The following is a 288,358-nucleotide window of genomic DNA, read 5'->3' on the forward strand; positions in this document are numbered from 1 at the left end:
CTTTTACTAAGGTGTGCTAACCGATGTAGCGCACACTAAACGCTAATGCATGCATGTTAGTCTACAGATGCATTAGCGTTTAGCGCGTGCTAATTCAATTAGCGGGCGATAATCAGTTAGTGCATCTTAGTAAAAGATGCACAAACTGCTAAAAAGTTCATAAAGTATGGTGCAGTGGTTAAAGCTACAGCCTCAGCACCCTGAAGTTGTGGGTCCAAACCCATGCTTCTCCTTGTGACCCTGGGCATGCCACTTAACACCCCTATTGCCCCAGATTGATTGTGAGCCAGGGAAAAATGCGTGAGTACCTGAATTTAAACTTGAACCGTTCTGAGCTCCCTAGAGAGAACGGTATAGAAAACTGAATAAATAAATAGTGTGAAAAGTTTCAACCTCTGATAACCAGAGCTGATATTGTGACATCATAATGCCTCATTCCACCAATGCCTAAGAGCCAACCTCATCAGTGATGTCACAATGGCTTGATTGTCCTATACTTGGCTCACTTTTACTATATTATTATTTCTAGAGTGGTGCAGTGGTTAAAGCTACAGCCTCACACCCTGAAGTTGTGGGTCCAAACCCATGCTTCTCCTTGTGGCCCTGGGCATGTCACTTAATACCCCTATTGCCCCAGGTACAGTAGATCGATTGTGAGCCAGGGAAAAATGTGTGAGTACCTGAATGTAAACTTGAACCGTTCTGATTGCCCTGGGGAGAATGGTATAGAAACTGAATAAATAAAATGGGCTTCGTGGCATTTAACATTTTAAGCTTTAATAAAATGGCTCCTATATTTATACCTGAGGCAATGGGGGATTAAGTAACTTGCCCTGGATTATAGGAGCAGTAGTGGGATTGAGGCCAGCAGCGTGCCTGATTTTAAGGCCAAATGGGACAGACACGTGGGATCTATCACAGAGAAAGGTAGGGGAGGGTCTTTGGGGTGGGCAGACTAGATGGGCCGTGGCCCTTATCTGCCGTCTATTTCTATTTTCTATGTTTCTATGAACCAGTCTCCCCCTAATTCTTAGCCTGGTCCTCTAATCATTAGGCTACGTCCAAAATTGTCAATATTTCGTTGAGACCCACCTAGCATTTTATTTGATAGGTATGCTAAACATACATCTCTCTTTGACACAAATGAATGCTCCCAGATGAATTAACATGAAATTGTTAATTGTTTATTGAGTTCTTGCTATATTGTCTTAATGAGAAACTTACAAGGTAATAAGGTTTCTTAGTCCCACCGTTTCTCCCAGTGTATTCCACTCACACTCATACAATGTACTCAAAATCTTTCTAATCGTATTCTTGAGAACCGTTTTTGAAGATACTACACAATATGTCTCGTTGGATTCTTATTTGTCTCTAATTGAATAATCATTTTTGAGTGTTTTGTTTTTCTTTGCTTCATGGCCAAGTCCTCTGCCACTGACCTAAAATTAATTATTTTTCATTTACTAAACATTTTGTTTAATGAAATATACATTTTCATACATCTAGACTATCTAAATAAGTGGTAGTTAGCTTACATGGTGTTTATCCATTCAGCCTACATCTGGTTTTAATTTGTCTAGTGTACAGTTTCATTTTCTTTAATTGCACGGTTATAAGTTACTTGACCCAAATAAAAAGACATTCCTCGTATACACATCAGCTGGAGAGTTTATGAATTCAGACATATTTAACATTTTCAATATCTTTTGTTCCCCAAACCCCAATCATCTTATTTCACTGAGTACCAAAATCATTTTGTTATACTGTGTTAGAACTGTATAAACTTTATATATCAGAGAGCAGACCAGAGGTAATAACTTTAGAACCTGGCATTCTCTCATATAACTAAGTATGAAAGATGCAAATATCACTGTACTGAAGGTAATTCTGTCCTTTAGGACTGCACTTTTTTTATATGTTGGTGGCATAAATCATGTTAGATTTGAATAGATCCTGTAATTTATTTCTCAACAGTACATTGTAGATGAGATGATGCTGGTCACTTTCCTCTATAAATTGAATGGAAATTCATCTTTCCCCAAAATGAAATGGATTATGAGAACATCTGAACTGAAAATTACCTCATCACATATTTTGCATGACACTCGTAATAATTGTCCTCATACAAAACGCGCATTACATAACAATATTGATTAAACTGCGTGATTAGTATCATTTAAACTGAAAATAATTATTTTCCCTCCTCCTTTACAAAACTGCGCTAGCGTTTTTAGCACCGGCTGCCGTGGTAACAGCTCTGACGCTCATAGAATTCCTATGAGCGTCCGAGCTGTTACTGCCACGGCTGGCGTAAAAAAAGACTAGCACGGCTTTCTAAAGGAGGGGGTTTATTAGCTGGTATTCAAAGAAAATTAAGGTCCCCTTTTATCAAGACGGGTTAGGGTTGTTGTTTTGGTTTTTTGTTTGTTTTTTTTAAATCATCGGCCACTGCGGTAAAAGCTCTGATGCTCATAAAAATCCCTAATGCGGCTTGATAATAAGGGGCCTAAATGAGTTCAGTCAAATGTTAGAAATGGCATGAGAAAACAGAATATTTACGATCAGTCTAGCCTAGAAATTCTTTAACCTGATATTTAAATAAAGCTACTAAAATTTAGGTCACATGAAATTGGTAGCTCATTGTTGAGTTGTTATAAGATTAGTATCTGAAATATTGGTGCTGAATTCAAGTGGGTATTTCTGCACTAATGGCTTAGTGCAGCTACATCACCACTCACTCAGGGGCTCATAAATTGAAACATTTTGGACATATCCAGGGACGTTTTAGACAGCCATTTTGATGACGGCTCTGCACGGGGCAGGAGCATAGGAAGATCGCTCCTGCCCCGCGTCACCGCTAGGCCCCCGGGTAAGGTTCGGGGACGCAGGAGGGAGGTGGGGGTGGGTCAGAGCCGGCCCAAAAACTTATTTGCAGTTTTTCCCTATTCGCGGGCTAGCTCTGAACTAGAGAGTTGTGCGGGGACAGAAATCCCACCCATGCCCGCCCGTCCACACCAGGATCCTCTCCATCCCCACCCGTCCCCGTCAGGACCCTCTCCGTCCCCACCCATCCCCGCAAGGAATTACCTCCATCTCCGCCAATCCCCATAAAAAGCAGCAATTACTTCTGACAGGATCATCAATTCCACAGTTTCTTTTGCTGTTTTCCTTGTGGAATCTCTTTGGTGGAACCCTTTTTTTGTTTTCTGTTCAGGTAATTAACTTATAAACCCCCTCTTTTACTAAGGCTGACATGTCCAAAGCCTTCCATCCCCTGGGAATCCCGTTGGCTAGAGGGGGGTCCCCGTGGGAATCCCGTGGGCCAGAGGGGGGTCCCCGTGGGAGTCCCGTGGGTTAGGGGGGATTCCCGCGGGAACCCCGCGATCCCCATTCCCATGCAGACCTCTACTCTGAACCTAACCTCCGTGAATATGGAGGGAGAGCTGTTCATCTATTCATTACTTTTTATGCTTTTTGTTGCATATGTTTTACCTCCCTCCACCTTTTACAAAGCCACGCTAGCAGCTGCTGCTGCGATAACTGCCCCGAAGCGCATAGGAATTTAAAGGGCTGTAGGGCTTTTCCTGCATGTCAGCTGCTAGCGTGGCATTGTTAAAAAAAAAAAAAAAAAAAAAAGGGAGGGGGGATTAGATTTTAATCACCCCCACCAGGTTTCCATAAAGTATCTTTGTTGTCCCCGGTAACTCTATCATTTTATCTTTATTTAAACATTTTATACTTACAATGCTTGAGTACCTGACTAAATTAACGTGAACCGTTCTGAGCTCCCTGGGAGAACAGTATAGAAAACGGAATAAATAAAATGGGCTTCTTGGCATTTAAAATTTTAAGCTTTAATAAAATGGCTTCTATATTTATACCTGAGGCAATGGAGGATTGAAGGGCAAATTCTATAAGAAGCACCCAAAAATTAGGTGCCTAATTAGGCACTGTTCAGCGCAATTCAAGTAAAATTGGGTGCTGTTTAATGAATCACGCTGAGCAGAACCTATTTTGGCGGCGCCCAAGAAATGGGCCAGCTCTAGGCACAACTAAAAGTTAGGCGCCTAGCTGAGCGCTTAAGCACGCTTAAGAGCAGTGCCTAACATGTAGCCACGCCCATGCCCGACATGCATAGCGCCTATTTTATTCAAGGCCACCTAAATTTTTAGAGGCGCCTTGTTACAGAATCGCGCTTTCTTGATGGGCGCCTAGGTTTCAATCAGTGCTGATTAAAAAGCTTAATTGAGCTTGTTATTCAATTTAGATAGGCGCCTATCTAGTTGGGCGCCTCCGAAATAGGTGCTTAACTTTAGCCGCTGGTTACAGAATTTGGGCCTAAGTAACTATGTTTTTTATGTCATTTTGACTCACATACAATGATTTATTACTGTCACATATGTCTTTAATTTGAAATCTTGCCATTAAAATACTAATTATATTACATATATATTTTAACATACAGTCTAAGAGTATGATTTGTTAAATTTTACTTTGTTATCATATGTTGCTTAATTGTTCACGTTTTTAACGGGGTCTTTTACTAAGGCGCACTAGCCGATTTAGCACACGCTAAATGCTAATGCGTCCATTATATTCAATGGATGCATTATATTATATTATATTATATTCAATGGACGCATTTGCATTTAGCGTGCGCTAATATTTAGCATGCATTAAATCGACTAGCGCGCCTTATAAAAGACCCCCCATTGTTTAGACACCTGTTGCAGGCCTAGCTGCCAAAACACATCATGTATTGAGTCTACTTGTGTAATAAATCCATCTGATTGAATGCCATTGACTAGTGTTGGCCTTTTGTCTCCCACGCTGTGTTGCTGCTTGTCAGCTATTAGGGGAACATTAGGTAAATGGAAAGAAAATCATTAATTATCTGAGATCTAAATGTTGCATAAACCCACAAAATCAAGACCTTTGCCTTAAGCAAGCTTCGAGTTTTTGAATGGATAATATAAAGCAATACCTAAGGGAATAATTTCCATTTTATGCGATACATTCTCAGACCAAGAGAAAGATAAAAATATATTTATGACTCAGTGGGAAAATAATTTGGGGTTGAGTCATGCAGAAGAGCAGAAATGGAATTTCTGCATGAGGGCAATCATATCATTGAATTACACTAAGGTAGTAATGATATATAATAAAATTAATATTACTCACTAAAATCCTCAAGACTCATATACTGTATAGGTGAAAGAATATTTGGGGCTCCTTTTATCAAGCCGCACTAGTGGTTTAATGCACGTAATAATGCGTGATAGTTTTTAGGCTGGCGCGGGGAAAAAGCGTGATGAAAAGTCGCGTGCGTTAACCCCGCTAGCGTGGCTTGATCAAAGGAGCCCTTTATGAATGGATTGGGGCTTTTAAAAATCTATATGTATAGCTCTATCTATATTTAATGTTTTAAGGGCTCATTTTATTAAGCTGCTTGCTTACCGTGCTGAGGCATCCAGCCCAATGTGCGCGCGTAAACATGCTAAAAAAATGATTTCTTTGTTTTCCTACAGGGGTCATGTCTGGGGGCAGATAGTGAGCGTGACAGCACGAATCAGTTAGCACCACTGCATCATCATGCACTAACTCCCAAATTCAGCACAGCCAATTGGAGTGTGTGGCGCAGTGGTTGAAGCTACAGTCTCAGCACCCTGGGGTTGTGGGTTCAAACCCCGTGCTGCTCCTTGTGATCCTGGGCAAGTCACTTAATCCTCCATACGTTAGATAGATTGTGAGCCCACTGGGACAGAGAGGGAAAATGCTTGAGTACCTGATTGTAAAACCGCTTAGATAACCTTGATAGGCGGTATATAAAATCCTAATAAAACTTGATTCTAATAATAAACTTGAGTGCACAGCTTAATTGTTTAACAAACCTTATAATTGGCAATCAGCAATCATTATTGATGCTAGTTGTCGTTCAATAGAAGTTACACGCACAACTTGGTAGGCGCACTGTATAAAGTTCTGTGTGGCAGTTCTAGTATACAAATCTGAAAAGGGAGGCATGGCCTGGGAAGGATCATTGGTAGATCTTGGGCACAGAATATGCCTGATATATGCACAAGTTAAATGCAGGTATTTAGGCCTGGTTTTTCCTTGGCCTAGATGGGTGACCCTAAAACTTATGACATGGTACGTCATTGTTTATTGTGAGCTTCTATTCCATTACTAATGACTGGGGAATCAATTCAGAGCGGGTTATGGTGGTTTCATTTATTCAGGCCGCACTGATTTTTTGGGCACCAAATACAGAATACAATTCTCCGTCCGTATTCACTGATATAGGGGATTAACAGACCCGCAAATACAGAAAAACCGTAAATTTTATAAACCGCCTTTTTCTATTACAAACCATCGTGAATGTGGCGAAACCGCAAATAACATGGTGGGAGACCTGGCCTGTTCCTGAAGGAGAGGCAAAGCACAGTGAAGAAAGTGCCGGGAATCAGCGATTTTCTCTGTAAACGCTTGGAATTAGCGATTTCTCTATGCAAGCTGATGTAATTGTGGGGGGGGAGGAATTTTGTTTCTCCACCGGTTAGAGGATGTGAATTTAAAAGACACCATCAACATCTTTTCTCATATCAGGCAGCATTATGGGGTAAAGATCTGAAACAATTACTCATGCTTGCTAATACTTATGGGGAATTTAGGAAACACCTAAAACATATCTGTTCCTGAAGTACTTAGGTAGCTGATTTGCACAACCTTTCCCACAATAACTGATCTTTAGAGCTGTTAGACACCAGTTTTTGTTTATAGAATTTACACATTTATTATCAAGCATATCATCTTGTACAGAAAGTGAGATCAAAGAAAACATAATAATATTATTATTTACTCTCAAACCTGAAAATAAATCAAAATATTAGAAGAAAATAAACATCATAACTTAATCACACACTAGTCCTCAAATTAGGATCCAGGATTAACGATAAGAGTGGAAATTAAATTAAAGAATATTTTAACAAGGAAAATCGCTTAAGCTGCTACTGAAAAGTAAGCTAATTATTATTGCAAGGGTACAGATGGTTCTACAGACTCAAGACGTTTCGAAGAAAGGAAAGCAGTCAGGTGGGCTGGTTCTACAAATACATATTTCAAGGAACGGTATCTGATGACACATTTACAAGGGTACCTAAGAAAGAAAAGACCCCCCTATCTGAGTCACTCCTGGTTTTTAACATTAAAAATTCCGTTTTAATCACTGTAAACCGCATAGAACTTCACGGTCCTGCGGTATATAAACTGTTATTATGATTATTATTATTACCTGCCAGGAACACCCTTACTAGATTCTGAGGGGTGGGGATTACTTAAGAAGGTAGTTTTGGGAGGGGTAGGGATTATTTAAGAAAGGAGTTTTGGGGAGAGGGTGTATCTTGACACCGTACCCTTATAAAGTTGTAAAAGAAAAGTGGAACGGAGTTATCTTGTATTAAAAGACAGTATTCAATACAGGTATTGTTATTCTTTTCTGTCAGTGTAAAAAAAAAAAGTTTGAAAAGTGGAAAATTGTTCCCACAGGAAGAAATGTTAACTGCACTACAGTGCCAATGCTCCAGCCTAGACTTGCGCCAGCCTCAAGCAAGAATAAATATGTTTGATCTGAGAGTTGCCAGAGATCAATAAAAGATACATCGATGTAAAACCCTCTGTGCTTCCACATAAGAGAGACAAATTCAAACAAAGGAAGGTTCCATGGGTATAGAAATGGTATGAGTGAAGTTTAGAACCCATTAGGAGCATACTGTAGAAGGCAAAAAAAAAAAAGTTTCAAGTTTAAGTTTATTAAAATTTTGATATACCACCTTATCATTTATTTCAAGGTGGTTATACATTTTAAAATAGGGTAGAAGCATATGATATAAATTTAACATAACTTTAACAAAATAAACATACATGATTAGATACAAACAATGACATACATGACTGGACAAATGGGTACGAGCGGAAAAGAAGGGGAGAATTTCAAAGCTGAAAGAAAAGTAAGATATAAAGGTATAAACAAAAGGGTGGGGTTAAAAACAAGTATTAAGTCCAATACAAGTGGACTTGTAGAAGATAAAATTTTCATATATTTTTTTTAATAAATATCCTTAAAAGGACATTTACACTTGAAAGACATCTTTAAAAAGGAATGTCTTAAGGAAAGATTTAAATTTCTCAAGATTAGTTATCTCTCTAAGAGCATTTGGTGCTGAGTTCCAGAGGGTTGGGGCAACTACTGAAAAAAATAGTGTTTCTTCTAGTATTAATATGGTTCAAGGCTGGGATTACTAATAAATTTTGCTCCGAGGAACGAAGAAATTGCGATGTGGCGTATGGTATCAAAAATTTATTAATGAATTCTGGCTGTCCAGTGTTTCTTGTTTTAAAAATCAATAATAGAGTTTTATAAATGACACAGTGATGGATGGGAAGCCAATGTGCTTTTGTTTAGTTTCCCATGTCATTTTTAGGACTTTTTGTTTTGTGTTCATTTTCATTTCAGGGTTAATGTCATTAGTATTATGCACTCCGCAAAAAATGCAAACTATTAATGGTACAAGTAAAAAAAAAAAAAAGGTACCCTTTATCAACCCGTGTTAGAGGTTTTTATTGCCGGCCGCAGTGGTAGAAGCTCCGATGCGCATAGAAATTCCATAAGCGTCGGAGCTTTTATCACTGCTGCCGATGAAAAAAATCCCTAATACAGCTTAATAAAAGGGGGCTTAAATGTGGAGATTTTCCAGTTGTTTTTTTTTGTTGTTGTTGTTTGTTGTTGTTTTTGTGCTATATTTGACATGAAAACCACACAGAAAATGCCTTTGTAAATGAAGGCGCATCTCAAGTGCTCATCCTCACAGGGTGAGCCTTCCAATCCAAATTAAAATGGTTACTTCCGTGAGTAACACGGAGAGTCTATGTTAGCCACCAGGGAGAGAAGGAGTGGCAAGCAGGGTGATGCAGGTTTCCACTTCCTAGGAAGTGAGAAGACCAACTGCAGCTCCTTTCTCTGGCTAGAGTGGTGTAATCTCACCACAGATGGAAGGAGTTTGGGGATGGATTTGAGTAGTCAAGAGGGATCAGAAAGATATTTTTCCCTAATTAGAGAGAACGTTGTTTGCCATGTATTTCTACCTTTATATTTCAACTGTGTGGGGTTTTTTTTTTATTTTAATTATGGTAATTTATGTTTTTTTGTGTTTTTTTTTAAGTTTGATGATTATAAACAGCATCAAAAGATCACCCAACAATTCCACGAGCAAAAGGGGAAAAAACAAAACAAAATGAAAAACAAAAATTGTGGAGTTGATGTTCTTGATAAAAAGTTTATTAATACATATGATAAAGTTCCAACAAAGGGACTAAACTCCAATATTTGTACAAATGATGCAAGTGATGAGGAGACAGCAGTCAAAGCCAATGTAGGGTGTAGACCCATATAGGGTGGACCCGACACAGTCCGTGTTTCGGCTGAAAAGCCTTCTATGGGAGTCCAACTTGAGCCAACAACAGTACGAATGAAAGGCATAAACTGAAAAACCGGATAAGTAACTTTAAAAGTCAATACACTCGAACCAAGAATGCCAATCTTGCACAGTCCCATGAAAGTGATTATAAACTTCTATGGATTACTTGTTGGGGCCAGAAATATAGTTTCTAAAATAAATATTGATAAATAATTACAGAGATGCAAAATTATCTCTAGCATCGTAAAACACCGTCTAAGTACTTGAACAATTTGTCTACGAAGGAAGAGGGTTTCAAAACTTCCAGCCAAGGGTCTTATTGAAGAAAAAGACCTTGGGAGAAGGGGTTCTTAAAAATATATTTGGGTGATGGGCATCTATTGAAATATTGTGGAAGCAGTAAACAGTAATGATGAAGCTTTTATGGTGATGCCTCTTCCTCTTCCTACTGTGAGCTCTGAATATCTTTTCACTGAAAGTATCAAATGTTTTCAAGTATTTATCATGTGTGATAACTATCCTTAAAACATATTTATGGAAGCTACTATTCATTTGATCATCTTTTACTAAGCCATGACAGATTTTACACGGCCCGGAGCTCTAAATGCTCCAATGCTGCTCCAACACTAATAGGAATTCTATGAGTGTCAGAGCAGCATCGGAGTATTTAGTGCTCTGGGTTGTGGTAGAAACCTCTACCATGGCTTAGTAAAGGAGGGCCTTTGTTAATACTCCAGTGGGGTAAAAAAGTAAAAGAGAGAGCAATAATGAAAGACCTTTTTGTGGATTAACTAGCATTTTATCTTGAGACAGACATTATTACTGCTATTAATTATTACTATAGCATTACCAGACATATGAAGCACTGACAGTCACAAAGAAGACAGTCCCTGCTCGAAAGAGCTTACAATCTACACAGCCAAGACAGACAAACAGGATGTCATGGATATAGTTAAGGTGAACAGTTAATCTGCTGGCTGGGTTGGAGGGCAGAGGGGAGTACAGGGCAATCAAGCCATTGTGACATCACTGATGAGGTTGGCTCTTATTGGTGGAATGAGGTTTTATAATAATAATAATAATAATAACAGCTTATATACCGCAATACCGTTAAGTTCTATGCAGTTTACAATAGATTAGGCGAGGTACAAATTGATTGAATTTAAGAGGGGAGAAGAGGAGAGTTAATAGGACCGGAAATGCGTTGTTGAGGAGAAAGAGATTAATAGGACAGAGGAATCCTTATGGAGGAGAAAGAAGATGAGTGGGTCAGTTGTCTTATGACAGCACAATCTTAGCTCTGCTTCCCAAAGACTGAAACTCGTCACACTACTACTACTATGAATTATTTCTATAGCACTACCAGACGCACACAGCGCTTTACAGAGTCACAAAGAAGACAGTCCCTGCTCGAAAGAGCTTGCAATCTAAACAGACAAGCCAGACAAACAGGATGCCAGGGATACAGTTAATGGAAACGGTTAATCTACTGGCTGGGTTGGTGGGCATTGGGGAGTAGGGTTATGGATTGAAGGCTATGTCAAAAAGGTGGGTTTTCATTCTGCTTTTAAATAAGGGAAGGGGAAGCCACTGTTTGCCCTGGATTAGTGGTATCGAATATTGCTACTATTTATTTTTTTAATCCTAGATATTAGAACAGGGTATCAATGTCACTCTTGCCCACACTCAATGATAACTCAGTATTTTACTAAGGGCAAAATGTACCATATTCATAATTTACTTAACTTGTCTTTATTACCAACTACAATGAGAATCAACTGAACAAACTCAAAAACTTTCCAAAAAATTTTTGATTAATAAATTAGACTAACAGGGTGGGTATATCATAGTGTATCTGTTGCTCAGATCATGGGATCTCTTATAACATACCCCCTTTTACTAAGGCGCGCTAACCGATTAGCGTGCGCTAATTGAATTAGCGAATGCTAATGCGTCCATAGTCTAACATGCACGTGTTAGCGTATAGCACACACTAATCAGTTAGTGCACCTTAGTAAAAGAGGGCCATAATGTTATTCCAGATCTCCATCCTGGGATCACAGCTCTAATCATGTATACACCACCCTCACAGGTACTGGTGACCTCAATTACCACTGTGAAGACGGGATACTGGACTAGATGGACCACTGGTCTGACCCAGTAAGGCTATTCTTATGTTCTTACAAATCCGGATCTAGTATACATATGTAGTAGTACACAGGGCAGGATTAACCAATAGGCCAAGTAGGCATGTGCCTAGGGCCCGAAATGGTCAGGGGGGCCCGATGAAGGAGGGCATCAACATTATTTTTTCCAAACGGCGATGGGCTCCTCCAGCATCGATCGGCAACGCGGGCCCCACCCCAATCGGCAACGCGGCCCCCTCCATCGACGGAAAGTAAGACAAGAAAGCAACGTGGGTAAGAAAGGCAACGGGAACTGTAATTGTGCAAGCGGTGCTGCTTGCCCAAAGCTTCCCTCTGACGCAGCTTCCTGTTTCCGTCTGGGCGCATGGTGGGGTGGGGCAGGGCAGGAGGGCCCAGTGTACTTGTGTGCCTAGGGGCCCTCGACAAATTAATCCTGCCCTGGTAGCACATCATACCTTATGATAAGAGTTTATCTTTTTGGGAAGACTGGTCTCTATCTGCTATCATCTACTATGCATGTAAAGTTGACCCAAAAGAGTTAAATAAATTGTATACCAATTTAGCATTCAATGTGGGTTCTAATACAGATGTGCCTTATAGCTTTTCTGATTTTTAAATAAAATATTAGAATTAATAGGAATTTCCTTTGAAATCCCAGTGCAGTAAGGCCCAAACGTAGTCCCCATCTGGATTCAGTTTTTCTCTTCTGAACCCTGTCCCTCCACAGCGCAGTTCATAGGCGTCCCCAGCAATGATTCAGTTCTGCTGCCTGCGCCGGCTTTCCAAGTTTCAAGTTTATTTAAAATTTGTTTAATCGCCCTATCATATATTCAGGGCGATGTAGAGTTCTAAAAATAATTTATAACAATACACAGGGGAACAAAGAGTTCTTATAGCAAATACATAACTTTCAAAACAGATGGGACTATTGGGTAAATAGGATAGATATACATAACACCGCAAGTTCAAATCCCGCCTCTCACTAAAGCCCCTAACCCAAAACAACTAGCCATTCTCCTTTCTTACTTTCCTTGAAAATGACCAGATATCTTTTTGTAATATCTTTTTTGTAACACATCTTCGCTAATTCTTTTGTAATCCGCCTTGAACCGCAAGGTAACGGCATAATAGAAATCCCTAATGTAGTGTAATGTAATAATTGGAGGCAGATGCAACAATCAAGGAAAATTACAAGAGGAGGTATTTTTGTTTTATTTTTTTTATTTGTTTTTAATAATGGATTTTACTTTAATTTTGTGTTTTTACGATGTCTAGCAATCCACCCTCACAGACATCACTTTCTAGGAAAGCTAAGAAAGGAAGGTCCTTTTCTTGGAACAGTTCCAAAAGGGGAGGAAGGACTTTAAAGAATTACTCACACTAACCCCTCCCCCCCTTTTACAAAGTCGCATTAGGCTTTTATATCGTCAGCTGTGGCAGTATTAGCTCTGACACTCTTCTTAGGGCCTCTTCTACATTACCATCAGACCTATAAGACTGGAAAGGGGAGTTCTTGGCAAAAGGGACTCCTGAGAGTGACCCTTGGGGGTGGCCAGAAAGTCTAGCAGGACCAATGTACCACAGCAAAGCATGGTGACCAGAAAGTCCAGCAGGACCAGTGTACCACAGTGACCCATGGTGACCGGAGAGCCCAACATCAGCTCCAGTGTACTGCATTGACCCATAGTGACTGGAGAGTCCAGTAGGATCAAGGGGCCAAAGAGACCAGAAATAACCAGAAGTAACCAGAGAGGCTGGAAGTGACTGGAGAGAACCAGAAATGACTGGAAGTGACCGGAAGTGACCCAAGAGGCCAGAAGTGATCAAAAGTGTCCGGAGTGACTAGAAGAGACAAGAGCGACCACACCACACATATATATTTTTAGCGTGCACAGAATTTTAGTGTGCGCTAATCCCACGCTACGCAGCCAGAACTAATGCCAGCTCAATGCTGGCGTTAGCATCTAGTGCGCGCTAAGCGCATGCTAAAACCGCTATCGGAGATTAGTAAAAGGAGCCCCTTAGGTGCAGTTAATGTATGACAGGGTTTTAAAGGCCTACTTACTGGCATCTAGGTTTGACTGGGGATTATGCCTAACAGCGCCTAAGGTCATTTCCGGCCATAACCATGCTTACTTTGACCTTTGGTACCACTAGGCATCATGACGTAGCCACAATTCAGACCGTTATCAGGGTAGGCATTTGCTGGTGCATACTTTTTTTAATGAATATTTAATTGTGGTTTTTTTTTTAAAAAACCGTGCAGTATATTGATGCACTAATTAAACCAATTAAAGCAATTAGATGGCAGTAGGGTGCCTACCGCTGCCTAATTTATGGCACTGTTTGTAAGATGTGGACCTTAGTGCTCACACCCCAGCTCTAAGGCTGGCTCGAGGGCACATGCAAAATGCTAGACATGTTAATATCTGTTGACACTCGCATTCTATGAAAGAGAATAGGAACCCACATTCTTTTGTTTAGTTACACTTTGGATGAGGGGACACACATTAGAATGAATACTGTTACATTCATTGATTTGAAACTTAGAGATATTGATTACTTCATCCTTCATCTGAGCCAGAGATGAATCAGATATGAAATTTTGTGTTTCTAAATTGAAATGTTTATGGCAAACTCATCGATGATTTACAATTGATAGTTCAACCTTTGATCACTTCTCGATTTAACTATTATAATTATCTAGATTTTGGTTTTGCCATAAATTATTTTGGAAAGAACACAGCTGGTTCAGTGTGCAGCCCTGTGCACTCGTATACCCACTTTCTACCCCCAAACATGCCCTCTTCAAAAATACCTCTTAGAATCAAGCCACCTGAATGCTAACTTTGATCCTCAGATGCACCACTCTACGTCCAAACCATTTCATCACGCTAAGCTTGATGTGCAAAATCTTCCCCGGATCAATTTCATTTTATAATGTTTTAATTTTAAATACACTATTAACTTAATAAATAGTTCTTTTTAAATTTATTCTTAATTATAAATACTAAGCTGTAGTTTTGTGGTCACTGTTAAGGACTGCTTTTGCCAAAATGTTTCGCGACAAACGCTTTTTCAAGACTGGGTCCCTAGTAGTGAAACGCCATCAGTCTTGACCACAATTTTATGCAAGTCCCGAACACACCTTCCTCAGGGGTCCAATTGATATAAGATACACAAAAAATATATATAAAAAATAGACAATGTGCTTCTCTTTGAGCAGATAGCCGGGAATGGCTGAAGACTAGCAGAGTGGTGCGACCATAGAGTGGTGCATCTGAGGATCAAAGTTAGCATTCAGGTGGCTTGATTCTATGAAGTATCGAGTCTGTCCGAGGCTTTCAATGAATGAATGCTTATGAAGTAAAAATACTTTTGAATAGTGCAATATTATTGATTGGATCTCTTCATACTGCATTGATTATGCCACTGAGTCAGCTACTGACCCCTGGCAACACACAGTGAAGAATCCACCCTGTGATGTTTCATGGCAAAGGGCAGGAGTGGTTTGCCATTGCCTTTTCCCGCACAGTGTGGCTCCGCTATAGGCTCCTTTTACTAAGCTGCGTTAGGGCATTAATGCGCAGAATAGCACGCACTGAATTGCTGCACACGCTATACCTTAATGCCAGCATTGATCTGGCATTAGTTCTAGCCGCATAGTACGCGGTAACATCCTGCATGCGCTAAAAACACTAGCGCGCCTTAGTAAAAGGAGCTCTATGTTGCTGCTGCCCAACATAGGGCCTCTCGGCACCTGATATTCCCAGGTGGTCTTCCATCCAGGTACTAGCCAGGCCTGCTCCTGCTTAGCTTCCAAGAGTAAGAGCAGGCCTACTCCAGGCAGCCAGGCTGTAGGCATATAGTGTATTACACAAGAATAAATATGACTGAATACCTCTACTTATAACCCTACATAGGTAGCCAATCGAAGCAGGCATTCAATTTAAGGTTCTGTACATGGCTTTGAAGATTATTTATGCTTTTTCTCCCTTCTACTTATCTTGATATTTACCACTTCAGTCTCAATCTTGTTCTTCTCATCTGATTTATACATAGGAATTTCAACACCCTCCTGTTTCCATGATGAGAACATGCAGCTCATCAAAGTTGTTGTTAATGGAGGCTGTGCCTGGAATGTGGAATTTTCTCTGGGTGGCGATCCATACAGAAACATGTTGCAGAATTGCACTTCTCCACCCCCACACCCCCTTAATATAGAAAATCATTTTCTTTTTTTGTTGTAAATATCAAAAACATTGGATTTTGTACGGTTTTGTACGTTTGTTTGAAATTTGTCCATGTATATTATTGTTCCCCCCCCCCCCCATTTTAGAACTGTAATTGCTGCCGGAAGATGTGATTAACAGGAGCACGCTACAGGGCTTCAAAGAAGGTTGACAAAGGGATTGAGGACCTGGAGGACAAAGGGATTGAGGGGTATAGATAGGAGTAGAGGTAGGTTATAGGGATAGGATTAGAGGATTAGTGGCAGTTACAAAGTTAGTCAGGGGCACTTTTCAGGCAATTAGGCCTGAAAAGCGGTCCGCGGGCGCGGACCGCTGGGCAAGATGGACCTCTGGTCTGCCCCAGCGGAGGCAACTTCTTATGTTCTTATGTTCTTATATTCTTATGTGTATCAAGTTTTAAATAAAACTTAAAACTTTAAAACTTGAGATTGTTAAACCAAACAGTTTCCCCCGCCCCCTCCTTCTACTAAGCCACGGTAGAAGTTTCTATCATAGCCCGGAGAGCTAAATGCTACTATGCTGCTACGACACTCAAAGGCCCTCTTTTACCAAGGTACGCTAACCGATTAGCGCATACTAATTGAATTAGCGCACGCTAAATGCTAACACGTGTATGTTAGTCTATGGACGCGTTAGCGTTTAGCGCGTGCTAATTCGATTAGTATGCGCTAATCGGTTAGCGCACCTTAGTAAAAGAGGGAGATAGAATTCCTATGAGTGTCGGAGCAGCGTCAAAGCATTTAGCACTTCGGGCTGCAGTAAAAACCTTTACTGCTGCTTAGTAAAAGAGGGCCTTAGTGTAGCAATGAAGTTTTAATTAATACTGTATCTAAATTGCATTCCGGTAAGTATTGATTGATTGTGACTATGAAAAACAAGGTCTCAAGCAGTAAAAAAAGGAAAAGCTTCATGAAAGGCACTCATTATTTATTTATTTAACAATTTATATGCCGCAGATAACTATGCGGTTAACACATTACTTACATACATATTATCCTGCTCACCCTTTAGTCGCACACATGTGGGACTTAAAAGAACTTGGGCTTCCTTCAGTACCATTTGACTACAGCACTTTACATTCAGCTAAGTACCTGGAGGGACAAGTGATTAAGAGTTACATTGTTTGTCTATGGGTCAGTGGGCTCAGGTACTCGGGGCATTACAGGACAGGTGATTCCCTGCCTTTTCACTGATATTTATTCATTTATTGCCCACTGTTTGCACTGAATTAGCACTTATTAAAGCACCCAGGAGCACCCAGTTAATGGTGTGTGGCTGGCGGGAGTGGTATTTTCTGCTCCACTGAGATGCTCTTAAGAGCTTTCAAACCCACGCTGAGGGTGCTCATCATCTTAAAAATGTAACTTAAGGTTGTATTGTGTGGAGGTCAGGGAACCGCATTTCCCATAGCCACTATAAGAGTGTGTGTGTATATTAAGGCACAACGCTATTTGATATAACTATTGAAGACTCTGAAGAATCCTGAGGCAGCCCTGTTTGGCCGAAACATGTACATGTCGAGTCATTGAGTCGTTGAGTTATTGGATGAATAAAGACGTCTGAACCACCAGATGAGCTGAAGGACACTTTCTTTGCGCACATCATTCTTTTTTTAAAAAAATAATCTTTATTCATTTTAAAATAATTTCAATAAATGAAGAACAATAAACTAAACTAAACCTTAGGTTTGTATACCGCATCATCTCCACAATCATAGAGCTCGGCACGGTTTACAGGAGCAGGGATAGAAAAGGAACTCCAATGAAGGGTTATAGGCCTTAGTATAAAGAATGTTCAGAGGGGCTTAGTATACCAGAGAGGGAGGAAGTATTACATTTTTGAGAATAGCCAAGTTTTCAGATGTTTACGGAAAAGTTGGAGGGAACTCAGATTCCTAAGTGGGGAGGTAAGGTTGTTCCAGAGCTCAGTGATTCTGAAGGGGAGGGAGGTCCCTAGTTTTCCAGCATGGGAAATGCATTTTTAATGAGGGGAAGGATAGTTTTAATTTTTGGGTGGATCTGGTGGTGTTAGGATTTGAGGAATTCCAAGAAAGTGGAATAAAGGGAGGAAGGATGCCATGTAGAATCTTGAAAGTTAGGCAGGCACATTTAAAGTGAACCCTGGAGATTACTGGAAGCCAGTGAAGCTTGGACACGAGTGGTGAGACATGGTCAAATTTACTTTTTGCATAGATAAGCTTAGCCGTGGCATTCTGAATCCGCTGAAGTCTTTGAAGGCTTTTCTTTGTTAGGCTTAAGTGGATAGAGTTGCAATAGTCCAGTCTGGAAAGGATGATGGATTGAACAAGGACAGCAAAGTGTTTTTGATGGAAGCAGGATCTCACTTTCCTCAGCATGTGAAGGTTGAAAAAGCAATTTTTTACCAAGGAATTGAGGTGGTCGTTGAAGGACAGTATAGAATCAATGATGATGCCCAGAACTTTGCTGGAGAACTCGAGCTGCAGTGTGGAGCCGGAGGCCAGTGGGATGACATCACTTAAAATATTACAAGATTCTTACAGATCAATAACCCCCCCACCCAAACTATTCTTATCATTCAGGTATCTATAAATTTATCATAATTCCGTAATTCACTACATATTTAAACATAAAAATACACATTTAATCTTAGAGATATTTTAAACTTATAAACCATCCTGCCCCCATCCATAATAATAGTTGATTATAACCCTTATATTCCTCCCACCCTCCCCCCTCCCTCCCTATCAAAGTCTAATAGATGTCATCTTGACATAGGAACATTGGATCATTTACTGTTTTATTGCCCTAAGATACTGTTTTTTTTGGAAATCGATTTGGGGACATATTACTAATATTTTTGAATCTGAGATTCCTTTAACTTATGAAGTAGTAATCTGTGATACCATTTTGTATATCAAAGATCCCCTAGATAAATATAAAAGAAGTCTCTTTTTAATTATGACTAGTACAGCTATACAATTGATTACACGTAACTGGAAAAACTGGGATCGTCTCAATTTTGCATTCTGGTGGGAAAGTTTATGTCAAATATATAAATATGAAAAAATGAGAGCTGATCAGTTAGGGAATTTAAAAACTTTAATCTAATATGGGATCCATTGATGTCTTTTGTAGATTTAATATGATTATACATTTTTGTTAGAATTGCGCACATCATTCTGATTAGGACAATTCCACTTTGTTTTTGCATATTTGAATTTGTGGTTTTGTTTCCCCTATTTTATTCCTAGGGCATACCCAGTCCACAGTCTTTCAAGTATTCATTTTTTCTCTTTTGGGGCATTTTTGTACAAACAATAGACAGACACAAATTCCCCCCCCCCCATGGTAGATGACACAATACCAATACAGACATTATCAAATCAGGATTTCAACAATAAAACTGCAGTAGGACATTGAATATTAAGTTCAAAACAAAATATTCTTTAACGCTGTATCATAAAGCTGAAGCAACTGCAGAAATATTAGCACAGGAAAGCATTAACAAAAAAGCTGCATTTTTCAACATTTTCTTGAAGATAACCTTCCCAACACAAAATCGCAGAATACCAGGCAGGGCATTCCAGAGTTTAGCACCAGCCACCAGTCTCTATTGCTACACTTTTACAAGGCAGCGGTAGAGGCTTCTACTGTGGCCCAGGGCACTATATGGTTTGACGCTGCTCCAATACTCATAGGAATTCTATGAGTGTTGGAACAGCAGCGCTCTGGGCCATGGCAGAAACCCCTTCCGTGGCTTAGTAAAAGGAGGAGGGAAACAGTTTGGTTTAACAATCTGATGTATTGATGTTTTGTGCATAGTATGACAGGACTGAATTTAGGCAAGGTATGTCAAATATAATCTTCCTCTCTTGAATTTATTGCTAGTGTACTTTTTTTAATAGTACCATGGTGCCAAATAAAGCTTTCTTCTGGAGCTAGTAAAGTGTAATATACACAGGGAAAATATCAAAGTATGTGCTTGAAACTTTTTTTTGCTGTCTTGCCTGTGACAACCGATACAATTGAGACTGCTTCAATATCTTTTTTTTGCTATATTTTCTTGGTCTCTGATTTCACCTATTAGTATATCTCATCTTCTCGCTTGTCATATCCAGAATGAAACAGGCGTATCTTTTGTAGCTTATAATAGTAATGCTGTTCTTTTTTCTTCCTCTTTATCACCATATGCAGCTTTCTGACATCAAACTTCATTATCATTTGGAATGGAAAGTTGCTTCTTAATTATCTCTACTTCTGTCATGCTTGCAATTACAGCGGGTTCTTTTTGGCACCACAATGCTAGAGTGGTTCCAGAATTTCTAGCTAATGAGCTGTAATATTGTATTGTGCTTTGCTGCGTACAGGTCATCTGACATTAAACGTCATAGCTCAATAAAAGCTGTGAATGTAGGAGTAGCCTAGTGCAGGGGAAGGCAATTCAGGTCCTCAATTGCCGGAGCCAGGTCAGGTTTTCAGGATAGCCACAATAAATATGCATGAGATAGATTTGCATCTCAAGGAGGGCAGTGCATTCAAATCCATCTCGTACATATTCATTGTTGATATCCTGAAAACCTGACCTGGCTCCGGCTCTCAAGGACCGGAATTGCCTACCCCTGGCCTAGTGGATTGTGCAGTAGCCTGAGAGCCAGGGGACCTGGGATCAATTCCCACTGTACCTCTTCTTGATTGTGGGCAAGTACCTAACCCTCTATTGCCCCAGGTACAAAATGTGTTTTATTAAAACTTGTTATACCACTTTAGCATATTACAGACCTAAGCGGTTTAAAATACAAATAATTTATGAAAGGAACTCCATTAATAATAGGAAAGCTAGAGATAGGATACATATATCATCATAAGTGTCTAGAAGAAAAAAAAATTATATATATATATATATATCATTATACCAGTGTATCTCAAATTGTGTGCCAAGGCATACTAGTGTGCCTCCTGAGATTTCAGGTGTGCCACAGTAAACTGGGGAGGAGAAGTGCCTGCACCAGCTGACTGCCTACAGGACATGCCTCTCGTGGGGAGTCATTGGTCACCAGCACCTATCCTTCTCTCTGGCCCTCTTCCCGTCTGGCACCCCCCACTGACATCTCAGGGCATGCCTGGAGGGCCTTCGCACATACGCGGACATCGCCATGATGATGTCACGCATGTGCGTGATGTCATCACGGCAATATCTGTACACTTCTAGGTGCCTCGAGCCAGGGCCACTACCTTTAGTGTGCCGTGGGTAGAGAAAGTTTATGGGATAATGCATTAGACAATTCTGTGCAGGCAGGCAAAGCACAACAGCAACCTCTGGATTCCCAATCACTGAGCTCGACGGCATGAAACGGATTCACGCCAAAATTGCTGCCGCAGATATAACAACATCCGCAGGGCTCCACAGTCAGCCGCACTCAACAGTGCCGATCCCCCCTCAACGGTGCCGATCCCCTGGAGAGCACAGGAGCCGCTCCAAAGCAAGGGAAGAGTCGAGGGGGTCCAGACCAAACTTGCCAGCCAGATCCAGCATCCCCCAATCTCCACACCAAAGATCAACGGCAACAGCAGGGTGAAGGGCTGCCTCCACACTGGTCAAGAGTCAAAGGTCAAAACACCTCCAGACCAGACAAAATTAAGGGCTCCAGAATTGAGGAATGTAAGCTGCTTTGATTGTAACCAAAGAAAGTACCATATTTCCCCCTATATTGTCCGCCTCTTTGTATAGGCTGCAGGAAATGCTGATGTAGGTTTTAAAACTATCAGATAAGCCACCCCATGTTACTAGCCGTGGCTTATCTAAGAGTTTTAAAACCTACATCGGCGGCCTATACATAACGTGACCATTAATTTTTTTCAACAAAACGGGACATCTATTAATTGTCAGTCCCACCCCCAATCCCGCTATAGCCCCACCCCCAATTTCTTCCATTCATTTTTTCATGTACACATAATATCTTATTCATTCATAATGGTAACCATAAAATTTAAAAAACCTACAAAGCACACTATAAGCAGAGAAAATGTTAATTATCATTTATATTTGGGGGTTTTTCAAAGATGTCAAGGCAGATAACTTTAAAATATGCAATGTCATAAGGAATATAAGAATTGCCGCTGTTGGGTCAGACCAGTGGTCCATCCTGCCCAGCAGTCCACTCACGCGGTGGTCCCTAGGTCAAGACCAAATGAGTCCAGTCTCATCAGTTTAGCATGAACTTGCCTAACTTTGTCTTGAAACCCTGGAGGGTGTTTTCCCCTATAACAGACTCCGGAAGAGCGTTCCACTCTCTGGGTGAAGAAGAATTTCCTTACGTTAAGAACATAAGAAGTGCCTCTGCTGGGTCAGACCAGAGGTCCATCGTGCCCAGCAGTCCGTTTGTATGGAATCTATCCCCTTTCAACTTTAGAGAGTGTCCTCTCGTTCTCCCTACCTTGGAGAGGGTGAACAATCTGTCTTTCTCTACTAAGTCTATTCCCTTCAGTATTTTGAATGTTTTGATCATGTCCCCTCACAATCTTCTCTTTTCAAGGGAGAAGAAGCCCAGCTTCTCCAATCTCTTACTGTATGGCAACTCCTCCATCCCCTTAACCATTTTAGTTGCTCTTCTCTGGACCCTTTCGAGTAGTCCACAAATTTAATCACCTCACTCATCGTACCAATGTCCAGATCATGGTGTCGCTTTTCCAGTCTAAGAATTGTCCATTTACCCCCACTCTCTGTTTCCTATGCTCCAGCCAGTTTTTAATCCACGTGAGTATTTCACCCTCGATTCCATGGTATGCAATTTTCCGAAGTAGTCGTTCATGTGGAACTTTGTCGATCGTCTTCTGAAAATCCAGATATACAATGTTGACCGGGTCGCCCTTGTCTATCCGCCTGTTTATTCCCTCGAAGAAGTGCAGCAAATTTGTCATGCAAGATCTGCCTTTACTGAAATCGTGCTGGCTGGTCCTCATCAGATCATGTCCGTCAAGGTGATTAATGATGTCATCTCAGTAACTATAGTAAAATAGACAAATATAGTGTCAAGCAGGAAGAAGTGGGTATCCCTCCTGCCACGCAAATGTGGGTGTCAAGGGTCCTCTGCCACTGCCACCTAAGCTGAGCACAGCAGAGGTATTTTCCCCCCGATCAGCTGAGCCGGAAGACTCCCCAAAGCCACAGCTTTAGGGAGTCCTGCCAGCTCAGCTAATCGGGGATTCCCATGCTGTGATGAGCTGATGGCAAGGGATCCCTCTGCAATCAGGCAGGCACAATTCTGTAACCAGCGCCAGTGACATGGGCACCGGTTAAAGAATCATGAGGAAGTTGGGGGTGGGTGGGGGAGAAGGAATCTGTTCTTAAAGACAGACGCAGCTCTGTATGTAATTCTCATCCACTTCTTTGGTGACTACCGAGACCGGCATCTATACAGAATCAGCCCCATAATGCAGAGTTTTAAGCACAAATGATACTTGATTTAAATAACTATCCATCCCTAGTGCAAATGGCTATGCACTAGTGGGATACCAATGGGGAAGGGAGGTTAAACAGTGAGAGCCATAGTTCCTGGTGCCTTCATGAGTAAGTACACTGAAAGAGGAACTAGAAGTCTGAAATAAAAAAAGAAAAACCACTGTGATGTGATATATTTGGGAGGGGAAGTACAAATGTAAACATTAGCCCTTGGGCACTGGAGTCTCATGATATGCCACTGCTATGGGGAAGGTTTTCAAGGTACACACATTATGGGGTTATTTTAGAAGCACTATTCTTGCTTTACTAAACTAAACTAAACCTTGGGTTTATATACCGCACCATCTCCACGAATGCGGAGCTCGGCACGGTTTACAGGAAGAAGGATGAGAGAGGAACTACAGTGGAGAGATTAAAGAGTTAGGTGTAAAGGGGAAGGTGAGAGGCCTAAGAGGGGGGAAGTGTTACAGTTTTGTGAATAGCCAGGTTTTTAGGTGTTTGCGGAAGAGTTGGAGGGAGCTTGAGGTTCGGAGTGGGGAGGTGAGGTTATTCCAGATCTCAGTGATTCTAAAGGGGAGGGATGACCCAAGTTTGCCTGCATGGGAAATACCTTTTAGAATAGCTTTAGAAGTCTGGAAGCTGGCATCTAGACATCTTTATTGTGTGGACATGCAAATCGGAATTATATAAAGCCAGGATATGGATATTGTGACAGGAATCTGGCTAGCACTACTAGAAACAGGGAGAAAGTCCCTGTAAGCCCGATTAAAAATCCTGTTACCAGGTATAGGAAACATCCTGAACAGTGTAGAAATCCTGTGCACAACTTTAGAAAGGAGCCTGTCCCTTTAAGAGTGTCCAGAGCTCAGACTGATATTGAGAATGCAGGGCCCTTTAAGAGTTTGTCTATCCCTGTTAGGAGGGAGCATGGCTGTTTGCCAAGGCTCCCATTTACCGAGCTTTCCTCGTCAGAGAGAGGGGAGAACAGCTGGAACAAACAGTTGAACGTAAGCTGGGAAGGACCCCAGTCCTTCCAGCTGATCCAGGGCCAGCACAAGGCAGTTTCTCTGAGGACTGGGAGATAGAGGAACTGGAAGCCAGCCATATCAAACCAGTCTCAGAAGCCCAGCCTGAGGACTATGATATGCAGTGCCAAGAGGACTATGTTTTGCCTGACTGGGAAGAACAGCTAATGGACTGTGAGTAGGCTGTTAAGCCAAGCAGTTTTTTTCCTCACTGGAGTTTTGCATTTTGGCCTTTTGTTTTAAAGCCTGCCAGAGGATTATGCTGGGGACATTGCGGGGTTCCAGTCACCCCAAGAACTATAAAAACCAGTAGCTGAAAGTTTTGAGTTTTTGTGTTTTATTTTTGGAACAGCTTGTGCACTGCTCTGAGGTGTACTTGGGGGTGAAGAAGTAAAACCTGAGCTTGTCTTTTGGGAGGGCGGCAACATCTATGGTGTACAGGCCTATCTCCTCCCAGCCTGTTGGGGATTCGGCTCTACCCAAAAGGGCCACAGCCAGAGCCAGTGAGAGTGTTTTTTTCAAAGGAGAAGTGTTTGGCTAATGCACTGTTTTGATGGGCCCAAAAGTGAGGCCAGAAGGGAAAGTTTTGGACTTTTGTTTGTGGACTGGACTGAGTCTAAAGCACGGCTTGTGCTAAGGTGGAACTTGTTTGTTTCCTGTTAAGAATGAACTGAATTCATAGAAGCCTTTTCTTTTGCTCGTGCCATTTCTGCAATTGTGTTTGAAGTTTGTTTACCATTCAAGTGTTTTGCCTTATTCAACCAGGGAAATCTCAGTGTGCAATTCTTGGGAGGCACTGAATGCTGTGTTCCACCACCTTTATTCAAACTCTGGGACTGGGATTCAGAGGGACAACTAGGCCTAGCCAGGATCCTGTCCCACAATATCTAAAACTGCAGTAGGTCCATATGGCAAGGGATTATGGTCTGGATGAGTTTTCAGTAAAACTACGGAAGGATGTCCAACTCTGATCAAAGAATGGGAAGAGATGTCCATGTCTAAAAAGACGGAGGTTACAGAAAGGTTCTCTGATTGAGCAGCTGTCCACTGGAACGATTAAAGCACGACACTTCCTTACTCTCTCATTGGTTGCTGCCCCGCCTCCTCTCCCTCAAATGTGAAACCGGCAAGGGATCAGGAAGCCAGGATCTATGACAGATTCAGGTAATATGGATATTCTTTTTTTTAAAAAAAAAAACAAAGAAACAGCATGCATATTTGGCATAATGGATAATGCAGTAGACTGAGAATTAAGGGATCAAGGTTCACATCCCATTTCAACCCTTTATTTTCTTTTGTTATATTTTTTAAATTGTGATCTCTCCAGAGACATTAAAATAACTAGCTCAGTACGGGTTACAGGTTAACATACATAATATACAGTCAAATGGTTTACTATTTGTCGTGGTTAAAATACAACATACAGTCAGCGAGTTACGATTTGTCAAGCTTACATTACAAAGTTTGTCCTAGCAGGCAAGTGATTAAGTGAGAGGTATTGCTTTTCTAAAGTTCAGGAGCCCTTCAATAGATTTTATCTGGGGGGGGGGAGGTATTTGGTTCCAGTAGTTTGGTAAGAAATGTGAGTGGGATTGACTTCTTGTAGTCTGCAATTGGAGGGCACAACCGGGGGTGTTTGGAGGCATGTTTCTTCTTGGGAGCGGGGAAGTTTGGTTGCCATGTCGGCTGGTGCCATGTTGTGCAGGGATTTGTACGCTAGCATCAAGCCCTCAAAGATGCAGTGTTTGGCTATGGGTAGCCAGTGGGCTGATGACAGAGCCCGGGAGACCAGGTCATGGGCGTAAAGGTTCTTTAGAAGCCTGATTGCTGTGTTTTATCCTGTTCTAAAATACATGTAAGACGGATGTTTATTTGTGACATGCTTGGACCTGCATATTCTGAGTTGGAAGTCCTTTCTAAAATGCTGCTCTGCACTTTCAAGGCTAAAAACAGAAAGACTCGAATTATATGCAGGTACTTTCTCTGTATATGTAAGCTACTTTAATTGTACCCAGAGAAAGGCAGTATAGCAAATGATGACCCTTTTTTTACATGTAAAACCCTATATATGATGATGATTTATACATGGAAACAGTTCCTGAGGAGTGGTGTAGCAAGGGGGGGTGAGGTACTGTGGTTGGTGGGGGGGGGGGAGGGAGTAAGTGAAGATGCACACCTTGCAGGAGAGGAGTGGGAAGGAGTGGAGGGCAGAGAAGAGCAGAGGTGCCGGTTCCCCCACCAAGAGGGCGTTCAGGGAGGTTTGCCTCTGGCCCCTGCCCCTTACAACGCCACTGTTTGCATGCTTAGCTATGGTCACACTATACAGAATCTATCCCTAAATGCTAAGAAGCCCATTTATGCCTATGGACTTCTAAGTGAGTGCTAATTCCATTGGCATGCACTAAGCTAAAAGTCTAAACAGCACTAAGAATTCATGCAATATATATTTTTTTAATGATGATACTTCAACATTTTACAACAAAATATATAATTATGTGTTTGCCTCTATTCTAAAGGCAAATTGTTCCATTCCCTAGCTGTTTGGAATGAAAAGTTAATGAAAAGACTCTTTATATTTTAGTCTCTTAGCAGTGGGAAAATGCAGTAATAATTGATCTTTTGAAAAACTGTTTTACCAAAGTGAAGAAGATTCACAGTTTATCTGATGAAACTAAATCAATACCTTTCATATAACAAAGATCATTCCAACTCAAATGAATAAATACATAAGTTGCGAGGGCAAGGAGCTCTGGGTTTGGAAGAGGCAACCGCTAATGCCACTGCATTCTCCCGATTCCAGGCTACTGCAGTTGAACTCCAGGTGCTGCCAAGCCCAAATGCATTGCCTGGATTCGGCTGCTCCCTTCTGAGCAGTGACAGTGGCATAGTAAGGAGGGGGGGATCTGCCCCAGGTGCCATGTTGATGGGGGTGCAGGAAATAACATTAAAGTCCCAGCCTCAGATGAACCCTGACCTAACTGATCACCTATGAATGAAACATAAGCCAGAAAGCACCAATCCTCACCGAAGCCATCTCAGCCAACCAAATGTCTGTATCACAGGAACTCCATTATCCACTTTATCCTTAGCCAAAGGCAGTTACTTTTTGCTATAGAATCCTAGTGCCAAGTGGTGCAATAATTACTGGTGTAGTGTCCATGTCTAGAGGTTAAGCAGAACATGCATAATTTATATAGTACTTATATATATGCCACTTATGCATGTAAATTATTTCTTACATTTCAACTCACTGCAAAGTGCTCACCATGTTTTGATGGTACATACTTAACTGTCAGTGGGTATACGCTTGAGGGCAATTTGCTAATACATATCTAAATTACTTTGCAGCGAGTTGAAATGTAAGAAATTATTTCCATGCATAAGTGGCCATTTACCTACATATATAGGCGTTAGAATGGGGGATGCCAAGGGGCCACGGCCCCCCCAAAAAAATTGGCGGTCAGGGTCTGTTATTGTTATACTCCCCCACCCACCTCCTCCCGGCTACTGTCATTTTAAATCTTCCGACAGCCACAGCGCAGTGTCACTGCAGAGTGAAGACTTATGGGGCAGACCTTCTCATTGACGCTGCATGGCGGCTGCCGGAAGATTTAAAATTGCAGTGACCAGGGAAGGTAGGTGGGGAAGTTGACAGCTGCATAGAGAGGTTGTGCCACTGGATCCTGCTTTGGACCCTCCCCTAAACGTAAAAGTGTTCCGCTGCCTATGCTTATATAAACGGCTAAAATACCATAATTTATATATGTTCCTGACACCTAAAACTAGGCCCAATATAAACAACTGGGTAAATTCAAAAAGCAAAAGAGTTCCTAAATGAACCGTATCAACAAGCAAACTAGTAAAGGAACCCACTAGCTACTTCAAAAATCTTTTAACATTAGGTGGTGCTCAGATTCCAAGATGGAAATAAAGAGTTCAATATGGGGACCAAACCCCTGTGAAAACTCTTAAGGTATCTATCATTGCACCGTATGGAAAAGATGTTTTAAAGTGCTCACAGTGTGAACTCATAATATGCTCAAAGTCTTTAGAAATACTGAATGAATGTCCAATCTTTGTATAAACTTCAATATGTATCAGCTTCAAAGTATGCAAGTATTCAAAAAAAGGACTTAGCTGAAGAATACTGAAAGCGTAGGTGATTGCTGGGTCCTGACGCGTTTCGCCGCCCTGGCTTCCTCAGAGAACCCGCAGCTTTCAGGTTTGTATTCAAAAACTTGTCCTAAAAGCACAATGCAGATAAATGTGTCAAAATATTTAATGCAGAATCGTTATTCACTGTTAAGAACCGTTTACTAAGCTCTCAACGCTAGCAGCTGGGTACCTGTTGTAAATCAATGAATTCTCCGTTTCCTGTGACGTAAGCGCTCAGCTGAGCGCCCGATATTTATACAGGAAGAAATGTCAATCACCTAGTGGAGGAACGCCCACCACTCCACTTCCTTGTTCAAACCCAGGGGAGTCACTGTTTGCCAATGATAAATCCATCGTTGTTCATGCTTCCAAAGCCAAGCCTGATGGTTTCCCCCTCTATTACAATGGGCCACCTCAAGTACTGTAAACTGTAAATCCTGTAGTTGATGTGAGGAAGCTAACCAGTGTTGTACTAGGGGGGCATTAACATCCCCCCTTCTAATTTTGCTCAGATGTTCAGTGATGCGTATCTTGATGCTTCTAGTGGTGTGACCAATGTACAACAGTTTTCACGGGCATGAAATAAGATAAACAACTCCCTGCGTGTCACAATCTGAATACTGCTGCAAAACTTCTTTAGGAGTTTTCCTTTAGAAACTGTCTTGTTTATCCACAGATACCTGAGAACTAGTCACAGGTTGGTTTTTTTTTCCAAATTGCCACTCATGTGAGATTGAAACAATATCACTATATTCTGTACCTTCATGAAATTAACTTTCCTTTAAAAGGCATGACTAAAAGCACATTTTCATACTAGAATACCAAAGCTTTTTCTTTACATACTTATTTAATTGCATCTCTATAAATAATGTGATCAGAAAAACTCAGTTACCGTTCATCTCGTGTGTATCAGATTGAAAACCCAACATTAAAATCAAGTTTACCAGGCTATTTGTAAGTAGATCCACTGCAAATGAAGAATCCTTCATGCATTTTGCCAGCTGATAAATAGAATTAACTGTAGCAGAAACGCATTAAAATGGAACGTGAGAATCATGTTAGGAAAAAAAAAAAAGATGCAGATGCACAAACTGTAACAGACGTGAACCTCGCTGTTAGTTTTTCATGCAATTCCATAGCAGAAAGGAAATTCATTAGAGAAAATGCACAAGGTTATTTTTTAAATTTATTTTCCTAATATTGTTGAACTAGTTTGGAATATGAACACACCACATCTACATGGAATTTGTGCATTATATAGTTCATCAGGTTTTACAATCAGATAATAATGTCTTTTATGTTGACAATTAAGGGACCAATCGAACAGACAAAATATTTTGTATACTAGTCTTATAGCCCGTTACATTAACGGGTGCTAGAATATGTGTGTGTGTCTGTGTTTATTTCTTTATCTCCTTAGCCGCTTTCTGTATTTGTGTCTTTCTTTTTCCTCAGCTGTCCACCCATACTCCCTTCCTTTTACCTTCCCTGTGTCCACCAACACCCCCTCACTGCTCCCCTTATCCAGCAGCAGCCCTTCTCCCTTTTTCTTATCTCCCCCTGTCCAGCAGCACCTCTTTCCTGCCCCCCTGTCCAGCAGTAAGCCTCCCTTCCATTTTCTTCCCCCTAATCTCTTCCCCTGTCCAGCACCCTCCCCATCCCCTCTCTGAGATACAGTAACTAATGTAATCCAACCAGCATTTCCCACTGCTATCTCCACTTTTTCCTCTTCGGGTTCTTGGCCTGCAAGGTCCTGGAGCACTACTGCCAGGTTGTGCCTGGCTGTTTCTATGGGAGAAGCCTGGGTTGTAAGATCTTTCCTCCACCTCCTGCGTTTCTTTTGCCAGCCCCCTAAAGAGTCACCTGATGCTAGGCAGTTACTCTTCAACCGTTTCCTCCGCTTACTGCCTGACACATCTTCCTCTTCCAACTTCTCCCCTAAGTGTGCAGAATGAATTGATCGGAAGGCCTCTCTCCTCCCTGCAGTATTATGAGGAGTGGTGGAGGGTTTATCTTGCAGCTTCCGTGGCCGACAGCCGCCGCGGCCTGCAGCCTCATGGGAGGAATGCTGCCGCAGCCTCGCGCGACTGGTCAGGTGGGAGTTTGGTCGGTTTCACACACAGCGCTGTGCTTGGAGCGTCTTTGGCAGAGAGGGTAGAGGCCTGTGCGGGAGGAGAAGCCCCGGAGCCGCCGCCATTCAGCGCCTGTACACCGCGCTCCTCAGCATGAGCAGCAGCAGCCAGCAGAAGACCAGCTCGTTCGGCAAGTCAGGCTCGGAGCCTTCTGCTGTTGGAGGAGCGGAGCGGGCTTCTGGAGGCGATCAGCTGGCTGCGGTCCCGGCTTGTGGAGTCGATCCTGGTGACGTATTAAGCGCGCATGCGCACTCTCGTTGGCACATCCCGACAGAAAAGGGATCAGGGAACACGCGACGCGAGTGCGCATGCGCGGCTAGCATTTTATTATTTAAGATGCTGCTGAACATTTTTAGTGGGCACACTAAAGCAGGATTTTACAAAGCCGCGGTAGAGGTTTCTACTGTGGGCTGGCGACCGTAAATGCTCCAACACTCAGAGAATCCTCTACCGCGGTTTTGTAAAAGGAGCCCTAAAATAAGTCTTAATAGCCTATGCACAACCCAGCCAATATTCAGCTCATGGCAGTCAGCATTTTCAACAGCACTGACCACTGTGGGTAGCATTAGGCTTGGATATTCAGTGCCGGTACCTATCCAAGAAGTGACATTAAGGTGAAAGTTCACCAAGCAGCATGATTTAACAAATCTTAACGTGCGTTAAGGAAATTAGCACACGTTAAGTGCTACAAGTCCATGGGCCCAATTTTATAAATGGTGCCTAACTCCTTGGCTTCAGTCGGCACAGTTGTCAATCAACCGTGAGGCATCGTTTATAGAATTGTGCCTAGCGGTGCCTAACTCATCTTAGGCATTGCTAGGCCTCCTAATTCCTAGGCATTAGTATATTAGGCCACGGTTTTCCTGGCCTAGTTTACCGATGCCTAATACAGGCACCTAGCAATGCCTAAGTTATACCACACCTATTCTCCACCCCTAACCATGCACATTTTTCAGGTAGGTGTCATTAGGCGCCACTAAGAACTCCTTTTACAAAGGCGCGTTAAGGCTTTAATGCGCAGAATAGCTTGCGCTGAATTGCCGTACGTGCTAGACCTTAATGCCAGCTTTGAGCTGGCATTAGTTCTAGAAGCATAGTGCGGGTTTAGCGCGCACTAAAATTCTACATGCGCTAAAAACGCTAGCGCACCTTAGTAAAAGGAGCCCTAAGTGCTGCTTCGATTTTAGCATGGAACTCATCATTAATTATTTTTTTTATTTTTTTTAAATGAGCTTTTAATGGTGTGGTCAATTACCAAGCCAATTAATCAAGTTTGAGTTCTACACAGAACTCGGTTAGACATCCCCAATCTAGGCATCACTTATAGAATCAGGCCTCATAGGTATAAAATGTGCTTTAGAATTCATACACGCTAATTTTCTAAACGTGTATTAAAGGTATGGTAAGCCCTAGCACTGCTTGATGAATTCCCCCTAAATATCCTGGTGTTCAGAAGAACCCAGATTTTATCTGGATATAATCAATATTGAGAGCTATATCCAGCTAGGTAATTGACCATAGTTAGAACTGCATTATACTGTATGTGGTCTTTAAAATGCCCAAGTAGCTGTTTGGGTACCGACACTGAGCATCTGCGGTGCTCATCCACTCCGGCAGTAAGCAGATTTTGCTGTATTAGTCATTGCTAATATCCAACAGCGCTATCACTTAATTGCCACTAAACATTAGTGTTTTCACTGGCCAGTGCAATTTAACTGACAGGAGATATCATTGAAAATGATACATATCAAGGTCTTCACCATATAATTATTTAAACTTCTACCAACAAAATTTTCAAATACAAAAGTCTTCAATGATAATGTGCCAAGGATTAAATCTGACATAGCACTATGCTTTCCTTGTTCACATCTGCATCGGTCAAAACATTTTATTGACTTATCTCTAGGAAGCCCTAACTTCCCCGCTCATTCAAAGATACCTGTTATATGCATGGTTCCTAAAATTCACAAAAGCGTGAAGGAGCATCCTGGCAGCTGCACTGTATTGTCCAGGGGGTTTATGTTTTGACTTATCAAAATTCAATGACATTTTCTCTAAGCCTTTGGTGGCAGAGGTTCATTCTTATTGTATATTCAATACACCACTTATACATTAAGAATTTTGTCAGAATGCAATGATATTCTATATTCAGCATGACTGGTCACATTTGATATAGTTTCTTCCACACAAACATATCTCAAGAAGGTGCAATTGTATTATTAAACAGATTATTACCAGCATGTCCCATTCCATCTAGGATTTCTATGAAGTATTGAAAAATATGTATTTTTTGGGTGTGATGGCCGCATCAGTTACTACCTTTTAGGTAGCAGCATTTGAAAAAGGCCATATTTATTTCTCCCCCTTTTACAAAGGTGCGCTATATATTATCACGCGCTAAACACTAGCGTGTGCATGTTATCCTATGGACGTGTTAGCAGTTAGTGCATGCATTGATTCAATGCATGCTAAATTTGCACGAAAACGCTTAGCGCGCCTTTGTAAAAGAGGCCCTAACATTAGTAGTATCAATTTCCGGATGGCATCGTGTCTCTGAGGAAGGCAGCACAGTTCTCATAATCTTTGCACTTTAAATATGTGTGGACTTAGTGAGAAAGCAACAGTTGGGGGTGTTTAGGAAGGCTGGCCGGCCTTATTAGATCTTCAGTGGTGGAATCTTTTGGAATATCCCTCTCAGGCCCAGGGTACACCCTAAATAGCACTGTTAGTGATGGCTGCTTAGAAAAGCATATTCTATAAGATATTTGATTATATGGTAGGAAAGGGTGGGAAGGGGGGTGATAAGAGTTTATGTTTTGTACCAATGATGATTATTAAGTGATGTATTTATTGTTAATTTGTTTGAACATATGTCACACTTATTGTAAGTTTGAAAATGAATAAAGAATTAAAAAAAAAAAAAAAGCACACAAAACTTGGGCACTCAAAAATATGAAGAAATCTTTCAAAATAGATCTTATTTATCTATATCATGCCACTTTTAGTTGAAAATTTATTTAAACTACACGTGGGGAGTCTCAGATTACCACCAGCTTGATGCAGTGCCAGGTGGGATCACTCTTCGCCGGCTCACCCAAAAGTGTTCTTATTAAATTTATTAATTTATTTTTTAATCTTTTATATCTCCTTTGTTCTTATATTTCTCACTGGTAGTCTAATCTTCAATCAATAATTTAATTAAATAGAGGAAAATATCTTCCTGAACATTATTTCATTTCCATTCATTCATTTTTTTCATATTATTCATTATTTGTCATTGTTATTCTCTACTTCATTAACAGTCCATAACCATATCCAGATTAAGCAATTTAGCTTAGCTTAGTTCATGTCGTTGTTACACTGCACCCCACCAACGCGTTTCGGATCCTCTTCAGGACAGGGAAAGTGCCAGTGCTACAAATTAAGAGAACAATACATATAATTAACTCAGAAAAAACTCACCACTACATCTAACACAATCACATCCAAACCTTACCAGCTACATTACAAAGGAGATATAAAAGATAATTTTTTTTTTTTTTTTTAAAATAAGAACACGTTTGAGTGAGCCAATGAAGAGTGATCCCACCTGGCACTGCATCAGGCTGGTGGTAATCTGAGACTCCCCATGTGTAGTTTAAATAAATTTTCAACTAAAAGTGGCATGATATAGATAAATAAGATATACAGTGGTGCCTCGCATAACGGCCGCCTCGCACAGCGGACGCTGCGCACAACGAACTTTATGTCGTGATCCGTATAAGTACTTCGTTTCACACAACGAAGTCGCCCGAGCTGCATCCTTCCGGGGTTCCTGCGGGGTTGGATCGCAGCGGGGTTGGTCGACGGTAGTCTCCTTCTCCTTACCTGCCCTGTCGCAGCACACAGCCGAACGGAAATCTTCCCGATGTCAGCGCTGACATCGGAGGGAGGGCTTAAGCAAAGCCCTCCCTTCCTCCGACGTCAGCGCTGACATCAGGAAGACTTCCGGTCGGCTGTGTGCGGCTGCGGCAGGGCAGGTAGGAAGAAGGCAATGGCGAACGAAAGAGGGGGGAGGGGGCGGTCCGCCCCGAAGAATGTGCACAGCTGGTCAGGTCCCCCGATCGACCGACAACAGGCCCGGCCGACAAACCTCCCTGCCCTGTAGCTGCGAATCTAAATTACCTCTTACAGCAGCTTCAATAATCCAGCTGCTGTAAGAAGGTAATTTAGATTCGCGGCTACAGGACAGGGAGATTTGTCCGACCGGGCCTGTTCTGTTGTCGGTCGGGTGCAAAAGCGCCACAAAGGTGGAGGCAGGGAGGGAGGAAAGGTGGAGTGGAGAAGAAAAGACGCTTAAGGGGGGAGAAGGCCGCTGAAAGCACATGTTGGAGCAGGGGATGAGAGGGAGGGAGAGAAGGGGAAATATTGGACAAGGGCAGAAGGGATGCTAAATCATAGGGTGACAGGCAGAGAGAACAACAGGAAAAAGAGTGGAAGCAATCTTGAACCCTGAGGGTGAGGGCAGAGAGAGGTGGTGAGATGATTGATCATGGGGAGAGGGACAAAAGGGAATAGAGATGGGATAGGAAGATAGTGGAAGTAAAAGGACAGGGAGATGTATGTTTTTAGATGTATCTAAATAAAAATAATAACAAAAAATTTATCTTTTTTATGTCATCTTAGCATATTTTATGCTGCAGAACGAATTATTTTTTTTTACATGTATTCCTATGGGAAAACGCGTTTCACATAACGAACGTTTCACATAACAAACTTGCTCCTGGAACCAATTAAGTTCGTTGTGTGAGGCACCACTGTATTTTGAAAGATCGCTTAGAAAAGCGGCACTCATCGTGTGTCAATCTTGCGATGGTGCTGTTTAGAGAATCAAGGGCACATCAAACGTTGGCACTGGAAATGTAGGTCATGGTTTTACAGGCCTACATTTCCAGTGCCTACTTTTGACAAGAATTGCGTCCTACTTTTGGAGTACACCATGCCTACTTTAAATGTAGGCGCTTCTATGGACAGGAGTTGGACACCGTCATTCGTAGGCACTAGCAAGCACCTACATTTTCTTTAAATTATATTTAAATTGGTTTTAAATGATGCAGTTAATTACCACACCTTTTTTTTTATCACTAATTAAAACAAGTTAGAGTAGGGTGCCTATTGTCGTCTAACTTATGGTACATAAGAATAGCCTTACTGGGTCAGACCAATGGTCCATCAAGCCCAGTAGAATTTGGGCTTCTGTGTCATGTTGCTATGATGTAGCATGCAGAATGCATTGAATATCTGACATACTTTCTCAGGATTATATAGTAATAGCCCTCCAATTTTTATCCAGTCATTTGAAGCATGTCTTTTAAACTCCAAATGTGGGAAGGATCCAAGATGGCGTCTGGCTGGACGCGCTGAGACGCCGCTCTGAAGATTTTTCTTAAACAATTTTCAATTATCAGCAAGTGGCTCTTTTACTCACCCGATGCCTAAACGGAGGGGCCGTAGCACCGCTGGTGCCTCGCGGCCCACGGCCACCCCCGCGGCTGGAGACATCGGGGAACTCATCAGGCGGATGCAGGGTATTTTTTCGGCGTCGGAGGGAGGCCCGCAGAGGAGTAGCGGCGTCAGTGAGGCCGTGGAGATTCCTCCGGGATTGGAGACATCGTTGAGCCCCGACGTTAGGGCGCCGCCCCCGCAACCTCAGCTAAGCAGCTCTCCAAGGGGTAAGGAAACCCCGGAGGTCGGGGTCTTGTCTTCCCCTGAGCCAAGTAGTCCATCACAGAGCCTGCTGACAGGAGCTCCTATGGATATGAGCTCCTTTGAAGAAGCTGAGGGGGAATCATCTGAGAGGCGAGTTAACCTTCAGGGACAGCGTAAACTTATTCAACTGGACGGTGAGCACTATGACATTTCTTTACCTGTATTTTCTTTGGAAAAACCCTCAGAAGTAACTCTGGACTCACTATGGGATCTTATGGCCGGACTAGTGAAGACCATAAGTCCCAAACTTCAGTTAATTGAGGGGAAATTATCTCAACATTCTACTGAACTTAAAGATTTGAAAAAGGATATGACTGCCTCTAATTTCTCGGTTCAAAAGCTTGAACAGGACATTAAATCATCCAAACAATTACAGGAAGCTTTAATGAAAGACAATATCAATCTTAGAAGAAAAATGGAGAACTTAGAAAATAACTCTAGATACAATAACTTAAGAATCATTAATTTTCCTAAGTTTCCACTGACATCTCCTAGAGAAATGTTTAAAAGATATTTTCTTGAAGTTTTGGGGGCCTCAGAAGATTCATTACCTCCTTTATCACGAGTCTATTATCTACCTAATAAGACTAAATTACCAAAAAAGCCGTCGGATCAAGGACTATTGGATGTATCAGAGTTATTGGAAAAATCAGATAAAGAGGTTGTAGAACCGAGTACTTTGATTATAACAGTAGCTCTCTCTATTGATAAAGCATGGTTGTTAAAACTGTTCTTTAAAAATAGACAGAAAGAATTTATGGGTTGTAAAGTCCAGGTATTTCCTGATTTATCACGAGAGACGCAAAGGCGTCGTCGTGAATTTCTTTTGTTGAAGCCAGGTGTTATATCTTTGGGTGCTACTTTTTATTTGCGACACCCTTGTAAATGTATAGTCCATCACCGATCAGTTAAATATGTTTTCTTTGAGCCTAATCAGTTGACTTCTTTTTTAGCGCTCTCCCGATTGGAGGTAGAAAAATCATAAGCCCTATGACTATAGGTTAATCCCAGCAATCAGCCTTCCAGCTAACTTTATGAAAGAGTGTACATTAAGTTCAATTCTTTAATTTTGGCTTTATTTTATAAGAAATCTTGGATCCAATTTAGAGGACTTGAGCATTTTAGTTAATATATGATTTAATGTTATTGGAATGTTTCTTGCTTTATTTAGAATTGCTAATTTGCTTTCTGTACAAGGTATTCTTGATTATATGATTTGAAAATCAATAAATATATTTAAACATAAACTCCAAATGTGGAGTACATTCTGACAACTTGGCTCTTTAGTGAGCATGATTGTATTTCCTTCTGTATGAGGAACATATCCATGGTCACCTATAGAGAAGAATATCTCATTATAGAATTCTTACTCTGCAGATAACATCATAAAAGGAAAGGTTCTTATTTCACAGAACATTGTGGGGAAGTCCTTGTTGACCCAAGAGAATGGAATAATGAAACAAAGTTGATTGAGGGAGGTAGCACACGTGTGACCTGATCAAGACATACACCTTGCCGAAACAGTGGATACTGTATTTCAATAACAGGCTGATTCTGTATAGAACGCCTGTCTTAGCAGCCGCCTAAGAAGCAGCAGAGAATCACACACCGGCATCCTACAGTATACAGAATCGTGTCTGTCTTTAAAAACAGATGTCTTACCCCCGATTCTGTAAACAGCGTTCATGTCATCGATGCTGGTTAGAGAATCGTGCTTGCCCGATCGAAGGATCTCTTGCCATTAGCTGATCTTGGCAAGGGAATCCCCGATCAGCTGTGACTTCAGGGAGACCTGCTGGCTTTGTTGATCAGAGGGAAAATACCCCTGCCACAATCAGCGGATGTTTCAGCCATCATGCTGTGACTTTCTTTGAGGTATGCTGTGAGATCAACAGTTTGTCTTTATATAGTAGGTCCTCAAATCTGATTGGTTGGGGCTTGAGTTGCATGAGGTAGGAAAGTCCATTGGTCACCAATTAACTAAACGTTTAATTAAACAGGTCTCAGTTAAACATAAAAATCTATCTTGTATTGAGAAACGCTATCACTAAGTACACATTTTTAAAGAATTAATGGATCCTTTTATTAAGGTGCGCTAGGGCTTTAACGCGCAGAATAGCGTGTGCTACATTGCCGCATTGAGCTGGCGTTAGTTCTAGAAGCGTAGCGTGCGGTAATTTCCTGCGTGCGCTCAAAACGCTAGCGCACCTTAGTAAAAGGAGCCCTTAGCGTGCTCTAAATGCTAAGGCATGCATTATATTCTATGGGCGCCCTATGATTTAGCAAGCATTAATCCTTTAGCGTGTGCTAAAAGGGCCCCTAACTGCTTAAACATTTACAAGGCCTCCCACTAAACTTCTATAATCATTAACAAAGCAAATTTTAACTTCTTGTCTTATGTATGTATTAATGATTTGTACCCTGTTTAGAACTGTGGGCTAATGTAGGCTATAAATAGTTTAAATAAATAAATATCAATGATTCATGCCTTAAAGTTCACTGGGAAGGAGCAAGTCCTGTGGAACATCAGAAACCGACTAAAGGTGTAAGCTAGTTTTTAACTTAATGCGGTGGTGACTATAAAAACACAATAATTTTATTTCATTCTGTGGGTTCCCCTCCCCCTCAATCAGCGCTATGTTTATTAACACAAATCAAATAAAGTAAAAAGAAAACAAGAAAAAATTGCAAAAGGTTTTAAAAATGTCCCTTGTTCATATGGCATATCTAGAATTTAATATGAACTGGAGAACAAATTCATATCAAGTTTGTATTTGATTACCAGACCTCAAATTACCCAGGGCATTACTTAGATGACTTTTCATGCCCTTACTGAGGTGGTAAATTCATCATTGGTCTAGGTAAAGTGACCTGTGCTGTGGATATTTTTTAAATATTTTTATAATGTTAATTTAAATAAATATAAAGTGCAATAAGGTGCTAAAAGAAGGAAAACACTTATCTTTTGTGTTTAAATTTTGTTCAAATCAAAAAAAAAAGTTTCAGGTTATCAGATTTATTTTGATTTTGCCACAAAACCAAATTTACACCACATTTTTATCACCAAAATATTCCACTGTACTCCAACAGGCAAAATATAGGTACCAAACGAGAGCAATGCTGGCACTGCATCAAACATTTTGCAAGTATAAATCCTTCCTATAGAGGGGTATTGCTTGATGGCTACTTACGAGTATATATGTTCTTTGATTTGTTTTAGCACAAAAACTCGGATATGGTGAATATCACAATGAATACAGAAAACACTTTCACCAAAAGGAAAAAATTGAAGGTATATAATAAACAGAAACACAAGCAGAGACCAGTTTATACGGAGGAAAAAGCCTCAGACAGGGGCCCACCCACCTCCACAATGGTGGAATAACGGTGTTCAGGCGATCACTTCACTGGCATAAAACCTCCTTCTATAGTGGTCATAGCAATGTGTTTAAAAATTATTATTTTCACTTATACTTTTGCTTTCAGATTTGAATGGTAAGAGAAGATAATGACTTAACTTTCTCCTTAGGGATCGGGACACCAACGGTGGCCAGCGTTTCACTGTCAAGCTGCCTCAGGGTGTAAACAAGTCCGATCTAACTTTGAAAAAGCCGGTCTATGTTGTAACTACATTTGTTATACTGAAACCGGCTACATACCTTTCATGTGGACGCTCGCTTACGTCTCAAATGATCCTAAGATGGCGGCACGATTGGCAAGTCAGATTAAATCATGTCGGTGTGATGACGTGTGCCTACGTCAACACCGGAAATGACAAGCCGGCATTATCCAGCTGGTAGATAATTACAAAAGAATGACACAACGTAGTTATGTTCATTCTAAGGAAAAATGATATAAGGAATTCAGAAGAATACTATATTGGTTCTTTCTTATCATCAACTATATTTTTCTATCTATTATTATTCTTTATTTCTCTATTTTTCTCTTATCTTAATTTTATGATCTTTTTTGTGTTTCTTTATTTTGAAGATTTTTCTTTTTCTTTTTCTTTTTAATTTTTAATTTATATCTTTGTTTTCATTTCTTATTTTACTACTTCTATATGTGGACAGCTGATAGAGAGTCATTAATAATCAAAAATTCTTATAGAGCAATATTCCAGTCTGATCTGATGTTAAGTCCAACAGGTTCCTCACTGTCCAAAATTGTCCAAAATTGCTCAGCTCGTAACAGACGTTGAAGTCTGGAAGTTGAATTGTCCACGATGTGATCAATCACGCAACAGCGCAGTTCAAAAAATGTATGATTATATTCTAGACAATGTGTCACCATAGGAGCTTGTACCCTATTGTTGCGAAGACAACTCTTGTGTTCAATGACACGGGTTTTGAATGAACGTGTGGTTTGTCCTACGTACAATTTGGGACATGGACATATGAACACATACACAACATAAGAAGAAGTGCAGGTAGTAAGATGTTTTAACTTGAAAATTTGTCCTGTGCAAGGATGTGTAAAATTGTCATTAAGTTCCAAAGTAATTGGACAAATGGAACATTTATCGCATTTACGGTGACCTGTTGGAGTATCTTGAGGACTGATGCTTCTCATTAAGTCTGACGGGCTTAAAAGTTCTTTCAAGTTTTTTTGCCTAGTAAAAGCTATCCGGAAATGAGTGTCAGTAAAGGTAGATTGTAGTGACATGATTTCCCAGTGTCGCCTAAGTATTTTGGTGACTTTATTTATGCCTGGAGAGTATTGTAAAATACATGTCACTAGATTGTCTTCATTGTCCTTATTTCTGGGAACAAACAATAAGTCCCTATTCATGAATTTAGCTCTTTTGTATGCTTTTCTCAATGTTTGTGTGGGATACCCCCTATTCTTCAATCTCCCATACAGTTGTTTACTTTTTGATTTGTAGTCATACATATTAGAGCACAAGCGGCGATAACGGAAGAATTGAGAAGTGGGCAAACTCCTTTTTAAAGGACCAGGATGATTGCTGGAAAAATCCAAAAATGTATTTCTATCCGTGGCCTTTCTAAATACTGTTGTGCTGATAGTGTTGTCTTCCCTGGTGACCAAAACATCCAGAAAGGAAATTTGATGTGGATGATATGTCAGACTAAATTCAACCGTGGGATGTCTTGAGTTTAACCATGAATGAAAACCTTCTAATTCCTCCTTTGTGCCCTTCCAAATGACAAAAATGTCATCAATAAATCGTAGCCACAAAAAAATAAAGGTGGAATATGGATTGTTTTGAATCCATAAATCTTCAAATTTTTGCATGAACAGATTAGCCACTGAAGGGGCCATGGTGGCCCCCATGGCTACTCCTGAGACCTGCTGAAAAAATCTGTTCAAAAAACGAAAGTAATTTCTGCGCATGGCAAGAGATAACAGGGCTATCACCAAATCAATAGGAATCCTATTGTGTCGCATGTTTTCTTGAAGAAACTCCTTAATGATGTCAATGACTTCATCCTGAGGGATGATTGTGTATAGTGATTTAACGTCAAAAGTAACAAAAAAAGAAATGCTGGAAACTTCAGTGATCTCGGATAGTTTAGATAAAAAATGTGAAGAGTCCCTTAAATAGGAAAAACCTTTTGTAACAATGGGGCGTAGAAATGTATCCACAAAAGAAGACAATGGCTCTAAAAGAGAGCCTCTACTGGAGACAATCGGGCGTCCAGGAGGGTTATGTAAATCTTTATGGATCTTAGGAAGAATATAAAATGTTGGAGTTCTTGGATCTAGGTTGTTCAGGTATTCAAATTCTTTTTTAGTTAATTGACCCGATTCCAAAGCTGAAGAAGTTAAATCGTGAATCTCCTGAGCTAGTTGAAAAGTAGGATCTGACTCGAGTTCACAATAATCCGTGGTAACATGTAATAACCGGAACACCTCTGTTTTATATTTTTCCATATCAAGAACTACCACTCCTCCACCTTTATCTGCCCTGCAGATGCGTATTTGATGGTTGTTTCTTAGCTTAGATAAAGCAAAAAATTCTTCTCTTGAAAGATTGTATGGTTGAAATACCATTTTCTTTTTGTGGATAAATTTTCTGACATCTCTAGTTACCAATTCCTTATATAATGTCAAATGGGGACTAGGTGATGTAGGGGGAGACCAAGTAGATGGCTTCCGAATGACAGAATCATCAGTGTAATCAAAAGAATGCTCAGCAAAATATTCTTTCAAATGAAGCTTTCTGAAGAATTTTTCAATATCAGATCTGAGTTTAAATGTCTGCAACGATTGAACAGGTACAAAAGTAAGTCCACGGGACAAAATGGAAATTTCAGTTGAACTTAGTTCATACGAAGACAAGTTGAAAACTACTTGTTCCTGGTCTTGCTGGACGTGTTCTTTGATTTGTTGCGTTGCGCGCGAGTTACCGGGCGCGTAGTGGTGCGCCCTCTCTGCTTGCCTTGATTTTTGTTCCGTCCTGAGTTCGCAGAATTGTCTCGATCTAAAAAATCCTCTTCTGAATTAGATGCTGAGCCTCCTTCTGAGGGATCTGAAGAGTCAAAATCTCTGCGTTTTGATTTTGAAGGATTGGTTAACCATGGGTAAACCATCTTTTTGCTGTAATCATCTTCGTCTCTCCTGAATTTCTTGATCTTATTTTTTTGTAAATTTGATTTAAAAGAATCAATTTTCTTCTGTATATCCGCCAATTCTTTGTCAAATATGTCAGTATCTAAACTGCTCTTGAGTTCCCCTAACTTGGTGTCCAAGTCAAATTGTAAAGTTTCAGTTGTAACTCTTGTTTTCTCAATAATGAGTACCATTAAATCAAGTGAACACTTGTTTAATATACCAGCCCACTGAGCTAAAAAAGTAGGATCTTCTGTAAATAAAGTGTCATCACACCGACATGATTTAATCTGACTTGCCAATCGTGCCGCCATCTTAGGATCATTTGAGACGTAAGCGAGCGTCCACATGAAAGGTATGTAGCCGGTTTCAGTATAACAAATGTAGTTACAACATAGACCGGCTTTTTCAAAGTTAGATCGGACTTGTTTACATCCTGAGGCAGCTTGACAGTGAAACGCTGGCCACCGTTGGTGTCCCGATCCCTAAGGAGAAAGTTAAGTCATTATCTTCTCTTACCATTCAAATCTGAAAGCAAAAGTATAAGTGAAAATAATAATTTTTAAACACATTGCTATGACCACTATAGAAGGAGGTTTTATGCCAGTGAAGTGATCGCCTGAACACCGTTATTCCACCATTGTGGAGGTGGGTGGGCCCCTGTCTGAGGCTTTTTCCTCCGTATAAACTGGTCTCTGCTTGTGTTTCTGTTTATTATATACCTTCAATTTTTTCCTTTTGGTGAAAGTGCTTTGATTTGTTTTAGACATTTTCCACTTAATAACAAAGACTAGAGAAAAAGAAAACATGCATTCCCTTGCATCTCTTCTTTGATATACATTTTAATACTGTATTCATTGATTACTGTATTTTCTTGCATATAACGCGCGCGTTATACGTGGTTTTTACAAACCGTGCATACCCTTGCGCATTATACGCGTGAGTGCGTTGTACAAAATTTTTTTAAATAGTTTTCCTCCCCCGACGCCCGATTCATCACCCGGAAAGAGCGCTCGCACTCCCACCCCGAAGGACCGCTCGCACCCCCACAGCCTCCCCCCCTCCCCCATGGAGAAGCTGTCTACCTTGTTTCCGGATGCCAGCCCAGCTGCTTCCTCTGCCGGCGGTCCTGCCCCTTCTCAGAGCCCTGTGCTGCGCTGCTTCCTCTTCAGGCGGTCCCGCCCTTTCTCTGATGTCAGAGAAAGGGCGGGACCGCCGGAAGAAAAAGCAGCGCAGCAGGGCTCAGAGAAGGGGCGGGACCGCCGGCAGAGGAAACAGCTGGGCTCGCTGGCATCCGGAAACAAGGTAGACAGCTTCTCCATGGGGGAGGGGGGAGGCTGTGGGGGTGCGAGCGGTCCTTCGGGGTGGGAGTGCGAGCGGTCCTTCGGGGTGGGAGTGCGAGCGGTCCTTCGGGGTGGGGGTGCGAGCGGTCCTGCGGGGGGGTGAATCGGATGTCGGGGGGGGGCATCAGGCTTTCAGGGTAGGGACAGGACTTCAAGGGGGAAAGGAGAGTCGGGGCGGGCGAAAAGAGAGTCGGGCAGCATGCGCGGTATACGGGTGTGCGCGGTATATAAAAATTTCTGTACATAAATTTGTGTTTTTCGCGCGCTATACCCGTGTGCGCGTTTTACACGGGTGCGCGTTATCTATGTGAAAATACGGTAGTCACAAATTCCTGTTAGAAGATAATGACTTTGTTGCCATTCTGTAGTTTTCTCTATGAAAAAAAAATGCAGTATTTACATTATTTCTGTGGGCTTGCCACATGACACTTAAAAGCTAAGCACGGTTTAAAAAAAAAAGGATGAAAACATACACGCATAGAAATATCTTGAGAAACATTGTTCTAATGTTAAAACTAATGGTCCAGAAAATAAGAAGGATATCACGTACGTATGCAGAAGATATGGCTTGTGTTTGCTATTTGTATCACATACTGTAAAGAATGCCCCTGCTGCTGCTTCGCCGTCACCGTTCTAGCGTTGGTCTGCATAATTGGTATAAGATGCACATAAAGAAATGCCTTTGTAAGGAGCATGAAGGTCAGTTCTCTTCTTGCCTGACTCGCTCTGCTTCCTTACACAAAATTTGACTAACACAGCTGCTGAGCTCTGCTGAAATAAAGAAAAGAAAATCCTCATATTAAGATGCAGCTTTCGTCTTTCTATTTTGCATAATTGCATACTGCTGTTTCTAAAACCCTCGTGGTGGCAGAAGCCTCTCTCTATTATTAGGAATAGTTTATTTATTTATCTACTTGATCTGTATTTGTTTCGCCCCTATCCTATTAACTCTGGTAAACGAATAACAAGCGTCTTTTGAAATAATGCCCTTGGATGCTGGTGCTTTTTCAATCCCAACTGTTCTGTCCATGGCTGCCAGTGGGCACCACGAGCCATCAAGTTCTCTTTTAAATCTGTGTGGCATTAAAAAAAAGCAAAAAAAAAAAAAAAAAGCACATAATCGTTTTCTCAGGGGGAGGTGGCAGGATGACCACGCAGCAGTATGGGGCACACGCAGAGTGAAAATGTATAGGCAGAAGGGGAGAATTGAAAATACTGCTGGGAGTGACATAAGGGGGTTGCGCAACTGTGCTGGGGTTGGACTGAGGGCCAAATATCCTCCTGTAAGTTTCTACCTGTAAGTTTTTTAATAATAAGCCTGATACCCCATTTCAGAGGAATGCTCTTATTCTATAAATGGAACTAAAAACTGCATGTACCCAACTTCCATACACAATTTAATTGAATAAACAAGCCAATTAGTATCAATAATTGGGTGGTAATATTCATTTATTGGTTCTAATTGGCTGTAATAAAAATGTATGTACGTATTTTTAGGTGCCAAGATTGGCTTGTAAATTTTGTGCACAGTTCCAAAAAGGGGGAGTGGCCATGGGTGGGTCGAGTGCATTTCTGTAATTTATGCATGCAGTTATAGAATAAGCAGATCTGTGTCTTTTTGCCCCCCACTTTTACTAAGCTGCGGTAGAGGTTTCTACCAAGGCCCAGGGTGCTGAATACTCCAATGCTCATAGAAATCCTGAGGGGAGATACGATTAAAGTTTACAAAATCCTAAGTGGAATAGAACGGGTAGGAGTGGATCAATTTTTCACTCTGTCGAAAATTACAAAGACTAGGGGACACGCGATGAAGTTACAGGGAAATACTTTTAAAACCAAACGGAGGAATTATTTTTCCACTCAGAGAATAGTTAAGCTCTGGAACGCATTGCCAGAGGTTGTGCTGAGAGCGGATAGTGTATCTGGTTTTAAGAAAGGTTTGGACAAGTTCCTGGAGGAAAAGTCCTTAGTTTGTTATTAAGAAAAACATGGGGGAAGGCACCGCTTGCCCTGGATCGGTAATATGGAATGTTGCTACTCCTTGGCCAGGTAATAGGGACCTGGATTAGCCACTGTGATAACGGGCTACTGGGCTTGACGGATCATTGGTCTGACCCAGTAAGGCTATTCTTATGTTCTTATGTCGTACCCTGAACCATGGTAGAAACTTCTACTGTGGCTTAGTAAAAGAGGACGTTAGGCATGAGGATTTACACCAGGGTTTAGTTGCTATAAATCCTCATACCTAAACTTAGGCATGGATTCCAACTTTAATCTATAAATGGTGCCTATCTTTGAGCGCCTTTTATAGAATAGCACTTAACATTTTTTTTTTTTTTTTAAATAACTACCAATGTTTCACTGTCGTATATAGAATTGGGTCCAAAATATAGACATAGACCTGGAGACAACAGGTTGGGACCTGTAGCATTTTAGAAATGGATCTGCTGCCTGGCTACCTCCCGTGGGCCGCCGCAATCCCAGATCGTCAATTTGGCAGTTAGGTTGATGTTTAAATTGTCAAAATATGAACAAATGCCACCTCCTTCACAAAGCTGCACAAGAATTTATAGCGCCGGCCACGGCGGTAACAGCTCTGACACTTATAGGAATTCTATGAGTGTAAGAGCTGTTAACCGCCGCGGTCAGTGCTAAAAACGCTAGCGCAGCTTTGTAAAGGTGGGGGATAATGCCTCAAATCGTGCACTCAGCACTTGTTGCTCTACCCCAAGGTCTGACGCTATACAAAGACGACACTCAGGCATTTATCAACTCAGTGTGGAATTTATTAGGCCGCAGCCATAACAGCAAGATTACATTAACTTATCAGCAACTGAACAGAATAACAATTATGCATGTTGATGAACTGTACACTGCACTGAACATGTGAACATAACATAACAACAGCCGCACAGCATATGCCTCTCTCTCCCCGCACAATGTAGGGGGCCGTACAAGCTTCCCCGGCTCGCTGGACCCGTCCCGTTCAAGGAGGTGTCCTCTCATCAGCGGTACGTTGCAGTGAAGCTCATGGCCTGGCCTCCCTGCCGTCCAAGCAAGGTGACATGCCCCATTTCTTAACACTGCCCAGATGTATGCCTTTTAGACATATGCTGTGCTTACCTTCCGGCGAATGGCTGCGACAATAGTCGAGGGTGGGCGGGAGGGATGCTGCTTCCTTCTCCAGCTCTTGCCTTGCCGAAAAAGGCGACCTCCCTCCCACTCCTCGCTTATCTACCCCCTCCCCCCCATCTTATAAGGCAACGGCTTTCGGCCGATTTGCCTTCGCTCCTCCCTATGGGATCGGAGCTGATTCTTATTATCGAAAACTGCACTGGCTTCCAATAGAGGGATGAGTACTTTTTTTTTTTTAATATGGCTGTATTTTTATTTTTTTATAAAGCTTTAAATGGCTTAATGCCAAAAAAATGTAGTTGATACATTTTTTTGTTTGCATCTTTAGAACATGTATCACAAAGTCCTTTCTGCTTTTCCTTCGGTGAAAGGCTGCTCATATAAAATATGTTAGCAAGCAACTTGCTTACCAAGCAGCTCTTTTGGGACTCTGAATTTCACCCCCCTGCTCGTTAATTTTACTTCTTATATGCACTTTAGAAGGTTATTAAAAACTGAATTGTTTGTTAAATATGTTAATGAATGTTTTTTATAATTTGAATTTTATGTCATTTCGCTGATAAGTCAGTTGTTTTTTTGTACATCGGTTTGAACTGAAAGGTATTGCAATTCATAAATACATTTTTATGTTATGTTACATCTGGGACAATCGCACTTAGTGCTCCTTTTACTAAGGTGCACAAGCGTTTTTAGCGCACGCACATGATTAGCGCACGCGCTAGCTGAAAAATTACCGCCTGCTTAAAAGGAGGCGGTAGCATTTAGCGCGCGTGGCATTTTAGCACGCCTTTGTAAAAGGAGCCCTTAGCTGGCGAAGACGATGTTCATCAGCTAGCTAGCTAAGGCAAAACAGCCAAAGATATACCTGCCTTTCAGGTGGGTTTATTTAGCCGTGTGCCTTAGCAGTCCAGCCAATGAAAATCAATGTGTCCGACTATGTCGTGCAACACTGTTGGTCACTGGACTAGCTAGAGTCCAATATTCAGCGGAAGATCGTCAGCTAAACAGGACTTAGCTGGTCTATGAAATAATTCATTGTTAAACATAGTCAATCTCAAATCTGTGCTGGGTATATTATTATGAAATGGGAATGCAGAACAAAGGAATATATATGATCTCTAATATTTATCGTTATTTTTTTAATATACATGCAGAGTCATAAAAGCTTTGGAGCTATAATATTGTTTTGTGTACATTAAAACAAGTGAATGGTAAGCTTAAAACATGCGAACATTTTAGGAGCAAGAACCAAGGACATCGTGGACAAAATTGAAATGATCCTGGAAGGGGCGGAGACAGAAGAGACCGCTGTGGTGATCCACATCGGGACGAACGATGTCAGCAGGAGAGACTACAAAAGAAGCACGCTGTTAGAACAATTCAAGATTCTGGGAAGGAAGCTGAAGATGAGGGCCCAGAAGATAGTGTTCTCAGAGATCCTACCAGTACCGAGGGCAGATGTGAAAAGGCAGGAGGAACTACAATCAATAAATACGTGGATGAGGAGATGGTGTGAGGAAGAAGGATTCCACTTCGTGAGGAACTGGACGGCGTTCTGGGGCAAGAGCAAGCTATACAGGAAAGATGGACTGCACCTGAGCGCAGTAGGAACTAGACTCCTAGCAAACAACGTCAAGAGAGGAATAGAACAGGCTTTAAACTAAGAAGAAGGGGAAAGCCGACAGTTGACAAAGGGTCGACGATTCGGAAGACGGTATCCTGTGAAGATACCGAGGGGAAAAATGGCTGGGAAGGAACAAGGGACAAACTGCAGGAGTCGACTAACCCAGAAGAAGTGGTTACAGTGTCTGCAGCAAAAGAGAAGAAATTATGGACCGAAGCACAGGGAAAAGAAAGGAGGACAGCAAAATACCAGGATCTAAAATGCATATATGCTAATGCAAGGAGCCTAAGAAACAAAATGGGGGAACTAGAAGCCTTGGCCAACGCAGAAGACATCGACATTATTGGAATCTCTGAAACATGGTGGAATGAGGAAAGCAAATGGGATACAGCACTACCGGGATACAAGCTCTATCGCCAGGACAGAACAGGACAAAAAGGAGGTGGAATAGCCCTATACATAAAAGAAGGCATACAATCCACACAAATGGACACAGCAGAGACGGCCAGCAAGCCGGAATCTCTATGGGTTAAAATACCGGGAAGGAAAGGGCCTGAAATAAAGATGGGCCTATTTTATCGCCCACCGGGGCAAACCAGAGATATCGATGAGGAAATGGAAGCCGAGATGAAGCGTGAATGCAAAAGCGGCAACACGGTTATTATGGGAGACTTCAACTACGCTGGGATAGACTGGAGGCTTGGAAGCTCGAAATGCGCTAGGGAGACAAAATTCCTGGAAGCTACACAGGATTGTTTCATGGAACAGCTTGTTAGAGAACCGACGAGAGGAAATGCCACTCTGGATCTAATCCTAAATGGGTTAAGGGGACCTGCAAAGGAAGTAGAAGTAGTGGGACCGTTGGGAAACAGCGATCATAATATGATCAAGTTCAAGGTTGAGGTAGGAGTGTCAAAAGGCAAGAGATCCATTGCGACAACTTTTAACTTCAGGAAAGGAAACTACGAAGCAATGAGGGAATTGGTAAGGAAGAAACTTAGGAACACTTCCAAAACATGGCTAACGGTAAATCATGCCTGGTCCTTCTTCAGGGACATGGTGAGCGAGGCGCAAAATCTGTATATCCCCAGATTCAGGAAGGGGTGTAAAAAGAATCGAACAAAAGACCCGGCGTGGATAACCAAAACAGTGAAGGAAGCGATAGGCAATAAGAAAAAATCATTCAAGAAATGGAAAAAGGACAAAACTGAGGGGAACTGGAAAGAGCACAAGAAGCATCAAAAAGAATGTCACCGTGAGGTTCGGAAAGCCAAAAGAGAGTATGAAGAGAGGCTAGCCAGGGGAGCAAGAAATTTCAAACCATTCTTCAGATATGTTAAAGGGAAGCAGCCGGCTAGAGAGGAAGTGGGACCGCTGGACGACGGAGACAGGAAGGGAGTGGTGAAGGAGGAGAAGGTAGTGGCAGAAAGGCTTAACATGTTCTTCTCGTCTGTATTTACAAACGAAAACACGTCCAACATACCGGAACCTGAGCAATTCTTCAACGGAAGTCAGGCAGAAAAATTAACATCCATAGAAGTGAGCCTTGAGGACGTTCGTAGGCAGATAGAAAAACTAAAAACTGACAAATCCCCGGGTCCGGATGGCATACATCCAAGGGTTCTGAAGGAATTAAAGGAGGAGATAGCGGAACTACTGCAGCAAATTTGCAACTTATCCCTGAAAACAGGCGAGATCCCGGAAGATTGGAAGATAGCCAACGTTACGCCCATCTTTAAAAAGGGATCAAGAGGTGACCCGGGAAACTACAGGCCGGTGAGCCTGACTTCGGTTCCGGGGAAAATGGCAGAAGCACTGATAAAAGAAAACATCAATCAACATTTTGAAAAAAATGAACTTCTGATAACCAGCCAGCATGGTTTCTGCAAGGGAAGATCGTGCCTAACGAACTTATTGCACTTCTTCGAAGGGATCAACAAACGGATGGACAAAGGAGACCCCATAGACATCATATATCTAGATTTCCAAAAAGCCTTTGACAAGGTGCCCCATGAACGTCTACTCCGGAAACTGAAGAACCATGGGGTGGAAGGAGACGTACATAGATGGATCAGAAACTGGTTGGAGGGTAGAAAACAAAGGGTAGGAGTGAAGGGTCACTACTCCGACTGGAGGAGGGTCACGAGTGGTGTCCCGCAGGGCTCGGTGCTCGGGCCGCTGTTATTTAATATCTTCATAAATGATCTAGAAACAGGAACGAAGTGCGAGATAATAAAATTTGCGGACGACACCAAACTATTTAATGGAGCTCGGACTACAGAGGACTGCGAAAAGTTGCAAAGGGACTTGAACAAATTAGAAGAATGGGCGGCGAAATGGCAGATGAAGTTCAACATTGAAAAATGTAAAGTATTACATGTGGGGAGCAGAAACTCGAGGTACAACTATACAATGGGAGGGATGTTATTGAATAAGAGTACCCAGGAAAGGGACTTGGGGGTAATGGTGGACATGACAATGAAGCCGTCGGCACAGTGTGCAGCGGCCGCTAAGAGAGCGAATAGAATGCTTGGTATAATCAAAAAGGGTATTACAGCCAGAACGAAAGAAGTTATCCTGCCGTTGTATCGGGCGATGGTGCGCCCGCATTTGGAGTACTGCGTCCAATATTGGTCGCCGTATCTTAAGAAGGATATGGCGTTAGTCGAGAGGGTTCAAAGGAGAGCAACACGTCTGATAATAGGTATGGAAAACCTGTCATATTCTGAGAGATTGGAGAAGCTGGGTCTCTTTTCCCTGGAGAAGAGGAGACTTAGAGGGGATATGATAGAGACTTACAAGATCATGAAGGGCATAGAGAGAGTAGAGAGGGACAGATTCTTCGAACTTTCGAAAAATAAGAGAACAAGAGGGCATTCGGAAAAGTTGAAAGGGGACAGATTCAAAACAAATGCTAGGAAGTTCTTCTTTACCCAACGTGTGGTGGACACCTGGAATGCGCTTCCAGAGGACGTTATAAGGCAGAGTACGGTACTGGGGTTCAAGAAAGGATTGGACAAATTCCTACTGGAAATGGGGATAGAGGGGTATAGATAGAAGATTACTGCATAGGTCCTGGACCTGTTGGGCCGCCGCGTGAGCGGACTGCTGGGCACGATGGACCTCGGGTCTGACCCAGCAGAGGCATTTCTTATGTTCTTATGTTCTTATGTTACAAAATGACTTCCAGTTCTTGCCATTTTCATTGACTAGTTGACTAAAAGAGCTGTTGCAAAGCGAAGTCTTAGTACCAGATTCCTTTAGTCTTTTCTCCAAATGTTGCACCGAATGAACAAAAGCTTACCCCCCTCTTTTACTAAGGCGCGCAAGCCGACTGATGAGCGCTAACGGATGAGCACGCGCTAAATGCTAATGCGTCCATAGAATATAATGGGTGCATTAGCATGTAGCGCACACTAAATCGGTTAGTGCGACTTAGTAAAAGGACCCCTTAGTGAATTACAGTGGCACAGTATAAGTAAGCGGCACCTGGGATGGTGGTGCCCCTCCCCCGCCCTCTTCCCCCATACTTTAAAAAAAAACAACTTCTCCAGCAAGAGCAGCATGCCCACGTTGGCATCAACTCACCCTTTGACTTCGCTTCCTAGGCATGGGTCCCAGAAATGACATCAGAGAGAGCGCCAATGCCAATGTGGGCAGCAACTTCACGCTGGGGAAATAAAAACGTGGACGGGGGAAAACAAGGGGCATGCGTGTACTACATAGAGAGGAGCGAGGGGGATGGAGAGGAGGAGAGGTGCCATGCACTTAGGAAGACTGCGCCCCAGGTGGACCGCCCCCTCACACCCCCCCTTACTACGCCACTGGTGAATTAGAACCTTTAGAGATTTACGTACTGATGGGCGTCGGTGATAAAATATTCATTAATTCCCCAGATTATATATGAGGGTTCTTCAAAAAGTTTCTGCACTTTCATATTTTCACGGGAAATGGTTTGGCCTGGAGAAGCGGTAAGAGGGCGTGTCATAGAATGTCATGTGACTAATCAGTCAGGCAAGCCAGCTCACCTTGCAGGCAGTGATTGTAATTTGCTTTTGAGATATTTAATAAATAGTGTATAAAAAAACAAAAGTGTGGAAATGTTTTGAAGATCCCCCATAGAAGTTGTCCAAAGTTGGGCGCTCCAATTTAGGCATAAATTCCAGATGCACCTGCAAACTAATTAGTCAATTAAGTGCTAACAATCATATTGGACTTAATTGGAACTGACACTTCATTTTCACCAAGTTGGATTTGCATGTGCATCTGCCCTAGTTTCTTCTTGTTTCCAGTTTTATTTGTTTGTTATTGTTGGTTGGTTGGTTTTAATGTCCCTTCTCTTTTTTTTCCTCTTTTTATTGTAAACCGCTTAGATTTTAATGTTGGCTTTTTATTGGTGGTATATCAAATAAATTGAACTTTAACTTTCTATTTAACATCCATGCCTTAGTTTCATAGCGTGTAACTCAAATGGGGCGTGGCCAGGGGAGGGGCATGGGCAGGTTAGAGTCATTAATACATATACTCTCAGGAAAAGTGTCAGTTAAACTCCAATAATATTACCTCTAAATCAGAACCCCATATGGACAACAAATCTCCCCTCTGCAACACTAACAGGCTTTAATTTCATACACACACACAAGCCAATCACACAACAGGAAGTAACAGGGAAAAAGCCTCAGTTCAGCTTCATCTGGCAAAAAACTCCACCTTTCAAGGCTAACCCTGTACTCCAAAATATAGAACCAGTAGAAAAAGCTCTATGGTAGCCTGCAGGGAGATGTTACAAAACACACCGGGACACACAGCCCTCAGTTGTGAAAAAATGGGTAAATCAGCACTGTAGCAAAGTAGTCCAGTATTCAGCATGGAACACAGCAAAAAAAGAGAACAACTTAGCTGCTTCGGCATCCAGGATCTCTCAGTCCTTCACCTCCTGGGCCCTGCAGCCACTGACACGCAGCTCCTGATTGGTGAGGCCCGACTTTAGTGCAGGAAGAAGCGGTCGGAGCATACCGGGAGTGATTTCCTTCACTCGCCGGCGATCCGGCTGCCCGGTAATTTGCGGTCAGAAAATACCATGAATGACCGGGACCGCAAATCGCCGACCGCAAATTTGCGAGGGAGCACTGTATTACAGATACAAGGATTAAATGAAAAGCGAGGCCTCCACCTCCAAAACGTTTGTTAAAATAAGATAATAAAATGAATAGAAAATGAAAATTATGTTTGAAACGTGTTCTTTTATTACTTGTGTGTGCTTTTCTACATAGTTGTCACCATTCATCATGCATTTAGGCTAACGATGGATATATTTTTGAAAGCCACCACCCAAAAATACCTACATTTCTTGTTTCTTCAACCAGTTACTCAGTCCTTTCCTCATCTTCATTCAAGTTGAACAGATGCCTCTGACGCAGTGATGTAAAGGGGTGGACTACCTTGAGTACCGTCTTGATGGGGACACTGGCACCTCTCCTCCTCTTCGTCCCCCGTACCGCCTTGGTTTTTCACCAGCACGAGCATCACCTCCAACCTGCTGCTCGCACTGGCCTCAGCTCTCCCTCTGAAATCACTTCCTGGTCACAGGACTGATATTCAGCTAGCATGATGACTGTAATAAGCTAAACACTGTCTACAGCAGGGGTGTCAAACTCAGGCCTATGAGTGTACACTTCCCCCTCCGTATTCACAGTTTCTGTATCTACGGAGTCACTTATTCATGATTTTAAACCTAAAATTCCTTTTTCTTTTTTTGGGCTATTTTAAGCCCTGCAAGCCCCCCCTTAAGCCTTACCTGGTGGTCTAGCGGGTTTTCGGGGCAGGAGCGATCTTCCCACGCTCCTGCCCTGTGTAGATCGCTCACAGGAAATGGCTCGAGAGACTAAGAGAGCTCAAGGCAGCCATTTCCTGTGAGCGCGTGGGAAGATTGCTCCTGCCTGAAAACCCGCTAGACTACCAGGTAAGGCTTAAGGGGGGGGGGGGGGGTTTCAGGGCTTAAAATAGCCGGGGGAAGTGGGGGATAGGGGCAGAACCAGCCCAAATATTATTTGGGTTTTTTAATATTCACGGGCCGGCTCTGCCCCTAACCACCGCGAATACAGAGGGTGACGTGTAATTATATATGGCCCGCGAGAAAATATCAAATGTCTACTAGAGCTGATCTGCCGGGTATGTTAATTGGGTTTAAATTCATCATGTGACCATAGATTTCTTTAGCGTCTAACCTTTTTATTCAGATCTTTGGGCGTTTTTTTCCTTGCCACTTTTTCCTTATGATTATGATTGTGACTATGGCACTTGTCATGTGACCCCTCTGTTAAAATTACTGGCGTTTCTTGAGCCGGTTTTACTTTCGGTTTCCTCAGCTCAGAGTGCTACAGATTGTCTCTACTAGGTAAGAGCCTCCATGGCTGTATTTCATTCTTCCTTTTTATTTTTAATCTGCGCTTACCCCCTCTTTTACTAAGGTACGCTAGCTGATTTAGTACACGCTAAACGCTAGCACGTTCATAGAATATACTGGACATGTTAGCGTCTAACACACGCTAAATTGTCTAGCTCACCGTAGTTAAAGGACCCCATAGTTATTTTAAGTTATCTTAAGTTCCCATAAAATATTAGCTGATGGTTTTTATGTTTTCCATAGTCTATTATAATTCACAGATATCACAGCTCTTGTTAAGGATTCAATGTAAATTATGAGTGTTCAGACCCTTCAACCTCGTACGAAGAGAGACTAAACAAATTACAGCTCTACACTCTAGAGGAACGTAGGGAGAGGGGAGACATGATTGAGACACTTTAAATACATCACAGGACGTATCGAGGTGGAAGATGATATCTTCTTTCTCAAAGGACCCTCGGCCACAAGAGGGCATCCGCTCAAACTCAGGGGCGGGAAATTTCATGGCGACATCAGGAAGTATTTCTTCACAGAAAGAGTGGTTGACCGTTGGAATAAGCTTCCGGTGCAGGTGATCGAGGCCAGCAGCGTGTTGGACTTTAAGAATAAATGGGATGCCTATGTGGGATCCCTACGAGGGTCGATCTGAAGAATTGGTCACTAGGTATAGACTTAAGAGGATGGGTCAGTAGAGTGGGCAGACTTGACGGGCTATAGCCCTTTTCTGCCGTCATCTTTCTATGTTTCTATGTTTAGTGATTTCACCAAATTATGGCTGCCACTGGAACCATCATCGCCTTTACTGTCCCGGCCTTCCTGATAATAACCGTCTGGTATCTATATATATGTTGGAATTCTTAAACATCTATATAACTAGGAAAACAAAACCAGACTTATCTTGAATTGTAGCTGGGAAGGCTGAATGGAATGTCATTAGGCGGCCATAGACTGATCTTTGTGCTGATACTGGTGCTAGTGCTCAAATAGAATGCAGCAAATTTTCAATTGAATGAAAGCCCCCCCTCCCCCTCCCCCCGACTCGAGTTTCGTACTCTTTCTCAGGAGGGGTCACTATCAAATGAATACAAACATATATAAAATTATAATATCTTCTCAGATTATTATCGCTTAACACTGCCTCAGCTATGACTACTACCACCTTAAATTAACAGCAACCATTTCATAAACTAATAACTCCTACATACCTCTTCGTGGCTACTTCATTCTCGGAGAACAAGAAAAGCTGAGCTGCAAAAAAATGCTCATACTACTCTACCCTCATAAGTACCCTCCGCCGGCCGTACCGGAAGTGAATCACGGATCCCAGAACAGGAAGTATCCAAACTAACTGTTTTACTAACCAAACAAGGAAAAATAAACAAAATAAAACATATATCTACATAATTAATTAAATAAATATACGTAGAGTGGCGTACCAAGGGGGTGGGGTGGGGGGGGGGGACGGTCCGCCCGGGGTGCACAGCCAGCTAGGTCTGGGTCATCCTGCCCTACTGTGCAACAGGACCTGCATCTCTGCGCGGCTCCTAGTAGACCCCCTCTGACGTACTTGCTCTGGAGCAGAGTCAGCAGCTGTACTGAGGTGCATGAAGGTCCCCCAATGACTCGTCTGCTGGCTTTGCTCCGGAAGAAGTAAGTTACGTCGGAGGGGGTGGACCCGGCAGACGCAGTCATCATGGGACCTTGCTGCAACCCCCTGTGTCTGCTGGGTCCACCCCCTCTGACATAACTTACTTCTTCCGGAGCAAAGCCTGCAGATGAGTCATCGTGGGACCTTCCAGCATGCGGCTGCCAACTCTTCTCCAGAGCAAATACGTCGGAGTGGGGTGAACTGGCAGCCGGCAGCTACAGTCATCACGGGAAAGGAACAGGACTGCTGGAATGGAAGAGTGGTGGAGGGAGAGAAAGGGGGCAGGGTGGTATGGAAGGGTGGTGCTGATGGAATCGATGTACAGGGAAAGGGGAGAGAGACATAAGGGGGAAGGATACTGGATGGAATTAGATTGGAGGGAAAGAAAGGGGGCAGATGCTGATTGAAGAGGGGTGGATGGAGAGAGGAAGGTCAGACATTGGATGGTAATAAGGAGGGTAGAGGGGAGCTTATGCTGGATGGAAGTGCGGATGGGAGAGATAAGGGAGCAAATGCAGGAAGGAAATGGGAGGAGAGAAAGAGGGGAGCAGACGATAGAAGTGGACAGAGAGAGGAGAAGGTACTAGATGGAAGGGGTGGAGAAAGAGGGCACATGATGGAAGGAGGGGATAAATAAAAGGAGGGCACATGATGGGGGAAAAAGGACTGAGTTAGGGAAATACTGGAGGGGGTGAGGGAAAGAGGTGCTGAGCTGTAGGTAGACAGTAAAAAAGGAAATTGATGAGACGGTAGTAAGAACGTAATCTAGATGGATGCAGAAAATAAACTGAAAAGGAAAATGAGGGAAAAAAGGGAAAGTGATTGCAGAGGAGAGGTGTGGGAGAGGGAAGGAGAGGAGAGAGATGCCAGACCAATGGGGGTGAAAGGAGAGATGGAAGGGGGAGGCATACAGTTTCTGGAAGGGACATAGAAGGAGAGAAGATGCCATATAGGGGCAGAGAAACTAATAAACTTGAAACTATATTCATTTCCACTATTCATAGCAGTTATCTGAAAATTGTCACTCTCCAAAATTTGGGGGTTGACTCTGTTCCTCCGTAAGGGGTCCTTTTATTAAACTGCGGTAGGGGTTTAACACGGGGAATACCGTGTGTTAAACTGCCTGCTGCGCTAGCCGCTAACGCCTGCATTGAGCAGGCGTTAGTTTTTTAGCCAGCCGTGGGGGGTTAGCGCATGATGAAATGTCCGACGTGCTAATCCCACTAGCGTGGCTTGATAAAAGGAGCCCTAAGCGTGTCCTCTTCTTATATGGATAGCATTGCTCTGTTCAGTCAGATAATCAACCCAATACTATTCATATACAATTTTATGGGCTCCTTTTACAAAGCCACACTAGTGATTCCAGCTAGAGAATGACACGGGGATAAATTTTTCCCTGTCCCCACGGGAACTCATTTTCCCATCCCATCCCCGTGAGTTCTTTTCCTGCCCCTGCACCATTCCTGCAAGCTCCGTCCTCATCTGCACAAGTCTCAAATGCTTTAAAATCATGTGTTTGAGGCTTGTGCAGTTAAGGCAGAGCTTACAGGAATAGGACAAAGACAGGGACAGTGATAAAACTCGTGGGGATGGGATGGAGAAATTGAGTTCCTGTGGAGACGGGGAAAAATGTGTCCTGGTGTCATTCTCTAATTCCAGCACAGCAACTACAATGAACTCATAGGAATTGAATGGACTTCAGCGCATATGCTATGAGAAAATTGCTGTCTCAAATGTCCAAATCCTGAATAAAGAACAATATAATGGATGCTTTAAATTTTCCAGAAAGCCTCAGTCCCACCACTACATCGCTCAATACGTCTTGGTAGCGGGAACATAAGAACATAAGCAGTGCCTCTGCTGGGTCAGACCAGAGGTCCATCGTGCCCAGCAGTCCGCTCACGTGGCGGCCCATCAGGTCCAGGACCTATATAGTGATCCTCTATCTATCCCCTTCTATCCCCTTTTCCTTCAGGAAATTATCTAATCCTTTCTTGAACCCCAAAACTGTACTCTGTCCTATCACACCCTCTGGAAGCCCATTCCAGGTGTCCACCACCCTTTGGGTGAAGAAGAACTTCCTAGCATTGCTTCTGAATCTGTCCCCTCTTAATTTTCCGAATGCCATCTCGTTCTTGTATATATCTACATAATTAATTAAATAAATATACGTAGAGTAGCGTACCAAGGGGGTGGGGCGGGGGGGACGGTCCGCGCGGGGTGCACAGCCAGCTAGGTCTGGGTCATCCTGCCCTACTGTGCAACAGGACCTGCATCTCTGCGCGGCTCCTAGTAGACCCCCCTCTGACGTACTTGCTCTGGAGCAGAGTCAGCAGCTGTACTGAGGTGCAGGAAGGTCCCCCAATGACTCGTCTACCGGCTTTGCTCCGGAAGAAGTAAGTTACGTCGGAGGGGGTGGACCCGGCAGACGCAGTCATCATGGGACCTTGCTGCAACCCCCTGTGTCTGCTGGGGTTTGAAGAATCTGTCTCTCTCCACTTTCTCTATGCCCTTCATGTTCTTGTAAGTCTCTATCATGTCCCCTCTAAGTCTCCGCTTTTCCAGGGAAAAGAGCCCCAGTTTCTTCAATCTTTCAGCGTATGAAAGGTTTTCCATACCTTTTATCAAACGTGTCGCTCTCTTCTGAACCTTCTCGAGTATCGCCATATCCTTCTTAAGGTACGGTGACCAATATTGGATGCAGTATTCCAGATGTGGGCACACCATCGCCCGATACAACAGGAAGAAGTATGTGGTTCTCTCATCACCGGCTTTCAATTAATATGTTTTTTGCTTGTATTTTAATTCTTTTTGTTTTGCTTTTTTATAAACTCCGTTAAAACTATAATTTAGCCATTTAATATTTAAGCCACTTATCTTTAAGCTGACATGACTCGGGAGAGACGACCCGACATGTTTCGTACTCCCGTGCTTTATCAAGGGTCTCCCATAGCCGTCCCTGTCATCTGACTCAGTATGGGCTTAAAGAGTAAAGAGTAAAGAAACCACGGGTATATCAGGCTCTAAACAAAAGTATTCATTTCAGTGCTTAATTTGAGGGCACACGTACTTGCTGCACATAATCCTATCCACAATATAAGCAGTCTAAAAGATAAATGCTAGAGTCTTAGGAGAATGGCACACCATTATCAAAGCTTTGTGACTTTTCATCATTTTCATCTATAGTTTATTTTGTTTTAATATCCCCTGTGAAGAGAAGCCCTTCCTTTTCAGAGGGATGCTGAATTGAAATGAAGTCTACAAACCACTATGGTACAATGCTTATCGCAATTCAGCCATACAGGGATTAAATAAAGGTTTGATGACAAAGGTTGCCTCATTTTCAAGGTCTTTTCTTAGAGAACATGTAAGCAAACAGTAGCACATTCCTTTGGATAAGGCTGTTACATTAACAGATATTTTATAGGTATTTTTGTTTGTGTTATAGTATGTGGCCCTTTAACTAAGCTGTAGAAAGCACCAATGCATGCTTACCACAGGTTAAAATCCACAGAGTAAAACAGATTGTTGAACTATAGAGGGGGAACTGGAGAGACATGGAGATATGTTGGACCTGCTGGGTAGGGGAACACAAGAAGGGAGAAAGAGAGAGCATGATCAGATCATGGAAGGGAAGCGATAGACTTGATCAGAGTTTGGAACAGAGGAGGAGAGATGCTGGATCCATAGACAGAGAGAGGGAGTTATGCCAGACCATGAGGGTGGTCAGGAGAGAGAAGAAGGATGCTGGACCTGGAGTGTGGAAGGAGCAGAAAAGAGGAGAGGGGCAGGGTACAGACAAGAGATGCTGGGCATACAGAGGATAATGCTGAATATAAGGGGAGGCTAGAGACAGGAATAGAGCAGATGCTGAATGTGGGGGAGGGGTGGAAGTAGGAATAGGGACAATGAGGGGAGATTCTGGAAAGGACAGACAGGAACATGGAGATAAGATGGATGACAGACATGGAGAGATGAAATGTCAAATAGAAAGGAGATCCTGGAAAGACAGGAAAAATAGAACCCCCCCCCCCCATAAACAGAAGAGAGAGTTTCAAGTTTTATTGGAGCTTGAAACTATCACTTCTGTTTGTTTTTGATATACCGTTTAACATTCCTAAGTGGTTTACATAATACAATTCTACAAAAGTTAAAAACAGGGAAGTTTTGACATATACAATTAAAATATAAAACAGAACATATGATATAACTTCACAGGATACAAAAGGGAGATGGATATGATTACCTTGCTGCAAATAAAAAAGAAAAATGGGGGAGGAAAAAAAAACCAAATGAAAAAATAAAATGCTCAGGCTACAAAGGTAGAAAAAAATATTTTATTTATCAAGTGGACCAAGTCAGCTTTTAGAAATGTCTCTGATTGTATTGCATTTATGTTTCTCTAGTATTGCTAGGGGTGGGGTAGAGGTGGGGGGAGAGAACATACTGGGTGTCTCAGCTATTGGAGAGACGGGGAGAGTAGGAAACTTAGGTGTCAGTGTGCTGGGGGTGGGGAAGCTGGGAATATATGTGCAGGTGGAGAAGATATAAAGCTGGAGAGCAGTATTTAGAATTTACCCCCTCTTTTACAAAGGTGCGCTAACCGATTAGCGTGCTAATTGAATTATTGCACGCTAAATGCTAATTTGTCCATAGACTAACATGCATGCGTTAGCATTTAGTAACATAGTAGATGATGGCAGATAAAGACCCGAATGGTCCATCCAGTCTGCCCTTCCTGATTCAATTTAAAGTTTTTACTTCTTAATTATTAATGGCCAAGAATCCAATGTTCTACCCGATACTGTGCTTGGGTTCCAACTGCCGAAATCTCCGTCAAAACTCACTCCAGCCCATCTGCCCTCAAATGGCCATATACAGACACAGACCGTGCAAGTCTGCCTTAGTTCAATATTTACTATTATTTTCTGATTCTAGATCCTCTGTGTTCATCCCATGCCTCTTTGAACTCAGTCACTGCTTTCCTCTCCACCACCTCTCTCGGGAGCGCATTCTAGGCATCCACCACCCTTTCCGTAAAGTAAAATTTCCTAACATTGCTCTTGAATCTACCACCCCTCAACCTCAAATTATGTCCTCTGGTTTTACCATTTTCCTTTCTCTGGAAAATATTTTGTTCTACGTTAATACCCTTCAAGTATTTGAACGTCTGAATCATATCTCCCCTGTCTCTCCTTTCCTCTAGGGTATACATATTCAGGGCTTCCAGTCTCTCCTTATACGTCTTCTGGTGCAAGCCTCCTATCATTTTTGTTATCCTCCTCTGGACTGCTTCAAATCTTCTTACGTCCTTCGCCAGATACTTCTCCAAAACTGAACACAATACTTCAAGTGGACCTCACCATGACCTGTACAGGGACATCAACACCTTCTACTAGCTAAGCCTCTCTTTATACAGCCCAGCATCCTTCCAGCAGCAGCCACCACCTTGTCACACTGTTTTTTCACCTTTAGATTTTCAGAGACTATCACCCCAAGGTCCCTCTCCCCGTCCATGCATATCAGCTTCTCACCTCATAGCATAGCATATAGTTCCTTCTGACTGTTAATCCCCAAATGCATTACTCTGCATTTCTTTGCATTGAATTTTAGTTGCCAGGCATTAAAACATTCCTTTTGCAGATCCTTTTTCATATTTTCCACTCCCTCTTTGGTGTCTACTCTGTTACAAATCTTGGTATCATCCACAAAAAGGCTAACTTTTCCTTCTAACCCTTCAGCAATGTCACTCACAAACATATTAAACAGGATCAGCCCCAGCACCGAACCCTGAGGGATTCACCTTCCACTATTCACCTTTCCTTGTAATCGGTTAAGATCATAAGAAGTTGCCTCCGCTGAGTCAGACCAGAGGTCCATCCTGCCCAGCGGTCTGCTTAGTTTGAAGTAGTCCTCATTTGGAAACAGCTACTGGGATGGGGGACATATATGCTATAGGAGGGATATATGGGGTAGCAATTAACAAATCTATATTGGTGTGTGCCTGCTGGAAGAAGTAGGTGAGTGGATGTGCATGTGCTACAAAGTCTGGCTCCTAGAACCTAAGAAATTTTTTTGAGCCATGCATTAAATCACCAATAAACATAAATATAAATATTGTAGGCAGAGGCCATAGAGGAAACAGGGTTACTGGCATATTGAGGACAGAATCTGCAGGAGACCTAATAGGGAGGGGCCAAGGGAACCTGCTGAATCCACACATATGGCCAAGGATGGGCCCGTGAGAATAAGAATAAATCAAAGAGTCTCCGTTCAGGTAGCATTAACCTTTTAGCCCAGTGTCTCTCAAACTGTGTGGCCCAGCACAGTGGTGTGCCTCAAAGAGATTCTGGGTGTGCCACACGAGATTCCAGAATTGTACTTTATTTTTTAAAATTCCCTTCATAAGCATACACTAGAATAGATGATATGTACGTCATGTACACAAAAGTCTGTCAATATTATGAGCGGCTGTGTGCATAAGGATACAACCGCCCAGACAAGCATCATTCTTTGACATGACTGGTCTTTGAAAACGGGAAGGGGTAAAACATGGAACTCACGGACCTGACGGACCTCATGGATCTAAACCCGAACGGCCTTAAAAATTTGAAGTCCGTGTCGGTCCGTGTCCCTGCCGCTTGTAGTTTCTGTCACTGACAGACCTTGATTGAGATTTGAGCGCTAACGGATCCGTCTCAGCATAGGGAGGGAAAAGTGTTAGAAGTGTTAGGATCCGTCAGCGCTAAAAATCTCTTCGAGGTCTGTCAGAGCCAGGAACTAGTGCTGGAGCGGCAGAGGAGAAGCCAAGAGAGCGGGGACATAGGTTTTGGACGTGCGTTATGGAAAAGAAGTCTCCAAACTCCAGCACTAATCTCTGGCTCTGACTGACCTCGAAGAGATTTTTAGCGCTGACGGATCCTAACACTTTTCCCCCTCCCTATGCTGAGACGGATCCGTCGGCGCTCAAATCTCATCAAGGTCTGTCAGCGACAAAAACTACAAGCGGCAGGGACACGGACCGACACGGCCCTCAGATTTTTAAGGCCGTACGGGTTTAGATCCGCGAGATCCGTGAGGTCCGCGTTTTACCCCTTCCCTTTGAAAACTAACGGCAAGTAATTTTTAGCTTTATTTTTATTGCAGTAGTTATCCTAACTTGAGCAACAAAGTAATCAAGGCTTTCTTACAGTTTGGATCTTATCTTTGCAAACTTGGATTTTCAGCTTTGACAAAAATTTTTTAAAAAAGAAAGACTGCAGATGGTGGATGATGAAATTATATTTGCTTGACTATAGAGCTGCATTTTGAGTTAATTTGAACTCAAAATCAATCACATCCATCGGCAATTCTATTTACTTAGGCCCTCTTTTACTAAGGTGCGCTAAGCGTTTTAGTGCACATTTAGCGTGCACTAAATCAATGCGTGCGCTAACTGCTAATGCGTCCATAGGATAACATGCACATGTTAGCGTTTAGCATGTTTAGCACGTGCTAATATCGCGCGCTAAAAAGCATAGCGCACCTTAGTAAAAGAGGGGGCTAGTTTCACTGTTGTTAGAATTACCCATACATAGCTTAAAGAACTTTAAATTAATAACTCTCAAATTTTAATTTTTTTGTTGGTTTTGCAATTTTATAATTTCAATTTATAATGTGCCGCGAAAAACATTTGCTCCATTTAGTGGGCCAGAGCTAAAGAAGTTTGAGAGACACTGCTTTAGCCTGAAGAGTCACGGCTCATCAGAGAAGCGCAGTGGTAAAGCCAGGTGCTCTGTGAAGAGGCATGATTTTCTTCCCAACTGGGTGGTTTGTATCACACCTCTATATGAAGCTCTTTGACATGCATTACACACCATATACCGGTAAGCATTCCATTAAGAAAGCACACAAATTAAAGTCTGATTCTATAATCAGAGGAACCTAGAAAATGAGTGACTAGTGGCTAATTTGCATACATTATTACAAAATAGGTATTTAAGCGCATAGGTTGTTATCTGTCCCTGCAAGATGTCACTGTTTTAAGAAAATTCAGTTACAGTCAGGCTGAAATGAGACTCTCGTCATGTGGGAGGTGAAGAGGTACTATGGCATGCTGTGTGGGACTACTAGAACCAGGTTCAGTGCAAACCACAAAATATCCATCTGGAGAGGCAGATATAACACCTCAGTGCTGTTTAACCACCAAAACGTCAGTGCTGAGGACCTGAAGAAAAAATGGAAAGACCTGGGTGGTCATGCCTGCAACCACTGTGGGAACTTGTGTCAGCCATTTTGAGTTGTGAGACCGCATGGGGCAGGAGCACAGGGGGATGGTTCTCACCTTGGCTCACCTTGAGTTGTGAGACCGTATGGGGCAGGAGCACAGGGGTTTGTTCTCACCTTGAGTTGTGAGACTGCATGGGGCAGGAGCACAGGGAGATTGTTCTCACCTTGGCTCACCTTATGTTGTGAGACCGCATGGGGCAGGAGCACAGGCGATTGTTCTCACCTTGGCTCACCTTGAGTTGTGAGACTGCATGGGGCAGGAGCACAGGGGGATTGTTCTCACCTTGGCTCACCTTGAGTTGTGAGACCGCATGGGGCAGGATCACAGGGGGATTGTTCTCACCTTGGCTCACAGGGTTCAAGGGAGGCCTGGCGACAGGCCTGCAATGAGTCTGAGAGGAGGAAGACTCAAATATAAACCTATACCCCCATTTTTGGGCCATTGTTTTGGCCCAAAAATCTAAGTTTATATTCAAGTATATATAGTACCTTTTGAAGAATAAAACAGCAAGGCTATTTATAAAGCATCAATAATTCCTTATTTACCTGTCCATCCACCTTCTAATTGTTATAATCCCTATCATTCTTTTATAAGGTTTCAATTCTCCAAGCTGAAAAGTCTTTCTTCGTAAGAAGGCCATTTCATGCATCTCCTCATTTTTATTGCTCTTGTTTTTATATCTTTTCTTGCTCCGCTGTGTCTTTTTTTTTTGAGATGGGAATACCAGCACACCACTCGGTACTTGTCATATCATGGATTGATGCAGTAGAATTATGTTCTCTGTTTTATTTTCCATTCCTTTCTGAATAATAGAGACCTGGTAGTTTGGTAGGAGAATGTTAACAGACTGCAACCAGTGGTGTTTCCTGTTAATATAGAGAGGGAATAATTGAACAAATCTGACAGCAGCAACAGATAAGCTATCCAAATACAATGTACGCCCAGGGCATTCTGTTTATTCATGATTGCACTATTGTATAGACAGATGGAACCATTGCTTCTTTCATTCACTTGTTAACAGTGTACAATATATCCTTCTAGGTAAACAGTATAAATTATTCTATAAGAAAGTCTGGTTGTATTTATGTATTTTGTATATCTATGTTTATATTTCTTTTCTCTTTTTTTTTATACACTATGCTTGGTGACTGTAAATATCAGCAAAATAAGAGGATGGAATGGTGGAAGTGGCACATAGAAAATATTACTTTGAAAACAAAACAAAAAAATTACAGGCAGCAGAGTATGCTGTGGTTAGCATTTACAGGTATGCCAGTTCACACATTCTAAGCCTCCCCCCCTAAAAAAAGAAGACAAGAGAGACAATATACTGTCCTACCTAAACCACACTCCCTTCCCTAAGAAGAAAACCTGCATGGGGGGTGGGGGGATGGATACACCAGTATATAAGCTAAGGCCTGTTCTTCTAGGCCCCGTGCATGTGCTTAATCCACTTTGCTCCTTGCCTGAGGAAGGTTGAAGGTGGTGGTGGTGGTGGCAGCACAACTGGTAGGATAAAGGGAAAGAGATAGATGCTGGATGCAGAGAGTGAGATGGAGCGAAAGGGGGAGGGGAGATGCTGGACTCTTAGGGGAGAAGGTAAGCAGGAAAAGAGAAATGCTAGACTATTCAGTGAGGGAGGAGGGAGGGAAACATGAGAAGCTAAACTTTGGAGGGTGGTAGGGAAGGAAGAAGAAATGTTATATTACTGGGGAGAAGAGGGAGGGAAAAGGTTTTGATCCCAGTATGAAGAAAACTACAACAGTACAATGAGTGGTAAGAGCAAGAGGAAGAATTTGGAGTAGGCCTTGGGATGCAACTAGGGCAGTGTGTCTCAAACTGTGCCACAGCACAGTGGGTGTGCCCCAATGAGATTCCAGGTGTGCCACAAGAGATTCAAGAATTTTACTTTATTTTTAAGAATTCCCTTCATAAGTATATACTAGAATACATGACAAGTATGTCGCACACGCAAGTCTGTCAATGTTATGAGCGTCTGCGTGTTGTAAGGATACAACCGCCCAGACAAGCATCACTCTTTGCGATTGGTCCTTGAAAACTAATGGCAAGGAATTTTAGGTTTAATTTTAGGCAGTAGTCATCCTAACTTGAACAAAAAAAGCAATCAAGGATTTGTTACTATTTGGATCTTCTTATCTTTGGGAACTTGGATTTTCAGCTCTGACAGAAATTAAATGAAAGAAAGGAGAAAGACAGCAGACGACAGATGATAAAATGTGTGTTTGTCAGCTATCGAGCAATTCTATTCTATCTACTTTAGGGCTCCTTTTACGAAGGTGTGCTAGTGTTTTTAGCGCACGCACTGGATTAGTGCGCGCTAGCTGAAAAACTGCCACCTGCTCAAGAGGAGGCGGTGGCGGCTAGCATATGTGGCATTTTAGCGCACGCTATTCCATGCGTTAAGGCCCTAACGCGCCTTCGTAAAAGGAGCCCTTAGTTTCACCATTGTTACAATAACCCATACATGACCTGGAAGAAGAAACGACCAGTGTTATCAAATGATTCTTCACAATTGGAAGTCAGCCGACTTGCTTAATGTTGTTTTCTGGTGGAACACTGTTCTTATGATTCATTTGTATGAGATGAAAGCTGCAGAATTTTCGAATAGAAATCGGATTGTTTCCAGCATATGGGAACCCATTCAACATTTATCTCCTTAACCGTTGTCTTTCTCTTAGATTTTGTCGATCCCGCTTTTATCCTCTTTCTTTCTTTGCTCTCCCTCATGGGAGTGGGATGTCCGTCCCATACCCTTTGTATACTTGCTTTTCTCTTTCAACTTCTTTCTGATTAGGTTCTTCTTCGTCCTTTCTTCCTTTTCTCTCCTTTCTATGTCTCCTCTTCAGGTTTATTTCTGGTTCTCCCGAACCCCCTGGTTCTCCTCCACGGCCCTCTTTGAGATATTTTGTATGTTATCCTTCTGGGTTTCTGGATGGTTCTGTTGAACCTCTCTGTTCACTTGTTCATTGCTGTTTTTGTTTCTTACTTATTTCTACTTTTGTTATTGAAAACTCAATAAAAATATTTGGAATCAGTGTTATCATCAAGTTTGCAGATGACACAAAGCTATGCCGGGCAATCAGGTCACAAAAAGACAGCGAGGAACTCCAGAGAGATTTGAAGCAACTTGAGAGATGGGCAGAAAATTGGCAGATGAGTTTTAATGTAGAAAAATGCAAAGTGATGAACCTGGGCAGCAAAAACAAGGAACATGAGTATAAACTGTTAGGTATAACATTGGGGAAGAGCGAACAAGAAAAAGACCTGGGGGTACTGATAGATAGGACCCTGAAGCCGTCGGCTTAATGCGCAGTGGCGGAAAAGAAAGCAAACAGGATGTTAGGCATGATAAAGAAGGGAATCACGAGTAGATCAATGGAGGTCATAATGCCGCTTTATAGAGCAATGGTCAGACCACACTTGGAGCACTGTGTCCAATACTGGTCTCCATACCTGAAGAGGGATATGACACTGCTGGAGAGGGTGCAGAGGCGAGCGACGAAGCTGGTAAAAGATATGGAGAATTTGAGCTACAAAGATCGCCTCAGAAAACTGGGATTATTCACCCTTGAAAAGAGAAGACTGAGAGGGGATCAGATAGAGACTTTTAAATTGCTAAAAGGAATCGACAAAATGGAGCAAGCTCACTCACCAGCAGGGGGAAAGGATGGTGAGCAAGTATCAGCGTTATTCACATTGGCAAAAGCGACCCAGACTTGGACCAGAGGTCATGGCCTGAAGCTGAGAGGGGACACGGCCAGGACAAATGTCAGAAAGTTCTGCTTCACACAGCGAGAGGTGAATGCCTGGAACTCTCTCCCGAAAGAGATGGTGGAGGAAACCACCATTCGGAAGAACACCAGATTCATCTGGTGTGATATAACATTAGCTGAGCTGATGTCACCGGCTGGTAATATTTATTGAATGATGGTGTGGGTAAAATGGGAGGGGGGACAGATAGTGAGGGGAATATATGAGGTGTTATCAAGGGTCTGTAGAATAAGGATTGACAATTTTATAAGAGGAGGTAAGAAAGGGTTAATAGATAGAGCTTGTAAGAAAGAAAAATGATTAGGGAGGTTGCTAAGGTGATGGGGTGGAGCAGTCACGTGATTGGTTGGATGTTGTGGCACTCTGGAGTGAATTCTGTGAGGAAAGGGGAACAGTAGAGTAGTCTCTTCAGGAAAAGATTATCCCTCCCTCCCTCCCATTTGTGCTGATGTTAAGTTTTGTGTCAGTGTTGTGGGGTGGGGTGGGGGGTTTACATGTTATATGTCGACTTGAGTGGGTTTGGTGGAGCTTATGGGGTTGGGGGGGAGGTGGTCGCAGCTTTGGGTGGGGCGGAAAATGGGGTTTGGCCCAGTTGGATCTGGGAGATGAGCAGTTAATAAATAAATAAATGTGACACTCGTATGCGATACCGCTGCGAGGGGAAGCATGACCTTGTGTCACCGTGGATCATGTTTGGGGGGAGGGGAAGCATGACCTTGCGTCACCGTGGGTCATGTTTGGGGGGAGGGGAGGGGAAGCATGGCCTTGCGTCACCGTGGGCCGTTTGGGGGAATGTTATAAATTTAAAGACTTAACTGGAGCTAGTTTCGACACCGAATAGCTCCCTTGGGGTGTGTGAAATATGCATTGGGGGTTTGTTGGTTTTTGGACACAGATTGCATTGTAAGTGAAGATAATATTCAGATAGATAATAAAGCTGCGGCCAAAATATTTATTCCAATAAAACTGAGTTGTGTGATTATTGATTGATGGTGATTAGCTTTCAATTGCAGGTGACGGGAATGCGAATGCTAATGTTATAGGATTTAAGGGAAAATTGGACGCACATCTTCTTGCAGGACACATTGAGGGATACGAGTGACTAATGTATTCGCCAGGGTACGCCTGGCTGAACCGCCGCGTGTGCGGATCACTGGACTGGATGGACCCCAGGTCTGATCCGGTGTAGGCATTTCTTATGTTCTTATGTTCTTATAGCTTTAAAGAACTTTAAATAAATAACTCTCAAATTTAATTTTTGATTGGTTTTGCAATTTTATAATTTCAAATACAATGTGCCACGAAAACCATTTGCTCCATTTAGTGTGCTGGAGCTAAAAAAGTTTGAGAGACACTGAACTAAGGAATGGATCTGGCCTTACTTTGAAATCTCTATCCTATTTATGATAAAACTGCTATTTTTGCACAGAATTGCCATTTCGTACAGAACTTTGTATATGACCTTATACAACTTTATTATTAACTTTGATAATCACAATAACTTTATTTATACAAAATTACAAAATCTATTGAAAATCTATTGAAATTTTTTTAAGACATTAATTATAGCATTTAATGAATTATTATTATTATTTTTAATTCTTTATTCATTTTCAAAAATTACATTAAGTGTTAAATATTTTCATTCACAGTAACAATAAATACATCACTTATAAACAATAATTGGTACATTACATAAATTTTTATCCCTACCCCTCTCCCATCCCTCCCAACCATATACTTCATTATTGTATTATTGTATTTTTGAATTCACATGAAAAGGATGGAGGCAGACCAGTGATTGAAACCATAATCTTACCAACCCAAAATACATTTCACTTCTTTGACAACCATACCATTGCTCCTGACATCCTTTTCAATGTATTTTTCAGAGCACATCCACATCTTTGAGGGTGGCTAAGAGATGCACTTGGGAAATAGCTGTTCACTAAAGATGTCCAAATTCTCTCTTCTGGTCTGGTCACTCCAGAGCACAGAGAAATATTGAAACACTACAGATCAGTTCCAGGCCATCCAAAGCTCACAGCTGGACTTGCAGCTGCTGGATGCCACTGGATTTGCCATACCATGGGGTATGTAGTAGGTATAGCTGTATCATTATAACCAAGTGACTCACTTAAATTACACAGAAACCTCTACGCTAAGGGATAGCCTCTGCTTGAACAGCGTGCACAAATCTTACTTGCATATTATACATTGGTATGTATGTGGACATAGCTCAATGATGCAGTTAATCTGTAAGGTGATACCTGCTACTACCAATGAAGTGACAAGAGTCTGGTGCATTATTGTCAGTGTTATACCATTTCAAACCTTGTATAGGAATGACACATAAAATGCACGGACACAACCAATTTCACAAAAGCTGTGGAAAGGGAGTGATCAATCTTGAAGCGCAAATAGCAACCTGAATGATGACAAAGATGCACCTACTTATTTTTTTTTTTTTTTTATAAATCTTTATTAATTTTCAAAACTAATACAAAGTGCCATAAATTATACATACATTTATTACAAAATAAGCACTTAAATTCCATCAATAACAAAGAAGATAATAAATATCCCTCCCCTCCCATCCAACAATTTGATCAAGAAATGAACCAAAAAATATATCCCCCCCACCCACCCACCCCGTCCTGGACATGTATAAAAATAAAGAAAAGATTTGAAAACCAAGAAACTATGTTGAATTAACAAATGATGTCGACGAGCTCCAAATCAAATTAAATACTATGCTATGCCCCAACATATCTGCATTCATCTTTTCATATTTATACCCTAAACATAAACCGGCCCACCAAAACGGAAAGTTGAGTCAATCACAATTCTTCCAATTGCGGGTTATCAACTGCATACCTATCCCAGTCATAATCAAGAAGAGCCTGCCTTTATAGCGATCCATAGGAGGCTTGACGTGCAGCAAAGTTCCATATATAACTGCTTCATACGTCAAAGGGATTGCTGATTCCAGTATAGGTTAATCTACCCCCATATTGACCTCCAAAAACTGAGTATCAAAGGACAATAGAAAAAACAGATGATTCAATGTCCCTATGTCTACTTATGTCTATTCACCTACTTATTGAAAGCATAGAGGTTAAAACAGAACCAACAGGCCAATGCCTCATTGTAGCCACATTTCTGCCCCTTCACACACATGTGTCCATAGATGTTACACTGATATGGATGTGTTGCCAATACCTGAAAATGCTAACCGTGGCCTCAAATCTATAGCTACCAAATATCCACTGGTCCCCTTGCGAGTGCAATAAGGGAGCCATTCAAAGTCCCCCTCACCATAGCCATAAGTGTTGCAGAGAGATGTACACTCGACAGCAGAGTCAAAGTTGTGCCCATTGCCACGCCAACATAGGAAAAAGAGCAACAGAACCTGTACATTGACTCCAAATTTTCACTGTATAGGCCTTGCAAGCACAAAGAAGCTGTTTTAGCACAGTGACACTATAGGCATCCCCCTTCTCCCATCCAATTGTAGAATACAGGTCTCCATGTCCAACTAGCGCAAATTCATGTCCAACTAGATCATATTCATATCCAAACTATTGCATTCATACCTAGAGTACTCCTCTAAGTAACCATGGGTGGCTGTTGGCATAATATAAAAGCTTAGCATGACAGCATCCAGTGGTACAGCCATTTGATATCCCTCTGTGTATTCCAGACTGCTGCTGATCCATAAGATCCCTAAGAGACATAGAAACATGATGGAAGATAAAGGCCAATTCTTGCCGGTACAAGACAAAACTTGATTATAGTTTGGGTTGTTTTGTAGTTTTATTTGGTTTTAAGAAATAATAATTTGGCCTCATTGTTAAGACGTGGAGGGGCATAATCATAATAATAAAAAAATGTCTAAGTCCACTTTTGGTCTAAGTCAGAAGACACTGAAGTTGGCAGCAGGGAAAGGTCCATTCTAAAAAAAAAAAAAAAAAATCCAAATTGAGGGGTTTTTGGGGGGTTTGTTTTTTTTTTTTTTTTAGAATGACTTACCTGCACGTTCAGCAATCTGCTGGCCCAGACTGCCACTACATCTATCCCTACACCACATTCCTGACGAAAAAATCACCCAAATCCCAAACGCCCCAAACCCAGACCTTTTAGGCAAAGGAAGGGCCAGTCCTTCGCCTAAAAGTTGAATTCTGTAACCGGCGTCTGTCAAAAACAACACTGTTTGCAGAATCCCTCCCCATCCCCGCAACGATCGCAATAGGAAAGATGCCTAATTTCTCCTGCTGCAATCGTGATCCCCCCAAACTGCCGTGAATCGCGGCAGGAGAATTGCCCAATCTCTTCTGCCGGCATCCCCCCAACAAACCCAATACTGACAGGAGAGATGCCCAAGCTCTCCTTCTGAAGGCATAGCGCACCTCCCCCCCCCAAGTGACTATCGGCAAGAGAAATCCCAAGCCCTCCTGCCAGCATCCCAACCACCTTCTTAATACTGGCAGGAGGAAGCCCAAACCCTTCTGCCAGAAGGCAAACCTTCCCAAACCCCCCCCCATGAACCAGCAGGAGGGAGCCCAAGCCATCCTACCGGAAGGTGAACCCCCCGCGAGCCCCCGATACCCTGGAACAACTGCCCCTCCACCCTGTACCCCCCACACATTAATCTTAAGGTTGGCTAGACAGACGGGTCCCTGGTCTGGCCAGCCAGCAGGCCCACCCTCCTCAGAATGGCGGGACTGCCCCTTCCCAGTTCACTGTGGGATGCATCGGGGAGGGGCATAGGGCCTAATTGGCCCAGTTGCCTTAGGTCCCTTCTATGGGTGGGGCCTCATGCACATGGGATGAGTTGGCCCATGTACCTAAGGCTCCACCCATTGGAGGGTCCTAAGGCAACTGAGCCAATTCCGGTTGGCCCAGTGGCCTAAGGCCCAGCCTATGGGCAGGTTTTAGGCACCTGGGTCAATCAGGCCCTAGGCCCTTCCCCGGTGCATCCCACAATGCACCGGGAAGGGGCAGGCCCGCCATTTTGAGGATGGCGGGCTGTCGGCCAGCCTTAAGGTTAGTGTGGGGGGGATCCGGAGTACTGGGGAGAGGGTCGGGGTGGAGGGGGGATTGTTCAAGGTTGGGACTCATGGGGGGTTTACCTTTCAGCTCCCTCCTGCCGGTATTTGAGGGTGGTTGGGGTGCCGGCTGGAGGGCTTGGGATTCCTCCTGCCGGTAGTCGTGGGGGGGGGGACATTTCTCCTCCTGGTTTTGGGTTTGTTGGAGGGGATGATAGCAGGAGAGATTGAGCATCTCTCCTGCCGTGGTTCACGACAGTTCAGGGGGGAATCACGATCACAGCAGGAGAGATTAGGTATCTCTCCTGCCACTATCGTTGCGGTGAGCAGGTTGCTGGGGCTGCTCAGCTGATCGCGGCAACCACAATCAGCTCAGTGGCCCCTGTTCGGAACTTATACCTGTTTTGACTTGGTCTAAGTCAAAACATATAAGTTCCGACTGGGCCATCTCCCTAGAATTTTGGTTATACTTATAGTACGACTAAGTCTAGGTTGGCCCACCTCCCGCCCTTTCCCCTCCTCTTTTCACTCTAGGCTTCAGAGGCAAAGGCCTAAGCTAGTTTTAGATACATCTAAAGCCAGCTTTGATTATTGGTGCTCGGGTACTTGGACGATCTGTCTCTTTGATTGTTCAAGCACCAATTTACGCCACTTTTTGAACATTTTTTTAAAAAATTATTATTATGAGCCCCTTAGTCTTATATTTCTTTATTTACTTTCTTTCGATTGTAGTGAAACGTCTCCCATAATGAGAACTGTCATTTGATTAGATTTTGTATTATTGGTATTTTTTCTTATCTCTCTTTCTGTAAGAAAGATTTATGTATTTCTTTTTCTTGAGTTACCTTATCTAATGGGTGAAATAATGTAGCTGTTTGAAAATGTCAATTAAGACCCAAGAAGGATTCTTATGGAATCTAGGAGCCCAGTAAAGATCTGGAGGAAGCCCAAAGTTTAAAGGAAGGGAAGGAGGATGTCCACAAGTACATAGTAGAAAGGATCAAAATCCCATTTGCATTTATTTATTCGATTTTATACCACCTGGGTAGAAAGTATCAGACAGTGCAAAACATTCAGTACACTCATGCTGTGAAACTGCTACTTACATTGATATTATTGAGCTGTTTGCTTTGAAAAGAAAAAAAAAAACCCATTTAACAGTAACCACTTAACTGAAACACCGTTATCTGACGTGTCTTTTTGAATTTTGATACCATTAATGAACAACCAATGAAAATGACAATTGGTATGGGAGCTGTAACTGCCTCCTACATTATTCAGTTATCGCACATTGTCAGTGTGCTAACTGAATGGCACTTCAACGCACATTCTCCACCCCCAAAATGCCCCTTCCCCAAAAATTGGAAAAATAAATGCCACATGGTTAACACCAAATGGCAACAAAAAAGAAATCCAACCAAATCTGCAGGAAAACCACCGGAACAGGAAAACCAAACAAAAACTGCAGACAATGTACACGATGAAGGCAAGGATTTATTGTACCAAAGTTAAAATGCAGTAAGATAAAAACCTTTTTATCAACCAAGGGACCCGACACGGTCCGTGTTTCGGACAACACGCCTTCGTCGGGGGTCCATGGTACATAAGGTATAAAATGTACTGCATGAAATGAAGATAACAACGAAAGCCTGACTATTGAATACGCCAAAAATGCTTGTGAGTGGCTCTATTTTTGGCGTATTCAACAGTCAGGCTTTCGTTGTTATCTTCATTTCATGCGGTACATTTTATACCTTATTTACCATGGACCCCCGACGAAGGCGTATTGTCCGAAACATGGACCGTGTCGGGTCCCTTGGATGGTAAAAAGGTTTTTATCTTAACACCAAATGGCAATATTAACGCAAACTAGAGAGTTCTATAAACAGTGCCCTATTTAGATGCAACTAGGCGCCATATTCATGGCTGCCTAGTGAACCCTAAGCTCAGGATCAGAGACGACCTTCAATTTTTAATTGTCTTAATCGTTGTGGCAATTACCATACCAGTTTTTGGTCAATAAAAAATAAAATTTAAAAGTTTGGCGCTGAACTCTTAGGATACTAACCCCCTTTTCTACAAAACTGCGCTAGCAGTTTCTAGCGCAGAGAGCCGCACTGAATGGCCTGTGTGCTCCCGACGCTCATAGAGTTCATATGAGCATCGGGAGCAGCGCAGGTCATTCAGTGCGGCTCTCTGCGCTAGAAATTGCTAGCGCAGTTTCATAGAAAAGGGGGGTAAGTGACGCCTAAGGGGAGCTAGCTTGTGCTCAGTTTAACAATTGTTTATTTATTTTTAATTCTTTATTTATTAATTTTATAATTTTTGACATTCTCGTCAGTCAAAAAACAGGAAAAAATACAATGTAAAGAAAAATAAATCAATAAAGAATAAATCACGGTTCCAAATTTTACAGATAGATAAATATAATAAAAAACTCTAATTGTGCATGCACACTTAGGGTTTTGTGTTCCCTGCCACTGTGGTGTGTGATCCGTGTTCCATTTTATAACCCGGCGGCAAGGAACATTGTGGCTACTCCCCTCCTCCCGCCCTCATTCACCATTTGGAAGCGCAGGCAAGCTCTGTCCCTGCCCGCGTCCTCGGCAGGGAACACACCTCCCGCCCTCACTCGCCGCTGCTGCTGATCCTCCTCTTCAGAGCAGCCTACAATCGTGGCCGGCTTTAAAGAACCTCGCAGGCCGCTCTCCAACCTCAGTAGCACGTTCCCTCTGATGCACGGGATCAAATCAGAGGGAACGTGCTACCGAGTTGGAGAGCGGCCTGCAAGGTTCGCTAAAACTAGCCACCACAATCGCAGGCTGCTTTAAAGAGGAGCAGACAAAAAGATATAGGCTGGTGTGTCAAATGTTTATACCCTTGGAGCTCTCAGAAACCTACACCGTCAAATCATAAACGATTATTCAAACGGCTCATGTAGGTATAAGTATCAATCATTGAGCTCCACTTGTTTTTCTTTTATAGAGTGCAAGAATAATAAACAATTTCAATAAAGCACTTATCTTTTTAGTAGTTTTTTTAGTAGTGGCTTTTGTTTATTCACTCTGTGCCATTCACTCTGTGCCGTGCCAACGGGACCCGTTTCGCCCAAATAATGGCTTCTTCAGGGGTCTGAGGCTTCTATAATCACAGAGAATAATAATTACTTCTACTTAACTCTATAAACATTTATCTCACATTTGCTAACGCCATTTTGTAAAAGACGCTGCACGAATAGCACAGTGAGTAAACCCATTTTCAAAAATGTTTTGATAAATGTTTATAGAGTTAAGTAGAAGTAATTATTATTCTCTGTGATTATAGAAGCCTCAGACCCCTGAAGAAGCCATTATTTGGGCGAAACGGGTCCCGTTGGCACGGCACAGAGTGAATGGCACAGAGTGAATAAACAAAAGCCACTACTAAAAAAACTACTAAAAAGATAAGTGCTTTATTGAAATTTTTTATTATTCTTGCACTCTATAAAAGAAAAACAAGTGGAGCTCAATGATTGATACTTATACCTACATGAGCCATTTGAATAATCGTTTATGATTTGACGGTGTAGGTTTCTGAGAGCTCCACGGGTATAAACATTTGACACACCAGCCTATATCTTTTTGTCTGCATCCAGATTTGTGTAACTGGGAGCCATTATATTTTGATTAAAGAGGAGCAGGCCAGAAGACGCCGGGATGGAGGGAGGGGATGAAGGGGATCAATACCGGGAGCCAGGGGTAGAGGGAAAGGGGGCTGGTTTGGGGGGAGGGGTATGCTGGGGGGAGACAGAAGGGGCCATGGAGAGATAGGGAGAGGGAAAGGGGGCTGCTTTGAGGGGTAGGTGTGCTGGGGACAGACAGTTTTGCTCTGGGGGGAAGACAGAAGGGGCTATGGAGAGACAGGGAGAGGGAAAGGGGGCTGCTTTGCGGGGGAGGTGTGTGCTGGGGGCAGACAGCTTTGCTGGGGGGGGGGGAGAGACAGAAGGACACAGACAGCGGCCAAGGAGAGAGAGATAAAGAAACACAGACAGGCACATCTATTCTAGCACCCGTTAATGTAACGGGCTTAAAGACTAGTGTATGTATGTGTTGTGACATTTCCGCTCCCCGAGACGATCATGTCAGAGTGAAACCCCATAGTAAATCCTTTGACCGAGACCAAAGACTGACCGAGAATGATCAGGCAGGAGATCCTGAAAGCAGAGCTGCCTATCCTGAGCCATCTGAACCTGAGCAGGAGCCAGAATACAGGTTAGCTCCACGTCCCAGTAAAAACCCCAGCTCCCTTAAGAGGTTTAATCAGGCTCCCAGTTGTATTCTGCCCAGCACCCTGGGGGGGGAGCCAAAGAGTACGAAAGCTAGGAACACAGACACCTAGAACAGGGAGTGGCACAAACACTCTTAAACAGTTCTCCAAGGCAGTAAGGCAGGCTGCACATGAAGACCTGGCAGAGAAGGTTCTCCGGGCCAGGTAAAGGCCAGACCTCGCACAGGAGCCTATGGTATGGGAGGATTCCATTGACCAAGAGTCAGCAGAGCAGTTGGGTGTTCCAGAAAACATGGACACAGCTGAATGGGTGCTGCCTGGAGCTGAGAACGTGGAAGCCATGGATGTCAGCTTGGCAGTCTCTCACTAAGGACTGGAGGTACTGGTTTCCATAAGGAGATAGTTATTGGGACTGTTTGTTTTGGTATAAAAGTTTTGGTTCTACTGAAAAACCAAGCTGAGAGCAGTGCTGCAGCAGCATTCAACATTAATTACATTGCTGCACTCCAGGTGTGCAAAAGCCAGGGGAAACTGAAATGAGTTTTCTTTTGGCTTTTGGAGCAGTTTCCATGTTTCCTGTTATACTCCAAGGGACTTTCAGAATTGGGGTAGGATCCCCGAAGATCTAAGGGTTGGGATTCTGCGAGAGCTTGTTAAAGCTATTGAATAAAGGGGAACCAGCAATTCTGTGGCCCAACAGTGAGAAGGATTGGAGAGTAGCTATTGCTGGAATGATAAGAGCCTGGTGAAGAAACAGGAGTATATGCTGAAAAGTCCAGGACTCAAGAATATTCTTGAGGACTTTTCCTTTTTGGGACTAGTTTTGTTTTTTCTTGCTGAGAGTGTGGTTCAGTGCTGGGTGAAGCCGCTAGAACCTTTATTGTGGACTTCTATGAACTTACCTAATATAAGAACTGCTATTCTTCCATTGATCTGTATTGGGAGCATAGAAACCTTTTTTTTTCTTTGGAGCAAAAGGAAGATAGTGCGCTAGTGCTTCCTTGTATGATTTTTGGTTTTCTATTTTTTTGTTTTGTTTTTGATGACAAATTAAACTTCGGACATTTTTGATTTGACTTGGCTCTCGCTGTGATTTATTGTAGTGAAGCCCAGAGTATTGGGACACCAGTGAGGTCTTCCACTTTGGGGGCCACGCCAGGGTCGTGCTGCCGCCTGTCGGTGGTCCTCCACAAGCTTCCAGAGACCCCGGCAGGTAAGTATTATATTACAAAGTATATAGTTAGTCCACAATTGATATGGAGACAGAGCTGAAAATTAGCTGAGATTTTACCATCAAAGAAATAACAGGAAAACTTATAGATGATGCTTGAATACCCTCAAACTATTCCTCTCTGAGCGGATTAAGAGAGACTAAGATAAAAAGTTAGTTACTTGTCGTCCTTAGATGAAATAAATTTAGATAACTGCTGCGGCTCATAGAAAACATACCTGTTCTCTTTATACACCAAAATACACTTACAGGGGTATCTCAGGACAAAGGTCGCCCCTAACTTCACAGCCTGGGGTCTCAATATAAGAAACTGTTGCCTTCTCTTCTGGATAGGGCGAGATACGTCTGGATACATTCTTATTTTATTTGATAAAAAGGGAGCATCTTTATATTTAAAAAAACAACTTAAGCATCCATTCCCTATCTGAATCGATAGCAAATTGTACCAAAAGAGCAGCAGGAATTTGAGTCTCAGTATCCGACCCCTCCAGGAAATTGGATAAATCCAAACTATCAGCAGATATATTCTGCTGATTGGGATTTTGAGACCTAACTCTCTTGGGTAGGTTATATATTTTAGAGAGAGGTGGGTAGGAAGACTCAGGTTCTTTCAAAACTTCATTTAAATAGCGTTTGGACATAACTATTGCAGGTATAGAAAACACTTTTGGAAAGTTAATAATCTGTAAATTACATCTCCTTATTGAATTTTCCACCATTTCTTGCTGGAAATGAAGGCTTGCACTATCCTTAACCCAAGTTAGTGCTTGTATTTCCAGAGTTTTTATTCTGGTGTCAAAATACTCTGATTTATTTTCCAAACTTGAAACTTTATTTTTTTTATTCCAAACTTTCTGAAAGTACAATAGTACAACACTGAAAAATCTGACATCCCAATTTGTCTCTATATTGTAGACTTCCGGCTTCTGTAGGGGCAGAAACCCAGTGCTGAGACCCTCCGCAGAGACAACAATATCTGTATTTGCAGTAGAAATCTTTGAAACAATTTGTACTCGTTCCATTCTCCCCTTCGGCTGCACTGCTGGCAAAAGACTCTCCTCCTGCTTCCTCACAGGGCTAGATCCCCTGCCCTACTGGGTCAGCATGAGAGCATCCCGATTCAGGCCTTGCGTTGGCAGTTCCTCTACCACTCCAGCTGCTCCCGCCGCCGCGGGATGAGCCAGAGAACTCCACTCCTCCGGGGATATGCTCACACCCTCGAGGGAGGGCTTCTGTGTCTCAGCTAGCATGTTCCTTCCTGCCGAGGCTTACTCCGGCTGCTGCGTTCAAGGGGCATGCTGTACAAAAGAGTCTATCAGCCCGGTCTGAGGTACAGATTCTTCCGGGAAGACCCGGGCTTTGGATTTCCTTTTCACCATAAGCTAGGTGAATTGTTTGATATAGAATACATCGGCGTTTCCCTGTAGTCATCAAGCCACCATCTTGGTTAAGCTCTGCCAACAATTGTTTATTAATATATCGATATATGAGAACACATAAGTCTTAAAGGCAGACATAAGCCCACCCCTTATATAGTGAATTTGGCATCTTAAACACAAAGGGATCACATGAATACATAAAAATAGATTCATTATTGCAGGTACATAGGTTAGTTTACTTGAAACTCTCCTTCACCCCTTTGACCACCTGGAGGCCTAGTGTTTGTTAGGGTTATAAATTGGTCACTACCTAAGATGCAAGTGATTATGTTTTCCCTTCCAGAAAGGCAGTGAAATGCAGATTAAGAAATAGGTCATACATAGTACATGTAGTTAACGATATTAATCCTAGCTTAATACTGATCTTAATCCTAGCTTAATACTAGAGATACATTAATAAGTATATTTCTAAGGTGTAAATTTTCCAGTTCCACAGAGGTGCTGGCCAATGCCTAGGAATTCCTAACAACACTTATGTTAAATGTAGGTGTGGTTATGGGCAGAGAGTAGGCATAGTTGAGTTAGGCGCCTTTAAGCATCCAACATAGGTGCTGCCAAATTAGACAAGTGAAAAACTGGGATAATGGAGTGGCGCCCATGTCTAGTACACCTAGCAATGCCTAAGTCCGCTTAAACGTCACTAAACCTGATACTTTTTTTTTTTTTTTTGCTTGACAACTGCGCCAAACGGCACCTACAATGTTCAGCACCGTTTACAAAATCTGACCCAAATGTTTTAACACGTCTCACTTTAGCCATTTTCCCCATGTTAAACCTCGGATTCTATATATGGTGCATGTATATATGGTCACTTACCCAATTTGAGCACCCAGTTTAATTAATAAACCAATTAGCATCAATAATTAGATGCTAGCTTTCAATTATTGGTGCTAATTAGCAACGGTTTGAATTTATGTACCTATCTTACTAGGTACTATTCTATAAAAAAGCACACTTAAAATCTTTTAGCTCACAAATGATGAGGGGGTATGGCTACTGGATGTACATGGGCAGGTCAGGAACATTCACTAAAGATGCACACAGTACGAGGGGCCGCTGAAAAGTTCTCAGCCCAACCAAGACGAGAATGATTTTTTTTTTTTTTTTTTTAACTCAGAGTGGAAGGGAAGGCGCGACGCTCCCAGGCAGGCGGACCAGCGTGAATGCGCGGGGCGGCCCGCCCCCCCTCAGCGTGAATGCGCGGGGCGGCCTGCCCCACCTCACCAGGGCAGCGGCCCGCAATCCGCGCGCGAGGGAGGGGACGAAAAGAGAACATCGGACAACCGCAAGGGCGACAGACCCCAGCCGGGCGACGCGCCCCCCTCTCCCCTCCCGCAGCGGCAGTCGGACTGACCGCGAACGGAAGGGCAGGCCATAGCACGGCGCGGCGGCTCGCAGGGTCGCAGACCAACATCGGGCCTGCATCGGCACCCATGGGCCTGAAGCCGCGAGGCCCGGGAGGCAGAACGAGGGCCGCCGCCGCGTGGACGCCGCAGGCAGAAGCCTCCCACCCGCCGACCTGGACGGCTCGTTCCACTGCAATATCTCTTTATATATACTTTCCTTTCTTTCCTGCATGAGGATCGCAAACGAAGCAGGAGGGCGGCGGTGGAGCTCCACGGAGATGTCCTCTCTCATCGGCAGAGGGCCGCCGCCGGCAAACTGAAGGGCTCCGGGCCCTGTGTTCCGGGTTAAATGGAATTTTTTTTTTTTTTTTTAATTAAAGCACGAGCGGCTGCCCAGTGCTCCTGAGGAAACGGCAGGCGGGCAGGCCGCTGATTACAGCGGGGGGGGGGGGGGTGGGGGGTGGCGGTGGTGGGGCGGTCCGCCCCATCGAATCAGCATGCGGCCGGGCAGCCGACGAAACGGAGGCGATTTTCGGAGGTGGAAGACAGCGGACGAGTCGGCGCACGTGGCCGGCCGCCGCATGAAGGCGGATGAAGGCACTAGCGGCGGACCACGGCGACGAGGTTGAAAGCGCCAATCGGGGGGGGGGGGGCACCGCGCGGCCGGCATTTTTGTGGTTACACATTCAAATGGTTTACATACAGGTGCTTATTTTGTGCCAGGGGAGCATTAAGTGATTGCCCAGGGTCACAAGGAGCTGCACTGGGATTCAATCCCATAACCTCTGGGTGCAGAGGCAACAGCTCTATCGCTAGGCCACTCCTCATCTGATTGCTATGAATTAGAAGCAGCGTGTACAACTTGCAAAGCATGATTCTATAAAAAGTATGTGCCAATTCTAGTGCACAGATTTGAAAAAGGGCAAGGTCGAGGATCATGGATGTTCCTAAAGGTTATGCACATTGTTACCTGTGCATAACTTAGGCACAGACATTTAAGCCTGGTTTTAGCTGACCTAAATGGGTGGGCCTAAAAGTCATGCAATATACTGGTGCTTAGCACAGTTCTATAACAGGTACACACACCTTGTAGACTTGTACTAAGCACTGTTTTAATCAGCACTGATTTTTTGGGGGGTATTATATATAGAATTTGGGGGGTTTATTCTATAAATACGTGTACGTGATTTGGTGCCTAACCTTAAACTCAACTTGTAGAATTGCCCTTCACTTCTTAAACCTAAGTATGAGATATTATTTGGAAGGAAGACCAGTGCCGTTGTGGTCTATATACTATCTAGGAACCAATGCAGAGGTTTTTGTGTTTGAGTATACTGAAACCATCTGCTCCTCATCCATACCGGGTTTCTGAATCCACAATTTTGGCATTGTGACACTTTGTTTTCATGTCACAGAACTTATAATATGGGTGGCTGGTAGGGTATAGTTTATATACTTACAAAAATTAATTTTCAAAAAGAACTGTTCTATACCAAGGGTAAAGCATTATCATTCAAAACTTTTTCATTTGATCAAGCTATCCAAATCCTCAGTCAAGGCTGACAGCCTAATATTCCTTCCAAAATATGGTGTATATGCACCTTGGCTGTTGCTAGTAAGCGTCGTTCTTGAATGATGGTTAGAAGTGCTTCCTCCTCCACTCCACCAAACCAGAGCAAATTCCCGGCCCCAGCTGCATGTGGAATAGATACTGGGTTCCAGAATTTAAAGCCGGATCTCCTACATGGCAGCAGTCAGTACTGCCAAATGAGACACTGGTCAGCTCCATCTATCATTTCAATAAGCGTGGGCATGACTTGCATTAGACTTGCTAATACATTCATAAATCCATCTTTAAAATGTCATACGTTATTTGCCTTAGTTTTCTGTATGGTTTAGAATGTGTGCCAAGAACACCATCTTTCCAAGGGCATTTTTGACAATATAATTATTTATACATGAATGTGTGGTCATTTTTTTTTTTCCTAGTAGAAAAGACAATGAGTGAATTTAAATATCTGCCAAATATTTATGTTTTAGGAATTTTTAGCTTATGTTTTATAGTTCAGGTTCAAACAATCACATTTATAATATTGACTGACATTGATCTGTTTTGAAAAAAAATATAGCATGCAAAGTTCTTGGCATTTTGAAAATACAATATTTCCTCTGACATTTTCTTCTGTACTTGTCAGCTCGTGTTAAAAGTACATGATTGCAACTATGGCTAGTGCCCCCTGTACCTATTCAAATTACAGACTAATTATCTCTGTTTCCATTGCTACCTTATACTCCCATTTCTTTTTTGTAATAATAATAATAATAACTTTATTCTTATATACCGCCAACAATCTTGCGACTTCTAGGCGGTTTACAATGAAGAGAAACTGTACAGACAGCGAATTAAAGAGTATAGCATTGAACATCTAGTGATAGTAACAGGAGAGTTACAGGGTCTGTGTATTACACGGTTTCACAATGAGTAGCATTATACAGTCGACGATATTCAGAGCATAAGTAGGAGAAGAGAAAGGAGATTGCGCTTTGAGTTACAAAGGTGCAAGACTGCGAAGGTGAAAAAGATAACATAAGATGTTGATGAGAAGTAAGTTGTTAACTTGGTACATTTGAACGAAGGACGGGCACCAGTGGGAAAAACTGGTAACAATTAAAGATAGAAATTTTGACAGAAGAGGGTAGACGGACTCCTTGGGATGGGAGGAGGCTCCGATTTTAGGGGAGAAGTCTGGTTAGGTTATAAATTTCTTAAACAAGGTGGTTTTTAGTTCTTTCCTAAAGATACTATATGATTCTCTGGCGGCATCAGTGTAAGAAATGTTTTAAGCCTCCCTTTTACAAAACCATAGCATGATTTTTAGTGCCGGCCGTGGCAGTAACAGCTCCGAAGCGCATAGAATTCCTATGAGCGTTTCAGCTGTGACTGCCATGGCCAACGCTAAAAACCGCTCTACAGTTTTGTAAAAAGGGTGGTAAATGTTTTACATTATGGGAAAAGATAAGAATAATTCTGGGTTATCAGAATCCTGTAAAAATAGAAATTATCACACAGTCAGATTTTAGAAACAACAGTTAGGCCCCCTTTTATCAAGCTGCATTATGGGGTTTATTTATCGCCGGCCACTGTGGTAAAAGCTCCAACGCTCATAGGAATTCTTTGAGCGTTGGAGCTTTTACTGCAGTGGCCAGCAATAAAAAAACCCTAACACTTCTTGAGAAAAAGGGAGCCTTAATTTGCTAAAGTGTATTTAAAAGTTAATGTTCAGTTTTAAAATTGAAAATAATATACTTATCTAATGAAGAAGGGAATAATTTGTTTAGCTGGGTTTACTGGAAGTCATTTCTTTTGGTCATTTGACTGGGAAAAAATTCATGTGTAATAATTCATCTAAGTTTACTTTTTAAGTGGTTTTTAAACTTTTTAAAAGACTATTTTTTAAAAAAAATTACAGTATACTATTTAGGCCCTCCTTTTAACAAGCCGCGACTGAGCGTTTTAGTGCTGGCTGGTGAGGTAAATGCTCTGATGCTCTCAGCTAGCGTGTGAGGCATTACCGCATGCTAATTAATTAGCGTGAGGTAGTTTGGGGGTTCTTACTGCCTATAAAATAGATGGTAGGGGCTCACATGGTAAGTTTATTTTTAATGACTGTATGCTAATGAAAAAATCAGTATATAGCCATTAATTCAGAAAATGTGCCATTTTCCACCTACACATAATACAAGGGCTGGTCACTGCTAAGACCCCCTGGCAATTTTCCCAGCATAGTATTGAATGCAATTGACCCTCAGAAATGCCACCAGCCACTCAAATATGTTTCATAGTGGTTGGATTTATACATTATATCCTCACCGGGCCATTTTTGTTTTGTTTTTAAATTTGTGAATATCTTAGTTTTTCATAAAGTGCAACAGTGCCAAAGTAAAACTTATTGTAGATAAGAGCTAATACTTAACTTAGCTATACTGGTCCATTCTAAGGGATACGATCACCAACATGTTTCACCCAACACGGGTTTCATCAGGGCTGTGATCCCTCGATTAGAATGTGTTTCCCACGACGCGACCACTCTATAGGTTTTTCCACCTACAGCATAAGTGGCTTTAGCACACTGGAAAGACCAGTGTAAGGAGCATGCTAAGGCCACTTTTGCAATGGCTGTAGTAAAAGGGCCCCAAGTATTTTAGGAGCCTTTTTTCTAAACTGCAGGAAGCTCTAACACATGCACTCAGCTGTAGTCACTGTGGGGTTCTTTTACTAAGGCGAACTAACCGATTTAGCGCATGCTAATTGATTTAGCGATTAGCATGTGCCAAATAAGTTAGCACGTGCTAAATTGGTTAGCGCGCCTTAGTAAAAGGACCCCTGTATCTAAAAAAAAAAAAGTTATAGTGCAATTAGAGAAGGTTCAAGAAAGAGCAACCAAGATGATAAAAGGGGTGGAGCTCTTCTCATATGACAAAATCCTAAATACTCTATTACAAAAATTCCCAGTATCTTTACTTAGAGTATAGCAAAAGGAACAAAGTATATAGCAAATACTCTAAGTATACAGAACTCTTTCAATAGTCCAGAGAACCCGGTGCTAAATCATTCGTAGACAACCTGGTTCTGGGTCAGGGTTTCATATGTAGCAGAGCAGCTACCTCGCTGCGATCTATTGAAAGTCACCCCTTAAAGGGTCCAATCCTCCCAAGCTGAGTTATTTCGATAATGAGTGAAGATTGATTAATGAATTAATTCTGAAAACAGCTGTGAAGCTAAGTTCTTAAATATTAAATATTTTATATATTTATATTCTATGAAATCTTTATTAATTGATACTAATCGATATGAAGTAATGATAAAGCACTTGCACTTTTGAGATATAGGACGATTTTAGCACAAAGCACGGTGCACTTTAAACTTTTCTGAAAGAATTAGAAAAAAGTTTAAACAGATGAGCCGATGAGGAGTTTACCACATAAAGCTTGCCGCTATGAAAGATATTTGAGGCGGTGGAGTGGTGGGACTGAGGCTCTAAAAAGCTACATTAAAAAATATTTTCTCTGGACTATTGAAAGAGTTCTGTATACTTAGAGTATTTTCTATATACTAAAATTCTAAATACAGCACGGAAAAGGCATGACTGAAGGGGGATTCGATTGAGATCTACAAAATCCTAAGTCATGTGGAACAGGTGAAAGTGAATTGATTTTTTACTCTTTCAAAAAGTACTAAGACCAAGGCCTCCTTTTATTAAGCTGCGATAGCGCGCGTTAAACCTGTGCTATGCGGCTAGAACTAATGCCAGCTCAATGCTGGCGTAGCGTCTAGCGCGCACGCTAAAGCCGCTAGCGCAGCTTAGTAAAAGGAGCCCCAAGAGACACTCGATGAAGTTGCAAGGAAATCATTTTTAAAAACAAATTGGAGGAAATATTTTTTTTTTTCACTCAAAGAATAGTTAAGCTCTGAAACTCATTGGCAGAGGTTGTGATAACAGTGATTAGCTTAGCTGGGTTTAAAAAATGTTTGGACAAGTACCCGCAGGAAAATTTCATAGTCTGCTATTGAGAATAAATATAGATGAAGCCACTGCTTGCCCCTTGATCGATAGCATGGAAAGTTGTTGTTATCTGGGTTTCTGCCAGGTACTTGTCACCTGGATTGGCCACTGTTGGAAACAGGATACTGAGCAAGACCATTGGTCTGATCCAGTATGGCTATTGTTATGTTCTTATCCTCATATGCTTACTGCATGTTAAAATACACTGCTGCTAGGTGCACTGAGGCACCCTGAGGTAGTTTGTGCATGTTTTGTGCTAACCACATGCTAAAAAATAAAATCTATTGAGGTCTGGGGCAAAGAGTTGGCAAAGCAATGCTAATCAGTTAGTGTGTGGGCATTTCTATGTGCTAACTGATTAGAATATGATTAGCATGGGAGCCCTTCACACCAATAGATATAGTTAAGGGCTCTTATGTTAATGGCCGTGCACTAATGTGAAAATTAGTGCATGGTTATTATTGCAAAAATGGAAAAATTTGGTCATTTTACAGTCATACCAAAAGTGGCCTCAGTGCGCTGGAAAACTATGCACTAGTCATAGCACAGAACACTTTTTAGCGCACTTTAATAAAAGGACCCCTTAATGTTTAAAGATATCTTACATCTGAGCTTTCATCTTTAAAACCACTTTCTAAATCTCAAGTAAAGCAATTTTGTTAATATCACTCTGATTTAACTTGGTTTAAATTTTCTTTAACTTATCCCAACTCAGTCTGATGGTTCCAGGGTTACTCGGGTTAGTCATGACCCGAGTAACCTTGGAACCATCAGACTGAGTTGGGATAAGTTAAAGAAAATTTAAACTAAGTTGGTAGAACTACCATTGGTCTCGGGAAAAGGGCTGAGTGACAGCAAAATGGAGTAGAAATGAGCTTTTTAGAATTCTAAGATAATTGTGCTTGAGGTCTTATTTCCTTTACTAGTGTTTAAGCCCATTACATTAACGGTGCTAGTAAAGCCTCCTTTCCTCACATGTCCCTTATTTTCAGCCCCAGCTGCAAACCTATTTCCCCCTTTTCTTACCAGCAGCATTTCCCAACCCCCTCCCCCCACACTTCCCTTTGCAGCAGCAGCATTCCCTCCCCCTCCACTTCCCTGTGCAGCAGCATTTCTGTTTGTTTGTGGCCGGCTCCTTTACAGTCCCTTGCCGAAGTTATTTTTGAGTTTAAAGCTGCCGCCGCGGCTCCTCTCACGATCCACGCCTGCAAAGCACTCGCATACTCAGGTTTGACTGTGATGCCTGATAAAGACATGTGTGAGTGAATGAAGAAGCCCCATTGGTTCACAGAACATTTAAGGCAGTGGGCCTTAACTCTGTCCTGGAGGACTACCAGGCCAATCGAATTTTCAGGATAGCCCTAATGAATATGCATGGAGCGGATTTGCATGCCTGTCACTTCCATTATATGCAAATTTCTCTCGTGCATATTCATTAGGGCTAGCCTGAAAACCCGATTGGCCTGGTGGTCCTCCAGGACAGGGTTGGGGACCACTGATTTAAGGGACAGGAAAATTACTGTGCAAAAACTGGAATGCCATTGGAGTAAACACCTCTTTAGGTTTAAAAAGGGGAAGTTTGGAAGACGATGAATGAGTTACCTGGGTAGTAGAGCTAAGAACTGAATTATTGGGCATTCTGCAGGAAATTAATGATCTATCTACTTCCAAAACTGAGAGGAGATGATTAGATGGTGAGTAGGAATTAGTCTTTGCTGCAGTAGAGGGTTATTTATTGAGTGAGTGAGGGTATTGGATATTTATGTGTTTAACTGCTTTGATTGTACCTTATGGGTATACAAGGGGATATTGAAAAGCTTAGCCCAACCAAGAAGAGAATAATGAAGAGCCATGAAACATACAAGTTATTACATTACATTACATTAGGGACTTCTATTCCGCCTATACCTTGCAGTTCAAGGCGGATTACAAAAGAGCTAACTGGACATTTCCAGTGAAGTTACAACAGTTTTGGGTTTGTTGTTTTTTTTTTGTTTTTTTTTTTGTTACAAGGGAGGAGAGGTACCTGGATTAATTCCGGAAGAACTTGCAAATTGGATATTAAATTGACTGTACGTTTCTTGAGACTTTTCAATTCAATGAGGCAAATGCATCTAGTGAATGGGCACAAGTTTAGGGAAACCATGCCATTGTGACATCACCAACGAGGTTGGCTTTTAGGCATTGGTAGAATGAGGCATTATGACATCACAATATGAGAGGCCGCTGGAAAATTCTCAGCCCAACCAAGAAGAGAATGTTGTGGAGTCATGAAACACAAGTCATTCCATACTTTCCTTGATACTTTTTGTTTCAATGATATGGAATGTGGAATAACTTGTAAGTTTCATGACTCCACATCATTGTCTTCTTGGTTGAGCTGAAAACCTTTCAGCAGCCCCTCATATGTAGGCAGTAGATAAGAATTTTTAATGAAAAGTAAACATCAGAAGATATTTTATATATTGATATACAGTATAGAATTTATATAAGATGATGCAATTTTCATGAAATATCATTTTCAATGTGATTCCTTACCTCCATTTTTATTGCTTTTATGAAATTAAAAACATACGTATATTCAAATGTTCTTTCTACTTCTACTTACTCTTTATAGATTTTCTTTTCCACTTCAGGAACATACCTCCCTTCCAGTCTTAAACTGCACACAATAACCACCTTTCATTATTCATTCTAAGATGATTGAAAAAATTTTAATATTTGAATTAGTTGTCAAATCATGACAGAAAAATGCTGTCAACCATATGCGTTAATTTTTATTAATATAGGGAAACTGCTGTTGCAAATTACAGAACCAGAACTGCTGATGAATTTATATGTCAACTCTACTGATGATGATCTCTCTGTAGGCAGAAAATGTCCAACTCAGCAACATTTAAATAATCATGTTCTATTTTGATCAGCCAAGTAAATACAATAATAAGTAATTCCAAAGAAAAAAAATCAGTTTTATATGCTGAAATTAAGTCATCTGAACTAAAAAGTGAAGAAAATGTTCACTCGGTAGGATTCTTTCTGAATCTTGTTTGATAAAGTGTAAAATTCTACTAGTCATATTAATGTTGGATAAAACTGAATTCTTTAGGTTTTATTGGACCTTTAGAAAAATAAAACACAGTTCCTTATCTGTAACAGATGTTATCCAAGGACAGCAGGCAGATATTCTCACCTGTGGGATCTCCCCAGCTAATAAATAGGGTTGGAGGGAAATTGGCTTCTAATTAGAGATTAAACTTTGGAGAACTTTGTGGCTGAACTGACTATCTTATCTGGTAAGATTTTCTAAACAGTAATGGGTTGTGAATGTGTGAACCAAGGACCAGGTGGATGCATTACAGATGTCCTCAATAGGAGTGTGAGGAGTGTGTGGCGCAGTGGTTGGATCTACAGCCTCAGCACCCTGGGGTTGTGGGTTCAAACCCCGCGCTGCTCCTTGTGACCCTGGGCAAGTCACTTAATCCTCCATAGCCCCAGGTACGTTAGATAGATTGTGAGCCCACCGGGACAGATAGGGAAAATGCTTGAGTACCTGATTGTAAAAACCGCTTAGATAACCTTGATAGGCGGTATATAAAATCCTAATAAACTTGAAACTTGAGTGCTTGTTCAAAGGAGATCACTAGATCGGGATGGTGCAGAACAAAACACAAGGGGACTCTTGAAACAGCCTTTCGGTGAACCATGTCGAATTGGCAGGTCCCTTCCCGATATGAGCAAGTTGAAAAGATAAGTGCAGATTATAAAAAGACAAATTTTACTATATAAGTTATATTGTTGAATAATTTGAATGAGCACGGAGCACTTTAAATAAAATTTTCACAATATAAAATTTATAATAAGTGGGTCTTATGACAAGGCCAGTGCCGAAAAAGTACTCTAGGCATGGAAAACACTTGACTATTACTTGCACTTCTGAAGACCCCAAGCAAAAAAGTGAAATCTGATAAAAGTGATATAAATTTAGAAGATGCTGTTTTGGTGGAGCTATTACTCAATAGGAGTGGAGCATAGATGGGATACTGAAGTTGCCATGGCTGACACCTTATGTGCAGTAACATGACCCCCCAGCTTCAGAAAAAAAACGAGCATAGCAGAATGAGATACAGTCCACAATCCACGTGGAGATGGTTACAAGAATTTCCCAACTTGTTTGGGACAAATGACAGGAACAGCTGAGTAGAAGCGCTATGAAGTTTGGTTCCATCCAAGTAGCAAGAGAGCACGTTTGCAGTCCAACGTGTGAAACGCTGCCTCATCAGGATGATAATATGGCTCTGGACAAAATTCCAGAAGGTTCATAGACTGGTTGAGATGAAGCGAATTTTGGGAGGAATTCTGGATGAGCTTGAAGAGCCACCTTGTCAGGATAAAATATAGTATACGGCGGATCTGCTACCAATGCCTGGAGTTCACTGACTCAATGGGCTGATGTGAGAGCAATATCTCCCAACAGCTATTTCACATCAGCCTGCTAAGAAACACATTAGCACATTTAAAGTTATTTAAATTTAGATTCCAATTTATTGACCACTATACCTAAAACACAGGATCTAGAAGGTTTATAGAAGAAAGTACGTCGCAGAAAGTGGGTAACAATGGACATAAAATCATGATCCGACACACATTTTACCTACTTCCTCTACACCAGGCCCCAACATTTTGAAAAGTTTAGAGTCTATCACACAATTTCTTAGATCTATACATAAAACAATTGAAACTTTCTTTCTTATTGATGGAGAGTAGGGTTGGGGAGGGTTAAATAATGAATGTCTTGCTTTAGATCTTCAGAAAGTGTTCCAAAACTCAGGAGCACTTTTCCTGTTGCCAATAATTTCACATCTTTTTAGAAGGGATATAATACAATATGATACAGTTCAATTGAGAGACCTAAGCACCCTGGAGAGAACACACATAGCATACCGCAAACAGTTGAATGGTTGGAAGTAGCTTGGACAAGTTTCATATAGAACTTTAAATTTTTTAATCAACTGCCAGTTAACAGAGCTTAATAAAAAATGGTATAGCTTTCTCACACATTTATTTTACTCTCAACACATCCTATGTTACAGTGTTTTGCAGCAGCTGAAAATAATTTCTTAAGAATATGCAAATAAAAAAGATTGCAAGTGTGAGACAGACATAGCATAAACCACTTGATTTAGATCACTCACTAAAAAGATTATGTATCTGCTTCACTATTTTCAGTGCGTCAAAGCTTCTTTGAAAACAAAAAGAATTGTGATCTTCCAATTAAAACACTGAATCTAACAAAACACCCAAATTCGATTGTATTTATATATATATATTCATTTTTATTTATTTATTAGAATATATATCACTTAAAAATAAAAAAAACCTTCACCCAAGGAGGTGTGCAGCAAGAATAAATTGAACATTTCAGACTGAACACAAAGACTAATCTCCCTAAGTACAAAAGTTCAGATGGAATTAAATGAGAATTCTTTCTGAATACATAAAATATTTTGGGGTTTTTTTTCATATTGAGTTTTAACAGATTCAAACATCTATATTTTAATGTACCAAATACAAACTGGATTGATGCTTGGTCCATTGTCCACAATAAGCTGGAAGTTATCCAAATAGAAGTAATTAACACTCGTCTGTAGAATCAAGAGTCTTAAATCATGAACAGAAACACTAACGAGAAATGGAGATGAAAGAGATCCCTGAGAAACTCCTGAAAAAAGATCCCAGATTTCTAACTCATCACTACAAACTAGGGGGAAAGGGGTAATATACAAAATTATTTAACTGGGTGGGAGAGGATCTTGACCAGTTGAATAATTTTTGTTTAACCGAACAGTGCTGCAGAATACCAACAGTGATAGTAGCAGTGTCCCATGAATGTCGAGACATTCTGGCGGTGGAGTCAGGATGGAACAAAACTTTCCCAGTTAGTTGAGATTTTCAGTCTAGTAATCATCCATGAATGTCAGCAGTCAGAACTGCTGACTGTGGGCTGAATATTGAGGGGTACCTTATTAATCTTATCATGAAGAAAGACCTTCAAACATTGCCTGACATGACCTCTCAACCCAAAAAAGTCAACTTAAAAAGTAATGTAAGTTGAAGGTGACTGATGCAGTAGCAGAACTAGTCCATTCATCCAATATTACATCTAATCGTTTAATCAAAAATACACGTTTTTGCAATAGTATGATTGCCACATAGATATGTATATAAAGATCCATCATGCCTACATTGTAGGCAAATAAAAATCAGGTCTACTTCTGAGCATAGTTTGGGCTTCAGATAGACCTGAGTTCTATGGATGGAATTTTGCACAGTTTGGACGTCCTTAATGCAATCTGTTAAATAGCTCTGGATTTTCATTTTTGCTTTATCAAGCTCAAAATACATTTAATAAGGCATCACATAAACAGGGCACATCAAAACAGATATATTGCATGCAAAACCTTCTATTTTTGTGGACAAACAGCAATGCTATTTGCTAATTAGAGGAAAAGATCCATTAACTGAAACACAGCATATGAAAAACACAGCTTTATGTTTCTTGCTAAAAAGCTACCCTTTTCTGCTTAAACAGTGTTCCAATCAGCTCATTACTGAAAGCAAGGAAATCACATGAAAAAATATATAGATTGCATACATAACTTCATTTGCAATAGGTTAAAAACTGGAAAAAAAACCCACCAGATATAGACCTTAGCATGACTTCTACTTCATTGCAAATGAAGGTGTGCAGTTGCACAATGCTGACCTCCAGGTGCACCTGCAAGTTAGAATGCCACAATTAAACTATGTGGTAGGATTTGAACCCATGACCTCTGGAAGATGTGCACAGGGCTTTTACCCAGTGAGCAACAGCTGCTTTCTTTCAGTTATGGGGGTTCTTACCATGTGAGCTTAGTGATCCTAGCCACGTGAAGGTGAAAATACCTGACAAGATCATAGCTTAGCAGATCCCTTAGCTATCATATCATAACTTTAGGTGCACTTTGCAGAATCAGGGCGTTATTGTAAGCTTCTGCACTGATTAAAAAAGTTAGGATACAATATGTTTGCCACTTTGCATGCCTCAGAATGAATATCCGATTCAGACCCCAACTGTGAACCAGCTTGCAACAGCCTCTCTCACTCATACACAGTTCTGGAATTTTCCCAGTAACAATGTCTTCCCTAATCATATCCACAACAAGAATCATTGATGAACCATTGGGGGAAAAGAACAGCAGACAGAGTTACAAATTAACATACATAACCAACTCATGTCTTAATTGATGAATCTTGCACCGGAGAAAATTTGTCAGTTGTTGAGCCAAAAGCACACTCTTCAGTGACACTGCAGGATGCAAATTTCTGTGAATATTTTTTTAACATACAGCATCAATTTGGACTGTTAGCACAGAGGTGGTTGAATTATTCTGTTTCTAAACTTGGTGAAATATTTTGTTAAATAAAATGAATGAAACAGTCTGGCTTTAAACTCTCAATTAATAATTGTTTCTCCAGTAATTACTAAAGATAAATTGCTTTACATTCTATTGTTTCCTTAATTATTCCAGATGCTTTATCCATTATTCCTGCCACATAAAACAAAGGGAGAGCAAAATGAAATGGCTGCAGTTGAAAGCAGTATTGTACTGCTATAGTAACTGAAGTCCTAAAATGACAGAGGAAAAAAAATAATTTTCCATACTGAGGAAAGAAGGCTTCAATCTGTGCCTCAAATTCTAAAGAGAATTATGCTTGAAGCATTGATTAGTTGTTCTATGCTGCACCAATGGTTCCTAATGGGGAGGGCCTCGCCATCTGTCTGGTCTTCTGGCTAATAATTATAAACAAGTGATTTTGAATGGAAAAAAAAAACCTGCCCTGTTCCCCACCCCCAACCCCCCCAAAAAATTTACAAAACTTAAAAAAATCATTCAAAAAAAAAAAAATAAATAAAAATAAAAATTCCACATAACTGTGAATGGGATGTTTAAGCAGGGTCATTTTGACTATAATTGTGTGCACTTTATAGAAAATTTACTTTTACATCCATAATTGCTGATATAGCTGTATATTTACACATCATTTATACCAGCCATAAATATGGGGTAAATTGGCTGTACATGTTATATAGGCCCCATTTTATCAAGCTACATTAGGTTTTTGTTTGTTTGGTTTTTTTAATCGCTGGCCGCTATGGTAAAAGCTCCAATGCTCATAGGAATTCTGAGTGTCAAAGCTTTTACCGGTACTGCAGCGGCCAGTAATAAAAAAACCCTAACACGACTTGATAAAATGGAACCATAATGTGCTTGTCCAGAATTACAAAATGTCATAATCCCCCCATTAAGGAATAGAAGGAAGATAGGTCTTATATCTGCATCTTTCCCTATCCCCCCTATCCCTATTCATTCTCTTATTATATCCAAAATCGACTACTGTAATTCATTATATAAAGGATTGCATCAGAAAGATATCAGACGTCCCCAACTTATTCAAAATACGGAAATAAAAATTATTACATACTCGAAAAAATTTGATCATGTTACTTCCTTGTTGAAGAATGCTCATTGGTTGCACATCCATCACTGGATCATTTATAAAATCGCCCCTTCTTACTTTCAAGATCCATCAGACTAACGCTCCAGCATTTATAGATAGAATCCCCATATGATCCCCCTAGAATCCTAAGGTCTGCTTCTCAACAGATTCTTAGGGCTCCTTTTACAAAGGTGCGTTAGGGCCTTAACGCGCGGAATAGCGTGCGCTAAAATGCTGTGCACGCTAGCCGCTACCGCCTCCTTTAAGCAGGTGGTAATTTTTCAGCTAGTGTGCGCTATAGCGTGCGCTAATCTTGTGCATGCGCTAAAAACGCTAGTGCACCTTAGTAAAAGGAACCCACAATGTCCATTCACTAAAAATAATTGGCACTCATTGCGCATACATCTTTTCGGTAACAGCACCTTCAATTTGGAACTCACTTCCTTTATACTTAAGAGCAGAACAAAGTCTGGATAAATTTAAGAGTAGTTTAAAATGCTTTCTTTTTTAAAGATGCCTACGATTGATTTATCCCATGCCTTTTAATTTACTTTTATCCTTTTATTTTGTATTACTAAAATTAAAACATTTTCCCCATTTTATCCTTTTGATTTTATCCTTATGTTTTTATTTTTTTTTTAATTTGTAATTGTAATTTTCCCCTTCTATCCTTTGTCATTCCCCTCTTCCCCCCCCTCCCCACCCAAGTTAGTCTGTCCTACTTATTTTACGTTGTTTGTTTCAATTTTAGATTTTTATTGTACAATGCTTTAAAATTTTATGTTAAGTGTTTAATCAAATGTTAATAAACTCTACTCTCCCAATCTCCATCCCCTTTTTTTCTCTTACAAGTAGCCTCTATCCCCCCATCAATTTCTTTCTCTTTACAGAAATCTCTAAATACTAGTTGTCCACTTTTCATCACCTCCTTGCAAGCCCCTATGACCTGCTCCTCCATGAAGGAGTCCCTATGACCTGCTTATTACTCCCACTGCTATTCCCTCCACTCAGTTTCCATTCATGTACATGTCACAGCCCCTACATACACCCATTCCATCCCTCCCTTCTCTTGATCTTGCTCTGCCAGACTCTGTCAATGACCTGGTATTCCTCGTTTACATCTCTTCCATTTTTTGCTGCCATCTTATTGACAGTTCCTTTGAGCCAATCATCTTGCTGGCACCGCCATTACTCTAATAGCCTCTGCAATTGCATCTTCTCAATGTTTCCATGCCATGTTCCTTTAAGAGAACATGACAAACTGACACGGCTTTTATTGTATTGTATATGTTTGCCCTTGCTTTTCTTGTCAGAAACTGAGGAAATTACACTTCATTCTTTCAGATTATCTCTTGTAGATGTGTTCAAATCTAAATTACTGCTGGAAATAAGGAAGGATAGATTTTAAAACTGTGACATATTACTTCCTGAAGAAATATGTGTCTGTTATAAAAATATGCTATCACAAAAGCACATTTTATCTAGTCCCCATTGATGCTGTTTTAATAAGAATTTGGTCTAATACATAAACACACACAAAACTCAGTTTTTCATTTTATTTTGTGTTTATACTGATAATATGTCTGCTAGTCTAAAATATGATAGCTCATTTTCTATAAATGATGCCTTAAGATAGGTGTTGGAGTTAAGTCTCGGAACTCCCTGGTAGGGTAGGTATGGGAATGTTGTGAGAGGGGTATGTTTAGAAAATAGCTTAAAACACAGTTATCTGTCGATGCTTTATTTTAGACATCATCTTTTTTTTTTTTTTTTTTTTTTTGGGGGGGGGGGGGGTAAATCTGATAAACTGTTTATGATCTACAGATACGCTATTAATCTGTATCTATGATTTGTTTTCAATTTTTACCCATCTCTCGTAAGCTCTGTTTTTATGCAAAGTTATGTTAGTATCTTTTAGTTATGAATTTTAAGATTTGTTTGTATGTTTATTTTATGTTTTTAAAACTATGTATGTACGTTCTGTAAACCGTTTAGAAATTTTTTTAATAGATAAATAACTTAAGTGGAAACAGCCATTTAAACAGGATTAAAATAATTTTAAAAACCCAAAAATGTAGGTGCCTGCCAGTGCCTAGAAAACCAATGCCCGAATTGTGGCTACGGAGGTGCTTTACAATGCTTAACGACACTGTAGGCATTACTAATGCTGGAAGTCCCTCAGAACATGCACAGGTGTTATATTTAGTTCAAAGAAAACCAAAAAAAACTCTGTGATTTATTTTTATGTGTATGGAATTATTTTATGTGAATGATTTTAGTGTACCTTTGGAACTTTGATACTTTCAAATAAAGTCCATTTGGGAACATCGTCACTCCACAGAGTTTTTTTGGTTTTCTCTGGATTTTCTTCTTTGTGGATATTTTGGGGTCAATTCCTTTTGTTTGTTATATTCAGTTCAAATACGCAATCCCTCTCTGGAGCGTAGATATCTAGAGCAAATATTCAACGGAGAAATGCCATGCTTCTGCGGGATCCTCAGATTGTCTTGTAAAATGACATGTGTGAGTATCATAAGAGAAGGTACATAAGAACGGTCGCATCCAGTATTATAAATAAAATGCTGTTCAACAATAACCATAGCAAAAAAAATGAAAAAGTCTCAATGAAATATTTACCTACTTTGAATCAAAACACGTTAATAGCCATCTAGAAAGATATATGATAGGAAATGTTTGCAAACATATAATGTGTGTAGTGCAGTTGTTAAAGCTACGCTGCTCCTTGTGACCCTGGGCAAGTCACTTAGGGCTCCTTTTACGAAGCCGCGTGAACAGTTTAACATGCGTAATAGCGTGCGCTAATTTTTCCGGCCGCGCTAGCCGCTACCGCCTCCTCTTGAGCAGGCTGTAGTTTTTCGGCTAGCACGGGGGGGGGGTTAGCGCACGCTAAAAAGTTGCGTGCGATAAAGCCACTAACGCGGCTTCATAAAAGGAGCCCTTGATCCCCCCCCCCCCATTGCTCCAGGTACATTAGATAGATTGCTGGGACAGACAGGGAAAAATGCTTGAGTACCTGAATAAACTCATGTAAACCGTTCCGAGCTCTCCTGGGAGAACGGTATAGAAAATTGAATAAATAAATATACAGTGGTGCCTCGCATAACGAACGCCTTGCACAGCGAACGCTGCGCACAACGAACTTCATGTCTCGATTCATACAACGAACTTCGTTTCACACAACGAAGTCGCCCGAGCTGCCGATGTATTGCATCCTTCCGCGCAGGCACTGCAGGCAGTCGTTAGTCACTGCGCTTAACTGCCCTCTCTCACAGCCCTTCGCCTGGCTCCCTGCGCAGTGGCGGACCGTCGGCTCGCCTCCTTTTATGGAGGGGCCCGGCGCCTACTGCTGATGCGTTGGGGGGGGCGGAGCTACTCTCGCCGCTTCCCCGATGCTAGAAAAAAAAAAAAAAAGAAAAGTTAAGTCCCAGTTTTTGCCGCTGAGACTCTGCCCTCTCTCACTGTATACAGTCGTCCTTTTAAGATAAACTCAATATTTTTTATATATCATGGCTTCTAAAAAAAGCAGGAAGGTGATTTCTGTTGAAATGAAACGGGAACTAATTAGAAGGAGTGAATGTGGGGTAAAACAGTGTGACCTCGTCAAAGAGTTTGGCCTCAGCAAGACCACCATTTTCACCATTTTGACAAATTTATCTTTTTTTATGTCATCGTAGCATATTTTATGCTGCAGAACGAATAATTTTTTTTAACATGTATTGTTATGGGAAAACGCGTTTCACATAACGAACTTTTCGCATAACAAACTTGCTCCTGGAACGAATTAAGTTCGTTGTGTGAGGCACCACTGTATATATATTACTGTATTTTGGTATTTTACAACTTAATTGAAAGGACACATTTAAAAGGGCACACATAACTTATGTCTTCTGTCTCTGTCTGTGCTGGGGGGGGGGGGGCTCAAACACAGACACAGTTTTGTATTTATTCTGCTGATGTTCTGAGACAGGGCCATTTCATCTTGTTAACGAAGTTGGCTGTTTGAGACAATGGAGGTTCAACCCCCCACTGCCATGTACCAATTGAGAGAGATAAGGGAAGCTTTAACACCTTTTTAGACAATAAAGCACATATCCTGCCCCACCCCCGTTTTTTGTGTTGATTACTTCTTTGAAGCCTATGTATCCTGTCACCAGATATGGTTTGTACTTACGTCATCTGCTAATACCACTGGCCCATGTTCAAAAAAGTATTAAAGCTGGATGTAAACCAATAAAAGATTAGGCAATCTCCTTAGGACACTGTCTGCGTATCCTTTCTTTCTAAGGGAAATGCCTCTGGATATCTGTACCCAGGAGACAGGGTGTGGGCAGGGCAGTTTTGGGACCAAGAAACAGACTCCGTTCGCTTCATTAATCACCCCGTTGATAACTTTCACCTTGGGCTTCTAGATCTAATTTAACTTATTCCCTTTTATGGACTAGACTAGTCTTTAAGCCCGTTACATTAACAGGTGCTAGAAAGCAGCCCCCTTTCCCTCTCCCCCTCCAGTTCCTCCCTAACTGTCTCTCCGTAGCCCTCCTTCTGTCTTCCCCCCCTAAGCAAAATGATCTGCCTCCCAGCACACCCCTCCCCCCGAAGCAGCCCCCTTTCCCTCTACCCCTCCAATTCCTCCCTGACTGACTCTCCGTGGCCCCCCATTTTGTCTCCCCCCCCAAGCAAAGCTATCTACCTCCCAGCACACCCCTCCCCCAAAGCAGACCCCTTTCCCTCTGGCCCTCCAGTTCCTCCCTGACTGTGTCTCCGTGGCCCCCCTTCTGTCTCCCCCCCAAGCAAAGCTGTCTGCCTCCAAGCACACCCCTCCCCCAAAGCAGGCCCCTTTTCCTCTCCCACTCCAGTTCCTCCCTGTCTCTCTGTGTTCCCCCTTCTGTCTCCCCCACCAAGCAAAGCTGTGTGCCTCCAAGCACACCCTTACCCCAAAGCAGGCCCCTTTCCCTCTCCAGCTCCAGTTCCTCCCTGTCTCTCCGTGGCCCCCCTTCTGTCTCCCCCCCCAAGCAAAGCTGTGTGCCTCCAAGCACACCCTTACCCCAAAGCAGGCCCCTTTCCCTCTTCCTCTTCCTTCTTCCCAGTTCCTCCATGTCTCTTCGTGGCTTACGCGATTTTCTCTTCTCGCGGTCTGGCCATCTCCCCTAGTCCCTTGCCGCCGCCGCCGCCACCCCCTTCCCTTCCCGCGGTCGACAAACCTCTTGCCTCCAGCAGCCGCCGCAGCACTGTAAACACACTGCTTCGCGGCCTCTACTGTCCCGATTTGCTCTTTCGTGTCCCTGATGACGTCATCAGAGAAACGGAAGAGCAAATGAAGGCAGTAGAGGCTGCGAAGCAGCGTGTTTACAGTGCTGCAGCGGCTGCTGGAGGCAAGAGTTTTGTCGACTGCGGGAAGGGAAGGGGGTGGCGGCGGCGGCGGCAAAGGACTAAGGTAGCCGACCAGACCGCGAGAAGGGTGGGCTGAGAGGAACCCGGGACCGTTGCAGAGGCTCGTTGCACAGTGTAAATACAGTTGCTCAGTGTGAGGCTTCCTTCGCTCTTCCGGGTCTGCATTATGACTACTCAACGCTCCATCTAGCGCATGCGCAGTTGTGCGGCCACATCCCAACAGAAAAGGGATCAGGGAACACGTTTCGCTACTGCGCATGCGCGGGCTAGCATTTTATTATTTAAGATAATCCCAACAGGGTAGTTTTTATTATGGATAATCCTTATTATAACACCTTAGAAACAAGATTTCTACCAGCGTAAGGTCATTGTAAAGTAGCTGTCTTGCCCTTTGAAGCAGTGAAATTAGCACTAGCCACATTATTATGGCATCCATTGGGACTCTGTATCCATATAAAACACACAGATTATGTTTCCAAACGGGAATACTGAATCCATGTTCTGTTTTTCCATTTTTTTAGAAGTCATGATCCTAAAAAGAGAGATAAGTGGGATAAATTAGTGTATTAAAGTATTCAAAAAATGACACCATGTAATCAAAAGCAATTGGTGATGCAGCAATAGCTTAGAATATAGAAACATGTAAAATTATCCCAGGGTCACAGAATTCTTAGATGTTGTAAAGTGTTAATAATATGGTTCAGAAACTGTTTGGCGGGTAGGAAACAGAGGGTAGGAGTGAAGGGCCACTACTCGGTCTGGAGGAGGGTCACGAGTGGGGTCCTGCAGGGTTCGGTGCTTGAGCCACTGTTATTTAATATATTCATAAATGATCTAGAAACAGGGATAAAGTGCGAAATAATAAAATTTGCAGACGACATCAAACTATTTAGTGGAGCTTGGACTAAAGAGGACTGCGAAGAATTGCAAAGAGACTTGAACAAACTAGGGGAATGGGTGACGAGATGGCAGATGAAGTTCAACGTTGAGAAATGTATAGTATTACATGTAGGAAACAGAAACCCGAGGTACAACTATACGATGGGAGGGATGTTATTAAACGAGAGTACCCAAGAAAGGGACTTGGGGGTAATGGTGGACATGACAATGAAGCCAACAGCACAGTGCACAGCGGCCGCTAAGAAGGCAAACAGAATGCTAGGCATAAGCAAGAAGGGTATTACATCCAGAACGAAAGAAGTTATCCTGCCATTGTATCGGGCGATGGTGCGTCCGCATCTGGAGTACTGCGTCCAATATTGGTCGCCATACCTTAAGAAGGACATGGCGTTACTCGAGAGGGTTCAGAGGAGAGCGAAGCGTCTGATAAAGGGGATGGAAAACCTTTAATACGCTGAGAGATTGGAGAAACTGGGTCTCTTTTCCATGGAGAAGAGGAGACTTAGAGGGGATATGATAGAGACTTATAAGATCATGAAGGGCATAGAGAGAGTAGAGAGGGACAGATTCTTCAAACATTCGAATAATAAAAGAACAAGAGGGCATTCAGAAAAGTTGAAAGGGGACAGATTCAAAACGAATGCTAGGAAGTTCTTCTTTACCCAAAGTGTGGTGGATACCTGGAATGCACTTCCAGAGAGCGTAATAGGGCAGAGTACAGTACTGGGGTTCAAGAAAGGATTGGACAATTTTCTGCTGGAAAAGGGGATAGAGGGGTATAGATAGAGGATTACTGCACAGGTCCTGGACCTGTTGGGCCGCCGCGTGAGTGGACTGCTGGGCACAATGGACCTCAGGTCTGACCCAGCAGAGGCATTGCTTATGTTCTTATATGGATATACAAGGTCTGATTATTAAGGGCCTCTTCTATCAAACTGTGCTAGCAGTTTTTAGCGCAGAAAGCTGCGCTGAATGGCTCGTGCTACTCCTGACACTCATAGGAACTCTGAGCGTCGGGAACTGCCAAGGTCATTCAGCGCGGCTCACCGTGCTACAAACTGCTAGCACAGTTTGATAGAAGGGGCCCTAAGTTTGTGAAGTTGCCTTTTTGCGCTTACATTGGCAGCATTATACAAACAACTTGGTAAGGTTTCATAACCTTGGTATATCAGTCTCTCACAGCTGTGTTTGTGTTAATATGTGGTGGTGTCTTGCTGATTGGCGTTCATTATTGTTGTTGCATGTTTTTGTGTGCTGTTGAAAGAATGTTGGAGTTTGAATTAGAGCAATGAACAAACATTAAATTTCTTGTTAAACTTGGCAAGAGTGGAAGTGAAATTAGGGACATGCTAGTCCAAATTTATGGGGATAATGCCACGAAGAAAAGGGCAGTGTACAGATGGATTAAACATTTTTCTGAGGGGAGAGAAAGTGTCACTGATGAAGAAAGGTCAGGCTGGCCAGTAACAAGCAGAGTTGAAGAAAATATTGCAAAAATTTGTTGAATTGTGTGTCAAAATTGTTGACTGACTATGAGAAACATAGCAGACCAAGTAAAGATCGATAGAGAAACAGGAAAATCTTAACTGAAAATCTTGGCATGAGAAAGGTGTGTGCAAAAATAGTTCCAAAGGAGCTCACCAATGAACATAAGCAAAGGATAGTCAAAGTTTGCCAAGATCTTTTGGAGAGGCAAGATAATGTTTAGGGCCATGTTTTACTGGTGGTGAATTAGCGGTATACCAATACGACCCTGAAACATACCGTCAAAGTGCACAATGGAAGTTAGCCAATTTTCCATGTCCAAAAATGTTCCACCAATCCAAATCGAGATTCAAAATAATGTTGCTAACTTTTTTTTTATATCAGAGGGATTGTTCCTTATGAATTTGCACCAACTGGACAAAAAATTAACCAAGTTTACTATTTGGAATTGCTGAAATGGCTGCGTGAAAAAAGTTAAGACGAAGAAAACCTGAAATTTTTGCTTACAACTCATTGCTCTTGCATCACAACAAAACACCAGCTCACACAGCACTGCCTGTGAGGGAGTTTTTAGCCAGAATATAAATAACTGTATTGGAACACCCTCCCTACTCACCTGATCTGGCCCCCAATGACTTTTTTTTTATTCGAAGATAAAGGAAATAGTAAAAGGAAGACATTTTGATGACATTCAGGACATCAAGGGTAATACGACAACAGCTCTGAAGGGCATTCCAGAAAAAGAGTTCCAAAATTGCTTTAAAGAGTAGACTAGGCGCTGACGTTGGTACATAGGTTTTCAGGATATCCACAATGAATATGCATGAGAGAGAATAGCATGCACTGGCTTCCACCACTTGGACTGTCTGGATTTTATTTATTATTTTATGTTTTTACCTTAGTCCATTTCTATTTTAATCTGCTTTATTACATTACATTACATTACAGATTTCTATTCCGCCATTACCTATCGGTTCAAAACGGATTACAAAAAGAGTTATGGAAGAAGGGTTACAACGTTAGATCAGAGAAGGTTTCCAAGAGAGGGAAAAGTAGGATCTGGGGTTAGGGAGGGGATGGTAAGAGGGGGGTTAAGCTTTATCATGGTATTAAGCTTTATTAAGAGATTTCTTGAAGAGTATAGTTTTTATTTCCTTTTTGAACATCTTGTAGTCTGGGGTTGTTGTTAATAGGTTGGAGACTTGGTTGTCTACCTTCGCTGCCTGAGTGGCCAGTAGTCCGTTGTATAGTTTTTTTCCGTTTTACTTCTTTGATTGGGGGGTAAGTGAATGGGGTGTGTGTTTTTCTATGCCTGGTAGAGGTGGTTTGGATGAGGCGGTCATTTAGGTAGGTTGGGCTGTCTCCATTTATAGTTTTAAATAGTATACAGTAGAATTTAAATTGTATTCTTTCCTGGATTGGAAGCCAATGAGAATTGATGAATGCCTCAGTAATGTGATCATGTTTTTTCAATGAATAGACGAGTCTCAGAGCTGTATTCTGAATTGTCTGTAGTTGTTTAATCATTATTGCAGAGCAGGGGAGGTAGAGGATGTTGCAATAGTCTAGGATACTTCGGATTAGAGATTGTACTAGGAGCTGAAATTGTGTTTTTTCGAAGAATTTTCGGACTTGTCTAAGGTTTCTCATAACTGTGAAAGATTTCTGTATTGTTTTGTTAATTTGTGGTTTAATGGTGCAGCCTCTAGAAGTTTTAGGGTGGTTTGCAAAGGGTAGTTGATAGAGTTGATTTCTAAGTTGGTTATGGTTGGGATTTTGTTATTTTCTAGGAGGATGAATTTAGTTTTGTCTGGGTTGAGTTTCAGTTTGTGGTCTTCCATCCAAGTCGTAACTGTAGCTAGAGTTCTGTGTAGTGTGTCTGACATTAAGAGCATTGGTTGGTCGAAAGGAATGAGGATGGTGATGTCATCAGCATAGCTACAAGAGGCCTTGTTTGTTCAGGTAAACGCCAAGAGAGGCCTTATATAGGTTGAAGAGAGTAGGGGACAGTGGGGACCCTTGTGGAATGCTGCAGGGGTTGGACCAAGGTTTGGATTTTTCTTTGTCTGATTTTACTTTGTATGTTCTGGATTTTAAGAAACCTTCAAACCATGAGTATACTTTATCTGAGATGCCTATTGAGTCCAAGATTTGCAGTAGGATGTTATGATCTATCAGGTCAAATGCCGCCGTCAGGTCCAACTGTATGAGCAGCATTTTTTTTCCAATGTCTTGCTGTGTCGATAAGGGAGCCTAGTAGTGTCTCTGTGCTGAAGTCGGATTGCGTGGGATGGAGTAACTTATGGTCCTCGAGATAGTTGGTGAGGAATTTGGCTACTTTATTTCTTTGGGGATTTATTTATTCTTACATATTTCAGTTTTAGTTTCTTTATTTTTCTCTTATTTTATTTCCTCATATAGGTACATATTTATAATCCTATTCATTCTCATAATTTCTCAAGGCACTTTAGCTTAGATTGTGAGCGCATCCGGGACAGAGAGAAAAGTTTTTGGGTTTTTTTCCTTAATGTGCTTTAAATTTAGGTTATTTATATTATTTGTAATCCACTCAGAACTGTTGATGTAGCGGAATATAAATATTTTAATAAACAATAAACCACCTCCTTGGTATGCAAATCTCTCTCATGCATATTCATTGTAGATATTCTGAAAACGTGGCTTGCCTGTGGGCCTCGAGGACCGAAATTGAGTATCCCTGGGCTATGGGAATATTTAGTAGTAGACATTAATGGTAACAAATGTTCTTGATTTATATAAAAGATAATTGTTTTGCTGATTGAAGCAATAGAAGTATATATATATATATCCTTTAAGTAAAACTGTTTTCACAGTTGTTAACAGACTAATAAACTATGGTTAGGACCATGTGGATTATGTTATCCTAACTGGATTTTTTTCAGTCTATGCATTTGGATTCACCCAATGTATTATAACTTATAGACACAACAGTTTTGGGCATGTTGATCTTCATAGCAGACTCGAGCTTTGACTTTTTATCCTCTTAAGGGAAACAGTAATTTTCCACTTCATGGACTCATGCAGTAAAATCCAAGGTGAATCTGCCTTTGTCAGGGTCTGCCAGGTGGAACCTCTGATCATAAAAATGTGGATAGCAAAATCCAGATTAATCCTTGACAAAATTTAACTACTAAATGTTTCTTCTACTAAATGCCTCTTCCTGTGTTTTTATAATTTTTATTCATCACAATTAAGTTATATTACTTTTCTGCTATCATTCTGAAAATTTACTATGGGGCTCTTTTACCAAAGCGTGACAAGTATTTGCACGTATTTGGCATTAAGGTACAAAAGCTAGCACATAGTAATTACAAAGGCTGTGTGGTGACCATTGCAAGTCACTCAATCCTCCATTGCCCCAGGTACATTAGATAAATTGTAAGCCCACTGGGACAGATAGGGAAAATGCTTGAGTACCCGATTGTAAACCGCTTAGATAACAAGTTTCAAGTTTTTATTAGTATTTGATGAATCGCTTATTCGGGTTGCTAAGCGATTTACAATTACATAAAATAATGTTATTTACTTTAAACAAGGTAGCTTCGGACTTACAAATCAAAGACAGACACGAAACAAGAGGGATAGAGGGGCAAAGTTACATGTTCGTGGTTTAAGAAAATAAAGGTTAAAGCTAGGAAAAAAACAATAGGATGGGTAGAAGACTGAGCCAAAAAATCTTCGTCTAAAATTAGATATTAAATGCGTCTTTAAAAAGATAACTTTTAAGTAGATATTTTTAAAATGGTTAAGGTCTTTTTCCTCTCTAATATACTGGGGAAGGGAGTTCCACAGCTGGGGGCCTTGACTGAGAACATATCCTGTCTTCTAATACCTATGATTTCCAATGAAGGGACCGCTAGGAGATTTTGTGATGATGAACGAAGGGACCGGGAGGTATTGTGGGGAATGAGCATTCTGTCAATGAATTGCGGTATATAAATACCTTAAATAAATAAATAAAATTATGGTTTCATCTTTTTCTGGGTAAACTTATTGCTATGTGAGTATTTCTTGAATCAAGAGACCAATAAACGCTCAATGTCAAAGGTACCAGAGGTGCAAACATGCCATATAGGCATGCCACATAGCGCATTTGAATTGCATTCGGAAATAAACAGGAAGCCAGTGGAGTTGGCTTAACAAGGGGGAGCCATGATCAAACTTTCTCTTTCCAAAAATCAATTTAGCTGCAGTATTTTGTTTCCGTTGAAGTCATTGTAAACTACCCTTACTCAGGCTTAAGTAAACAGAATTACAATAATCCAACTGTACCTGTAAAGCAGGGGTGTCAAAGTCCCTCCTCGAGGGCTGCAATCCAGTCGGGTTTTCAGGATTTCCCCAATGACTATGCATGAGATCTACTAGCATACAATGAAAGCAGTGCATGCAAATAGATCTCATGCATATTCATTGGGGAAATCCTGAAAACCCGACTGGATTGCGGCCCTCGAGGAGGGACTTTGACACCCCTGCTGTAAAGTGTTGCTGGTGAAATAAGTGTCTGACTTTTTTTTCAACATTTACAAACTAAAGAAGCACCTCTTTACTAGCTGGTTTACTAGATCTTGAAATGAAAGAGAAGAATCTAAGCTGATTCCCAGAATCTTAGATGAAAATTCAATTTGCAAAGATACACCTGATTTCAAGGTAACAGAACAAGGAAGTTGTTTCAGCTTCGGACCAATCCGCAACAATCGTGTCTTAGCAGCATTAAGACTCCTTTTACTAAGCTGCGATAGCGGTTTTAGTGCATGCTTAGCGCACGCTAAATTACCACACACGCTAGACGCACGCTAAAAACGCTATCGCAGCTTAGTAAAAGGAGCCCTAAGTTTCATTTGATTAGAAATTGCCCATACTTGAAGTTACAACCTACAAAAATAGTGAATATTATTAAATTGATTTGCAAGCATCCATATCATTAATTTGGCAAATATTGCCTCCAACATGTTTTTCTATGGGATTGGCAATATTCGCATGAATCTTGCCGATAATGAGTAATAATGCGCTTTTTAACATGCATTGAGAGCTCATTTCTGCATTTAACAAATGTTTCAACATCATTATAAAATCATAAACAAACCTGAGGGTGTCTTAAATACTATTAGATTACAAATTGAATATTTTAAAAATAATAAAGAATGGTAATTACCCTGAATATTTTTAGAATGACATTTGGAGGGAGTGCAGCAAAGTAATCATTGCATTCACAACAGCTACATTAACATGTCAGAGAAAACACATTAGCATAGATGCATTAACTGAGCACAGACATGGGAATGAGAATGAGGGAAAGAGAACACGTCATAATTGTTACAGGTGTCCGTGTGTGTGTGTGTCAAAAATTAGTTTAAAAAAACCTAATGGTATAACAAAGGGGTGAGTCACAACATCAGTCAAAAAAACCTCCAATCTTTCATTAGTCCAAAAAACTTACTCTCTATAATCTACTCAATATGAACCCCCCCCCAAAAAAAAAAAATTACCTTTGTTCATGAAATGAAATAAATATCCATAGGGCTCCTTTTACTAAGGTGCGCTAGCGTTTTTAGTGTATGCAGGAAATTACTGGGCGCTATACCGTGCGCTATGCTTTTAGAACTAATGCCAGCTCAATGCTGGCATTAAGGTCTAGCGTGTGCAGCAATGTAACGTGCGCTATTCCGTGCGTTAAAGCCCTAACGTGGCTTAGTAAAAGGAACCCATAGTCTTCACGGGAGCAAAGAGCACTGCAATCCCCAGTGCATCCAATGAAAATAGCAGAAATTGGCCAAACAGCTCTCAGCGTCTTTCAAGCACATCTTCCAAACTCGCTAATACTACATAATGTCAAATAGCTGAATTCCCAACAGGGGCCCTGTTTCACTTACACTGCCTCAGGGGAATTGATTAAGATTTTCAGCTTCTACCGGACAAAATCTTCTCAAAATGGCAAGTGATGTTACTGTCCACTTTGTAAAACCATTATAATACAGTGTGAGACTTAACCTTTGAGGGGTCACAGAGATTTTTTTTTCTTCAATTTTCCCCATTGTATCCTTTCATCTAGTATATAATAAGCGCTTTTTGGTGGGTACTTACAATTCCTTAGCATCAAGCTCCTACTGTATATCTACACTGTTCTGAATTTTGAATACCATTTATAAAATTCTCACCTAAGTAACTTGAGTCTGTCAAGTTATAGAACAGCACCTAGAAATTACCTGCATTATACACTTGATTGGTGTCTGTTAAAAGCCAGACTATGGAATGAGACTACACTTCCCCCTCCCTATTCGTGGTTTCGATGTTCACGGTTTCAATTATCCGCATTTCTTTCCCCAGGCCCCCCCTCAGAATCGCTCGTTAGCATAAAAAAAAACAGCCCCGGGACTTGGAGGGAGGCGATCAGAGGTGGCGGGGGGAGGGGGGTGCCATCAGAGGTGGGGGGGGATCAGAGGTGGTGTGGGGGCGAACGGAGCATGGACCTAACCTGGTGGTCTAGCGGTGACGTGGGGCAGGAGTGATCTTCCTACACTCCTGCCCCATGCAGAGCTGTGCTGTGAGTTCCCATGGTCTCACGAGACTACAACAGGGAGTTCCTGTCGTAGTCTCGTAGGACCACAGGAACTCAGCAGCACGGCTCTGCATGGGGCAGGAGTGTAGGAAGATCACTCCTGCCCCCCCCCCCCATCACCGCTAGACCACCAGGTAAGGTCCTGGGGTGGGTCAGAGCCGGCCAAAAGTTATTCGTGATTTTTCCCTATTCACGGGCCGGCTCTGCCCCTAACCCCCGCGAATAGGGAGGGAGAAGAGTATAGGATTGTAAAAAGTGAAATCAATGACTAAAGAGTGGTAGAAGACCACAAAGCACACATGAGTGCTAAAGAGGCACCAAGAGTGGATAGAAGACCTCAAGACAATGAGGATCAAAAGAGCTAGATTCTATAAATAGTGCCTAACTTGGTGGGTACCCAGGAAAACGGCACCCACTGCATGTCAACCAAAGTTTGGCACCGTTTGTAGCATCGCGCCTAACAGCATCTAAAGCAACTTAGGCGCCTGTAGGCATGAAGAATTTTGACGCCAGTATATTAATCCAGGGATTTTCTAGCCTAAAATACCAGCGCCTAACTCAATCCACCCCAAATATGCCCCTCATCATGCCTATGGCCATTAGGCACCGTTAGGCACCTTGGAATAGATGCCTACATTGAACTTGTAGGTGCCTACCAAGTTAGGCACTTACCAGCTAATTGATTTTTAATTGTTTTTTAATGGTGCTTTCAATTATTAGTGCCAATTTAATTGGCTTAATTGGCACTGGTAATTGAAAGTGCCATTAATCTACAGTAGGTGTGCCTAATTGTAGGTACCTTTTATAGAATTGGGGCCAAAGTGTACTATTATCAATGATTGAGAAAACACAAATGTTCATTTTTTTCCTGCTCATTTGGGGGTTTTAATGACACACAACTATATTGGATGTGTTGTTTTTTTAACATTTCCCATATCTTTCCAAATGACAACCATCCCTAAGAACCAGGTCTAACGGTATCAAAGAGCATCAGAATCCAAGGGTCATATTCATCTTTGAATCGTTGGTAGCCATGGGGGGGGGGAGTGGAGGGGGAAAGCCTTCAATTATCCTTGCTCCCACAGCTAGCAGCCACCAATCTTCTACTACTTTTGGTAGTAGGTCCTTAACTTACCATTACACAGCTAGTCCTGCCACTGTCAGGTACTGCTTTCCCTCTTGATCCTCCCTGACCACACAGAGCTCCTTTTACGAAGCCGCGTTAGCGGTTTTAGTGCACGCAGCTTTTTAGCACTATGCGGCTAGAACTAACGCCAGCTCAATGCTGGCGTTAGCGTCTAGCGTAGCTGGCAGTTTAGCGCGTGCTGTTACGCGAGTTAAACCACTAACGCAGCTTTGTAAAAGGAGCCCACCGTTTTCTGCTCAAAGTTTCTGAGTTTTGTGGTGTCAACAGTTCTAAATGAATGGATGAAAGCAGTTGAGAATTATGGTGGATAGGCGCAAAATATCGAGATGTGTTATTTGTGAAGTAAACTCTTCACTAATACGAACTTCTGTTAAAAGTAGAGTTTGAGCTAGACTTTTTCCTCATTTCATACACCTGATCCTTTCTTACATGCTCTACAATATTGACTTTAACTCCGTTCACTGTTGATTATTGTTTTTATCAATGACATACATTTTTTCTGTTCTTTTTGCTTCATTGCATTTTATATATTTGAGTGAATGAATGTTTCTCTTTAGATATGTTTGCATAATGATTATGTGTAGGTATTTTTCCCCATTTCTTAAATTTTTTTCTTAAATTTTCCCTATTAGTTAAATTTAGGATCTTGGTGCACACAAGCTCATTGTGTCTTCTCCACTGAATTGAAGGTAAGACATTGATGATGTCAGAATTGCAATTCTACTGTTCAGGGAGAGACTAATAAGGACCATGTTTAATTAAACTTATTTTGTATTAGATACTATAGACCAGGTTCTGGCCTACAAAGGTTTATTTATTTTTTTCTTGACCTATGAAGTATTTCCAGGTCTTGTGGTTTAACCTGAGGTGTGGTTAGTTTTATTTGCCAAAGTAGCTGAATATATTTTTGAGGGAACTAGTTAAGTCATAATTTCGGGTAAATTATACCAGAAGATATTAACATCTCTGAAGCTATGGTTTCTGTATTTCATTGTACCTTGTTTATTTCTAGAAAGATAAAAGAGCTTATGCTCTTAGCTACTAATGACTGTGGTCCATTAAAGTGAAGAATCGCTTTAATTTCAATAAGTGTACTCAGACACAAAATTTATTTCTTATCTGTTATGTTCATTAGAAATTCTGAAAGTAAAAGTGTACTAAAATAGGATACAGTATTCAGAGTATTTTTAATATAGTAAATGCAAAATCTATTACCGATCCAGATAAGAGAAGAACAAACCCTAGATAAATTCAAAGCGATGCCTTTAAATAACAACTCTTCCGTGTTTAATTTGACTTTGAACCTCTATTTATGCAAGGCTTTCCCTTTGTAATGTTATTCCCTAATGTTCTAATTTCCATTCTCTTTTCTATATCACGGCACCCTATGATACATAACAATGTCTATCTGAAAAGTTTCAAGTTTTAAGTTTCAAGTTTTATTAGGATTTTATCTACCGCCTATCAAAGTTATCTAAGCGGTTTTTTACAATCAGGTACTCAAGCATTTTCCCTCTCTGTCCCGGTGGGCTCACAATCTATCTAACGTACCTGAGGCTATGGAGGATTAAGTGACGTGCCCAGGGTCACAAGGAGCAGCGCGGGGTTTGAACCCACAACCCCAGGGTGCTGAGGCTGTAGATCCAACCACTGCGCCACCCACTCCTCAAAAGTAAGTTTGGTACACATATACATATTCTCTCTCCCTCTCCCTCTCCCTCTGAAAAAAGTTGATTTAACAATACTACTAATGTGGTCATGATAGGTTAATTTATAGTCAAAGATGACCCCTAGGATCTTAATGCTACTTATTGACTGTATAGTACCCTTGATAGTAATTGGAAAAATGAGCTTAGAGCCGTCTTTCCAGGGAAATAGCATAACATTTGATTTATTAACATTAAGAGCTAATCTGTTAGTGTCAAGCCTTTGGTGAATCTGTTCGAGTTTCTTATTGATTGCTATTGTTTCAAGAGGATTATTGGAATCTAGTGGATGTAAAAGCTGAATGTCATCTGCATAAGCAAATACGTTAAAACCAATGGATTGGCAGAGAGTCATCAAGGGTGCAAGGGAAATATTGAACAAAAGTGGTAAAAGAATGGACCCTTGGAGACTACCATATGTTGTTGAAAAACTTTCAGAAGTTGAATTGTTAAAGGACACAACAGAGGAGCGGTTTGCAAAGTAAGATATAAACCAAGAAAGGACCTGATCCAAGATGCCAATAGACTGGAGTCTGTCAATAAGAAGATTGTGGTCAATTGTATCAAAAGCAGATGAAAGATCAATAGAAATCAGAAGAACAGATTGGTGAAGATCCAGAAAGTAAAGTATGGAGGTACATACATAGATACATACATATATATATATACACACACACACACACACAAGGTATGTTCAAAATGTTCCAGGACAGTTTGAATTGTATGCCAACGATTGTTTTGAGATGTGCTAGGTGGTGTTGAGTAGCTTGAAACCTCATGAGTAACCTCCTTTTTCCCGTTTGATATCTGTTGTCATCTCCGAGCTACAGCAGTTTTTGTGAAAGTATATTTTCTTGATCGGCTATTTTTCATCATGTGTGACCGTAGTGAGCAGCGCTACAGCCAGTGACATAATAAGGGGGTGTAGTGCCACCCTGGGAGCCAAGTCGGTGGGGTCACTGGCACATCTCTGTCCCACCTTGTCAAACCATGCCATCTTCAAGCCATCCCTCCCCCACCCCATACTTCTGTATTATCTTTGCTAGCGCGAGCAACTTCTGCCTGTTGTTTATGTCAGCCTTATTCCCCTCTGAATCACTTCCGGTTCACAGGGCCAGGAAGTGATGTCAGAGGGAATCCAATGCTGGTGCAAGGAGCATGCTTGCAGAAGCCACTTGCACTGGTGAAGATTAAGAGGTACTGGGGGTGGGGTGGGGTGGAGGGAAAGCACGTGTAGAATGGGGGGGGGAAGGAGTGGGGAGCATGGAGAGGAGGTCACAGTGAGTACAGAGGGGGCGCCAATGCCACAGGTGTCTCCTACCTTTACTATGCCACTGGCTACAGCATTGAAGCTCTATTTTAAATTGGGTAAGACTACTACAGAAACTTATGAATATTGAAAGTGGCATATGGGGAACATATCATGAGTCATGGAAGGTGTTTTGAATGCATCAAAGTTTGTAAATTTTGCACAAAAATGCAATGACAGTTCTTCCCCAGCCACCTTACTTGGCTCCTGCAGACTTCTTCCTGTTTGCTAAACCTAAATCCACGCTGAAAGGAAAGTGATTTGACACCATTGAAGACATAAAGCAAAATTCAACACAGCAACTTTTGGCGATTCCTGAAGATACATTTAAGGACTGTTTCCAGAAGTGGAAACAACATTTGGAAAAGTATATACATAGGGAAGGGGAATACTTTGAAGGGGACCCAATGGAATAAGCTATAAAATTGTTTAATACATTTTTATAAAATCATTCCTGGAACTTTTTGAATAGACCTCAGGCAATAGCAGGGACCAGCACACACCACTTTATATAGGCCCGTCGTGCTTCTGGAGGAAGACCCTGCCAAGGTGGATTCCTTAAGTTCAATATAAATCCAAACAGTACCAAATAATAAGTATTAAGCAAAACAAAATGTATTTGATACATTAGTCCCAACAACAAAACTTGATCAAACAAAAATATTCAGAATGGTTTCCAATAATAGTTCCAGCACCTTGGCCCAGCAGGGCCTCAGGACTTCACACGCCCTATAAAGTTTCCTTCTGGCAACAGTGAGGCCTAATCACCCTCAGTTCACAAGAAAACACAGGAAACAAGCAGTCTAAAAAAAACAAAACAACAACAGTCCACATAAAGTACAAAACAAAATGCAGAACTTCCAATATTTCCGCAGTCTCTATCTCAAAAAAAATCCCTCAGCTTTTCAAACAAAACCCAGAAAAGCTTTTAAATTCAGCAGCACACAAACAGTTCTTTTAAACCAGGAAATCATCAACTCACTTCCATAGTTTCTTCACACTAGCTCAGGTGAAACTACTCGTAAAACCTCCATAGGTTCCACAGCATTCTCCAGGTTTAACTGCACCAACTCCTCAGGTTCCTGCATAACCAAATCCTCAGGCTGAGATGAATCAGGAGCTCCAACAAGTGTGCATGCTTCCTTAGGCTGCCTCTTCAACCGAGGCTCCCAGGCTTCAAATTGCCTGTGCAAGTGCCTCGTCCAGCTCTGCGCGGGAAGGCTGCTGCTCTGGTCTGCAGCGCTCTCTACCTACTTAGCCAGCAACTTTAGCAGTGAAGTAAGTAAATTTAAAAGATATCACAAACAAACACTGTCTTACTAGGCCGCCCTCTGAGACAAATATTTTAAGCAAACTATTCTTTCTGTCCATGTCATACTTGGATTTTAGAAGACATTTGAAGACCTATTTGTTCTCTAGATTTCTGGGTAATTAATTTCTTCTGAGTTTCATTTGTGACTTAGGTTAATTTTGTGTAAACCGCATAGATCCTCATGGTTTTGAGGTCTATTAAGGTGATTTTATGTTATGTTATCAAGTGCTTAATGGGGTCAAACCCTGTTTTCTCTGAATGTGCTTAGGACTATTCCCTGACAGTCTCTCAATAGCAGTACTGTTCTTAGGTTCAGAATAGGGGTTTAAATTTGAGTTGTAAATGTCAGATCTACATTGATCAGCTCTGACAAGTTTTACTGGGATATTTTTAATGGATTTTACCTGGAACAAGTCTTGTGCAAGGTAAAATCATTAAAAATATCCCAGATCTTATTTTATAAAAAAATTATATATACAGTATATCTACCATGCCTATTCTCTACACCTATACTATATATATATATCTACAATTTTATATATTGTCACCAGGTGAGGCCACGCCCATGCAGGTCTGGCCAGCAATGCCCAGTGCACACGGCCATCACAAGTGGATTCAGCATGGAGCGGAGGATCACATGGTATTTACGACAGATTTTAAGGCTACTTGCAAAGTCTCTGATATTCAATATATTGTATTTTCAGCAGTGTTCAGTCAATCCCAAGCAGCTGCAAAAATAATAAGAAGAAACCAAAACAATTTCAAAAGTTTCAGTAAATGCTTCTTTCGGTTCATAGACAACGGCACAAAAGACAAAAGCGCGCGCCGACAATTGAGCGCAGTGCGCCGCACAAAATTATACTTTTTAGGGGCTCCGACGGGGGTTTTTGTTGGGGAACCCCCCCAGTTTACTTAATAGACATCGTGCCGGCGTTATGGGGGGTTTGGGGGGTTGTAACCCTCCACATTTTACTGTAAACTGAACTTTTTCCCTAAAAACAGGGAAAAAGTTAAGTTTTCAGTAAAATGTGGGGGTTTACAACCCCCCACCCCCCACAATGCGGCGCGATGTCTATTAAGTAAAGTGGAGGGGTTCCCCCACAAGCCCCCCCGTCGGAGCCCTAAAAACAGTAATTTAGAGCGGCGCGCGCTCCATGCTGCTCTCAAATGTCTGGGCGCGCCTTTGTCGCGGCGCGCTTTTGACCTGACACCCTTCTTTCAGCATATGGTTGCAACAGATAATGACACTGCCACCAAAATCATTCACTGTCTCCCTAGCTTTTGCAATTCCTTTGCACACTGAGTCCAACAGTTCAAAAAGATCAAACCCAAAAATAAAGCGATTTCAAAACAATCCAATATGGCCTTTGCCTACTCTCAGGCAGGTCCTCCGGCTTATAGCATCCAGCTGGGTTCCACAATATATTCCCCAGTTCAAGTAAACAGTAATTTATTTTCCAGAACTCTCTTTTATTTTGAACTTTCTTTCAATTGTAGCACTTGATTAATTGTCTCCCTGAGCTTTATTTCAGCAGCCAAACTCCAGGGACAAGAGGGACCAACCTCACACAATCGACCGTTGTTTGTGGCTCGTCCCCAAAGGACCCTTTAGTATTACTTTTAAAGTTCAAGACCACATTGTGCCTTGCTCAACTGATTTAGCACAAACAGAAAAACTTTCCTTCCCTTAACTGTTTTAAACAGTTGAAGGCTTTCAATTAGCACAAGGTTTCAGAGTCTCAAAATAGTTTCCTTTTTATTTGGCAGCATGCAACAGACTATCAGACTCCCACAGTTCTGGAATGCTTCTGCAACAAGCAGCTAAGGTTCAATTAAGCATATCTGCCTTCTGGTAACAAAAATTTCAAAGTTCAGTCAAGCCCTGGCCTTCATTCATAATCAGACTCCCATTTGAAAATCTACTTCTCCACAAACAGCTTCCCCTAGTTCCATTAACCCTTTCAGGACCAAGGGACATATCTGTCCCATAACTTTAAAATCCTATAAATTTTGATTGGGATAGTCTACAGTTCTAAATTTGATATGTACGGATTCCATATGATACTTTCTTTATGTAAACAAACTGGTTCCGACATTCATTCATTAGCGTCGTTGCCAGATTGACGAGAAGATTCACTTGCCACACTGTCCATAAGCCAGAAGTGTGATTTTTTTTAAAAAAAAATAATGATATTTCACAAAAAAAAATCAATTTTTTGGCATCTGCAAGCCCTTTTTACCATAAAAATATCGTCAAAACCACAAAAATTGGCCTACGATCCTTATGGTCCTGAAAGGGTTAACTCTTCTGGTTCTGCTGGTTCCTGATTATCAGAGGATCTGTCAAACATTCTTCTGGCATCTCACATTCTGAATAATCATCAAAATACTTTAGAAATGGTCTGACCTGGCTTTTAGTCACTGAAGGCTTCCTTCTTTCCTTTCCTCTCCCCTCTGTAGGACTTCTGTGGGTGCTGATGATTAAGGCACTCTTAGTAGCAAGCGGGGGACCGGTTTCAGACAGCATATCACAGTGGGCAGATTAACCTGGAACAGCCTACACCTGTTACCTTCTCAAACTTGTTCTTATCGGAGTTGAGGTAGCGAGGAACAGGTGTAGGCTGTTCCAGGTTAATCTGCCCACTGTGATATGCTGTCTGAAACCGGTCCCCCGCTTGCTACTAAGAGTGCCTTAATCATCAGCACCCACAGAATTGAATTGGTTCAGCGGACGGCCACCAGGATGATCTCGGGGCTCAAGGGTCTCTCGTACGAAGAGAGACTGAACAAATTGCAGCTCTACACTCTCGAGGAACGTAGGGAGAGGGGAGACATGATCGAAACATTTAAGCACCTCACGGGACGTGTCGAAGTGGAAGATGATACTTTCTTTCTCAAGGGACCCTCGGCCACAAGAGGGCACCCGCTCAAACTCAGGGGCGGAAAATTTCATGGCGACACCAGAAAGTATTTCTTCACAGAGAGAGCGGTTGATCATTGGAACAAGCTTCTAGTGCAGGTGATCGAGGCAGACAGCGTGCCAGACTTTAAGAATAAATGGGATACCCATGTGGGATCCCTACGAGGGTCAAGATAAGGAAATTGGGTCATTAGGGCATAGACAGGGGGTGGGTAAGCAGAGTGGGCAGACTTGATGGGCTGTAGCCCTTTTCTGCCGTCATCTTCTATGTTTCTATGAACTCTGTCACTAAGTTCATTGGTTCCTTCAGCTTTCATGTTAGCTTTCCTAATGACAGAACAAGGGGAAATTAAATGCCTGCTCCTGGCTGCTACCTCTGTTCCTGCCCAAAGATGTGTTCATTGTCTTCCCTGTCCTGGGAGGTGACATAGGTTTGTGGTGTTCAGAGAATATGTCTATTTTCTTCTGCTAATCCCCAAAACAGGTTGTTTTGGGCTACCAACACTAGGCACAGGGGCTACCCTATGACAATATATATATTGTGACAAACCCAGCACCAGCACAGGCTTAGTCCCAAGGAAATGCAGCAACAAGAACTCACATTCCCTAACCAGAAGAGCTGACCAAGTCAGTAGCAATAATCAGGAGTCAGCTGGCTACTCCACAGACAGTGAGGCTGAACAGGACAGGGATTGGTCGCTCAGCCACACACAGGAGAGTAAACCACAGGACAGGTTTATGTCTAAGCCAATTAGATTTACTGCTTTTAGAGAGAAGCCTGTTACTTTAAGCAGCCTAAAAGAAAGCAGTATAGAGAAAGCCAGGCTCTGCAGTTAAGAGATCCAGATCCCCTCCCCCACTCCAGGTGCAATGGGCGTGGCTATCCTAAGCATAAAATGCAGGGCTTGGAACAGCAGAGGAGATGGAAGCTGGGACCAGGAAGGTGAAAGGAGGAGCCCAGGAAGCAGAGCCAGAGCAGTGCCCTTCTCCTGAGCCATGTTTGGGCCATGAAATTGAGATGACTGAGGAAAGATTGGCCTTACCCCAAACCTCCAGGGGACCATCAGGTGGGGAAGCAATGGACACCACCTGTGGGCCAGAGTTCATGGAGGTGGGTCCCTGAAATGCAAGGCAAAAGTGTGTTTAAATCTCTGAAACTGTATTGGGGTGGGTTTTGTTTTGTTTTTTTGCCCTTTTTTGTTTGAGCTGGGCTGGGAATCGGAAGCCTCTGTATGGGGAAGCACGAAGCTGTTTTTTTTTTCTTGTGGGGGGGGGGGAGGAGGTGCTTTTTTTTTTGTTCTCTTTCCCCTATGAAAGGATTGAGTATTAAGGCCGAAGAAACCAGAGTAAAAGGATTTCTCTGCCTGTCATTTTTTGGGGTTTGCCTTTACTGCATTTAGGGCCTCTTTTACTAGGGTGCGCTAACCGATTAACACGCGCTAAACACTAACGCATGCATGTTAGTTTATGGACATGTTAGCATTTAGCGGGCACTAATCGGTTACCACACCTTAGTAAAAGAGGGGGTTACTGTATGTGAGGTTTTTTTCAGATGGGGTTTCTTTTCCTTACTGATAAGTTTGGCAGTCAGTTCAGCTAGGTGTGAGCTAGTTGTAACGTTGGTCTGGGGAGAAGGTTTGAGTGTGGTAAAGTCAGACCAAGAAGATTGGCATTTACAGTGGTACCTCGGTTTGCGAGTAACCCGGTTTGCGAGTGTTTTGCAAGACGAGCAAAACACTCAGCAAACTTTTGACTCGCAAACCGAGCACTGCCCCGATCAACGAAGTGAGATACGAAGTGAGATAGAAAGTATGTAGGAGCTATACCCCAAACCAGCTTGAAGCATATGCAAGAGAACTTGAATATTATCCGTGCCTCGACTGGCAGCCAGTGCAGCAGTCTGTAGTAGGGGCTAACATAGTCGCTTTTTTTCAATCCAACTATCAAGCGGACCGCTGTGTTCTGAACAATTCTAAGTTTCCTCACTGTTTTTTTTTGGGTATACCCATATAAACAATATTGCAATAGTCCTGTGTAGAAAGCACTAGTGATTGCACTAGTAATCTAAATGATAATGGGTCGAAGTATTTTTTGATGGTCTTTAATTTCCATAATGTCAGGAAACACTTTTTTACCACTATATTCGTGTGTTCAACCATTGTCAAATGCTTTGACACACAGCTTGACTTTAGTACAAGAAGAGGCGGTCAGAGCATACCGCAAATTACTGAGTCTGTGATTCGCGAACTGCGAATTCGCGGGAGAACACTGTATATGAAGATCAAGGAGTGTGAGGAGTGGAGAAATTGAGTAGCTCGTAGAGGGGAATTAATTGAATCCATGCAGAACATGGCTAATGGTATCAGAGAACATATAAACATACATCATCATTATACTGTCTGAGAAACAAAGACATCATCCAATGAGTTTTCAAGACGGTGGTGTTTTTCCTTTCCATCTTCTCTTACAAAAGTATTGTGATGGCTGCCCAGTAATTATTTTAGGTCATTAACAGTATTCGTCATGGCAGAATGATTTTCATGACTGCAACTGAAAAATTTATAATCCTATTTAAGATTAATGAGCAGTGAGCTCTAAGTAGGGCTTATGGTTCTGCAATGTTTACTAGTCATGCTTTTTGGTATTTTAACTCTGATTTCTTACAGGGAATCTAAACTTGTAAAGTCATTATGTTTATAAATTGATTTGTCTGTCTGATCTCCTAATAAATGTTGAATATTTCATCAAAATTCATTAGAATTTCTGTCATAGATAGCAGATTATCTAGTGATATTCAGCACACAGGCGGTAATTCTGTGCGTTGAGGCCTTCCTTTTTGGCACTCCAATATAGTACAGGAAGTGCCAATTCTATAATGGTGCCCTAGTGTCATTACAGAATACTAGCACAAATCTGCATTTGTGTGCCAAAAAGAAAGCATGCCCACTTATGTTAATGCCTGTGACACATAATTAGACCATAATGCTAACCCTGCCTTGCACTGCATATTACTTTCCCATGATTGAGTAGTTGGGATTGAACCTACCATGTAATTTGTATACTGCCAACTATTCTTCCAGATGTAGAATAAGGTAAAATATAACATATATAATAATATTCATAAACATCTTTGGTTGATACACAAAGTGATTTAAATGGACAGAAGAGCCTTGCCCATTTAAATGGCTTGTACCTGCTTAGCCAACAATATTCATTAGCATGCAACCCAACAGTACCACTGAATATCTGCACCACCACCCATAATGAAAGTGAGCAAGGGGCAGTACGGGAACAAAGCTGGGGAGGAACTGGGTTTTGTCTGGGAGCTGAGAATATTCAATGTTGGCATCCACATAGCTAATTGAGCATGTAGGACCACAAAGAAATCAGTCCAAATTCTGTCCAGTTAGCTATGCGAGTGCCGTCACTGAATATTGGTTGTAGTCTGAAGTTGCTCCCTCTTTCCTATATCCCCGAAGGATAGTCTAATGCCTGTTCTCTCCTGCCCCCTTCCCCCAGTCAGATTCCCCTCTTTCCCACCCCATTAGTAATTCCTAACCCCTTTCTTGGCCCAGACCCTCATCTAGAAAAGTCTAAACCTCTCCTAGCCCCCTACTCAAATGTAGCTGGACCATCCTCAGGCCTACATGAAGAGTTCTGGAGGTCTAGTAGTTGTCAGGGTAGGAACAAACCCCACTTGCGCTTGTACCTCACAAGGTCCTGTTAAAAATAGCTGTCACAACCTCTTGTAGTAGGCTAGCAGTATTACAAAGCTATCTCTAGAGAAAACAGCAGCCATTTTTAACAGGACGTGACCTTAGAATTACATGGTTCTAACTGTACAAAACATGCAATGCTGTGAGCAATGCTGTTGGCTCACAGTTAGAACCTTGTAATCCCATGCATAGACTAATTTCTGTACATCAGGGGTGTCCAATGTTGGTCCTCGAGGGCCGCAATCCAGTCGGGTTTTCAGGATTTCCCCAATGAATATGCATGAGATCTATTTGCATGCACTGCTTTCATTGTATGCTAATAGATCTCATACATATTCATTGGGGAAATCCTGAAAACCCGACTGGATTGCGGCCCTCGAGGACCGACATTGAACACCCCTGCTGTACATAGAACCATAGAATTTCTTATGAAATGAAGGAACGGTTAAGTTGCAATAAATCCTCGTGAGTGTTGTAACATCTACATGTCAGATAGAACCCGGAAGTCATCGGAGTTAAAAATACTGAAAATTGTCACTTAGAACCCTGTAATTATAAGGTCACGTGGAGCTGAGAGGGGCAGAAGCAACTGGGATTTTCTCTTATCCCAACCACCATCAAACCATCAGTCCTTTTCAGGTATGTTTAAGTTTATTTAAGACTTGATGAATCGCTAAATTATGGTACAACCAAATCTCAGCGATACATAAATCTATAAAGAAAATGAGAAAGGAACACAAACAACCCAAAAGAAATTTGTTTTTTTACCATCCCAGAAACATTTAGATAACATGGATTTTAACGTTGCAATATCACGCTTTAATAGTTACATGGGCAAAAGTTGTAGTGTATACAGCCATTTTGGAAATAAGATCATGCCATATAAATGGATCCTACCATGCAATAAAACAGTATTGATCACTCCTGAGTATCCTAACAGAGGGTTCACATTAGTTCTATATAAGAATGAAGTTTTAGGAGTAAGCAAAATACCCAAATATCTAAACAATGTGTTTGCCCATTGAAGCGGGAAGGGTACCTCCCACGCATGTTGTGTCTGTGGGGAAGTGGCAATAGTTAGCGATTTATCATAATTTAATTTATACCCAGAGAAAATATCCATATTGTCTGAAGCTTTCCATAAGAGTTGTCAAAGAAAGCTGAGGATCCATGACGTACCTAAAGGTCATTACTGCGGAGGGGCAGGCTGGATGGGCCATTTGGCCGTTACCTGCCATCATGTTTCTATGTATTGTTGTGATGTACTAGTCAGTACAGTAAGTTTTGGGTGGACTTTGGAGGGCTTGCCATACAATATAAGCAAGTTATAGTGAAAACTATACCTGGGACTTTTAATATGAAATTCACTGCAGTAATCCTCATAGTGTCTCTCTGCTGTACTTAGGAATGCTCAGCTGTCTGTGCCAGTTTGTTAAGAATGCTGGCTGCTTGGACATCAGAAAAACTTGCTTTTGTGCATTTTTCATGTGGATGGCTTTATATTTGAGAATGACCAAAAAGGATAGACATACTAAGGGCCAAATAAGTCATTTTTTTTTTTTTTTTAAAGAGACATCTTGCAGTTTTGAAAATGAACATTTTCTTTACTGGATTTCTGGATGTCATTCCCATAATGTCCACACTCAGACTTAGGCCCTCTTTTACTAAGGTATGCTAACCGATTAGCACGTGCTAATCAATTTAGCACGTGCTAAACGCTAATGCGTGCATGTTAGTCTATGGATGCGTTAGCGTTTAGCATACATTAATCAGTTAGCATACCTTAGTAAAAGAGGGGGTTAGATGTCCTCTTGAAAATACCCCTCCATATTGCTTAAACTACGGTTATTGTACTAACCCCCCCTTTTTACAAAACCGTGGAAGTAGTTTTTAGCATAGGCAGATACGCTGAATGCTCTATGCTGCTTCCGACACTTACAGGAACTCTATTAGTGTCAGGAGCAGCGCAGAGTATTCAAAGTGCTCGCCTGCACTAAAAAACACTTTTGCGGTTTTGTAAAAGGCGAGGGGGGGTGGTAATGTGTTTTTTTTTTCCCCTGCTAATAATAATAGTTTAAAAAGTTTTGTTAACACTTATGGCAAGGATGTCTAGTCTTTGTAGACTTTCTCAGCAGGATCACCCAAATTTCTTATTTTGGGTTATATTTGAGTCAACCTTTTTTTGGGGGAAAAAAGGTCACCTTGGTTTATATTTGTATTAGATTATATATGGGTATGGGTATGTAATAGTGGATCAAATATAGGTCCATCTAGCCTGCTGTCATCTGATCAAGAATGACAATTAGCAAATTATCTGCAATGACTACAAAAATATTTTCCCGGAGGGTGGCATCCACACTTGAGTCTATCATTTTTAGCACTTATAAGTACAAAGTAATGCACATGAGAAAGAGATGTAGCTCATCTGCCACTTTATTGCTCACTCACTCAGTTTTACGATGCCTCTTTACTGCTCTTCACCATCAGATTTGGTTTAGATTATCTGGAATAATTGTGTAATAATTTTAATTTCTGAGTATGGAAAATGTACTTTCTCAGACAAGAAAATCACAGAACAAATCATTTGCAGAGAAAATGCTAAAATCTAAATGATCATTTCACAGTTGTAGATCATTTTTTAACACTGGGAGGCAAATCATTTACGATGCACTCATCACTCTACTATATAATTCAAGTGTTCAGTTTACTGTAAAATATTAATGTATGACTTTTTTCAGACTGTAGCACATTTTGATTTTTCAGCTAGTGTGTATCATACAATGCGTTATATTTATACTTCCAATTATCACCTTTATGTAACTAAAATGTATTAGAATTTGGATGTGTTCCAGTTTTAAACTAACCTCATGCTTATCCGCTGATACTTTAGATTAAACGCATTTATCCAAAGATGATAGCGCTAGCAGCTACAACAATATATTGTGTTGCATTATATTAAGACAAAGTGCATTAAAACATGTCATATGAAAAGGTGGATTAGGTAAGGCAGGATTAAACATAGAAACACGACGACAGATAAAGATCAAGGGCTCCTTTTACGAAGCCACGTTAGCGGTTTAACGCACGCAATAGTGCACACTAATTTGCCGGCCGCTAATTTGCCCTCTTGAGAAGGCGGTAGTTTTTCGGCTAGCGCGGGGGTTAGCACGCACTAGAAATGTGCTTGCGATAAAGCCGCTAATGCGGCTTCATAAAAGGAGCCCCAAATGGCCCATCGACAACATTCAATATCTCCTCCTCTCTATAAGAGATCCTATGTGCCTTTCCCATGCTTGTTTGAATTTAGACACAGTCTTTATCTTCACCACCTCTACTGGGAGACTGTTCCATGCATTTACCATCATTTCCCTGTAGCACCACCAACTGTTCCTCCTTGGGCGGTCCTTTTGAACGGCCAGAAATAGCGGCCTCTTCATTCCTGCACAGCATGGGGGGAAGGAAAACCTGCTCCATCATCCTTCCAGGTCGCACCAACCAGCAGATCTTCAGTGGGAAGCCTCACCCCCTGTAGCACAACCAACTGTTCCTCATCGGGCAGCCCTTTTAAAAGGCCACCAAGCAGGTGGGCCTCTCCTGCTGGTGGGCCCCGCCGAAGGGCCTGCCAAAGGGCCCTTTGAGTAGACCAAGCAGGACCAATAGGATCTAGGACCAGAGGCTAAACAGAATGGAATAAAGGGAGTTCTAAAGGAGGACAAAGCCATCGCCGACAAACTGAACACATTTTTTGCATCTGTATTTACTGAAGAGGATATACACAACATATCAGAAGCCAACAGGCTATACGCAGGAAACAAAGACGGGAAACTTACTCTCTGCAACCCCCTTTATCCTCCTTAGAAGGCAATTGGCAACAATCATTCTTGTCAGACCACTACATGTTCAAATTCAAGCTTAACTGGCTTCAATCCAAAATCAACAAAACCATACCTCCAACCACTAGCTATGACACCAAATTTGACTTCTACACTGCCTGACATTTTTTCAGCAACATTTTAAATTGCCTTGCACTAAAATGGCTCAAGCTCAAATGCCCGAGGAAATCAGACAAATGGTTTGACAAAGAGCTGTAAATACTGAAACGTCAAGTAAGACATCTGGAACTTGCCTGGATCAAGGGTAAAGGAGAAGACACCAAACTGAAATGATGAGAAAAATCAAGAGAATACAAATTCCAACTGAAAGAGAAATGCAAAAACTAATGTTCCTCTCAAATAAACCATCATAGCCTCGACTCAAAGAGCTATTCAGACTAGTTGACAACCTGACCAATGTCTCACCTCTAACCAGCCCCTCCCATGACCTCCCTCTCTCTGCTAATGCCCTCACTTACCATTTTCAATCCAAAATTCAAACCACAAGAGCTTCCCTCAGCACAAACCACTCCACCAAGATCACAAAAACACTGAACTCAATAATTCCTGCACCCCGAGCTGACATGATCTGGAGCTCCTTCACCAATTCAAGCTAGTCTCAATCTCACTTCCTATTTAAAATATGCTCAAACATGCTCTCCTATTGACTCCTGCCCACCTGCTCTAATGTCTAAAGCAGGGTTGCCCTAGTCCAGTCCTCAAGATCTACTGGCAGGCCAGGTTTTCAGGATATCCACAATGAACATGCATGAGAGAGATTTGCATACCAAGAAGGCAGTGCAGGCAAATCTCTCTCATGCATATTCATTGTGGATATCCTGAAAACCTGGCATGCCAGTAGATCTTGAGGACCAGATTTGGGCAACCCTGGTCTAAAGCCTTAAATAAATTCTGTCAGATCTATTCTTCTGGCTAACAGACACATTAAACAAAGGAAAATTTCCAGCTAAAAGAGGACACATCATTAACAGACCCATCATAAAAGACAAAAAAAGTGCCACTTCTTAACCTCACAACTACAGACCCATGGCACTAATCCAACGTTTTATAAAACTGATGGAGGAAGTAGTACAAATTCAATTGATGAATCACCTGGAACACTTTCAACTACTCCATGACTCCCAATGAGGCTTCATTCAGTCACTCAGACGGTAATTTCATCACTTATCTGCAGCACTTCCTCTTCCTGCATAGGCAGGACGCTGCAGAAAGAACACTTCCGGAGCAGGGCGATAGCGGGAAGCTGGCTTCACGTTGGCTGCCCGAAGATTTTAAATTTCAGCGGCAGGGAGGTGGTTGGTGGGGGAGCCAGGACTCAAGGAGGTTCCTGGAGAGGGTTTCACTACATTGTAGAGTCAGGTGCACAGTCACCACGGGTCACATAAAATGACCAGATGGGCTGGATTCGGCTCATGTGCCTTGTGTTTGACACAAGTGCTCTAGACTGGCTCTATCCTATTTATATATTCTTGAAGATGTGATCTCCAGAATTGTGCACAATATCTTAAATGAGGTCTCACCAAAGTCTTATACAGGGGCATCAATACCTCCCTTTTCCAACTGGCCATTCCGTTCCCTGTGCATCCAAGCATCTTTCTAAATTAGGTCTCTCCTAAGCCTTAAACAGAAACATAAATACCTCCTTTTTCCTACTGGCCATATTTTCCCCAATTCACCCAAACATCCTTCTAGCTTTTGCCATCAACTTTTCAACCTGTTTAGCCACCTTAAGATCATCACATACTATCACACTCAAGTCCTGCTTCTCTTTCGTGCACATACGTTCTTCACCCTCTGACTGTTCCTTCGGGTTTTTGCATCTCAAATGCATGACCTTGCATTTCTAAGCATTAAGTTATAGCTGTCAAATTTCAGACCATTTTTCAAGCTTCCTCATTTTATCCACACCATCAAGGGTGTCTACTCTATCGCAGCTCTTCAGCAATATCGCTTACAATGTTTAGAACATTCCTAAGAACTGAAACTTGAGGCACACCATTGGTAACATCCCTTTCCTCTGAGCAATCTCTATTGACCACTACCCTCGCTCACCTTCTACTCAACCAATTCCTGACCCAGTCCATCACTTTGGGCCCATACCCAGAGCCCTCAGTTTATTTATTAGACGTCAGTGTGGAACAGTGTCAAAGGCTTTGCTAAAATCTAAATATGCCACATCTAGTGTTTTTCCTCTCTCCCATTCTCTGGTCACCCAGTCAAAGAAATTGATCAGGTTTGTCTGACAGGTGGGTCCTGTAATCCACTAGATTCCAGAAACTTTGTTATCTGTTTTAAGTGTTTCCATTAATTTACTTACCACATAAGTCAGATTTACCGGCCTGTAGTTCCCTTCTTCTTCCTTACTTCCACTTTTGTGGAGATGGACCACACCTGCCATTCTCCAGTCCTCCAATACTACTCCCAACTCTAAAGAAACATTTTTATATCAGAGAGCATGTTTTATATTTTGTTACATTTAGAGGGCTAAATCATGCATCGTTGTATTTTTCCATATGCTTTGTCAAACAGGAGAAAAATATAACAGTGTGTCATCTCTTCCCAGCCAATCTCTCTCTCTCTCCCCCCCCCCCCCCCCAACACACCTCTCTCTGTCTCTCATCTACCCACAGCCTTCATCCAGTCTACTTTCTCATATATCCCGTTCCCCAGACTTTCCCATCACCTAGATTCAGTTGCAGAAGAAACAACCTTTTTTTTTTTTTGCTTCCCCATCATGACTCGGCTCTCTGCAAGTCTGAGCCTTATGGTCTATATTTGAGTGAAGGCTTAATATTTTAGATGTGGTGCTTGAACTAAAGAAAATAAACATTTCTAAATTTCAAATTAAAAATTAGAAAACCTTATGATTGGTGAACCGATGAGGATTTGGTATATAAGGCTTAGGTGGCAATAACCTTTTGAGCTGAAGGTCTTAAATTAGCTCTTACAATTTAAGTAGAGTTTATATAGCTACTTATACATACTACTATTTATAACATACTGCAATACACCAGTAGGGTTACCATATGACTCCAGAGAAAGGAGGACAGATTGAGACATCCGAGTTTTAGTTCCATTGCTTTCAATGAAAGAAAACCGTGGTCTCAATCCATCCTCCTTTTTCTGGAGCCATATGGTAACCTTACACCGGGACCACACTGACTTCTTTGCAAGGAGCAAACAAATTTGCATAAAATTAAGATAAGGCATGCAAATTTATCTCATGCATATTCACTGGGTCTCTTCTGAAAACTTACCTGGTAGGTGTATCCTGAGGGTTAAGAACACCTGTTCTAAGGCAGGTAGGACTTGCCCACTTGTGTTCCAACATTGGTTTGGGGGTAGGGGGAGATGATATGTGCAATATCATGGTTTTAATCATGAGACGCAAGTAAGTTCTACAGAATTCCCATGGGACATTTTAACCCTCATGATTGAAACCATGATCTGAGACATTTCTCATGGTTAAAACATAGTAGAACTATTCACCTTTCAAGAAAATATGCACAAAAGTATAATGTGTTTGCAAAGAATGTGTGTTTGTAATGATTTAGAGCTTTGAAAGTTTTAATGCATTTATCCTGATTGATATTGGCATACATAAATGCTAATATATGTTTTTTCCCCATGTCACCATAATCGTAGTGTTAGTAAAAATACTGTTGTTGTCACTAATACTTAAGACTAGGTTCAGCAGCCAGAGAACAGTGAATGAATAGTTAAATGAAGAAACTTATTATTATCCATGCTGCCAAAGGAGTCAGTCGTGCATTCAAATGGCTTTTTGCAGCTGGGCTTTGCAAGAGGAGGGTTTTAAATGTCTTAGCACCTTTCCTGTCAAGTGCCTTTGAATGACTAGCTAAGAATATTTAAAATGTCTTGTAAACTAAATCAGGGGAGGAGGAACACAGGTGTGCAGAGCCATACATGTCAGAACTTTTGGAAATAGCATTTGTACAACGGTGGGATAAAGACCTCCAAGGTTCCTTAACTAGAGAAACGTACATGTCAAGATAATGCATTTTGCCCTTAGTGGGTAAAGGGGAGTTTCATAATCAATTCAATACTGGAAGGAGATGAAAATATACTTTTGGCTTTCCAATTTTGATTGCAGATGTTTATAAATTGAAAACTTAGGTGTGCGTAATTTTCAATCTAATTCCGTTTTTACAAGTCAGACAGCTGCAGACAGGAGAGATGGAAGACTCTGAACCTGTGCAGAGTGACCACTGAAGTAGAGAAAGGATTAACACCCCCCCCCCAGCCCCACCCCACTTACACACATACCTTTTGCAAAGCCGTAGCGTGGTTTTTAGCGCCAGCCGTGGCGTTAACAACTCTGACACTCATTGGAATTCTATGAGCATCGGAGCTGTTACTACCACGGCTGGCGCTAAAAAAAGGCTATGGTTATATTTAAAAAAAGGGGGGGGATGTTTTATTTACTTCCCTTTTTGGTGCCATTAGTTTTTGTTTTTTTAAAATCTTTCCCATTGGAAAGGAAAATTGGTTAAAGATATTTTGCATTAGGATCTTGATTGCAAAAGTAGCCAACATTGGGACCTTTTTATTAGTAACATTAGGTGTTAACGTAGGCCTAACACAGGATGCTTTAAATTGTGTGTGCTTCATTTGGAAACCTTACCACCTCCTATATAAGCAGTTGGGGTCAGATTCCCTAAAAAGTGCCTAAAGTTAGGCGCCTTTTAGATGCCTAGTGTAGGGCCCCTTTTCTCAAACTGCTCTAGCGGTTTTTAGCATGAGCCAGCTGCAGTAAATGATCTGACACTCATAGAATTCCTATGAGCATTGGAGTACTGTGGGACCGTTGGATGACCAAGGAATGAAAGGGGTGCTCAGGGAGGGTAAGGTCATAGCAGAAAGACTGAATGAATTCTTTGCTTCGGTCTTTACGGAAGAAGATGTAAGAGATCTACCTGAATGGGAAATGGTTTTCAAGGGTGATGATGAAGGAGCTGAAAGAAATCTCGGTGAATCTGGAAGAAGTCCTGAGCCAAATCGACAAGTTAAAAAGTGATAAATCACCAGGACCGGATGGTATACATCCCAGGGTACTACAATAACTCAAACATGAAATTTCTGACCTGCTATTAGTGTTCTGTAACCTGTCGCTAAAATCATCTGTAGTACCTGAAGATTGGAGGGTGGCCAATATTATGCCGATTTTTAAAAAGGGCTCCAGGGGAGATCCAGGAAATTACAGACCAGTGAGCCTCAATTCAGTGCCAGGCTAAATGGTAGACATGATTATAAAAAATAAAATTGTGGAACACATAGACAAACATGACTTAATCGGACGGAGTCAGTATGGGTTCAGCCAAGGGAGATCTTGCCTCACAAATTTGCTTGACTTCTTTGAAGGTGTAAATAAACATGTGGATAAAGGTGAGCCAGTTTATATAGGGCTCCTTTTACAAAGGTGTGCTAGTGTTTTTAGCGCACTTAGCCAAAAAATTACCACCTGCTTAAAAGGAGGCGGTAGTGGCTAGCGCGTGTGGCAATTTAGCGTGCGCTATTCCACGCATTAAGGCCCCAGTACACCTTTGTAAAATGAGCCCATAGTGTATCTAGATTTTCAGAAAGCTTTTGATAAAGTTTCTCACGAGAGGCTCCTGAGAAAAAGAGTCATGGGCTAGGTGGCAAAGTTCAGTTGTGGATTAGTAATTGGTTATCGATAGAAAACAGAGGGTCGGGTTAAATGATCATTTTTCTCAATGGAGGAGAGTAAACAGTGGAGTGCCGCAGGGGTCTGTACTGGGACCGGTGCTATTTAACTTATTTATAAATGATCTGGAAATTGGAATGATGAGTGAGGTGATTAAATCTGCAGATGACACTAAACTGTTCAAAGTTGTTAAAATGCATACGGATTGTGAAAAATTACAGATGGACCTTAGAAAATTGGAAGACTGGGTGTCCAAGTGGCAGATGAAATTTAATTTGGAAAAATGCTAAGTGATGCACATTGGGAAGAGTAACCTGAATCACAGTTACCAGATGTTAGGGTCCACCTTGGGGGTTAGTGCCCAAGAAAAGGATCTGGGTATCATTGTAGACAATACGATGAAACCTTCCGCCCAATGTGCGGCGGCAGCCAAAAAAGCAAACAGGATGCTGGGAATTATTAAAAAAAGGATGGTTAACAAGACTAAGAATGTTATAATGCCCCTGTATCGCTCCATAGTGTGACATTATTTGGAGTATTGCATTCATTTCGGGTCTCCTTATCTCAAGAAAGATATAGTGGCACTAGAAAAGGTTCAAAGAAGAGCAACCAAGATGGTAAAGAAGGTGGAACTCCTCTCGTATGAGGAAAGACTAAAATGGTTAGAGCTTTTCAGCTTGGAAAAGAGACAGCTGAGGGGAGATATCATAGAAGTCTACAAAATCCTGAGTGGAGTAGAACGGGTACAAGTGGATCGATTTTTCACTCCGTCAAAAATTACAAAGACTAGGGGACACTTGATGAAGTTACAGGGAAATACTTTTAAAACCAATGAGGAAATTTTTTTTTTACTTAGAAAATAGTTAGGCTCTGGAACGTGTTGCCAGAGGATGTGGTAAGAGCGGATAGCGTAGCTGGTTTTAAGAAAGGTTTGGACAAGTTCCTGGAGGAAAAGTCCATAGTCTGTTATTGAGACAGACATGGGGGAAGCCACTGCTTGCCCTGTATTGGTAGCATGGAATATTACTATACCTTGGGTTTTGGCCAGGTACTAGTGACCTGGATTGGCCACCATGAGAACGGGCTGCTGGGCTTGATGGACCATTGGTCTGACCCAGTAAGGCTATTCTTATGTTCTTATGTACTTACCTCGCCGGCCCATGCTAAAAACCAATAGTGCCGCTTAAGAACATAAGAATAGCATAAAAAAAACATAAAAAAACAAAAACTAATGGCACCAAAAAGGGAAGTAAATAAAACATCCCCCCCCCTTTTTTAAAATATAACCATAGCCTTTTTTTAGCGCCAGCCGTGGTAGTAACAGCTCCGATGCTCATAGAATTCCAATGAGTGTCAGAGTTGTTAACGCCACGGCTGGCGCTAAAAACCACACTACGGCTTTGCAAAAGGTATGTGTGTAAGTGGGGTGGGGCTGGGGGGGTGTTAATCTATGCTTGATAAAAGGGGGGGGGGATAATTGGTAAAATCCCCTTAATAGCTTCAATAATTGAAATAAAAAATTAATTGGGTGATAGGAACCTACTGAATTCTATAAAAGGTAGGCACCTATTAAATGGTTCTTAGCGGTGTCTAACACTTAAATAGGTGTTTTTATGGGTGAAGCATGGCTTAGACACCACTAAGCATGATTGTTCAAAAAACTTATAGGCTTTTAAAACTCTGGTCTACATTTCCAGCGCCTACGTTTTTGCATAGGTATGACTAGGCATGATTCTACTAGTGGCACCCAAGCATGATTGACATGTGGCTGGGGGCATTTTTCTAGGCACGGCCTAAGTGCTCTTGTATTTACAGTATTTTTAAATGACAATGAGAATAGCATCTCTAGAAGAAGGATTTGGAGAGATTAAGATAAGTGGTATCTCCTGTAGTTTATAGACATTAATCTGGAGGATTATTTGAAGAGTTTGGTATGGTGTATTAATATGGACACACTTTGAAAAGTTTATCTAAAGAGGTTAATTTGTTATATGCTAAATGATCTGATGCCTATCATATATGTAGGGGGGGGGGGTTCAGCCATAGCAGGAATATTTTAGGGAATAAAAATGAGGTACGCATTAGTAACTTGAGTTAAAAGTAAATTATAATCAATCCTCATAGGAATTAAAAGGTGTTTTAATGAAAAGCCCTGACCACAAGCGGGTAAACTATGATCCGCGGTGCCTTTGATTTGGAATGACAGGTTATCATCAGAAATCAAAATGGATAACTCCATCTCTTATATGTCAAGAAATCATGAAACCATTCCTTTCAGAAAATGTCCTGAAGACATGCCTTTGCCTTGTCTAGAATGGACTGGTGCAGCACATGTTGTTTTGTACTCCCCTTATAAATTGACTTAAAAGGTTATAGGTTTTAGCATAACACAGCAGATCAGTTCTTTATTGCTATAGACTACATGGAGAGTGTGGCGCAGTGGTTAAAGCTACAGCCTCAGCACCTGGGGTTTGGGGTTCAAACCCAAGCTGCTCCTCATGACCCTGGGCAAGTCACTTAGTCCCTCCATTCCCCAGGTATATTAGATAGATTGTTAGCCTGCCTGGACAGACAGGGAAAATGCTTGAGTACCTGAATAAATTAATATAAACCGTTCTGAGCTCTCCTGGGAGAACGGTATAGAAAATTAAATAATTGAACCCATTTTATGCTCACTGAAGCTTTCCCATAATCTGCTAAAGAGAAAATCCAAGGTTTCGGAAAGGCAGGGTGTCCACAAAGTCTCTTTACAATTTCAAGATTGCATTTAAAAAAATAAATGAATATACAAATCTGTGGAAATTATGACAAAATAAGGAGTAGATATTGAAGTTTTGGGGTGTTTTTTGCCACTTCTATACAGATGGATTATGAAGGAGAACGAGCAAAGGATTGTCTTACATGATCAATGTTTTCCTCCAATGTTCTTTGTCGTCCACTCCTTTCTATATCCAATACTGTCCTTGTCTCCATAAATTTCTTAGTCCTATAGTTTCGCTGAGTCTGTGTATCCGATTTAGTTTCAATAAACCACGATACACATTGTACCTTTTCTTGAGGAGTAGCCATTTTTTAGGAGCTTATTCAACAGCCTCTCTTTCATCAACAGAGTACCTGAAATACCCAAATGTAATGCGATTACAAACTTTGATGACGACTGAGTACATAGGACAAATTTGATTAACATATCTCATCGATTGCCTTTTTAGTAATTTTTTGAAATTATAAAGAGACTTTGTAGACACTCTGTAATTTAAGACACTATGGACTCTAGACTTAGATACCAAGTGTCAGCCTAGCTGTCGCTACCATTCTGCATTTTAGTTGGCATTACTTATGTCAGCGAAGGCCTATGGGAAATTATATCAATCTGACTCTGGCATGGGAATGCAGATAGACCCTGAGGACAGGAAGACTGTTTTAAGTATCCCTGATATGTTTTAAGCAGCCTTGATTGAATCATGACTAGCTAAAAGGTGTTAATGCCTGATTAAGAGGGTGCTTAGGACAATGGGTCCAAGTGCACAGATCAAGCACAGAGACTAATCCCATCACCATGCTTGCAGGTATCACACCCTCCTTTGTCAATTAAATTGACCATTGTCTCAAACAATTTGCAAGTTCTAAACAGAAAGATACTGGGGCATACAAGTTTCTATGTTCAGCCAAGGTATAAAGGCCTCCTCTCTGCTCTATCAATGGAGCTATCAATCTATCTATCTATCTCTGGAGGAGAGGGGTCTTGGCCCTCTCTCTCTCTCTTTCTTTCTTTCTCTGGCTCTCCCTAGAACTGCAAGCTTCTATGTCTCTCTTTTCCTCTGAACTCTGTAAGGCAGGGAAACTGCTATGCTCTCTATTTAATTGTAATGCTTAATTGTAATGATTATAAATATTGCTTTTCTGTAAGCCTATTTCTATAATATATTCTTTATATAATCACCTCTGGCTGTGCTCGTTTATTCTACTTCCTGGTGAGTCATCTGTGAGGGAACTGAACCTGGGACCTGGTGTCTGTCAGTGCGCATTTCACTTAACCCCTACCACCATACATTGGGGGGGCCACGAACGAAACTGACATTTTGGGGGCTTATCTGGGAATTGAACCCAGGACCTCTGGGCCACGAACGAAACTGACACCAAGAAGTCCATTTGACTATCTGTTATTTTTCTCTGAGAAATGAAGTCAACAAAAGAGAGATAATTAATGCAACCATTCTATGCTGTACCTAGGATGGATATGGAATTGGATTTCTTCCATTAAAGGTTTATGACTAGAATTTTCTCTGTCTTACATCATTTCTGAAGTCTGACAGCCTTTTAGGACAGATTCAAGAGTTTACCGGTATATTTTAAAAAAAAGCTTTTTAATTTTACTCTACTGCAGAAACCTCCTGTTCTAATCAGAGATAACTTTTTATGTTGCTTTATGTTTATATCGATTTAGATAATGTGAAAAGACCTTGGTCAACAAGAACTGTTTCTCTAAGTATCTAGAGATACATTAATTTAAACATAATGCAGTAGGAGTTATTTGAAATAGAGTAATGTTTTCCCTGTAAAGAACATCTTACACTATAATAACACATTTCAGGAAACAGACACAGTTAATTTTAAGTACAATATGTAAGAGATTTCAGCTAGAAGATAAGCAGAAGGCCCCAATTCTATAAAAAAAACACATACCATTAGGCACCTAGATCGACATGCCTAACCGATATAGGCACATACCTTACCTCCCTTTTACAAAATCACACATGAGGTTTTTAGCACTGGCCAGTGCACTGAATGCTCTGCGCTGCTCTGACAGTCATAGAGTTCCTATGAGCGTCGGAGCAGTGCAGAGCATTCAGAGCACTGACCGGCACTAAAAACTTCTTGCATGGTTTTGTAAAAATGGGGGGGGGGGGGGTAATTTTTAATTGGTTCAATAAATGCAGTTAATTGAAAAGCACCTTTAAAAAAGAATTAAAAAAAATTTTTTTAAATGTATTTACCGGTAGGTGCCTATAACCTCAATGCAGGCGTCTACATTGAGGTGCCTACATGGAAATTAGGGGTGGTTAGGGGTGGAGTTTGGGCATGGATTGAGTTAGGTGCCAATTTATTCAAGCATTTTTGCCTATCTTTCCTGGTGGGCTCACAATCTATCTAATGTACCTGGGGCAATGAGGGGGTTAAGTGACTTGCACAGTGTCACAAGGAGCAGCATGGGTTTGAACCCACAACCTCAGGGTGTTGAGGCTGTAGCTTTAATCACTGTGCCACTGTAGAAATCAAAATGTAGTAAAAGTGAGCCACGTACAGGATGATCAAGCCATTGTGACATCACTGATGAGGATGGCTCTTAGGCATTGGTGGAATGAGGCATTATGATGTCACAATACTAGCTCTGGTTATCAGAGACAGAAACTTTTCACACTATTCATTTATTTAATTTTCTATACCATTCTCTCAGGGGAGCTCAGAACGGTTTACATGAATTTATTCAGGTACTCAAGCGGTTTTCCCTGAGAATAAATTAACACAAAATAGTACAAATAGAGTAAAAGTAGGGTAAATAAGAGAAATAAAACAAAACAAAAATGACAAAAAGATGGCAGGAAGCACCACAACACACGACCTAGCCTGGCACCATCTTAAAAAAAAAAATCTCTTCCTCTCTCTATGAGATCTCACGTGCCTATCTCAGGCTTTCTTGAAATCAGACACAGTCTCTGTCTCCACCATCTCTACCAGGAGTCTGGTTCCAAGGATTCCTTAAAACAAGAACGTACAGAGTTAAGATAAATGATACGAAATCTAACCCATGGTCAAACCCATGCGGAGTCCCGCAGGGATCCCCACTATCACCCATTCTATTCAATCTCTACATCTCCTCCCTCGGTACCGCTCTAGACAACCTAAATGTAACATCATTCAGCTACGCAGACGACATAACTATTCTCCTCCCCTTCGAATCCCAAGACCACACCACAACAGGACACCTGGAAACAATACTGGATGAAGTAGAAAAATGGATGACAAACCACAAATTAAAACTAAACTCGGACAAAACCAAATTCTTAATGCTTGAAACGGACAAAAACCCATCCATAACAGACCTGGAAATTAAAGCAATCAAATTCCCAATCCAAACCTCCCTCAAAATCCTGGGAGTGCTGATAGACAGATGCTGCACTATGCAGACTCAAATCAATAAAACTACCCAAAAAGCATTCTTCACAATGCGCAACTTAAGAAAAATAAGGAAATACTTTGACAAAGAACACTACAGAATCATAGTACAATCCCTGGTACTAGGTCTTGTGGACTACTGCAATATCCTATATCTACCATGCCCTACAAACATGATCAAAAAACTACAGACCGTTCAGAACACAGCCCTCAGACTAAATTACCGTATTTTCACGCAAATAACGCGCACCCGTATAAAACGCGCACACGGGTATAGCGCGCAGAAATCACGATGATATGTACAAAAACTTTGGTATACCACGCTCACGGGTATACCGCGCATGCTGCCCGACGCTCCTTTCGCCCGCCCTGACTTTCCGTGCGCTGTCCCGACTCTCCGTTCACCCCCCCTGACTTCCGTACACTGTCCCCCCTTGAAGGTCTGTCCCCATCCTGAAAGCCTGATGCCCCCCCCCGACGTCCGATACATCCCTCCCCCCGAAGGACCGCCGACTCCCCAACAATATCGGGCCAGGAGGGAGCCCAAATCCTCCTGGCCACGGCGACCCCCTAACCCCACCCCGCACTACATTACGGGCAGGAGGGATCCCAGGCCCTCCTGCCCTCGACGCAAACCCCCCTCCCCCCACCGACCGCCCCCCCCAAGAACCTCCGACCGCCCCCTCAGCCGACCCGTGACCCCCCTGGCGACCCCCCCACCACCCTTCCCCGTACCTTTGGTAGTTGGGCCAGAAGGGAGCCCAAACCCTCCTGGCCACGGCGACCCCCTAACCCCACCCCGCACTACATTACGGGCAGGAGGGATCCCAGGCCCTCCTGCCCTCGACGCAAACCCCCCCCCCCCCCAACGACCGCCCCCCCAAGAACCTCCGACCGCCCCCCCAGCCGACCCGCGATCCCCCTGGCGACCCCCACGACCCCCCCACCCCCCTTCCCCGTACCTTTGGTAGTTGGCCGGACAGACGGGAGCCAAACCCGCCTGTCCGGCAGGCAGCCAACGAAGGAATGAGGCCGGATTGGCCCATCCATCCTAAAGCTCCGCCTACTGGTGGGGCCTAAGGCGCGTGGGCCAATCAGAATAGGCCCTGGAGCCTTAGGTCCCACCTGGGGGCGCGGCCTGAGGCACATGGACCCAACCCGACCATGTGCCTCAGGCCGCGCCCCCAGGTGGGACCTAAGGCTCCAGGGCCTATTCTGATTGGCCCACGCGCCTTAGGCCCCACCAGTAGGCGGAGCTTTAGGATGAATGGGCCAATCCGGCCTCATTCCTTCGTTGGTTGCCTGCCGGACAGGCGGGTTTGGCTCCCGTCTGTCCGGCCAACTACCAAAGGTACGGGGAAGGGGGGTGGGGGGGTCGTGGGGGTCGCCAGGGGGATCGCGGGTCGGCTGGGGGGGCGGTCGGAGGTTCTTGGGGGGGGCGGTCGTTGGGGGGGAGGGGGGTTTGCGTCGAGGGCAGGAGGGCCTGGGATCCCTCCTGCCCGTAATGTAGTGCGGGGTGGGGTTAGGGGGTCGCCGTGGCCAGGAGGGTTTGGGCTCCCTTCTGGCCCGATATTGTCGGGAAGTCGGCGGTCCTTCGGAGTGGGGGTGCGAGTGGTCCTGCCGGGGGGGGGGGATGTATCGGACGTCGGGGAGTCGGCCGGGCAAGAGGGCTTGGGCTCCCTCTTGCTCCGATCGTGGATGCGGGTGCGGGTGGGAGCGCGTGTGAGTGGTCGTTCGGGGTGGGGGTGCGAGCGGTCCTGCTGGGGGGGTGAGTCGGGCGGGGTGGGAACTATGTTTTTAAAACTTTTGTATACCGCGCTCACGCATATAACGCGCGAGGGGTATGCGCGGTAGGTAAAAACGCGTATAACGCGCGCGTTATATGCGTGAAAATACGGTACTCCCTCGGAAAATTTGATCACATCACCAATGCCTACCTAGACTCACATTGGCTACCGATTCGAGCCAGAATTCAATTCAAACTATACTGTCTAATCTTCAAAGTAATCAACGGTACTGCACCTGCCTATCTAATCGATTGCCTAAACTATAACCTTCCACCCAGAACAAGAAGAACACATTGTATGGGATCACATTGTATGTATGGGATCACATTGTATGGGATCACATTGTAATGTAGCATAATATGCCATACTTTGTATTGTTATTGCAATATTTTTACTGTTGTAATTGTCTGCTGTGCAGGTTTGACTTATTCTTACTCTTCACCACCTTGTGGTAAATAAATCCTAACAAATAAATAAATTATACACTACTAGTATAAATTCACTTTGGCATTCCTAATGTTATACACAGTCACTTATGATATGTCAATGGCAAACATAAATGGACATGCCAAGGTGCCCCTTACAACACGCAGAATAGATAGGATTCTATAAGCTGCACAGCTCACTAGGTGACACCCCGATGAGATGCCCATGCTCCTCCCTTGGTAATATCCCTTGCAGTTGCAGTCTAGCCACCTAAAGATACGAGGGGATATGATCGAGACATTCAAAATACTGAAAGGAATCGACAAAATAGAGCAGGAAAAAACGTTATTTACAATGTCCAATGTGGCATGGACAAGAGGGCATGGGCTGAAGCTAAGGGGGGACAAGTTCAAGACAAATATCAGGAAGTTCTGCTTCACGCAATGAGTGGTGGACACCTGGAATGCTCTCCCAGAAGAGGTAATTGCGGAATCCACCATTCTAGGATTTAACGGTAAGTTAGATGTACATCTCCTTATGAGTGGCATGAAGTGACATGGGTAGGGGTAGGCTAGATGCACTTCTCTTTACGAGAAGCTTGGAGCGATATGGGGACCAGAACTATGCCAGGGTACGCCTGGCGGGGCCTCCGCGTGTGCGGATCGCCGGACTTGATGGACCTAGGGTCTGTTCCGGAGATGGCGCTTCTTATGTTCTTATGTGGAGCCCAGATGTGTGTGCACACTAATTAATCGAGTGCTAACAACCAGTCATTGATGCCAATGTGAGTTAGTTGGCAATAATTTGGACTTGCACGTGCATCTCTTTACCTGCTATTCTGTAACACCATCTGCCCCTAGTGTTTTGCATGCACTCCAAATGGAGACTTGGCCATGGGAGAGGCATGGCTGGGTCAGGAGCTTTCCAGATATTTAGGTGCAGTATTATAGAATACCGAGGTTACACATCTGGCTTGTGCGCCAGGATTGATACCAGGTTTTGGGTGCAGAAATCTGCTCCGAGCTATTCTACAAAGTGTGCTCAACACAGCGCACCCTTTATAGAATACTGCTTAGCACACATTTCTCACAGTGCCTAAATTTGGTGTCATTTACTGAATCTGTCCCTATATAGCTTAGGTATATTTTTTTTAAATAAAGTAACACCTAGCACTTAGGGGCCACTGAAAAGTTCTCAGACCAACCAACAAAGTTGGGACAGTCTCTATCGAAGGTTATACACTTAGGGCCTCTTCTATTAAACTGCACTGAATGGCCCGCACTGCTCCTGATGCTCATAGAATTCCTATGAGTGTCGGGAGCGGTGCGGTCCATTCAGCATGGCCCTCTGCGCTACAAACTACTAGTGTAGTTTAATAGAAGAGGGGGATAGTCCAGTGATTTTTCATTGTTTTCATTCCATATTTTTCTGACAAAAAAAAAGTAGAAAATCACTGGACTAAGTGTATAGCCCTCAATGGAGACTGTCCCAGCTTTGTTGGTTGGGCTGAGAACTTTTCAGCGGCCTCTCATACATATGTAAATGCCAATTTGTGATGTCATTCATACACATAAGTGCATCTATTCTATAAATTACTATATACAATTAGGACCTATATTTATGCATCCATTATATAATTGCCCTTTGTACGTACTGTATAATAGATTTGTAAACACAAAATTCTTTTGCATGAATGGGTACAAACTCATGCTGTTCCTTGTGACCTTGGGCAAGTCATTTAATCCCCGCCATTGCCCCAGGTACATTAGAGAGATTGTGAGCCCACTGGGACAGACAGGGAAAACCGCTTGAGTACCTGAATAAATTCATGTAAACCGTTCTGAGCTCCCCTGAGAGAATGGTATAGAAAATTAAATAAATGAATAGTGTGAAAAGTTTCTGTCTCTGATAACCAGAGCTGGTATTGTGACATCATAATGCCTCATTCCACCAATGCCTAAGAGCCATCCTCATCAGTGATGTCACAATGGCTTGATCATCCTGTACGTGGCTCACTTTTACTACATTTTGATTTCTACAGTGGCACAGTGATTAAAGCTACAGCCTCAGCACCCTGAGGTTGTGGGTTCAAACCCATGCTGCTCCTTGTGACACTGCGCAAGTCACTTAACCCCCTCATTGCCCCAGATACATTAGATAGATTGTGAGCCCACCAGGAAAGATAGGCAAAAATGCTTGAATAAATTCATGTAAACCGTTCTGAGATCCCGTGGGAGAATGATATAGAAAACTGAATAAATAAATAAAATATGTTATGCACAAAAACACCAAAAACTTCATTTAAGGCTGGCCAAACTGTGTTTTCAGTTCTGCACACCCCTAATAGAAAGCAGCTCAGTTCCCAGCCAAAATACTGTCAGCTTGTGAACAGTGGTCCTTCAGCAAACTAGCCTTATCTTCACAGCTTTCTATAACCTTACTATAAATATTACAAGACATAGTGATGGTAGGCTTTAATAGCAATTGGTATTCTAAATCTTCATTTGGATGCTAAATTTCTTATAACTCAAAGTAATGTGAAAGAAGTGTCTTGAATTCTAATACTCATATTAAAATGGGAAATGCACAGGTAATGAATCATTTTTTCAAAGCGTTCAGCACATCTCTAACATTGCCTGTATTACAATCTAAAGTAAATAGAGTCTCATATATGCAAATTGTGGTTTGCTAGTACAGATAATCGTCTAGATTTCATTGCAAGGAATGGTGTTACATCCGGATTTTCCTGGCCATGTCTTGTTTTTAGAGGACATGGCCGGGCGTCTGGATGTTTTTTTCAAAATTCGGCACCCAGGGGGCTCCAAATGGGTGGGGCTCCTATTTATCTTTATGTTTATTGTGCATTTGATATCCTGCTTAATGCAAAAGGGCAAAGCGGCTTACAAAGTTTTAAAATAATAATAATAATTATTATTATATTCTTGTATACCGCCATACCCAAGGAGTTCTAGGCGGTTCACATCAATTAATTAAGATCCGAGCAGAACACATGGATTTACAACATTTTATCGGAGTTACAAGCAACGAAGAAGGATATGTTGGAACATTTTATCAGCTTTTTATCAGAGCTATAAGCAACGACGACAGTTGGGTTGGAAGGTAAGAGGGAGAGAGAGAGAACCAAGAGAGGGGAGGGGGGGAAGGGGAAGAATAGTGGGAGGGGTGGGGGAGGGAGTTAGTTTAATGCAGGAGAAAGAGGGTTAAGGAAACATATAGAAACATATAGAAAAGAACACCAATAATAATAGGAAAGATATAACAGTTGGTATTACAGGAGTGAATGTATAATACAGTCGAGCAAAATAGAAAAATGAGGATTAAAAAAACAAACAAAACAGAAAACAGTCCTGCAGAACAGCAAGCTGGACTCTGGAGAGGCCCGACATCAACCCGGTCCAGGACTTCCTGAGGAAGAAGGAGATGGTTGTGGTTTGAGGCAGCCGAAGCAGGACCCTTCCTGGCAAGCCGAAGTAGGAGGAAGCTGACCAGTCCGATGGACAACAAGGCGGAGAAAAAGCAGGATCTGAAGAACCAAGCAGGACCCGGAAGATGAATCAGGCCAAGGAACACCTCTCGATACCAGCACCATCCGGCCACACATCATCCAAGTGGCTCCATCGATCAGACTGAACAGCGTAAACCGCGTAATACTGATCGGCATGCCCCTGCTCCTTCAATGCCTCACCCAGGTGCACACCAACTTGCAATTGTATGCTATAGAAATTGTGTATTTAACCTTATAGAATAGCAGCTTAGGGATTCTTTTGCTAAGTTGTGATAAGCAATAATGCAGGCCTAACACAGTAGGGTTGACCAGAAAAATCTAAAGTTGGAAAAACTCTGCAAATTGAAGTTTTTCCCATGAATTTGTTTTAGCTATAACTTTTATGTTTTCACACTCAGCAATGATACCTTGATAAAAAGATATTACCGTATTTTCACGCATATAACGCGTGTGTTATACACGATTTTACAAACCGTGCATAACCATGCGCGTTATACGGGTGAGCGCGTTTTACAATTTTTTTTTTACATTCTGATCTGGCATTCCCCCTGCAACCAGCATCCTCCCCCCCCCCCCGCTCGCGTCACCCCCCCTCCCCCGCAATCCTACATCCCCCCCCCAGCACCACAAATACAACTCTTACCCGATTGGGCACCGGCACCAGCACCAATGCACAGCATGTGCCAGTGCCAGTGCCCGAAGATCCTCCGTCGTTGGTTTGGGCTGGGCTGGGCTGGGCCGGGCGGTGCGAGAGAGATCCTCCTTCTTCCTCTGCCGGGCTGGACTAGGCTTTGAGCATTTGCGCATGCTCAAAGCCTTCTGGTCTCGCTCTTCGGGCACTGGCACTGGCACATGCTGTGCATTGGTGCTGGTGCCGGTGCCCAATCGGGTAAAAGTTATATTTGCGGTGCTGGGGGGGATGTAGGATCGCGGGGAAGGTGGGGTGACGCAAGCGGGGGGTGGGGAGGATGCCGGTTGGCAGGGGGAATGCCGGATCAGATTATCTCGGATCAGAGGGAGAGGGGGGGTGACGCGAGCGGGGGGGGAGAATGCCGGTTCGGAGTAGGCGGGAGGAGGCTTTAGAATGTGCGGTATACGCGTGTGCACGCTATATTAACATTTTATTACATAAATTTGTATTACCCGCGCGGTATACCCGTGTGCACATTTTACACGGGTGCGCGGTATATGAGTGAAAATACGGTATATAAGGAGTCTGTTTTATTGAAAAAGAACAATAATTCAGTACAGAAATAATACTGGAGTCTCCAAATATGCTTATTATAACATGGGATCGGATGCCTTAGATCCTCACTAATACAGTGTTACAACCACAAAAGAATATGAAAACATTCTCCTGTCATCAAATAATCTATATATATAAAATTGGAGGTATGTGTGTATGTATGTGTGTATGTGCCACGATCACGCAAAAACGGCTTGACCGATTTGAACGAAACTTGGTATGCAGATCCCTCACTACCTGGGGTGATATGTTCTGGGGGTCTAGCGGCCCACCTGCACACGTGGGCGGAGCTACAAACAGAAAATCACATTTCACCCATTCATGTCAATGGAAAAAATGTAAAAAGATGCCATTCTCACATTAATTCAAAAACGGCTTGACCGATTTGAACGAAACTTGGTATGCAGATCCCTCACTACCTGGGGTGATATGTTCTGGGGGTCTCGTGGCCCACCTGTACACGTGGGCGGAGCTACAAACAGAAAATCGGATTTCACCCATTCATGTCAATGGAAAAAATGTAAAACGCTGTGGGACCGATTTGAACGAAAATTGGTATGCAGATCCCTCACTACCTGGGGTGATATGTTCTGGGGGTCTCGCGGCCCACATGCACACGTGGGCGGAGCTACAAACAGAAAATCAGATTTCACCCATTCAAGTCAATGGAAAAAATGTAAAAAGCTGTGGGACCGCTTTGAACGTAAATTGGTATGCAGATCCCTCACTACCTGGGGTGATATGTTCTGGGGGTCTCGCGGCCCACCTGCACATGTGGGCGGAGCTACAAACAGAAAATCAAATTTCACCCATTCAAGTCAATGGAAAAAATGTAAAAAGCTGTGGGACCGATTTGAACGAAACTTGGTATGCAGATCCCTCACTACCTGGGGTGATATGTTCTGGGGGTCTCGCAGCCCACCTGCACACGTGGGCGGAGCTACAAACAAAAAATCAGATTTCACCCATTCAAGTCAATGGAAAAAATGTAAAAAGCTGTGGGACCGATTTGAACGAAACTTGGTATGCAGATCCCTCAATACCGGGGGTGATATGTTCTGGGGGTCTCGCGACCCACCTGCACACGTGGGTGGAGCTACAAACAGAAAATCAGATTTCACCCATTCAAGTCAATGGAAAAAATGTAAAAAGCTGTGGGACCGATTTGAACGAAACTTGGTATGCAGATCCCTCAATACCTGGGGTGATATGTTCTGGGGGTCTCGCGGCCCACCTACACATGTGGGCGGAGCTACAAACAGAAAATCAAATTTCACCCATTCAAGTCAAAGGAAAAAATGTAAAAAGCTGTGGGACCGCTTTGAACGTAAATTGGTATGCAGATCCCTCACTACCTGGGGTGATATGTTCTGGGGGTCTCACGGCCCACCTGCACACGTGGGCGGAGCTACAAACAGAAAATCAGATTTCACCCATTCAAGTCAATGGAAAAAATGTAAAAAGCTGTGGGACCGATTTGAACGAAACTTGGTATGCAGATCCCTCAATACCTGGGGTGATATGTTCTGGGGGTCTCGCGGCCCACCTACACATGTGGGCGGAGCTACAAACAGAAAATCAAATTTCACCCATTCAAGTCAAAGGAAAAAATGTAAAAAGCTGTGGGACCGCTTTGAACGTAAATTGGTATGCAGATCCCTCACTACCTGGGGTGATATGTTCTGGGGGTCTCGCGGCCCACCTGCACACGTGGGCGGAGCTACAAACAGAAAATCAGATTTCACCCATTCAAGTCAATGGAAAAAATGTAAAAAGCTGTGGGACCAATTTGAACGAAACTTGGTATGCAGATCCCTCACTACCTGGGGTGATATGTTCTGGGGGTCTCGCGGCCCACCTGCACATGTGGGCGGAGCTACAAACAGAAAATCAGATTTCACCCATTCAAGTCAATGGAAAAATTGTAAAAACCTGTGGGACCGATTTGAACGAAACTTGGTATGCAGATCCCTCACTACCTGGGGTGATATGTTCTGGGGGTCTCGCAGCCCACCTGCACACGTGGGCGGAGCTACAAACAGAAAATCAGATTTCACCCATTCAAGTCAATGGAAAAAATGTAAAAAGCTGTGGGACCAATTTGAACGAAACTTGGTATGCAGATCCCTCACTACCTGGGGTGATATGTTCTGGGGGTCTCGCGGCCCACCTGCACATGTGGGCAGAGCTACAAACAGAAAATCAGATTTCACCCATTCAAGTCAATGGAAAAATTGTAAAAACCTGTGGGACCGATTTGAACGAAACTTGGTATGCAGATCCCTCACTACCTGGGGTGATATGTTCTGGGGGTCTCGCAGCCCACCTGCACACGTGGGCGGAGCTACAAACAGAAAATCAGATTTCACCCATTCAAGTCAATGGAAAAAATGTAAAAAGCTGTGGGACCGATTTGAACGAAACTTGGTATGCAGATCCCTCACTACCTGGGATGATATGTTCTGGGGTTCTCGCAGCCCCAGAAGGGGGAAGGGTGGGTTCACCCAAGAATGTATATGTTCTTGCTCCTGGAGGTGAAACTAAAAATGTTGTTTATAATCAAGTTTTGTGTTAGTTGTATTGTATTCATTTTGTCAAATATTTCACATTATAATTTGATTATTGTACTTTTTATAAAGCTGTAAAAAAATATTTTCATTCACCACTATAAAGTATCTTTATTTCAATCCATTTACAGTGTTATTGCTATAATTAAATACCCGTGCAACGCCGGGGCATCAGCTAGTGATTTTTTAAAATAAGACATTTTATGCTAAAATTCTAGCAGTATTTTATTAAATTAAGCTTCAATATTTCTACTTTATTGGGGAACACAATATTCCCCAAAGTACTTTTGCTAAAAAATGCTAAAAAATCAATGCTAAGTACTTTTTCTATCAGAATACTGAATAACAAATACAAATTAAATATGTTAAACTTTTGCTAGTCTGAGTCTCTAGGGAATGAGTGTAGACACAATATAGATATTGAAATGAATATTTTAGGAACTATTTATTAAGACGTTTCCATAAAAAAATAACAAAAATTTAAAAAAATAATTATATCTTTTTAGATCACATATAAGTATAAGATATTGGGAGGGAAGAAGACCAATGATTGGAGCAAAGGAGCGTACAACCACGCTGAATTCTCCGGTCTGTGAACAACGACTGTGCGTGGGCTCCGTTTCTGAGGTCTCTTCCCAGATAAGATAAAATGTACTTTGAATAGAGTTAAATTACTAGTGCCACACTTTTTCTCTTTTCTTTTATATATGGGAATATCTAGGTAATATTATATTCCAAATGATCCAAAACACTGCAATTAAAATCATCACCATAGAAACAAAGAAATATAGAATCATGATAGCAAATAAAGGCCAAATGGCCCATCCAGTTTGCCCATCCACAGTAACCATCATCTCTTTCTTTCTCCAAGAGATCCCACATGCCTATCCCAGGCCCTCTTGAATTCAGACAAAGTCTCTGTCTCCACCACCTCTTCTGGGAGGCTGTTCCACGCATCTATCACCCTTTCATAAGAACATAAGAACATAAGCAATGCCTCCACTGGGTCAGACCCGAAGTCCATCGTGCCCAGCAGTCCGCTCACGCGGCGGCCCAACAGGTCCAGGACCTGTGCAGTAGCCCTCTTTCCAGCAGGAAATTGTCCAATCCTTTTTTGAACTCCAGTACCGTACTCTGTCCTATTACGTCCTCTGGAAGCGCATTCCAGGTGTCCACCACACGCTGGGTAAAGAAAAACTTCCTAGCATTCGTTCTGAATCTGTCTCCTTCCAACTTTTCCGAATGCCTTCTTGTTCTTTTATGTTCTGTAAAAAAGTATTTCCTGAGATTACTCCAGAGCAGAGTTTCCTTTCAAATGAAAGAGGCTCGACTCATGTGCATTTATATTACATAGGCATTTAAACATCTCTATCATTTCTCCCCAGATCCAGGAAGTTTGACCATGTCACCCCCCTCCCCCCCCCCTCATTTTGATAAAGGCTCATTGGCTTCCAATTTCAAATAGCATTTTTGATGTTCAAAATTCAAATCACGAAGGTTCCAAGTTTCATTGATAAAATTCTTATACTCCATACCCCAGCTAGAACACTTAGATCCACTTCTCAAAGTTTATTGTCTGTACCCTAATTAAAGATTATTAACACATGTCGCGCTACCATATTCTCGGTAATAGCCCCACTAATATGGAATTCCTTACCTGCCTACTTAAGGGAGGAAAGTTGTCTTGAAAAGTTCAAAAGAGCCCTAAGAAAAATTTATTTAAAGATGCCTTTGAGCTATAATCCTATTCAGCCCTTCTGGCATGCAAGTTTCAGATCGCTTCAGTTTTCTACTTGACTTCTAAGTACCTTCAATCCCTCCCCTCCCTTTTGTTTTAACCCTTTACGTCTTCTTTTCTGGACATACTGTAGCTCTCTCTTTTCCCACGGTGTTTTCAGTATGTCTGTTATTGTCTTTGTCAACGTGTATATTTGTCTGTTTTTTATAGATTACCATGTATTGCCCCCTTTTTAATGTTTACATCGCGATCAATCAAATTTTTAATTAAAAAAAAATAATAAAAATTGGGCGATAGTGATGCCTAATGCCTAAGTGGGCATTTTTATGGGTGGTGTGTGAATTAGGCGCCACTAAGCGCAATTCTCCAAAAACCTAGGTGCCTGAAATGTAGGCCTTTAAAACCCTCACCTACATTTCAGGCTCCTAAGTTTTTACATAGGCACCACTAGCCGCAATTCTGATTTTGGCGCCGTTTATAGAATCAGCCTCTCGATGTCTTCTTGAGATAGTCAAGATAAAGCCTGCGATGCTGTTCGGGAGAATGTTTTCTTATTCTTTTGTATTGGAGAGGTTCTAAGGAATCCGATCCCAAAGCACATTAGAGATGCCAGTGTTATTTCTGTACTGATTTATTATTCTTAGGCGCCTGGGCCAATCAGGCCCTAGGATCCTGTGGGTTGGGCAGGAGAGGGACGGACCCACCTCATTTGGATGGAGGCGGGCCTGCTGGCCGGACAGTGCGAGGACCCATCCAGAAAACTTGCAGGTAAGTCCGAGGGGGGGTTCTGGGGGAAGGGTTCATTGGGGGGGTCTGGCAGGAAGGGTTGGGCACCCTCCTGCCGGCGATCTTCTGGGGTAGGGGTATGGGAGACTTATGGGCATAGCCGCGACCGCTATACTAGGGAGATGCATAGGGCCGCCTAGGCTCAGCTAAGGCTACCGCCTAGCCTTAGGCGAGCTTAGGTGGGCTTGCGGGCCTTTAATGTAGGCGGCCTGCCTGAGGAGCATTTATTTAGAAAACGTGCCTCCCGATTGGCTGAGTAGACAGCTATAGGACGCCTACAGCTGCCTACAATCGGGACGCACTGTGCAGAATCTGGGCCAAAATGTCTTTTTATCAAGGTATCATTGCTGAGTATGAAAACATAAAAGTTATAGCTGTAGTATCAAGAAATTGGCTCCATTAAGCAACAACAACAGCAAAGTTTAATAAAAACAAAGCTAAACGTAATTAGTGGCTTTGAGGGATCCCAGGATGGGCTTTAAAAAATTGTTTTAAAAAATATTTTCTGATCAAGCACAATCAAATTCATGGGAAAAACTTCAATTTTAGGTCCCCTTTTCAAAGTCGTACAGTTGAGTGCTATGCAACAAATACTCTGATGCCCTCCTATGGGTGTCGGAACATTTACTGTGTCAGCCCGTGCTGCTGGCTTTAGTAAAATAGGGGATTAGGATTTTGTTTTTTGGGACAATCCTATTAACACAGCAAAAAAAATGGAGTATCAAAGGATGTGCTCAGGCATCCTGCAGAAAACACTTCAGGGGCAGAGAGTAGGCAGTGCTAACTGGTTAATGCAGGGATTCCTCATGAGATCTTATTGCCTACAGAATGGTAAATGCTCTCATGGCAACTTAAAAAAACAGTTGTGTGCTAATGGCAAATTAGCACATGGCTGTTTATACAAAAAAAAGAGAATGGGCCATTTTACAGCCACGGTAAAATAGCCTTAGCATAGGGATGTCCAGTACTGGTCGCCGTACCTCAAGAAGGACATGGCGGTACGTGAGAGAGTCCAGAGAAGAGCAACTAAGCTAATAATGGAAGACCTCTCATATAATGACAGACTGAAGAAGCTGGGGCTTTTCTCCCTGGAAAAGCGGAGACTTAGAGGAGACATGATAGAAACCTTCAAGATCATGAAGGGCATAGAAAGGGTAGACAGGGACAGATTTTTCAAATTACGGGGAACCACAAGTACAAGGGGGCACTCAGAGAAATTGAAAGGGGGAAGGTTTAGAACAAACGCCAGGAAGTTCTTTTTCACTCAGAGGGTGGTGGATACATGGAACGCGCTACCGGAGGATGTGATAAGCAGGAGCACGCTACAGGGCTTCAAAGAGGGTCTGGACAGGTACATGGAGGACAAAGGGATTGAGGGGTACAGATAGAAGTAGAGGTAGGTATTAGGGATAGGATTAGAGGATTAGAGGCAGTTACAAAATTAGTCAGGGACACTGTTCAGGCAATTAGGCCTGATGGGCCGCTACGAGAGCGGACCACTGGGCAGAATGGACCTCTGGTCAGCCCCAGCGGAGGCAACTTCTTATGTTCTTATGTCCAATCTCAGTACTCGAGGGCTGCAATCCAGTTGAGTTTTCATAATTTGTGCAATGAATATGCATGAAATCCGTTTGCTTGCACAGCCTTCACTGTATGAAAATACTGTAGATCTCATGCATATTCATTGTGGAAATCCTAAAAAAAAAAAAACCTGACATGGCCAAAGTTGGAGACCCCTGCCTTAGCATATGACAATTACCCGTATTAGAGTGCCTCTTTTGACCATTTTTTTTTAAAGGATATCAAAAGTGCAGTTGTGCCTGGAAATTAATTCCAATTTTATCCAATTAAAGCCCATCATTGCTACTTAGTGCCAATTAAAGGCTACTTAAGAGTGTCAATTGCATGCCTAACTGCTAGTATTGTTTAATATACATGTACAAATTCACATAAATGTTGCATAAGTTTGCATACCAGCTTACAGAATTAGGAGTTTATCTCTCTCTAAATATCAGGCTGTATATTTCCAAAGAACAGATCTGTTAAGCTTTATTTTCCAATTACTTACTGCAAACATTTCATGATGAAAATCTAACATCATTCTCAGCCACTCACCACCTAATGAGATGTTTAAAAATAATTCATACTACAATAAGAAGTCAAAGTAAAATGATTTTCCAGTATTTCAGAAAGAAAAATTGAACTGCCAATGCATTCCAGTATATATGAAAAAAAACATATAGTACTCATTTTCAAAGATGGATGAATTCTCTATAATCTGACTGTGATTGCAACATATCTTTCAGTCAAAGGGAGTTTAACTAGTTTAGTAAAAATTTGTGCTAGTATAGATTTTTTTTTTTTGAACTCTGATCCAATTCTGACATTTATGAGAATGGAAGATAAAATGTTGATCGGGCTGTCTTGGAACTCAGCAAGTTTCATAAACACTGTTAATGGGTTCTGACATAGGTCAATATCTGACCTTTTAAATGTCATTCTGATTTATGACATTCTTTGCAAATTTCATAAAAGGATACCATAAATTCAGTATGTATCCAAGAAGAGGATTCTGGATATAATCTGAAGCAATTTAACTATCCTTTGCTTCTTTTCTATCTCTGTAATAACGTTAGAAGTCTAATCTGCAAAGGCTTTTTCCTAGTCCTTGTGTATGGGAATAAACTATAGTAATTCAGACCCTAATTCATTTAAATGTTTTGACGATAAAATTTATAGTAAGGGCATAGAATTTATACCTATATATATTTATTACAATTTTAAGTCCACTTAGGTGAAATTGTTTGATGTGGAAAAATAAAATTACTCAGAAAGCAAAGGCTGTAAAATTAATTTATAAAGCAGAGCTGAGTACAATCATTTGCAAAGAAACTAATCATAAAACTTTCAAACTTTTCATCTCTATTTTATTTGCACCTTTAAGTGCATAGCTATACCATTTTTACCATCCATGCTCACTGGGGTCCTTTTACTAAGGCGCTAAAGATTAGCGCATGATAAATGCTAAGGCGCCTATAGAATATAATAAGTGCCTTAGCATTTAGCGCGTGCTAAATCAATTAGCACACGTTAAATCGGTTAGCACGCCTTAGTAAAAGGACCCCATTATTGCTTAAAAATAAATATATAATAAAAACAAAGAAGAAGAAGAAGCTTCCTTTCAACCGTATGCCATTCCCTACCTCCAAATCATCTAACCCAACCTACACTTTCAAAAGTTGTTACCAAGTTTCTTTATTTCATATATGATATATTGTCTATCAAAGGTTACCTAGATGGTTTACAATACTAAGGGCTCCTTTTACTAAGGTGCGCTAGCGTTTTTAGTGCACGCACAAGATTAGCGCGCTCTATAGCGTGCGCTAGCTGAAAAATTACTGCCTGCTTAAAAGGAGGTGGTAGCGGCTAGTGAACGTGGCATTTTAGCACGCCTTTGTAAAAGGAGCCCTAAATTTAAAAAAATAAAATAAAATAAAATATCGAGGACAGATCAAAGACATATAGGGCCTCAAACTGTGCTAGCAATTTTTAGCGCAGTGAGTCATGCTGAATGGCCCGCGCTTCTCCCAACGCTCATAGAGTTCCTGTGAGCGTCGGCAATAAAGTGGGCCATTCAGCTCGGCCCTCTGTGCTACAAACTGCTAGCACAGTTTAATAGAAGAGAGGGATAGTAACAAAGGGGTCTGTGGGTAATGAGGAGTAAAGTCCATTGAGATAAAATAAATTAAAAGAGAGGTAAAAGGGGATGGAGAGAACAATAGGGTGGAGATAGCACTTCGTAAACCTGTAGGATGAAGAGAAGCTGTAAACACCTGCCATATTGCTGAATTGTAATTATTGGTACCACTTAGAGCATCCCACCACATACTATTCAGTTTTGTATTGTATTCCTCCTTTAAGTTGGTCCCTTTATTTCATCTGTTTGTGAATGGAGCAAACTCCTTTCAGTAATCACAGACCACTCAAGTGAAGGGACCAATCAAGGTGCAATGCATAAATGAATAAAAACTCAGGGTACAAGTCCAAGCTGTATTGATGACCATTCAGCATCATGGGGGGAGTTTAAAAGCCTCTCCTCCTCCTGGTGGGCTGTTGAGAACCTCTCAAGGCCTGGGATAGTGGTGAGATGATTCAAAAGCTGGGGGATGTGGAGCTCCATTATCCCTTAATGTAATGGGTTGCGGGGGATGAAAGTGAGGGGAAGGCTCAGAGTTCACTTTTTATTTTATTTTTTATGACAGATTTATCAGTTTAGAATCTGTGAAATTTTGACCCAGAATACAGATTTCAATCAAAATTTGATAAGACAATGGTCTACACATGGGGGATGGGGGGTGGGGGACCTACATTTAACCCAACATTGGTTAACTGAAGAAATAAGATTGAAAGGAATTAAGGGTTCCTTTTACAAAGGTGCGCTAGCGTTTTTAGCACGCGCTTAGCGTATGCTACAATGCCCCGCTTGCTAGATGCTAACGCCTCCATAGAGCTGGCGTTAGTATTTTCTGTGTAGCATGGGGTTAGCGCATGCAACATTGTAGCGCACGCTAAAAACGCTAGTGCACCTTCGTAAAAGGAGCCCTAAGAGTCCTTATCTGCAACTCTAGGTTTTTGAGAATAGCTCTTTGCTTTCTAAAAAGAACTGCAACTGAGCTAGTAAAAAACATATATATGAATAACTAGCTGATTACCCGGCGTTGCCCGGATATTTATTTATCCCAAAATGTCCAACCCCCTACATGTCCCACCCCCCTATGTCCCACATGTCCCACCCCCCACGTTACCCCCCCCCCACATGTCCCATATGCCCCACCCCATGTCCCAACCCCCTACCCTCCACATGTCCCAAAGGAATGTCCCTCTCTATGGGGCTGAACTTAGACTTAAACGGCATCGGGAGTGTCGGTATTCATCTCTGCGAGCCCGAAAACTATGGGTTGGACATTAATATCTGTCGCTTTTGATTATTTTAACATATCACCCCCTTCCCACCCCCACAGTATTTTACCCCGTCCCACCTGCACAATATTTTTCCCCAGATAGTAAGTCATATGTGTACCAAGTTTGGTTGAAATCTCTCCATGCGTTTCAGAGTTATGCTGAGTATTCATGTGTGAGCCCGAAAACACTATGGGGTAGATACTAAAATCTGTCATTTTCAATCATTTTTACATATCCCCCCCTTCCCACCCCCACAGTGTTTGTCCTCAGATAGTAAGTAATGTGTATGTCAAGTTTGGTTGAAATCTGTCCATGCATTGAAGAGTTATGCTGGAACATACATACATACACACACACACACACATATATTCAAATTATAATGTGAAATATTTGACAAAATGAATACAATACAACTAACGCAAAACTTGATTATAAACAACAATTTTAGTTTCACCTCCAGGAGCAAGAACATATAAATTCTTGGGTGAACCCACCCTTGAGCAAGCAACATAGAGTTGTGGGCCGCGAGACCCCCAGAACATAACACTCCAGGTAGTGAGGGATCTGCATACCAAGTTTCGTTCAAATCGGTCAAGCCGTTTTTGAATTACTGTGAGAATGGCAGCTTTTTACATAGAGTTGTGGGCCGTGAGACCCCCAGAAAATATCACCCCAGGTAGTGAGGGATCTGCATACCAAGTTTCGTCCAAATCGGTCAAGCCGTTTTTGAATTACAGTGAGAATGGCAGCTTTTTACATTTTTTCCATTGATATGAATGGGTGAAATCTGATTTTCAGTTTGTAGCTCCGCCCACGTGTGCAGGAGGGCCGCGAGACCCCCAGAACATATCACCCCAGGTAGTGAGGGATCTGCATACCAAGTTTCGTTCAAATCGGTGAAGCCGTTTGTGAATTACTGTGAGAATGGCAGCTTTTTACATTTGTTCCATTGACATGAATGGGTGAAATCTGATTTTCTGTTTGTAGCTCCGCCCATGTGTGCAGGTGGGCCGCGAGACCCCCAGAACATATCACCCCAGGTAGTGAGGGATCTGCATACCAAGTTTCATCCAAATCGGTCAAGCCGATTTTGAATTACAGTGAGAATGGCAGCTTCTTACATTTTTTCCATTGACATGAATGGGTGAAATCTGATTTTCTGTTTGTAGCTCTGGCCACGTGTGCAGGAGGGCCGCGAGACCCCCAGAACATAGCACCCCAGGTAGTGAGGGATCTGCATACCAAGTTTCGTTCAAATCGGTCAAGCCGTTTTTGAATTACTGTGAGAATGGCAGCTTTTTACATTTTTTCCATTGACATGAATGGGTGAAATCTGATTTTCTGTTTGTAGCTCCGCCCATGTATGCAGGTGGGCCGCGAGACCCCCAGAACATATCACCCCAGGTAGTGAGGGATCAGCATACCAAGTTTAGTTCAAATCGGTCCCACAGCTTTTTACATGTTTCCCATTGACTTGAATGGGTGAAATCTGAAGTTATGTTTGTAGCTCCGCCCATGTGTGCAGTTGGGCCGCGAGACCCCCAGAACATATCATCCCAGGTAGTGAGGGATCAGCATACCAAGTTTCGTTCAAATCGGGCAAGCCGGTTTTGCGGAGGCAGTTTTTACATTTTTTCCATTGACATAAATGGGTGAAATCTGATTTTCTGTTTGTAGCTCCGCCCACATGTGCAGGTTGGCCGCGATACCCCCAGAACATATCACCCCAGGTAGTGAGGGATCTGCATACCAAGTTTCGTTCAAATCGGGCAAGCCGTTTTTGCGTTGGCAGCTGTTTTACATTTTTTCCATTGACATGAATGGGTGAAATCTGATTTTATGTTTGTAGCTCCGCCCACATGTGCAGGTGGGCCGTGAGACCCCCAGAACATATCACCCCAGGTAGTGAGGGAGCGGCATACCAAGTTTCGTTCAAATCGGGCAAGCCGTTTTTGCATTGGCAGCTCTTTACATTTTTTCCATTGACATGAATGGGTGAAATCTGATTATCTGTTTGTAGCTCCGCCCACGTGTGCAGGTGGGCCGCGAGACCCCCAGAACATATCATCCCGGGTAGTGAGGGATCTGCATACCAAGTTTCGTTCAAATCGGTCAAGCTGTTTTTGCGTGATCGCGGCACATACATACATAAATCCGATTTTATATATATAGATTATCATAGAATATATGATATCTCAGCTGAAACCTCAGTTCCGGGGAAGATGGCTGAATCATTGATCAAGGATAGTATCAATGAGCATATAGAAAAAAATAAACTGATGAGAACAAGCCAGCATGATTTTTGTAAAGGAAGATCATGCCAAACAAACCTACTGCACTTCGTTGAGGGGATAAGCAAACAATTGGACAAAGGTGACCCATAGACGTTGTATATCTGGATTTCCAAAAAGCCTTCAACAAGGTACCCCATGAGCACCTACTAAGGAAACTGTGGAGCCACGGGGTGGAAGGGGACGTGCACAGATGGATCAAAAATTGGCTGGCAGACAGGAAACAGAGGGCAGGAGTAAAGGGACACTACTATTACTGGAAAGGGGTCACGAGTGTTGTCCCACAGGGGTCAGTACTGGGACCGCTGCTGTTCAATATATTCATTAATGATCAGAAAAGAGGGACAAAGTGCGAAGTGATAAAATTTGCGGACGACACAAAACTCTCCAGTAGGGTTAGAACTGTTGAGGAATGTAAAGAACTACAAAGAGACCTGAACAAACTGAGTGAGTGGGCAAAAAAATGGCAGATGAGCTTCAATGTAGAGAAATGTAAAGTCTTGCACATAGGGAAAGGGAACCCGATGTATAGCAATATGATGGGAGGGATGGTACTGGAGGAAGGCAACCTAAAAAAGGACTTGGGGGTATTGGTGGATATAACAATGAAGCCGGTGGCACAATGCACAGCGGCCTCAAAGAAGGCGAACAGAATGTTGGGCATTATCAAAAAGGTATGACGACCAGAACGAAGGAAGTTATCCTGCCACTGTATCAGGCGATGATGCGCCCGCATCTGGAGTACTGCGTCCAATACTGGTCGCCGTACCTTAAGAAGGATATGGCGATACTCGAGAGGGTCCATCGAAGAGCAACAAGGATGATAAAAGGCATGGAAATCCTTTCATACGCTGAAAGGCTAGAGAAGCTAGGGCTCTTTTCCCTAGAAAAGCAGAGACTTAGAGGGGACATGATAGAGACTTATAAGATCATGAAAGGCATAGAGAAGGTGGAGAGGGACAGATTCTTCAGACTAGCGGGGAAAACAAAAACAAGAGGGCATTCAGAAAAATTGAAAGGAGATAGATTCAGAACAAATGCTAGGAAGTTCTTCTTCACTCAGAAGGTGGTAGACACCTAGAATGAGCTTCCAGAAGAGGTAATAGGACAGAGTATGATATTGGGTTTCAAAAAGGGATTGGATGCTTTCCTGAAGGAAAAGGGGATTGAAGGGTATAGATAGAGGGTTACTATACAGGATATTAAATGATTAGGGAATAAAAGATTTAGGTAAAGGATCACTTACAGGTCATGGACCTGGGGGACTGCCATGGGAGCGGACTTCTGGGCACAATGGACCCCTGATCTGACCCGGCAGAGGCAATGCTTATGGTCCCCAAAGCTACTATATGATGATAGTACGAGAAAAATTTCTTCCTTCTAATCTGAGTCCATTTTGAAACATCAATGAATATATATATTTTTTTCCTTCAAGAAAAGTATATTCTTTGAACTTGAAAAACAATCAGTTTCCTTATTCTGAAGAAATACAAATGTCACTAATAAAGTAGACCTTAAGGGGCTCATAATCGAAAGAGAAAAATGTCCAAAAACCGGCTTAAGTCGGCACTTGGACAAACATTTCTCAAAAACGTCCAAGTGCCGATAATAAAAACGGGTTTTGGACGTATTTCTAAATGACCTATGCCTTCATAGTAACACTGAACAACCAAAGCTAAACGGGGCGTTTCGGGAGGTGTGTTGAGGGCAGGATGTGGGCCGGCTTAGACTTAATCATACAGCATGTATAACCAAAAGTTTTACAACAGAACCTAGACGGAACTTGGACGTTGTGACTTAGACCATGTAATACTTAAACGCTCATAAGCAACTATATGGGAATTCAGATTCCACCATTTCTTATGAAATTGGTAGTAATGGTACTCTTCATTCTTCCCTTCAGAGCTGAGCGTGTATAACCTTTCAATAGAACTAGTTATTTATATGCCATTTCATTCCAGCTCTTCTAAATCTTTTAATTCTTTAATATCTTTTTATCAAAGAGACTTATCTTATGTCTTCTTTGGTTCCCCGTCCCGACGCGTTTCGCTGATCTTTATCAAGGTCGGGGGAACTATAGTAAGGCAAATCTAATCCTTACTATAGTTCCCCCGACCTTGATAAAGATCAGCGAAACGCGTCGGGACGGGGAACCAAAGAAGACATAAGATAAGTCTCTTTGATAAAAAGATATTAAAGAATTAAAAGATTTAGAAGAGCTGGAATGAAATGGCATATAAATAACTAGTTCTATTGAAAGGTTATACACGCTCAGCTCTGAAGGGAAGAATGAAGAGTACCATTACTACCAATTTCTTAAGAAATGGTGGAATCTGAATTCCCATATAGTTGCTTATGAGCGTTTAAGTATTGGATGATTTTTAATATTTGGGAGTCCGAAAAGTTGGGAAGTTAGACCATGTAAAACATGGTCTAAGTCACAAAAACCCACCTAAAGTCACCAGATAAGCACTGCAAACACATAAAACAGACCCCCACACACTACTCCAGTGATCACCAACAGGGGGTTGGTGATAAAAAATTTTATGGGGGTGGGGGAGCCACACTTCCAAAAAAATTTTAATCATAACTTTAAAATTCAGCCTCCAGACCATCATCACCTGGCCGCCTGGCATAGGAAAGCCTAGTCGTCCAGCCCAGAGGCAGCTTAAGTCATCTTGGGGGTGGGTTAGGGACCCATACAGAGGAGGACCCATGCCCATAAGCCCTGTATTAATACTTAAACATGTGCACTCCCCTAAACACCCCAAAACCATTTTGTACTAGCATATAAGTGGCTCCTGCAGCCATAAGGGCTATTGGGGTGGTAGATAAGTGGATCTAGGGGATTCTGGAGGTGGTTTGGGGGGCTCACCGTAAGCTATAAGGGAGCTGTAGGGAGGAGAAGACATGGCACCCTTTTTGTGAATTTCACAGCAGTGCCCTGTAAGGTACCCCACTATTTAGGTGGCATGTCTAGGTGTGCAGTCCATCACTTTGCAGACCCCTCCCACGTCCAACAGGACTTGTTCTAGGCGTTTTGGACTTGGACGGAAAGTTGGATGAAAATATGGTATAAAGATAGACGATTTAGTGGCTTGGACGATTAGATTGGCAGGACGTATAATTAGACCATTTTCGAAACGAAAAAAAAGTTGGACGTATCTTTCGAAAATGTGTCTTAAGCTATTTTTTTACTGTGGACGACTTGTGAGATGGACGTATGCGGACTTAGACGTCCCTTTCGATTATGCTCCTTCACATGAATAAATTTTGTGTAATGGTGGTAAACCTGAGTCAGAGTATTTAAAGACTTCTTTTTTTTTTTTTTTTTTTAGGGGAAGGAGGCCACAGTAGGCTGGAACTTTATCCCGACTCCTCTGAGCTTTCAGCTCAATTGAAACCAGGGCTCAGAGATATGAGCTATTTTTTGTAATTCTCTAAGAGTGCTTACCATTTTTGCATATCTCAATTCACTTAGCCCAGCCACTGAAGCACTATTCCTCTGTCAGATCCATGCACTTGGATTCTTTCCAGCTACACCTGAGTCATTAGTCTGGCCACTAGTTGTTGTTGCAGATTAGACGGTATATAAAAATAATTTATTATTATTATTATTGGGGTGGGGGTTTATAAACTAAAATTCATAAGGATACTACGGGACCTTATAAATCCCTTTAATTTCAGATTGATTGTGCAAAGTACTGTCATGCCTTATTTTAACTATTGTAATGCTTTATTAATCTAAATTAATAACAGATTTCTTAAAGCACTGCAAATAGCCCAAGATGCAGCAGCTCGACTTATCAGCAGGTTTTCTAAATTTTGTCATATCTCCCCAGTGTTGATGTCACTGCCTTGGGTTCTTATTAAAAAATATATAATATTCAAGGTTTTGTTATTCATTTTTAAAGTTTTGAATAATTATTACCACCACACCATGTATTTATCATCCAGTAAGGATGCTTAGATCTTATAATCAAAATTTACTTGAATTGCCAACATGTAAAAACTGTTTATTTTAAAGGATGTCGTTTTTCTTTCTTTCTTTTTTTTTTTTTTTTTAGTTTAATTAGTTTTATTGATTTTATAAGAAGATAAATTTCCAACAATAGAACTGGGACCCACAACCTTGGAATAGTTTACCACCCACTTTATGTAAATTGCAAAATTGTGAAGATTTTAAGAAGGCGTTGAAGGCTTTTTTTTTTTTTAATTTCAGCAGCAATTTGGAAATAAGGATAATTTACTTACAAGTTTTTTTTTTTGTTTTTTTTTAAGAATTTGGATATCAGTGAAAGTGAGGGTGTGGCACAGTGGTTAAAGCTGTAGCCTCAGAATCCTGAAGTTGTGGGTTTAAACCCACACTTCTCCTTGTGACCCTGGGCAAGTCACCTAATCCCCCTATTGCCCCAGGTATATTAGATAGATTATGAGCCCACCGGGACAGACAGGGAAAAATACTTGAGTACCTGAATAGATTAATGTAAATCATTCTGAGCTCCCCAGTAGGAACAGTATAGAAAAATAACTAACTAAATAATTTATGAATTAGTCCAGGAAGTACTGAAGATTTATGCGATGTAACTTTATGATTGTATGTTGTGACGGTTTTAGATTTGTGCGTGACGTGGTTAATAAATCTGGTAAGTAATTAACCCATCCTTTTACTAAGTCATGATAGAGGTTTCTACTGCGGCCCGGAGTGCTAAATGCTCCGATGTTCATAGAATTCCTATGAATGTCAGCGCATCTAACGGCTTGGTAAATGAGGGATTAAGTAAATAAATAAATCTCTGAAAAAGAAAGGGTTGGCCTGGGAAATAAATCCAGGTCATTGTACATCACAACTACTGAGAAACCAGGCCAACCCTTTTCTTACTTTTTCTGCTCCTCCACTTGCCATAGCCATTACACTGAGTCTATCTGAAGCATATTTTAAATATATATATATTTTTTAGATTTAGGGCCTCTTCTGTCAAACTGCACTAGCAGTATGTAGTGCGGTGAGCTGTGCTGAATGGCCCGTGCTGCTCCCGACGCTCATAGAGTTCCTATGAGTGTTGAGAGCAGTGCGGGCCATTCAGCGCGGCTCTCTGCATTAAAAACTGCTAGCGCATTTTGATAGAAAAGGCCCTTAGTTGCCAGAATTTCTGTGTTCAAACAATTTTTTTATTGATGCAAACAACAACAAAGACAATGCCAGAGCACCCCAAGGGTGCACAGTACAAACAATGATGCACCATATACAATAAAATAACAAGCAGGTAAAGAAGAAAAGTAACAGCTACCAAACTGCCCACTCACCCCCATCCTACTCTACATAGGGCGAGTGAGAATAAAGCGGCTGAAAGCACTCCGAGGCCCTGGACTCTTATGAGCCCCGAAGATGCCACACCACCCCTTCCCCACCTATACCCACTGATCCCAACCGGTACTAAGTGCCAGAACCGTTCAATACCCCTCCCCTCCCCCCCTCAATGGTACTCTCTGCCCCACCCCACCCCACCTATACTCACCCGTACTCTCCCAGCCCAACTAGATTCAAACAGTTTTATTGATACAAACATCATCAAATACAACAAATACACCAAAGCACAACAATAATGCATCAAATATAATAATATAATATACATTTTAAAAAAAAATTCCACTTTCAATAAACCCCCACTTTATCTATATATAACTATGTGTTTGAACCTTTCAGTAACCTCTAGCACCCCTCTCCATACCCTCCCCTCCCCACCCAATGGTACTCTCTTCCCAATGATACTCTCTTCATTAGTTGCCAGAATTTCTAATGGCAAGATGTTCCAGACATTTGACACCATGCTTATAAAGAAGCAATTTTCTTAAGTTCCCTTCTCACGCTTGACATTTGAAACTTTTGAAGAAACATTACTCCTTATGGGGTCTATTTACTAAGCTATGAAAAGTCATAAAACACAGGAGATTGGTAAATAATAGACTTTTGGATGAAAATAACATGCACAATTAGGCAATTTCATGCGTTATTAGCCTTTCCATAGCTCAGTGTAAGTAAAAATGTAATGAGCTGCATTGCATGCAAATGCATGTAAATCAGCTCATTACTGTGCAGAAAGAGTAACAAAGCTCACAAAAAAGTTTTACAAGCCAAACTGTTTCTCAGAACTAAGTACTCAAGAAGTTTACTTAACTTATCCCAAAAGAATTAGCATGTTAATTTGTCTAGTGATGCTTCCAGGAACATCATAAAAAAGAGACCACAAACCTCTACTGAATACCTCCCTACCCCCTCCCCCACCCCCTAAAAAAATCCCTGGTGTCCTGTGATAAAACAATAAAGCCCCACTTCTTGGAAACTTTGCCCCATGTGGTCATCACTACCAAATGCTTTTAGGCCAACCTAGGATTTCTGACAACTTTATCCGGATGCATTATGGAACCTGCTGCCCTGATATTAATGGGTGGAATCGGGTTGCAACTACCTTGTTGCTCTGGAATGTTATGTTCAAAAATGCCTGAACAATCTTCACAAGTTACAAATTCACCAATCAAATGCTCGAGAAGGAGGAAAAAGCCTCAGAACTTGTGAGTGTTCAAGTGCAGTGGTTCCCAACCCTGTCCTGGAGGACCACCAGGCCAGTCGGGTTTTCAGGATAGCCCTAATGAATATGTATTGAGCAGATTTGCATTCCTGGCACCTCCATTATATGCAGATCTCTCTCATGCATATTCATTAGGGCTATCCTGAAAACCCGACTGGCCTGGTGGTCCTCCATGAGAGGGTTGGGAACCACTTTTCTAGTGCACACCTCTCTTGCGTAACTTAAGTACTGGCAAAAAAAAAACCTCCTTAAAAATGCAAAAGCCTGTTTTCCAAGCTGAAAAGCCCTAACCTCTTTAGTCTTTCTCTATATGAGAAGAGTTCAATTTCCTTTATCATTTTTGTCGATTTTCTTTTAACTTTTTCTAATTCCGCTGGAACGTGGGAGTTGGTTTAGAAGCTCTGCCTCAAATGAGGTCATTATAAGCAACACCCTGATATCGAGAGGGATAAAATCTACTGCCAAGGCACAACACTGACAGTATGTTTGGTTGTTTGGTGTTTTTCTTTAAAATATTATGTCTTAAGAATTTAGGGCCCCTTTTACAAAGCTGCAGTAACGGCTGCTGCAGTGGTAACCACTCCAATGCCCATAGGGATTTAATGGTCCACAGAACGTTTGCACCCTGGCAACCACTACCGTAGCTTTGGAAAAGGGGAGGGGGTTAATTCTTCTGAATTATTGCAGTATGTAGGGTGGTTACTTTGCAGTTTATAAGGGTGTTGCTTATAATGTATTTGAGAAGGAGTGGGAGTGTTGGGAGTGCGCCTTGGGCAGGATCTCTCCTGCCCATATTTGAGGGGAGTGGGGGTGTCAGGGCTGTGCCATGGGCAGGAAGGCCTAGGATCCCTCCTGCATGTATTTGCAGGAGGCGGGGTGGTTTGGGGGTGCCGTCTTCAACAGGAGGGCTTGGGATCCCTCCTGCCGGTTCGGGGTTTTGTCGGCGGGGGGAGGGATTGCGATCGTTGCAGTGGGGGATGGGCCAGTTATAGGATTCTGTAACCGGCATTGGTTTTTTTTGACAGACGCCGGTTACAGAAACCTGCTTTTAGGTGAACGACTGGCTTATCCTTCGTCTAAAAGGTCTGGGTTTGGGGATTGGGACTTGGGCAATTTTTGGGTCAGGAATGTGAGGTAGGGATAGACGTAGTGGCAGTCTGGGCCAGTAGACTGCTGAATGTGCAGTTAGGCCATTCTCAAAAAAAACCTCAATTTGGACTTTTTTTTTTTTTTTTTTTTTAGAATGGACATTTCCCTGCTGCCAGCTTCGGCATCTACTGACTTGGAGCTCCTTTTACTAAGCTGCGTTAGCGTTTTTAGCGCACGCAGCATTTTAGCACACGCTATGCGGCTAGAACTAACTCCAGCTCAATGCTGGCGTTATCGTCTAGCACATGCGGCAATTTAGCATGCGCTATTTCGCGTGTTAATGCCCTAACACGACTTAGTAAAAGGAGCCCTTAGGCCAAAAGGGGACTTTGACTTTTTTTAATTATTATTATGCCCCTCCAAATATGTATATTTATTCATTAAAATGAAAAAAAGATTATTTTACAAATAAAACATAAATTGTTCCTTAAATAGTCCACAAGAATTGTTTTTAGCTGTACAGTTCTTGCACAAACCATCTCATTAAGTAATTAAATTCATAATTTGTGTGCAAGAGTTAGCAGATGCATTTTGGCAAAGGTAGAAAATTTCTGTACAAGATTTGATGCATTTCAATTAAAGTTCTAGTCATTAATTTAGAAGAGTAATTAAAATGGGAATGTTTTCCAAAAGATTAGTAGGAAGAAAGTTCTATTTATTTATGTATTCATTCATTCCGGTTTTGATTCCATGTGATCTAAAACATATCAATCTCAGCAGAGTACAGCAAAGACAATTCAACAAGGAAACAATACAGAATATAGAAAACAAAAATTGAGGGTAAGTTTCATCCCTTGACAGTAAGAGGATTGCAAACCGCTCACAGTTGCAAGCTGAACTTTCCCCAGATGTTCAATGCTGTGGTACAATGCTGGGGCTCCTGGTATTGAATACCTAGGTATGTGTGCTGCACGACTCATCTTCTACCAATCTTGCTACGCTCATGTTACCCCTCTCCTTAAGGCTCCCTATCTGCTTTCGCATACAGTTCAAGATCTTATTGCTGACCTACAAGTGTGTTCATTCTGCTTCCCCTCAATATCTCTCCTCGCTTCTCTCTCCTTATACATCTCCCAGAGAACACCTCAGGTACGTCAGGTACGTCACTCATAGCGTTACCCTTCTCTGCCACTGCCAATTCCAGACTTCGTTCCTTTCATCTAGCTGCCCCCTATGCCTGGAATAAATTACCCGAGTTAGTCCATCAAGCCCCTTCCCTTGTTTAAAAGCAGACTGAAAGCCCACCTTTTTGATATAGCTTTCACCTTAACCCTACTCCTCTGCCCTCCAACCCAGATAGCTAATTAACCGTTCCTCTTAACTGTATCCATGACATCCTGTTTGTCTTTGGGAAGCAGAGCTGAGATTGTGATGTCATAATGCCTCCTTCCACCAATAAGAGCCAACCTCATCAGTGATGTCACAATGGCTTGATTGTCCTGTACTCCCTTATGCCCTCCAACCCAGCCAGCTGATTAACTGTATCCATGATATCCTCTTTATCTGTCTTGGCTGTTTAGATTGTAAGCTCTTTCGAGCAGGGACTGTTTTCTTATTCTTTGTGACTCTGCGCAGCGCTGTGTGTGTCTGGTAGCGCTATAGAAATAATTAATAGTAGTAGTAGTAGTATGCAACACTATACAAAATAATGTAGGTCATGAAAATAACTTACAATTCAGATGTATGAAAACTATGAAACATATATAGTACTGTAGAATAAATAGAAAAAAAAAAACCCCAATCAAATCTTCATTGTTTTGCTTCTTGTTTATGGCTTTTGTTTCTTTCTTTCCACTGACACTATCTCTATGCTTTGAGTGTGACCAAATTTTCTAAAGTGCTGTGCAATATTTGTGAAGTTAGCCCCTGATGAAGGCAAGATGCTGAAACATGTCGGGCTGAGCGAATTCTGGTACATGAGAAGAGACCAGACATTGATCTACTGTAAATTTTTAAAAAATTATTATTAACATATTGGGAATAAAGATTTGAACATTTGGTCTGCTTTCTGTGCTGCTTCTGTTTGGAGTTACATACAGACTGCATTGCTTCTTTGGTTTGGTGCTTATGTTATGTGACAGCATTTGTGTAAAGTAGGTATCATTCTAAGAGCCTATTTATAAAATCTTATAAATTCAGTCCTCTCTATCCCCCTCCTACAAAACTGTAGCATGCTTTTTAGCGCTGGCCACGGTGGTAACAGCTCCAATGCTCATAGAATTCCTAAAAACTGTGCTACGGCTTTGTAAAAGGGGATAGGTTGCTTTTATCAAATACTCAATCAAAAAGTAGATGGATTATGCTCGAGAGTAATCCTCTTTCTAAAAGTTATTATTCAACAACCACTCTGGTAAATCCTCTGTTGTTTGTAGAAGTGATACCTCAAGTGCCTGCAGCTAATTATGACACACATAACTAGTCTTGCCAATATAGCCTTAATGCAAGCTATCATTGGTCCCTTTAGGCCAGGGGTGTCCAATGTCGGTCCTCGAGGGCCGCAGTCCAGTCGGGTTTTCAGGATTTCCCCAATGAATATGCATTGAAAGCAGTGCATGCAAATAGATCTCATGCATATTCATTGGGGAAATCCTGAAAACCCGACTGGACTGCGGCCCTCGAGGACCGACATTGGACACCCCTGCTTTAGGCTCTCCTTTCTTCTTAATTTCTGTGATTTATATATCTTATTATATTTATAAATACCACATTTTCAATGTAAAAACATATTTTGTTTTGATATCATTCCTAATGGTAATGATGGATTGGGGAGGGATTTTTAATCTTTTGTATAGATCCTGATTGATTATAAGTGCTTGGTTGATTATCATTATTTGTATATAAATTGTATTGCACTTTTTGTTGGCATTAAAAACTAAATTAAGTTTTTGTTTTTTTTTAAAAAAGGGGTGAAGGATAAATTTTGAAGTACATAAAGTAATTTCCTTAGATCAAGTCACCAATGTCAAATTGCAAGGAGGTAAGTGTTTTGAGGTGGGGCAGTTCTGAAAAAAATTTTTAAAAGTATGTGTTGCAATATTCTTAACTTTCAACAGTTATGGCAAGATGCAGCAGAAGGAATGATCCAGGGCCAGCCTTGGCAGCGTTAGATTTTAACAATGGGGAGGCCGAGGGAGGAAGAAGAAGTGCTGGACTTAGGTGGGGTAGGATGAGGCAGAGGGAGGGAGGGCAAGGAAGATGCTAAATCATGTGTGTCAAATATCAGTCCTCGAGGGCCACAATCCAGTCGGGTTTTCAGGATTTCCCCAATGAATATGCATGAGATCTATTTGCATGCATTGCTTTCATTGTATGCTAATAGATCTCTTGCTAATAGATCTCATGCATATTCATTGGGGAAATCCTGAAAACCCGACTGTTTCAACCCTTGAGGACCGACATTTGACACCCTTGTGCTAAATCATATTGAGAGGAGGACAGGACAAATGCTGCTCTTAAGCTTCCCACTTCATAGTTTCATCTCATGTCCTCTATTTCTACAGCTTCCCCTTATATTTTTTTTTATATTATATTATATATTATATGTATTTTTCATACAGTTCTTCACTGTCAGTTTAATTTCCATCCTATAAGTTCACATAGAATTTTTCTTTTTTCAACCATCTTTATTTTCTCTTCTTTATTAATTTCCAGGTACTTTAGTTAGATTGTGAGCCTTCGGGACAGTAAGGGAATTTTTTAAGTACCTTCTTACTTCTCATTTATAATCTTAATGTATATTTTCTTCAAACCGCTTAGAACCTAACGGATGTAGCGGTATATAAGAAATAAATTACATTACATTACATTACAATTAGAAGTTGAATAGGGCTTCTTGTTGATCTAGGAAGGGTTGGAGCTGTCATAGTACTATATTCTCTAGTAGTTTCAAAACAAAGGGCAGGTTGGAGACCGGTCTGTAGTTGCTTGAGTCCTTGAGGATGGGTTTAATGAGGGTGGATTTCCAGATGAGCAGTACATTCCCAGTCACTAGGGAGGCATTAATGAGAGGAAGGATAGATTTAGTGAAGACATCTTGAACTGATAGTAGGAGATGGGATAGGCATGGGTCTAGGAGAGAGTTGGTTGGGTGCACTTGTTTCATGGTCTTCGCGAGATCACTGTGGGTGATTGGTTGGAATTGGAGATCTTCTTGGTGAGTCCATGGGCGAATATTGGGGGGGGGTAGGTTGGAGAGGGAGCCCCATGGGTTACAGAGGTGAGGGTATTGTCGAAGTTGTCGATTTTGGTTTGGAAAAAGTCGGAGAGTGTCTCGCTGCTGAGGTCAGCTGGGATGTTGTGCTTACTCCCAGCTAGCCTTTGAGTATCTTCTCATATTTTACATTCCAATTTTAAAGCTGTTTTCTTTATTGTCTTTATGTTTGCACCATTAACCATGAATATATAATCAAGGACTTTTTATTAATAACATTAGAAAACTGAATCTTAAAATGGAGACGGTCAATGGCATGAACAATATATAACACATATAAGAATTAAAGCTCAGTCTTTAACTTGAAAATTGCAGTTTTGCTGACATTTTATTTTGCTTGAATGAATGTTTAATAAGTAGCATAAAAGTTAATAAAATATATCACACCTGCTCCAGTTGCCAGTTGCACAACATGCTCAGACCCGAACAATATGAGAAAGGTTACCAGTCGGCCAGCTGTTAAATTGCCACAGCACTGTAAGAATTTGTAAGCATGCACCATTTTAAAAGCAATTTCTCCAGTTGGTTTTCATTAAAATAAAAAAGTGATTTTGGAAAGAAGGTTCCTATTGCATGAATTTCACTGATCCCCCCACCATATATTTTCACTTCATTCTTCTCCACCTCTCCTGTAGTTTTCTATTCCTGCCAGCACCACTTTACAAAATAAATATTTTTAAAAATAGAAAACACAGTGTCAACACAAAATATTGCCTTTTATAAACATTAACCTAAATACTCACACCCCTTACAGTGTCCTTTCCCATAAAAATGACAAATAACATTTCCCTTGTGGCTTTATTTAAATAATGCAACCGATTCAATAAAAATTTGGTCACAAATAGTATAAGAACAGCATTTAGCCCTCTGTAATCTCTCCCTCCTCTCTCATTTAGATGTATTGAGTCCTGAATCAACATTAGGTGGCCATGGCATCTAGCCAGAAACTGAACCTTTAGAGATACTGACTCCAAGCACTGGATCTATTACCAAATTTTACCACCTAACAAGTCAATACCAATCTGTAATGAGCTAACTTTGCACTGAAGTTTCTTCTAACAATATCCCCAACTGATTGATCTGCCCCAAGTACTCCCTTCATCTACAGGAGTGACACTTATAGCTCCATGTTCTCATGTAGACTGCTTAAAAGGGACCTGCCAACTTAGGCCAAGCACTACCAGCACTCAAGTGACCTTCTTAAGATCATATGATAAAAACCTACTTTCCGTTCCATCCTTAAGAGTTAACACACGATGAGACACAATGTTTATGGTCACGGCTCCCCAGATCTGGAACTCACTGCCGGCACAAAGAATGCTAAAATGTTTTTCTTGTATAAAAATGCATTGGATTCTTAAACTTACACGAGGCCTCTTTTACTAGGAATAATTAAAAACTCCCCACCTTGTTTTTTCCCCCTTTTTCGTTCTTCTTTTCTTTAATTTATTGTAGTTCTTGTTGGATGAACATTCTCTCCACTTACCTTTTGTATATGTCAGTCTCTGCATTCGTCTTGAAGTGTTTTGTGGGTTTTTTTGTTGTTTTTTTTGCGCCCCTGATTTTTATCTAAATTGTACATCGCTTTGAAATGTAGGGGGTAGGGCAGATGGAAGCACCATAAAGAGTTATGTAGCTACCAAAGAGCTCCCTGGAATGATGCAAGTTCAAAGCCTGCCAAGTCTGCCATCTAGGGACTACCTGATTGGCCAGCAAGTACCCTATACTTTTCTTCCCTCACCCCAAAATATTTCCCTGGTGTATCAAGTTCAGCCCTTCATCTAGCCTAGTCCATTGGGCTTGGTTGCTGCCAAATGTTTGCACGGAGCTTGGCGTTTCCTCCTCTCTGTTTTATTTTGCACTGTGAATCCTGGGAAATTCTCTGTAACATTTTTGGAAGGAGCCTGAGTCATTTTCTGCCACATAGAGAAATTTGAAACGTTTTCAACCAATAGATATTGACTAAGGGGTCCTTTTACAAAGTAGCGGTAGCCGTTTTAGCATGCGCTAAATATTAGCACGTGCTAAACTGTGACACGTCCATTATATCCTATGGACGCGTTAGCGTTTAGCGTGCGTTAAAATGGCTTCCGTGCCTTAGTAAAAGAGGCCCTAAATTCAGTAAATATAAATAGGCACATTCTTTATTAAATTATTTATAGATCATTAATGAGCACATTCTGGACAACCGATATAAATGACCACTGCATGACTTTTTAAATTGATGATCTCTCCAACTCACTCGGTACAAGCAATATTACAATATATATATGACCCATATTCCAAATTTAAAAGTGTGCTAACTTGAGATGAAATGGCCCATTAAATGTAATTTTAGGGAGAGGAAAGATGACTTATTTTATGTCTATTGTATATGACATAGCACTTATGCCCTGAAAACATGACAAAATTTAGGCATGACCATTTGCATCAATGAAAACATGTTGCAAATGCCCATTCCTAAATTTAGAGGTCCTAAGTTTGTAATTACATGCATAATTTAAATGAATACCTCTGATCTGCCAATTCCATGCCTATTTCCATGAAACCTTTTTTGACTTGTGCATGAACTTTAGGTGCAGGTCCCACACCTAAATGTATGCACATAACCTTAATTGATTCTAATTAATGCCAATAATTGCTTGTTAAAATGTCAATTATCAACACTCATTAGCTTGTTGTTCAAATAATTGTGTATACATTTTTGGCGCTTTTTATAAAATTAGGGAGTTAATGTATTGACCGCCTGCTGTATATATCATAGCTTCTCTATCCCCACCCCAACTATCCCCAGTTATTCCACCTCCATTGTCATGAATGACACAGTGACAAAATCCATCACCGTTCCCGTCCCCACAGATAACAGCAGGAAACCATCTCCATGTCATTTTTTAAGGAGAGAGGGAAGAAACAGAGTATGAATGGGAACAGCCACTTACCTTCAAGCCTTGCATTGAAGAATGCTGGTATAGAAGGATTGAGATTGAGATAGACACTAAAGAATAACATGGAATTGTTTCCCGCGGTTATCTGCGGGGACAGGAATGGTAATGAATCTGGTCACTGTGTCATTCTCTACAATCTTTGCCCCAAAGATTCCACCCCATCTACCCTCCTCTCCCAAATTACCCCTTTGCTACCCTTGCCTATCCATCAGTTACACTTACACTTCCCACCTGTCCCTCTTACAGTAAATTATTCCCAGTTATCTACCTAGACCACTTCCCCACAATTATTTTCACTTTTAATCACCAAAACTTTGTAACAAAGACAATCCAGCTTAAACAAAACACGCGCCTCCACTGGAAGCCAATGCATCTCACGGTAGAAAGGAGTCACATGATCATATTTCTTTAGACCATAAATTAATTTGACCCCCATATTTTGAATCAGTCTAAGACTAGCCATCTCTTTCTTGGTACATGTCAAATAGACACTGTTACAATAGTCGAGAAGACTTAGAAGTAACGACTGAACTAAAAGTTTAAAGGCCGGAAACTTAAAATATGATTTTATGGTACGCAGCTTCCACAATGTGGAATAACCCTTTTGCACCACAGCATCTACTTGCTTTTTCATGGTCAAGTGTTGATCTATAACAACTCCCAATATTTTAATCATTGGATTGATCTTATAGAGTGTTGAGTTAACTTGGAATTGACCAATATTCAGACTGGATCATGGTTAACTTGATATACTTTGTTTTCCAATGAATGAATTGTGGTTTACAATAATAAACAACATTATATAAGAAAAGGAACTCCATTAAAACATGATAGGAAAGACCTAACATTCATACAAGACAAAATTAAAACATGTAATTTGTGTGTCTTCTGAAATCCTGCAGATTTGGTAAGTCTTTGGAAAAAGTGATCAGGTGGCTGTTAGATTGAGGGCTCCTTTTACGAAGGTGCGCTAGGGCCTTAATGTGAGCAATAGCTCACGTTAAATTTCCGAGCGCGCTAGCCGCTACCGCCTCCTTTTTAGCAGGCAGTAGATTTTCAGCTACCGCTCGCTATAGAGCGCTGTAATTTTGTACGTGCGCTAAAAACTCTAGCGAACCTTCGTAAGAGGAGCCCTGAATATTTTGCCTCCCCCACAAAAAAAAAAAAAAGTTTTTTAGCAGAGTCTTGAATTTGGAGAATGTTCGTTCAGAATGAATGGGTGGAATATTATTACCTTATTTATCAGTGATTTTTTTTTTTTCTATGTAAGATTTGATTTGTAACATTAACTCATGTTTTGGGGAAAATTCTGCAGTTTATTTATCCATTTCTCTACATTATAATATATATGAGGACTTTTCAGGGTTACAGCTATTTTGTTCAAAGATGCTTTGCATTAATTCACTGTACATTGGTGGCAGGAAACTTCCTCCCCCCTGCTTTTAAAAGCGTAGTGGTGGCTGCTGCATGGCAAATTCTCCAATGCCCATTGAATACCTGTGGGTGTCGGAGCCCACCATGATAATCGCCTTTGTAAAAGGGGGGCCTTAGGTATTGCAAAATGATTATTTTCATTAAAAAACAAACAAACTAGATAATGGGGATTTAAGTGGTGTTGTTTTTTTAAATAACCCTTTTTTCGTTTGTATTTTGACCATTGATTTTTTTTATTTTTATTTTTTTAAAATGGGTGGTCAAGTACACCGAAAAGAATAACTACAAAGGAGTTTATGTCCCTACACTAGGCAAACCATGTAGTTTAGATTGCAAAATGTGCTTCTTGTTCTTTTCTCATTAAAAATCAATAGTAATCAGGTATTCGTGCTCTTTGTATTTATGTTCTCTTTTTTTAACTAGGGATTTTTTAAGCAGTTGAAATACTGCAGACATTATTTACTCAAATGCACTTACAAGTAATACTTCTGAATTGTCATTTGGTATTTGCATGCTTTCTTAACCACTAACATTTTCTGCATAAATACTAAAAGAAGGCATAATGATGGGAACAATTACAACATTTAATTGTGAAAAGTCAGAGTGTAGAACCCTACCGTAAGATTTAAGGAAAGCTAGGAACATGTTCTGCATTCAGATTCCTTGGAGGCTTTCAGCTTTCTAAAGAGCATTTAGTGGGAAAAAAAAGTAAATTATTTTATTTAAAGAATGTCCTGTGGATCATTGCAGTCTGTACTGCAGACTCTTACCAATACTGCCAATAAAGTCATATTGTTGTATATTTTAAGCAAAGGTTAATAAATTGCTGGCAACCCAAAATAAGGAGCAGGCTTGCAGAAGTGTCCTGAGAATATCGCTACCACTTCCTGCTCAACTGTTTCCTCCCTTACCCATAATTCAGTATCCCCGACTGAAACAAAAATTCTCCAACCCTGAACAAAACACATATACAATTAACCTTTACTTTCTATTCCCTGTCTGAGTTGCAACTGTAAGAATCAGTTGAAGAGAGGTAGATGATGGTACATGTATGGATATTCAAGAACCAGTCATGAATAGTACAGGAAAAGTCGAGATGATTGATATTGCATATTACAATGAGTTAAAAAAATATAATTTTTTTTTAAAAAGGAAAATAAAAATAAAGAAAATTAACACATACTCAGAGCATTTTCGTCTAGAGGGGAGTTCAACAAGGATGTCCCATATCTCCTTTGCTTTTTTGATATTGTTTTGGAACCCATATATTCATATGCAGGTCAAAATTATAAGGTTTCGGCCTATGCAGATGATATTTTGCTTCATTTGAAGAATCCTGAATCTACCATTCCACATTTACATAAGAACATAAGAATTGCCGCTGCTGGGTCAGACCAGTGGTCTATCGCACCTAGCAGTCCGCACCTGCGGTGGCCCCCAGGTCAAAGACCAGAGCCCTAACTGAGATCAACCCTACCTGCATACGTTCCGGTTCAGCAAGAACTTGTCCAACCTTGTCTTGAATCCTTGGAGGATGTTTTCCCCTATAACAGCCTCCAGAAGAGCGTTCCAGTTTTCCACCACTTTCTGGGTGAAGAAAAACTTCCTTACGTTTATACAGAATCTATCCCCTTTTAACTTTAGAGAGTGCCCTTTCATTCTCCCTATCTTGGAGAGGGTGAACAACCTGTCTTTATCTACTAAGTCTATTCCCTTTAGTATCTTGAATGTTTCTATCATGTTCCCTCTCAGTCTCTTCTTTTCAAGGGAGAAGAGGCCCATTTTCTCTAATCTCTCACTGTACGGCAACTTCTCCAGCCCCTTAACCATTTTAGTCACTCTTCTCTAGATCCTTTCGAGTAGTACTGTGTCCTTCTTCATGTATGGTGACCAGTGCTGGATGCAGTACTCCAGGTGAGGGCATACCATGGCCCGGTACAATGGCATGATAACCTTCTCTGATCTGTTCATGATCCTCTTCTTAATCATTTCTAGCATTCTGTTCGCCATCTTCGCTGCCACCACGCATTGCTTGGACGGATTCATCGACTTGTCGACCAGTACTCCCAAGTCTCTTTCCTGGGGGGTCTCTCCAAGTACCGCCCCAGACATCCTCTGATCGATTTGGCAAATTCTCTGGTTACAAAATAAATTGGAGCAGAGGTTCTTCCATTAAATGTGCATTGTGTAAAAGGTTTATTCGACCCCTTCCCATAATTTAGTATTCCCGACTGAAACAAAAATTCTCCAACCCTGAACAAAACGTATATACAATTAGCCTTTACTTTCTATTCTCTGAGTTGCAGCTGTAAGAGTCGGTTGAAGAAAGGTAGATGATGGTACATGTATGAATGAATATATGTGGTTTCATACGTATTGTAGAATATAGTTATTAGCAGGGACTGCTATAGTTATTAGAGTCCCTGCTAATAACTATATTCTACAATACGTATGAAACCACATATATTGACTATTACGATTGTATCCCAGAAAATTGCTAGTTGTATAACATGTATGAATGAACCAGTCATGAATATTTCAGGAAAAGTCCAGATGATTGATATTGTCCCTTATCTCCTTTGCTTTTTGATATTGTTTTGGAAACCATATATTCATATGCAAGTCAAGATTATAAGGTTTCGGCCTATGCAGATGATATTTTGCTTCATTTGAAGAATCCTGAATCTACCATTTCGCATTTACTAGAATTGATTGATCAATTTGGCAAATTCTTTGGTTACAAAATAAATTGGAGTAAATCAGAGGTTCTTCCTTTAAATGTGCATCGTGTAAAAGGTTTATTCGACCCCTTCCCATTCCTTTGGAAGGAAGAGGGTATAAAATATTTAGGTATCATGATTTAAAGAACATTGAAAGATACAATGACAGTAAATGAAAAATCCTTATTATTGAAAGTCAAAGAAATGTGTGAGCATTGGAACCCATTACATCTTTTTTGTTTGGGAAGAGTCCAAAACATCAAAATGATGATTTTGCCTGTAGTTTGCTACCAAATGAATATGTTGCCAGTTTATTTTCAAGGGTCCTTTTATAAAAAATTGAATAGGATTCTTACAAAATTTATTTGGCTGGATAAAACTGCTAGAAAAGCCCACAATAGGTGGGGGGGGGGGAATAAATTTTCTAAATTTTTATAGGTATCATCAAGCCTTCATATCGCGTCAGGGTATGTATTGGATCCTTCCTGAACTCATGGAGAATCTACCGGACTGGCTGATATTAGAAAGTCATCTCATGTCCCCACTACGTCTGAGCCATATTTTGAGTATCAAACTGCCTAGAATATATAAGGACAATAATATTTTTTTTGCCACCTGGAATACATTAAAATTTATTAATAATTTAACACCTGCTCCAATACAACAATCCATGTATCAGTCTTTATGGTTAAACTCCAAGATACAAATCAGCGAGTCTAAAATCCTCTTGAAACATTAGCTGCAGGCAGGCATACGTACTTTAGATGATGTGATCTCAAATGGGAAAATGCTAAATCTATTACAACTGCAACAATCATTCGGCATATCAAATTCTCAAGCTTATAAATGATTGCAGTTGAAACAGGCCATTCAGAAAAGGTTCCCTGATTGGCGTAACTTAAAAAATCAGTATATCTTGCTGGGCCTAAATTAATATCTGAATATTTGAATAAAAAACCTAAAACGAGCCTAAAAGACATTTGGAGCATTGAGATAAAGCAGCAGATTTCTGCTACTCAATGGCCATGGATTTGGACTTGGAGGATATACAGTATCAGCATCTATGAGACAAACTTGGTTCTTTTTGTTACATAGAATTTTTGGACCCCTGTCCCTTTATAAAAGTTGGACAGTTTTAAGTCTAATAGATGCTGGCATTGTCATCTTGAAGTAGGGACACTGGATCATTTGTTGTTTTATTGTCCTTTGATACTCAGTTTTTGGAAATCGATATGGGGACAAATTAATATTATACTGGAAACATCGATTCCATTGTCCTATGATCACCAGGAATTGTAATGCAAATGATCACCAGGAATTGGAATTGCAAATGATCACCAGGAATTGGAAAAACTGGGACAGGCTAAACTTTTCCTTTTGGTGGGAAACTTTGTGTCAATGTTACAGATATGAAAAAATGAATACGTAAATATTGGGACATAATAAAATATTTAAAGCAACATGGGGTCTGTTAATGGAATTTGTTAAATTTGATTAATTGTATAAGCCTTCAGTTCCTACTTGATTTTCACATACATCCAGGGAAGGAGGGGGTGGGGAAAATATATTTTGAATTATTATTTGATTGGAGGTAGTGGGAGGGAAGGGGGAAATATGTTTTGTATTATTATTTGATTAGATGTAAGTGCTGTTCATTGTATTTCTTGTTTGTAAAATTTTTTGCACTTTGTACTCAAATTGAAAATCAATAAAGAATTATAAAAAAAAAAGAAAATTAAATTGGATCCAAGATGGCATATACTGACCGCTTTTCTTTGAATTCTCCGAGTTTGGTCTCAACAGGTTCTTTTTGCTTTTATTATGGGCAAAATAAAGGGTTTGATGAAGGCCCAATTCCTGGCAGCTATCCAGATACCGCCAATGAGATAAACAATGCTGGAGGACTTTCGGTTGGTGGTTGGTCCCGCGGCATCTCCCTCCTTCACTCAAATGCCGCTGGTTCAAACTAGCGGCGGCAGTGGCAACAGGATTTCACCGAGAACCACACAGCACCCTTGCAACCCAGAAGGAGTTTGTTGGAAGAAGTACAGCAAACAAGGGATACAGGAGAGTCTCAGTCCTCTATGCTGCTTTCCTGGAATTCTTCCCTGACTGAACTTTCCCTCCATAGAGTAGCAGCATCAAAGATTTCAACTACAACAGAGTTTTCAACTGCTAGAACAGTGATTTGTGTAGATGAAAGGAATATCCCTTCTGAAGTTTATTTTGTAGGGAAGATTGAGAAACCAGATGTGGTAATCTTGGGATTACTGTGGGATGCTATGCAAAATTTGAATTCCTCTTCTTTGAGAAGTGTGGAGAAAAGAGAAATCAGGATATTTTTTTTCCTGAGATTTGCTTCCCAGTTCCAAGAATCAGCACAGCAATCTGAAAAAGTTATCTCTTTAGAACGGAAAATGGAGGAATTTCAAGATCTTGGAATGGCTTTGGTGAGAGATAAGAATTTAGTTAAAGGAAGATTGAATATTAAAAATAAAAACAGTTAAGAAGGAATCCTTCACATTTTTTGAACTTTCCCATATCTCCTGTGTTGTCTTCAGTAGATTTGGTGAGACACTATTTAAAGTGGCTCTCAAGATTCAGGAGGCTTTACCTCCAACTATAAAAACTCAGTATGTTTCTACAAGAGTTTCTGAGGGAACCGCGACGTCAGGAAGATCTGATATAGTAATGGACCTAACTGGTTTTCTTGAATCTTCACTTGAGATAGTAACACAGAGATTGACTATGGAACTGGATTGCAATAATGTTTTTGCATTTATATTTCTGCAATATGAATCAGCAGTTTATGGGTTCAAAAATGCATATGTTTCCTGATCTTTCTCGAGATATGCAGAAGAGACGTCAGTCATTCTTGGCTTATAGATCAAGGGTGACTGCTCTATGAGCCAATTTTGTATTGAAATGTCCTTGTGTATATGTACGTAATTCTATTTGAAGGGGTGTCTTAGAATTTCTTTGACCCTAAACAACTATCTGATTTTATTTTAGCTAAAGAGGAACTTAAAGTGATTGTGTAGCTTATCTGGAGGACGATTTCCACTATTATCCCTTCCTTTACAAAGCCGTGCTAGCACCAACCGAGGTGGTAACAGATCAGATGCTCATAGGAATTCTATGATCCTCGGAGCTGTTACCGTGGCAGCCAGCGCTAAAAACGTTAGCACAGCTTTTTAAAAGGGGGGTTATTAAGGTGGGCTGAGGTAGTTGCTTGGGGTTATATGCTCTTACATGGGTTTTCCTTTTCCTACCTACCCATGGCTACACAATGTCGGGGGAAAAAATGAGCTTATAACACCTAGCAAAAATTAGCTTGTAAAATCAATCCAGGGAAATTAAAAGGAATTTTAGTCATATTGATTGGAATAAGTCTTCAATGTATCTTCCTCTATTTAAACTGAATCCTAGGACATTTGCACCATAGATGAATTAAGGCACTCAACAGATTTCAGTTTTCCCTAAAAAGATTAGAGGGTTTGGAATCTCATTTGTTCAAATGCTGTTGAATTTGATGCATCTTAAAATATGTGTAATAAATAATACCTTTGATTTCAAAAGAAAATACATTTTTATTCATCTACAACTTGATATCATTGCATAAGCTGCAAAAAAATCATAGGGCCCCTTTTACAAAGATTCTGTTGCAATGCTGCCATAGTAAATGTACCAAAGCCCATAAGAACTGAGGGTGCTTCAGTGCATTTAACACGACAGTATCGCTACCATGGCTTTCTAAAAGGGGCCGGCCCATAGTCTAAGTGCACAGTTGCAGTCACTGAAAAATGTGATCTAGAGTGGATGTGTGGGACGAATTAGTGCAACCTAAAATTTAATGCTATGAAATGTAAGATCATGCATTAGGCTGCAAAAATCCAAGGGAATGGTACAGTTTAGGGGCTGAAGAACATATGTGCAGAGCAGAAGAGCGGGACTTGGGTGTGATGATCTTAAGGTAGCCAAACAGGTTGAAAAGGAGATGGTGAAAGCTAGAAGGATGCTAGGTTGCATAGGGAGAGGCATGGCCAGTAGGAACAAGGATGTATTGATGCCCCTGTATAAGACTTTGGTGAGACCTCATTTAGAATATTGTGTACAATTCTGGACCTTCAAAAAGATATAAAAAGGATGGAGTCGGTCGAGAGGAAGGCTACTAAAATGGTGCGTGGTCTTTGTCATAAGGCATATGGGGATAGACTTAAAGAACTCAAGGTGTATATTTTGGAGGAAAGGCGGGAGAGGGGAGATATGATAGAGATACCTACGTAATGTAAATGCGCATGAGTCGAGTCTCTTTCATTTAAAAGGAAACTCTGCAATGAGAGGGCATAGGATAAAGTTAAGAGGTGATAGGCTCCGGAGTAATCTGAGGAAATACTTTTTTACAAAAAGGGTGGTAGATATGTGGAACAGTCTCCTGGAAGAGGTGGTGGAGACAGAGACTGTGTCTGAATTCAAGAGGTCCCGGGATATGCGCGTGGGATCTCTCAGAGAGAAAAAAAAATGGTTACTGCGGATGGGCAGACTAGATGGGCCATTTGGCATTTATCTGCCATCAAGTTTCTATGTTTCTGTGCTTCTATTTAGAGTGCTAGCTCTCTCTGTAGTCAAATAAACTCTGGGCTATGAAAAAATCTTTTAAAATATGTTATTTACAATTCTGTTTTCTGGTGTAAGAAATAAGGGGCCCCTCTTGCTAAGCTGTGGTATAAAGTGGCCTTAGCACACCCTTATGTGGGGTTTCCCCACCCACTAAGACCATTGGTACTGCAGCAGTAAAATGGCTAATTTTCCCTTTTTTTTTTTTTTGCATTAATGGCCATACAGCGGTAGGCCATTCAGAGCGCTGCCGCTGCTCTAGGAGGCCTCAGAGTTGAATCGCTGTTAGTAGTTTAACATTGTATAAGAGGACCTATGTTTTGAGTATAATAGACTTATTCAAACAGTGATGGGAATATTTCTATTCTTGGCATTCAACTTCAGCTAATTGTAATTATACAAATGCCTTTTACTAAGCTGCACTAGCAGTGTTAGCGCGTGCGCTATATGCTAACACCACCATAGAGCTGGCGTTAGTTCTAGCCACGTAGCGCGGGGTTAACACACGCTAATTTTCTGCATGCTCTAAAAACGCTACTGCAGCTTAGTAAAAGGAGCCCAAAGTGTACGTATAATATATTATATTGTGCTCAGTGCTTTCACCTCGGTCACATCTGAAGCAGACTTAAGACCTGATGAATTAGGGAGCCATCACTGCACAATTTAGTTCCCTTTCCTGCCTGCCTATTAAATCGCTAAAATTATCACTAGCTGATCAAACACATAAATGCTCTTATACTTGGCAGAAAAGGTAATTCTTTGATGTACTTATCTTTCCATGCAGTTTCTCATTGAGTTCTTTCCTATACTGCTAGTTTCAGATCCCGGCTTCTCCAAAATAACTTACCCCCTCTTTTACTAAGGTGTGCTATGCTTTTTAGCGTGTGATAAATATTAGCGTGCACTAAACACGCCCTAAATACTAACATAGGCATGTTATCCTATGGACGCATTAGCGCATGTGTTGATTTAGCGTGCGATAAAACGCTTAGCGCACCTTAGTAAAAGAGGGCCTTATTCGTGCATACCAGTGCGCGAACCAATGAATCCTTTCACCGGCCCACTGTGCAAAATATGCTGTGCTCTATTCCAAACAAATTAATCAGTGAAATCATTTTGGTTAAAATCTTTTCTGTCAGCTTATTTATAAGTTTAGATATACATTGTAGTAACTGGCATTTGTATAATTACAATTATAATAGACTCTTGACAAAGGCATTTCCACTGAAACACTGTCAGTGTCGAGCTTATGCAGGGCTACTATAAAAAACGTGAATTTTGAATTCAAGCCCACGGCTGAGTGATTGACATCTCTTCCTCACGACTCTCTGCTCTGACTTGTCGCTTTCGTCGTTTGAGGCCTTTCTGCGCTCTCTCTTCAGTTCATGCACTAATTTGTTTTTTTTTTTTTCATTATTCTTTTTGATTTGGGTGAAAGTTACTAAGTTCCACGGATTGTATTTGATTTTATACTTTAAAGTTTGTGACGGAGTGCCTAGCGAATCACACATTGTGTTTGTGAAGCCGCTGTGCAGGAGCGTGGATTGATGTCATAAATTCTGGATATTCAAGTGATGAGTGAACAATGAGGGGTCCTTTTACAAAGCCGCATTAGCGGCTTTATCGCAGGTGACTTTTTAATCACGCGCTAACCGGAAAACTACCGCCTGCTCAAGAGGAGGTGGTAACGGCTAGTGCAGCCGGCATATTAGCAAGTGCTATTATGCGCGTTAAACTGCTAACGCGGCTTCGTAATAGGAGCCCCGAGTAAAAACTTCCCCTGATGCAGCATTGTTAAAGGTGTGAAACAGGAGTCCTTCCTGTCGGGAGAAAATCGGAGTGGCAGGCTTATGTGAGAAGCAATTGAAATGGACGATCTTCAGATAAGTGTTTTTTTACGCTTCAATATGTGAAAAACTTTTTTTGATTTAGTTCTACCTCCTTCTGTTCTATATTCCCCTGTTTTTCTGCAATGGAGTTATAATTTTCATCCTATTTTTGAAAAAAATCAACTTTGAAAACAAGAGTTCACTGAATGTGTGAGAGACTTATTAAATATTTGTGTGGAGTTTTTTTTCAGTGATGATACAGATGGCTTAGGGTACAGTGTTGTCCCGGCTGTCTGTGCATGAGGTCTGGTTTTCTTCACATTTTTGTACGTTTATCATTCTGTGAATTTTGGACTTATTTTTGACTGGATGATTGCGAAAACCTGCAAGACATAGTTACAGTGTGTTGTACTTTTTTTGTGCCATTAGTATACAGCCATCAAAATAAAATTAACAAGATAAACCATTTTAATCTTCATAAGAACATAAGAACATAAGCAGTGCCTCTGCCGGGTCAGACCACAGGTCCATCCTGCCCAGCAGTCCGCTCCCGCGTCGGCCCAAACAGATCACGACCTGTCTGTATCACCAGAAGGGGCTCCCTTGCCACCTTGGTTTCTCATTTAAGTCCTGTCTTCCTATCGAAGTCCTAACCCTCCGGTCTTGCACATGCACGACCTGGTTTGGTTTCTATACTCATTTCCTGGTTAGCTTTCTATACTTGTGTTACATCCCAGCTCCTCCCTCAGTATCCCATGATCCCTTTATCCTTCAGGAATCCGTCCAATCCCTGTTTGAATCCCTGTACCGTAATCTGCCTGATCACTTCCTCCGGTAGCGCATTCCAAGTGTCCACGACCCTTTGGGTGAAAAAAAACTTCCTTGCGTTTGTTTTGAACCTATCTCCCTTCAGTTTCTCCGAATGCCCCCTCGTACCTGTTGTCCCCTTCAGTCTGAAGAATCTGTCCCTATCCACCCTCTCTATGCCCCTCATGATCTTGAAGGTCTCTATCATATCTCCCCTGAGCCTCCTCTTTTCCAGAGAGAAGAGCCCCAACCTATCCAACCTCTCGGCGTATGGGCAGTGTTCCAGCCCTTTTACCATTTTCGTTGCTCTCCTTTGGACTCTCTCAAGTACCGCCATGTCCTTCTTGAGGTGCGGCGACCAATACTGAACGCAGTATTCCAGATGTGGACGCACCATCGCTCGATACAATGGCATGATGACTTCAGTAAGCTTGTGCTAGCCCTTACCACAGCTTTCTAAAAGGATACCTATAGGGCAGTGGTCTCAAACTCAAACCCTTTGCAGGGCCACATTTTGGATTTGTAGGTATTTGGAGGGCCTCAGAAAAAATAGTTAATGTCTTATTAAAGAAATGACAATTTTGCATGAGGTAAAACTCTTTATAGTTTATAAATCTTTCCTTTTGGTTAATTTATAGCTAAAGAGACATATGATCAATAAACTGTTTTATTTTACTTTTGTGATTATGATAAACATACCGAGGGCCTCAAAATACTACCTGGCAGGCCGCATGTTTGAGACCACTGCTATAGGAGGAAGTTATCAATGTGGGCTACCATTAGCACAGGTTATTTTACCACAAGTCGTAGAGTCCTATTTTATTCAGTGGCCCACGTTGATAATACATCATGAAATACTGATGCAGACAGAGTTGTTCACACAAGGTTAGCCGAGTAGTGGTCGATATCCCATTACCTAGCTAAATTTAGAAAGTCTGTGCTGGGAATGCACTGCCTAATCCCTTTCTCCCGGATAATTTTAGGAAAGTAGCAATTTTACTTACACAAATTATCAGCAAGTGGTTCTAATATGCACTGCTGTCAGTTCACATTATTGTTTACAGGTTCCTTCTTATGCAGTAGGACCAAGTCTCTAATGATATGTGTTAAACAGCAATGCATGCAGTGACACACATTATAATGTTCGAACTCTAGCTGTTATTCTTGCAAAGGAAGGAATTTTTAAAATGCGAGATTTACCTAGCTAATACCATCCTGTAGTTAGGTCAATTTTTTTTCAATGTTGATGCCTATGTTTAGATCCTGTATTTTAAGGGATAATTTACCTGTAGTTTTGAGGTGTATCTTCAGAAAAAGACTGGTGTATGTTTTCATAAATTAAAGGATGCTTTCCGGACTTAACTACTCCAGTTTTACAGTATAGCCTGCAAATCTTTGCTCTGGTATCTCCCATCTGACAAAAGTCATTTAGAAAGGTCAAAGTTCTAAATACCATGCTCACCGAGAGATAAAATATTCTTAAAATAGTAAAGGTGCATCCAAAGCTACTATCTCTTTAGCTTTCTTAGAAGAAAATTCAAAATCAATCTTATTGTATTTCTGACAAGCTGAGAAAGGCAAGTCTATCTCCTGAGGATTTTGATAGTCTTATCATGTGATTCCTTTTAGATGCACTGTATAAAATGGATTTTTTTTTTTTTTTTGCCTGAGAAAGGGACTATGTAGTAATAGTTATCATGCATACAGATGAGTTTGCTAAGAACTAAGGAGAGAATTCTGCACCCAAGAATCCTCCATTTAGATGCTCCATGGAAGCGTAGTAGGGGTCTATTATAGGATGGCACCTTGAAGCCCAGGTTCTGTAATAGGTATACCGATACTGGGTTACACAAATATTCTAGAGTTTGCAGGCCCTTGCTGGGTGAAACACAGCTGTGTGATTTTATGTTTGATTCTCCAATAAAATATCCTTTATCCTCCATTAATCATGTCTGCCTCTATGACCACCATCCCTTTTCAACTAGAAGACCACATGCATAAGAGGCTCATAATGATTTTTTTAAAACGTTCAAAAAGTGGCCTAAATCGGTACTTGGACAATCAAAAAGACAGATCGTCCAAATACCGATAATCAAAGCTGGTTTTAGATGTATCTAAAACCAGCTTAGGCCTTTACCTTGTCTAGAGCAAAAAGGGACGTTTTTGGAGGAGTGGATAGGGCAGGAGGTGGGCAGACGTAGACTTAGTCGTCTGGTAGCAATAACCAAAAAGGTTTGACAGGTTGCCAGATGGAACTTGTATCTTTTGACTTAGACCAAGTCAAAACAGGTATAAGTTCTGAATAAGGGCCGCTGAGCTGATCGCGGCTGCCGCGATCAGCTCAGCAGCCCAGGCAACCTGTCCACCCCCGACTGCAACAATCGCGGCAGGAGAGATGCCTAATCTCTCCTGTCGAACCCCTCCTCCCAATGAAACAAACTCAAATCGGCAGGAGGGATCCTAAGTCCACCTGCTGAAGACGCACCCACCACAAATACCGGCAGGAGAGATCCCAAGCCTTCCTGACAAAGATGCAAACCCCCCCCCCCCCCCCCCCCGCAAATACCGGCAGGAGGGAGCCCAAGCCCTCCTGCTGGAAGGCTAACCACCCCCAAATCCCCGAACGCACTCCACCCACTACCCCAGACACCCGCCTCACACCCCCCCCCACCGGGGGGGGGTATCTGGGGTAGTGAGGGGGTGCATTTGGGCGTTGGGGGGGTAGTTACAGGATTCTATAACCGGCATTGTTTTTGACAGATGTCAGTTACAGAATCCTGCTTTTAGGCGAAAGACTGGCCCTTCCTTTGCCTAAAAGGTCTGGTTTTGGGCATTTGGGACTTGGGCAATTTTTTGGTCAGGAATATGTTGTAGGAATAGACGTAGTGGCAGTCTAGGCGAGTAGATTGCCGAAAGTGGAGGTAGGCCATTCTCATAAAAACCCTCATTTTGGATGTTTTTTTTTAGAATAGACATTTCCCTGCAGCCTACTTTCAGCATCTAGTTACTTAGGCCAAAAGGGGACTTAGACTTTTTTATTATTGTGCCCCTCCACATGTTTCTAGTGGTAAAATTTTATAAATTTATGTGCTCAAGGGGCCATGAAGAGCAATTCTGTTATGTGTAAGCTTAACCAGAGAGCCCACCTTAAATTAGGAAAAGAAGTACAGTACTCCCCTGAAATTCGTGGGGGTTCCATTCCAGGAGCACCCACAAATTTAAAAAAACTGCAAATGCAGTTTAGGAGCTGATCGGAGGCGGGAAAGGGCTGCAGGGGCGGTGGCGAGTGCTAAAAATCAATATTTAGGCTGGTAGGCGGTTTGGCTGTGCAGAAGGCTGATTGGCTGATTGGGGGGAGGGGGGGAGGAGAGGAGGAGGAATCGGCTGTGTAAAAGGCTGATTGGAATCGACGGCTGTGCAGTAGGCTGATTCATGGACTCAGTCATTCCCTGCATTTTCTGACCAGAAGAGGCAGTCAGAAAATACCGCAAATTACTGAGTCCACGATTCATGAACCGCTAATTCGTGGGAGTCTACTGTATATAAATTTATGTTAATTTAATTTCAAACTTTACATTCCGGTGATAACAATGCATAATGTTCTAAAGTAAATGTAAATTATGTTTTGTCTCTCTCTTAGAACTAGTAGTAGTTAAAATGACTAATATGGAACAATTTTCTAAGAATTTCTGTAGATGAGACAGTTTTTACGCTTAGATATAGGTACTTCTTAAGGCCCCCTTTTATCAAGCCAAATTAGGGGGTTTTTTTTATCGCCTGCCACTGTGGTTAAAGCTCCGACGCTCATAGAATTCCTACGAGCGTCGAAGCTTTTACCACAGCAGCCGGTATATCAATACTGTGCACTTATCTTGTCCACAGTTTTTGATACACAAATGGACTTGGTGGAAATTGTTGCAGATCTAGTCAGCTGTGAAGTGCTGTGATTGAACACAAGAGGCATGTTGCTGGGGACTTGATCCCATCCGTGGTCTCTCATTCAAGTTTCTGAGCACTTCTATATATTTAAGAGACGTTAAATAAGGAAAGTGTGTGTGTGTGGAGGTGGGGGGGGGGGAAGGTGTGTGTGTTTGTTTTTCACGTGTAAATATTGCCATTAGCACACAACCATGCTGACTGCTTCCTATTTTCTAAGTGATAAGGGCTCCTGCTTTATCCATATGCTAACCACGTGGTAATGTAGAAACGTGAACTGGTTATCACAAGATTGCTCACTCTCCACCCCTAGCACATCCCCTAAAAAAAATACAAAACATAGTAACATAGTAGATGACGGCAGATAAAGACCCGAATGGTCCATCCAGTCTGCAAAATCTGATTCGATTTAAATTTTTTTTTTTTTTTTTTTTCTTCTTAGCTATTTCTGGGCAAGAATCCAAAGCTTTACCCGGTACTGTGCTTGGGTTCCAACTGCCGAAATCTCTGTTAAGACTTACTCCAGCCTATCTACACCCTCCCAGCCATTGAAGCCCTCCCCAGCCCATCCTCCACCAAACGGCCATACACAGACACAGACCGTGCAAGTCTGCCCAGTAACTGGCCTAGTTCAATATTTAATATTATTTTCTGATACTAAATCTTCTGTGTTCATCCCACGCTTCTTTGAACTCAGTCACAGTTTTACTCTCCACCACCTCTCTCGGGAGCGCATTCCAGGCATCCACTACCCTCTCCGTAAAGTAGAATTTCCTAACATTGCCCCTGAATCTACCACCCCTCAACCTCAAATTATGTCCTCTGGTTTTACCATTTTCCTTTCTCTGGAAAAGATTTTGTTCTACGTTAATACCCTTCAAGTATTTGAACGTCTGAATCATATCTCCCCTGTCTCTCCTTTACTCTAGGGTATACATATTCAGGGCTTCCAGTCTCTCCTCATACGTCTTCTGGCGCAAGCCTCCTATCATTTTTGTCGCTCTCCTCTGGACCGCCTCAAGTCTTCTTACGTCTTTCGCCAGATATGGTCTCCAAAACTGAACACAATACTCCAAGTGCGGCCTCACCAATGACCTGTACAGGGGCATCAACACCTTCTTCCTTCTACTGACTACGCCTCTCTTTATACAGCCCAGCATACTTCTGGCAGCAGCCACTGCCTTGTCACACTGTTTTTTCACCTTTAGATCTTCGGACACTATAACCCCAAGGTCCCTCTCCCCGTCCGTGCATATCAGCTTCTCTCCTCCCAGCATATACGGTTCCTTCCTATTATTAATCCCCAAATGCATTACTCTGCATTTCTTTGCATTGAATTTTAGTTGTCAGGCATTAGACCATTCCTCTAACTTTTGCAGATCCTTTTTCATATTTTCCACTCCCTCTTCGGTGTCTACTCTGTTACAAATCTTGGTATCATCTGCAAAAAGGCACACTTTTCCTTCTAACCCTTCAGCAATGTCACTCACAAACATATTGAACAGGATTGGCCCCAGCACTGAACCCTGAGGGACTCCACTGGTCACCTTTCCTTCCTTTGAGCAACTTCTATTAACCACCACCCTCTGGCGTCTGTCCGACAGCCAGTTTCTGACCCAGTTCACCACTTTGGGTCCTAACTTCAGCCCTTCAAGTTTGTTCAACAGCCTCCTATGAGGAACTGTATCAAAGGCTTTGCTGAAATCCAAGTAAATTACATCTAGCATATGTCCTCGATCCAGCTCTCTGGTCACCCAATCAAAAAATTCAATCAGGTTCGTTTGGCATGATTTACCTTTTGTAAAGCCATGTTGCCTCGGATCCTGTAACCCATTAGATTCAAGGAAGTACACTATCCTTTCTTTCAGCAACACTTCCATTATTTTTCCAACAACAGAAGTGAGGCTCACCGGCCTGTAGTTTCCTGCTTCATCCCTGTGACCACTTTTATGAATAGGGACCACATCCACTCTCCTCCAATCCCCAGGAATCACTCCCGTCTCCAGAGATTTGTTGAACAAGTCTTTAATAGGACTCGCCAGAACCTCTCTGAGCTCCCTTAGTATCCTGGGATGGATCCCGTCTGGTCCCATCGCTTTGTCCACCTTCAGTTTTTCAAGTTGCTCATAAACACCCTCCTCCGTGAACGGCGCAGAATCTACTCCATTTTCTCGTGTAACTTTGCCAGACAATCTCGGTCCTTCTCCAGGATTTTCTTCTGTGAACACAGAACAGAAGTATTTGTTTAGCACATTTGCTTTCTCCTCATCACTCTCCACATATTTGTTCCCAGCATCTTTTAGCCTAGCAATTCCATTTTTTATCTACCTCCTTTCACTAATATATCTGAAAAAATTTTTATCTCCCTTTTTTACATTTTTAGCCATTTGTTCTTCCGCCTGTGCCTTCGCCAAACATATCTCTCTCTTGGCTTCTTTCAGTTTCACCCTGTAGTCCTTTCTGCTCTTCTCTTCTTGGGTTTTTTAATATTTCATGAACGCCAACTCTTTCGCCTTTATTTTCTCAGCCACTAGGTTGGAGAACCATATCGGCTTCCTTTTTCTCTTGTTTTTATTGATTTTCTTCACATAAAGGTCCGTAGCCATTTTTATCGCTCCTTTCAGCTTAGACCACTGTCTTTCCACTTTTCTTATGTCCTCCCATCCTAACAGCTCTTTCTTCAGGTACTTTCCCATTGCATTAAAATCCGTACGTTTGAAATCTAGGACTTTAAGTATCATGCGGCCGCTCTTCACTTTAGCCGTTATATCAAACCAAACCGTTTGATGATCGCTACTTCCCAGGTGAGCACCCACTCTAACATTAGAGATACTCTCTCCATTTGTGAGGACCAGATCCAATATCGCTTTTTCCCTTGTGGGCTCCGTCACCATTTGTCTGAGCAGAGCCTCTTGAAAGGCATCCACAATCTCCCTACTTCTTTCCGATTCCGCAGACGGAACATTCCAGTCCGCATCCGGCAGGTTGAAATCTCCCAACAGCAGAACCTCCTCTTTCCTTCCAAACTTTTGGATATCCACAATCAGATCCTTATCAATTTGCTGCGATTGAGTCGGAGGTCTGTAGACTACACCCACGTAGATAGAAGTTCCATCTTCTCTTTTCAGAGCAATCCATATCGCTTCTTCCTCTCCCCAGGTCCCTTGCATTTCGGTCGCTTGGATATTGATCTTTACATAGAGAGCTACTCCTCCACCTTTATGACCATCTCTGTCCTTCCTAAAAAGATTATATCCCGGTATGTTTGCATCCCATCCATGTGATTCACTGAACCATGTCTCTGTGATAGCAACAATATCTAGATTTGCCTCTAACATCAGGGCTTGCAGATCATGAACTTTGTTGCTTAGACTGCGAGCATTTGTGGTCATCGCTTTCCAGCTATTTTTCAGCGATAATCTCCTTTTTCGTATGGATTTTTGTGTCGTTTCACTTTCCGTTGCAATACTAAGAAATGAGTTGCTGATATTGCTTATGTTGCAGCCTTTACTACTATCACATCTTTTCTTTTGCCGGGGGTGGTTATTTAGCATGCTCGTATTCATAGAGTACTGCAGGATATTGTAGGCACATCCCACGGGACTCCATTTTTCTGCTCTGTTAGGTGCACCTTGGTGCCTAATGCAGCTTAGTGAAAGGGGCCCCACTGGTGAAAGAATTTTTAGATTGGTGTAGGGAGACTGGGGTAGTTCTGGGGCTTAAAGAAAGGCTTGGGGAGTTAGCGATTTTGCTGCTTGGTGTGGAAAGGGTGGTTTGTAAGGGCGTACTTAAGTAGTGGGTGGAGGGGGTTGCAGCTACGGAAATTGGAGTTCTTCCAGGGGGCCATTCAGTTTGGATGAAAGTGTTTAAAGGAATTCTGGGTGTGGAGTACATGTGTGTGATACCACTTCAAGCAGTTGTGAGGTCAGCACTGCAGGTCTCATGGGAAGGGGAGGGAATATGGAGTATTGAACATGAATATAATTTTACGAATGTTTACAGGGCAGCTATGTCGTCACCGACTAGCTGGCAGTGAAGATTGTTGGCAGGTTGCCAGCCTGGAAGAAGGGTTAAGATAATTTTGGGTTATCACGTTGTTTTTATCAGGAATTGCTAAATAAAGCTGCGGCCAAAATGTTTTGTGCCAAAAGTGTCGGTGTGAATTTGTTGAAGTGGTGGATGTGATTCAGGTAATTGGACTCAACATTTTTTTTGTTTGTTTGTTTTTTGGGGGGGGTTGGTACAAGCAATTTTGTTTTTCTTGTTGCCTAGAAAGCTTGCGAGTTTTACAGCCAGTGGATTTACAAATTGAGGATGGGCTGGGGACGGCTTCAATGTCTGAGAGGGTGTAGATGGGCTGGAGTAGGTTTTAACGGAGATTTCGGCAGTAGGAACCCAAGCACAGAACCGGGTAGAGCTTTGGATTCTTGCCCAGAAATAGCAAAGAAGAAAAAATAAATTTAAATTGAATCAGGTTGGACAGACTGGATGGACCATTCGGGTCTTTATCTGCCGTCATCTACTATGTTACTATGAGAACTATTACAATGAAGCGAGTGGAAATTTTTGTTCCGGAGCAAGTGTCTGTGCAAGCAGGGCTTCAAAACCCAGATACCTGTGTGAAATCCAATCCTGAAAGGCTACTTAATCTTGAAGAGGCTTATTACAGTGCCAATACAATTGTTTTTTCTGCTCAGACCTGTAAACAGCTGTAGTTGCCATTAGCACAGAATTATCACCTAATCATTCTGGGATTTTTTTTTTTTTTAAACCATACTCTCCATATAGGGCATAAAAGAGGTTGGCAGATTACATATGTTCGCAAGAAAAAGAAAGTCCAATTATACCATCTTCAAACTCTACAGCATCACACCTCCTTTGCAGGACAAAGAAATCAGACTCTGTTTATTGATTAAACTCTATTGGCTTCCCATTGATCTTCGTGTCTGCTTTAAAATCCTCTCTCACTTGAAAGGCTCTTCATCTGAATACCCCGTTGTAGCTGTCCTCTTTGACGATACCACATACTCCACACTGCAGTCTTAGATCTCTTGATTCCCACAATCTAGTTCTAATCCCTGTCAAAAGAGCACACTACGAATCTAACGTTTTCTTCATAGCTCCTAACCTTTGGAACAATGCACCAGCCATTATAAAAACAGATTTTTGTTTTAATAAATTCAAAATGCTATTAAACAATCACTTTTTCAAACTACCCCCTTCCCCCCTTTTACAAAGCTATTCTAGTAGCTGCTATTGATGTAACTGCCCCAAAGCCCATATGGATTTAAAGGGCTTCGGGGCTTACAGCCGCTGGTATGACTTTGTAAAGGGGATGGGGGGGGGGAGGTAAGATTTAGCATACCTCTTTGAGGATGGTGGTCCTGTGTGTCATAGATGCAAAGCCTATATTGTCTCTACTGATGTACTTCAATACTCTCTTGTTCCTTGTTGTGAATGATAACTTTTCTGTCTTACTTATAGAGTTCATTTTGAGAATTTTATGGTTGTATTATATACAGCTTTGATCTGCTTAGTCAATAATGGTGGTATATAAAAGACCAAATCTACATAAACATTAACCCCCCTCTTTTACTAAGGTGCGCTATGCTGTTTAGCACGCTTTAAATATTAGCGCTCGCTAAACGCTAATGCGTGCATATTATCCTATGGATGCGTTAGTGGTTAGTGCACATGTTGATTTAGAAGGCGCTAAACATGCGTTAAAATGCTTATTGCACCTTAGTAAAAGATGACCTAAATATGACATTCTGAGCTTAAATGTTGGCGTCGCAAAATATCTTATGCGCAGAAAAAGACATCAGCACATGAGCGCTCATACACATGCACATAATCTTCAGTGCATATATTACATACAGTATGTTCTCCATGATTACACATAATTTTGTGCATGGCTCCAATGCAAGTACTCTGCATTGACTCCAAAGCAGGCACCTAATGTAGGGGGGGTGGATCAGGGAAGGAGTGGGGGGGGGGGGGTGGCGGAGATGAGGAGGGAGGGGCACCACCACCCCGGGTGCATCTCACCCTCATTATGCCACTGTCACTAGGCTCTCAGATGAACTTGCTCCCAACCCGCTTCCAAAAAATCCTTCTGTTTGAAATAACCATATAATTTCCAATCAGACAGTCTCTCATAAAACCTTTCTGTTTATAGAAATCATATAGAAATCAAATGCCATCGCGTTTTCAACCTGTTTGACCACCTTAAGGTCATCACACAATATCACACCCAAGTCCCTTTCCTCTTTCGTGCACAAATGTTCTTCACCCCCCTAAAATGTACCATTCTCTTGGGTGTATCATAGGCAAATCTTTGATGTGTTTTGTTGCTAGGTGCCTAAATTGCATTTAAGCATCGGTATTTAGGCCACAAAAACCCTGGCATAAAGTGCGGGTACCTAAGACTTTGATGCCTAAGTCCAATTTAGGTGCCTGAAGACTGACAGCCATTACACACTGCATTCCTCAACACCTATTTTTAAGCACTGTTTATGGAATTAACCCCCTCTTCTATGAACCGCGCTAGCGTTTTTTTTAGTGCAGAGAGCCGCGCTGAATGGCCCGCGCTGCTCCCGACGCTCATTGAGTTCCTTTGAGCGTCAGGAGCAGCGCGAGCCATTCAGCGTGGCTCTCTATGCTAAAAACCGCTAGTGCGGTTTCATAGAAGAGGGGGTAAGTTGAAAATGTGCACTAATTTAGTATAAGATAAAGGTTGTTCCACACAAGCGCCCTTTGCTGAATTCTAATTTAGCATGAATCATCCCAGTGCTTAATTTTGATTCCATTTATTGAATTCCTCCCATGTATGTACATGGGTATTTTGTACAATATATACCAGGGTCACCCTATACTCCCAGGATTACCAATGCACAGATAAAAGTAGTCATAATCTTATGATGTGCCTCCTTTTAATACATGTGTGTTCCTAAAAAGTTTTATCGGAACTTTGTTCCATAAGCAATAAACAAGCTGTATAAGCAGATTTTTTTATATATATGTAAAATATACCCCCAATATTTCCATCATTTGTTACTTTAGTTAAAACTGGCTGTTAAAAAATATTAATGTACATATCTAAAAGATGGAAGTTCAGTATGGTAATATAATTCCAAGAAGTTTTGAATGATAAACAGTATTTTTCCTTCTTGGCTTGCTTGGCATTCTTTAGGATGGAAGGAACCTGCGGTTTGTAGTCAGGTCCACAGATTCAGGAGATTTTGTACCCTGAAGTTATGGTTGAGCTTTGGAATTATTCCCTAAGTTTCACCATGGCTGTTGTGCCTGAGCAGGTGATGGAACTGATTTCTAGAGGTCATGCTCAAGTCCCATGACATTCATCTTAATTATTGCAGGCCAAGAGGCAACGAGGACGGCAGAATACTAACGGTGAAAGAAACTAATGCCTGAAACTAAAGAAATTTATTCTGATTTATTAAAGAATTACTCAAAATTAGTGTGACAAGGTAAAAAGAGCTTTTGTTAGCCCAGAGAGTTTTATACCAGAGTTAAGAAGTGGGTGGGCAGGGACAAAATAGAGCACCTTGTTTTCACCTGAAGCTTTTGTGTTACAATGAATAAGTTGAGTATATTGTGGGTTTCTAATCTAATCTAATCATCCCAATTTTTATCCATCCCAATCTTCAGCTCCCTTCCACCCCCTCCACCCCCCCAGTATTTTTTTTCCCAGATAGTAAATGATATGTATACCAAGTTTGGTTGAAATCTCTCCATGTGTTTCAGAGTTATGCTGGAGCATACATACATTCAATTATATATCTATATGTGTGTGTGTATATATATATATATATATATATATATATATATATATATATATATATATACATTAAAGACTCTGTCTGTCTGTCTGTCTGTCTGTGTGTGTATATATATATATATATATATATATACACACACAGACAGACAGACAGACAGACAGAGTCTTTAATGTAAATCTCAGCAGTCTTACTCTGCTGTAGCCATACCCCCATTTGAATGACCATAGAAAAATCATCCTGGGGTAGTAGAGTAGAAAGGGAATATTTCCTTAACCTTTTTTTTTTTTTTAGTATCCACATCACTTAATTGTGGTATTATGCATAATCTATTCTTAACTCAGTCTTTGATATTAGTAAAAACTATGATTTCAATTTCAGTTGTATGCTAATGATCTGCAAATCTATTGCTCTTATTAGAATAAAATTATATAGGCAGTATTCAAACTGTCAACACATGTTTGAGGATGACAAAAACTAAATTGTTTGAAATGCTGCCAAAATTGAGATTTTCATGAGCAATAAATTGATGGCTAATGAATCTGATGTACAGATCTCCCCAGATATTACATTTTTGGTACAAACTCAGGCTGAGCATCTGAGATGTTTCTTGACATCAATTTCAATGTGGAGAGGGGGAATTCATTAAGCTGCCTTATGGCCTTTACACACGTTAAAGGAATTAGTATGCGCTAAATGATAAAAGCCCATTCTATATCTATGGATTTTTAGATTTTAGTGTGTTCTAATTTCTTTAAATGTGCATTAAGGAGCGTAAAGGCCATAAGGCTGCTTGATGAATTCCTCCCTTATTCTTCTAATTCAACACTTAGGCCCAGATTCTCTAACCAGTGCCATTGTCAGCAGCTGCCTTAAAAGCGGATTGGAGATCAGCGCGGTTTGACTGCGGGAGGGCTCACGTTACCCCAGCGAAAGATTCTCTATATGGCTGTCTTGGTGGCAAAAAAAACTCCTGTTGCACTATTGGGTGGCTGACACGGTGGCCTCTTTCCCACAGTGGCTTGCACGCTTAGCTGAGGTGGGGCGCTATGAATTCCAGCTCACTCCTCAGTCTGGGCACCTTGCACACCGGTGTTTCCTGGCTCTTTGGCGGAGAGCCTTGCTTTTATGTCCTGATACTGCTCCGGAGGCGGCGGATACTATACTCTGATTTCTCGGATTCCTCTAGGGGCGGCTGCCGCTCTTCCGTTCTCCCCTGGGTAGATGCACATGAGTGTTTGGTTGTTTGGGGGATATGCTTGTTGGGGTGCCTGGTGCGTGATTGATGTGACTTGAGGCCGGTTGTTAGGGGTTTGACTGTGTTTGTTTGGGGGTCTTATATTACTTAAAATGTCAATTGTGTTGGGCATTCAGTCGAAGGGTTTTTGCACTTTATTTCCTTGTTGTCCTGTTCTTACGCTTGTTGAACTACCTGGCTGTTGGGCCTTGCTTTTATCTGCTTCCATTCTTGGTTGTATGTTCCCTTTGCAATTGCTAATAAAGATATTAAAAAAAAAAGCAATACCGATCACATGTCAATTACGCAATGGTGCTGGGTACAGAACTGTGCTTCTGGCAAAAGGTAGGCACCAGACATGTAGGCCAGGGTTTTACAGACCTACATTTCCAGCACCTACCTTTGATGTGAATTGCGCCTCCATAGGTGCTATATGTCGCTTAAATCTACTTCCAGCATTAGTAATGCCCACAGTGGAGTTAGGCAGCCTAAAGCCCCTTCGGGGGCGCAATTCCAGTGCCAAATTTTTAGGTGCTGGTAGATGCCTTAAAACTCGGTTAAAAATGTTGATTAAATTGTGTTTATTACTGAGCTTGGTTGTCTACCGATGCCTAAAAACTGGCACAGTTTAGAGAATGTGAGCCTTATAGACTGCTTTATGCCCCCCCCAAAAGGGTCCAGAGCATTTTACAATAAAATTATCAAAATGAGTGCAGAAGAACATTACCATTTAGTTAGAAACTTTTGTAACATACAATCCCCCTCCCCTTTTTACTAAACTGCGATAGCAGTTAATAACACAGGGAGCTATGATATATGCTCTGCACTGCTCCCGATGCTCATAGAGTTCCTATGAGAGTTGGGAGCAGCGCAGAGCATTCAGCATGGCTCCCTGCACTAATAACTGCTATTGAGGTTCAGTAAAGGGGGGGGGGAGAAGTCTTTAAACATTTAGGGGAAACAGAATAAAAGGATAATTTCTTTATCAATAATGGAAAGTTATTCCAGATCTGAACTGCTTTATAAGAAAGAGAAAGTTTTATCATCTTATAATAAATTGTCTAGAATGATAGGGAGAGATCAATAGGTTACAATCTCTTTGAACCCTATCTGAAGGAAACACCACTAATTGAGATACATTTTCAGATACTAATTCTGATGCATTTTCATTTTTGCTCCTTAGCAACTTGACTCATAATTTTCACTTTGGTTAAATTAGGTAACAACAAAGACACGACCATAGAGAATTGAAAGATAGGCTCCAAATTTGCACCCAGACTCCTGATGTAAGCCAAAACACATATATGTCGAGCCTTTATTTGAATGAATAAAGAATAATAGCACTTTGTGGCCGCCTTCGCTGCTTTCTTTGCTATATTTTCAGGAGCCATGCCATTTAAAATTAAAAAAAATAAAACAGGTCATTGGTAAAGTGACCTTCACTTGAACCTGGAGCTAGTGAAGATAGAAACAGAAGCATGACGGCAGATAAAGGCCAAAGGCCCATCTAGTCTGCCCATCCGCGGTAACCATTAGCTCTTTCTCTCTCTGAGAGATCCCATGTGCCTATCCCAGGCCCTCTTGAAATCAGACACAGCCTCTGTCTTCACCACCTCTTCTGGGAGACATTCCAGGCATCTACCACCTTTTCCGTAAAAAAGTATTTCCTCAGATTACTCCGGAGCCTATCACCTCTTAACTTTCTCCTATGCCCTCTCATTACAGAGTTTCCTTTCAAATGAAAGAAACTCGACTCATGTGTCTATCATATTTCCCCTCTCCCGCATTTCCTCCAAAGTATACAGATTGAGATCTTTAAGTCTGTCCCCATACGCCTTATGACGAAGACCATTTTAGTAGCCTTCCTCTGGACCGACTCCATTCTTTTTATATCTTTTTGAAGGTGCGGCCTACAGAATTGTACAAAATATTCTAAAATCTAAGATCAACCAACAAAGGTAAAACAAGATAGATTTTTTTTTTTTTTTAATTTTTGAAAATTAATCTAGCTGTAGTATTTTTGGAAAATGTGTAGATTTTTCAGAAGAGAATCCATAATACCAGCGTACTGAGTTGCAATAATTCAACCAGGATAAGATCATAGCTTGATCTAAGAGCAAACTGGCTTATATGGGAACAGGGGTGAATCGCCTTCAAGTGTTTGAATTAAAATGTTTAATAGTAATATGTAAGTATTTTAGGCTATGTTGATAATACTGACATTTTAACATTATCACCTACAGTAGCAATTTAACAGCTGTCCCAGATCATCTGCAGTGCTTCCTTCAGTTCACTACTGTTTGTGGCTTTGGCTGGCTTAATAGAGGGTTAAGTGATTTGCCCGGAGTAATAAAGAGCTACGGTGGAAATCAAACCTAGTTCCCCTGGTTCTCAGGCCACTGTCCTAAACATTAGGCAACTCCTCCACACTGGCTGGTGTGCACATCTAGATTTTACTGTAGACTTATAGGGATTGGCTAAAAGTATTACTTCTCCTATTGGGGGGGAAGGAGTACTCTATATAAGTGTGCAGAACCTGGAACCATTTGTTAGTACATGGAGACCATGACTCAATTTTAGCAGGCAATGGAAAAAGCACATGTATTCAGTGTCAATGAATACCCCACTGAAAAACAGCCTCATTAACCATGATCTAGGTCAGCTCCCAGCTCGGAAATGTTAACCATGCTTTGGGTCAGCTACTAGCAAGGGTTTATCTATTTATTTAGCTTTTGCTTTTGTTTGTTAAAACTTATCCCCTTCCCTACAATTTAAAATAAAAATAAAAAAGTCCATAAACTGGCATTAAGCTATGGCTTTCACCAGATCTATCTCTAGGGGTAAGTGGCATGGAAACTTGCCATTTTTAGGTATTCTGCCAGGTATTTGTGACCTGGATTGGCCACTGTTAAAACAAGAGGCTAGGCTAGATTGGGCTTTTTGTCTGACTGAGTATGCCAAATCTTATATTTTAATTAGCATCTATTTTGTTTTTTACATAAAAACATGATGGCAGATAAAGGCCAAATGGCCCATCCGGTCTGCCCATCCGCAGTAACCATTATCTCGTCTGCTCTCTAAGAGATCCCACATGACTATCCCAGGCTTTCTGGAAATCAGACACAGTCTCTGTCTCCACCACCTCTACCGGGAGACTGTTCCACGCCTCTACCACCCTTTCTGTAAAAAAAGTATTTCCTTAGATTACTCCTATATATAATTCTTTACTATGCCTTTAAAATCCTAATGCAAACAACCTGTATATGTGGTTCAGGAATGCAGACTGTGAAATTTGATGCAATTTATTGATCTATACTGGATAAAGAATTGCATGAAATTTATTTTAACACTTAAGACAATCATTTTACCCAGAACACCAGCACTTTCTAGTATATCTGTCACTTTAAAATATGTTCCTTTCTCCTTTCACACTGTTTGATATAGAAGCAGACTCTTACAGCATTCTTTTCCTGGTAATGCTCAGATTTCAAACTGGCAAGCTAAATTTATAAATACCTGAATGTTTTATATGGAAGCATTCTTCTGGAGATGTAGACTGCAGTCTTTAATCAACCACTATAGATCCTTTTGATATCAAATAAAAAATGTAGGCAGTAAAATCAGAGCTAAATTTTAGATGCAAAAATGCACTCAAAGTAAGAATAATTTAAGCAATTTAAAATGCAAGTTTTTTTTTTTTTTTAAATGCTGCATGGGTAAAACGTCCACACATTCTTGTGGGTTTTGCTGGATTTTCTAAGGGACCATTTAAAAATGAGATGAGCTCAGAAAAGACTCCAAAGGTAGTTTAACAGGAAGGTACCATCCCAAAAGAGTGCCAGTGGAGAAGCAGAACTTGGAAGAGAATATTAGCTTGGATATGCAAGGTAAATAGATAGAGTTTCAGTCAAATCTGTATTTTAGATTGGCACATGGGCCAGAGCTATCTCATCAACACTTATTCACGGCAGGACTGGATGAAGACTGTGAAAGGAATATGAATAGGACATCGCACATGGAAGGCAAATATGACCCAGCAGCATCTACAAGAGCATATCCCACCAGTAGCATAGTGAGGGAAGGTGGTGCCCAGCATCACCGTGCCATGCACATACACCCATACCCTGTGCCCCCCCCCCACCTACCTCTTGAAATTTTAACCAGCGCCAACCTCACATCCCTTCTGAAGTCATGTCCTGGTCCCACGAACAGGAAGTATTATAATCTGATGTTTAAGAAGGGGGCACATTCAAGGTACTGAAGGGAATAGACTTAGTAGATAAGGGCAGGTTGCTCACCCTCTCCAAGGTAGGGAGAACGAGAGGGCACTCTCTAAAGTTGAAAGGGGATAGATTCCGTACGAACGTAAGGAAGTTCTTCATCACCCAGAGAGTGGTAGAAAGCTGGAACGCTCTTCCGGAGGCCTCCAGGGTTTCAAGACAAAGTTAGACAAGTTCCTGCTGAAGCAGAACGTACGCAGGCAGGGCTAGTCTCAGTTAGGGCACTGGTCTTTGACCAGAGGGTCGCCACATGAGCGGACTGCTGGGCACGATGGACCACTGGTCTAACCCAGCAGCGGCAATTCTTACGTTCTTATGTACATATCCTATGCTTTTCCTCACCCCCAATGCATTGCTATCTCTGAAAACTGTCTTTACCAATATTCTGAGAGAGTTCTTGTTCCTGAGCCCAATCCATTCCAAACTCCTATTTTCAAACCATCAGCATCACTACACAGTAAATATTATGGAAGGCCTAACTGCTATTTCAAACACCTCACCATGTCTATGTGGTAGGTTCTGCAGCAGCTGTTAACATTGTTTAGATATATCTAGGGCTACCATAGGGCTCCAGAAAAAGGAGGATGGATTAAGACATCCGGGCTTTTCTTCTACTGAAACAAATGGAAGTAAAACCCGGATGTCTTAATCCGTCCTCCTTTTTCTGGAGCCATATGGTAACCCTATTTTTAACCCCTATACCATAAGGCAGGGGTCCCCAAAGTCCTTCCTTGAGGGCCGAATCCAGTCGGGTTTTCAGGATTTCCCCAATGAATATGCATGAGATCTATGTGCATGCACTGCTTTCAATGCATATTCATTGGGGAAATCCTGAAAACCCGACTGGCTTTGGTCCTCAAGGGGACCCCTGCCATAAGGCCTCTCCAGAAACATCTCTAGCCAAGCATCCCGAGAATCCTGTGAATTTCTGTTGTGAGTGTTCATAAAGCAGACATTCTTGTTTTTGTCCCTAAAATGCACACATACCTCTGCCATTCTGATTTAATTTCCCACTGGGGTAGATCAAACAGCTGCCTTTCTTGTTCATTTCCACAGACTATCATCAAGACTTTTGAAGAAGAGAGTACAGACCTTGTCCATGCTCCAAAAGCCAGAGAAGTGGAAGAAGGTAAAAAATATAGATGAGAGAGAGAAAAAAAAAATAAACAGATGGAACCCATCTACACACACCCTCCTAGAAAAGACTCAGAAGGCATGAAAAAGCCTCCTTGCTCAAAAGAATACACATATAACTTCAACATTTAGCAGAGCTCAGTCTAGAAAGGTATTTATTTTCTCTCCCTTTAGTATTCAAATTGGACCACAAACTAAAAGTCCCATTAGCAGCTTTAAAATAAATCAACCATTAAAATGTTACTGGGAGAGCATTACTTGTTAGTAGTTTGGAGCTTCCAGTACAGGCAGTCCCCAGGTTAAGAACAAGTTACGTTTTTAAAGCTGTTCTTAAGTTGGATGTGTATGTAACTCAGAACTTGTAGATTTTAAGATTCTTGCTGCTTACCTCTGCTCCCAACTGACAAAAGGGCCTATAGGCATCAGAATGGGGGAGGCCATAGGGGGCCATGGTCTCCCCTAAAATTCTCAGTCGCTTTTTTTTTTTGGGGGGGGGTCTTCTCACCCACCCTTCTCCGGTGGTGTTACTTAAATCTTCGGGCAGCCGCCAAGTAGCGTCAGACAGCAGACCTGCCCCTGAACCCTTGATTCTACTTCTAGGGGCAGGCCTGCTTGTGGACGCTGCCCGGTGGCTGCTGAAGATTCAACTTAAGCGCCGGGAGGAGGTGAGTGTGAGACTAGGAAACTGTTTAGAGGTCATGTGCCAGGGCAAAACACCTGCGCCCCCCCCAAAAAAAAAAAAAAAGCAAAAAAGCACAGCATTCTGCTGCCTATGAAAAGGCCAACAGTCCCTACCAGTGTACCCTCTAAGGTACAGTCATGCACAACCACACGCTGTTCTTAATGTGGAAATGCATCATTCCTGAATCTGCTACAGGAGAAGTGTAGGAGTCTAAGCCACTGGAAATACTGCTCAGTGAAATCAAATGAAGCCACAACTTGAGTTATACTTAAGTTGGGTGTCGGTAACTTAGGGATTGCCTGTATTTCTCTTTTTTCTTCCATAGAATATACAAAAAAAAAAAAAAGGCAAGTTATTAAAGAACTTAAGTTTCATATGCAAATTAGTGGCCATAGCTCCTTGCAAGGCTTTCTCCAAAACCAGTCATCGTCATAGTCCACATTTTTTTGCAGTTCACAAGAAATTCTCCGTTCAGTTCTTCAGTAGTCCCCCCTCAGTGCTATCATATCAAATAGTCCTTCAGTGTATGAAAAGGACTGGCTGGCAAACTGGTTGTAGCCCAGCCTTTAACAGCCCCACCCCCAGTGGCGTAGTGAGGGTGAGAGGTGCCTGGAGCAGAGGCGCCCCTCCCCCATCCTCATCTCTGCACCCTCTTTCCTTCCCTTGTACCTCTAGCTGTTCACTGCCGCGAGTAACAACTTCGACGTGCTTCTTGCGACCCCCAGTAATTGAATTTATCGCGATCCACCATAAACTCATAAGGGCTATGGCAGAATAGAAATGGTAATGTAACGAACACAGTACCCCTGGATTACAGCCCACTCCGCTAACCACTAGGCTACTCTTCCAGAGCCAAACTTGTATACCGAGAAGGCCATGCGTTCAAGTCCATCTCATGTATATCTCAAGTACAAGATATTCATTGCTATTCTGACAACCTGAGGACTGAGATGAGAAGCACTGCATGCTCTAAAGCAGGGGTGTCAAACTCAAACCCTTTGCAAGGCCACATTTTGGATTTGTAGGTACTCGGAGGGCCACAGAAAAAAATAGTTAATGTCTTATTAAAGAAATGACAACTTTGCATGAGGTAAAACTCATTATCTATATATATAAAATCGGAGGTATGTATGTGTGTATGTATGTGTGTGTGTATGTGCCGCGATCACGCAAAAACGGCTTGACCGATTTGAACGAAACTTGGTATGCAGATCCCTCACTACCTGGGATGATATGTTCTGGGGGTCTTGCGGCCCACCTGCACACGTGGGCGGAGCTACAAACATAAAATCAGATTTCACCCATTCATGTCAATGGAAAAAAATGTAAAAAGCTGCCATTCTCACTGTGACCAATTTGGACGAAACTTGGTATGCAGATCCCTCACTACCTGGGGTGATATGTTCTGGGGGTCTCACGGCCCACAAGTCTATTTTGCTTGCTCAAGGGTGGGTTCACCCAAGAATTTATATGTTCTTGCTCCAGGAGGTGAAACTAAAATTGTTGTTTATAATCACGTTTTGCGTTAGTTGTATTGTATTCATTTTGTCAAATATTTCACATTATAATTTGAATATTGTACTTTTTATTAAGCTGTAAAAAAATACTTTCATTCACCACTATAAAGTATCTTTATTTGAATCCATTTACAGTGTTATTGCTATAATTAAATACCCCTGCAACGCCGGGGCATCAGCTAGTAGTTTATAAATCTTTCCTTAATTGCTTCTGATCATTTCATCTATACACAGCTGAAAGCAGTGCAACATGCAGAAAGTGAAGTTTAGATAGTTTTTCACTTTCAGCATGTTGTACTGCTTTCAGCTGTGTAGAGATGAAATTATCAGAAGCAATTAAGGAAAGATTTATAAATTATAATGAGTTTTACCTCATGCAAAGTTGTCATTTAGATTCTAAAGTATCAACTGCAAGAGACAAGATTTTGGTGTAGTCCTCTAGGCTTTTTTTGTAGAGGGAAAATCAATATCCGACTTGTGCCGCAATCACCTTCAGCTCTCACCGCCTCTAGCACCGGACCCCACCGCCATCTTACATCAAGAAGTCACCGCCAGGAGAGGTGCCAAATTTTGCAAGAGTTCATGAGATTACGTACACACGCACAAGCTGCACTGCCTCCAATGGTTACCTTACGTTCTGAAACGTTGCCCGCCTCACTGCTGTAACCTCACGCAAGCGCTTTCCTGCATCTGTAAACAATTGTCCTCCTGCGCCCGTACGCGATTGTCCTCTCCACTCCACCTCACAATCACGTACAGACTCAATAAAGTGCTTGCGTGAGGTTACAGCAGTGAGGTGGGCAACATTTCAGAACAATGGTAATATACTGATGGCCTCAAAATAGTACCTCGCGGGCTGCATGCAGCCCATGGGCAGTGAGTTTAAGACCACCGCTCTAAAGTCATCAAGAAGAAATGGCATGGAACCAAAAGGCTGATTTTGTGCTACAAATATAAAATAAACTCTATATTTTTTCTCATTTTCTACCTGAACTTCGAGCTCACAATTCATAGCATAGGAGCTTAAGAAAGGCTTTTCAGCTCCTTTCATGCGCATAGTGCCCATTTCTTTAGAAAGTTTGAAACAAAACTAAACAAATAAAATCTTCCACGAGTATAAAAGAGTTTTACAGCTTCCAAGGACAGAAAATAAAATTACAAGTACCATATCACAGACCTCACAACTTTCTGATCTAAGTTTGAATGCATGGACATAATTGGGGGATCATAGTGCAGACAGAACAGCTTTAACATACATTAACTTACAAATTGTCTTATGCATTAAATAATTCTAATGTTAAATATTTTTGGGGGGACATGCTTTTTGGTTTTGTCCCATTATTTAGCATTTTTGGAAGCGAATAATATCTTATATATCTGAGTTAATTGGAAGATCTTTGCGCTACTCTCCACCCCATTTTATTTTGGATTTGCCAGAAGCTTTTTGTCATTTGCCTAAGGGGCATAGGGCGCTGTGTAGGAAAATGAGTCTACTGGCCAAAAAATGTATTCTTCAATATTGGACGATCCCTGACCCTCCAAAGTTTTGGCATTGGCGAAACCAGTTGCATCAGTTGGCCATTTGGGAAGCTAGAGATGCTGGAAGGATGAGGAAGCGAAAGATGTTGTTTATGCAAATATGGGATCCATATTTGCAAGCCTTATTTCCTAAAGGTTTTAGTGCGGTTTTAAGATGGGTGTCCTAACTGAGATTGAGGAGGGGTAGAGAGTACCATTGGAAGGGGAAGGGGAAGGGAAGGGAGGGTTTGGGGAGGGAAGGTAGAGGGTATTAAATAGATTCAAACATGTAGTCCTATTGAGGTTTGATGGGAGATGAAGGAGAGTACCTTTGAATGGTATTCTTACAAAATTTGTTTGGCTGGGTAAAATGCCTAGAATTGCCTTAGTATCTTTGCAAAAGCCAATTGCGGAGGGTGGAGGTAAATTTTCCAAACTTTTATCGGTATCATCAAGACTATATTTTACGCCAGGGTATGTATTGGGTCCTCCCAGAGCTCATGGAAAATATCCCAGATTGGTTGTATTTGGAATGGCGACTCAAGTTTCCTATAAACTTATCTCATGTTCTCAGTGTTAAGATGCCTAGGAAATATAAAGAGAACAGAATATTGATGGACACATGGAAAACATTGCGTTATGTCAGCAATTTAACTCCAAATCCAATACACAAATCAACAAATCAATCTTTATGGCTAAACTCCAAGATCCAAATTGGTGGTTTTAAAATCATATGGAAGCATTGGATTATTGCAGGTATACGGACTTTAGGTGATGTTATTTTAAATGGTAAACTGCTTGATTTTTCACTGCTGCAACATAAATATGGTCTAAACAAATCACAAAACTTTAAATGGTTGCAGTTGAAGCAGGCTATTCAGGAGGGGTTCCCTGAATGGAAAAATCTTAATAATCAGTATAGTCTGGAATTCTTAGGCTTTCAGGCGGATTTCTTGGGACACCAGGCCGCACAGTGGTATAAATTGATATCTGGATATATGAATAAAAAACCAAAGACTGGTCTTAAAGACATTTGGAGTAGAGAATGACACGGTGACAAAATTCATCACCGTTCCCGTCCCCGCGGATAACCACGGTAAACAATCTTCATGTCATTCTTTAAGGAGAGCGGGAAGAATCAGAGTACGAATAGCCACAACCACCAACCCACAAGCTTTGCTTTGAAGAATGCTGGTGTAGAAGAACTGAGGTTGAAATAGACACTAGAAAATGACATGGGATTATTTCCCGCGGTTATCCGCGGGGACGGGAACGGTGATGAATTTTGTCACCATGTCATTCTCTAATTTGAAGCATTGAGATTAAGCATCAGATTTCTGCATCTCAATGGCCACGAATTTGGTCTTGGAGAATGAGATGTACAGTGTCTGCATCTATGAGACTAACTTGGTTCTTTTCGTGACATAGAGCATTTTGGACCCCAGTTCGATTGCAAAAGTTGGATAGCTCTAAGTCTAATAGATGCTGGCATTGTAATCTGGAAGCAGGGACTCTAGATCATTTAATATACTTTTGTCCCTGCATCATGGCCTTTTGGAAATCAATTTGGTCTCAAGTTAATTGCTTATTAGAAAAACCATGTAGCTCTATCATGTGATACAATTCTATTTGGGACGTCAATGAGAATAAAAAGTCAAATTTCATCAAGCAATAATAAACTTTTATTAATAATGACAGGAGTTGCCATTCAACATATCACCAGAAATTTGAAAAATTACACTAGACTTTAATTACACCTTCTGGTGGAATTTATTGTGCCATATATACAAAATGGAAAGAACAATTGCCATACAAAAAGGGAATTATAATAAGTTTGAAAAGATTTGGAGGCCATTGATAACGTATTGTAATGATTAGACACCTTTTTACACTGAAAGTATAATTATAATAATGGGAGGGGGGTGATATATAGTTATACTATAGGTTTATGAATATATCATATGTACGATATTTTTGATTACAGTATTTGTGGAAAGGTGGGTGGGGAGGGGGTTAATGTATGTATTTATGATGATAATAGAAATATTTTCAAGTGATGTGTATGATTCAATTGATGTAATATTGTACACTTGATGTAAGATGAAAAAATGAATAAAGAATTGGAAAAAAAAAATAAAAGAAGTGGATTCTTGTGTCTACAGTTACTAAATATGATTAAAATAAAATAAAAATCTACTACCGTGGGGGAGCACTCAGGCATGTTGTGGTAGTTTTGGGACTGGCATACACTTCCAAAATACCATGCATGAGGGCAGAGAGTTGAAGTGTTCTGTGCCAATCAGTTAACGCAATTACATTGGCACATGCAAACCGATTAACACAGAATTAATGTTTGCCTTTACGGTCTAGAAAATAGGTGTTGGTAAGTGTTCATGCGCTAATAGCCATGCACTAATGGGGAAATTAGCACATGGCCATTAGTAGGAAAAATGGAAAATAGAGCCAATTTACTGCCATGCTAAAAGTGGCCTCAGTGCGTGGGAAAGCTCCGTGCTAGGGCTACTGGAGGTCACTTTTTTAGCACAGCTTAGTAAAACAGCCCCTATTTCTGTCACATTTATTATTTCCAGAAGCAATACTGAAATAAATACAGAATAACTTTGTGTGAGTCACGTAGGTAGCTAAATAGATGCTTAGGCTCTCCATTGTGAAACTAGGCAAGTATTTATAAATAGCTTGATTGGCACTGAACTTTTTATAGAATACATGTAGCACAGCCAAAAAGATACAGTACAGAGAAATGAAGCTGCATAAAACAAAAAGGGTCATTTCAGAAATGTAGATGGTAAAAAAAAAAAGCAGCTCAGGGTGATATATCTATAAATAGTAGCATATAGGCCAGGGCTACTAAATTTCAGTCCTCAGGGTCCACTGGCAGACCAGGTTTTCAGGATATCCACAATGACTATGCATTGAAAGCAGTGCATGCACATAGATCTCATGCATATTCATTGTGGATATCCTGAAAACTTGGACCTCAAGGACTGGAATTGAGTAGCCGTGATTTAGGCATATGACTTGCTATTTTACTACATATACATGTATGCAGTGGTATAATGAGGGGGGAGGGGCAAGGTATCTGACCAATCAGAGTCTTAGACCACATACACTGCAACCCAGGGAGGCCTAAGACTCCAATTGGCCCAGTGCCTAAGGCCCCCCCTCCTGTTGGACTGTCTTTGGGAAAGTTTTGGGGGGGGGCTTAGGAGTGCCAGGGGGTCTAAGGGGGAATGTCACAGGTTGGAGGGGTTGGAAAGTTCTAGGGGGGTGGTTTGGAGGCAGGAGGGGAGTGAGCATCCCTCCTGCTGGCTGTCATGGGGGGTTCCCTGTTGCAGCCGCTCAGCTGACTGTGGAAGAGGGATTTCCTTGCTATGATCAGTTCAGCGGCAACATCTATTTGAAATGTAAGCCAGTATTTTGCTGGCCTACATTTAAGGCATCTGTCACAGCCCTATGGAGATGATTAAGGCTGCTTAAGCTTGCCCAAAACCACTTCCGGGCAAAACCACACACAGCCTTGGGTGAGCTTAAGTGTCCCGACGAGTCTCCCTTAACCGCGACAAATGCTTACAATGTAGGCACCTTCCTCGAGGGTTTATGTTTTTTTTAAAGAAAAATGTGTGTCGCTGTTTATAGAATCTGCACCTAACAGCTCCTAAAGTTTGGCGCCTCTTAGCGATGAACTTAATTGACAAATTACTCTTAATAGGCTCAGTAATTGCTAAAAAAAATAATAATTGGGTGATAGGAGCCTATCTGATTCTATAACAGATAGTTGCCTAGTGCTTGGTGCTTAGCCTAAGGCAGATATGGGCAACTCCGGTCCTCGAGGGCCAGAATCCAATTGGGTTTTCAGAATTTCCCCAATGAATATGCATTGAAATCAGTGCATGCAAATATATCTCATGCATATTCATTGGGGAAATCCTGAAAACCCGATTGGATTCCGGCCTTCGAGGACCGGAGTTGGCCATGTCTGGCCTAAGTGGGTGTTTCTATGGTCGGAGCGTGACCTAGGCGCCACTAAGCTCAATGTTCCAAAAACTTAGGCACCTGAAAAGTAGGCCTTTAAACCCCCTCGTCTACATTTCAGGCACCTAAGTTTTTACATAGGCACCACTAGCTGTGATTCTGTAAACGATGTCTAAGCATGATTGACACACCTATATTTTAAGCGCCGGCTGATTTAGCCCCTAAGCGTCAATTTGTGTGTGCTGTTAATGTACAATCCTGGGGATTATGTCTCACAATACAGATAGTCCAGGGGTCTCAAAATCCCTCCTTGAGGGCCGCAATCCAGTCGGGTTTTCAGGATTTCCCCAATGAAAATGCATGAGATCTATGTGCATGCACTTTCAATGCATATTCATTGGGGAAATCCTGAAATCCCGACTGGATTTCTGCCCTCAAGGAAGGACTTTGAGATCCCTGAGATAGCAGGTCCCAAATTGGGTAAGGCTGGTGATGGGATGCATTAAGCCGCTTTGTCAACATCTCTAACAGCAAATCTCCCATGCCTCTATCTCCAATATTCAAAATCACATGCCTTCATATTTGAACCCGACCCCTCCCCAGCACCTACCAGCAGTTAGAGGATAGTGGATGGGGAAGGAACAGTTCTCAATTGCTCTTGTACCATTGGTCTGTCACATTCAAAATGGGGCCAGTTAATTCTTGGTTGTAGTCTTGTAGTACTGAATCTAGGGATTAAGAAGCCAAATAGTGGTCCCACACTAGGGTTGAAGGGATGGGGGTTGGGGTGGGTAAATGTTACTTCCCCTCTTGAAAGGGTTATTGGATTTTCCATTTGGAAAATCTGGACCCCCCCCCCCCCATAGACCTACCCCCAGGCCTGCCTAGTTCCACCCATCCTTCCCGATTTGATCGACAGATTGGCTATTAATTGAAGCAGTTCAGCTATAGCCCCTTTCAGTTCCTTGATTACCCTCGGATGGATGCCATCCAGTCCCGGGGATTTATAGTTTTTAAGCCTATCAACCAGCCTGCATACCTCTTTTTGACTGACCGTCAACCCTGTCAGTTTCTCGTCTTCATTTCCTGCATATAGCCTGTCGGCTTCAGGTATGTTGTGTATGTCCTTCTCGGTAAATACAAACACAAAAAACATGTTCAGTTTGTTGGCGATGGCTTTGTCCTCTTTTAGCATGCCTTTATTCCATGGTTATCCAACGGCCCTACCGCTTCCTTTGAAGGTCGTTTCCCTTTAATATATCGAAAGAATGGCTTGAAGTTTTTCGCCTCCTTGGCTATTTTTTCCTCGTGGTCTCTTTTGGCCCCTCTTACCGCCTTGTGGCACCTGCTTTGATGTTGTTTGTGCTTTTTCCAGTTTTCATCTGTTTTTGACCTTTTCCATTCCTTAAACGCAGTCTTCTTGTCTCTGATCGCTTCTTTCACTGCTACAGTGAGCCACGCTGGTTTCTTGTTCTTTTTCCTCTTGGATCCCTTGTTGATATGCGGTATATATAGATTTTGCACCTCGGTGATCGTGTCCTTAAAAAGGGAACATGCTTGCTCTAGTGTTTTTACAGTGCTTATCCTCTTAATCCACCATGACTCTCATTCCTTCATAATTTCCTTTTCGGAAATTCAATGCCATGGCCGATATTCTGGATCAATGTTTTGCCCAGGTTGAAGCGGATCATAATCTCTTCAGAGCACAAAAAGAGAAAGAGAAAAAATAATTATTATTATCTGCTCACATAAAGTTGCATACTGTCCAAATAACTCCTCTCAAGTCCTCACTTGGCCTGGTAATTCTCAAACAGGTAAGCCACTAACTCCTGGGAGCAAGTAGAGGGAGAATTGTTGAATCTACCTAATGAAATGGCTTCTTTAAGCCCCACAACCCCCAAACCCTTAGCTGTATAGTGAATTTTCCCCACAATTCTCACACAAACACTGAGAGGCTTGCCATTCTCTAGTTCAACTCCTGGATCTTTCAGAAGAAGGTCTGTCTCCTCAGCCTGTCCTCCTCCCTCTGGCTGCAGCTTCCAATCTTTAACCTGTCTCTTTTTCAGAGAGCCACGTCCAACTCTATGTGGGGGAGAAATACAACTCAGCTCTCCTGGACTTTCCCTCTGATCTGCTGGCAATCTGGCAAAGCTTGGGTTTAAAGAAGACAGTCCTGGTTTGCTTGGCTTTGCCCTATAAAGGTCTCTTGGAAGAAGTTTTACTCTTATGAGGCACTAAATACTGCCAGGGCTCCTACTCTTGGGGATCTGTCTCAGGTTAGGAGTCCAGTATTGGCAAAGGGGTTGTGTGCTTTGGCCTTTAAGAGGAACAAGGCTGGCAGCAGTGCTGGGCGCTTATTACAATATAGATAGATACAGTAGATAATAATAATAATAATAACAACAGTTTTTATACCACAGGACCATAAAGTTCTATGCGGTTTACAATGGTTAAAAGATGCTACAAACTGAGTGGAATTAACAAAGTTAAAGGTGGTGATTAACATTTCTAGGGATCAGTTACTGTGGAATAAGATTGTGCAGGTTAGTTGCCTAGATACTTCAGGAGCAGATATGTTTTTAGGCGTTTCCTAAATTCCCCATAAGTAGTGAGCGTAAGCAATTGTTCCAGATCTTTACCCCATAATGCTGCCTGATGTGAGAAAAGATGTCGATGATGTCTTTTAAATTTGCATCCTCTAACCGGAGGGGGAAACAAAATTCAAGCATGAGCTTCTGTTATGTCTGTTGGCTGAGAAAGAGAAAAGGTCAGATATATATTTAGAGGCTAGACCGAATAGTACCTTAAAGCAAAAACAACCAAACTTAAACTTCACACGCGCCTCCATCAGCAGCCAGTGCAGGAGTCGGTAGGAAGGTGTTATATGGTCGAACATCTTCAACCCGAAAATCAGTTTGACCGCTGCGTTTTGCACCAGTTGTAGTTGCCGCATATTCTTCTGGGAAATTGCCAAGTAGGCGATATTACAGTAATCAAGTTGACTCAGTACGAGGGATTGTACCGGAATTCTGAATGATGACACATCAAAATATGCGCTAATGGTCCGAAGCTTCCAGAGAGTGAAAAAACCCTTTCTGATTATGGAGTCCACCTGGTCTTTCATGGTTAGGCTCAATATAACAATATCAGAAAATCGATAGTATCGAAAAGTAGGCATTCTTACCTACTTGCTACTTAACTCCTAGAACATCTCCCTTTCATCAGCTCTCAAACTTTATGACCTCTAACCCTCCTTCTGGTTTCCATTAGTTGTTTTTATTAATTTATTAACAGCCTTTTTCATGAAGAGATGGTGGTTTGCGTTACACTGAATAGTAATCAGGTACTCTTAAGTATTTTCCCTATCTGTCCCGGCAGGCTCACAATCTAACTGTAGTTCCTGAGGCGATGAACATAAGAATAGCCTTACTGGGTCAGATCAGTGGGCCATCAAGCCCAGTAGCCCGTTCTCACGGTGGCCAATCCAGGTCCCTAGTACCTGGTCAAAACATAAGGAGTAGCAACATTCCAGCATCTCAAAGAATAGCAAGATTCTGGAACCCCAATGAGAACAACATTCCAGAGCTGAGATTGTGATGTCATAATGCCTCATTCCACAGTGCCTCAGAGCCAACCTCATCAGTGATGGTTTGATTGTCCTATACTTGGCTTACATAAGAACATAAGAATAGCCTTATTGTGTCAGACCAATGGTCCATCAAGCCCAGTAGCCCGTTCTCATGTGGCCAATCCAGGTCACTAGTACCTGGCCAAAAATCCAAGGAGTAGCAATATTCCATGCTACCAATCCAGGGCAAGCAGAGGCTTCTCCCATGTCTTAATAACAGACTATGGAATTTTTATCCAGGAATTTGTCCAAACCTTACAACCTCTGGCAATGCATTCCAGATCTTAACTATTCTCTGAGTGAAAAATGATTTCCTCCCATTGGTTTTAAAAGTATTTCCCTATAGTTTCATTGAGTGTCTTCAATAAAACCCTGGGCTACATTTCTGGTGCCTGTTTGAGGAACCCCAATATAACAACTGGGCTCAATTTAAACAAAAATGTTCTCAGTGCTATAAACAAACAAAAAAGGAAACAAAAAACAAAATAGAAATGCCTTTAAACCTCGAAGGTGCTCAGAACCAATGTATGGTGAGAAAGTAACCAAACCAGGGCAAAAACCCTTGTAAGGACTTTCAAAGAGTCTATCATTGCACCATTCACAATCAGAAGAAAGGTATTTAGATTTTGACTAAATATCTTTTTTTCTCTTTTTTCAAATATCCATTTAAAATGTCCAATGCTTTGGTGAAAATTGTTATCATCTGAATAGGTAAACAGTAAGCAGATTTTAAAGAACTTAGCTTTGAGTGTTTAGGAAGAGAACTTGCTACAGCATGTGCTGGTAGGTTCTAACGTGTTTCGCCGACAGGCTTCTTCAGAGAACCCCCATGCTGGATGAAACATCAAGTGCAATTGCTTCCTAACAAAAGAAGATAGAAACAAACCATTGTAAATATTTGAACCCAAATTACTCACACAAACTCATGACGCTGCTAGTGGGATACCTCAATCTTCACCCCTGACCAGTTGCATTTCCTGTTGATGTCACAAGCAGCTGATCCCCTGATTTAAATGCTATGCCTAAGTGTCATTCATCAGTGCAGAAATGCCCACCACTACACCTCCCGGTTTAATCCAATAGGGGCCACTGTCTGCCAATGAAATATTCATGACTGCTCTCTTTTCCATAGCCAAGCCTGCTTATTCCCACCTCTCTTTAAATTTGGAACTTCCAATATCACTAATTTTAAGATCTTCCAGCCTGTGAGATTTAGTCTGCCAGTGTTGAACCAATGGAGCCCCAGTATAGATTGTGATCAAAAGAGATGTGGCAACGTTTTGCAGAAAGGGGATACCCATCGAGAATCATCAATAAGAACATAAGAACTGCCATCTCCGGATCAGACCTTCGGTCCATCAAGTCCGGTGATCCGCACACGCGGAGGCCCTGCCAGGTGTACACCTGTCGTAATTTATGGTCCACCATATCCTTATATGCCTCTCTTAAGGAGATATGTATCTAGTTTGCTCTTGAAGCCTAGGACGGTCGATTCCGCAATAATCTCATCTGGGAGGGCATTCCAGGTGTCAACCACTCTCTGAGTGAAGCAGAACTTCCTGACATTAGTCCTGAACCTGTCCCCCCTTAGCTTCATTCCATGTCCTCTAGTCCGTGTCAAATTGGACAATGTAAATAATCTTCTCTGTTCTATTTTGTCGATTCCTTTCAGTATTTTGAAGGTCTCGATCATATCCCCACGCAGTCTCCTTTTCTCAAGGGAGAACAATCCTAGTGTTATAAGTCTGTCCTCGTAATCCAGTTTCTCCATACCCTTCACCAGTTTTGTTGCTCGTCTCTGCACCCTCTCCAGCAGTTTTATATCCTTCTTTAGGTAGGGAGACCAATGTTGGACGCAGTATTCCAAGTGTGGTCTGACCATTGCCCTATAAAGCGGCATTATAACTTTCTCCGATCTACTCGAGATTCCTTTCTTTATCATGCCCAACATTCTATTTGCCTTCTTTGCCGCTGCCGCGCATTGTGCCGACGGCTTCAGGGTCCTATCTATCAGTACACCCAGGTCCTTTTCTTGTTCACTCTTCCCCAGAGTTGCACCTGACATTGTCAAGAAGGCTTATAAGCTAGCTTTGTATGCCCAACGAGTTCATCTTTTGGCAAGTACAGTTGCCCCTGTTGAACTTCGGATAGTTTGCATGTTACCATATTCTTACAGATCTTTTGCAATAAAAAAAATAACTGGCACATTTTCCAGGCACATGAAGGGTTTGATCAATTTCCCACGTTTGTTTACTCCAGGGGGAAGAACCTGCGAGATTGGGTAACTTCTTCTCAATTTCTGAGCGTGGTCTCTAGTTCTTTTATGTCCCCCAGTGGCTACTTCAAGTGCGGCCAATGCAGCATATGTTCTCATGCTATAGAGAAGTGTCAAGTTTCTCACCCCCGTCTGTCCAAAACACATGTTTTAAAACAGCATTCAGATTGTGAGACTCAAGGGGTCGTGTATATGATCTCTTGCCTATGAAATTTATTGTATATTGGGCACACAATTAGGAGCATTCGTGTAAGGATTACGGAACATCTTAGCAAGATCCGCAGGGGAGACACTGGGGCTCCATTGGTTCAACACTGGCAGACTAAATCTCACAGGCTGGAAGATCTTAAATTTGTGATATTGGAAGTTCCAAATTTAAAGAGAGGTGGGAATAAGCAGGCTTGGCTATGGAAAAGAGAGCAGTCATGGATATTTCATTGGCAGACAGTGGCCCCTACTGGATTAAACCGGGAGGTGGAGTGGTGGGTGTTTCTGCACTGACACTTAGGCATAGCATTTAAATCGGGGGAATCAGCTGCTTGTGACCGTCAACAGGAAATGCAACTGGTCAGGGGTGAAGACTGAAGTATTCCGCTAGCAGCGTCATGAGTTTGTGTGAGTAATTTGGGTTCAAATATTTACAATGGTTTGTTTCTATCTTCTTTCGTTAGGAAGCAATTGCACTTGATGTTTCATCCAGCATGGGGGTTCTCTGAAGAAGCCTGTCGGCGAAACACGTTAGAACCTACCAGCACCTGCTGTAGCAAGTTCTCTTCCTAAACACTCAAAGCTAAGCTCTTTAAACTCTGCTTACTGTTTACCTATTCAGATGTTAACAGTTTTCACCAAAGCATTGGACATTTTAAATGGACACTTGAAAAAAGAGAGAAAAAAAATATTTAATCAAAATCTAAATACCTTTCTTCCGATTGTGGATGGTGCAATGATAGACTCTTTGAAAGTCCTTACAAGGGTTTTTGCCCTGGTTTGGTTACTTTCGCACCATACATTGGTTCTGAGCACCTTCGAGGTTTAAAGGCATTTCTATTTTGTTTTTTTTGATTCCTTTTTTGTTTTTGCCTGTTTGAGGAAGCCACCATTCTACAAATGGCGCAGTTGTGTGACTGACACAAAATAGTCGGACGACTTTTAGGCGGCCACTGATACTGATGCCATTTGCAGAATCCGATCCTAAGTGACTTGATCAGAGTCACAAGGAGCAGGTTGGGATTAAACTCATAACCTCAGTTCTAACCTCTAGGCCAGGGGTGTCCAATGTCGGTCCTCGAGTGCCGCAGTCCAGTCGGGTTTTCAAGATTTCCCCAATGAATATGCATGAGACCTATTTGCATGCACTGCTTTCATTGTATGCTAATAGATCTCATGCATATTCATTGGGGAAATCCTGAAAACCCGACTGGATTGCGGCCCTCGAGGACCGACATTGGACACCCCTGCTCTAGGCTATACTTCCACACATACCTTTTAGTACATAAGCCCTAAAATAATAATAAGTTTAGTAGTTAATTGGAATAATAATAAGTAGTAGTTAATTGGAAAGTGCTATTTATAACTAGAATGATTTTGGTAGGAAATATGTTGCTCTCTGTGACAGTTTTAGACCTTCTAGTACACAGTGCGTATTTACAAATGAAGTTTAGTGTGTTGGTAGTAGTGGATATGTGCTGAAGTTCAATTGATAGCTGCTGGTGCAGAAACCTGCTTTGCTTGACTAATTGGATTCCGGGAGAAAAGCTGTAGTTTGGAAATGGAACTGACTATCATCACAATGTGCAGAGTTCTAGAAGCTGTATTGATTCGGGAGAAAACTAGAATTGCTACAGCGTATTTGGATCCCTCATGTTGGGTCCCATCAAAGGTAGCGATGTGCACAGGTGAGAAAATGGTGTGAATCTTCTTTTTTTACAAATTTATCTACTTTTGAGGGGGGGGGGTCTTGTTAGTGTCAAACGTTTGTTTTAATGTGCACTAATTGACAAATTAAGGTGCACTGTCAATTAGTATCATTAAGTCAATTAAGCAGGCACTAAACTGAATGCACATCCCTAATGCAATGGAGAATGAAGGTTTAATGTAAAGTTTTATTTTAAATATAAGAAACCAACAGAAATAACTATTATGCAAAATATATACCTGAATGCTCGATGTTCAATTAAGGTGCACATATTAAATCAATTTAGTGGACACTAAACCAAGCACTGTGGCAAGTTCCTACAGGATCTGGCTTGGATAGTCCACTTCAAGAAGAGCCATCTAGAGTTGATCCAACGCTAGGTCTATTTGGGTGTCTTCACCAGCCATGCGAATGGAACCTCGGCACGCAGTTTTCAGATCGTAGTGATGCCAAACCCCTCTGCCTGGCATTATTTCCAGGTGCTGGGCACTAGGTGGCCACCCTGGAAGTAGTTCCCTGGGCGAGAGTGCATATGCATCCCCTCCAGGATTTCCTCTTTTCTCAGTGGTCTCCATTCCCTCCCAGCGATATTCTTTCCCATGGCAGCTTTCCGGGTCAGGAGAAGTGAAGAATAGCTTGCACTGGTGACTCAGAGAGGCCTTTTATATTGCCCTTATGGGCGATCCTAATGACTGACGGCTCAGATATTGTTCAAAGTGGGTGGAGGCTCATCTTCAGACACTGTCTGCATCCCATGTAGTAGGCGGAGGAACTGTGCAGACCAACAGCTGAAAGATTCCAGACCCCAGAAAATGGTCATTGTCCTGAAGAGTGTTTGGCCTCATTGTGCAATGCTGGGGAAGACAGACAATGGACTTGATGGCGTCAGCCAAAAGCATGAAGGCAAATCACTTCTTTAGCTGAGAAAAGAACCGGGGAACACAGGGTAGAATGCATTGGTTCAGCCCTGGCAAGAATAGAAGCTGGTCCATGGTGGGTTGGGTCATTCACAAAATCACGACTCATCCAAGACTTGTGATCACAGTTTCTTTAGATTGGCCTCGCCAGCCTTGGTATAATGATACAATGCATCTCCAACAGGGTGGAAGATCAAGCAACCGGTTTATCTAGGGCTTCTCGGCAACGGACCAATGTCCATGGAGAACCCAGATTGCTTTGGTTTTACAGCATTACTCTTGAACATACAGCCTTAACATGCAAAAGTTATTCAGAAGTACTAATTTCTACTTTTCTCTTAGCCAAAGTGCCTTTGAATGTTGTAGCATATGCTAACTGGAAGGATTTTCAGCTCTGGTGCAGCAAAGATTATACAGAGCCTTTCAAGGTTCCAATTCCCGAGATCTTTGCTTTCTACAGGCCAGGATTTTTAAAAAGGCTTGGCAGTGGCACCTCTTACAGTTCAGGTTGTAGTCATTTCATGCTCCCGAGCTTGAGTGGGTAAAGTAGCAGTGGCATCTCATCCAAAGTTGACCAGATTTTTGATGGGGGCGCTCTGGTATCAGCCCAACTTACACCAACCTTTTTCCAGCATGGAATTTAATATTGCCTTGAAGGGCCTTAGTAAGCCTCCATATGGGCCGCTTTGACAGCCGTCCCTTCTCGAGCTCACAGTGAAGACAGTATTTCTCATAGCTACAGTATCAGTGAGAAGGGTCTTAGAATTTCAAACACTTTCTTGAAGAGAGCTATACTTCTGAATCAGAGAGGCTGGGATTTCCCTGTGCATGATTCCTTCTTTTCTACCAAAGGTAGTTTCAGCCTATCACGTCAACCAAGGGGTTTGCTTACCTGCTATTTATATTGCGAGTTCGATTCAAGATAAGATATTGCAGAGACTGGACATGTGAAGCATTTTAACTCTTCTGCCTTTCTGACATCTGTTTGTTCTAACCAGTCAAGATGAGACAGACCAGCTCCCAAGATGTCTATGGCCTGACGTACATTGGCTGTAGCTAACAGCCACCTATTTCTAGCAAAGCTCATTTGATCATAAGTGTGGTGTCCTCATGAGTGGAGATTTGAGTGAAGTTCCGCCCAGTGGCGTAGTAATGGGGGGGAGGTAGGGGCACTGGCACCGGTACCCCTCCTCCTCTCTACCCTCTGCCTCTTCCCATTGCTGCCACGTATGCACCCTCTTACCTTCCCCCGAACCTCTAGTTGTCCACCAGCATGAGCAACAACTTCAATGTATCCCTCATGACCACATCGTTTCTCCCGCTGATGTCACTTCCAGGTGCCACACATAGGAAATAACATCAGAGGGAGAGCCTATGGGGTCACGGGAGTGCATTTAAGTTTTGTTGCTCACGGCGGTAAACTAGAGGTATGGGGAAGAAGGCGCATTTGGCAGGGAGGAGTGGGGAAGGAGATGAGGGCAGGGGAGGAGCACCACCACCCAGGGTACCTTTCACTCTTGCTACACCACTGGTTCTGCCCAAAGAGATCTTTAGAGCAGCTACTTGTCTACTCTCCATAACTTTACAAAATTCAACATAGTGGATGCGGTAGTTCAGTGGGACATCACTTTTAGATCCTCAGTCTTTCTGGTGGGCTCACCTGTCCCATCCTAGGTGTCTGATATTGCTTTGGTTTGTCACCTGAGTATGGACTCCTTTGGCTTTGCAACAGAATGTAAGATTAAATTCGTACCTGGATAATCTTCTTTTTGTTAGGAGATATAGGAGTCTGTATGGCCCTCCCTGCTAGTCTATCAATGTACCTGCCTACTGTTTTGGACAAATCTGTAGTCCAAAACTGGATGAACATATACTGATACATTGTAAACAAAGTAACAAGTTGTTGCATTTTGGAGTTCCATGTGTTTCAAGTTCATGCTAATTATTGTTCTTTCTCCTGAGTTACAGAGCAGATTAGAAATGTATTATGTTATCGAGGATGCTCCCCGTGCCTCTCCTTCTGATTTCTTCTGTTATAGTGGAGATTGACTGCTTTGGTACAAGCTAAAGAGGGCATTATACTCCACTGGTGAAGGAGGAAGAGCTGAAAGATGTGATTGACATCCTTCTGCAAGCAACTCATGACCAGGGGATAATCATCTAGAGTACAGACTCCTATGTCTTCTACAGAAATAAGATTTATCCAGGTAAGAAACAGAAACATGACGGCATATAAAGGCCAAATGGCCCATCTAGTCTGCCTCGTGCCCACCTAGTCTTCCATTTAGGGCTTGTTAACCAAATTGCAAACACATCTTGGGCATGTGTAAATTTAAGTGTGGAAAAATCTGCATGCCATATGTAAAATCCAGAGGCTGTGTATACTTGCCTATTTTATAATAAACATTTCCATTATAGCTTTACTCCAGCTCCACACAAACTATGGGCTCCTTTTATCAAGCCGCGCTAACAGGGTTAGCGCGTGCGTGACTTTTAATCACACGCTAGCCAAAAAACTACCGCCTGCTCAAGGTAGGCATTAGTGGCTAGCACGGCCGGCGGTTTAATGCACGCTTTTACGCACGTTAAACCGCTAGCGCGGCTTGATAAAAGGAGCCATATGTCTCTGGGAGTGCCTGCATGTTATTAAGGTCAAGGCAGGCCCTTATTCTGTGGCCTATTTTTTTTACCTGTATATATCTGGGACAATTTTATACCTTATTCCCACTTGCAAAAGAAGCTTTAAACATGAAAAAGAGCTTTATAAACATGCCATGTTGTGCACATCTGGTAAGAGCTATACAAATTACTATAATCATAAACACAGAGAAGATACTCTCCTGTATCGTTTATTTTACATTTGAGTTCATGCTCTGCACAGCAAACAAAGATGAATCTGTGTCTTAGCAGCTTTACCGTCTGAGTGGGAGGCTGAGACAACAGACAACTTTCTCAAGGTCACAGCAAGCATTCACACTGTGGGTAGACAGTGCGTGTGCTGTGTAATCAACATATACAGTACACACAGAAAACCTGTGCTATCTTATCGTCTGATGCTGGCTAAAAGCAAACCTACCTGTGATGTAATTTTTGTTTCAATAATTATATTGACCGTGAAGGTACCAGAGTGGTACCACGTAATCAGTATTGTTTTGTTTTTGTTTTTCTTCAGTGCTTTGACAGCATGCCTTGTTAAATTATGAATGATAAAAGTGTATATTTAGCTTGAGTCATCTGATCTTATAACAACAAAGATAAATGAGTTTTAGTAGTGCTGCAGATTATAGGATGTTTTAAACCGCTCGACACTATTAAGTAACCGTATACACTATAGCATGAAATCCTTCAGAGGCCTCAGAGGTGACTTTTATCACATGAGCCAACAAATACTCTTGGCTCACCTAATATTGTCATAGGTCTCAAACAGAAAACAAAACTTTTCAATTGATGATGTATAATATAGTACAGCTTAACAGTACACCTTAAACGACTGTGCTTATCTTTTAAGTGTTGTTAGCACGCCAGGACCATTTGGCTGACGACACGGACCATATTCTGCATATGCTGTATCAAAGACCAGTCCTGGGTATCTAAAAATGAATAAATCAATAAGTCTAAAATTCATGTCACTCCAAAAGCTTATATTCCTATGATTTAAAAAAAAAAAAAAATGTTTATACAGTATGATACTGTATCTTACTCTCAACCAAGTTAATGCCACATATTTAAACTCAGCTAAAGGCCCAAAAAGAGGCAATTAAAACACAAGTTTCATTTTAAAGAGAACCAATCCAATTAGAGTAAAGAGTATTCAATGAAAATATCCAATGTTGTACCTTGTAATTTAATAAAGATCAATATTCCCACCTTCTTTGAGCATCATAATTTGATCACTCTCCATCATAAATCAGCTATAGGGTGAGAATGTTGGAGCCAATGAGATGCCAATGGGGCACCTGATTTGAAATCCTAGACTTATGCTAATTTAACTTGATCTTAATCAGTCTAAATCAGTGGTCTCAAACTCGCGGCCCGGGGGACACATGCGGCCCACCAGGTTCTACTTTGCGGCCCATGGTGTGTACTAGTGCTGCCCCTCTTTGCAGCATCCTCCAGCTTCCCCCCTAGAATCCTACTCTTCAGATAATTACCACAGTCTGCAGAGAGGATTGCTGGTGCTGTAGTGATCCTTTCAGGCTGCTATCATCCTCAGCAGCACGCTCCCTCTGCCACGATCCTGCCTCCGACATCAGAAGAGGAGCGGGACCATGGCAGAGGGAATGTGCTGCGGAGGCCGATGGCAGCCTGCAAGGAATGCTACAGCACCGGTAATCCTCTCTGAAGGCTGCGGTAATTAGCTGAAACTAAGACCGGGAAACCAGGGGGGGAAGCTGGAGGATGCTGCAGAGAAGGGGGAACATGCAGGCCTTCGGAGGGGGAGGTAAGATTTATAAACTATAAAGAGTTTTACTTCATGCAAAATTGTCATTTCTTTAATAAGACATTAACTATTTTTGCTGCGGCCCTTCAAGTACCTACAAATCCAAAATGTGGCCCTGCAAAGGGTTTGAGTTTGAGACCACTGGTCTAGATCAGTGATTCCCAACCCTGTCCTGGAGGAACACCAGGCCAATTGGGTTTTCAGGCTAGCCCTAATGAATATGCATGAGAGAGATTTGCATATGATGGAAGTGATAGGCATGCAAATTTGCTTCATGCATATTCATTAGGGCTAGCCTGAAAACCCAATTGGCCTGGTGTTCCTCCAGGACAGGGTTGGGAACCACTGGTCTAGATGATCTGCCCAATAAGTAACAGAGTAACATAGTAGATGACGGCAGATAAAGACCCAAATGGTCCATCCAGTCTGCCCAATCTGATTCAATTTAAATTTTTTAAAGTTTTTCTTCTTAGCTATTTTTGGGCAAGGATCCAAAGCTCTACCCAGTACTGTGCTTGGTTCTAACTGCCAAAATCTCCGTCAAAACCTACTCCAGCCCAACTACACTCTCCCAGCCTTTGAAGCTCTCTTCAGCCCATCCTCCCCCAAACGGCCATATACAGACCGTGCAAGTCTGCCCAGTACTGGCCATAGTTCAATATTTACTATTGTTTACTGATTCTAGATCCTCTGTGTTCATCCCACGCTTCTTTGAACTCCGTCACCGTTTTCCTCTCCACCACCTCTCTCAGGAGCGCATTCCAGGCATCCACCACCCTCTCTGTAAAGTAGAATTTCCTAACATTGCTCTTGAATCTACCACCCCTCAACCTCAAATTATGTCCTCTGGTTTTACCATTTTCCTTTCTCTGGAAAATATTTTGTTCTACGTTAATATTCTTCAAATATTTGAACGTCTGAATCATATCCCCCCTGTCCCTCCTTTCCTCTAGGGTATACAAATTCAGGGCTTCCAGTCTCTCCTCATACGTCGTCAACATGGACATAGTAAATCATATACACAATGTTTGGTGTCATGTGAAATGTTGGTACGAGTCCATAAAGGACGATGATCATGTTTATAAGTCCACTGTAAACCTTCTATGGTTGATAAACACCATTGACAACAACCTCACTCATAATGTCCCAATGCTTCCTCCACATGATGGTAATAAACCAACCTTTTGTAGGACATTTCACCTAGAGAATTAAGAGGGTGATCTCCCTTATTCTCTCCAGTACGGCGTTGTTCATTCAGAGTACTTTTCTCTTGGGTAGTAGGTCTTAATCTAGACAGCATTTTTTTTGAACTTGGATGTCCTGAAATTTGGAATCGATATCTACTATATAGTTTTCAGCTCACCCTCGACCCATAGAAAACATTACCAGACCATGACACTGACCGAGTGGAGTGGCCTTTCTTATTCCGAGTATTGAAATGGTACAACTTTGGTTCTTTCTTTACAAATTGGATAGAAACATTATACAGACAACCCACGGCTCGTATTCTGATTAACAATTCTCTCTCTAATAGATTTTCCCTCCATAGAGGTACCCGTCAAGGCTGTCCCCTCTCACCACTATTATTTGATTTAGCATTGGAACCTCTATTGTCAATTATCCGACAATGTTCCTTAATTAAAGGAGTTCCCTTGTCCAGTAGAGATATTAAATTAGCAGCTTATGCTGATGATGTTCTTCTCTTTCTCAAGGATCCTCTTGTCTCTATACCTCATTTTATCCACATCGTCTCTCAATATTCTCAAATATCTGGATATTCTGTTAATTGGGAGAAATCAGAGATCTTTCCGCTAAATGATCACATTTCCTCCTCAGATCTAGCTCATTTTCCTTTTCCATGGTCACAAGGAGCTGTAAAATATTTGGGGATTTTAATACATAAAGACCCATTACTTGCTCAAGATCTCAATATATCTAAAATCAAAAACTTAGTTTTAAAAACTACATCTCGTTGGTCCCCGCTTTATTTGTCCTGGTGGGGTAGAATAATCTCCATTAAAATGACCTTAGCCCCACAAATTAATTATACTCTATCTATGCTTCCCCTTCTCTGCCATAAGTCGCTATTTCATTGGCTTAATATGAAAATTTCTGAATTTATTTGGAACAAGAAAAAACCTCGTATTGCTCTCACCAAGCTGAAGGCCTCTAAGATTAAAGGTGGTTTAAATTTACCTGATTTTTATTATTATTACATCGCATCCTTAGCCAAATACGGAGCTCATTGGATTGTTGATTCTTATCCACAGGATCAACCAGCATGGTTTGAAATGGAATGCTTTTTATGTGCACCACTACACATCTCCTGCTTCCTTACAGTATCGATACCTAGACATTTGAGAAAGTACTCTTTGTTAAGTGCAACGCAACATGCTTTTCAACTATTAGATGCAGCGGCTGAGATATCTGTTGCTGAAAGCCCACTCATGTCCCTTTGGAATAATTCTAAAATTCAAAATAATGGTAGATCTCTTTCATGGAAGAGGTGGCAGCGGGCGGGTGTATGGTTTGTTCATCAATTGATCTCCTCCACTTCATTTGTCCCATTTGATACTTTTTGTTCTGTAAACTCACTCCCATCCTCTATATATCCCCAATGGCTTACGCTCACTGAAATACTATCTAACGTTCAAATGCGTCCTGACTTTATGACCTCTCAACAAACCATTCGTCACTGGTCTACTTTAGCTCTACTGAAAGGTAAGGCGATATCTCTTTTTTATAGTATCTTAAGAGACCACACCTTCACCTTTACACCTCAATCCAAGAACCATTGGGGTTCTATCCTAACGACCTCACTTTCTGAAATAGACTGGGAACTCTTCTGGTCATCTACAAATCGTCCTCTATTATCCTCAAGAGTTTCACAATCAATGTTCTTTGTTATGTGGAATGCAATATGGACTCCATTTCGAATGTGGAAAGCGAAACTGAAACAAGATCCTACTTGTTGGAACTGTTTGAAAGAACCTGGAACTCTTGATTACATGCTTCTTCACTGCACTATGGTTCATTCCTTTTGGATTCGTATCTGGGACACCATAAAATCTATTACCAAATGTTCAGAAGATATTTCCATGGACATTATAATCCTTCGTTCTCAACACCCTTGTTTTGCACTATCAAACTGTCCTCCTAAACTCATTGACACCATGTTTGTGACAGCTCTTATGCACATTTTAAAAAATTGGAAATCATCTACATTACTAGACTACACCTTTTGGTGGAACTCTTTGAGCATGTACCACAAATTCGAATCATATGCATATGAAAAGAACATGATATCCAGTTTCTCTACAAATTTTGTGCGAAATAAATCACCTTGGTCATTCTTAGATTCATATGTTCACTCTGCCTCGTAGACAATTCTGCCTCTCTCTCTTTCTCTCTCTCTTTCCTTATCTCTCTTTTTTCTTTTATTTCATCATCTCGGCTTCTCTACCCTTTCTATTTCTTTTCTTAACAGTTTCAAATACTCTGAATTCTTCTTACCAATCTGTTATATGCAAATGAATGTAATTATGGTTTCTTTTGTTTATACATCATTATTTTTTATTCAATTTATATGTATTTGAACTACTTTTTGTATATCACCTATAATATTCAATAAAATTATTCAATTAAAAAAAAAAAAAAAACATTACCAGACCATGACACCTTGTGATATGGACATTCTTCAGATATGGACATTCATATCCCAGCTTTGTACAATTGGAATTAAATGTCCATGCAATGTGAACACCTCAGTGCTAGTTTCTGAACATGCACAATCTGAACAAGGCTTCTAAAATAAGCACCATAGAAACAAATGAATAAATCTTTTTTTTTTGGGGGGGGAAAGCTTCAATGCCAGCACTTCATGGCTGAGCAGATGCTGTTTAGTCTGTCTCATTTCATATCATATCAGTGTCTTTGTAATGCAAGCTGAGTGACAGTAACAGTTTTGGATCATATCTGTCAATCACTGGCATGATTTATTTTTAGACTAAGTAATGTAGTCTGCTGTTTTTCCTCTATAGGCTTTATATGCATATAAATCTTTCCCTTCTTATATATCTATTGGTTTATCTGGCACGCTCACATAGTTTTGTTTGCTCACATAGTCTCCGTTGCATATGATATTCAGTTATATCTTAACTTGTAAAATGTGGACCTGGATGTGAATAATAAACACATTCAGGTCCTCATTTTTCAAGCATCCCCACATGTAAAATAGCTGCTTTTAAAAGTATGAATAGCCTACATTTGCAAATAGCAATCTTAGAAAGCTGCTATTTATATGTGGTGATGCACAGCAAGGGCTCCTTTTACCAAGCCGCGTTAGGGCATTAACGCGCGGAGTAGCGCACGCTTCAATGCCGTGCATGCTAGACGCTAATTCCAGCGTTGAGCTGGCGTTAGCACTAGCTGAATAGCGTGGGCTTAGCGTGCAATAATCTGCGTGTGGTAAAAACGCTAGCACACCTTAGGGGTCCTTTTAAGAAGGCGCTTTAGGGCCTTAATCCGTGGACTAGTGCGCACTAAAATGCCGCGTGTGCTAGCCGCTACCGCCTCCTCTTGAGCAGGCGGTAGTTTTTCGGCTAGCACGCGCTATAGTGCACGCTAATCCGGTACGTGCGCTAAAAACACTAGCGCACCTTCGTAAAAGGAGCCCCATGTCTACATAGCAAGAGGGGTTGGTTAGGGTATTAAAGATGGACAGGCCAGAAAATGGACATGTATTTTCCTGCCAGTCACATTTTACATTTTAAATTCCTTTATATAATATTTGATCCTTCTATCCCTCTATGTTGGAATATTACTAGATCCGGATCAGTATGCTTTTACATGTCAAGCCTTCTTTGGATAAATATAAAAGTCAGCTTTTTATGATAATGACAGGAATAGCTATCCAATTGATTACCGTACACATAATTGGAAGAGGTATGATAGACTAAACTACATGTTTTGGTGGACAAATGTTTGTACCACGCATAAATATGAAAAAATGAATGCAGAGTGTTTGGGGTTTAGCAGTACATTTAATAGAATGTGGAGTCTATATTTGTTACATCATAACTATATTTGTTACTTCATAATAATTGTAATGTATTTATTTATTTATTTTTAGGTTGGTAAAATTCCTTACACATCCAGAGGAGGGAGGGGGAAGGGAAAGATATTTTGTTTATTAAAATACTTAATTATAATATTATAATTACATAATTTGTCTTATTGTAGTAATTTGGTAAGGGGGAGAAAATGATTATTCTAAGTATAAATTGTTTGTTTAATAATGCGTTTTATGAAATATTTATGTTCAGATATTTGTATTGCATTGTCAAAGTTTAAAAATCAATAAAGATTTATTTAAAAAAAAAAGGATTACAACAATATATAAACTATCATTTCCTTCCTTTAGAGGACTTAAATGTGCTGGGAAGCTTAGCACATCTATAGCATTCAAACTGGTTGAAATTTGGAATGGGCTTTCTGATTCCACCAGACTGATAGGACAGTATCTACAATTCTGGACAAATCTAAAAACTTGGCTGTTTACATTATATCTGAAAAGTTTACCTGCTGAAATGCTGTAGAACAGAATACCCTAATCTTTGTAGTTTTTAATCAATTTTATTTTTAACTTTATTTTAGGGCTGTCCTTGAAATGATGCACTTATACAGTAATTACTCCACTCTTAGGCTTTCTTTCATAGGCTCATTCTTATGTCATTCTAATTTAATCAATTGTGAACCGAGTCGAGCTCCCTCAGGAAATGACCCGGTATATATACTGAAGATTAGATTACATTTGCATTTATCAGAGTCTTCTTAAAATACGGGGGTAACTGTGCACATCCTGACCTGAATCTCTCAATTCATCTCTTCACATTGTTTCTAAAACTGGGGTCTTATTGTCAAAGTTAAAGCTGAAGCTTTCAGAAATAAAGGCCTGAATTAACTGACCTGCAAAGATTTCTAGTGCAGAAAGATATAATAATGACTAGGCGTGCCAGATTTCTGGGACTGTCTGGGTGCCCGGACAGATTTTTAAAACCAATTTTTCCAGGTTTTGGAAAGCCTCGAGCTTGGGGCCATGTCTGCATGCACAAATTTGACGCGATGACATCACCATGCTTGTCATTGCATCACATCCATGCATGCTCATAGGCCCTGCCTTCTGCGCCGCTCTGCCTGAACTGAAGAAGAGCCATCCAGCAAGGGAGACAGGCAGGAGCACAGAAATGGGATTTAAAAAAAGGTAACGGGGGGGGGGGGGTGGGGTGTGTTGTGTACCTGGGCTGCCTACAGAGGAGGGGGGGGGTATTTGCTCCATTAGATGCACCCTTTTTTCCACCCTCTTTGTGAGGGTAGAAAAAGTGTGTCTTATGGAGTGGAAAATACGGTAGTTTTATTCCTCAGTAGCCTTCATTAGAAAAATCTTTGCCATAGGGACATATTTTACTTGATCAACTTTCTTCTTGAGTCTTGTGTCCTGACAAATAATGCAAGCTGTTGTAAAAATATAGAGCACACTTGATCATTTTAGACATTGTATACTTAGCTGTAGATCTAGAAACATAGAAACATAGAATATGACGGTAGAAAAGGGCCATAGCCCATCAAGTCTGCCAACTCTAATGACCCACCCCCCTGACTTTACTCCCTTAGAGACCTCACGTGAATATCCCATTTTCTCTTAAAATCTGACACGCTGCTGGCCTCAATCACCTGCAGAGGTAGACTGCAGAGGTAGAATGATCAACCACCCTTTCTGTGAAGAAGTATTTTCTGGAATCACCACGAAACTTCCCTCCCCTGATTTTCAGCAGATGCCCTCTGGTGGTCGAGGGACCTATAGAAGATATCATTTTCCACCTCGATACGGCCCGTAACATACTTGAACGTTTGGTCTAGAATAGAGTTTCTCAACTTCTTCAAACCAAGTACCCCCTAAATCTAACAAATATCAATTGAGTACCCCCACCCAATCACCGCCCCTGACCTCACCCCCATAATAATAGTACTAATTGTATTGCAATTTCTTCAATTCATTTTTCATATACACACAATATAACCTTATTAATACATAATGGTACCACAAAATACAAAAACAAACAAACCACAAAACACATTGTATGCAGAGAAAATGTTAATTATCATTTATATTTGGGTGTGGGGGGGGGTTTCCAAAGAGGTCAAGGCAGGTGACGTTAAAATATGCAAAGTCACCTCAGTAACAACCACAGAAAAATAGACAAATATAGTGGTTATACACAATTGCATATGCTGTATAAATTGAGGCCAATGCTGCAGCTGTTTGATTTCCGTACTGTGGACCAAATGCTTATTTTGGGTAAGCTGGATTACTGCAATACATTCTATCTTGGAGTAGTAAAGACAAAGCAGAAAGCATTACAAGTACTGATGAATTCTGCAGCAAGATTGATTTCAGGGGTTTCCCGACGGGCTCACATCATGCCAATCCCGAAGCAGCTGTATTGGCTTCCAATGCAGCAAAGAGTTCAATTCAAGGTCTTGACCATTGCACACCAGATGCTATACCATAAGGTCCCTGATTATTTTCAGGATATGTTGAGATTATACTGTCCTACTAGGCAGTTATGATCTGAACATGCTATGAGATTGGCCCTAGATAGGGTATGTAACATTTCTCATGCAAGTATTTGGAGATCAGTGTTTTCAGTAGCAGCTGTGAAGTCCTGGAATGCTTTGACAGGACAATTGTGCCTGTGTAATCCTAGAGATGTCTTCAAAAATCTTTTGAAAGTATGCTTGTATGTGTCAGTATTTATGTGAATCCGCGAGAGAGGTTCCATGTTTAGATTTCATCTTGAGTGAGAGACTTTGAAAACTTCTGAAAAACATATCTATAGTTATCAGCATTTATGTTTCTAGGAGAGAGGTTTTTTTTTTTTTAAACCTCAAATTTTGTTTGATTGTGAGATCGCTGACCCAGAGAGGTTTTTATGCCTTGAATTTTGATTGAAATTCATGTTTGGTGTGTAAATAATGTATTTGCTTATTTTGTATGTTGTTGGTACACTGCTTTGGTTTAAAGCAGCATATAAATTTTTTAATAAAATAAATAAATAAATAGACAGCAGATACAAATTCTCAAAACTGACACATTTGGAAAAACTGGGATAGACTTAACTATACCTTTTGGTGGGAGTCTATATGTCATACTTTTAAGATGGAACAAAGTATGGCTATACATCAGGGACATTATAAGAAGTTTCTGAAGATTTGGGAACCATTGACAAATTTTTTCAGTGATTAGTGATTATGCCCTTTGGTCATACACGTCAAGGTTGGGTGGGTTGGAGGGCGGGTTGGAATATATTTTTCAATTTCTCAATTTGAGTGCGTTTTTTGAATATAATTGGGGAGGGGGTGATATATCTATTTGTCATAAATTATATTTGTAAATGTATTTAAGTGCTTTTATAGAGTTACATGATTGTATTATATCCTGCACTTAATCATGGCTTTAAATTGAATAAAGAAATAAAAAAAAAAAAAAAACCCGACACATTTTGATCACTAAATGGGAAATAAAATAATTTTTCTTACCGTTGTTGTCTGGTGATTTCATGAGTCTCTGGTTGCACTTCCTTCTGACTGTGCATCCAATATTTATTTATTTATTTCTGCCCCCTGCATGCTTTCTCTCCTACAGTAAAAAGTGGCCTTAGCATGTGATTTTATGGGTCATTCCTGCACACTAAGGGCATTTTTTCCACATAGGTAAAATGGCTGAATTTCAGAATTTTGCTATTAATGACCATACACTAATTTTCACATTAAAGGTTATGGGGCTTGATATACTGCTTTTTGTCTGTGTGGTTACAATCATCAAACCAGCTTACATATTTTGTACCTGGGGCAATGAAGTAAGGGGGAAATTCTGTAAATGGCATCTAAGAAGATAGGCATCTATAATATAAGCACCTACCTCTTATCAAACACACTTAGGTGCCTATTACGCTTACCTTAAAACATACTCTCTCTTCTACAAAACCGCACTAGCGTTTTTTTAGTGCAGAGAGCACACAGAGAGCTGCGCTGAATGGCCCGCGCTGCTTCTGATGCTCATTGAGTTCCTATGAGCATCGGGAGCAGCCCAGGCCATTCAGCACAGCTCCCTGCGCTAGAAACTGCTAGCGCAGTTTCGTAGAAAAGGGGGGTTAGGTGCCTGTAAGGTAGGCCAGGGTTTTAAAGGCCTACATTATAGGCACCAAGTCCCTTAGAAAATTGCATCTTATGGTGCCTAAGTCCTTTTCCACCCCTAACACACATTCTTTGGAGTTAGCTGCCGCTATGTGCTATTCAACTGATTACCCCCACCCAAGCTCCGCCCCTGACCTCACCCCCATAATAATAGTACTAATTGTAATGCAATTTCTTCCATTCACTTTTCATTTTCCTTTGTACAATCGCACCCAAGAAGATAGGTGACTATCTCCCAATTATATTTTTTTCAATTACGAGCCAATTGAAACCAATTTACTAATTAAGTTTGGTGCCTATTTAGTCACCTGCCTCTTATAGAATAACCCCCTCAGTGATTTACCCAGAGTCACAAGGAGCTGCAGTGAGAATCCAACTCAAAATCTCTGGATGTTGAGGTAGCCACTAGGCCGTTCCTCTACTCCTAGGCAGTAAGAGCTCGCATGCTAGCCACATTCTAATCAATTAGTGCACGGCATTGTAGCCTATTCTGCACTCACGACCCACCCCAGAAGAAAAATAAAATCTATGTTTTAGCACATTGAAAACATACACCGATGCCAAAATTACTACACAACGCCTGAGATCGCCCCATGGTAAGGCAGTTTAATTTGCGGTGAGCACTCATTAATACTTACCACAGCTTACATAAAGGACTCCATAGTATTTTTTCATCAACTGCTGAGGAAATAAGTACCAAGAAACTAAAAATGTTAATAAAAATAAATATATTTATTTTACAAACATTATTGTTCTTTTATGTTGCCTTTGTCTTGTGTTTTGATAAAGGTTGCAAGAGTGCCCGACGCGGCCGTGTCTCACCAACAAGGCTGTGTCGGAGCATACAACCAACTGGTGACACACAACTTCCAACAGTGCTGAAAAAAAGTGTTTTGATAAAGGTTGCAAAATGTCAAGTAGTTGTACTATCCACTTTAGCAACTAGTAAATATAATAAGCTCCTGAAATCATTGCTTTGCAAGAACTAATTAGAAACATCACTTTCAATAAGAATCTAAATCACAGAGCCTAGTCTTTCATGAAAACAAAATACTCAGACTTTTTTGCTTAATTAAAATCCATGGAGTCTCCCTCTGTCTCGCCATTTCTTTTTCTTTGTTCCACACATAAGTGTAGTAAGGGGAGGTGGGGGTGGCAGACTACCCCAGGTGTCATCTTGGTGGGGGCGCTTGCACCTCCCCGCCCCCCCCCACCAAGTTCACGCCTTCCCTTCCCCGCCCCCAGCGCTTATTTAAAATCTTCGCCAGCATCGGCAATTACTGCTGCTTGCGCTGGCACAGCTCCCTCTGAAATCACTTCCGGGTCGCAGGGCCAGAGAGTGACATCAGAGGGAAAAGCAGGGCGAGAAGCAGGCTGGAGAAGCTGATCAAGCTTCTGAAGATTTTAAAAGGTATGTAGTGGGAAGGGAGGGCACAAGTGTGGTGCAGAAGGAGCAGGAGGGGAGGCAGGGAGGAGGGCATGTGGGGGTGCCATTGCCCCGAGTGACTCCTACCCTCGCTACGCCACTGGTTCCACACTATATACATTTGACAGTGATTGCTTTCAGAATATTTGTCTGAGTCTTTTTACTAAACTGTGGTAAAAAAGTGGCCTTAGCATGACCTTGTGCAGGTTCTTCTCATGCGCTAAGGCCACGGTAATAAAAAGTCCCATTTTCTAAAAAAATTAACGTTCGATGGCCATACAATAGGGACGGTATAAGAAATTTATGGATGTTTGGGAACCATTGACTAAGTTATCATTCCTTACAGAACTGATTTTATTTTATTGACCCTTAAGCATACACATCCAGGGTGGGTGGGAGGGTTTTGCATTGAAATTTCATTCAGGGAATATATGGATGGTTTCCTGTAGGTATGTACTTTTTATGATTATTGGGGGGGAGGGGAATAGTTGTGCATTAATGTCTATAAGTTTAATGTGTATTTCATGTAATATTATGTATATTGAAATTGTTTGTTTGCACAATGGTATTTGGAAATTTAATAAAGATTAAAAAAAATAATAAAAATTAAAAAATTAATGGCCATACATTTATGTTTATCAATATAGCAAAAAACAAAAACCCTACAAAATATATAGCCAATAAGCTATTATCAAAGTATTCCTAAAATTGGCTAAATCCCCCTGTGCCTGAGCCAGAAGTCTGTAACTATGCTAAATACAAAAGCAATAATGGAATGAAGGTCAAAGATATCAGTATGAGCCCACCATGAATCGTGAAAACCTTTTGGCTCAGGCTAAGTCTCATAGGTGACTAGCACCAGACAAGCGTCTAAATGAGAATTGCCTCATACATCATCAAATCTATGACCATCTTCTATAAACGAAATCCTTCATTGTAAGTGAAAAAATGCAGGCTTGTGGTTCAGGGACAAGGGGAATATGAGGACATAACAAACAAATACCCCATCACAGACAAACCAACATCATAAATATAATTATAATTAATTATGGAAATATGTGTGAGTGGTGGTTGTAAATTACATTAGTTTAATTTTTAACCTCAAATATAATAAATACTAAAACATTTAAGTTAATAAGTTAACATCTAAAAGTTGATCTAAATAATTGTGAAGATCCATTAAAAGGATTGTAATGTGCAAAATTATGCTCGATGTACAAAACTGCCCAAACCCTGAGAAACTGGTTATGTACACATGAAAAGTGCCTGTGCCAGCACCAATATAGGAATTTCTATCTAAAATAGCAGCCAAATCTTTCTCATTGAAATAAAGTTATATACTCTTAAAATGTGCAAAATTCTATGCCCATGAAAAGTGCCAGTGCCAGCACCAATACAAAAATTTCTAACTAAGATAGCAGCAAAGTCTTTCTCATGAAATAAGATGCAGTCACTTAGATACCAATTGAATATCCAACATTCATGTGCCAATATAAAGAGTATGTGGGTATCACTCATATAACCCAACTCTGGTAACTAGTAAAACATCAATACTATACCAGTTTGCTACAAATATAAGCTAGGGCTCAGACTGTTACCAACCCCACACATTTACACATTTCCACTCACATATCCACTCACACGGAGCGATCGCTGACTTGCATTATTTTCCTTAATATTATCTCTTTGTATTTTCCGTTTATAATTACATTTTGGATCATTTGTGGACTTGAGCCGATTTAAGTTAATTTGTATCCTTAAAAATTTATAATATTGTTATGATTTTCTTTTCTTGACTTAAAAAGCTTTCTGTACAAGTAAATCTTGAATTGTATTTTGAAAATTGAATAAATAAAAAAAAAAAAAAAAAAAAAACCACAGCTGGATAGTAAAGGGATCAAAATATGTAAATACTTTCCCTTTCAGGCCCAACCCAGTGACCGGTTACCTCTGAGAAAACTTTTCAGACAAGAACTTATTTTATTTTCCTTCTTTTTTCTTTTTGTCTTTGCAGGTACAAGAACACCCAGAAATTAACTTTCAAATGCAGGTAAGCATTTCTCTCTTTTTCTCAGTCTGTACACTCACTCCAAAACCTGGACAAGTCCTTTAAAAAGTAAATTGAGAATGAAGTATGCACACTAACAAAAATAAATTCATTCAAAAAGGAAAAAACAAAAAAACTTCTGTCTTTAGGCACTCGATGCCATCTAGCAATGGATACCATGGGCTGAGCCTCCGCTGAACCTCCCAGGACTGGACTGCAGGACTGGATCAGTATTTAACCTGTCCGCTTCTGAAGTTGATAGCTGCCGCAGTATCATTTGAATCACATCCCCGACCCTGAGGAAGTAATTGAAACGCATTGGGAGGGGTGTAGCTGCGTGAAAAGCTAAGTCAAAATATGATAAAAACTAGAAAATGTAATAGTTGATGCATAGCAGAAAATAAAATATGCAGATGTAAAATCTTCGCCAGCGTCGGCAACTACTGCAGCTTGCACTGGCCCGGCTCCCTCTGAAATCACTTCTGGGCCGCAGGGCCATAGAGTGACATCAGAGGGAAAAGCAGCGCAAGCAGCAGGCTGGAGAAGCTAATCAGGCTGAAGATTGGAACCATCAGCAAATTACGCTACTTGTTTAGTTATCTGAGGATCCTTATAGGAATATTAAAAACTGTATATACTGGTCAGGTCTGCTTTCAGAATATAGTGTTATTGTGAAATTACATACTCAGTGAAGCACTTGCTAATTTGATGACTAGCCATACTTAAAGGGAACTGTTTTACCATGGCATTTGGTCGTTTTGCCATTGTTTTACTGTTGATACAATGCAAGGTGTTTACATTAAGCTGTTTACAGCCCTGGATGAAATCTCTTCATAAAGATGGTTAACAAATTCTATCAAATAAATAAATATATGTGCAGCAGTTGCTGAAAGTAAGAAATGTCTGACCAAATCCAACTGATTTTAGTTTAAAAAGCTGTAATTGCAGGGAATAGGTAAACATTTGTTAGTGAAAGAAATCTTTGGAAGAGGAATTTCTCCACCTTTACTCTGATAAGTCAATGTTCCTACAAAATAAGATCAAATACAATTTGAATTCTGATAATTTGAAATGAAAGGATCATGCATATTTTAGCACACACAAATCTTTGGACATATTAGGATTATAAATACAAGTAGCTTGTACATTTCACTTTAAGACATATACAAAAAGTGGTTAACTATGATAACTGGAGTACTCATCCCTTTAAACTAATTTTTCACCCCAAGGAAGCATATAATAAATAAGAAATTCATTTAACTTTTCTGAGTATTTGCCATATTTCCTTAATGTATTAAGAAAGGAGTTTCTTTTTGTGGTCAGAAGACAATCTTAACAGTAATTTTAGTTTCCCTTACAAAGATTCCTTTTTATGAAGCCACTTTAGGCCTTTTTTATCGCCAACCGCAGCGGTATTATCTCCGACGCTCACAGGAATTGTATGAACGTTGGAGCTTTCACTTCCACTGCCGACGATAAAAAAGAAAAACACCTAACTCGACTTCATAAAAGGGTGTTGGGGGTGGTGGAATGTTTTGTCACATTCTTGGACTGGTTGATGAGAGATGTTGGATAGAGGGAGAGCACAGAAGCCGAATGCCCTCAGTATGGGTAAAAATGATGGACTGGGCCAGGAATGGGTTAAGTGGAAGGCAACAGAGGGTAATGGTAAATGGAGATCGCTCTGAGGAAAAGGATGTTACCAGTGTTGGGCCTGTTCTTTTTAATATTTTTTGTACGCTGAAGGGCTATCTGGTAAGATTTGCTTCTTTGAAGATAATAGCAAAACCTGCAATTGGGTAAACACCCCTGATGGTTTGCAGAACACAAGAAGGACCTATTAAAGCTTGAAGAATAGTCCTGAATTTGGCAACTAAAATTGAATGCTAAGAAATGCAATGTCATGCATTTGGCTTCAAAAACCCAAGAGAATGGTACAATTTAGGGATGTAGAACTTTTGAACATGAAAGAGGAGTGGGTGTGATAGTATGTGATGGTCTTAAGGCGCCAGGTTGAAAAGGTGATGGAAACAGCTAGAAGGATGCTTGGGTGCACAAGAAGAGGAATGGCCAGTAGGAAAAAGGAGATAATGAAGCCCCATATAAGACTCTGGTGAGCCCCATTTAAAATATTGCGTACAATTCTGGAGACCATACCTTCAAAAATATATAAACATGATAGAGTCAGTCCAGAGGATGGCTACTAAAATGGACAGTGGTCATCATCATAAAGCATATGGGGACAGTCTTATAGATAGCAAGCAATATGTATACTTTGAAAGAAAGACGGGAGAGGGGAGGTACAATGGGGATGTTTAAATACCTGTATGGCATAAATGCACATGACATGAGTCTCTTTCAATTGGAAGGAAGCTCTGGAATGAGGGGGCATAGGATGAAGGTGAAAGGGGGATAGACTCAGAAGTAACCTCAGAAAATACCTTTTTTACAGAAAGGGTGGTGAATGTGTGAAATTGATCATATAAACATATTCAGCAAAGTACATTTATTACAAACTTATGCCAAACTTTCTAGTCTTGAACCACTGGGTCTTCAGAATGCCAGATAAATCAAAAGACTCACACTTACCAGACTCCTCATTAGTCCCATTGGTTTATTTTATGTGCTTATAAATAATTAAATAAATAGCATTCAATTTATTTGTTCAGTTTTCTTTAAGCTTGTTACTTATTGATTTTACATTATTTTGTTAATTGTTAATAGAACAGCTAAGTACATCCAAATTGATCAGCCATGTACTTAGCTTTGTTTACGTGGTTACGCATAAAGGGGGCGGGATGCTTCCGATAAGTAAGAGAGATGCCACGGCCATTTTGATTCATTTCAGTGGTCCATGTTTCATTTTGCGCCGACCCGGTGAGTAGTAAAGTATCTGACACCTCTATTTTAGTCTTTGATGTTTTGGATTCAGTATTTTTTAACAGGATTAAATAGGTCAAAACGGTATTTGACAATATGTAAGATTTTTTTGCAGTTTGCTATTGACAGGATTCCTAATATTACATTACATTAGTGATTTCTATTCCGCCATTACTTTGCGGTTCAAGGCAGATTACATAAGAATTGTCATGGTATTATGAAATATATAAGGTGGATTATATAAGGATTGTCATGAAATTAGGAAATACAAAGGGGTAATTTGAACATTTTAGGTTTGCTAAGGAGTAGATAGAATTGTAGGTGAAGCTTGGTACAGATCTGGTTGTGTTAAATTGGTTTTATGTATTTTTTTTAAGAGTAAGGTATTTGTTTCTTTTTTGAAGGTTTTGTAATCTGTGGTCAAAGACAGCAGGTTGGTGAGTTGTCTCTAGTTTTGCTGCTCTGGTGGCCAGTAGGTTGTCATATAGTTTTCTTCGTTTGACATTTTTGGTTGGTGGGTGTGTGAATAGTGTGTGGGTTCTCCTGTGTCTGGTTGAGGTGGATTGAGTTAGTCGGTTATTCCAGTAGGTTGGGCTGTCTTCCTTTTATAGCTTTAAATAGTAGGCAATAGAATTTGAAGTGTTCTCTTGCTTGTATTGAGAGCCATTGTGCGTAGTATGCCTCTGTGATGTGATCGTATTTTTTCAGCGAGTAGATGAGCCATAGGGCTATGTTTTGTATTATTTGTCATTCTCTTTTGGCTTTACAGCATTTTGCCTTAGAAAGCTCATCTGCTCCCTGATGAAAGGGTTGAAACGGATACTCCGTCGGAGAGGTGCAAAGCTAAGTACATGGCTGATCAATTTGGATGTATTTAGCTGTTCTACTAACAATTAACAAGATAATATAAAATCAATAAGTAACAAGTTTAAAGAAAACTGAACAAATGAATTGAATGCTATTTAATTAATTAATTATTTATGTACTAGTGTTTAAGCCCGTTACATTAACGGGTGCTAGAGTAGACAACTGGTTTTTTTTCCTTTCTCTGTGCTTGGATGCTGTCTGTCTGTCTGTCATTCTTTCTGTCTGTGTCTCTCCCTTGCCCCCTGCCTGCCTGTATTTCTCTGTTGCGCCATGCCTGCCTATCTCTCTGTGGCCCCCTTCTGTTCCCCGCCATGATTGCTGTCTTACCCCAGCACCCCCCCCAAAGCAGCCCCCTTTCACTCTCCCCCTGTCCCCTGTTGTGCCATGCCTGCCTGCTCCTTGGCCCCCCATCTGTTCCCACCCCCCATGATTGGTGTGTGCCCCCAGCACACCTTTCCCCCCAAAGCAGCCCTGTTTCCAAATGCCCCTGCCCCCTCTTGTGCCATGCCTGCCTGCTCCATGGCCCCCTTCTGTTTCCCCCCTATGATTGCTGTCTGGCCCAGCAAACCCCTCCCCCCAAAGCAACCCCCTTTCCCTCTCCCCTTGTTAAGCCATGTCTGCCTGCTCCATGGTCCCCTGCCCATGATTGCTGTATGCCTCCAGCACACCCCTCCCCCCAAAGCAGCCCCTTTCCCTCTCCCCCTGCCTACCTGCCATGCCTGCCTGCTCCCTGTGCATCAGCATTTCCCTCCCCCTCCCCTGTTCCTTCTTAGCAGCATGCAGATAAAATGGTTCCCTTAGTTTTTTGCTGGATTTTTTTTTAAGTTTAAAGATGCCGACGCGGCTCCTCTCACGATCCCGGCCTGCGTCGGAAGCCTTCTCCGACACAGGCCGGGATCATGAGAGGAGTCCCGGCGGCAGCTTTAAACTTAAAAATAACTCGGTAAAGAACTAAGGGAGCCATTTTCAAAGCCGCCACCGCGGCTCCTCTCATGAGCTGCACTTATATTATGTTGGAAGATGAGAGAGGAGCCGCGGTGGCGGCAGATTTCAAATTAAAATAACTTTGGCCAGGGAGTTTAAGGGACAGGATTGTACCTTGGCATCCCGAGCGTGGGTCCGTAGTCCGAACTGGCTTGAACCGACGCGCTTGTGCAGCTTAGAGGGACTGAACGGGACGGAGAAAAACAAAACAAAGGTGGCGTGAGCTGGAGCAAGTCCGTCCTGGGCCCGCGTCTGCCCTCCGCTGACAGCTTGCTCCCTCTAAGCCCTCCTCCTGCCGGTGGGGACCGCAAGGGCCTGGGTGCGGCGGGGAAGGGGGGTCTTGCCTGGCCGGGGCCGGCCGAATCCCGGCCCTGCTCTCCTTCTCCTAAGTCCCGGCCCCTTTCTACGCTAGCTGCCATAGAGGAACTGGCGCTTAAGTGTGGCTGTGAGTTCGTCGGCTACAGCGCTGGAGTGCTGGTGAGGCTCTTGAGAGAAGCTGCAGAGTTCGGCCGTGCAATGTAAAAGAGTCGGCCACAGCGCTCGAGTGTGGGACCGTTGTAAGCGCCCATGTACTCTCCTGCCTGCCACGGACCTACGAATCACGGAACACACAGGCAGGAGTGCGCATGCGCGCTTAGCATTTTATTATATAAGATAAGCACATAAAATAAACCAACGGGACTAATGAGGAGTCCAGTCAGTGTGAGTCTATTGACTTATCTGGCATTCTGAAGACCCAATGGTTCAAGACTAGCAAGTTTGGCATAAGTTTGTAATAAATGTCCTTTGCTGAATATGTTTATATGATTGATTTTTTTTTTTTATGATCAGTTTTTTGAGAACTAAATTATTATTGTGTTATCATCAAGCCTCCAGTGAATGTGTGAAATGGAATCCTGGTGGAGATGGTCGAGACAAAAAGTATATCCGACTTCAAGAAAACTTGGGATAAGTACATTGGATCTTTAAGGGAGAGGAATGGATAGGTGATGGCATGGTTAAACAGACTAGATAGGCCGTATGGTCTTTATCTGCCTTCATTTTTCTCTGTTTCCATTTTGACTGCTTATGTGAAAGATTTGGCTTTAACTTCTACAATGAAATCTTTTGTGGAAAGGTAAGTGACAGCATATTGATCCTAATGGTCCTTATTGACAGAAGCATTATTGGCGGCTTTATCTAACTTTTCTCTGCAATTTTCTTCCCTTCTAGTCACGAAAACAGCTCAAGATTCCCCATCTATATAAGCAATTCTATATAGGCAATTCTTATATTTATGCACTACTTATGCATATCGTTGCCAAGAAAATTGAGAGCGACGTGCGTTAAGGGTGCTAGGCAGGGCAGGATTAATTCTTCGAGGGCCCCTAGGCACACAAGTACACTGGGCCCCCCTGGCCTTGCCCCACCCCCTACCCCACCCATGTCCTGCCCCCATTCATCTGTTTTCTTCTTTACTTCTTTATTTCCACTTGTATTTCTTTTTTTTAAAAAAATTCAAAACAAACAATGTCCAACCCCTCCGACGTCACTTACCTCTTCCCTGAGCAGAGCCGGCAGACGCAGTCATCGCGGGACATTGCAGCAACTCTTTACATCTGCCGGTCCACCCCCTCCGACGTCAATTATTCAGGTTGGTTGATGGCGATGCCAGACGAGGGTGGTGTTGTCGATCTCCTGAGGGGGGAGGAGCCATTGTTCTGATCTTTCCCGGGGGGCCCGCGTTGCCAAGGGAAAAAAACAAACAAACTGAGTCCTCTGTTTCATCAGGCCCCCCTGACCTGACAACTTCGGGCCCTAGGCACATGCCTACTTGGCCTATTGGTTAATCCGGCCCTGGTGCTAGGCACCATTCTATAACAGTTTTCATAATTGGCTGAGTATATTAAGAAAAAGGTTGTTTGTGGTGAGAATATTTTTGTCTTCCCAGATGTTTCTAAGGTAGTATAAAGAAATAAAACAAAAAAACAAAACAAAGGAAATAAGGTGATACCTTTTTTTATTAGACTAGCTCAATGCATTTTATCATGAGCTTTCGAAGGTAACCCTTCTTTTCAGATCAGAAATAAGCAAATATTGACAAATATCAGTATATATAAGGAAGACATGAAAGCTTTTCAGGGATAGGAAGAGGGAGGGGTGAGTGGTTGGACAGGAGATAGAAAGATGGTGGAACAGTTTTAAATGTCTTTATAGTAGGAAAGAAAGCCCAGATCTCTGTTAAGACCTGTCTGGTAGGTATGAAAATACCGTATCATTTTGATTTACAAAGGTTTTACTTTCACTTATCAGTTAAGCCTGCCATAGAGAGGATGTAATTGTGGGTGCATTAGTGTTGAAGGGGAGCAAGTAGCTTACAGAATTTTCTTATATACACACGTCAATTGGTGCTCTTGCCCATGCTCTGCACTTTGGAAAACTCCCTGGCACTAATACACCAAGCCAATTATTTTTTTCAATAAACTTTATTTACGTAGAAGACAAAACATATTACAAAGAAAAAAATAAACAGTTCACATTAATGAATATGTTTATTTTTTTCTTTGTTGAAAATAGGATATTGAGCTTGATGAACCTTTGGTCTGTCCTATTATGGCAATTCTTATGTTCCACTAGTATTCTATAGCAGCATATTGATGCCAAGATTTCATTAAGGAATTGGCTCTCAGTGTGCTACAATGGGGGTGACAAAATTGGCATGCAACTTTATAGAATTACCCCCTATCCCCAGGATTCTATAAAGGATGTTCAAAATTGGACACAGATCCCAGATGGGAGACCAAAATAATTAGTTAATGTGCTCCAATGATTTAACCATTGGAGTTGACAAGCACTTAATTGGCAGTAATTATGATTTGGGTGCCGACGTGGCAGCATGTTAATCTGTCACACAGGTGGCTCAGATGCATGTCGTATTACAGAATAGTGGGGATTTGCACCCTACTTGTGTGCCAGGATTTGTACCAGGTTTCAGCTGGCATAATTCTTCTCGCACATCTTTGTGTGTGGGATTTGACATGCAACACTAGCCTATAAAGAGCACATACCCCAGAGCACCCTTTAACGAATAACATTGAGCACTGATTTTTATCACATCCTAATTTTTAGCACCATTTGTAGAATTTCCCCCCACATGTCATACTATTATTTTTTTTGCATTATTTGTTTTCCTTTTGTGTGGGTCCAGCCTGTGTTATTCCAGAAGTCATGATGACTTAAGTGTTGCTGTGAAAAGAAACAGAAAACAAATACTCTACAAAGCCCTGTAAATAAAGACTGTCTGTATATGATCCTGCCATAGCAGAAGACTAAAGTATTTTGCTCAGAGATTTTGCCGGACAGGTGCAGAGAAAACTAGTTATAAATGTCAGCACTGATTCTACCAGCTTCAAACAATCAGACCATGGACAAAATTGTTTTATTTTTATCTACAATTCAGCTGAAAATGTAACATGGCAACACATTTTATTTTCTCATAACTGTTCAAGTCACACAATCCTTTATAAAACTGCAGGTAAGTGTTCATATAAAAAATATTTTAATCTAAGTTTGGCCCTCTTTTACTAAGCAGAAGTAGAGGTTTGTACACAGAATGGACCAGAATGCCAAACGCTCCAACGCTCATAGGAGTTCTATGAGCGCCGGAGCAGTATCGGAGCATTTGGACCTGCGGGTCACGGTAGAAACCTCTACCATGGCTTAGTAAAAAGGGGAAGGGGGACTTACGAAGAATGAATGGAAAAAAAATTCTAAAAAGTAGTATAGTATTTTACAGGGATTTGGAGATGACTGAAATTGAAACTAATCTCCTTAAATCCAAAATTTAAATTGCAGTTTTATATCATTTAAATTATGTCACTATCTGGATGATCCCATAAAATACTGCAAATATGATCAGGATAACATTTTTTTGAAGTTTGGGAAGTTTTTCTCATGAGTTAAAAACAGAACTCGCTTCCCTGCTAAAATACCGATGGCCTAATTTTTCACACCCATACGTAGTAACCAACTGTGATGAGAGAGGGTGAGTAACTTAGAAATGAACACTCTCAAACCTACAAATAAACACTCTCAAAACTCATAGAGTGGGAAGAGGAAAAAAGTTACAGGAAACAGTCACATGTTAACAAAATCCAATGTAGAACCTATTAATTGGTTTTCAAATGCTAATGCCTGTGCCAAGTGAACATTAAGTTGAGATGATATATGATCAAGGCAAGGAGTCTTCCTGCGTTTGCATTCATCTATCTTTGCTCCCTGTTAGACATAAGAACATAAGAGTTGCCATACTTGGACAGACTGAAGGTCCATCAAGCCCAGTATCCCATTTCCAACAGTGGCTAATCTAGATCGCAAGTACCTTGCAAGATCCCAAGGAGTAAAATAGATTTTATGCTGCTTATCCCAGGAATAAGCAGTGGATTTACCCAAGTCCATCTTAATAATGGCTTATGAACTTCTCTTTTAGGAAATTATCCAAACCTTTTTGAAATCCTGCTAAGCTAACTGCTTTCACTACATTCTTCAGCAACAAATTCCAGATTACATTGATTGAAGACATATTTTCTCTGGTTTCTTTTAAATCTACTACTTAGTTGCTTCATTACATGCCCCCTAGTCCTAGTATTTTTGGAAAGAGTAAACAAGTGATTCATATCTACCTGTTCCACTCCTCTCAGTATTTTACAGACCTCTATCATATCTCCCCTGAGATTGGCCAGTAGGAAAAAGGAGGTATTGATGACTCTTTGTAAGACTCTGGTGAGACCTCATTTAGAATATTGTGTACAATTCTGGAGTCTGCACCTTCAAAAAGATATGAACAGGATGGAGACAGTCGAGAGGAAGGTTACTAAAATGGTTGGTGGTCTTCATCATAAGACAAATGGGGACATACCGTATTTTCACGCATATAACGCGCGCGTTATACGCGTTTTTACCTACCGCGCATACCCCTCGCGCGTTATATGCGTGAGCGCGGTATACAAAAGTTTTAAAACATAGTTCCCACCCCCGCCCGACGCCCGATTCACCCCCCCATCAGGACCGCTCGCACCCCCATCCCGAACGACCGCTCGCACGCGCTCCCACCCGCACCCGCATCCACGATCGGAGCAAGAGGGAGCCCAAGCCCTCTTGCCCGGCCGACTCCCCGACGTCCGATACATCCCCCCCCCCCGGCAGGACCACTCGCACCCCCACCCCGAAGGACCGCCGACTTCCCGACAATATCGGGCCAGAAGGGAGCCCAAACCCTCCTGGCCACGGCGACCCCCTAACCCCACCCCGCACTACATTACGGGCAGGAGGGATCCCAGGCCCTCCTGCCCTCGACGCAAACCCCCCTCCCTCCAACGATCGCCCCCCCCAGCCGACCCGCGACCCCCCTGGCGACCCCCACGACCCCCCACCCCCCTTCCCCGTACCTTTGGTAGTTGGGCCAGAAGGGAGCCCAAACCCTCCTGGCCACGGCGACCCCCTAACCCCACCCCGCACTACATTACGGGCAGGAGGGATCCCAGGCCCTCCTGCCCTCGACGCAAACCCCCCTCCCCCCCAACGACCGCCCCCCCCCAAGAACCTCCGACCGCCCCCCAGCCGACCCGCGATCCCCCTGGCGACCCCCACGACCCCCCCACCCCCCTTCCCCGTACCTTTGGTAGTTGGCCGGACAGACGGGAGCCAAACCCGCCTGTCCGGCAGGCAGCCAACGAAGGAATGAGGCCGGATTGGCCCATCCATCCTAAAGCTCCGCCTACTGGTGGGACCTAAGGCGCGTGGGCCAATCAGAATAGGCCCTGGAGCCTTAGGTCCCACCTGGGGGCACGGCCTGAGGCACATGGGCCGGGTTGGGCCCATGTGCCTCAGGCCGCGCCCCCAGGTGGGACCTAAGGCTCCAGGGCCTATTCTGATTGGCCCACGCGCCTTAGGTCCCACCAGTAGGCGGAGCTTTAGGATGGATGGGCCAATCCGGCCTCATTCCTTCGTTGGCTGCCTGCCGGACAGGCGGGTTTGGCTCCCGTCTGTCCGGCCAACTACCAAAGGTACGGGGAAGGGGGGCGGGGGGGTCAGGGGGGCCGCCAGGGGGGTCGCGGGTCGGCTGGGGGGGCGGTCGGAGGTTCTTGGGGGGGCGGTCGTTGGGGGGGAGGGGGGTTTGCGTCGAGGGCAGGAGGGCCTGGGATCCCTCCTGCCCGTAATGTAGTGCGGGGTGGGGTTAGGGGGTCGCCGTGGCCAGGAGGGTTTGGGCTCCCTTCTGGCCCAACTACCAAAGGTACGGGGAAGGGGGGTGGGGGGGTCGTGGGGGTCGTCAGGGGGATCGCGGGTCGGCTGGGGGGCGGTCGGAGGTTCTTGGGGGGGGCGGTCGTTGGGGGGAGGGGGGTTTGCGTCGAGGGCAGGAGGGCCTGGGATCCCTCCTGCCCGTAATGTAGTGCGGGGTGGGGTTAGGGGGTCGCCGTGGCCAGGAGGATTTGGGCTCCCTCCTGGCCCGATATTGTTGGGGAGTCGGCGGTCCTTCGGGGGGAGGGATGTATCGGACGTCGGGGGGGGGCATCAGGCTTTCAGGATGGGGACAGACCTTCAAGGGGGGACAGTGCACGGAAGTCAGGGGGGGTGAACGGAGAGTCGGGACAGCGCACGGAAAGTCAGGGCAGTGCACGGAAGTCAGGGGGGGTGAACGGAGAGTCGGGACAGCGCACGGAAAGTCAGGGCAGTGCACGGAAGTCAGGGGGGGGTGAACGGAGAGTCGGGCAGCATGCGCGGTATAATCGTGAGCGCGTTATACCAAAGTTTTTGTGCTTATCATCGTGATTTCTGCGCGCTATACACGTGTGCGCGTTTTATACGGGTGCGTGTTATTTGCGTGAAAATACGGTACTTAAAGATATAAATATGTATACTTTGGAGGAAAGGCGGGAGAGAGGAGATATGATAAGAGATGTTTAAATACCTAAGTGACATAAATGCACATGAGGCGAGCTTCTTTCATTTAAATGGAAGCTCCAGAATGAGAGGCCATAGGATGAAGTTAAGAGGTGATAGGCTAGGAGTAATGTAAGGAAATACTTTTTTTTTTTTTTTTTACAGAAAGGGTGTTAGATGCTTGGAAGAATTAGCAGAGATAGTGTGGAAATTGTGATTGGTGGCAAGGCAGGAAGAACGCCATGTAGGCAGTTGGCACTTGTGGCTCTTCTCCTCAAAAGCACCTCTCCTCTTCTCTGTACCTCTTCTGCTCCAGCACCCCCTACTGGTGACTCAGGACCCCATCTGGAGGGCCTTTACGCATGCTCAGACATTGACATGATGACATCACGCACGTATTTGATGTCATCATGTCAATGTCCGTACATTTTTGGATGCCCTCCAATCGTGGCCCAGAATTTACTGTGCCGCTGAGTAAAAAAGTTTGTGGTACACTGGTTTAGAAAAAGGAGCCCTAAGTTAGGCCCCTAGATTAGCTAAGCTCGCCTATTAAGGTGCCTAACTTCAGGCGCCGCTTATAGAATCTGGCCCTTTGTGTGTGTCTGGTTTACTGTTTGTTCTGCTGCGCTTGCATCACAGATCATCTGCCTCTTCAACGTCCCCACTCTCTGCCCTCACACATGTCCTCGCCATGAAAAAAAAAATGTAAAAATATTTTAGCACACAATTTGCATACGCACACACATTCAAAAATTACCACAGGATGCCTCGGTGCATCACACAGTACACCATTTTAAGCAAAATGTTTACTGCAGCTTTGTTAAAAGGCCCCTTAATTTTAAAAGTACATATTTTCGCTTTGAAAATTCAGCAAGTCCACATAAAGAAAACAACGTTAGCATTCGCACACTATCACCACTATTTACCACCAATCATGAACATTCAATAAAATCAACTACAAAGTTATTAGTCAAATAAATGTTTGGCTGCAGCTTTATTTTGAAAACCACTTTAACAAGGTTCACAATTCTTAATTAACTTCATTAACATTCTCAAGTCACAATGTGGTTATCCCCAACTCTCCCCCCCCCCCCCTCCACACCATGAACTATTCGGTGACGAAAGTAGCTCATCCTTCTTATCAACTCCATGTTACTTTAACCATAGTATGACCCATGGTAACATCAGGTCACACACACCCAACTCATGGCAGTGGCGCCCATGAGCGATCCTTTCCATTCCCCTTTTAACATGTCCAATAACTCAGTCCCCCAGCTGCATTTCGCCATATTTCCCCCCAAATTCATCCGAAACACCCCCGTGATAGCTGTGACCAGTGTTCCCGCTAAGGTGCGCTGGCCTGCGCGCGCGCACAAAATATTACATCGCAGCGCAAAGTTTCTCTTCACAGCGCACACACGCGTCGCAAAGGTAAGGGGAGGTAAGGTAAGGGGACGCATTGGGGGGATTGCACTTCCCCACAATTGCCATGCTTCGGTTCCTCTTCTTCCTTCCTTCCTCCCCCCCCCCCCCGCGGGACCCTGCGGCACCATCAACTCTTACTCCCTCTAATGTCGGCCCTGCAGCTCCAGACTTCCTCGCACCTTCTCCCCTCCCCCTTTGGATCGCTATTATTTTAAATGTTATAGCCGCGGAGCTGTATCCATCAGTGGAGATGTCTAACCTCGGCCTGCCCCGGAACTCTTACTGCAACAGTGACTTCCTGTTCCTGCCTAGACGGGCGGCTGCTGCAGTAAGAGTTCCGGGGCAGGCCGAGGTTAGACATCTCCACTGATGGATACAGCTCCGCGGCTATAACATTTAAAATAATAGCGATCCAAAGGGGGAGGGGAGAAGGTGCGAGGAAGTCTGGAGCTGCAGGGCCGACATTAGAGGGAGTAAGAGTTGATGGTGCCGCAGGGTCCCGCGGGGGGGGGGAGGAAGGAAGGAAGAAGAGAAACCGAAGCATGGCAATTGTGGGGAAGTGCAGAGCTGCAGGGAAGAGTGTTGCGGTACCCAGCTGGAGGGAGAAGGAAGATGAGGGAGGGAATTAAAGGAGATGCCAGGGCTTGGAGCATAGGAGGAAGGTATGCCAGTCTAAGGGAAAAGGAAGGGGGAGATGTGAGAGCATGGAGGGGGAACGAAAGATGGAAGAAAAGGAAAGGAGAGAGATGCCAGAGAATCAGGGAAGGGGAGATACCAGACTATGAGGAGAGGTGTGGGAGAGGGAAGGCGAGGAGAGAGATGCCAGACCAATGGGGTGAAAGGAGAGATGGAAGGGGGAGGCATACAGTTTCTGGAAGGGGCATAGAAGGAGAGAAGATGCCATATAGGGGAAGAGAGACGGCAGACAGTGAATGGAAGGAAGAGAGTTACAAGAAGATGAGGAAAGGAGAAACCACAGAAGACAAAGGTAGAAAAAAATTTCTATTTATTTATTGCTTTAGGAGACATGTGTCACTGTTTCTGTGAAGCATTGTATGCAGAGTCCAGCTTCTTGCTGGTTCAATTTAACCTTTGTCTATGTATTTTTATTTTATCCCCCCTTTTACAAAACTGTGAAGCGTTTTTAGCACCAGCCTTGGTGGTAGCAGCTCTGATGCTCAGAATTTTATGAGCATCAGAGCTGTTACCTCCGTAGCTAAAATCCACACTACAGTTTTGTAAAAGAGGGAGGGGTTAGTTTGTGATTACATATTCCTTACTAGGCGAAGGTGTTTTCTGTGTTCTGTGTGTTCGAAAGACATGGTTTTCTGTTAGGATTGACGGTGTAGGATTGATCTGTGCTGGTCTGGCTTGTTTAGTTTTACAATGGGTGTATTGATGTACTGCTCACTGCAATATGTAAGATGCTGCCTTTTCCTAGGTACTCATGTGTGACGTGTGGTTTGTTACTAAAAATCATGTTTTTCTTACAGATGGGGGGGGGTGCCAAAAAATGATGGGCCCCGGATGTTACATATGCTAGGTACGCCACTGTATGTAAAGATACCAGAAAGCTGGCGTAGCAAAAACTTCTAAGTTTTGAGTATTTAACCCTCCCACAATCTCACGGGCACTCGTTTCAAGTTTATTGAGATTTTGATTTAAACGCAATATCAAATATTTTCAATGCGTATAACAAAAATAAATTTGGGGAAATAAATAAAACCATTTGAACCAGTGTTCCCGCTAAGCTGCGCTGGCGTGCGCTGGCGCACAAAATATTACATCGCAGCGCACACGTTTCTCGTCACAGCGCACGATCGGAAGAGGCGTACGGCAGATGGCAGGGCGGCGAGAGGAGAATCGGGCGAGTTGGCTCATAACTTGCTGGCGCCCGATATTTTTGGCTCACGGTGAAAAAAGTTTGCTCACAACACCCGCCCGCTTAGAGGGAACACTGGCTGTGACCCTCATCAACCCCCCATTTTGCACCTCCCCCACATACTCATCAAAAGTTCTTATCCCAGACAACCCCATAATCCAAACACAGATTATCCCAAGGGTGGGAGGGAGGGAAACTCATTCACACCCATGTCCCAACCATCCACCCGCTTCCCTCACCCTGCCTAAAATAACACTATCCCACCGAAATTCCACACATACTCCCAACAAATCATCATCCTTTTGCCTTGCCACCAATCACAATTTCCTCACCATCTCCGCTAATTCTTCCTTGAACAACTAAATCTTCTAACTAACTAATCATCCCTGGCCCCATTTCTCCCCTTTTCTCCTCCTTACATTCCCCTCAACCCATACCCCACCCCATCCAAAAATCCCTTAATCTTCAGCCTATGGTGACTGGCTCAGCTAATGTTATGTTCTCATCCGTCAGTACTGGTGGGTCCCTCGTATATCTGGGTTGTTTTTTTTTTACCCATGCTCACAACTTTATGCAACCAACTTCTATGTTGGCAAACAACCCACTTTATGCTCCTAACTCCAAATATATAGTTCATCCTAATCTTGTTACCACCAGCTATATACCCGCTTCCTAGCTTCTTATTTCTTAGAAGAAAGCATTAAACATCATTAGCTTAATTCATTTCATCTTTGAGTACAGCAGGTCAGTGACATCTGCCATGTTCCCTTGGCAATATCTAAAATTAATACATAAACAATTGACCAATGATATGTATACTGCATTAAAGAGTGCTTTAAGTTTCATGTAATGAATAGTTCAGAAGATGAAGATATTCAGAAACATCTATCATACTTAAAATATTAAAATACTATTTAATGTAAGAAGCAAAACATGCACAATTAATTTTGTGACTGAAGAATATTTTATAATTGAAATATCACAATCACATATGTAGTATCATTTGTGAAGGTTTTTATTATGCAAGGCAATATTTACATTGCATTTTAACTTGGAGGTACTATTTAGTAGATGTAATACTCATTACACTGCATTGTAGTAAAGCACTATTTTATTGTGAAATGTCATTCAGTGACTCCGTTTTACTCATTAAGGAAAGTTTCACAGTAGGTAGAGAATGAACAACAAGGGATACTGAATGACTAGAACAAAACTGGATGGAAATAACAATTTTTAAAATCATTTACACTTTATGTGCATAAATTTGCTATCTGACAATTGATCCTTTTTAACTCCCTTAAGGAATTAAGAAGCAACAAGCCCTTTCCTTTTATTTTTTTCCTTATTTTTCTTTCGTTCCTATCCAAATTGTATTTCTAACCCTATTTCCTTTTGTCTCCCGTCTGTCTGTCTCATTTATCCCTTTTTAATATGCAAATTATTAGTTGATGTATGGAAGGTTAAGGGACTTGGTGCAAGTGCTATGATGGTCCCTGTTTACAACCAGCACTTGTACTTTTTATTAGTACTTTTTGCACATATTGGTTGGTGACTGAGCACTGTATTAATATTTATTGGCACTTTGTAGCACTCTTTGCACTTTATTTATCCTTCTTCATTCAACTTGTGGAGTATTTTTATTGACTATAGTCTAACACAAGTAATATATTTAATATCTCCTTAATTTTAAGTTTATAGAAACATTGTAATATAATGGCAGATAAAGGCCAAATGTCCCATCTAGTCTGCCCATCCTCAGTAGCCATTATCTCTTTCTCCTAGAGATCCCACGTGCCTATCCCAGGCCCTCTTGAATTCAGACACAGTCTCTATAGAAACATAGCAACAACACTTGTGCATTAGCTGTCAACTTGCACCAAACCATGCACTGAAAACCTAATCAACTTGGGTCCATATTCTATATATGGTGCTAAAAAAATTAGCCCCGATATGGATGGCGCCTAGAGCAATTCTATAAAAGTTATGTGCATTATATAGAATCATGCTTAGCAGCCGTAGGCATCACTAATATTTAGGTACACCTATTTAGGCCAGTGAAAACCAGGCCTAAATATCTGCACCGACTTCAAAGGGTGATGGTAAATGGTATTCCCTCAAAAACGTCGAAAGTGACCAGTGGAGTGCCACAGGGCTCGGTCTTGGGCCTGATGATATTTAATATCTTTGTAAGGGATCTGACTCAGGGACTTCGAGGCAAAATTACATTATTTGCCAATGATGCTAAACTATGCAACGTTGTGGGCAGAGCAACAGAACCTGACAGCGCAACCAGGCCCAACACTATGGAGCAGGATCTACTTTTACTGGAACAATGGTCCAGTACTTGGCAACTAAACTTTAATGCCAAAAAATGTAAGGTAATGCATCTTGGAAGCGGAAATCCATGCAGAACATACACCTTGAACGGTGAAAACTTAACAAGAACTGTTGCAGAAAGGGACTTGGGAGTACTCATCCGGGAAGATATGAAAGCTGCCAATCAGGTGGAGAAAGCTTCAGCAAAGGTTAAACAAATGCTGGGTTGCATCAGAAGGAGCTTTATCAGCCGAAAGCCTGAAGTCATACTGCCGTTATACAGATCCATGGTGAGACCTCATCTGGAGTACTATGTCCAGTTTTGGAGGCCACATTATCAAAAGGATGTGAAGAGAATGGAGTCAATCCAGAGAATGGCCACTAGGATAGTCTCAGGTCTTAAAGACCTCCCATATGAAGAACGTCTAAGCAGACTGCGCTTATATTCTCTCGAAGAGCACAGAGATAGGGGGGGATGATAGAAACATTCAAATACATCATGGGCCACATTGAAGTGGAGGAAGATCTTTTTTCTTAAGGGTCCCGCAGCAACAAGAGGGCAACCGTTAAAACTTAAGGGGGGAAGATTTCATAGTGACACCAGGAAATACTTCTTCACCAAAAGGGTGATTGATCGATAGAATGGTCTTCCACGCCAGGTGGTTGAGGCCAGTAGCATGTTCGACTTCAAGAGACGATGGGACAAACAGGTGGGGTTGCTACAGAGTTATGCTTAAAAGATGGATTCTCAAGGGAGGGAGGGTTCTTGAGTGGGCAGACTTGTTGGGCTGCAGGCCCTTTTCTGCCGTCATACTCTATGTTTCTATGTAAGTTGTATGTGGATCAGGTGTTTTCTATAACAGTGCACCTAACTTTTAGGAACACCCATGATCTGCCTATGCTCCTTCTTTAGAGATTCACATATTAGAAGTGACGCATGCCACTTTATAGAGTGTGCTTAGAAAGTTGCGAGTGCAAATTGTAATTACTGCCAATTAGCATCAACTATTAGGTGTTAATTGCCAATTATCAATATTGAAAAAGTTAAACAATTAACTCCCCCTTTTACAAAACCAAGATAGCATTTTATAGCGCAGGCTGGAGCGCTGAATGCTTTGCACTGCTCCCAACGCTCATAGGAACTCTATGAGCATTGGAAGCAGCACAGAGCACTCAGCGCACCGGCCTGTGCCAAAAACCGCTATTGTGGTTTTCTAAAAGGGGGGTAGGTTGTGCGTGCAAATCAGCTAGGCGCACTGATTTGTATATATAACTTAAAGTGCTATGTACACAATTTGGGGGGTTAGTAAAAGAGCTCATATAAATAATTTATCTCCCCTTTTACGAAGCTGCATTAGGCTTTTTTATCGCTGGCTCTGATGCTCATAGAATTCCTATGAACGTTGGAGCTAATACTGTCGCGGTCAGTGATTAAAAAAAAGCCTAATGAGGCATTGTAAGAATTGGCGGGGGAGTTAATAAAAAGGTTTACTAAGTGAAAGCCTATGCATAACCCTCCCTTTGAAAATTTGTGCAAAGTCTCTGTGTTCTGAGTACCTGTTAACTTTATTCCAACAAAGGCTGTCTAAAAATTGTCCCATAAAGACACTTGCATATTCAGCTTTAAAAATGTGTGTTACTGAAAGCAATAATAGCATAACGATGAATCAAATTCTAATTACTTTCCATTTTGAGGATCTGGCTTGATTTATTCTTATTTGATATTCTGCCATTTGGCTGACAGCATTTCGGATATTGCAATACATTTGAAAAGAATGCAACAAAAATAAACAGCGCGAAACAAAATAAATCATCCACATAATACATTTAAAGGTGCAATACATACACTCCAAACAGGTGTAGTTTATCTGCTTACTTCCAGGGGATAAAGAGAATGGAAGTCATTGAAAGTGAGGGAGGGGGATCAATTCATTGTTAGCACCTGTAACTTTTGCGAAGGCAATACTTTGCTTCATGCCTGTCCAAAACTACATCAATAGCCATTCTTTTATCTTTTGTCCTAAAATGTTAATTACTGATCTTCTTTCTCATCTATTTTTGAAGCTAATTGCAAAACCATGGCCCAATATAAGATAAATATATATGTATATATTTTTTTCCCATTTTGGATTGTCAAATATACAATTGACAAAGGAACTAATCTCAGCAAATCCTGTTGCAGAAAATGCAGCCATCTGACTGGACCAGTTCATCTGCCACATAAGTAAAATGTATTTTCTTTTTATGCCTTTATAAACAAGAAAGAGAATTTTCAATTTTATACTGCAAAGTGACTAACCAATCTATCTACACAGGAAATCCCCCTCTGCAATGAGTTACGATAATCCACAGTCACCAAGGCATATACTAACATGTACAAGGGGGTTCATAGACAACGGCGCAAAAAACAAAGGCACGCCCAGACAATTGAGCGCAGCGCGGAGGCGCGCGCCGCTCAAAATTACTGTTTTTAGGGGCTCCGATGGGGGGTTTTGTTGGGGAACCCCCCCCCCACTTTACTTAATAGACATCGCGCCGGCATTATGGGGGGTTTAGGGGGTTGTAACCTTCCACATTTTACTGTAAACTTAACTTTTTCCCTAAAAACAGGGAAAAAGTGAAGTTTTCAGTAAAATGTGGGGGGTTACAACCCCCCACACCCCCACAACGCGGCGCAATGTCTATTAAGTAAAGTGGGGGGGTTCCGCCCATGCCCCCCCGTCGGAGCCCTAAAAACAGTAATTTTGAGCGGCGCGCGCCTCCGCGCTGCGCTCAATTGTCTGGGCGTGCCTTTGTCCCGGCGCGCTTTTGACCTGACACCGTACAAGAGTGGCCAAATCTTGTTTATCCAAATACAGACAAACTTTGTGGATTAATAATATAGAAATCAAAATAAGAATGCATCATTGCTAAAATCTGCAACGCCTTAGTCAGCTCTGCATTAATTTTGACCTCTAATATAATGAGAGAATGCTGTAATCTCAAAGGAGAACATTAAGGGGGGGGATAATTATCAATATGTGCTACTATTACAACAGCTTAATTTACTAACTCATGCTATTTTAGCACAAGTCCCATTTTATGCAACGAGACCTAGTTACTAATAACCCAAGTTAACAGTAAGATAGTCAATCTTAACAATAGTCCATGTTGATAACATTCTCTCCTAAACAACTGGACAGATTTATTGACTTATTTATGTAACTGGTGGATTACACATAAAAAGTCAAGATAAAATCTATACAAAAGATCCATATAAGACATACACAAATAAAATTAAAATATATAAAGTGATATACAGTACGAGCCTGATTCTCGAAAATATGTGTCCCGATGACAGTCAGCGATAGGCGTTCTACCACTATCTGGCAGCCAGTTGGGATGTGCATCAGAGAATTTACCTCGCTGGCCCATGATAAAAACCTTTGCTGTGGCTTTGTAAAAGACAGCATTTGTTAGGCTGTTCTATATATGTAAATATATATTTTTGAAAATTAATTGTTTTGATATTTATATGTGACTTCTGTTTTGTTTTGTTTTTGTTGCTGGAAGATGGAAGAATGTTATTTTTTAAATGACTCCCCCCACACACATTTTTGGGTTACTTCTGAATCAAGGAAGCTATTGTTCACATTTTAATTCTCCTACTAATGTTCCTTGTGATCTTGGATCAGTCACTTCAACCTTCCATTGCCAAACATAGGGCTAGATTTATTAACATGTATAAATAGTTAATACATATCAATACAGCACATTAATACTCAATTTATTGCAAGTTAATTAGTGCAAGCCCATTATGGACAATAGTGCTCATTTCTCAAGTGTATACGGTAACTCACATTAATATGCATTAGCATGTGCTAACATGTTAATGCACAGAAGCAAGAGCCTTCACAGACATAGAAATCCATATTGTAACTGTATACAATTTGATTTGAGGTTAGATTTGGATAGATGAGTAACCAAATCTAAAACCTGAAAAAAAAAGAAAAACAAAAAAAACACAACCCTACCAGGAAGAATCAATTTAGTTTAAGCCAAGTCTTTACTTTCAGAACTAAGTAAATGAAAGCTCTTGAGAAATGGTTTTGTTCTATCTCTGGAAACAGCAAACAACTCTGAAGCTACCTCTTTTTCCAGAGAGCATCAATTGCCATCCTGTGGGATTTCACGGTCACAGTCTGATACCTCCAGACTGCATTTGGCAGAGGTTCCTAAAACAGTTTAACTACATTAAAAAAAAACAGCAGTACCTTCACTTCTTCTCTTGACTTTCACATATGGCAGACTTAAAGCTGCTGCCTCTCAACCTGCACACTACAAACAGGCTACAGAACTGAGCTTTTCAACCCCTAGCTTAGCATCCTAGGCAATTCTCCCAGGCCACTCAGGTCGACATTCTACAGCTTTCTTATTCATGGTATACAAATTTTATATTAATATTGGTATCACGACCAGGATGAAGGAAGTCATCCTGCCACTGTATCATGCAATGGTGCGCCCGCATCTGGAGTACTGTGTCCAGTACTGGTCGCCATACCTCAAGAAGGACAATACTTGAGGGAGTCCAGAGAAGAGCAACTAAGCTAATAAAGGGTATGGAAAATCTCTCATATACTGACAGACTGAAAAAGTTGGGGCTGTTCTCCCTGGAGAAGCGGAGACTTAGAGGAGACATGATAGAAACCTTCAAGATCATGAAGGGCATAGAAAAAGTAGACACTGACAGATTTTTCAAATTATGGGGAACCACAAGTACAAGGTGGCACTCAGAGAAATTGAAAGGGAAAAGGTTTAGAACAAACGCCAGGAAGTTCTTTTTCACCCAGAGGGTGGTGGATACATGGAACGCGCTTCTGGAGGCTGTGATAGGCAGGAGCACACTACAGGGCTTCAAAGAAGGTTTGGATAGGTACCTGGAGGACAAAGGGATTGAGGGGTACAGATAGGAGTAGAGGTAGGTTATAGGAATAGGAATAGAGGCAAGTTATAAAATTAATCAGGGACCACTGTTCAGGTAATAGGCCTGATGGGCCGCCGCGGGAGTGGACCGCTGGGCGAGATGGACCTCTGGTCTGCCTCAGCGGAGGTAACTTCTTATGTTCTTATGTTCTTATTAGCTCCGAGATGCATAGGAACATGAGTGGCTGGTGATAAAAAAAAAGCCTAATGCGGCTTCGTAAAACAGGGGTAAAGCTTTTCTTCTCTCATCTCATTTACTCCATCACATATGTACATTATGTTTACCTAGATTTATAACCCATAAATAATGATTTTCAATGATATTTTAATATAAATTGGTGCTTTACCAGCAGAAATTAGATTTTATAGAACTGAGGGCATTAGGTACTAGTATATACATCATATACAAAATGTATATACATTTAACTGCAAGTTGAGAAGGGCAGAGTAGAGACAGTAATGCACTTAAGCCATTATAAAGAAGGTCTTGGAAAAATCCGCTTCTTATTTCTAGGATAAGCAGCATAAAATATGTTGTACTCTTTTGGGATCTTGCCAGGCACTTGTGGCATGGATTGGCTACTGTTGAAATCAGGATACTGGGCCTGATGGACCTTCAGTCTGTCCCAGTATGGAAATGCTTATGTTCTTATGTATGTGCATTAGTTTTGAATTTTTAAATATTTAAGAACGTGAGATTTACCGCTGTGGGACAGACCATTGGTCCATCGTGCCCAACAATGGATTTAAAGATATGCACATAGAGGCCCTTTTACTAAGGTGTGGTAAATTTTGCAATTACTTCATGGTTAATGTCAAAATCATTGTGCAAAAAGTAGAAAGGCTGTGCGATAAATGAAGACAGAGTTTGTGCTCTGCATTTATCCTTCATCGGTATGGTATGGCAACTAAGGCCCGGATTATGAAAGCAGTGCCATAATCAGCAGGCGCCTGAAAAAAAATGGCACCGGTAGCGTGTCATTCCAATTATGCACTCAACATGTGCACTCTCGGTCTCTTTTTTTCATTAATCTTCACCATTCCACAATACAAGACTGTTCACGTCTTAGTATCCCTCATTTTTCATACGTGTCTCTTATGTTTGGCCTTTTCGCGATTCCATAATCGGCTGCTTGATACCGACATCAGAAAACACAGACTATTTTTGATCACTTTCCCATGGCATTTCTCATACAGAGGATTTATGTGCAGGGCGCACAACGCTGTCAGTTTCTGGCATTTCTAGTAAGCATTACTTTGGGTTTTATCTAATTTACAACGTGAACGCTGTCAGTTTCTGGCATTTCTAGTAAGCATTACTTTGGGTTTTATCTAATTTACAACGTGTTTTTATGCTCATTTATAGTTTCTTTTGACTTTGAAACCTTTATATTTTTTGCATGGTTTACTTGTGTGCAGTGAGCACGGCGTCGCTGGTATTGTCTCTATAGTTTAGCCAGCCTTGGTTTAACATCCTTTGGCCTCAGGATTTTTTATTTATTTTTTTATTTTACAGTGTCACATTCAAAGCTTTTCGGTTCATGTATGGTTTGTCATGGAATCTATATTTTCACTGGCTTAAGTCATAGCAGTGTTTTGTTTAGTTTTTGTTTTAAAAGGATTATTTAGAATCAATACATAACTTAATTTGTTTTGAGTTGGGTTACCCACTTGCATCCAAACCAGTATGGAAATTGCACTTCATCATTATAATCTTATTTTGATTGACATAACATTGTACTATGGTTTTCATCCTGCTCGGCATTTACATTTTCACTGGTTTAAGTTATAGTAGCATTTTATTCTGCTTTTTCATATAAAAACTTAACCTCTGTATTTTTAATTGTTCCACGTTTAAAATTTTATAGTTGATCACGGTATCCACATTCTCACCGGCTTAGAACATAATGGTGTTTTAATTAGTTTTAATTTGGAGTTCCCCAGTTGCATCCTACACGATATGGGGATCATAATTGAAATGAAAATGTGTCTAAAAACCCACCCAAATCAGCACTTGAATGATCAAAAAAACAGGTCGTCCAAGTGTCGATAATCGAAATGGGTTTTAGACGTATCTAAAAGCAGCTTAGGCCTTTTCACTGTTGCTGGGTGCCCTGAGTGAAAAGGGGCATCTTTCAAGGAGTGGTTAGGGTGGTCGGGATGTGGGCTGACTTGGGGCTCCTTTTACTAAACTGCGCTAGCGGTTTTAGCGCAGGCGCTAGACACCAACGCCAGCATTGAGCTGGCATTAGTTCTTGGCGCGTAGCGCGGGGTTAGCACGCGCAGCAATGCGGCGCACGCTAAAAACGCTAGTGCACCTTAGTGTAAGGAGCCCCCAGTCGTTTCTGCAGCGATAATCAAAAGTTTAACAAAACTTCCTAGATGGAACTTCCACGCTGTGACTTATTGTCTTATTGAATCCTCGGGGTAATTCTATAAAAAAAGAACATACCAGACTATACTGTATACTTGAGATGCATAAATATATTTTGTGGCCTGAAGGGAAAAGAGTAAGTCTTTTTTCTCATTATTTTTTTTTTTCAACAGGTACCAAAAGTCATATGGAATACAATATGGCTGGAAAACATTTTATTGCCAAGCTTTCACCTCCATTACAATTCTGCCTCCATCCAGTCAATCTGACTTAGACCAAGAAACCAGTCCAGTGTGTAAAAATGCCTGCAAGTTGAACCCCTCAGGGAACAAGTATATAAACATAGAAAGGATGTGTGTCAAGCCTGAGACATAGCCCTGACAATGAGAAATATATTCATAAGATGTTTCTTGAGGCATCTAAGATCACCAGCAGAAGGGAAGATAAAACTGTACTGAAAGATAAGAGCTAGACACATCGCTAGAGCCTGCAGAACTGATATTCCAACGTTACCTTCCCTTGAACCGAATACCCTGGAAATGAAAAGGAGGAATAAAGGCCTACAATTCTCCAAAAACTGTGAAAGTGTTTCGTGACTGCCTTCTAAAGGATGCAATGATTTGTCTATGTGACATGATAGCCTATGATTTGTGCTGTCCCCCTGGTACCAAGATCTGAGACATTGTGGAGAGTTTGCTGAGACTTAAGGACATAAGAATAGCCACACTGGGTGAGACCAATTCCAACAGTGGCCAATCCAGGTAAAACTAATGCAGATGATATCTTTCTTTTAATCTTTTTTCCATCTTTGAATCTCCTTCTTGAATGTCATGGTTACAGGAACCCGACCAATTAATATTAGCTTGGTCCTCAAATAACTGTACCATGCAACCACAAATCAACAAAACAATACAGAAATCATCCGTGGTCATGCGAAACTTAAGGCAAATCCGAAAATTCTTCAACAGAAAACAATTCCAGCTCAAGGTTCAATCCCTAGTCCTAGGACTGCTAGGCTACTGCAAATTCCTCTATCTCCCCTGCCCCGCAGTCATGATAAAACAACTACAAACAGTACAAAACACAGCCCTGAGACTGATCTATCACCGCCGCATACCTCGACTTACACTGGCTCCCATTAAAAGCAAGAATACTATTCAGATTTTATTGTCTACTGTTTAAAGCCATGAATGGAGACAGCCCAGCTTAAATGAACAACCGCCTTATCTGAACTAACACAACCAGGAAAAGGAGAACCCAGACACCATTCATGCAACCTCCAATCAGAGGCGTCAAGCGCAAAAAAATGTACGAAGGCCTACTGGCCACGCAGGCAGCGAAACTAGACCGCAAACTATCCTATCTACTGACCACGACACCAGACTACAAAACTTTCAGAAAAGAAATAAAAACCCTTCTATTCAAGAAATCCATCAAAGCAAACTAACATCGCAGGAAGCACTTCAGTCCCCCAAAGTAACCCGTTCAACTCTGTAACTCTTCCAGATAACCTCTTATGTAATCCGCCTTGAACCGTAAGGTAAAGGCGGAATAAAAGTCACTAGTGTAAAGTAATGTAATAACTAGGAGGAAAAACAAAAACCTCAGTGAGTGCAACAGTCTGGAAAAACTCTTAGCAGAACTGCAATCACCAATTCAGTCCAATCATAGGTCAAAAACCTTCTTGTATATAATTTACTTAAATGGCACAAAATGAATCTTAAGTAATAGCACTTATCTTAGACAATCCCATAAAGTCAACATTACTACACCAAAGGATGAGTGTCCTTTGCTCTCTTTCCCTTCTTTCTGCTATACCACTTTATCTAATCTAATCTAATCTAATCCTTAGGTTTGTATACCGCATCATCTCCACATTCGTAGAGCTCGACGCGGTTTACAGTAGGAGAAATAGGAAGGAACTACAACAGAGGGTTAGAGGTAGAAGTGGGAAGAAAATTTAGAGGACTTGGGATGCCAAGATATAAGAGTTTCCTTGATTCCTAAATTGGAGGAAGACTTACATTTTTTGAGAAAAGCCAAGTTTTCAGATGTTTGCGGAAAACTAGAGAGAGCTCAAGTTCCGAAGAGGGGAGGTAAGGTTGTTCCAGAGCTCAGTGATTTTGAAGTGGAGGGAGGTCCCTAGCTTTCCTGTGTGGGAAATGCCTTTTAGCGAGGGGAAGGATAGTTTTAATTTGTGGGAGGATTTGGTGGTATTAGGGTTTGAGGAATTCCAAGAAAGAGGCTTTCTCTTGCCTCCCCTGCTCCCTCGCCTTCTCTCTTGCCTTCCTCTTGGCTTTTGCCTCGTACTCTACTCATTCTGCAACCCTTTCTTTCTGTCTTTCCTTGCTCTTACTCATATCTTCTGTCTTTCTCTGAGTATGGCTCTGTATACCTTTGTGTGTATGGGTGTCACTATATAGAGGTGTGTCTATATGCAAATGGGCCTGGTTAGGGACCTGGCAGTGGTACAGCTAATAAGCAAGCCTGCACTTATGGATCCTGTGTGCTTTGGCTCAGAGGAGGAAGAGACACCCTCTGCTTAGGATATAAAAGCCAACAGAACAGTGAGGAACAATATATATACAGGCTTAGATTTGACAAGGAAAGTATTATACACCTTTGCAACTAGTTAAAGGTTATAGTTAGGGCCAGCTCAAGGGACTGTGGTGCCCTGAGCCAACTTTATCATTGGTGCTCTCCTTCCCCACAATCTGGTATCTCTTCCTCCATTCTTACCCCCTCCTCCCTACTTATGATCTAGTATCTCCCCCTCTCTCTTAAGTCCTCTCCTCCTACTATACCGGGTGAGGCACTGGTTCAGGGAACTGGTGATAAGACACCACAATCTCAGCCCAGTATCCATGCCTCTAGGAGCTTGAAGGTAGACCAAACGGGGTTTTTGGCACGCTTTATCACCGGCACCCTAGGCCGGTGTCTCACCTGGTTCATATGTTGAGCCAGCCCTGGTTACATTTTTCAGAAGGGTCTTGCAATGCCAGTGTACCTGGAAGTCACCTCAGCTTTCTCAGCTTTCTTGATCCTATAAATTTCAAGACACTCCAAAATTAGCATAAACTAGTCATCTCATGCAACATAGTTCATTTTCTGACTATTTTTCCTACTAGACCTTCCTTAAGAAAGAGCAACATACTGTATATGTGAAACCACTTTCCATATGTACTGCAGGACAATCAATTATGCCTATTAGGCTACTTGAAGGGAAAGGAGCACAGCAAATGACAGAAAGTGGTTTCACTCTCTAAATATCCAGATGGTCCACAACATTTTCCACATCATAACCGATTTACATCCACTCTTCCCGGGTTACTGACACAATGCCTACATTCTACACTCAAGCATACATGTTTTTGCCAGTCTCCCAGTGAACACCTTGTTGGATAGATAAATTTGGGGGCTACATAATGCTTTTATAGGGTCCTAATTGGGGGGTAGGGCTTTTATCCAAGGCTCTGAATTACCATTATCTCAGTGTTTACTCCAAATCTCCTATTCAACCCGCTCTGAGCTCGTTGGGGAGGACAGAACAGAAAACTAGCCAAATAAATAAATTAATTAAATTTTAAGTCTACTTTGTATCTTTTTTTCCCTTGGTAAAGAGTGGGATGATCATTGTAAACCGCTTGGATCCTTTTTAGGCCGTTATGCGGTATATAAAGTTTTTAATAAACAAATATATACAGTATATGGCCACATCATAATTGGAATTCCAACTGCACCGAAAAATGTCAGTCATCTTCAACTATATGCATTACTTTCTTAATAGACATTTAACATTATTTACTAACCTCCAAATGGTGCCTGAAGTTGTGTGCGCACACAACTTAATTGACTATTTGACCTAATAAGCACTGATTGACAATTAACACCTTGTAATTGAAGCTGGTTGGGGCTAATTAAAAGTTAGGTGCACAACCCAGGATGCACGATCCTGTAAAAAGTATGTGCCAGTTGTGGTGTGCGTATCTGAAAAGGGAGTGTGGTTGGTGGTGGATTGTGGGATTGTCATAATTTACGCGCAAGTTTATAGAATATGTGACAATGAGCGTACAACATAGGTACAAACATTTAGGACAAGGAAAACCTAGCCTAAATGAGTGTGCCTAAAATGATCATGCATAACCAGCACCAAGTGGCTCTAAGCGTGGTTCTATATCTTGCACATAACTTTTATAGAATTGTGCTTAGCGCTGTATTAATTTACTAGGATTTTTTTAGGCATGATATATAGAATTGGGTTAAAAATCCATCAAATACTTTATCGGTTGCATCCTTCTGATATAGAGATTCTCCATTCTGTCTCACATGTCTTCTACTCCTTTTACTTTTGAAGAGAACACCACTCTTCCATATCCGCAGATGGGTTAGTTCCATATGGGCGCAACAAAAAATTGATCCTTGCTATTTCACAGAATCAGAGGTCTGACAAAAACAAAAACACTGTGGAGAAGGTGATGTTCAGGATGCAGGCTTTATTGAAAGTACAGTCAAATTATCCACATGACAAGATACCTAGGTCCCAAGTTGTTGGGAGCTGTGGACCCAACACGGTCCATGTTTCGACATAACTGTCTTCCTCAGGGGTCCTTCAAGGTCCTAATGCAAAAGGCATTTGGATCAAATACTAAAACCAATCCTGGGCAAAAACTCAGCGCTTTTTTTATTCTCCCACTATTGAGGATTTCTCAACCACGCAGAGTTTTCACCCAAGATTGGTTTTAGTATTTGATTCTTTTGCATTAGGACCTTGAAGGACCCCTGAGGAAGACAGTTTTGTCAAAACATGAACCGTGTTGGGTCCACAGCTCCCAACAATTTGGGTCCTAGGTATCTTGTCATGTGGATAATTTAACTGTACTTTCAATAAAGCCTGCATCCTAAACAACACCTTCTCCACAGTGTTTTTGTTTTTGTTAGTTCCACATGGGTTTCACCAGCTAGATGGATCCAGTCTTATACGGGGTTCTGTACTAGGCCTAGCAGCAGAATTTTATCTTGGTGAAAAGTTTCCCTCCCTTCCAACTGATGCAGAGTTCAAAATGGTGTCCACAACCCCTAGCAGTAGTCTTGTACTAAAATCTAAGTTTCAAGCTGCCATAGAAGGAACTTTTGCCTCAGATGACAGCCAGGTACAAAAGAGTATTTAGCTGACACTTATGCATTGCCTCAGAACTGCTGTAACTGACATTTAAATTTTATGCAGAAGGTGTGTATTTCTATTGCAAACACATCTAAGTAGAAAGGCATACCTCTTTTCACTATAGTTATTATTTAATCCTTCACCTTTTCTCCTAAACCAATGCTCCTCCTAACAACACCACTCTTTTACGAACGCATGGCACAAGTTGACAGTAAGATTTGCCTCTTTGTGGATTATACCACAATTTGTAATAGAGCAAACATGCCGGATGGTGTGAATAACAAGAAAGACCTGTCGAAGCTTGAAGAATGGTCTGAAATTTGGCAGCTAAAATTTAATGCTAAGAAATGCAAGGTCATGCATTTGGGCTGCAAAAACAAGAGGGAATGGTACAGTTTAGGGAGTGAAGAACTTATGTGCACGATAGAAGACCGGGACTTGGGTGTGATTGTATGTGATGATCTTAAGGTGGCCAAACAGGTTGAAAATAATAATAATAATATTAATAACAGCTTATATACCGCAATACCGTGAAGTTCTATGCGGTTTACAAAGATTAAGCAAAGGTACAAATTGATTGACTTTAAGAGGGGAGGAAGAAAGAGGGTTAATAGGACAGGAAATCCATTTTTGAGGAGAGAGTGATCAATAGAACAAGTTAATCGCTATAGAGGGGAGAGAGAAGAGAAGATCAGTTGTCTAGATACTTTAGGAACAGGTGTGTTTTCAGACGTTTCCTAAATTCCTCATAAGTAGTGGGTGAAAGCAATTGTTCTAGGTCTTTACCCCATGATGCTGCTTGGTGCGAGAGAAGATGTTCATGGTGTTTTTTCAGTTTACAACCTCTCACTGGATGGGAAACGAAGTTGGAATGTTAGCTTCTCTTGTGTCTGTTGGCTGAGAAGACGAAAAGGTCAGTTATATATTTAGGGGCAAGTCCGTGTAGTGCTTTGAAGCAGAAGCAGGCAAATTTAAACTTTACGCGCGTCTCCATTGGCAACCAATGCAGCTGCCGGTAGTAGGGTGTCACGTGGTCAAACTTCCTAAGCCCAAAGATCAGTTTGAAAAGGTGACGGTGAGAGCTATAAGGATGCTAGGTTACATAGGGAGAGGTATGGCCAGTAGGAAAAAGGAGGAATTGATGTCCCTGTATAAGACTTTGGTGAGACCTCATTTAGAATATTGTGTATGATTCTGGAGGCCCCACTTTTAAAGATATAAAAAGGATAGAGTTGGTCCAGAGGAAGGCTACTATAATGGTGCGTTGTCTTCGTCATGAGGCGTATGGTGACAAACTTAAAGATCTCAATCTGTATACTTTAGAGGAAAGACAGGAGAGGGGAGATATGATAGAGACGTTTAAATACCTACGTAATGTAAATGCACATGAATCGAGTCTCTTTCATTTGAAAGGAAACTCTGGAATGAGAGGGCATAGGATGAAGTTAAAAGGTGATAGGCTCTAGAGTAATCTAAGGAAATACTTTTTTACAGAAAGGGTGGTAGATGCGAGGCACAGGCTCCCGGAAGACAGAGACTGTGTTTGAATTCAAGAGGGCCTGGGAAAGGCACGTGGGATCTCTCAGAGAAAGAGATAATGGTTACTGCAAATGGGCAGACTAGATGGGCCATTTGGCCTTTATCTGCCATCATGTTTCTATGTTTGGTCATTTGCTTGTGTTAATCCACTATGTAGAAATCCAAATGTGATAGAAAGCTTCTAAAATGACCTTCTCCTGTCTTCTACCCTAGAATCTTATTTATATTTTCACTCACATATAATTGAATCTATTAAATAGTAATCACTACAAGTACCAAATATCTATGCATGATAAAGACAAAGCTAATCCCAGAGGCCTATGTATTAAGATATTTTTAGTGTATTTGTTAGTGCTTCTCTAGTTGATATGCAGAATTGACACTTCTCTAAAATATTGTATTAAGGACGATGGCTTATTTATTAACTGTGCAATGGTCCCTTTGATTCAGTGCAAGACCAGGGTACGATTTTATGAGTCACTTTAATTTATTACTATTAAATGGGTGTCATGTAACTGCTGTTTTTGTCAGCCAGAAAAATATTGTGACACCATATGAATACCTGCATAATGTTTGTAATCACCCCATAGCCCTGGCAGACAAATGTAATTTATAAGATTGACAAGGATAGTCTATAAATCAAATGTTTGTGTAGCTACTTAAAAATAAAAGGAATCACTGGAGCTTTCTGTGAGACAAATTCATGAAACTCTTGAATTACCCTCTATAATAAAACCCTAAGCGTGCATGCGCACTTACAATTCTGTGTTCCCCAACAGCATGATGTGTGCCTCCGTGCTGAATTCGATTTCAGGCGCATAGGGTGGCTTGCGGCGGCTTGCAGCGAGTGCAGCAATTTGAGCAGCGGTGGCGGTTTGACTCCTGTGCTGCCGCTGCTGGGACGCTTCTTCTCACCCCCGAACCATCAAATGCAGCAGCCACGGGGAATTTGCTAGGCCAGCCCACTTCGATAATGCGAGGTGGGCTGGCCTAGCAAAAGTCCCGAGGCTGCCCAGGCTAGCGGATGCTAGACAGGGGGAGCAGGGAAAGAAGAAGGCCTACTGCTAGACAGGGGAATCAGGTAAGAGGTGCTGCTGGACAGGGGGAGGTAAAAGGAAGGAAGAAGGCCTACTGCTGGACAGTGGGAGCAGGGAAGAGGTGCTTCTAGACAGGGGGGAGGTTAAACGAAGGGAGAAGGGCTGCTGCTGGACAGGGGGAGCAGGCAAGGGGTGGTGGTGGACAGGCAAGGAAAGAGAGAGAGAAAGAAAGAGAGAGAAAGAAAGAGAGAGAGAAAGAAAGAAAGAAAGAAAGAAAGAAACCATGGAGAGAGAGAGAGACAAAAAGAAAGAAAGACAGACAGAGGCCATGAGAGAGAGAGAGAGAGACAGAAAGAAAGAAAGACAAACAGAGGCCACGGAGAGAGAGAGAGACAAAGAAAGAAAGAAAGAGACAGACAGACAGAGGCCATGGCGAGAGAGAGACAGAAAGAAAGACAGACAGAGGCCATGGAGAGAGAGAGACAGAAAGAAAGACAGACAGACAGACAGACAGAGGCCATGGGGAGAGAGAGACAGACAGACAGAGGCCATGGAGAGAGAGAGACAGAAAGAAAGACAGACAGACAGAAAACGGCCAAGGAGAGAGAGAGAAAGAAAGATAGACACACACATCTATTTTATCACCCGTTAATGTAACGGGCTTAGACTAGTGTCATAAAAGACTAATTTTAGACATGGGGTAATAATCCATAGTAGGGTTAAAAGGTGTCTGGATTTCCACAGACATGGCTTCTTTTTCAAGGCCATGTCCGGGGGTCCGGATGGCTTTTCAAAACCCAGCACTTTGTCCGGGTTTTGAAAAGCTTCCTGTAAAATTTGGGTTGGGAGGGGGCATCCACGCATGCACAAACACAACGTGGTGACATCACATGCACATGGTAACCCTAATCCATAGTGGTCAGCTGTTTGTAAGTAAACATTGGGACCCCACCCTCACCCCTGATATTCAGACCACACAAGATAGCTGCCCGTCTCTCATGGTCTGTGGAGATCCTGGATATTCAATGCTGGGGCCATATCCAGCCACTGGCACTAAATAACCAGGTCAAAATTTGCCACTGAAGACTTAGCTGATCAAACTGATGGTCAGCAGCTGGCCATCTAAGGCAAAGCAGCAAAAGTTAGGCCTTCTTTTTAAGTGGTGATCAGCTATGTGATGTGACAAAGCCGGTCACCGGTCAAACCAGAGAGTGGGAAGCAGGAGATAGCCGGCTCATATTCTTTTCCTACACTCTTCTATTAGTTTTCCAAACAGCTGACTGCAATTAAGAAAAAGCAATGTTGAAACTGATGTTTTTTTAAACATGGTTAGATTGAAGGTTATGCTAGAGAGGAGTCAGAAAGATGAATTGTTTTGATTCATGGCTGGACAATCAATGTGTCTCCTCGAAAAAGGATGATATTAAAACAAGAAAACCTTCTCCCAAATGTGTGTGGTGTCTCCTAACTCCCTCTTTTACAAACGTGTGCATGCTATCCTATGGCGCGTTAGTGTACACATTGATTTAGCGCGTGTTAAATCCATGCTAAAACTCTTAGCGGGCCTTTTTAAAAGAGGGCCTAAGTATTTTGTTGCAAGCCCTGGACTTACCTCTTATTGTTGCATGCACTTCACTGAGAGCTGATGGTGGTAAATTCAAACTGTTGTGCTTAGCATTTCAGGTACGTAATAGAATAGGCCCAACAAATTTAGCAGATGCGCCTGGACATTTGTTACATTGCCAGTCCATGAGACTTTAATTTGGACTGACCATGTTACAACATTTTCAGTGGCTCAGAACAGTTTGCCTATTTAATTGAAATCCAAGTATACTATGTCCAGAGACTCTCCGAGTCCAGCTTTCCTGTCACCCAATCAAAGAAGCTGATGAGATTGGACTGGCATGACCTGCCCCTAGTGAATCCATGTTGACAGGGATCCCTCAGATTCCCCTCATCCAGGTAAAATTTTACATTATCAAGCATAACTTGTACAGAAAGTATAATCAAGAAAATATAACATTTAGGTTAACTTCCAATCCTAATAATGGATCAAAGTAAAAGGGAAAAAAAGAAAACATTCCTTATCTTAATCACACACTAGTCCTCAATTTGAATCCAAGATTAATGAAAAGAGTAATTAAATTGAAGAATAATTTTACAAGGAGAATTTACTGAATCTGTGCTGATGCAGAGCTCATTATCACTTAGGTACAGTTGGTATTCCACATTCAAGACATTTCAGAGAAAGAAAAGCAATCAAATGAGCTGGTCCTGCAAAAACATATTTAAAGGAACGATATCTGATGACACATTTACATGGATATCTAAGAAAGAAAAAAGCTCCAATCTGAGTCACACCTGGCTTCAACATTAGGAATTCCCTTCTTCTCTTCTGAGTCTCCCTAGAAACATCAGGAAATATTTGAATATGGAGACCCAGGAAGTCCTTAGACCTATTTTTAAAGAAAAGTTTAAGTATCCAGTCCTTATCTGGAGCCAAAGCTACAGTCAGTAAGAGGGTGGCTGGAGTAGCCAATTCTCTATCTGATTGTTCCAATAAAGTGGAAACGTCCAAGGGTGCTTCCTGCGGTGTTCCTTCATCTTCTTTCTTTTGAGGATCCTGATTTTTTATAGGCAAATAATATACCCTTGTAAGAGATGGTAAAGAATCCTCAGGTATTGTTAGTATCTCCAGAAAGTAGCGCTTTATCATTTCTCGTGGAGAAATTGATGAAATTTTTGGAAAATTGATTAAACGCAAATTATTAGCCCGAGTCTTATTTTCAAGATCTTCCAGTTTTGTTTTTATAATTAAATTATCTTTAACAAGTAGATCTTGATTACTTTTAATTGTTTTAAGTTCCTTGTTTTCTTCTTGTATTTCGGACTTCAACGATACCATATCTTGCTTTAATAAATTAATTTCTCCTTTCTGGATTTTTATTTCTTGATCCAAATATTTTATTTGCGGATTAAGGGAATTCTCTAAATTAGATACTAAGTCCCATAGAGAATCTAAAGTGACTTCAGAGGGCTTGTCAGGTGGAATAAACGTAACTTGTGTCTTTAAATGTTGTTCACTTGAGTGCTTTACCTCTCTGAAGTCCTGAGTTCCTTCAGCCAACGTTGTCCCAATCGCTGGTTCTTTCCAGAGGAGAGAATCACTCTGGGTTGTTCTCTGTAACGAGCCCTCCAACGAACTGGCCTCTCGGGGGGAGAACACTTCCTCTTCGGGTGTGCTCTCTCCTCGCGTTGAACTGGCTCCCAGCGCTGTGGCTGAAGCGGAGGCGTCCTTATGTCGGGGCTCAGCGTGATGTCAAGCCCTTGAGGAGACCCCGCGGCACTACTCTCTGCCGGGACACTCGCAGGGCGATTCCCCGACGCTTCCTGCTCGCTCAGAAGTCGCCGAAAAATGTCGTTGACGGTAGGCACCGGGGATACCAATCGTCGGGAGGCTCCACCGACGCTTCTCCCCCTTCTTTTCGGCATTTTAGCCGACAACTCTTAAGGTAAATGGACTATCCACGGCGTCCTCCCAGCAGTCAGATAGCAGTAGCGGCCATCTTGGATCCACTGGTCCAACTTAAGTATTTATGAGGGTTAGGGGTCATTCTATGAAAGGGCATTAAGCGCTTAATGTATGGTTATCACACAGTATCAGGCTACTATAGATTGAATTATTTTGTTTTGCAGTAATTTACCTGATTGTGCATGCTAATCTGCTCTTACAGTAAAACCTTGGTTTGCGAGCATAAGTTGTTCCAAAAGCATGCTTGTAATCCAAAGCACTCGTATATCAAAGCGAATTTCCCCAAAGGAAATAATGGAAACTCAGACGATTCGTTCCACAACCCAAAAACTTTAATACAAAATGCTATACGTACTTGTATTGCAAGACCTCGCTCGTTTAGACCAGTCCCTACACTCCTGCAGCATCAGAGAGAGAAGAACCATCGGCTCAGTTGTGACGCGCATATACTGCATGTACTTGTATTGCAAGACATAGCTTGTATATCAAGTTAAAATTTAATAAAATGTTTTGCTTGTTTTGCAAAACACTTGCAAACCAAGTTACTTGCAATCCAAGGTTTTACTGTATATATTTTAAAAAAAATAATTTTAGGTGGGGGCATTGCATGGGTGGAGAGTAGGCCTGTATAGACTTGGGCCCTCTTTTACAAAGGCATGCTAAGTGTTTTAACGTGGATTTAGCCTGCACTAAATCAATGCGTGTGCTAACCACTAACGCGTCCATAGGATAACATGCACGTGTTAGCGTTTAGCGCGTGTTTAGCACGCGCTCATATTTAGCTTGCGCTAAAAAGCTTAGCGCACCTTTGTAAAAAAGGGGGATGGTGTCCACTAACTGGATGACACAGTGTTAACATAAGAACACTTACCCCCCAAATTCTATAAAGTGTGGCTAAAGTTAGGCGCCAACTTCAGCATAATGTAGGCACCTAACTTGGGCCCCGATTCACTAAAGTCAAATAGGAGCAAAGTACATAATTTAAATGTTTAAAATTAAAATTAATTTAGGGCCCCTTTTAACAAACTGCGCTAGAGGTTTGTAGCGCGAGCTGGTGCGGTAGATGCTCCGAAGCTCATAGAATTCCTATGAGTGACGGAGAACTGATCTCACTGGCCCCCACTAAAAACCTCTAGCGCAGCTTGATAAGGGGTGGGGGATGGGCGGGGTGCTGGTTAAATTTTGCAATGACGAAATTGACATTGCCGTATCCAGCGGAAGTGTGGGGTAACAATTACAGTAGAGGATTTGATAAATGTGCCAAATATTGGTGAAATGTATAACTTTGATCAACGTTAATGACACTCTTTGGGGCTGAAATGGTGGCGCAGCTTCCTGAGCAAACCCACGCAAATGGCCTTAGCGATTCAAACAGAATCAGTTTAACAAGATCTCAGGCGCTGTCGTCTTGGGCTGAGCTGATGGATCAACTAACAGCTTCATGAAAATGGTCAATTAAACTGAAATTCCTTCTCTTCTTGTTTGTGTTTTGTTTAGAAAATGCTCAGTGGCCTCACAGAGTTTTGTATTTGACTTTAAAAGACAAGAATCACTCTTTTGCAGTTGATACTTATGCTGGCTGGAGATGAAAGTCTTTTCCTTCCCCATTGTATTCCTGTATTAGTCCTTAATTCTTTTTGAGCAGAAATAGATCTTTTTTCACTGAGCTGTTCTGCTCAAAATTCTAAGAATACACATTAATACATACTGTATTTACACATCACTGTCAGCTCATTTTTAAGACTTGCAAAGTCAAACTATTGACTGTACATTTCCTTCAGAGAAGAGAGTGAATCCTCTGGGAAAGTCTTAGGATGCATTATAAATTTCAAAGGATCTTTCTAGGCTAGAAGAACTACAAATTTCTTTTTTTCCCCCCATTAAATTATATCATGATTCACACCAATTATACAAACATGAAACAGTTTCTAATCTCTTTCAACATAGAAGCACGAGACGTATGAGTTTTAACATTAAAAAAAAAACCACATTAAAGTTACTATGTCTATGTTACATGCCTTTCACTACTGTCTCAGAGATCAATCATAACACGGGTAGAAAAATTACCGCCTCCCCCCCCCCCCCACACACACACACACTTTTACTAAGCCATGGTAGAGGCTTCTACCGCGTTCTGGGGCGCTAAATGCTCCGACACTGTTTCAATGTTCATTGGAATTCTATTCCCCTCTTTTACAAAGGTGCGTTAAGCTTTTTAGAGCGTGCTAAATGCTAATGCGTGCATGTTAGCGCATGTGTTGATTTAGTGTGCGCTAAATCTGCGCTAAAACGCTTAGGGCTCCTTTTACTAAGCTGCATTAGCGTTTTTAGCACACGCAGCATTTTAGCGCGGGCTAAACCCGTGCTGCATGGCTAGAACTAACGCCAGCTTAATGCTGGTCTTAAGGTCTAGCGCGCGTGGCAATTTAGCGTGTGCTATTCCGCGCGTTAAAGCCCTAATGCAGCTTAGTAAAAAGGAGCCTTTTGTAAAAGAGGGCCTATGAGTGTCTGAGCAGCATCAGAACATTTAGTGCTACGGGCCATGATAGAAACCTCTACCGCGGCTTAGTAAAAAGGGGGTATAAAATAATAGGAAATAGCAACTGAATAAGGGATCTCTTTTAACATGCTGCGGTAAAAAATTACCTTGGTATGCCTCAGTGCAGATTTTGCCCATACATTGAGACCATTTTAACCACAGCATTAGAATGGCCTTTTCTATATTTTTTTATAGTAATGGTCATGTGCTAATGTTGCTATCAGCGTGCTGCCACAGTGGTGTACCAAGGGGGGGCGGGGGGGCGGTCCGCCCCGGGTGCAAGGACCGAGGGGGTGTTCAGCTGGCCACTCACCGGGCAATAGGCTGCCGCCGGGGAAAGGCTGCCATTGCCGTCAACAGAAAGAAGCCAGCGCCGAATTCTCCCTCCCTGCTGCTTCTCTTCCCCGAGCCGAGCAACTCTAGCCGTCCGACGTCAATTCTGACATTGGAGAGGACGTTCTGGGCCAGCCAATTGCTGCCTGGCTGGCCTGGAACATCCTCTCCGATGTTAGAATTGACGTAGGGCAGCCAGAGTTGGTCGGCCCGCGGGAAAAGAAGGAGGGCGAATTCGGCGCCGGCCTGTTTCCGATGGCCAGTGGCAGCCTTTCCCCGGCGGTGGTGGCAGCATGGTGGTGGTAGCGGCGGTGGCATGGGGGAGGGAATGGAGAAAGAAAGAAAGGGGGGGGGAGCCAGGGATCCAGAAAGAAAGAAAGGGGGCAGGGTGAAAGAAAGAAACAAATGGGGCATGGGGAAAGAGAGAGAAAGACAGACATAGAGAAAGAAAGGGGGCATGGAGAGAGAAAGAAAGAAGGGGGCATGGTGAAAGAAAGAAATGGGGCACGGAGAGAGAGAGAAAGACAGACATACAGAAGGAAAGGGGACATGGAGAGAGAAAGAAAGAAGGGGACAGGATGAAACAAAGAAAAAGTTGGGGGAGGGAATGAAGTCTGGAGGAGAGGAAGCATACAGGAGGCTGAAAGAGGGGAAGAAATATTGGATGCACAGTCAGAAGAATTAAGTGCAACCAGAGACTGATGAAATTACCAAACAAAGGTAGGAAAAATGATTTTATTTTCAATTTATTGATCAAAATGTGTCCGTTTTGAGAATTTATATATGCTGTCTATATTTTGCACTATGGGCCCCTTTTACTAAACTGCAATAGCAGTTTTTAGTGCAGGGAACATCGAGAGCAGCGTGGGGCATTCAGCGCAGCTCCCTGCGCTAAAAACGCTATCGCGGTTTAATAAAAAGGGAGGGGGTATATTTGTCTATTTTTGTATAGTTGTTACTGAGGTGATATTGCATAGTCATCTGCCTTGACCTCTTTGAAAACCCGTGGAATATAAATGATAATTAACATTTTCTCTGCGTACAATGTGCTTTGTGTTTTTAAAATTTTATTGTTGGTAAATCATTTTGACTTGACCACGAAGGTAACGGGGAGGGAGGGAGGGGAGCTGCTGAAAGACATCTAGTAATCCTTGCAGGCTTGACTGCAGGGAATTATTTTTGTAAAATCATGTTTTGTTATGTGACTGGCATTATTTAGACTTTAATTTCTATGAATGAATAGAATGAAAATGATATAAAATTACTTGCTTGTTTTTATGTGCGTGCGCTGAAGGAAAGTGGAGAGAGAATGGGCTGAGGACGCTGAAGGGAAATGGGGAAGAGAGAATGGGGAGAAGACGCTGATTTATAAATTGACAATTGTACAGAATATTGTTTCTTTTTATACTTTAATATAATAAGTTCAATATAAAACAATTCAAGGCTTGTGTGGATGGAATCAGGTGGTTTGTGGGGATGAGGACCGAGCTTACGGGGATTAGTCCAATAAAATGGTATTTTCATATTTCTCATCATTTGTTTTATTTTTATTTGTTAATTTGTAAAGTGATGATTGTTATGTATCAGTTTTTCAAATTTACATCTACTGTCTTTATATTTTGCACAGTATTAGAGGACATGTATTACTGTTTTTGTGGTGTTGTGGTATTGCATTGTATGCAGGGTCTGGCTTCTTGGCAGTTCAGTTTAACTTTTGTCTACATATTTCTATTTTTAGTTTGTGATTATTCCATATTGGGCAAAGGTGTATCTGTCTGTGTGTATGAAAGGGACATGGCTTTCTGATAGCATCGACTGTACTGGATCAATTGACTGTGCAGGATCTGGTTTGTTTAGTTTTACAATGTATGTGTTGGTGTTCTAGTGCTCACTGCAGTGTTTAAGATGCTGCCTTTTCCTAGGTACACTCTTGTTGTGTGATATGTAGATTGTTACTAAAAATCATATTTTTCATATAGATGGGGGGGTGTCAAAAAATGATGGGCCCCGGGTGTCACATATGCTAGGTACGCCACTATGCTGCCATTAAAGAAATTCTCCAGTCTGCCATTACACCGCCTCTTAAGACATAGGCGCTGAGGAACGCGACACATAGCACACATCAGTCATGAGTTAGGCATCATTTATAGAATCACCTGCACGGAAAACATAGGTAACTTAATGAAATGCAAATCAATACCATAACATTAACATAAAGATTATGAAATGCATTAAACATCACCTATTTCTAGATATACATATGCTTTTATAGCTTTGCAGAACTATACATAGGATGGAGATAATCTGATTTGCAAAGGGAGACCATTCCAGATTCTGGCACTCCAAAAAGTAACCTCTTCTCCCCTCCCATTTATTAAGCCACAGTAGTGGTTTCTACTGTGTCCCGAAGTGCTAAATGCTCCAACGCTGCTCTGACACTCATAGGGATATCTTGAAAACATGACTGACTGGGGGGTCTCCCAGGACAGGTTTAAGAACGACTGCACTAATGCATTCAACTTACAGAAAACTCTAAAGGATAAGGGACTTGAAATACTGCTTTTTCCATGTGGTTACAATCAAATTGGTTTATATATTTTAAATAGGTACTTATTTTGTACCAGAGGCAATGGATTGTTAAGTGACTTGCCCAGAGTCAAAAGGAGCTGCAGTGGGGATTGAACTCACAACCTCAGGCTGTTGAGACTACTGCTCCAATCACTAGACCTCTTCCCCACTCTCAAGTACCTGAGAACCTGCTATATTTAGGGCTCCTTTTACGAAGGTGCGCTAGCGTTTTTAGCGCACGTACCGGATTAGCGTGTGCTTTAGCGCGCTAGCCAAAAAACTACCGCCTGCTCAAGAGGAGGCAGTAGCAGCTAGCGCACGAGGTATTTTAGCGTACGCTATTCTGCACGTTAAGGCCCTAATGCACCTTCGTAAAAGGAGCCCTTAAAGAGCTTGCATTGATGCCAGCTTTGTGGCTGGCTTTAGGGTGAGGACTACCTAGTTATTAGGTCCTTTTACTAAGGCGGGCTAGCCTTTTTAGCGCATGCCAAATATTAACACAAGCTAAACGCTAACGCATCTATTATAGTCTATGGACGTGTTAGCGAAAAAATGGCTAGCGCGCCTTAGTAACAGGACCTAGGTTGGTATTCTATAAAGGAAAGTAATCCCAAAAGAACATGCAGCGTTTACAATTGATGCAAAATGCAGCGGTCAAACTGATCTTTGGGCTGAGGAAGTTTGACCACGTGACACCCTACTACCGGCAGCTGCATTGGCTGCCAATGGAGGCGCACGTAAAGTTTAAATTTGCCTGCTTCTGCTTCAAAGCACTACACGGACTTGCCCCTAAATATATAACTGACATTTTCGTCTTCTCAGCCAACAGACACAAGAGAAGCTAACATTCCAACTTCGTTTCCCATCCAGTGAGAGGTTGTAAACTGAAAAAACACCATGAACATCTTCTCTCGCACCAAGCAGCATCATGGGGTAAAGACCTAGAACAATTGCTTTCGCCCACTACTTATGAGGAATTTAGGAAACGTCTGAAAACACACCTGTTCCTAAAGTATCTAGACAACCGATCCTCTCTTCTCTCTCCCCTCTATAGCGATTAACTTGTTCTATTGATCACTCTCTCCTCAAAAATGGATTTCCTGTCCTATTAACCCTCTTTCTTCCTCCCCTCTTAAAGTCAATCAATTTGTACCTTTGCTTAATCTTTGTAAACCGCATAGAACTTCACGGTATTGCGGTATATAAGCTGTTATTATTATTATTAATCCCTTATTTTCCGTCATAGAAAAAGCTCCTACCACATGCTCTCAGGGTGACTAATTGGAGGCACTTGAGAATAGAATCTCCCTATAAATTCTGCCTACTAAATTTTAGTATTTATTTTAATGTATTCTGTTTTAACCATAGCGGATTACAAACACTGAGATTCTTTAAGAATTTGAAGAAGTGTTTCAATCCCATGCGTGTACGTTCATCTTTCAGTCTGACAAATCCCTGAAATCTCAGCTTTGGCTCATTGCCACATTAATTTGCTTGATGGTGTAAAGCAGTGGTCTCAAACTCAAATCCTTTGCAGGGCCACATTTTGGATTTGTAGGTACTTGGAGGGCCTCAGAAAAAAATAGTCAATGTCTTATTAAAGAAATGACAACTTTGCATGAGGTAAAACTCTTTATAGTTTAAAAATCTTTCCTTTTGGCTAAGTTTTAATAATAATATTGTAATTTATAGCTAAAGAGACATATGATCAAGAAACTGTTTTATTTTACTTTTGTGATTATGATAAACATACCGAGGGCCTCAAAATAGTACCTGGCGGGCCGCATGTGGCCCCCGGGCCGCGAGTTTGAGACCACTGGTGTAAAAGATCTGTATAGCATAACTCAAGGATATAGAAGTCAGAGAAAAGTTTGCTATATCAGAAGTTTCTTCAGCCAACACAGCGACAAATGTTTTGTTTTGTGGGTTTTTTTTTTTTTTTTTTGCAATTCTTCCATAATTGAAGAATCAATCATTCTGAATGACGGCAATTATGTCATTATATTACAACTACTACTTCTACTTATCATTTCCATAGTGCTGCTAGAACATTATGAACATGGTTTGATGTTCCTCAGAAAATATAACTGTTTCTAAGTGCCGACACAAAACCGAATCATAACTTGATAGAAAGTGTAGTGGTTCCATATAATTCCCTCTGGTGAATGGCTGCACAGACTCATCAGGATACTGAAACACTAGCTTCTTGTTGATTGATGAAATAAAGCACATCAATTTATCTCCTCATAATGTCTATGCATTTCAAAATTACAAGCCTGTGCTGGTTATCTCTGTTAAGAACAATATGAGTTTAGCCATGCATTTTTAACTGCAAAGTAGCTGGTAAATGTACCTCAGGACATTCGTGTTTCTGACATTTTTATGCAAATTAATCAGTTGAGAAAATCCACTGTTTTATGTTCCTTTGCTCAATATTGAAAAAACAGGTATGACCTGCAGAAGAGTTTATTCAAAATAACACATCGGGTTAACACTCAGTTGCATCTCTGGAAATGGTGGTTGAATTTTTTGCTACCTTGCGCCAAATACAGAAAATGTACAGTGCATCTTCCTTTGCAAATAATGTTTTGCTTGGCTAAGGTTCAAATGTCAACCTTATTAAAAATTGATATTAGGACATTCCAACATTCTCAGCTCGGTGAACCCACTATTTACAAAGAAAAAACTGAAGACCTCACAGTGTACCCTGTAGAAAGCCACAGCATGATGGCTGAACTGTCACTTTCTACCTGACAAGACACAGCGAGACCCGGAAACATGCAACAAGCACAACGCCAGCTGTGGAAACCCTGAGTGCACATGCTTTGGGATTTGTTTTTGGACTTTTCTTGTGAATTGATCGGTTATATTTGGGGTGATTTGGGATATATTGACATTTTTATGTTGCTGGTTGGAAGGGTGGATTTTGGATCAGTGGATTTTGGATCAGAAGTGAAATGCTGAGGATGAGCAGGGATTTTTATTATGCTTGCAGGGAAGCATGAAATCAAATATCCATAAATATTTATTAAGATGGACATGTGATAAGCTATATGCAATCTATTTACCCTTTAGAGATCCTGACAGGTGCTTGTGACCTGGGTTTGGTCACTGTTGGAAGAGGATTCTGGGCTTAATGAACCGTTAGTATTTTATTTATTTATTCATACACTATCTAAATCTCAGTGGTTTCCAAAAATATACATATTATAAAACATATATCAACACATAATACAAAACATTATCTGATCTTTCTCTGCCTAGCTACTGCTTAAGACCTACTGCTTAAATACCAGATACAACAATGTATTGTCTGCCTGCTATATATTATATATAGAACACCAGACAAACCCAAGAGTAAGGGAGAAAAAGCAAGATTTACATGGAGACAGTGGCGTACCTAGGGTATGTGGCACCCGGGGCCCATCATTTTTTGACACCCCCCCATGTAAAAAAATATTTTTTGTAATGACCATGAAATGGAATAAATGGTCAGAATAGAAACAGGCAGTGAAAATGTTCTTATATTCCAAATATAACATAACATAAATTATGTCTGAATTGTCATGACATCAGAAGTACATATGGAGTAGTTGCAGGTGATGCTTGAGACAGTTCTGATTGTGTTAGTTCGGTTTTATGTGTTTTTTGAATAGAAGGGTTTTTATTTCTTTTTGAAGGTTTTGCAGTCTGTGGTCGATGTCAATTGGTTGTAGAGTTGGGGGTCGAGTGTTGCAGCTCAAATGGCTAGGAGGTTGTCGAACAGTTTTTTTCTTTTGACGTTTTTGGTTGGAGGGTGTGTGAATGGTGCGTGAGTTCTCCTATGTCTGTTTGAAGTGGATTGAATTATTTAGCTGAAGAAATTTGTTACCCCCCCATTCCACACACATTAATTCTCTTCCATTTTTGTTCCCATTATAAAAAACACTGATAAGTTCCCAGAAAAAAAATACATTAAAATAAGAAGTGAAAACAAAGGCCCCTACAGAAGAGAACATAACATAAGAATAGCCTAACTGGGTCAGACCAATGGTCCACCATGCCCAGTAGCCCATTCTCATGGTAGCCAATCCAGGACACTAATACCTGGTCAAAACCCAAAGAGTAGCAACATTCCATGCTACCGATCCAGGGCAAGCAAACACTTCCCCCATGTCTTAATAACAGATTATGGACTTTTCCTCCATGAATTTGTCCAAATCTTTCTTAAAACCAGCTACACTATCTGCTTTTACCATAACTTCTGGCCACTTCATTTTTAAGTTTAGATCTTTCCTTTCAAACAGAGACCTTGCTAGATGTCAAATACAGCACAAGGTAACTTCACATGGACTTAGCTGTGCAGGAAATGTGAATCTCCTCATACACCCACCATATAGTGCAAAAATGTGCAAAGGTCTGTTTTTTTCTTTCGATCACTACATAGCCTAATTCCACACAAGCAGCGCTGTTACAAACATATTCTGTAAGTCAATGCTAAGGATAACAAAGTTTCCTTCCTTGGACCAGAAGGAGATACTGATAAACCACTGGAAGAGATCCCAAAACAACACCCAAAGACCCACTCAGTGTGTGAACCAGTTGAGTGGACTAACTGGGGGGGTGGAAATGGGCCCGGAGTTTGCTCAGCAGAATTTCCCAGACCACCTCTTCCTCTCAACACATTGACATGCTGCCACCACCACCACCACCACTAGGAACACCTCACTGGGTAGGCCAGCTATGCTATAAACTTTATAAAACACATTATTATATTTTCTTATAAAGCACATATTTTAACTGAACTCTCTGACATCCTCAGCCTTTCCATTCACAAAAATAGAAGGAAGAAAAGTTCCCATTTCCTGCTGTCTCATGTCCCCGGCCTATACAATATTTTTTTTCTGCAGACCCTTCAAAAGTCTGACCAAATCCTCGTTTCACTTGCATTATAAAGTACTGAGGATGCCATCTCTCCCTAATCCCAGATCCTAAAGTCTAAGACAATAGCGCAAACTAATGCTGCCAGATTCAGGAAAAAAAATTTCAATTCGATTCAGCCTATTGAATTGGTTTTTCAATTCGATTTTCCTGCCCAGTTGGGTGATTTTTTTCAAAACTCCTGGTGGGTTTTATAGCTTTTTCACCCCCTTTGGCTTCTCCTAACCACACTGGCGCTGTGGTGTAAATAAAATAAAGAAACAAAAAGGACTTTTCCTCTCTCTGTTAAATCCTAGCTCACGTTTGCAGTCCAACACCAGCTCTGGCAGGATACACATTTCAAATCTGACATATTATAATCACAAAACAGAAAATAAAATTAATTTTTCTACCTTTTGTTGTCTGGTTATATTTCAAATCTTGTTGGTCCAAGGCTCTGGTTTTCTTCTGATAACTTGCTTGCCAGGGTCTCCTTCTTTCTTCTTTCTGCATGCTAACCATCCATCTGCCAACTCTGTCCTCCCTTTCCATTTCCCTTCCCTCCCCAGGAAGTCTGGTATCTTTCCTTTTTTTCATCTCCCTCCACAGATCCACCTTTTCTTAACTACCCTTTCATCCGGCATCTCTCCCTCCTTCCCCACCACCCCAGAGTCCACCATCTCTCCCTTTCTTTTCCCAATTACCCTCCTATCCAGTATCTCTATCCCTCCTCCACACCATCCCTTGTGTCCAATTTCTCTCCCTTTCTGTTCCTTCCCTCCCTAAATCCCATGGTCCATCATCTCTCTCCCTCTCCTCTATTTTCAGACCCATTATTTCTTCCCCCCCAAAGTTTGGCATATGCATGTCTCTTTGAACACCCCCTTCCCTCCATGTACTTCTAAACCAGGGTCCCCCCCAAAGGCCTGTCCCCCCTTAAAGGTCTGCCTGTCCCCCCTTGAAGGCCTGCACCCCCTTTGAAGGCCTGCCTGCCCCCCCTTGAAGGCCTGTCCCTCCCCCTTGAAGGTCTGCACCCCCCCCGAAGGCCTGTCCCCCCCTTGAAGGTCTGCCTCCCCCCTTGAAGGCCTGCCTGTTGCCCCCCTTGAAGGCCTGCCTGCCTGCCTGTCACCCCCTCCCCCTTGAAAGCCTGCCTGCCCGCCCCACCCCGAAGGACCGTTCGCCCCCCTGGCCTCCCCGCACCACCTATGAAGCAGCACTACCTATGCTCCCGGCCTTGCCGTTCAGTCCCCCCCACCACCCTCGAAGGACCGCTCGCCCCACTGACCTTCCTGCACCACCTATGAAGCAGCCGCAGTAGGATCGCGACGTCAGCGATCCCTGCGCTGCTTAGGTGCTGCTTCCTGCGCCGCGGTCCCGCCCCTCCTCTGACGTCAGAGAGGAGGGGCGGGACCACGGCGCAGGAAGCAGCGCCCAAGCAGCTCAGGGATCGCTGACGTCGCGATCCTGCTGCGGGCTGCTTCACAGGTGGTGCAGGAAGGTCAGTGGGGCGAGCGGTCCTTCGGGGGTGGGGGGACTGAACGGCAAGGCCGGGAGCACCCCCTCAGGTCTGGCACCTGGGGCGGACTGCCCCTCCCGCCCCCACCCTTGGTACGCCACTGCATGGAGAGAATCTCCCCACTCCCCGAAAAAATAGGGGAGTGGGGAGATTCTCTCTGTATATATTACATATAAGCATCAAGAAATAGCTGGGCTTTTAATAGTCTCTTAAAAGTTGCATGGTCAGTACAGAGTCTTAAGTTCTCTGGAAGGACATTCCACAAATTCACACCTTTCAATCAAAAACATTCTAGATTTCATTGCCACATAATGCACTCCTAGTTCCTTGGTTGCTGTCAACTTCACCCTTCCCTCTGTCCTCAATGCCCTTCCTGGTCAATAAGTATCCCATAGTGCTTCTATACTTATGAGCCTCTACATCAATTTCCCAATGCTAACGAATATTATATAAAAAAATTCACATAGCTGCTGCTATTTGTGCATTGTTCCTACATAATGCACCTTATATTTATGCCCTCGGTGGTGACTTGTTTCACACAAACCTACTCTCAACAGCTCATGACTCACATCATTCTTCATCGGGCTACTGTGCTTTTATTACTCATAACTTTATCAGAAAAAAATGTCACCGTTCATTTCTTACCTATATTTACTTGTGCTTTTTTTTCCCTCAATGTACAGGAAATATATATTATCTTTTGTTCTTCTTATCAACGATCAATTGTCAAGGGACTAGCAACAGTGCTCAAAATCTCACAAACAACATGTTAGGTTTTTGATATACTATTCCTTAGCGCTGGGACATGGATGTAGTGATTTATTTCCCCTATTTAAAAATTTGGACCATCATAAGTGGTTTATGTACTTATAAACAGGATCACTGGGGAATTTGCGTATCTATGCAACGTTATGTATGCATATAAGAAATAATTTCCTAACTTGCAACACTTACATATGTGAGTGGCAGATTTTTATAAATTTGCACAACCAGGAACAGCCGACTAAGGACTCCATGTGTAAAACTCAAACTTTTGGCAAAAGTATGTGATTTTGAATGATAGAGACAATCCCCCTTCAAATATTCCTCTAACACCCAGGTCAAAATAATATATAGCTGAGTGATGTGTGGCTTGGAGATGGTGAAAATGTTAACAGGGAGGTTTTCAGAGGTATTACAGATCGAAGATCTAAAATGCACATACGCTTTTAACGACCATCTAAATCAAGACAGGCATGGGAGAAGCCACTGCTTGCCCTGGGATCAGAAGCACAGAACATTGCTACTGTTTGGGTTTTTCTAGGTCTGCCAGTAACTGGGCTACAAGATGGGCCATTGGTCTGACCAGGTATGCTTATTCTTATGTTTTTATTTTCTTAAGCCCAGAGTACACCTTTAAAGCTCAGCATGCTGCTATATAGTACACCAGCTCCTTGAAGACCCATGTCTATACCCCTGGCGGATGGATCTCAAAGACATGACCTAAAACTCCAAACAGAAACTCACTAATAAACGCACGCCACCGCAAATATAACCTGAATCACTACTACATTCTCCAACAACAAACATGCACCCACTTACTAAGAAAGCTATTTTACCTGCATGTGATATCTACACCGAATGTGCTGCTATTAAATCCACCCTATGTCCACTAAGTCTGTATTTTAAGTCTGCATGTTATATCTATACTGTATTCAAAACCCCTTTGTCTATAATGTAAATGCTGTAAAGTCTGTATTTCCCAAAGTATGTCCCAACCATACTGTGAATGTACTCTTGTAACCCATTCTGGGCTCCTTTGGGAGGACGGGCTAAATAAATAAATAATTCCCCAAATTCTGTATATGGCACCTTACACATTGCATGCACAAATTATTTGCAGTTACAACTCATAAATTATGCTAATTGGAACTAATTAAAAGTTACATGCACAGTTTGAAAAGTGTGATTCTATAAAAAGTATGTGCCAGTTCTAGCACATAGATTTGAAAAGGGGGCATGGTCAGGTGAGGGGCATGAGCAGATCATGGGCGTTCCTAGAAGTTAGGCACACTGTTATACTTAGAATATCATGTCATAACAATGAAAGCCTCTTATGTACAGAAAGTCTTTATTGAAGACTAGCTGATGCCCCGGCGTTGCACAGGTATTTAATTATAGCAATAACACTGTAAATGGATTCAAATAAAGATACTTTATAGTGGTGAATGAAATTATTTTTTTACAGCTTAATAAAAAGTACAATATTCAAATTATAATGTGAAATATTTGACAAAATGAATACAATACAACTAACGCAAAACGTGATTATAAACAACATTTTTAGTTTCACCTCTTGGAGCAAGAACATATAAATTCTTGGGTGAACCCAGCCTTGAGCAAGCAACATAGAGTTGTGGGCCGCAAGACCCCCAGAACATATCAGCCCAGGTAGTGAGGGATCTGCATACCAAGTTTCGTTCAAATCGGTCAAGCCGTTTTTGAATTACTGTGAGAATGGCAGCTTTTTACATTTTTTCCATTGACATGAATGGGTGAAATCTGATTTTCTGTTTGTAGCTCCGCCCATGTGTGCAGGTGGGCCGCGAGACCCCCAGAACATATCACCCCAGGAAGTGAGGGATCTGTATACCAAGTTTCGTTCAAATCGGTCAAGCCGTTTTTGAATTACAGTGAGAATGGCAGCTTTTTACATTTTTTCCATTGACATGAATGGGTGAAATCTGATTTTCTGTTTGTAGCTCCGCCCACGTGTGCAGGTGGGCCACGAGACCCCCCAGAACATATCACCCCAGGTAGTGAGGGATCTGCATACCAAGTTTCGTTCAAATCGGTCAAGCCGTTTTTGCGTGATCGCGGCACATACACACACACATACCTCCGATTTTATATATATAGATGTTATGTTCATGATAGGAACCAGACCCTACAAGGGTTGAGTTTCGGCACAACTTTGTCTTCCTTAGGGTCCTGATGACTATCAGTGATTTGGGCATGAACAACAGAGACTGCTGATGAATTTCACAATTTCAAGGTACCAAAGACGTTCAGTGATAGTATCACAGCTTCTAACTCTCAACACTCATAGCGAAAGAAGTTAGCATTATGATATATATTCTAAGTACAATAAACTATTTACACCAAGCTTCCTGAACGTCCAGGAACTTTTGTTCCACTACTTGTGTTTTGGGATTCATCGACTCTACTGTGGAACATTGGTCCTTTTTTCCAGACTTTGGGGTAAATACTTAGGGCTCCTTTTACGAAGCCACGTTAGCGGCTTTATCGCACGGGACTTTTCATCACGCGCTAGCCGAAAAACTACCGCCTGCTCAAGAGGCGGTGGCGGCTAGCGTGGCTGGCAGTTTAGCGCACACTATTAGGGGCGTTAAACCGCTAACGCGGCTTCGTAAAAGGAGCTCTTAAATAGAACATATAGTTATTAATCACATACAAAAGTACCATAAGGAAAGTATAGGAATATATCTAATGCTTAAGTGCAATAAAGCTAAGTGAATAATACTGTTTTTAGCTGCTTATGAAATGTAACAGACATATCAAAGCACGTATTTCTAAAAGCAGTTCATTCCACCTCCTTGCTCCTTTAATCTGAAACATTGACTCTCTATAAAAAAAATAATCTAACTTGCCTAAAAGAAGGAATATCCAACAATAGTTTTTGAGAAAACTGTAAACAGCTGTTCTAATCAGCGCTGATTTTTTGGACACTATATATAGAATCAGGCCCACTGTACATAAACAACATCTTTTTTAAATTGCTATTTCGACATGCAATGCAAATGGCATCCAATGCCTTCTAAAATCATCTCCTAAGCATAGTAACTGCACATGTAATGTAGATCATGATATCGATTTAAGATGATAATAATAATTGCTTTAAATATTGAATAAATTGTCAAACTCAGCCAGCACATGTTCATCCATAGCTAGACTCATTGCAGTTTTGTCATTTCCAAATCTATGGAATATTAATAAATGTTAGCAAACTTCCTTCATCCCATGGTATGAACATACTGATTTCAGTCAGTCATCTTTTTTTTTTTTAATATATATATACAGTATGGGGCTCATAATCGAAAGAGAAAAACATCCAAAAACCAGCCTATACGTCCAAGTGCCGATACTAAA

The 288,358-nt window shown here is 41.7% G+C and overlaps 1 long non-coding RNA gene across 1 annotated transcript; it reads left to right on the forward strand.

Moving 5' to 3' along the window:
• The first annotated feature begins 24,263 nt into the window (after nucleotides 1-24,263).
• On the forward strand, nucleotides 24,264-236,816 carry LOC117361583. Its single transcript, XR_004539696.1, has 3 exons — nucleotides 24,264-25,502; nucleotides 236,445-236,480; nucleotides 236,627-236,816. It is a non-coding gene; the product is annotated as an uncharacterized LOC117361583 (long non-coding RNA).
• Nucleotides 236,817-288,358: the final 51,542 nt, after the last annotated feature.

The sequence above is a fragment of the Geotrypetes seraphini genome, chromosome 5 (assembly GCF_902459505.1).
Source record: "Geotrypetes seraphini chromosome 5, aGeoSer1.1, whole genome shotgun sequence".
Lineage (NCBI taxonomy): Eukaryota > Metazoa > Chordata > Amphibia > Gymnophiona > Dermophiidae > Geotrypetes > Geotrypetes seraphini.